The sequence below is a fragment of the Argentina silus genome (genome assembly GCF_951799395.1).
Source record: "Argentina silus genome assembly, chromosome: X".
In the NCBI taxonomy this organism is placed as follows: Eukaryota; Metazoa; Chordata; class Actinopteri; order Argentiniformes; family Argentinidae; genus Argentina; species Argentina silus.
Window position 1 is genome coordinate 7,196,624 of NC_139653.1, and position 263,257 is coordinate 7,459,880.

General features: G+C 42.0%; 3 protein-coding genes across 3 annotated transcripts; all 3 read right to left on the reverse strand.

The window, feature by feature from the left end:
* Positions 1-709: 709 nt before the first annotated feature.
* kndc1 (kinase non-catalytic C-lobe domain containing 1) lies at positions 710-29,735 on the reverse strand. The gene is made up of 31 exons (XM_083696205.1): positions 29,613-29,735; positions 27,905-28,103; positions 21,812-21,870; positions 19,304-19,450; positions 18,650-18,767; positions 17,645-18,423; positions 17,159-17,273; positions 16,760-16,831; positions 16,475-16,536; positions 16,048-16,206; positions 15,799-15,876; positions 15,561-15,648; positions 15,210-15,402; positions 14,267-15,051; positions 13,962-14,100; positions 12,302-12,476; positions 11,908-11,917; positions 10,838-11,196; positions 9,511-9,604; positions 9,318-9,415; positions 9,024-9,208; positions 6,118-6,228; positions 5,841-5,991; positions 5,404-5,574; positions 5,007-5,222; positions 4,661-4,743; positions 4,129-4,282; positions 2,840-2,962; positions 2,385-2,444; positions 1,823-1,980; positions 710-1,070 (listed from the first exon to the last, which is right to left on the reverse strand). Exons 1-31 carry the CDS (start codon positions 29,715-29,717, stop codon positions 839-841), a joined length of 5,478 nt encoding a protein of 1,825 aa, XP_083552331.1. The 5' UTR covers positions 29,718-29,735; the 3' UTR covers positions 710-838.
* Positions 29,736-48,159: 18,424 nt separating this feature from the next.
* adgra1b (adhesion G protein-coupled receptor A1b) lies at positions 48,160-154,777 on the reverse strand (the record flags this gene model as incomplete). Its single annotated transcript, XM_083696384.1, has 19 exons — positions 48,160-49,564; positions 50,112-50,207; positions 58,824-58,972; positions 65,863-65,986; positions 67,744-67,871; positions 90,550-90,758; positions 91,323-91,530; positions 121,615-121,833; positions 122,099-122,260; positions 123,919-124,068; positions 124,351-124,570; positions 125,312-125,476; positions 131,987-132,200; positions 134,848-135,011; positions 135,103-135,174; positions 135,363-135,434; positions 136,460-136,531; positions 145,087-145,158; positions 154,560-154,777. The coding sequence occupies 19 exons, from the start codon at positions 154,775-154,777 to the stop codon at positions 48,160-48,162; spliced, it is 4,119 nt and encodes a 1,372-aa protein (XP_083552510.1).
* A 26,828-nt stretch (positions 154,778-181,605) lies between these two features.
* LOC310822756 (gamma-aminobutyric acid receptor subunit pi) lies at positions 181,606-202,445 on the reverse strand (the record flags this gene model as incomplete). The annotated part of the gene is made up of 9 exons (XM_083695227.1): positions 181,606-181,965; positions 183,675-183,865; positions 184,605-184,757; positions 185,101-185,238; positions 187,868-187,950; positions 189,301-189,518; positions 189,843-189,910; positions 191,296-191,408; positions 202,393-202,445. The coding sequence occupies 9 exons, from the start codon at positions 202,443-202,445 to the stop codon at positions 181,606-181,608; spliced, it is 1,377 nt and encodes a 458-aa protein (XP_083551353.1).
* Positions 202,446-263,257: the final 60,812 nt, after the last annotated feature.

The following is a 263,257-nucleotide window of genomic DNA, read 5'->3' on the forward strand; positions in this document are numbered from 1 at the left end:
GATTGTAAGCAAATATTTAGTACACTACACCATGAAACAGGTTTAGCTAAACATAATAGCAAGAGGAACCATATGCCTTTATTCAGGTTTTTCTATTTATTAAGTCATAACACCATACTAGATCATATCATATCCGTTTTATATAAGTATCTTGAAGTAATGTAAAAATGATTCATTTTCAGGCCACGGGATGCATTTACGGTTTCAGAGACAAAAATAGGGGAGCTCTGAATGGTTTTTATGTGATTTGTTTTTTATCTTACTTTTACTTTTTTGAGCTAATAAATAATGGCACTCTGTGAACACATGATGTCAACTTATTCAGAAACATTGCTGCACATCGGCTGAAGAAGGGCCTATGGGATACAAACAATCATAATATATTACAGTATGTAAGAGAGAAAATTAGATCATCAGTCGGCTTATTCAGATGAAAAGAGTATAAATTGGTTGTCTGTATCAGTCCCATGATGAATACTTTAACATGAAAGACATTTTACAGTTACCTGATCTTGATTTTAGTTATTTTCTTGAAAAATGAATCTAACAACAAAAAAAAGCATTGATACATCTCGTTTCAGTACACAAGAACAAGGGAACTGTAACTATGCAGTGGTCACTGGATTTGTCCAATGGTGAAACAACTAGAATTAGAGTGGCGACACCAGAACATTGGATGCCTTCCTGTGGATTTGTTAGTGAGTTTGTACAATGACCATCCCCAAAGAATTGAAGAGAAACATATTACTAATAGAAACAAAGAAATGACAGAAGATTACAGTCAGTGGAAAGTGTGAGGTTTGGAGTTTGGAGGGGGGGGCTCTGACTAGGGCTGGGGTCACTGGAAGGTGGCTCTCACCCTCTTCAGTGTGTCCTGGATTCGGCGGGTGTGTCTATCAGAGGGGGGCTGGTGGAAGTTGGCATCATTGTCAGAAGCCAAGAGGGGGACATCGCAGCCACTGAAGTGGTTGATGCGCAGGCGTAGGTAGGCCTGCAGCTCCGGGTTGGGGGTGTAGGGGTACACAGTCTCCTGGAACGCATGGAGCTGACTCACCACCTTCGCTATGTTCCTTAAAGGATGAGGGATGGAGGACAGGGGGTGGGGGGGTGGGGGTAATAGCCGAAACCCAAAACACGGAGAACGAGAGAAGGAGAAAGTGAAAAAATTAAAGAGAGAAACACAGTCTGTTATTGTTGAATTGCGACATATGCATAGCATAGTTAACCACCACTTTTCAGAATACCATAAGTGACCTGATTTGGAGAATGGTGGTGTAACCCAGGGTCTAGCATAACCAGCTGTGTGGCTGCCTCTCACCGAGACCCCTACTGACCCCAGCATCTGTCAACATCGACGCGGCCAGGAGCACCTGGTGTGATCATCCCTCCTGAATCGCATGCCAACCCAGATGCACCATCTGGTTCGGCGCGGGCTCCACTAGAACAACCCAAATTCTACATGACTGCCACGGAATTAGCAGCTGTGTCATTACCGTCCACAGTGACCTTCTGTGACCCCCAGCATCTGCCCGCCATATTTGAGTGGGAGAAGGACACAGGGAAACTTGTCCTAAACAATCTGAGTTTGGTGGCAACGTGGCAAACTTCGTAACAGCAAGCGAGAAAGTTAATTTCAAGTTTATGCGTTCAATATTGAGTGTCAGACTGATGTTGGTGCCAGTCGAAAGGAGAGGATGAGGTTAATCAATCACAATGGTGGGTGCTTTTGGACCCTCTGTGATGGTATTAGAACTGGTGTAGAGCTGGTGTAAGCCATATTTCTATGGTTTAGTAGACTATCTGTACTTTGTAATTGACTAACCTCAATTTTGGCCACTTGTAGGCACCACTGGTCAGGGTGAAAGCCCCAATCTCCAGTTGCTGGATGTGCATGGCTAGGATGTGGGGCACTGGTAAGGTGGCTCTTCTCCTCCCCTGCTCTCCTCCCATCAGACAGAGATTGTCACTCTTCAGAAAGACCTGAGAAACACAGACAGTGAAGGGGACAGGGCTCTCACTAATTGGTCTCTCTTTATCAATCTGTCACCCTATTTCACATTCTATTATCTTTGTGAAAACAAACATAAACATGCTTTGTTGAAGAGATCAGTTGCTTTCTGTGTGGTGTTATTTGATAATACCTCATATTAAGTTCTTTGTAGTTCAAATGAATCAGACTAAATTACAAAATCATGGCCAGCTGTGAGGATGGACATTTCCCAGATGTGTTGCTTGAAGATTCTGGTTTCTTTGCCTTGCAGCTCAAACCCCACACGAGAGAGATGCACGCGCACGCGCACACACACACATGCGCACACACATACACACACACACACCCACACACACACACACACACACACACACACACACACACACACACACACCTGAACGGCTCGCAGCTCCTCTAGGATCTCAAACACTTTGGTAGACAGATGTTTCCAAGCCTATGGGCAAGAGAGGGGGAGTTTCTGTAACCAATACTAAATGCTAAATGAGGGCCATCACATTTAGTTTTGACACTAAACTGATATACAGTATGTTTTGTATCTGATTCTGAAGAAACAACAAAACCTATATATTTTATATACATATGAAATACTGGAGACGTGATTGTTTCTCCAGTAATTTACTGAGCAGAAATAACATTATATTCAAAATACATTTTGATGGTCACCAACATAATTCAGTTTCAAAGTTCAGGTAATTTAGAAAGCAATCAAATATCCACTGACTCCTCTGACAGCCCTGTATAAGAGCCATATTACTGGAAGGCATGTGAGGTTATTTTCCAGACTTTTCATTTTTCTGTATAAAACGGTTTATTTCAATGGAGGCTTACCGGTAATTGCCTGACAATCACATTCTCCAGTCCTCCTAGGACCTGCATGGCTGTAGCAAAGTTTCTCGATTCATAGCAGTATTTAGCCATTAGTAGAAACTTTGTCAGCAAAGCCGCTTGTGTCTGGAATGAAAAGAGATCTGGTTTTGCATTTGCACAAACTATTATAGAAAACCGGTTCTCTGAACGAGATGAGGGAGACATCTTACTATGGGATATGCACCCCTGCATACCCTATTCGCTGAAACCCTATTCAATCACGCCTGGAACAGGCCGGGATCACTTTGTATGGCTGACTCGCCTGAGCCCAGCCTATAAAGGCTACTGCAATGCGCGGCCATTTCATTCTGCGAATCACCTCTTTACAAGCAGCAGAGGGGCAAAAATAGGTGACCTACCCTGTTTCTAACCAGCTAGCGTAGTGAGGACTGGTGTGGTGAATGCGTGAGTGGGTGGAGCGGGATAACAGTCGTGTAACGTAGGCTAGCTAGCCAAGCAACACTACGACCAAATGTTACTAGTGTGGAATTACGAGGGAGAAAAGCTAGACTCTTTCTTTCACTTTGTTCACTAAACGAGGGGAGCAATTCTATGGTCACAGAATGCTCTGTCAACTGTAAGAGGCATGAAAGCTAGCTAATGTTGTTGAAGCAAGTTAGCCGTAAAGCACGCAAACAAGTCAACCAGCGAGTTAGCAACAAAATTCACAAGGCACCCAAAGGGCATGAGAGAAAGTAGCTAGGCGAGCGCCAAACTAGAGAGAACTTCGCTCATTAAGAGTTAAGCCTGAATTAGCAGAATTCCTATGAGAAAGGAAAAAAGCTGAAAAAAGCAACCTAAAGCTATTAACTTTCCAATGGAACACTGCAGACAGGCTAGCGAGTCAAATGAATGTAATGGGTGTGCGTTGCAGTAGCCTTTATAGGCTGAGTTGGGGCGGGGTCAGCCATGCAAAGCGCTCCCGGCCTGTTCCAGGTGTGACTGAATAGGGTTTCAGCAAATAGGATACGCAGGGGTGCATATCCCATAGTGAGATGCAGAACAGAGTCAACTGATAGAGAAGAATAAATCAAAGGACACCTGACATCTGTCTCTCACTTATGTATAGATTATTATTATTGCTATCAGGGGAGAAACACTTTACACAACTGACTTCTTCAAGTCAATTTTAGGAAGTAGATGACTATTTCATTTGAGTGTGTTGAATGACATAAAAGAGAGTATATTGTTATAATGTTCTGCAGGGGGGGGGGGTACAAGCTTAGTGGCACCATTCCCTTTTTTTTCACCTTCACAGTGTCACAGATGACGATTTCGGCAGAGACCCAGTTTGTAACACTGTCAGAATATGTCAACAGCTGCTGGAGATGGCTGTCCTGTGACATTCCCTCAGACACAAAGAGACTGCTGACCTCTGCTGGAGGAACATAGGGTGACACATTCCTATGAGAGAGAGAGAGAGAGAGAGAGAGAGAAAGAGAGAGAGAGAGAGAGAGAGAGAGAGAGAGAGAGAGTGAGACACTTTCTGCATTACATTCCCCACATTGAATTACAAGCATAAGACAGGTTTGAGCATGGGTTCTTACACCAATCTATTCCCATTTAAACCAATGTGGGGAAGTGCACAAAAGCATACTTCAGAAAAAGGGTGGTTAAATGGGACACAGTTAATACAATTTGACACATATTATCAGGAATGCACTGGTGCTTTTCCCAGAGTGAGTGCAAATGTTAAAAGTGCTAGTCTTCTCACTTCAAACTAACTTTTATTTTAAGAGCATGTCACTGAAGTATCGAATATCGACTTCAGGGTATACTCACTTGGTAATGCTAACAGCCTTATCTCGGACTCCTTGTGCTCTAGAGTTGAGAAAATGAACTGGGTGACAGTCTTGAAACATTTCCTGCATTTAAAGAAATCACCCAAAGAGCTAATGTTACACACATGCATTACATTAATCCTGTAGAGAAAACAGATGTACAAGTTGACCCCAGTATTATATTTCAGGAATTCATAAAATAGTGATTTGTTGAGTGTGGAGACCCAGCTGTGACAAGGTGTCACTGGGCTGTGTGTGTGTGTGTGTGTGTGTGTGTGTGTGTGTGTGTGTGTGTGTGTGTGTGTGTGTGCATGTGCGTGTGCGTGTGTGTGTGTGTGTGTGCGTACCTGCTGCAGCAGGGTAAGTTGCTGTGCGGTGAGTTGGCCGCTGTGTTCACTCTGGCTGAAGGGGTGCTGCTCCTCACTCCTGAGGCAGGCAGTGGAGAGGTCATCCATAAGGGAGGTATAGCAGGGCATAGGCAGGGCTGCAGCTATGGAGTAGGCCTTCTCTTTGGGCTGACCTGCCTGGGATTCTACCACCCTGGATATCCTCCACTGGAAACTCTACGCAGACACATATGAACTTTGAAAGATCCCCTCGAAAAAAGAAGTTGAAATATGTACTGTTTGACATTCTGACAGGTCACCTTTAAGCAAGACGTAGCCCTAGAAACAGTTTGGGCCAATTGAACGGTAATAATTGGTATCTCATGAAAAAATTAAATATCAAACTCCCTACACTGACCTTCCTTCCAGATACATCAACAGATGACTCTCCATGTAAGGAATGGACTGATGGGGCATCATCATCCTCTTGAATGCTCATTGGGCTTCCACAGCCTTGGCTCCACCTCTTCATAGGAGAGCTTTTTAATGTGGCCAATAGTCTCTCTCCTCTGGAATCTACAGGAACCACCTATAAAGTAACACAATTTGTAAAAACGGATAATGATCCAATATTTTTTTGTTCACAAACAAGAATATTGTTTCAATGGTTTGGAGAGTTAAAATGCTTTCTGTATTTTCACCAAAATAGACAATGACGACTGTACTGCAACATATTTCAATGATGAACAGAAACATTAATCAGATAATTAATTCAATTATCTGAATGATTGATATTTTTCCATTGATTGCTTCTTTTAAATGACTGATTGATTGATTGATCAGTTCTCTACTTACCTGAGTGGTGAGAAAGTTTTCCAGAGTCCCCAGGAGGCAAGAAGACTTGGGGTTGAAGTCCACCAGTCTGCAGTCTGCCAGCCAGGCTTGCAACAAGTCCAGGCTCCGATGGTAGACCTTAGCACTGTCCCCAGACGTGTCTGGACCTCCCCTGGCAGGCAAAGGAAGGGAGGATCACTCAACCACAGCTGCAAATAGGCTACTGTGAAGAGAGCATGACATTCAATTGTGTTTTCTTATGTCCAACTGTGAAGCACAACAGAGAGTGGATACATACCCTGCTGCACTGGTGAACTTAACTATCAAGAACTGTAGGAGGTCTTGGGGGGAGCAGAAGTAGCGATATGTGTAAAGGAACTGCTGGATGTAGCCCTCCAAGGGAGCATTTCTGACACAGGATGAGAGATAGTATTTAGTGAGCTATCTGAATGCAGGATTTAGTTAGCAAAACAGTCAATACACACATTTGACATGAATAGATATAAATAACTGCTTGTGTTGACAATGATCAAAATTAGGGACCTGAGGACTTTTTTTTTGCCCAAAAGATATTTTTTAAATTGTATTAAAAGAAAATGAAAATCCACTCCTTAGCTGCTCTCAGCTCATCCCACCCTCTCTTTGTTTCTCTGTGACATATATTTTTATATATATTTTATATATTTTTCAATTTCACATAGACATTTTTAATTCGTATGCACAGATTTTAAATATCTGTTTTTTTTAGTTTTTTTTTTTACTGTAAATATCTGTCAAATATCTGTTACCAGTAATCTTTTGTCCTGTATGGCACAGCAGTCAGTGTTTTTATTTATATTTTTTTTTACCTTAAATGAAACTGGTATATTTAATATTTTTTCTTTACTTATTTTTCTCTTTTAGTTCCATCCCCCAGCACCAAGAGGACGAAATAGTGCCCTCTCAAACCATGTGTTGAGTTGCAGATGAATAATACTCACAATACGTTAACAAGAATGTATATAAACCTATCTTTTAAGAATGTTCCCAGGAGGATTCCAATCATACAGTACAAGCAAATTTAAAGTAAAAAGTGTGAAAATCTGTTGCTAACTCTCTGGAGTGTGTAGTCAACTAGGGAGGGGCTTACTATTAGCTGGGATGGCACCAGCCTATTGGATCAACGCATGGTCTTCTTTTGCAATAGGTTTACCTATAGATTGGAAATGGCACCCATCACAAAATGCATAGACGACGTTGTTCCTAGGACCACTGTACATACATTTCCCAACCACAAAACCATTGGTAAATGGTTGGTAAACATCCGTGCAATGTTAAAAGCACAGACCTACTCCGATACCCGACGCATGTGGAGTGGATTACAATCTATTATGGACTATAAGGGAAAATCCAGCTATGAAATGATCACAATTGCCTCTCTTCCAGATGAGCTCAACATCTTCTATGCTCGGTTTGAGGCCAACAACACCAAGCCTACTATGAGGGCTCCGCAGCTCATGGTGACTGTGTGGTTTCGATCTCTGTGGCCGACGACGTAAGTAAGAAGGTGAATACTCCTAAAGCAGTCAACCCAGACAGCATCCAAGGCCGCTTCCTCAAAGCATGCACTAACCAGCTGGCAGCGTTCTTTATGGACAAATCCAAAGTAACCTGTCTGACTACCTAAATGACTATTGCCCTGTAGCACTCACATCTGTCATCATGAAGTGCTTTGAGAGGCTTGTCAAGGCCCACCTCAACCCAACATTTCCTGACACACTGGAACCACTGCATACTGCCCAAACAGATCCATAGATGACGCAATTGCCATCGCACTGCACGACCACACACGACTCCAATTCAATCATCAAGTTTGCTGACGACTTCACTGTTGTAGGCCTGATCACAGATAGTGATGACACAGCCTACAGGGAGGAGGTAAGAGGCCTGGTAGATTGGTTCCTCGATGTACACATCACTGAGGACATGACATGGTCCCATCACACTGGCACAGTGATGAAGACGGCGTGCCAGTGACTGTTCTTCCTCAGACGGCTGTAGGCGCACCATTAAGCGCATCCTGTCCGGCTGCATCACTGCCTGGTACGGCAGCTGTACCGCCCTCTACCACAGCACTGTTCAGAGGGTGGTGAAAACTGCACAGTAGCGAGCTCCCAGCTGTACATGACATCTACTCCAGAAGGTGTCTGAGGAAGGCTGGAAGATCATCAAAAGAACACAGCCACCCCAGTCACGCCCCGTTCTCTCCGCTACCGTTTGCCAAATGGTACCGGAGCATCCGGTCTCAGACCAACAGGTTCCGATAGAGCTTCTACCTCCAAGCTATAAGACTTTTGAACTGATACCCTGACGCCCAGCAGCACTACCTACTACCCATCTGCACTAGAGACAATGACAATTTGCACTCACCTCTGCGCGCGCGCACACACACACACACACACACACACACTTCACACTTCCACCATTGCTACTGTATTATATTTATACTATTTATCTGTATATATTCCAACAAAAGGCTACAGTTATCCTTATATTTCACTGCACTGTTGATAGTCTGGTGCCTTAGCAAAAAAACATATTACACAGTGGATAAAAGCATTGAGTGCCCAATTTGATTTGACACACAAAGCGAGTTATATGGCCACCCAAATATATTGTGATTATCTTTATTGACTTTTTGATCTTGTTAAAGAGACCTTGGTCTCAATGGGACTCCCTGCCAAGATAAAGGTTAAATAAAATCCTGTGCACACTTTGATTTGATTTGGCTTTCAGGTGCATGATGCCGTTTACTGGTGCCAATAATTTATTGACCTGAGACACGGGCTGTGTTGATACAACGCAAGTGAATCACCAACATTTGATTAACACCCAACATTTGATTTACAACACAGATTATGACATAATGTATTACATGGCACTCCCAATGTTATCACAGTTCATCAGGAAAGTGCTCCCTCTAGTGTCTATAATTCTATGCCTTCACCCCAGGTCATTGCTACCAAGCCATGCTGCTGAACAGGAAATACAACTCTTACTCTCCTAAAATGATCTTTAAATACTACACCTAACCCCTAACCCTAATCTTAAACTCACTCCTAACCATATACCTAACCTTAACCTAAAATTAAGAGAAAATAGTTAATGGATTTGGACCTCTTCATCCATGCCTGGTTGACAGTACATTCATTGATGAAGTGTTACCTGGCGTACAGATAGGACATGAGTCCCAGAGGTGAGCCTGCCTGCAGGCAGCTCTTCCCTCTCACTGTCCCAAAGCTGAGTACAGCAGGCTCCTCTGAGAGAAGGAGGTCCAGAGACGCTTGACCAGAGGCAGCCAGGGCAGGAAGGAGGGACACATCCACGCCCCACTGATCCACTCTCAACACCTGGACAAGACAGACAGTCAGGGATATGTCACATTGTTGGTCAACACATTTATAGAAATTGAAGGAATTGTTTTGAAATCTTTTAGTTTGATAGAATTAGTTTTATCACCTCTAGATATTTCTTTACAGAGACTAGAAACTCCACTTTGGACCTCAACTCCTCAAGCTGGACCTTCACTTTGGAGAGCATCAATTTGGCCTCGGAACCTTCAGGAGAAAAACAAAGAGTTACAGCCCTTTTACTGCATTCATCTACTTCATTGTGAAAGAGAGGAAACCGTGAAAGTGATATGGGATTGAACCTTTGCATTTTCTCTCTTGATGGAGCAGCTTCTGGTAGAAATTTCGGGTCTTTTTCAGATTCCTAGTCTCTATCATCAGCTGTTGTTGAAGTTCCTACAGCATAAGGAGAAGGAAATAATATGCTCAAAATCATAACTAGACACAAAACCAGACAGATTTACAAAGAGCCTATCCCATACCATAAGAAATGATAGTATACAAAAAAGTATAGGTTTTGTGTAACATAGGCTAACAGTTTATTGTAAACAAATGTTTTAGTATTGTAATAGTGTTTGCCACTGGGAACCATTTTTCAATAGTTCAGTGAAATGAATAGTATATTAACTTAAAGACTGAAAAATTGAGAAACGGTTACCAGAACCAAGCCCCTAGTTAATCACAAATGAAAACAAGTAAGAAACTGCAAGCTGCAATTTTACACAAAGTGGTTCCAATTAACAGTACTTGTGGCTCTCCTCTTACATCCCTCACTATGGTAACAGAAAGCAAAAGGTCTTTTGAAGGCCACATCTAAAATAGGTAGTTGTGGGACTGTGAGACTTACAGTGAAGGAGCTTATAAAAACCTAGGACATTACCATGAAAGCATACACATACAAAGAAGGGCCATTATTATTCTATTACAAATTATAATAACTTTTCTTCCAAAGGGTGGATTGATTGACATATTAATATTCAACACAATTGGAGAAAATAATTAATTAACCTAAAATCCCAAAGTACTTCTCTCATCCTATTCACCCCCAAAGCATGGGGTTAAGGATGATTTGTATTTTGCTTTAGCTATACATTTTTGTATTTTTTAAATTTTGTATTGCTTGGTTTTCAACGATATAATCGTTTTTCAAGTTTAGTACGCATCTATTCAATCAGATCAACATTACCAATGATTGAGTTTAACTGAAGGTGAAATGATGTATTGAATAATGTATTGATCATATCATGTTAAAATGATAAAGGAAAAGCTAGCGGTAAATTGTAAAAAAAATAATAATAAAAAAAAAAAGGTCAAGAAAAATCTTCTAATGAGATTGCAGAGACTATAAGAAATGATTGCATGCTTTATACCAAGAATTTAATCCCTAATGTTCATGACATACAATAAGTCTATGAAGGAATACCGCTTGTTGATTAGCAATACCCAAGTAAAATCTTACCCTAAAATATGTTAGCAATGTTTTTCTTATTGGCTTCATAAGACTTAAAGCGTTTAACACCGAAAAAACATGATACCAGACATCAAAACTACCATAGCACATAGATCAGTCATGACCCACACATATCCTATTCTATCTGAGCTCAGTGCGTCTCCTCTGAGGTTACCCACCTGTGTTTTCTGCTCCAGGCATGGCGACTCATTGTCACTCCGTTGTCCCAGGTTCAGAGTGTATTTGATCACGTCCTGGCTGAAGCAGTCCTCACCGTAGAAGGCCAGGGCCCAGGCCGGGCCGGGGCCGGGATCCTCTGCTCCAGAGCTTGGGAATAGGAGACGCTCCGAGGCCACAGAGTCTGTATCCTCCATGTCCTCTGAGCTGTCAGGACTCATCTGGCCTCTGTGGCCTCGCCTCAGGGGCTCCTCCATCCCCCACAGAGAGTCAGCTTCAGAGGGGCTTTCATCACTGCCCCCCACCGGATGATCTCCGCTCTCCATGGCACCCTTGGACAAGCCCTCAGCAGCCCTCACACCTAAACCAGGACCAGGAAAGAGAGAGAGAGAGAGAGATGAAAAAAGCTCCCTAAAATCACTGTGTGTGTGTGTGTGTGTGTGTGTGTGTGCGCGCGTGTGAGGGGTGGCAGTGTCCAGTGGCAGTGTCCCAAGGCTGAACAGATTCCCTTTGTTAAAATGTTCTTTTAAATGTGTTTGTTGCCATGTAATTAAACACTAACCTTGTTACATTATTACATTCTGCATCACAGGCAACCTTCACCACCAATGTGAATAGCCTATTTTTGGTTGGAATCATCATCATTCAAAATGTCTTTTGTGTGACAGTCAGGAGGAATATAGTGTATTTCTGTGTAATTAAGTGGGTGTATTTAAAGGCACAATCTTGCTGTTTACTATGGAATTTGAGAGTGGTCAGATTTCCCCAAACCCATCTCTAAACTTTATACCAAAACAAGTGGTGGGCCAGCCATTTGGCTGAAAAACGAATTAAGGATGGCACCTCTAAGAGAGAGACAGACTGTGTGAGAAACCGTGTAATATTATTACTGTGTCTCTGGGTGTCTATGTGAGTATGTATGTGTAAAGGACCAGGAAGTAAACTCTGTGTCTGTTTCTACAACAACCCTCTCCAGCTGGGGCGAGCGTTGGAACGACACAGCTTGATTTGGGCCGTCCTGAATAAACTGCGCTCTTAACAACTCACTCCAAAAGCCAATCATTCCCCTAACCTCGATACAACTGCCAATCAAAAGCAGAGTGTGTCATAATAACATCACAGCTATACAGCAGCACAAACATCTTTACATCCTCATCTAAGTAGAAATGTCAAAACAATCTACATCACCTCACAGGATGTATCGATAAAGACTTTTCTCTAGAAAAGTAGAAAATAAATAGTTGTCCTCTATGGGGATAGGAAGGGGGGTGAGAGGAAGTAGAGGGAAAGTAGCAAAAAAGCAAAAAAACTGTCAATTCCCTACCGTGACAGACATGGTGCTGAAGTTCCTCTGAGATAACTTTGTGTGTCCCTTTAACAGGACTGTTGGCCTTTGCTCCAGTATGCCTGTGTTCCTCAGGTACAGTCTCTGTTTTTCTGTGTTCAGAACAGGCTGTCTGCTCTACCTGAGCTCTCTTCCACGTCTCTGGACCTACAGGGCCACCGAAGTGCAGGTTCCCATTCAGGTCCAGCTGACGACCATGCTGGTGTGTGTCCCTCCTCTCCTCTACCCACCCAGGTCTCAGGGGTGAGGTGGCTGCCCTTTGCCGAGGCTTTGATGGTGACTGTTCATTAGAGCCGCTGCATGTGGCACATCAATAGTCAGCGAGATAGAGGGAGAAAGAGAGACAACACACAACACAAAATACATCCAATACATCATGACACATCATGAAAAATACTGAGAAAGAAGTGGGAACAACAACTCAGTCAACAACTCAATGAAAACACAAGACTGGCTATCAGGTCCAGACAGAAAATAATCAGGGAAGCATGAGAAGACACATTTACAAACACAGACAAGTTCAAACAAGCACAATTCACTTCAACAAAGCAAATACAATCTGAGTTAAATTGACGGGCAGGCCTTAGAAACCCTCTTCTCGCTGGCTGCTTTAATAGGACAGACAAAACAACAGCACATGGAATACATACAGGGACAGAAAAGTTAATGAATCAAAACAAACCGAGAACGTCTGTGCACAACTTCATGACTGCTGGTTTTACTGTCTTCCAAACAGGAGTGAGACAAGTCCGTTTGTATCAGAAGCAGATTGAATCTGGTAGCTCAACAGAAGAGTTCTCCAATATCCTCTATGAGCTAGCTGCTACTGGAGGAAAAAAAAAACCCATTGCAGCTAACTCTTTAAAAAAACAAACACTCTCGCCAGAGGAAGATGTCTGTCCAACGCTGTGATGTCTCACCACCAGAAGGGATTAAAGGCTTTTTCCACACACACTTCTCTGGGCGTAAGATCATAGCAAGTCATGGATGAAAAGGTGTCTAAGTAAACTGACAAACACAAATCTCCTCAATGCCCTCTCCTGAGCTACTCCCGCTCCCTGGTCTGTGTATGGTTGAGTGATGGGATGATGCCATATTTCTTATTTTCATTCATTCATAGACACTTATGTCTCCTCAAGGCCCCTCATGACTGCCAATGACAATGCAGGAAGGACCTTAAGTGGCTCCTGAATGGTGCAATGTTCTAAGGAACACAAACAAATACACAAGACAGGTTTCCTGTTACCATAGGAACCTTTCTTGCAGGAGAAAGCAGGAGGGGGGTGGATGGTGAAAGTGTGTGTTTGAAGTGCATCTTCTATGAATGCTGATTATGAGTGGAAACGATGTGTGTGTGTGTGTGTGTGTGTGTGTGTGTGTGTGTGTGTGTGTGTGTGTGTGGAGGGAGGAAGGAAGGGAGGGGAGGAAGGGAGTGTAGAGGAGGACAGAAGCATCTAAAGTATATATTGTTGAGGAGTCACATGAGAGAAATTAAAATTCTAAACACAATCCCTGCCAGAGACAAACCAAGCATGTGACTAATGGTTGTGCATAAGCAGAATCAATTTGAATGGATATGAAGCCTTCTGACACTACTGATAGCTCTAGAGGATCTATGAGAATTTCTTCTGTAATTAAATACTGTAACTAACTGTTTGAGGTAGAGTGTTTTCCAACTGCTCTGTGACTGTGGGAATGGGAATGGGAATGTGATGTGTTCTTATGATAATACCTGTTTTTGTCATTAACAATCAAAATTTGGGAATTTAAGCGATACTCACAGAGAGAATTGGCTAGGGTTTACTAGGCAGTGTAGGACTCCCAGCAAGTCTTCATCCCAGTAAAGATCACAGAACTTCTTCCTCACAACACTGGCGAAAGTATGGTACTGTAGGTCCTTCAAGGAGAAGATGTACTCCCCTAGGAAAAGATAAACAACAGATGCCAAGTCAGTGAAAATGTTTTGGTAACACTTGACATTGATATGGGTCATATAGGTTCACCATGAAGATCATACACTTTCATGACGCCAAGATGAATAAATGTCATGTACGGTAGAGTAAACATTTGTCCTCATGTTGCTTACCCATGGCCAGGTCCTCTACTCCGTTCTCCAGATAGCCATCAAAAGCAAACTCTCCCCTGAGCAGAGCTATGACCTCTTGTAGAGCTGGGTAGATCAAGGGGGAGGGGGAAGGGGAAGGGGGACCTCCCAAAGGTGCTCCATAGTGGGGCACACTCTCAGCTCCTGTCCCTGGGCCTGCTTCTCTGTTGTGGGTTTGGGATGCAGCCATTGTGGAGTCTGGGGCTCTGCTGCTGGTGCTGGGGCTGCCATTTGGGCAGGGCAGAGACGGTTCAGCTGCCTGGTCAAAGGTCAGCTGGTCTCTGGGGCTTACTGTTACAGTCACACAATCGCTCCTAAGGCCCTTAGGGCCCCTGGGACCTCCGTGTTGGCTTTGGAGGGAGCTGGAAATCAGGGGCAGATTCAAGTCCAGTCCAGGATCAAACTCAGAACCAGTTATCTGCACTGGCAACAGAGTTAGGTGTCCTGTCTGGGGGTCCTGGCGGAGGAGAAAGTTGTTGAAAACACCACAGCCAGTGAGATGAGAGCAGGATGAGGAAGTGTGAGGAAGTGGGCCTGTTGTCTGACCCTGATTGGTCAGTTCAGGGGAGACGGGAGGTGGGGAGTTGACCAATGTCCTGCCACTGGAGGCTGTGGAGGAGGAGTTTCGAGTGACCACCCTCCTTTGAGTGACAGGGCTATCTTTTCCATCTCTCTGTAGATCTCTGTCTACCTGGGGCAGCAGGGGATCCTCAAGGTGCAGGGGGGTTCCCTGAATGTCAGGACCTCTTGTGAACTCATCAACAGTCCTGCCACACAAGAATGTATTTTTTTATACTCTTGAGATCAGCAGTCAACTGAAATGGTATGAGCCCAAACAAAGCTCTAGGACATAGGCATTGGGTCAGAATCACTTTGCACAGACATTATCGGTGTGTTATGAAACATTTCCCAGACCACTGCCTACCCCTCAATGTCTGAGGCAGGTTTGGGGGTCCTCTCCTCATTGTCACTCTCCTGAGTCAGGACGATGGGGGTGAAGTGTGTAGCTGGGGAGGTGAAGGCCTCTGGGAGCTGGGGGTTCCTGCTGATTGGATAGCTATGGGGAACAGGGCCAGGCACAGGAGCCAATCGGCTCTCAGTGGCCATGGGCACAAACCCTACACACAGTCATAACAACACCAGTTACAACATCTACGATACTGTCTCACACAATGCACAGCACATGTCAGTAGTATAATACAATGCAAAGTATTTACATCGTGTTGATCACAAAGCAGGCAAAATCATATCCAAATATATTATATATCAACCATACCACTCATGACATGTGTCGACTCCTCATTTGAGCCTCTTTTACTATCCAATACATTCAGATCTTCAGTGACAGTGTCCTTTGGGAGAGGCTGAAAAGTAACAGTAGAGAATGTCAAGGCTATAATTCCTACAACTATAACAGGTCCCTTTCTTTCTCAAGGGACAGTATTTTCAACAGTCTCTGAAAGGGACTAACCACCCCAGCTGTACAGGTATCTGTAGCTACAGTGGAGAGGTACCTGGTGAACTCTACTGATGAGCTTTGTCCACACGGCGTCAGCATTAGTTCCTTGACGGGATAGATAGTCCCGACAGCTCTACAACAGCAGACACAGGAAAATATTGTATTTAGATGCAGTTTCATTATACTTCAGGGGCACAATATAATATATTGTCCTAATCTCAGCCTATTGTAATTACATAATACAATACAGAATACAAATAAAGGTTCTTTCAATAGAATGGTTAGGAGCTGAACTATAAAAAACCTTTTTTGCCATCACAATGGAAGGTCTCTCCATGGGGGTTCTCTTGGCCATCTCTAGCAGCAGCCTCTTCAGTTTTCTGGGCAAGGCTAGCTTTTGATTGGGTGACAGGCCAAACTTGGCAGTGGTCCAAAGGATTGCAGCTACCCCATAAACACAGGCCTAAAACAGAGATAAGTAGATAGATAGATAGAGAGATAAACAGAGAGATTGATAGATAGAGAGAGAGGGGGGGGGGGTACAGAGAGTGTGAGAGATAGGGGATACAGAGAGATAGAGAGAGATAGACAGAGAGAGAGAAGCACGCACGCACGCGCAGACAGAGAGACAGAGACAGAGAGGTGTGGGTGACACCCACATAAACAATATTCAAAACCATCTACTTGATGAACAAAACTCATAAAGACTAATGTCAGAAGTTGAGACCAACCTTTTCAGTTACAATTCCATGCTCCTGAAATTCAGGTGCCAGATAAAATGCATCATAGGATCCTATAAGGAGCAATGACAATGAATTATTGAAGGCTACAATGACAACCTCTCAAAGAAATGTTGCCTTAAACACTTCGCTGAAGAGCTCTTTTGAGTATTTGAAGCCACAACAGTAAATACATAAGCATAGACAAAGAAGAAATAGAATATGCTGAGGTAGCTTTATTGCTCGGTAGAGATTATTGCTTACTATTATGAATAAGTACAAAGAGAGTAGCCATACCTGTGTTTCTAGGTTTCAGGAACAGCGCTTCCCCCCCACACCCTACATACATAGTGTCCAGGCATAAGTATTCTTTCATAGAGGACAGAAAGGAAGAGTAGAATTCCAAGGTCAATATGATACATTCAAATGTGCGTGAAACTATAAATATTAGACACCTTTTCACAGAGCAAATGATACGCTCGATGATTTGCCAAAAAGGTTTTTCTCATTATAATTTCATAAACAGCAAAGACCAGATACAGAGACCAGAGGGTAGAGGGTAGATGCTTAGCAAATAATGTTGTTGGTGCCGAAATCTGTGATTGGTTGACCGGTGAAAAGTGGAGAGTGAGCTAACCTGGGTAGTCAATGTAGGTCTGGAGTGTAGAGAGACAGGTATGACACAAGTGAGCTAACCTGGGTAATCAATGTAGGTCTGGAGTGTAGAGAGACAGGTATGACACAAGGCCCAGAGCTCATTCACAGACACACTCCGTCCCCATTGTGTGAGCAGCGCCCTCAGAGAGATCCACTGGGTACAGAGTAGACGCACAGTCACAATCAGTATTTGGTAGAGCTTGCCTGGAGTGCCAGATGAATGGGAACAATTCTATTGGTTCCATCACAGCCAGGCAAATGCAATCAAGAACAAAGACATATTTAAAATACTATTTGAAACCAGGTCTTATCACTGAATGCATTTCACTCCTTCCAAAGGAGAACACTTTCCATCAGAATACTAAAGCAACAAGCTGGCCTGCTGTATGGCATCCCACTATGATAGTGAACACTGACGGAATACTAAACCTTACCAGAAGCTCAGGCATCTGGATCTAAAACCTCAAACAACAGACTACAAACAACAGACAACAGAATAATGTAGTAAGACTAGTTTCAGCTCACCTCATCCTGAGTCTCTTCATTGAGGCACAGCATACTTTTGGTCATGTGATTATTGGGAGAGTAAAGTTTATTGTTTACTGAAGACTCAACACAGGCTGAGTCCAGCGAGACTCCTGGGTCTTCAGTTGAGCAAGACAAAGTCGGGTCCTGGGTTCCACTTTGACTGAATGGATCTGAATCTGATGCACCACTACATCCAGGAAGGTGTGCATCCTTGTACCCTCCTGATGTCCCACTGTCTCTGAAACAGTTCACACTCTGCTCAGAGTTGCTGCACTCATCAGGGGACGACACCCCGTGGTCCCTTCTCTGAAGACTGTTACTCCAAACAGACACGTGTGCCATATACCCCTCAGCTCCGATCTCTGTGAGGTCAGAGACAGGGATGCTGATGTCCCCATGTGGGGTTGGGGAGAGTGAGGGGGGGTTGTTTGAGTCTGGGACAGAGCAGGAGCGATTCAGCATCCCCCTCACCCTCCCCGCCCTCTCCTGAGGTCTCCTGCATACAGGGGAGCTGTTCTGGGACCTGCTGTCCGACTGCGATCCAAACCCATCCTCTTCACTTGGTACTACTAAGTCCCCCCCCATGCCCTCAGCCCACAGGGAGGAGTCCCAGGCCCCACACATCTGATGCCTCGAGAGGCCCTTCACTGGGTTCTCAGCCATGGCACCTGGGACTATGCTATGGTCTTTGGTGTTGTCATCCGAGTTGAACCTCTGGAACAGGTGTTTGATTCTGGGCTGCTGCCATCGGGCCTCCCAGGAGTCCTCCCATCTATCTGTGAATACCCAAGCAGTGTGATCAGTACCACAGTGGACCACAGCAGAAATTACAGTCTGAATAGGTCTACTGTATGTGTAAAAAAAACATTGAATAATTATTTGCTTCCCTTTTTCTAGCACTTTGGCTACTACAAGCACCTGTTCTTATAGGTGCTTACTTGGGATGATTGCGATGTTCGTACTAGGCGAATGCACTTGTGTAATGGTAATCTGTATGCAAACCTTGGGATGTGGAGACTGATTCTATAGACAGGACCCTTCTTCCAGTGGAGGAGAGTTTTCGGCATACAGCTGTGGAGGAGTTATGTGCTAGATTTGTCTCTGCAAGAGAGAGAATGTCCTGTGGGGATAATATACAAGGTTTCAGCTAACATGAAGTACATACTGCACAAATTGTAAAGCAATAAGGAATCTGTCAGCTCATTTTGCAACAGTTGCATCTGATTTGCAACAGTTGAGATAGTTGTTCAACTTTTGGTGGGGATTTTTTGTTTCTGCTGATCCTTTTCTTATCCTTTGGGTGACATCTATATGAATAATTCAGGTTTCATGTTGCCTACTCTTGCGAAATCGTTTTCATGTCTTTTCACACTTGTATTTTCACTTTCATTGATCTTCCACATGGTGCTGCTCAAGTACACTTTATGTTGTTCTGCTCCTCAAAAGGTAGAATTATATTACTACTCATACAACTACTAGTATTACTACTATTCCTAATTCCTCTGCTACTATTACTTTGTTCTAACACAGTGACAAGAACATCAAATATCACAAGCACAATCACTCTATCACTTGCTGATACTACCTGTAATATCATCGTGAAATATCAGTAGCATCAGAATCATAGTGGATCAAAAATGGGCTGGACTTCCGTACATCTGGGTGTGGCCTGTCCTCAGGCTTGTCCTCCTGCATCTGCTCCAGCAGCTTCCGAGTCTCCTCCCCAAGCTCCACCTCCAGTTCTGGCTCAATGACAAAGTCCAGCGCAGCAGAAAGGGTGGAGCCCAGCGAGTACACGTGTCCCTGGCGGAGAGAGAGAGAGCACCAATGACCTCTCACTGACCTCATTGCACTCGTCTTGAAGAAACGCCTGCTAGGACACTGGGGGTGCGTCCCAATAGTTTCTCTTCTATCTATCTATTTCTCCTCTCCCCACCTTCTTCTCACCATCCCTTAGATATTCTGAACCAATGCATTTTGAGAACTACTGGGACGCACCCTGTTAGCATATTAACACTCTTTAGACCATCAAGGTAAATGTAAATCCTAAAATCCGCACATCATTCATAAACCAGCCATTTAGCCATTTACATCACAGCCTATAACAAATAGTCACTCCTTTGTTTACATATACATAACGTTTATGCACTTGGTGTTGATGTGGCGTGTGGTTGTTTGAAACTGGGCATACTTTTGTTTTAGAACGTAATTCATCAGTCCATTAAAAAGTCAATAAAGCAACAGCAGGCCAGGGGGAGTCTCCACCCCGACACCCCCCCAGATCCCTCGCTATCTTCTTCACCTTTATATTGTATCTATTATCCTTATTACATCATATTGTTGATGATGACTGATGTTGTAGAGCTGCTCTGTCTCAGGCATTTTGTTGCCTTGCATACTTCTATTCAATGTAATGACAAATAAACAAGACTTGACTTGATCATGTCTGGCAGGCAGTGCATTCTGGGGCCCCTTCTAACAAATTAATAATCATCTCTCCATCTTTGCTGCCCATCTCATCAGATATGCTGCAATACCAGGAGTCAGTGGGGATGAAATGACAAAAGTTGAATGGGAATTACATTGGAGCCTCACCATTAATCAAACTTAATCAGAAAATCAGAGCTGAGAAGATACACTTTTGCCCCATCATATCAAAGACATATAATACAACATCACAGAGTTAGCTCTGTGAAGATACTGCACCACCATGATAATGGGGCTGTCTGTCGCCATTATGGTTTCCTTCTTGGCTGAACCAGGTGTTTTTTAGGTCAAACCACAGACCTCTAAACATAGACATTCCCATTCCCATTCAATGGGAAGAAATAAGACTCCTATACTTATATGTGGCGGTTTGGTGCAAGCAAATGCCGATCTAAAAGTGTGAGACTGTTTTCTGAAGTCTCGCTTTGTGAAACGTGCATCTCAAGTAAACAGCTGCTGTAAGGATCATGTGTAGCTTCCTGTCTTGTATACACCCTAGAGGAGCAGGTGGTTCCAGCCATTGTAAACATTGAACGTATTCACTGCATGACGTTGGACGACCATGACGATCAATTAGACAGAATGCAGAAGCACAGTGGCTTATTTTGTGCCCAATGACACACCCATTAAGCCTACAATTGAGCAGGTGGTAAATGTACTCTAGCAAGAAATCCATTAGTGTGGGTATGTGGTTATATGGTTGAAATGAGTCACAACACACAGAGAAAAGAGATCAAAGAGAGAATGAGTGAAACGGAAAGAGAGACAGAGAGAGAGAGCGAGGGAGGGGGGGAGATTCACTTTCCCACAAAATGTGAAAAATGTAAAGCAATACAAGAAACCTGAATTTGCAACATACAAAGAGGATTTAGACCATGACTATTTTGAAATGCTTATATTGATTTCTAGTAAATTACAGTATTGTAGACTCTTCACTGAATGGGGCGGCAGGTGGCCTAGAGGTTAGAGAGGCCGGCCGGCTGGGAGGTTGCTGGTTCGATCCCCACCCTAGGAGGGAGCCGGATGTGAGCTGGTAACTGGAAGGTTACTGGCATCATATCTAAGGCTCCTACCACTGCTGTTGTGCCCTTGAGCAAGGCACTTAACCCCTAACTGCTCCAGTGGTGCCGAATATGGCTGCCCTGTGCCCAGAGCTCTGTTCTGTTGTGTGTGTTGTCTTGGGAGGGGTGTGTACGTGTCAAATTCCTACAATTGATGAGAATTGATTGCATGGCCAAATAAAGAGTCTTCTTCTTCTTCAGAAGGTGAAGGCATTTTATTCCATGATCAGTAATTGAATAATTAATAAAAGACCCTGAGAAGCAATCGTATTTTTCAAACTGGAAAACTAGCTTGCTTTAGTTTTGTTAATGCCAAACCCATGTCCACTTTTTCACTTGAAGTTAAAAATCATTAGAGTGCCTTTATTGGTGTGAAATACTAGAGAGGCTGGAAAACAAAAGACAATGCAGAGGTGGTTTGGAATCACTCTTCCCTAATCAGTAACCTTGCCTCAGACCAGGAAGAAATGTGTAATGCCTAGGCTTTAGCTTAGCGGGCTATGGTATATGTCTTCCACATGGGAGACCTTGGTTCGAACCCGGGCCGATCACATTAGGGAAAGAGTTATTGTACCATTCGGCAGGTGCTGCCAGTCCACAGTGAGAGTGCACTCACCTCATAGGTACTGCCAGTCTTGTCAAACTCAGGGGGAATAAATGAGCCCTCGGGATCATCTGCAGAACAAGCATAAAATATTGCAGCAAATAAGCACATGTAAAAACATACATATTTTTTAGATTTTTTAGGTAATAATGAAAATACATTATATTCTGCAAAACATACTTCATACTTCATACACATACTTCCATTAATTTTCTGTTTTCATATCAATTACCCATGCCAGTCATGCATGCACCAGTAGGCCTAAACTGTATTAATCAAGCTTCATAAAAATCCTCATAGAATTGCCAAAGTTTTCTTGTCTGTATCTGTATCTTGTATCTCCCAATTTACAATATAGGGGCCAATTACTAAGACTATGTGGTATAACCCAATACACCCACTTGATGTTCAGTCTTAAAAAAGAACCCCTGATATATGAGACTACAGCTATGTTCAGATCAAAGCTGGCTGCTGCGGAAAATCCAGTCTTAAATAGGGCACTGTCTGTTTCTGATGGGTACAGGCGCAGAGGGAGAACACAGCCCTCCCCAGAACTGCACCCACAGTTGGAGAAGAGGCACTGGGAGTTCCAGTAACTAGGCCAGGCGGGCTAGGTTTAGGGCTGTCTCTCCTGGAGTTATGATGTCCTCTCCCAGGTATAGGAGGCCAGGCAGAGACACTCTAGACGGGCCAGAGCAGTCAAGGAGAAGTGAGCACTGCTGGGCCCAGACAAAGACACACAGCAAGATGGATAGAAAAGAAAGGGTGAGAAAAGAAGATGGTGAAAAAGAAGGACAGGAGGAAAACTGAATGATTGCTTTCCCTTTCTGTGTATTATGAGAGGTTTGGGATACTCATTAGTAAAATGGAAAATAACAGCATTAAGATACAGTGTTGTTGGTGGGGCTTATACGGTTATACCATGTTTTTTTAAACATTACTTTACTTTTACTTTAAGTATTACCCTTGTAAATGCATGGGTTGGTCATTTTGAACACACCATGTAACTGAGGCTTCGAAACTGAGGAGGATCAGCAGCAAGAGAGTAGGGTCATACTGTGGGATAGTTAGATGGTTACATCGTTTGGAAGTGCAAACATGCATGAAAGAAACTGGTGAACATCAGGAGTAAAGTGTGGGTTACACTGTGATTGATATTGTAGGAATACATTTTTCACTTAAAATACAGAGACACCAATGTTACAATAATTTAAAATCAATCAATCAATGATTTATTATAACTCATATAAGAATCAAATAAGAGTCACACTAGAACTTGCAAGGAGAGATCAACAACATACCCTAGGTCAGGGCTATTCAACTATATTTTTATGGGAGCCAGATTTTGAAACTGTTATTTGCAGGGGGGCCAGACATTGCTCAGATGCATTCGCTATTCTTCCCAATAACTGGATACACTTGCAAAACATATACAAGTACTTTTAATTAGGCCTAATACAATACATTCCCTTAGATTAAGTGTTATCATTCGGCTTATATAAGTGCAGTTGTCTTTCTTGTCAATAACACTTCTCATATATGAACACAGCACACATATTTTCCCTTCTAATGAGAGAAATGTTACTTCTTTGATTGGGCAAGAGTAGGAAAGTTAGGTTCATATGTCATATGTCGGGGCAATTATCTTGTCTTATGTTAGGTGTTTGTTTTAATAGCGTTCATGTGAGAGACGCTGGATTCACACTTGTACATTGATCCAAAACTTTGCACAGCCCACAGACTGAAGCGCCCGCCTCAGGTCAGCTGAGGCTTGAATGTCAATAAGCTCCAGTTGAAGCGGGCCCTCGTCGAGTGATGTTTGCTGTTTGGCTTTCGTTGAGAAGTATCCCACTGCACAAATAGAGAACGGACAAAACGCTAGCGGGAGATCGAAGTCATCAAATCTTGTTGCAAATCAATTTATCCAGAAACTCAGACATGGGCTGATGATGACTGGATATTGTCGCGCAGTGTTGGGAAATTTAGCATTTTGTCTGGGCGCAAATCGGATGAAAAGATAACCCATTTAAAAGCAGTACATTTTCCAATAATATCAATAACCATTCCCCTGTAGCCCCAAATTAAGTCCATTCAAGTGGTTGAAGATGTCACTTAAAGAGCAAACCTCTATTGCCAGCATTTGTTGGCTTTCTTGTGCCGGCAATCTCGGAGAAAAGCAACAGTATTCTCCCTAACTTCACATACTATTTTGAGTGCATTGCCCTTGCTTAGCCACCTAACATCATAATGTAAAAGTAGATCATTATGCTCGACTGACATGTTTGTTAGCAGTTTCCGAAACAAACGGTGTTGCAGGCTAGATGTTGATCGGATACAGTTAACACAGCTGAGTTTAGCGCACAGAACGCTCTGGTGAACAAGGCCGGGTAGGAAGACCCTGCACCCTTCCCGACATAGCCACAGCGCCATCAGTGACAAGCATGTTAACACCCTCCAAATCCAGTCCATTGTCATTGAAAAAGGTGACAATCTTCTGAAAAATTATCTCACCAGTAGTGTCCCTCCAATGGTATTAGGCCCAGCACGTCCTCCCGAAAAAAAATCTCATATATAAACAAAGCTGTGCTATGTCAGTGTTGTCTGTGGATTCGTCAACAGCCAGGGACGTGACCTCCGTGTTTCTCAGTCTGTCCAAAAGGGTTTCGAAAACCTCCGCTGCTAGAACGTCAACTCTCCTTGCGGTTGATGTGTCAGACATGGGAATGTTTTTAAATCGACGATTTCTCACCTTGTCATCTGTGATCACTTACTCAACAGCTGCTAACATCCACTCTCTCACTGTCTCCGAGTCTGTAAAAGGCCTCTTCTTTTCTTTCTTTTCTTTTTTTTAGCAAGGATCCATCCTAAACGGAGACAGGGTGCTGTTGTCTTGTGCGGAGAAAGATCTAACCATGGTGAAACTTCTCTGTTCATAGGAGGCTGTTAGACTTTCAATTTTGTTTTTGCGAACATCTGAGACCCATCGACTTTGTGTCGAGGTTTGAGTGTTTAGTCTTTAAGTGCCTCCTCAGGTTAGTCTTTTACCACAGAAACGCACTCGTTACACAGCAGGCATATTGGTTTTCCCCCTGCAATTGATATGAACAGGTACTTCCCAATCCATTCCCTGCTGAATTAACGACTTTTCGTTTCTTGAGTGTTGAGAGGGACATTTTCGCATTTAAATTCAGATCTCTCTGTGCTAAATGTATGTTAAATTAGCTAAGTGGCTGAGGCGGTATGGCAGGCCCAACATCAATTAGTCTCGCATCGTTGCAAAATTCAACGTCGAAGACTTGTGCGCCAACGCTGATTGGCTGTAAACTGGTACCTTGGTGACATTGATTGGCAGTACTCAATAGGCGAGACAACAGAGAAAATCCGCTTCTCCTTTTGGAGGAAATTAGATTTGAGTTCACTTTAGCACCAAATATCGGATTTTTTTTTTTGCGGATGTTTGTTTATGTAAAAAGTTGATCGAAGGGCCGGTCTAAATTGATAGGTGAGCCGGATAATGGCCCGCGGGATAATGACCTTCAAAGGACAGATAACAAATCTTCCCCCCGGCCACAGTTTAGATTCCCCATATCTTGTTTTCAATACACAGCTTAGACGCACAAGGCTTTACTTTGTTACACGTCACAGAGACAGCATCAGATGTCCCTGAGTAAACCCAGAGGGACAAAATGTGATAACATATGTGAACCATCTGTTACATACATTTTTAGACATGGTTGTTCAAACAAACACATTAATCACTGACGAATGAGGGGCACTCCTGGACCAATTCCTGAGACCCAGATTTCTTCAATATAAAAAATAGTATTCAATAAACAGCTCAGTCAAACACAATAGATGGGTTGAAAACCTCTGTACGCCAATGTAGAAAGCTATAATAGAAATATGTAGAAAGGTAGAGTAGTATTACAATATAGGAAGCAGAGCTAGCCGTAAAAGACAAACATACAAATACTCATAGACTATTTTCAGGGTAACAAACCAAATATGTGATTTTGTAATTTGGGTGAGCTATCCCTTTAAATCCTCATCAAAGCAGACATTCAGTTACTTCACCATAAGTACAGATGATCTCTAATGTGATTACATTTTAGCAGATGCTTAATCAGAATCAACTGTTCCACATGGGCCCCCCTTAGTAATTGAAAAGCCATGAAATGTGAGTAACGAGTAGATAGAGCTCTTGACAGGAGGAATTGGAATGGTGGATTGCACTGGTGTATGAATCCAGGGTGACTCAGAGACACTGACAGACAGCTGACCAGAGCATCTGTTACCAAGACAACAATTCCCATGACAACACTGACTCTGCTGTTGATGGTTATCAATTGCTGAGTTTGCCAGAGGGAAATTGGAGAGGCCTTGGGTATACAGTGTGTGTGTGTGTGTGTGTGTGTGTGTGTGTGTGTGTGTGTGTGTGTGTGTGTGTGTGTGTGTGTGTGTGGTTTGTGTGTGTGTGCTTATCAATGCTTATGAATTTGGGAAATTGGGGAGGCCATGGGTATACAGTGTGTATGTGTGTGTGTGTGTGTGTGTGTGTGTGTGTGCGTGCGTGCGCGCGTTTGTGTGTGTGTGCGTGCGTGCGTGCGTGTATGTGTGATGCAACAGGGTTGAGGGTGACATGCAGTGACGTAACCGTGTTTGGTAGGAGATTGATGAATGCGGTTCCCTGAGAGAAGACACTCTGTCTTGGCAGGGCAGTCTGAGGGACAGATCGAGACACAACAGCCTGAATATAAGGGATGGGACTCAAAATATTGCAGATGTAATCAAACGGAGGCTCAGCATAAACTAGACTCTGCAAATGCAGACATTTTCCTTTTCAATGTCTTTGGAACAGATGTTACTTTTGAGGAGCTGTGCTGTTGAAATGAGATGAGAAATGGTCCCATTAAAAGAACTCTCACTCCCTTTAAAAGAAAAGTTTATTGGGAGAGTAATAATGAAATCCAAAGACCCCTAGACCCTACTCCCTAGTCTTTCATGTAGATCTGAGATGATTGGATAGGTGGAAGTATTATGGGAACATACTGTAAGAGAGCAAGATGAAGCTATAACCACATTACTAACACATATACCCAATCCTATCAGATCAACGGGCATGCCTAAGCTGTAGAGGGAAGGGGTTAGAGGTCAATTTGGAATGAAAGAGAGATTGATCTCCATTCACCTAAACAGGAAGGTGGACTCCAGTGTTGGATCAGATTCGTCAGAAGGGAGAAATCTAGTAGCGTCAGCACTAGTCAATGACTAGTGTCAATGCCTTTGTCATGATTTTAACATGACATTTAAAACATGCAAATTATTGACTTCATCGACTTCCATTGGTTAAAAAAAAGAAGAAGAAACTAATATTAGCATATTTTGGCAGTGGCTACAAAAACAAACTCAGAGTGTATTGCACTCTTTCCTTATCAAAAGACTGCTGACAATAATTGTGTCTGGTAAGCTAAGGGATGTGGATAAAGAAATAAAATCACCAAGGATATAATGGTAAAAAAGGTGGGTAAACCACTGAAGCGACCTGTAACAGATGCATAGGTGGAAACAACAGAGAGATTGCAGGGTAACTGACATTGCAGTACTGTATCTTCATCTGAACTAGAGAGGGCCTACACCATAGAAGATAGGACAGTTCTGTCACCGTTATCTATCACAACGTGTTCAACCACACAAGACTACAACGTGGTCTTTAGAGGCGTGCATTCCTGTCGAGAGATTCTGAAGCCTGTGATACCATGTGGCCATACAGGGGACTGCAGGGCACTGCAGTGGCTGGTGTCAAAAAGCATGTTTCCCACCATGTTAAGCTTTGTATTTCATCTGGCCAAATTAGTTAGTTCATTTTTCTTTTTTTTTCATAGCCCACAAGTGACTTGGAAGCATATTCATATCCCCAAACAGAAGGCTTCTTTAGGCTGGTGCCACCAATCAGATCACTGTGAACCAAGATGACAGGGCCAATAAGCAGCATTTCCTGGGGTTCGCTGCACCATTCACCATCTCTTATAGGAATTCATTGAAAGGTCAGTAGTTAGCAATATCCAGAAATAAATGTATGGTTCTATATCTATAGCATAGACTCACCACTAAGCTGTTCCATAAAGCACACGTTGCCATGGGCGTTGAAGGCTAGGGTGTCAGGTGTGATACACAGAGTGTGGAAGAGTGGCGATGGGGCGATACTTTGCAGGGCCAGGACACACTCCACACACACCGCCCACACCTCCTGCTCAGACATACAGCTGTCCCGCAAGGAGAGGATATCTGCCAGGGACACGTTCTCCTGTGAACACAAACACACACACACACACACACAAGCTACTATCTCTGTACATGTCATATCGTGCATCAAAAGACCCACTTCCACCCACAGCCTTATATGTTATCCTGCACTGCCAATGACACACAATACATTTTCATGTTATGAAGATGTGAGATCACAGCAATTGGAAATGTTCCATGGCCTATTTGAATTTTCACTGTGCTGCACTTGTGTGAAGATGATAGGATCTTTTGTTGGATTGGTGCATGTCCACAAAAGCAAGTCTTGCTGGCATTGGGAGTAATAGAGACTCCATTGTGAGAGTCCAATACACTGACATTCCATGACATGTAATTAACTGAGCAATGTAACAAAGCAGTAGTCTGGTTCTCTTCAGTTCTTCACAAAACTGCCTGCCTCTTTGAAGTCACATGATTTGCTTCTCTTCCGTCTCTAAAGTGTATCCCTATAAGTTCAAATGAACTATTTACATAGCACATTTCATACACAGATCCAATAGAATGCACTTTAGAGGAAAACATAAATAAAAACAGCTGAGAATATAAGAACACAATGAAACATATGGTTTTTATATTCCTTTTCAAATCTAAGAGTCCAATCAAATCAAAGAGTGATCACAGAAGGATCGTCAGTTTGTTGTTTAATGTTTGTAGCAGAATGTGAATAACGCAAATACATACACAACCCTGTAAAATATGGCACAATTACAGGGTAGAAAACGGCTACTTTAAGCAGCAGTAGAAGCCCACAAATAGACTCTTTCCCTTGAGAGCAGTGCAGGGAAACAGCAAGTCTCTCTCGCGTTCCTCAAGTTAAACATGCCGGCCTATATAACTTTCCATCTGAATCCAAGGATTCTTATTGAGACAAACTCTGCACTGGAGCACATCTTTGGTTGAGAGGGACTGTAGAAGTGAGTGAACAAGTTAGAGAAAAACAAAATGGAGATATTTATTTTATTAAAATGGTTTGTGGTTCAATGAATCTCCCTTTTACCTCAAAGTAAAATATAAAATGGGTGGGTCTTTTTACACTTGCGCACACTGACCTGAAACACACTGCACTGTAATTAACAGTCAGTGTCTCTCCTTGCAATGGCACCTGGAGCTCAAATAATTATAGAAAAGTTAAGTACTGTGCTGGCTCGTGACCACTGAACATTGTTTCGCATTTGCATTGACATGAAAGTTAAAATGGCCAAGCCTATACTTCTGTTAATCTCTGGCAGTTTATTTGGCAGTTTGTTACTACGGTAACTGATTGCTATGAATGGAGGCATACAGTACATATTATGTTGTTAGTATACTGACAAGCATGTTGATAATTCCAATGCGATAAAACGAATAAATCATTATCAAAAGCATAGTAAGTGGAACGCAGGTGCATTATCCACATCTGTGTGAGCAGATCACTCTCCGGGGAACCCCAGACCACGAGTGAGTACAACAGTCTACAAGAAACTGCTGCACAGGAACGACAATGTAAAAGTAAAAATGTACAATGTTTCACCTCATCCTCAAGTAGTGGCGGTAGATGTTCCAGTTCATAATATTCCTCTTCTTCTTCCTCTTCCTCACCAGAATATGCGACTGCATCAGTACCAGATGTCCCCATTGCATTTAGTTTTAACAAAGAGAGTACATAGGACCCATCTTTTAATCAAGACAGAAATGTGCAGTAATGTAGGTTAATACAACAGTGTCTTCACAGTAGTTTTCCAGTAAAGCTTTTCTTCCCTTCCCGCGGTGTCCAGGCAACACTGTATCTAGTCATGAAAGATTACATGCCTGAAATAAGTGCGACGGAGTGGGATACTTTTTAGAATGTTCCCTGTCCGAACAGCATGATGCGGCATTCTACGAAAGGATGTCACTGCGGTTCTTCTCGATCAAAAACACAGAAAGAAAACGAAGAATTTACCATAGGTAATACGTTTGAATGTGTAAATTGTCAATAATCGATGGTAACAGGGAAGTTTGGCAACTATATGCTGTCATGGCAACGACTGCCGCACCTCCAACAGAAACAACCGACATTGCGATATCATTGATTTGCAGTTCCCAACTCCTCCTCCCAGCAACAAGGCAACACAATGTTGTCGCCCCCCCCAGGTTCGCTGTACGCCTCCGTGTCAACGAGAGAGCATTCAGTGACTCATTTTATTTTTCATGCATTTGTGAGTAGCCTGTACGTAGCATTATCATACTCAACATGTTTGCATTTACTTGCATTAGTGGGATTATAAAGATTCCATGCATTCAGTTCGTTAGCACCACACCTAATTAGCAACTAACTACATTTCTTCAAATAATGACAGTTCTGTCACAGTAGCCTAGCCTACCACCTCATCAAAGTGTCCCAAATTCCCATTCTGCCAACACACACCTGTCCTTTTTCTGTCATTTTTTTTAACTCTATCTTGCTCTTGTTCTCTCTTACCCCTGCCTCATCTTCCCCTGTCTTTCTCCAATCAGTTCTGCCTCTCTCTCTAACTCATCCTGTCAATCATGGCTCACCCCATGGTTTGGCCCTCTTAGGAACACAGCTTTGTATGTGGGTCATGGCTTTGAAGCCTATCTGAGTCTGGCTGTGTAAAGGTATTCTTACCCCAATGCTGTAGGCACCTTACACCAGCTGGTATGACAAAGCATATATTTTTTCCCCCCATAAACAAACTATTGTTGGTGCCCCTGGGGTATGGAAGCATATACCTGCCATAATTAAATCTTTAATTGAAAGTGGCAAACTATTCATCAATATTGTGTTTGCAATTCCAATTCCCAAATGTGTATGCATTGTTTATGATACAACAAATAAAATTCTAAACTCTGTATTGCATTATGATTTCATCATTGAGTACGCATAATGTCTGCCAAATTGAAAAAGAAAAAGCAAAGTCTGTTTGACTTTGCATTTTCATAGTAATGTCTGGTACAACACTGCCACATTGTAAAATGAAATGCAAATGCTTTAATGACAAATCAATTATCATGTTTGTCATTTAATTTCCTTGTTGTGATCACATGACTTGTGACAAAAAGAAAATGAATACTCAATATACAATAATGACAATACTTTTCCCTACTCTGATAAGTATGAGACTGTTTGAATTCCATACTGGGGTGCTTACCAAGCCGGCATACATTTGAAGCATAAAAATGCCATCAGGAATGCCAACATAATTGCAAGCTCCATTGGGGTATAATCCTGTGTCTGTTCTAGTGGTTGATGTCAAGCCTCTTTGCTTGCCTGCCGAGATGTGGGTGGCAGGGAATGAGATTGCTATTATGTTGGCAGGGCCCGTGGCTGCTGAGCAGTGATGTAGAGGTCTCCCTGGCCAGACTGGGAAAAAGACTATTAGATTTGTTGACTGTACAGCCCGCTGGCATGTTGAGCTATTGGGGCAATGCTTTTATAGGGTTTGCTGCCAGACAATTAATGGGCAGATACACATCCTCACAATGACTATAACACAAGCCAAGCCTTATTCACATGATATCTCCTGTTCATAGGGATTAGTTCCAGACTCAGGAAATGCTTCAGCTACTGCCCTTTGGGAAACGCAGCCACAGTACACAAACAAGCCCACACTTGGCAGGCTAGAGCTTGACAATGGCAGCTGGAGTCATCTGATAACAATGAGGCTGGGTTGTGGTGACCTTTCTGATATCATCACCAGTGGCGTTTTGTCATTCAGCTGGCTGGCTGGCTCAGTGCTACTGTTTTCTATGGTAATGTGGTCAGTCCTGTTCAGCCCTCTCTCTGTCAATGAAACACTATGAGTGGGGAAAATGGTTATGCACATGCTCAAAGTATGCCTCTCCGTTGAGTCAAAGGCAACCTCAAGGGGCCGAGCACCACCGGCCCCACAGTCCCTAGTGGTTCAAAAGGGTGCTGCAGCCAGAGAAAGACAAAATCCCTGAAGTTTACGTTGTATCATGGCTACTGTTGCATAGCCAGCTTGTTGATGAGCTGCACTGTTGCCCGAGGTGGCACATATTTTTAAATCTTGTTCTTAAAATATATTCTGCTAATAGGCTATGTCTTGATGTAGGCTATATCTAACTGCGTTCATGACGGGTTAGATGGGTTAGATGTGTTTTGTTTGACTGTGGTTCCACTGGCATGCATTTGAGCATTTTTCAGTGGCCCCACCAACATTTTGGGCCTAAAAACATCACTGGCTATACTGTATGCCAGTGGTGTTCGTAATCATCATTCATGTTGTATGTGTTTGGTGTGCTCTATTGTAGACCATATATAATAATGGCAGTTTCCATGTGAAGGTATAAAACATTTGGTTATATTTTGTTAGTAGCAAAGCATAGTAATTTAATTATCACTATGTGCAAATAATTGTTGGGTTTGTGCTGAATTGGTGCAAGAATGGTCAAATAGGGTGAATAAAATTAGGCATAGAACAATGTTACATTCTACCCTCAATGGCAAATGATAGAGAGAGAGAGAGAGAGAGAGAGAGAGAGAGAGAGATGACCACAGGTCATTCTTACAATGCTACTCACAGCTCATGACGAGACCCACACACCAGAACAAAGAGAAATAATCTGTCCCTGTACCTCTGTTATATATACTGAAATATTTAAATTTGGAGCTGTTTGCAAGGAGACCTATCAGAATTTATCCTATCACTTCTATACTGATGACATCACACCTCCGACACATCCCACAGAGCTCGCAGCCATTTGTCCCCTCAGGGGATCTCAAAGTAGGGGGGCAGAATAGCTCCCCCTTCACTGTGAGACAGCTACGCAATATGTGTTATTAATGATGCTTTACTGTGTCCGTTTAGTCCATTGAGGAGATGAGTAACAATGCCCCAGCAGTGGACACCGTTGTGGAGGCATCCACCACCATCGGAAAGATTGAGTTAGAGATTACTTACTTTGATGACCAGGCCTCTGAGGACAACATGGTGGAGGACTCCACCACCAAGCATTACGATGAAGAGCTTCTGCTGCTCAAGCACACACTGAGATGGTTCTCAAGCTTTCGTTCGTTCAGATCCTCCAGGAGGATCAGATGGCTCCTCAGCAGAAAGCTTTAGAGTAACTGGCACATGTCAGTCTGGAGACGTAGGCTGACCTCACCATCATGGACCTCCCTGAAGAGGAGTCTTCTCATTTTTTGTGATTTGAGGTTTATTATGATATGTATGTATCATTTTGGACATAAGTCATAATCACCATGTGTATTGTATGTTTGGAGTGCTCTATGAGACAGCTACGTCGTGTGTGTTATTAAGTTACGCTTTACTCCATTTGTTTACAGTCCACTGAGGAGACGAGTGACAATGCCACAGCAGTGGAAGTGCTTTCTGAGGCCTCCACCCCAGTTACTGAGATTGAGCCACAGGTGGCTTGCCTCAATGTCGGGGCCTCTGAGGACACCAAGGTGGAGGTGAAACAGCTCCTGCAGAAAACTGCGAGGTGGAGGTGAGCAGGTCTATTCAGCTGGACAAAGACCAGATCATCAGATAAGGTGAGCAGTTGGACCAAAAAGAGAAGCCTCCAAAGACAGAGATCGAACATGCAGAGGAGGAACCATGCATTACCCTGGACAGTGTGGCTCCACAGCACCCTAAGGTAATGAATTAATGAATTAACTGATGAATGAATAAATGGATGGATGGATGATGCAGACAGTGGGTATAAATTACACTGGATGTGGCTGTTGTCCCTTGTCCATTAAGCTAAGGGGTTGTTAGACTTTATGTTCTGGTGATTCTGGTAAGCCAAAAAGATCACGTTGAATTACATTATTAAGATGAAATACAATACACTACTCTCATACTGTTCTATTTTTTTTTTTTTACAGTCTGCTGGGCTTCTGATGGTGGTGAGCAGCATTGCAGAGGCAGCTGATTGTGGTGGTGGTGAGTACTTTGTGACGATTAACTTGGATGATGGATGGTTTAATATATCATGATAAGAAATTGGTCTTATAAGACACACTTTTCAAAAGATTATATCTTATCAGACACACTGGATCAAACATTTCTTTGATGGATGGACACAGACCTCACATGAAAAATGCAGTACTTAAACATGTTTTATTCCATTTTTCAGATGATGGAGATAACATTTTCATGAAGAAGAAGAAGAAGAAGAAGAAGAAGAAGAAGAAGAAGAAGAAGAAGAAGAAGAAGAAGAAGAAGAAGAAGAAGAAGAAGAAGAAGAAGAAGAAGAAGAAGAAGAAGAAGAAGAAGAAGAAGAAGAAGAAGAAGAAGAAGAAGAAGAAGAAGAAGAAGAACTAGAAGAAGGGTGGGAATTCGGGGGTTCTTCCGACTCCTTTGGAGGATCTTGACGTGCTCCACTGACCTCCCCAAAGAAGAGTGGTATGAGCCCTCACCCCCAGCACAGCAATAGAAAATAAAAACACATATGATGTAGACTAGTTTTCATCGGTCAAATTAATCACAATATCTGTCTGGATCAGGGGAAGCTGGGAGAGGGAGATATCGGTGGACCGGCTCATTGTATGCATGGAATAGAATGAGGAATGCTATCAAATACAGGCTTTACCCCCTCTGACTACAACCCCAAGAAAAGACAATGTGGCCCCATGAGTTTTTAATGAATGTTCTGAAGAGTAGAGTACTGTACATGAAAACTGCTAGTGAAGGAACTGCCACATGCAGAACTGTTAACACTCCATACTATTTTCAGTGTTAAGTTATTGTGTGACAAACATACATATAATGTGGCAGCCAATCACACACACACACACACACACACACACACACACACACACACACACACACACACACACACACACACACACACACACACACACACACACACACACACACACACACACACACCTGGCATTTATGAATTGTGAGCTTGTAAATGAGCCTTCTTCCCTTTATCATTGGGTTCTTCTGATAGAGACAGAATTATAGATCAACTGTTTGCAAGACATTTTATTATTATCCAGGTCTTCAATAAATAAAGGACTAAAAGGAAGGAACACTTATTTAGGACTACAGCATTATTGACTTCACACATCAAGCTAATACAGTTTGAGCTATGAATTACAGTATCTGGAATTTTAGCACGACTACCATTGACATTATGACAATTCAGTCAGGACAGTTACATCAGTTTAATTGTTGTTTAATGAAAATGGTAATACTTTTAAGTTTGGCGTAATTGGATAGCGCCGCTCTGTATATCTTCCTGCCTAAAGTTTAACAACATAAAATACAAAATAATATAGGCAGGGAGCTCATGAGTAGGTTAAATACCTAGGGGTGGAGGCTTCACCGTCCCTACCAGCAGATGGCGCTGTTGTGCAAATTATGCATCATTCTTGTCATCATTCTTGTCATATGTTCATATCCTACCGTTAGGAAATCTTTTTTTTTTTTTAATCTTTTTTTTTTTAAATCTTTGGTTAATGACACATGTTGAAACACTGTTTTTCGCAGCTGGCTCTGATGTGCTCTATAATGCACGGTAGAAATGAACTTGGCAATGGAGACTGAATGTACCTTTTAGTATACTTTATATGTCAAGATCAAGAAGGCATCTAAACACATAACATGCATGCAGGCACACATCAAGACGGAACCGTGCTAATTTGCTTACTACTTAGGCTATTATACAACCTAAGGCTATTATGATTGGACTGTAGTTCCATATATTACAGGCTCCGTGCTACTGTTTTCTATGGTAGCGGGGCCAGTCCTGTTCGGCCCTCTCTCTGTCAATGAAACGCTGACTGGGGAAAATGGTTGTGCGCATGCTCAAAGTATGCCTCTCCATTGAGTCAAAGGCAACCTCAAGGGACCGAGCTCCACCGGCCCCACAGTCCCTAGTGGTTCAAAAGGGTGCTGCAGCCAGAGGAAGACAAAACTGCAGTTTACGTAATGTAATGTGTTGAGAGACTACACTGTTGCAATGTTAGGCGGCTCGTTGATGAGCTACACTGTTGCCCAGGGCAGCTAAATAATTTTGTAACGCTCGCATGACGTTGGTGCACGTGCGCGGCCGGTGTAGTTATCGTGTGAAATCAGACTAAATGGATAAGAATTTTTGGCGAGAGGTGTTATTTGTATGGTCCAACCAAAAACATGCATGACATTAGCAGAACTGTATGACTTTCTCATTGCAACGTAGCAATGTTGTTATTGGTGGAAAATGAATACCATGCACAGGTAATTTGCTAGTCATGACCACCCCCATCTCTGCCCGGCAAACGTTCTCCAAGCCGGCCAAAACCAAGCCGGCACGCGTTTGCTATCGACAGAAAAAGAGGCTACTTATCATGTCGATTCAAACAAGACCGAATGATGTTTCCACGGGAGAAAATATGTTTCCACGAGGGAAAATACGACCAATATCAAGACAGTCAGTGAATCTTCGCGTTTTAGAGGGGCGGTTAGTTTCAGAAATGCGCTGCTCATATTATGTTTACAAATCACCTTTGGTAAAGAAATAAGCACCGATTTTGTGATCAATATCAGCGAATCTGCGTAGTGCCTTGCTGAGGCTGATCCTCTAAAACACAGAGCTTGTTTTTGCATTGATTAGGCCAACTGCCACGTACAGGGGTGTGATTTTTAATCTACTGCAGAGTGATTATTCTGCTAATTTGCCTGTTGGGAAGAGAAGCGATAGGATGTTTTGCAGATGGAGTTATGTTAGTAGAACAGGCTATATGTTTGCGCACATGGAAGTCAGTGATTTATGTTTACTATGGGTTAATGAGTAAAATGAAATGACATTAAGTCGACTAAAACGGCCCATAGTTTTCGTCATTTTAACAGCAACTACACTAAATCATTATTAAAATGACAAAAGTATGACTAAAACGTAGGGTTATTTTAGTCAAAATGACTAAGACTACACTCAATTAAATAAAAAAATAAATAAAAAAAAGTAGACTACTGGTTCCGACTGGGGATTCCAGGGAAGATATGGGGACAAAACAGGCACTGTGCCCTTATAGTCTGTCCTCTCTTCCTTGCATCCTTCTTCTTCGCTTCCTTTTTGGTTCCTCCTCTTTAGATATTCTCCTCCAATGCTTTTTGAGAAGAAAACTAAGGAAAGTAGGGAATAGAGGACAGACGATTGGGACACAGTAGAGTGTTAGAGTAAGTGGAATGCCCCAGTGTAACTTGCCGGTGTGGTGTAGTGAGTAGGGGGTAGGGTGGGTGTTGTGGTGTAGTGAGTAGGGGGTAGGGTGGGTGTGGTGTAGTGAGTAGGGGGTAGGGTGGGTGTGGTGTAGTGAGTAGGGGGTAGGGTGGGTGTGGTGTATGGGGTAGGGTGGGTGTGGTGTAGTGAGTAGGGGGTAGGGTGGGGGGTGTGGTGTAGTGAGTAGGGGGTAGGGTGGGTGGTGTGGTGTAGTGAGTAGGGGGTAGGGTGGTGTTGTGGTGTAGGGGGTAGGGTGGGTGTTGTGGTGTAGTGAGTAGGGGGTAGGGTGGGTGTTGTGGTGTAGTGAGTAGGGGGTAGGGTGGGTGGTGTGGTGTAGTGAGTAGGGGGTAGGGTGGGTGGTGTGGTGTAGGGGGTAGGGTGGGTGTTGTGGTGTAGTGAGTAGGGGGTAGGGTGGGTGTTGTGGTGTAGTGAGTAGGGGGTAGGGTGGGTGTGGTGTAGTGAGTAGGGGGTAGGGTGGGTGTTGTGGTGTAGTGAGTAGGGGGTAGGGTGGGTGTGGTGTAGTGAGTAGGGGGTAGGGTGGGTGGTGTGGTGTAGTGAGTAGGGGGTAGGGTGGATGGTGTGGTGTAGTGAGTAGGGGGTAGGGTGGGTGTTGTGGTGTAGTGAGTAGGGGGTAGGGTGGGTGTTGTGGTGTAGTGAGTAGGGGGTAGGGTGGGTGTGGTGTAGTGAGTAGGGGGTAGGGTGGGTGTGGTGTAGTGAGTAGGGGGTAGGGTGGGTGTGGTGTAGTGAGTAGGGGGTAGGGTGGGTGTTGTGGTGTAGTGAGTAGGGGGTAGGGTGGGTGGTGTGGTGTAGTGAGTAGGGGGTAGGGTGGGTGTGGTGTATGGGGTAGGGTGGGTGTGGTGTAGTGAGTAGGGGGTAGGGTGGGTGTGGTGTATGGGGTAGGGTGGGTGTGGTGTAGTGAGTAGGGGGTAGGGTGGGTGTTGTGGTGTAGTGAGTAGGGGGTAGGGTGGGTGGTGTGGTGTAGTGAGTAGGGGGTAGGGTGGGTGTGGTGTAGTGAGTAGGGGGTAGGGTGGGTGTGGTGTAGTGAGTAGGGGGTAGGGTGGTGTTGTGGTGTAGTGAGTAGGGGGTAGGGTGGGTGTTGTGGTGTAGTGAGTAGGGGGTAGGGTGGGTGTTGTGGTGTAGTGAGTAGGGGGTAGGGTGGGTGGTGTGGTGTAGTGAGTAGGGGGTAGGGTGGGTGGTGTGGTGTAGTGAGTAGGGGGTAGGGTGGGTGTTGTGGTGTAGTGAGTAGGGGGTAGGGTGGGTGTTGTGGTGTAGTGAGTAGGGGGTAGGGTGGGTGTTGTGGGAGTCGCAACAACACCCCCCCCCCAGAGTTCAGCAGGATCCCCGTTTTTCACTTTCACTAAATTACTTGAGATAGCTCATCTCTCACGTAATAAAATCAATTACATTGGGCTGTCAGGTCGTATAAGCAGACTGTAATTTAGAGCTGGGGCACTGCCCTAGTGTTTCTGCTACATTTAGCCAAGACATACTGTATTTCATATGTCTGTCTAGTAGCTCCTGCATTTACAGTGTCTAGTAGCCTGACTGATAATCTCCAGTCAAACAGCCTGGTGCTGATCTGATGACGATAAGTCAAAGTGCCTGGTACTGATCTGATGACGATGAACAGCCTGGTACTGATCTGATGAAGATAAGTCAAACAGCCTGGTGCTGATCTGATGAAGATGATAAGTGGCCACAGATGCTGTAAATAACAGTATTCAAAGACATCCATCCTCCTGAAACAGACCCTGTGGCATCGCAATTCTTCATGTACACTTGTGCACTCCTCTAAATAGATTTAAAAGGATAGGATTGGTGTAAGAGCCATGCCTATACTAATCATATGCTTTTAAATCTGTGTATGGGAGCGGACAAGTGTACACATTAGGAAAAAGGAAGGAAATATATAAAAACTGTTGTGCTCAGCTAACCACTAGAGGGCAGTACTTAACAGCACTGAGATGCTTCAATGTTATTTTCTTCTGTTGTTTTTGCACCATCATTAACATGGTTAAGTCACTTACTCACATCATATGTACTCCTCATTGTCAGTTTTCATATTGAGTGCAGCGGGAATAGGAGTTTCTGTGCCCATCCCTGTCACAAGAGTGACTTCACTGACTGAGAGAGTCAAATCATGTTTATTATTCTCTACTTACAGATTTGTTGACATGACCCCTCAATAACCTTTAAAAAACATAAGAGAGAGAGAGAGAGAGACATAGGAATATATATATATATATATATATATACACTCACCGAGCACTCTATTAGGAACACAATACTAATACTGAGTAGGGCGTCCCTTTGCTCTCAAAACAGCCTCAATTCTTCATGGCATTGATTCCACAAGATGTTGGAAACATTCCTTTGAGATTCTGGTCCATGATGACATGATTGCATCACGCAATTCCTGCAGATTTTCAGGTGCACTTTCAAGCTATGAATCTCCCGTTCTACCACATCCCAAAGGTGTTCTATTGGATTCAGATCCGGTGACTGGGAAGGCCACTGAAGAACACTGAACTCATTGTCATGTTCATGAAACCAGTTTGAGATGACTTTTGCTTTGTGACATGGTGCATTATCATGCTGGAAGTAGCCATTAGAAGATGGGTAAATTGTGGCCATGAAGGGATGCACATGGTCAGTAACAATACTCAAATAGGCTGTGGCATTCAAGCGATGATTGATTGGTATTAACAGGCCCAAAGTGTGCCAAGAAAACATTCCCGACACCATTACACCACCTGCACCATGAGAAGATGTACAGGTGTTCCCAATAAAGTGCTCGGTGAGTGTGTGTATATATATATATATATATATATATATATATAGAGAGAGAGAGAGAGAGAGAGAGAGAGAGAGAGAGAGAGAGAGACGTCATCATTATCCCTCTACATCCCTCTTCAGAATCAGACCCCCATCATCGTCAGTAGCACACACAACATTCCACAGGCCCCAGGTACTCACAAACACATGTACATTTTCTATCTGGTTATATAATATGCCTGCTCCACCCTCAGGCATCAGCCATCAACCCCATAAACATACCCACCAGGTCCACAGACCCCTAACCCAAGATACAATTCTTCCTAGTCTTCCATATGATCAGCTTAGCTACCCCAGACAGAAAATGTACCAGCACCACAACTCTCTTCCTCCTGACTAAGTATATTGGCCTCAAAATGAACAGTACGAAAGAAAAAGACTCCCCTAATAGCAAAAACCAACTAGACAGCAAATCAAACAAAATAACTAAACATGGATACTGAACAAAGAGATTAATAAGTGTTTCAGAATCAGAGAAAAAAGGACAACTCTCCCCAACACTTGGATCCAGGTGCACCAGATGCCTGTTAGTTGCAAACGCCCCATGTACAATCCTCAATTGGAGGTCAGCTGTCCATTTCTTGATGGGACGCTTATACAATGATCGCCAGCAGCCTTTTGGGGAAGTGTCTGGACCAAGCAACTCAGCCCACCTTGTTGACTTCACCTGTGTCAGAGAATGTGCGTTTGACACCTTCACACACAGAAGATATACAGTGCAGTCTTCCCAGCCACCGTAAACTCCCCCACCTCTGAAGTAGCAAAGGAGAGCAACAGCCCCTCGACCTCCTGCCACTCCCCAACAGCAGCAGTGACCTGCAGTGCAGGGAAAACATACTCAGAGATCAGTCAATTTGTCGATCATTGTATTGTTATTCACAAAGGCTCGATAGGAAGCTGTCAGGGAACCCAGGACTTCTGCCACAGTACCACCTGGTTCACCAGACCGGAGGACCTAATCCCAGCCCTCTCTCCAAGTTCTGCCACTGAGACACTCATGAATTGCATAAGGTGGCCTAGCTACACACACCCTACAGCCAGCAGGCTGGAACACAGACAGCTGGGGTAACAACCATTTCCATTGAGACAATCTGGCACACACCTTCTCCACTGCACCCCCTGATAATTCTCTGAACCTAAACATACTCCCAGAAACGTCAGCCCCTCCCTCTCTCACTGCAAGCCCCCTGGTAACTGTGGTGTCTCCCCCTCCTGCCACTGACCTGCCCATACAGCTTCACTCTTTTCCCAGTTGACACTTTTCTAACACCCCAGACAGAGCCTGGACATCTTCCCTCCCTTTAACAAAAACCGAGACATCATCCACATAAACTGGCATTACGCCCTGTATGGAGAGCCCTGTGAGCTTCCCTCGTAAGTGACAGAGTAGGGGTTAAATAGCAAGACAGTACAACTGACCGGAGATGGGGCAGCCTTGCCTAATTCCCCTCTGAATGGGGACCGGGTGGCTCAGACCATTACACACCTTAACCATGCAAGGCCACCCAGGGTTTTCAGTGTGTCAAAGAGATACAGTTGCTCCTGATCGAAAAAGATTAAACCAATATTCAAATCAGACAGGTTAACCATAATAGAATGATCAGGAATAACAGTATGATTGATCATTATGCACTAATAACTCAAAATAATCTCTTATCTTTTAGAAACTATCTTGTATTCTCCACAAAGTCACCGATCTGGCTTGGATTGAATTGGACAGAGTGATGTGCTCGCAATTTCATTGAATGTAACATAAAAGAAGAAATGCGCTCCATTACAGTCCCAGAAATATTTGTAAAAATCTGATGGCAAACCATCAACGCCAGGGGCATGGCCTGCAGAGGACAGCTACCAAACTGCAGTAGTGAATGTTAAGAGTCCAGGGAAGCCCTCTGCTTCGGCCCAAGTTTAGGTAGTCTTTGAAGTAACTGTGTAGAGTACATAGTCACAGTCCTCCACCCTATATATGGCAGTATAAGAATCCATTGCATGTCTATGCATTTCAACATTGTCCATGGTCACCCTCCCGTCTGGGAGATGTTTACGTTGCACAACTGTCCGTTTGAGATTGAAAGAAAGCCCTAGGAGCATCCATGTCCTTTAAGATGGTAAAACATTACTTTCGCATTTAAGAAAGACCCCAGCTTATGTCTCTTGTCCTGTTAAGTTCTGTTAAGGCTGGGGTCATTCTGAGTAAGCAGTTTCAGTTCAATAGCATGTATATCACACAAAATAGCTCTCAAAAGTTACCTTCACCTTAGTGGTGGAATGTGATGTATACTGTTGACAAAACAATGTTGGGCTTTCCCCACCTCCCACCATTGTCTTAAATTCTCAAAGTCCCCTTTCCTAGGCATCTATTGCTCCCAAAACCAACTGAATTTTTCACCAAAAGAAACAACTTGCAACAATTTTTTGAAAATGCCAGTATGATGATGACCTTGAAAGAGTGAACATATGCATATCACATACACTCACCGGCCACTTTATTAGGTACACCTGTTCAACTGCTTGGTAACGCAAATATCTAATCAGCCAATCACATGGCAGCAACTCAATGCATTTAGGCATGTAGACATGGTCAAGACGACCTGCTGAAGTTCAAACCGAGCATCAGAATGGGGAAGAAAGGTGATTTAAGTGACTTTGAACGTGGAATAGTTGTTGGTGCCAGACGGGCTGGTCTGAGTATTTCAGGAACTGCTGATCTACTGGGATTTTCACGCACAACCATCTCTAGGGTTTACAGAGAATGGTCTGAAAAAGAGAAAATATCCAGTGAGTGGCAGTTCTCTGGGGGAAAATGCCTTGTTGATGCCACAGGTCAGAGGAGAATGGCCAGACTGGTTCGAGATGATAGAAAGGCAACAGTAACTCAAATAACCACTCGTTACAACCAAGGTATGCAGAAGACCATCTCTGAACACACAACCTTGAAACAGATGGGCTACAAAAGGGGGTCGAACCCAATACTAGCAAGGTGTACCTTGCTGTGGCCGGTGAGTGTGGCCGGTGAGTGTATATATATAACAGCAAGGTGTGGCCGGTGAGTGTATATATATAACAGCAAGGTGTGGCCGGTGAGTGTATATATATAACAGTAACAAAATGGTGGTCTGATAAAAACCACTGGAAAGATAGAACAATCCACAGCTCGGACACTGTAACACTTTGATATGTATAGCCTGTCTAATCCTATTGTCAGTTACCTTAACCAAAGTATACTGCCTTATTGAATGTTTAAGCCTCCACACATCAGTTAGGTCAAACTCAGTGAGTATCCTTGACAAAAACCTGGCTGACTGTAGGTCAGGTTCCTCACCAGTACAATCAACAGTAAAGTCCACAGTACAATTTCAATCCCCACCTATGACAACACACCCCTCCTCATCACACTCTCAAAGCATCCTTTAGTTTATTGAATACAGCAATACATTCATGACCTGTGTTAGGAGCATATACATTAAAAAGAGAGATTTACGAGAGAGAGAGAGAGAGAGAGAGAGAGAGAGAGAGAGAAAAAGGACATTTGTCCATAGCGTTGTTGTGAGATTTTGCACTGATAATAAAACACAACAACTCAGAGTGGTGGCCTCGGCTCGGCTGTCACAGACGCCAGGGTAGCCTCTTAGGCCTCTGTAATCCACAGGATATTATTGTGCGTTAAAACACATGAGTTCTTCTGCTCCATTCCTGTTGTACGATGTGTTGCATCACCACAGAGCTATAAATACACTGGGTAGGGAGGATGAGCGAGGGGAGGGGCTCAGACAGAGACAGTGGAGCTCACATGTGTGCAAGTTTTGGGTTACATTGCAATGTTATAGGATGTATAGGCTTTATGTATCCATATTCACTGAGGATTTGACATGCATAAGCCAGTACAACAAGCACAGTAGGAGGGGACAAGGGCTCTGTCAATAATGCAAGTCAAATTGAATGCACATTACACACAGACACAGACACACACACTTCCCTCTTTCTCCTTCCTCCTCAAAATAGCATCTTTCCCCATCTCATTCCCTTTAAACAACCTCCCACTTCACCCTATCTCTCCATTTTGCCAATCATCCTGTCTCCCTCTCCCTCTTCCGTTGAGTCCTACCACGTAGAGCACGTCTAGTCAAGGACAGAATTAGCATGATGATCACAGTGTACTGTCAGGAGTCTTTCAACGAGAGCATGTGGGTCAGGCTTTGTTATCAGGGTAGAGAGGGGGGATGGAAAGAGAGAGAAGGGGGGGTAATAGAATCTACAGCATACTGTATCTGATAATGAAACAGTAGGAGTGATGACATAAGACAAAAACATAAAGTACATGAGACTTGATAAGTATAAGCTTTTTTTGTAATTTCATGTTGTTGGAGTAGTGTGAGATTTCAAAGGAAAATAGCTATGTCAGAAGAGACTTCTGAAACCTGTCCTCTTACCATCATGACAAAAAGACTCACAAGTCATGCCACCTCGTTCATGTGAGCATGATCGCCCTGTCTAGTGGGGAGCTTGGTTGGGAAGTAATATACCACTGACCATGACGTCTGAATTCAAACAAAACCTGTATATACAAAAAGCGAAATATTTGACTGTTTGTGAGCACTTGTCTGACTTCAAAGAGCATTGATGTTGATGCCAAAACAGGAAAATAAAACGCTTAATTGTATCATAAGTACCACAGCTGTCTAGATAAACCCAGCTCCATTATTAATTAAAGAGATAACATATTTTCCCTCAGTGTGGATTGAGGGGCACCATTTCTTTCCATGTGTGGCGGTGCCTCCTTCCCTCCTCTGGGTCTCCATCGCAGGCTAAGAGCATTGCACATTTCAGTTCCACCAGCAGAAGCTCCAGAGACAAATCCATTGGCTCATTGGTTCTGTTGCGTTCATTATCTCCATAGTCATCATCACTCGTTTCACACTGATCCAGATACACGCACACCACATTGTAAACATTGAATCCTGTATATATATTTTTTATTCTCTTAATGAAACAGATCATCTCACCTGACATGATAACAAGGATCTTCCTTCAAAGCATCTCACAAGGTCATATGGACAGCGCTGTGTCTTTGTCTTCATGGCTGGAAGTAAAGAGGGCCTGATTTTCATTTGCTCCAAGTTACAGGAATAATCTGATGGCAGGAAGGGGGAGAGTGGTGTGTGGCCTTGTAAAAAATCCAGCTGCATATTAAATGTGCCCAGGCGTTTCATGGCCTGTCAGCCCGGGCCTGATTTGTGATGGTGAAAAGACAGTCTCACACAGGAAAGACACACACACACACACACACACACACACACGTAAGCGTGTGTATACACACACATGTGCGCATGCACACACACACACACACACACGTATACATGCACATACACCCACACACCCACCCCCCCCACACACACCTGCAGTCACACACACATAAACACAGCACAACATATTGTTCATTGCATGGTGAAAAAATACATTTATTGGAATCAGTGTTGATGTAGAAATAGCTGAAAAGTGGCTTTGGGTTGTGTTACAGTACCACAGGCTAATACTGTACTGGCAGCTAATTCAGCATACTGATAAGGCAGTACTGCTGCTGATGAAAAGGGTGGCCTGTGGTACAGAACACAGATGAGACTCACACACTGAAAGCTCATTTTGCTTCTAAGACATAGGTCTATGTACAATAAGTACAGCAATTAGACCCAAGCAAAATACTCTTATATAGCCATGTTTAATGAGTGGTTTCAGGAAGAGATGCCAGGGTTGTTGGCTATTTTAGTCACATGTGATAAACTGTAACAAAGCCCATGGTTACAGAGAGAACTCAGGTATGAAGTAAAACCTCATCTCAGATAGTCGTCAAGTAAACTAAATGTAACATCCAAACATCCAAAATGAGAAACGTTACTTTTATGCAATGTTTCACCTTAAAAAAGAACGTACACTGCTTTGAAAATTACACTTCAAATTTGAACATTTCTTTCTGGAATAAAGTCCCTTTTAAGGATATAAACTATACAATATGTCATGTCATGTGTGACACCAAGTCCTGGAGTCCAATAGCATTAAGTGCATTTGTATATCTGACACTACATCTAAACTTATGGCAAGTCTGCACATCTTATATGAAAGATCAGAACAAAAATAAAATCCAACATAACCCCCCCCAAAAAAAAATCTAAACTCAGATACTGAGCATTAACATTGAGAGGCCAGTCTTGCCCATACATTTTCTTTACATATAGATTTATTTACGCTTAAATATCTTAAATCTTATATAAAATAATTCATCAGAACCAATTTTATGTACATAGACAAGAGTGCACATGATGGGTTAGGATGGTGGCGTGCATGGCAGGGTGTTTTTGACAGCTGTAGTGTCTAGTAGGCTGTCTCAGTAGGAAGTAATCTGTACTGATGATACCTAGGCTGTCTCAGTAGGAAGTGATCTGTACTGATGATACCTAGACTGTCTCAGTAGGAAGTGATCTGTACTGATGATACCTAGGCTGTCTCAGTAGAGAATGATTGGTTGCCATGTAGAGCCAGAGCTAAAACCACCTATCACCCATAAATATAATCAAACTCAACGTTCTGTCGAGAAGACACTTTAAAATGACTGTGACCTTGATGGCAACTATAGAAATGCTCTGAATCCAGCTTTGGACTCTCATTCTACGCAACATGACTTCACAGGTATCCACAATGATGACCTTACAATACTACACTCTTTAAAAAATATATCATTGTTAATGATGATCTATGACATGGTAGCATACACAGCTTGATCGGCCTCATAGACAAACATATGGCGTTTTTATGAATGTGCATTGATGTGTACACTGTAAAAAACTGTAGCTAACATACAAGGCATGCATGCTCTGTTTTGTCTATAAAAAATAAATGATTGCATTTAAGCACTGATGTGACACAAATTGAACGATCCTCCTACTATTCTGTGAATCCTTTGCCAGAGAGAGAGTGGGTGGAGGGGGGGGGGGGTATGTTGGCAGGGGTTCTTTTATATATTATAGGACACAAGGAAGTTGGTCTGCCTGGCACTGCTGTTGCTTGGTCATCATGATACACAATGACATGAATGGCACTAACGCTCAAGCAGACCTGGGTTCAAATAGTTTTGGAAATCATTTTAAATACTAAATACTGTGCTTGATTGTGTTTGCATGGTGCAATTGGACCACTGTATTGGTCCCAAAAGTGCTAACCCCGTCCATCTGGCACTCCAGGCAGGCTCAAGCAAATGATCACAGTATTTGAAAGGATTTACTATTTAATTTCACCCAGATCTGTGCTCTAGCACCGGACATATACACAATGATTGTGTTATTGTTAGGGTTAGGGTAAACTTCTCTCCAAAAAACACAACAGTTAAAACATCATACAGACAAGACATTCAATATCAACCTGGGACAGAATACTCAAATGTGGTTTCAGTTTTCTTTTCTGTTGTCTTTTTAAATGTTCACAACTAATTGTCATCCACGTAACTCTTGTGAGAGCAGATATCTTTGTATATTACTAAGAAATCTCTAGTTGATATTCACAGTATATAGTATGCTTGTTGAATGGTGAAAATACCAATGGACTCTAAATTGCTGGTGTGTTTGTCTAAAACACGCATACTGAGATTCTTAAAGTACTGAGAGTACATATCAGAGACTAATCAATGGGTTCAGATACTTGTTCAAGAGCACATCGATTCCTTGAATAAACACGTGTTCATACATCCACACAGACAGCCACATTCTCAGATATGTTTGTTTCATACTGTGTTGGTAAAAATACCTTCAATAAAAGGTATAATCTTGTGGCATGGGATCCACATCCTCCTTTTGTGTATGGCTGGCCATCAAGGAGCTTATACAAGGATGTCAAGTATCTGTACAGTGAAATAGGACATTATGAAAACAAACAAGAATGCAACCAATCTTGACAGTAAAAATTATACAGATTGTGATGTGTTAAGAGTTACTGAATTATTTCTTTTCCTAGAAAGGGAGGGAGGTGAGGTTTCTTTGAGGGGAGGCTGGTTGCCTATCTGGTCCCCAGTCATTGGACTATACAGTAGTCTCGTTCTTCCAGGGTCCAGTGCGTATATTCCCTGTACTGTCTGAGGCGTACAGCAAGCCCTCGTGTAAGCCACCCTTGAGAATCCCGTTCTGATTGGGCGGATTCTGAGGGTAGGATTGTCTGCGCGAGTGCATCTCCAGGTGGTGATGTGGCACCATCGGGTCCTCCTCTGCCATTTTGCCACAGCCGCACAGAAAGGTGCCCGTGTCACCCGCCTCTGCCTGGCACAGGGTGGGGAAGAGGTCCGCCTTGGCGCAGCATATGTGCCGGTTGCAGGGGGCGTGGCATGTCGCCAAGGCCTCGTGAGCAGCGGCGTGGCACGTGTGGTGACCCTCATGGTGTCCCTCGTGATGGTGGTGGTCCTCGTGAGCCAGGTGGCAGATATGGGCGTGGCACTCGTGCGTGCTGTGAGGACTGTCTGTGTGAGAGCTGTGCACGCTGCCTCCATCTACACTGGAGGGGATGTGGTAGGCGTACTCCCTCTCGCCCCCTCCCCCTCCCCCAGGCCGGTGGTGGCTGAAGTGCCGAGGTTTAGTCCTGCTGCCCTTCAGGCAGCGGTGCAGGTGGACGCCCGGCCGGTAACCCTCAGCGTCGGCATGCAGCAGCACATGGGCAGGCTCCTCCTCCATCAGCTGTTGGCTGTGCAGTGCAGCGCAGCAGGGCGCCACAGGTGCCAGACATGTCACATGGTTCTGTGCGGGCGGCAGGCCGCTCAGCTTGCAGTGGCCTGAGAGGCCGTGGGCATGGTGCCCTAACAGGGCCTTACCCGGGCACGGTGAGTCCAGGTGGCAGTGGCTGTGCCCGTGACCGTGCCCTACGGTATCTCCGTTAATGTTGACCTTGGGACGAGAGTGGGCATGGCCGTGTCCATGGCAGGCATTGGCACGGCGGCCGGGGCAGCAGGAGCACCAGCAGTGCCATACGTCGTCCCGCTTGGCGCAGTGGTGGATAAGCACGAACAGGCCTAGTGTGACGGAGAAGGCACCGTACAGACAGCTGAAGATCATGTCCAGAAAGTGGCCCTGGGACACGGCCAGTGCCCCAAAGGTCCAAGTGGCCAGGAACAGGAAGAGGGTGAAGGCCGCCGTGCGCAGCTGAGCCTTGAAGGAGTGCTCATTGGCTAGAAGGGAGGGGTTGATGGCTGCGTGGCAGCCCGCGTGGCAATGCCCTCCTCCACTGGCAGGGGCGCCAGGCTCGCCCTGGTGGCAGTGGCCCACGTCAGCAGACGGCAGTCTCTGCTGCTCCTCTGTCAGGGCCTTCAGCTCATACTTCCGCTCTGGGTTATGGCGCAGCTGGACAAAAGTGCACAGGAAGTAGATGCAGGTTACCAGGACGATGAGGGCCACGGGGCCGTAGAAGGCTCCCAGGCTGGGCTCCCACGCCATCCAGCAGCTGCAATGCAAACACACTGCATTAGCACATTAGCATCACAGTATGACCTCAGTCTCTGTTTGCTTTACTAAACACACACACAGACAAAACATCCACAGGCATCATTAAGCTGTAAAGTACCTTGGGCAATGTTGTGGCTGAAGTGGGCGGTATGATGTATAATTTAAACTGAGGTGTCATAACATCAAATCTATCTGCATTCTGGAATGGTAATTAAGTAGGCTCGATATTCATTGCGGAGTACGTGTGAATGAAGACTAGGCGCTGTTTGAATACTTTAAAAATGCATCCCTCCCTCCCTTGAAGTCATCACTGATCTCATGTGATCGGACTGGTCAAAGCCAGCTTTCCACCGCATCCAGTCATTTCAGATCAGCGATTTCCTCAAGGAATGGATGGCATTGAATTAGTATTCAAACACTAGAGCCCTAGAGACTGAGCCACTGAGGAAACTGTGACAGAGCAAAACAGATGTTGTGCCCCATTTCCCCACCCTTCTCCTAAAGTATGTGCACTCCCCCATGCGGATTCAAACAGGGGAACCTACTAAGGTGCTTGCTCCCTGCTGCCGTAGTTGTCAATACTGACGGCCGCTGTGATTCCACAGATGATGAAGGGCACTCCGCCACTGACTAAATAAAACCTGGAGGATGGGAGAGAGAGAGAGAGAGGGAAGAGATTACACAACATTTGTGATATATAAAAGTCACTTTATAACACCAATAACCTTCATTTGTAGGACTGTGGTTAATAAATAGTAGAATGCCAGTGTGTGTGTGTGTGAGAAAGAGAGAGAGAGAGAGAGAGAGAAGGGGGGAGAATGTGGTGCGTAAGAGGGATACAGAGAGAGAGAGGTATAAAATGGTATGGAGCTCTCGCATTCCCCTCCTCTCCCCTTCTCTCCTCTTGCCTCTGCTACAAAGGATTAATAACCCCACACCTCCTCAACATGACACCAGCTCTGGGGACCCAGAATATCACAGACAAGCAGGTAAACATTTTGATTTGGTGTTCCCAGAGCTGGGTATATCCACTTTCCCACTCTCCTCAAATATGAGACGTCTTCAACGCACGGCAACTCCTCTCCCTGCTTCTGTTGTGGGGCAGAAAGCAAGCAAGGGACAAACAGTAACACTCTGGAGGAGAGACAACAAAGAAACATCTCTCTCCTCAGACACACTGAGCAGTCACAGCCGAAGCAAACAGCAGTACCACTCTCTCCCTCAGCACCAAGCCCCTCTATCTCTTTCCCTCTCTCCTCTTGCCCTCCCTCGCCCATTCTCATCCTCCCTCGTTTCACTCTCTACCCTTCCTCCCTGCTCTGTCTCCTTTTCCGTCTCTGTCTCCACCCCCCCCCCCCCCCCCCCCGCCTCTCTCTATCTTTCTCCCCATCTCTTCCCTTACACAGACTGTGCCCATCCCAAAATTCAATTACAATCAAGATGTTTGTCTGGGCAGGTAGAAGAGAGGGGGGCATTACCTGGCTTGTCATTGTCTGAGCCCAGTGATTCCCCTGGAGACACGCCTCCGACAGAAAGCCATTTACACAAACGTCAAAGAGATAAGCATAAATGAGAGGAACCCAGTGGATGTTAAAGCCTGAGCTTTATGACCCCCATTCCCCCTCCATCTTTCCAGTCTTCAACCCGGGCTGGCATTCCAGCACACAAGAGTCAACAAGCACTTTCCTTTAGCCTCTCTTTCATTGCACTACTCTATATTTTAAAAGGGTATTCAAACTTGCACACAAAAAGACCGTGCAGAGACTGGCGCCTTTGAGTGAGTTTAAGAGCCAGCAATCATTTGATATAAATAGACACCCACCAAAAGCCCCTGGAGCAAGAAGAGTCTCTCTCTCTCTCTCTCTCATATGCTACTGTAACTCAGGTCCCAAGTACAATACAATATTTCCTTATGTGGGAGACCTCACATAAACTCACTGCTCATAAACTAGTAAACTAGTGCGAAAAAGGTGTGTAAGTCCTGTCTGTGCTGTGTTCAACTCGCCTGTGACAAGGCACTGCACTGAACTACTAGAGTTCCATTAACAGTAGATCATCTCAATTTTGGCTTCTGTATGGTGACAATGCATTGGACTGACTATTATACTGAAGAATGGAGCCCAGTTACATTATGTACAGTATGTGAGCTGTACACTTATTGGGAATGAGTCATTTAAACAGTTGCCCCACAAAGAGCAGGCCTGTCACTGTGACCTTAACGCTGGATTAGCTGACTGCCCAATAAGATGTCATCAGATTCTGTCACTGTGCTGAGTCTGGGCTGAGGGTGAGACGAGCAGGAATGGGGAGGCTGAGGAAAATTGATTTGTCTCCAGCAGCTAAGTCTCATTGCCTGGTCCCCTCTGACAGCGCGCATTACAGTCAATCACGGAGGATCAACTCTGCAGCATCGCCACCGCTGCTGCTGTATGTCCTCAGCCACAATATCCCCTGTACTGGTGGCTGAGGAGCTGCCTGTGAGGACAGAGCACCTCAGAGGCCGTGGTTCCTTATCCTGCAGGGTCCTTATCCTGAATGACTCTCATTGACATGCAGCTCTGCAGATGGATCACACAGAAGTGACCCAACAAGCACTCTAGAATGTCCTCACTAAGCCTGCATACATCTACACTATACAATACCTTTTAACCCCATTTTCAATAAAGCTCTAAAAATGCAACAGTCTAATGACATTGTCATTTTCCAAGACATGGTGAAGTTGTGTTGGTGTGGATACTGTCTGGCTGTCTCCATGTCTTGAAACCTTCTATCAGTCTAACAGGCTTTCGAGCAAATTGAGTTACACAGCACACTCAAGATCTGCAAAGGACACACACAGCACCTTCTTCCTCGAGGAAAAGTGTCTGTCCCAACGATGATCCTCTTAAATGTGCCAAACAAGGTGAGTAAGCAGAAAATAATACATACATACAAAAATATTAAATCACCAAAGCGGTTATGAATTAGAGCTGTCAAACACTAAGCAGATGTAGACTTGTGATAAGGTTGCGCAGCTCTAAAATCCAACGGCTCAGCAGCCTCACAGGTTATTGAGGTAATTAGTTACAGCCTGGGTGACGCCATGGCAACATGTTGTTTAAGTCTCTGCTCTTTCACTTGAATAGGTTATCACTGTGTCCCAATAGCCTCTATTCCTTGCAAGAATTACAATGCCATGACACACAGTACATGTTGTATAATATCTCCATATACAGTGCCCTGTGTAAGCAATTGTTATATCAACAAGCGTCTTTCTCTCTCTCCAGAACCGAGTAGTTTGGGAGGCTGCTGCTGGGAGGCTGCTGCCTCTCACTAAGCTAAGTGCTTTAGCTGTCCTGTTGTTCAGAAGTGTAATGGGTGCAAGTTCAGTATTTCACAGTACAGCTCATTGTGTTTCATGGAAGCCAGCAGCACTGCCTGGCAGGTCAGGAGGCTTGGTAAGACAGCCCATGTCACGACCATCAGGTCAAGCATCAAAAACTCCCTGTGACGTATCTCAGCTAAAAACCTGCTCCCCCTCCACTTACAAGTGCAATCTGTCATTCAAGCAACAACAAAGTGAGCTTTTTTGGTGAACAGATGAGGGATGGGGCTGGAGAAATGTAACCACTCAATTTCATAGACAGAGCTATGAATGCCAGGACTGACCATCCATGAGATCATTATAGATATATAATGTGAGAGTGAAATTTTTTTAAATGCCGGTGCATTGCAGTAGCCTTTATAAGATGGGCTGAGGCGGGGTCAGTCATGCAAAGCACTCGCGATATTCAATTAAACATTAATTTCATTTGCTGGAGAGGAGACTTAACATTCTCAAAAGAAACAACTGAAGATGGCTGCAGTACAGGCCTGGCAGAGCATCATTAGAAAAGGTATCCAGTATCTGGTGGGGTCAATGGGTCGCAGACTTCAGCCAGTTTTTTACAAAGGATTGTTGACCAAATACTAAACATGGGTGCTTAATTTGGATATTTGATAAATCTTTCCCATCACTTTTGGTGCCCAGAAATTGTCAGACTATGTCTAAAAAGTGTTGTTATGTCTTCATGGTGACATATACAGAAAATCCTTAATAAAAGCTGAGAATCTCTACTTTCACCTCATAGTAATTGTTGTTGTGGCTTCACTGTACCATTACTTATGCAGGGCTCTGTACATCCCTCAAAGCAAACCCTTTTCTATATCTCCTAAAAAATTAAATGGAAGGTAAAAACATTACAATCTTTTATCTGTTATGTTTCAGCTGTTGAATATAATTCTTCAGCCAAATGTGTGACATATTTCAGCTTTAAGCTAGGACTTTGCATAATGAGGAGCATGACTGAATTAGCATTGCAAACTTGCCAACTGGCATCCCACCATATTTGAATATGAAGCCAATGAACCAGGAGATTGGTTCTCATAGTTTTGCTAAGGTTATGTAAATTATGACAATATGTTCGATAACAGTCCTCAGGAGATCAAGACGATGATGATGATGATGATGAAGATGAAGATGATAATAACAACAACACACACATGCTCCCTGGACAGATAATATCCGCTGCCTCAATGAGAACAATTGTTGCTATCTGGGGGTATTTATCAGACTAATCACCACATTATGTGAGTCAGATTATTCAAACCAGAACCTCTTTGTAGTGCAGAGAATAACTCAAATAAGTTACATTCAAAATGTAACTTCTTGATATAAGAAAAGCACTAGCTTCTGAGGAACCAGACACAATAAATCAGAAGCAGTGGTGGTAATATCACTGTAGACTCTACAGTGATATTACCACCACTGCTACAGTGTAGAGTGTCTGACGTGAACAAGGCCAGAGACAGAGGTATGCAGACTATATACAGTGACCTGCATAAGTAATGGACAGTGAAGCATTTTTTCTTATTTTGGCTCTAGACAGGTATAGAGTATTAGAATACTTAAAATGATAGTTCACCCAAAAATCATATATAACCTTTGACATTGGTCTTTCTACACTTTGCTCTGGCTGGCTGCAGTTGGCTGTCTGTCCTCTTAGGCTTTCTGAAGCTGATTTCTGAAGAGGCTTCACCTCTCTCTTGGATGTGTGGATCCACATATTAGTACCTGAAGTACAGGACATCTCTGTCTTTCCCATCCTGACCCACAGCTCAACTTTTAACATAAGTTCAGCTGAATGGCTGCAGCATGACCCTAACCTGCAGGACAATTGTATAGAGATTTATTCCTAGCTATCTAATGTATAAACACATTGGTTTAAATGGTACTTGGCTAGATATGTCAATAACCACAGCTGTATGATTGCAGCAAATGAGCAGTGCATTTTTATTAGATTAAATGAATGACACTGACAGTGAATTGGGTAAATGATGATGGAAAGGTAAGATAATTTAGTAAATTAACGTTAGGTACATACCCAGTCATACAGGTGCAGTTCGGAGTCAGGATACAGTTGTTTGTCTTGTTGACAATAACCCACGCCTTGTACAACTCCGTCTTCTTGCCCTGTCTTTGGCTAGGCAGCACCTCAGTCTTCAGCACTACAAAGTTTTGATCTTGGTAATCGTGAAATTGTATGTCTTGGACGTGACGACACAGAACAAAGTTGTACGCATCAAGCGACTTGTACGCTTTTAACTTCTCCCGGGTATAAACACTTGGAGTGTCGATCAGGTAAGTACGTATGTCTGGCAACTGAAGGCTTGGCCATTTCGTTTCGTCGTTTAACCATTGACAGGCCAATGCATATGGGCCTGCATACGTATCCCATTCACCAAGGTTAATTTCGTAGCATAACAGTGCCTATCACTGGGTGACAAGCTGTTGTAGTAAGCGGAGAACATTTTAAAACTAAAATCTAAAGCTAATACGTTAAGTAATAACATAGGCGACATCAAATTAGTTCGCCAGCTGTCTTCCTCTCTTCATTTGTCCTTTGTTGTCTTTAGCAACGCGAGTTTTCTGCAACCTTGATCATCCCCAATGTTTACAAACATATAATTGGCCTATACTCCAAAAGTTTGGATTTGAAATCAAACATACAGTGCCCTGTGTAAGCAATTGTTATATCAACAAGTTCAGTATTTCACAGTACAGCTCATTGTGTTTCATGGAAGCCAGCAGCACTGCCTGGCAGGTCAGGAGGCTTGTTAAAAAGACAGCCCATGTCACGACCACCAGGTCAAGCATAGAAAACTCCCTGTGACGCATCCTGGCCAGGTGCTCTCTGTGAAACGCAGTCCCCACCAACAAACCTGCTCCCTCACCATTTAAAGGTGAACAAAATGGGCTCCCCATCACTTTTTTGGTAAACAAATGAGGGATGGGGCTGGAGAAATGTAACCACTCAATTTCATACAAAGAGCTATGGATGCAAGGACTGACCATCCATGAGATCATTGTAGTTATATATGTATAATAATATATAGTGCCCTGCGTACGTAATGGGACAGTGAATCATCTTTTCTTCTTTTGGCTCTATACTCCAAATGTTTGGATTTGAAATCAAACAATAAGTAGAACTGGTTATATTCTCAGCTTTGATTTGATGGTATTTGTGTACATATTGGTTTCACCATTTAGAAATGACAACAGTTTTTATACATAGTTCCCTTATTTTATAGCACCGAAAGTAATGGGACAGATTCATATAATGTCCAAATTAAGCACTCGTTTAGTATTTGGTCGACAATCCTTAGCATGCAATGCAACTGCCTGAAGTCTGCAACCCATTGACCCCACCAGATGCTGGGTATATTCTCTGGTGATGCTCTGCCAGGCCTGTACTGCAGCCATCTTCAGTTGTTGTTTGTTGTGAGATCTTTTTGCCTAAAGTCTTATCATAAGGAAATGAAATGCATGTTCAATTGGATTTAAATCTGAAGATTGACTTGGCTAGTCAATAACTTTCCACTTTTTGGCCCTGAAAAACTCCCTAGTTGCCTCAGCAGTATGTTTTGGGTCACTGTCTTACTGTATGAGGAAGCGCCAGAATTTGGAGGCATTTGGTTGTCCTCGAACAGACAAGATGTTTCTATACATTTCAGAATACATTCTGCTGCTGCCGTCAGCAGTTACAATCATCAATTAAGACAAGTTAGCTAGTTCTAGTGGCAGCTATACATGCTGTAACATTTTGTTGTTGATGCTTGACCTGATGGTCGTGAAATGGTACGTCTTATTAACAAGCCTCCTGACCTGCCAGGTAGTGCTGCTGGCTTCCATAAAACACAATGAGCTGTACTGTGAAATACTGAACTTGCACCCATTACACTTCTGAACAACAGGACAGCTAAAGCACTTAGCTTAGTGAGAGGCAGCAGCCTCCCAGCAGCAGCCTCCCAAAGCAGCCTCCCAAACTGCTCGGTTCTGGAGAGAGGGAAAGACCCTTGTTGATATAACAATTGCTTACACAGGGCACTGTATATGGAGATATTACACAACCAATGTACTGTATGTCATGGCATTGTAATTCTTGCAAGGAATAGAGGCCACAGTGACAACCTATTCAAGTGAAAGAGCAGAGACTTAAACAACTATGTATACAAATAAAAACTGAGAATATCTACTTTAGCCTCATAGTAATTGCTTGATTTCAAATCCAAATTTTGGAGTATAGAGCCAAATGAAGAAAAAATGCTTCACTGTCTCATTACTTACGCAGGGCACTGTGATCCAACAACTCATCTTAGTAGGAGGTAATCGTGTTTTTCAAGAATAATAAACAAATACCAGAAACAAACCTCACATATGCACAAACACACCATGCAGACACACACATATTTACATGGACAGCACCACACCAGATATTTTTTCCTTCAAGGAACCCACAAATCAAATCATCTCTGTTTTTGGTAGCAAACAACCGGTTTCAACAGAACATAAAATAGAGACAATGGTCTCCACAGCCTTTAACAACTGAGAACAACACTGCAAAGGATTGGATTTGGAGGAATGAGGCTTTAATCAGGAGCAGGCAAATGCTATTGTACAAGAATCCTACATGTCTGTCTGGTTCACAAAAGACAGAGGAAAAGTTAAATAAGAAAGCATGGAATTGTTCACTGAACTAGTCCTTCACTGTACAGCACGCACGCACACACACCACACTTCACAGCCTTTATATATATATATATGTATATATATATATATATATATATATATATATATAGAGAGAGAGAGAGAGAGAGAATGGTCACCCAGAGTGGGGGGATTATTGTTGGTAAGATGGGGGTTCAAACATTCCCTCATCTTCCTGCCATATAACCACAACACTAATGATCTCTCTGATGTTCTAAAGGCCAGGACAGACGACCATTTGGCTTTATCTGATTCATCGTAACACGATCACACTTGCGTCTCGAAAACAGCACGCGGTTCAATCACGCCCCCCTCCAGCTGGCAGGGGAGCGGTATAAATGCATTTGCTCAACTTTAAACAATGGTTCTGAATGCCACTACATCAAGTGGTAAAACAGACTCACTCACTTCTGACGGATTTCTGACAAGGGATCCAAAAGACAATCACTTGCTGACTACATTACCACTATCAAGGCTCTGAAGCTTGCCCCCGCGAGGATGAGCTCAACAGACAACAAAGAACATAACCACTGGTGGCGAAACTGACTGTATGCTGCTTAGAAGAAGTCTTCTGTGACGAGAGAAGAACATCACTACATCCTGCTCTCTATCCCAGAGAGAGACACCCCAAAGAGGTGTGCCTTGGACTCTGATCCGACCATGTTGCCCAAGTCTTTCCACTCCAAATGCATAAATATATTGACAACAATCTCTTCCTTACTTTCTTGACATTACATATTAGATCATTACAATTTATATGGTTGATTCTTTTATGTTTGATATCATACTTATTAATGTTGTATTTCATTGCATGTCATCTAGTGTTTCTTAGCCCAGTTAATAAATACTATTTGTATATAACCAGGTGTTGTGTTTCTTTTGTCTTGACAAATGCTGGCTCTAAGATTTAGAACAATTAAATAACTTACTAAGATAATTGATAGTCATCAAATACCCTTCAGACTGACATAGGCATAAGTGTTACCTCCTTTATATCTTACTGTTTATTAATAATTTAATTGATTAAACTGGGTCCCTTCACTGGGTCCTATTTTCCCATAACTTAGATTATGGGTGGTGCCCCTAGGTAATATGATCTGTACTTTGTGCAAATACATATTTGGTAACACTTCCATATCCTTCCCTAAGGATTATATCTCATATAAAGCGACATTCTTTACATTGTGCTTACCTCAGCATGGGCTGTTTGGGGGGGAGTGCAGGCGGGTCGCCATCCTGGGCCTGCGGGGGCTTCTTGGTGACCTGCTTGTAAATGTTCCGAGCCGTGACCCCCAGCCACAGCATGGTGGAGAGAGATGAGTAGTGTAACACCACGCCCACCTGCGACAGGAGACAGACGGACACAGTCTCACTCTGTGTGCATCTCCACATCATTTCATACATTTATCACACTGACTCTACACATCTCTCACCCTCTCAGCTCTCAGTGATTTCTGTATGCAGGGTCTATCTGTTGTGCTCAATGAATTACATTCCATAAGAACAGCATTCTTTTTCCAAAACATGATTTCAAGCTACATCATTTGTTGTACAACAAAACATAAACAATACAGTAAAAAGTCCTTATTGCTTTGGTTTTCAAGAGGTACAACACTTTCTACTCTCTTAAAGGTTTTTAGGAGTAATATTCATCATAATCAATGAGTATACAGTATTTGGAAATTACTTAAAAATCACTCATCGCTGCTTTAACACCAATTACCACATCACTTTCACATACACTGTCAATGTCACTTTTAGGCCCAATACACCCCTTGCCCCTACCCCTCCGTTTTGCGCGTTAACGCGTAGGGGTACGGTGTCCCGATTCTTGTTGGGATAGAGGGGTAGGGCGAAGCGGTAGGGCTACATGGCCCTCCAAAGGGAGGTTTCTCAGAGGCACACTCAAAACCGAGTGTTATGAGAAATCTCCCAGAATGTCTTGCAAGATGGTGGTGAACGCTGCACAAGCAACAAAAGAAAACCACAAATGTAAGTATTTTCTTCGTTAATAAAGTAGGATATGATAATCACCGTTTTATCTTGGTTTAATGTTGTTTTAATGTATTATAGACTTTTCTTTATAACAAGCAAAACAAAAAATCGCTAGTATGCTTATGTCTCTAGCTAGCTAGCTAACATTACAACATTGTTTTAACGTTGAACACGTCTTCTTTTTCTTACATTTCTCCCATTTGCTCCGATCACGCAAGAGAAATCACCACAGCTGAAGACGTCATTGAGAGATTCGAAATGTCCGGCAACAAACTCGTCGCGTCTGTTTACGTAAACGCCATGATGACTACTGATGACGGATTAGGGTCTTGTTCCGAGGGGCAAGTCGAAAAGCGAGGTGCTCTCGAAAAAGAGGGGTACAGGTAAAAATAATGGGATTGGGCCTAAGGGTCTTTTCAGAGACTTTCCTTTGGAGATAAGACTACCATGCCACATGTGGACTGTGGCATTTAGAAAGTGCAATTAAACCACCAGGGTAAACAAATTGCAATGTTATATCCCCTTAACACTAGACTGAGAGGACAATAAGCTTTTAATAACTGAACAATCCAAATATGAATATGAATGCCAGTCACGTCTACAATGCGAGAATGTGAGAAAGAGAGAGAGAGAGAGGGAATTATAATGTGTTGTCTTTCCCCAAGCAAACTCTGTTCACTCGGCGAACACAAAACTAAGAGGCATCCAATGAAATAATCTTGCTCCAGTCTGCTGAATCTACAAGGATTACAGGAACCATACTGGAGATGTGATACTAATTGGAAGTGTCCTTGAGCTGGTTAATGGGGAGGAAGAGCTCAGTGAGTAGGTGGTAGGTATATGGTCTTACTCAAATTTTTTTTTTTTAATTGATAAGTTGATGTTCGCTATTGTTGATTAAACACCCACACGGCTGCCCATAATTTCAACAACAATGTTGCTCGCTTTTTGAAGTGTGACTGACCAGCCAGGAGTCATTTGATACAGACAGTGAGTGAATGAAAGAGCTATTGGATAGAATGACGACCAATCCCAACCACAATCTCACAGACTAGTGGCTTGCTTCATTCAGCTATGATAGTGATTAACATTGACCTGCTTTTTAAAATTGGTACTACTTTTTAAAATCCCCCTTGATTAACTAAAGATGAATCGAATAATCAAACTCATCCCTAATAGATGGGTTATGATTCCCTTACAGTTCTTGCCCAGATGCTTTTGAATGAGTAGAGACACCCAGCTTTTTTTCAGTTGTGGTTTAAGTTGAGTAATTGTCGTAAAGACACTGACTAACAATAGAAAAGGCAGAGCGACAATGCAGAAGCGTGAGCGGAGACACAAAGGGAGGGAGGAAGATGCATGAGGTGAGGGGAAAGGGTTGGGGGAGCGAGAGATGCATTTGCTTGAAGCGTTGAGAGGCTGCCAGAGATGGTTCCAGAGCTCCTTGAAGTTCCCCAATCAGAGGGGGTGGCATGTACCCAAGCTCCCCCAGGGAGGTGGCTCCCCGCTGGGCTTGAGTGCAGTCGGCAGGCTGTGTCGACATCACTGTGTGATCACACATACTTTCAGCCATCTCCCCTGGCGACCATGTAATCATCCCAAATACTGCCACTACTGGCTGGGCCTAGGGACGGTAGACAAACTAGACCAAATCCCAAACGCGAGGGAATTACACCCATTAACAGTAACAAGATACTGTAGATACATGCAATATTTTCATATTCAGCTAGAAATCATTCGATCAGACAAACAAGCAGTACTGAGGAGCACTAGAGGTGCAGATTAAACACCTGCAGTGATGATACCGTTAAGTCTCATATCTACACATCTTTGGAGATTTGACCATTGTGGATGTTTTCTTCATTGACCTTGTCTGTGCATTGTCGCAAGGTGGCTACTCGGCACTCATATTGCTACTGCATATATCTTAGACAGTGAACGTGATGGAGAAAATGTTAATTGAGGGATATTAATGTGATGTTAAAGTGACAATTTGCAATTGGTACATCAACTTTTGGTCTTTTAAATGAATTATATAGTCATTGATTAAAAAAATAACTTATAAATGCCTCATGAGCTAAGTTCAACTGTCTTACCCATCTGAACCCAAAATATTAGCTTGTTTTACTTAATTTTTTATAAACAAGCACTGTATAGCTTCAAAACATGGTTTAAGCTATAATTTTAACAACAGTGCCCTGCGTAAGAAATGGGACAGTGAAGAATGTTTTCTTCTTTTGGCTCCATACTCCAAAAGTTGGATTTGAAAACAAACAATTACTGTGAGGTTAAAGCGGAGATTCCCATCTTTATTTGAGGGTTTTTGTGTACAAATTGGTTTTACCATATAGAATTGTTTTATAGAACCATTTTTTTTATACAGTCCCCCTATGTCAGGGCACCAGAAGTGCCTTTGAAGTTTGTTATTGGTGTCTGTCATCATGAGAACCAAAGAGCTGTCAATGAAAGTCAAGGAAGCCATTATTAGGCTGAAAGATAATGAGAAAACGATTATCAGAAACATAGCCAAAACCTTAGGCTTGCCAAAATCAGCAGTTTGGAACATCATTAAAACGAAAAGAAAAAAAGCACTGGTGAGCTCAGCAATCAGAAAAAGGCTGGTAGGCCTGGAACACTTCTACAGTGGATGATCAAAGAATGCTTACCATAATTAAGAAAAACCACAAAACAACTTTCCCACAGATCTGAAACACTCTCCAGGAGGTAGGTGTAAATGTGTCAGAGACTGCCATCAAAGAATACATCACCAGTCGAACTACAAAGGCTTCACTGCAAGGTGCACTAGTTATCCTAAAAAAAGATGGTCAGGTTACTGTTTTTTAAAAAGTACATAAAAAGCCTGCAGAGGTATGGAAAAGGGTCTTATGGACAGAAAAGATTAATATTATCATGTACCAAAGTGATTGCAAGTGAAATGTTTGGAGATGATCTGCCCAAGATTTACAACATACCACTTCATCTGTGAAACATGGTGGAGGGGGTGTTATGGTTAGGGCATGTATTGCTGACACTAGAACTGGCAACATTGTCTTCATTGATGATGTAACTGCTAACTGCAGCAGCAGAATGTATTCTGAAGTGTACAGAAATAACTTGTCTGCTCAAGAAAAAATATTGCCATAGCAACTAGGGAGTTTTTCAGGGCCAAAAAGTGGAAAATGGTCTTGACTGGCCAAGGAATCTTCAGATTTAAATCCAATTGACCATGCATTTCATTTCCTGATGATAAAACAAACAACTGAAGATGGCTGCAGTACAGTACATATGCCTGGCAGAGCATCACCAGAGAAGATAACCAGCGTCTGGTGGGGATCAATGGGTCACAGACTTCAGGCAGTTATTGCATGCAAAGGATTGTCTACCAAATACTAAATATGAGTGCTTAATTAGGACATTATTGAATCTTTCCCATTACTTATGGTGCCCTGCAATTTCTGAATGGTGACACCAATATGTACACAAATACCATCAAATAAAAGCTGAGAATCTCTACCTTAACCTTGTAGTTATTGTTTCAAATCCAAACTTTTGGAGTGTAGAGCCAAAAGAAGAAAAGATGCTTCACTGTCCCATTACTTACGCAGGGCACTATATATTATTATACATTATATATAACTACAATGATCTCATGGATGGTCAGTCCTTGCATTCATAGCTCTGTCTATAAAATTGAGAGTAGTTAAGTTTCTCCAGCCCTATCCCTCATCTGTTTACCAAAAAAGTGGTGGGGAGCCCATTTTGTTCACCTTTAAATGGTGAGGGAGCAGGTTTGTTGGTGGGGGCTGCGTTTCACAGCGGGCACCGGGCCAGGATGCATCACAGGGAGTTTTTGATGCTTGACCTTGTGGTCGTGAGGTGGACTGTCAATCACCAAGCCTCCTGACCTGCCAGGTAGTGCTGCTGGCTTCCATGAAACACAATGAGCAGTACTGTGAAATACTGAACTTGCACCCATTACACTTCTGAACAACAGGACAGCTAAAGCATTTAGCTTAGTGAGAGGCAGCAACCTCCCAGCATGCACTGATTGCTGGGTTCTGCAGAGAGAGAAAGGTGCTTGTTCATATAAATAGACAATGAGCTTTTTACTGAAATGTCAAAAATGATAGACTGTACATCAATCTTTTGCCAGCTCAATCCCGGTTTGCTGAGGTGAGCTGGAAAGGGGAGAAGTTTCAAAACCTCCTTGAAAAGAAATGGAATGGAACTCAGACAAGGATAGTGTGCATCCCTGACTTACTTGCCTTGTCTGCTGCTTTTATTAAGACATAATTCAGTCTCTCTCTCTCTCTCTCTCTCTATCTGTATCTATCTATCTATCTATCTATCTATCTATCTATCTATCTATCTATCTATCTATATATATATATATATGCACTCACTGAACACTTTATTAGGAACACCTGTACACCTTCTCATGTTTTCTTTGCACACTTTGGGTCCGTTAATACCAATCAATCATCGCTTGAATGCCACAGCCTATTTGAGTATTGTTTCTGACCATGTGCATCCCTTCATGGTCACAATTTACCCATCTTCTAATGGCTACTTCCAGCACAATGCACCATGTCACAAAGCAAAAGTCATCTCAAACTGGTTTCATGAACATGAAAATGAGTTCAGTGTTCTTCACTGGCCTTCCCAGTCACCAGATCTGAATCCAATAGAACACCTTTGTGATGTGGTAGAACGGGAGATTCACAGCTTGAAAGTGCACCCAACATCTTGTGGAATCAATGCCACGAAGAATTTAGGCTGTTTTGAGAGCAAAGGGAAGCCCTGCTCCACTTTATTAGGTACACCTTGCTAGTACTGGGTTGGACCCCCTTTTGTAGCCCATCGGCTTCAAGGTTCGATGTGTTGTGCGTTCAGAGATGGTCTTCTGCATACCTTGGTTGTAATGAGTGGTTATTTGAGTTACTGTTGCCTTTCTATCATCTCGAACCAGTCTGGCCATTCTCCTCTGACCTCTGGCATCAACAAGGCATTTTTGCCCAGAGAACTGCCGCTCACTGGATATTTTCTCTTTTTCTGACCATTCTCTGTAAACTCTAGAGATGGTTGTGCATGAAAATCCCAGTAGATCAGCAGTTACTGAAATACTCAGACCAGCCTGTCTGGCACCAACAACCATGCCACGTTCAAAGTCACTTAAATCACCTTTCTTCCCCATTTTGATGCTCGGTTTGAACTTCAGCAGGTCGTCTTGACCATGTCTACATGCCTAAATGCATTGAGTTGCTGCTATGTGATTGGCTGATTAGATATTTGCGTTACCGAGCAGTTGAACATGTGTACCTAATAAAGTGGCCGGTGAGTGTATATGGACAGATGAGATTAATATTATGTACCAGAGTATATATAGTTATGACACAACGTCATGAATTTCTCACATAGGCCTTCAGTATATCTGAACTATCTCTTGAAGATATCAAAGAATCAAGCTGTTTCCTTGTTCCTGTTTTCCCCAATTAGAACCATGTTGGTGTCCTGACCTGGCCGACTTCAGGGCTTCCACTCCCACCACTGACACATCCAGCCCTGCTCTACATCCAGCCCTGCTCTACATCCAGCCCTGCTCTACATCCAGCCCTGCTCTACATCCAGCCCTGCTCTACATCCAGCCCTGCTCTACAAGGGTCAGGGTTAGCCAAGAGTTAATGCAGCCATTGGGGGAGAGAAAGCACTTTGTTGACCCTCTTATCTAATCCACACCCACGTAGTGTATATGGGCATCAGAACCAACGTATCCCAGCTGGCGCCTCTTTCTTCTCTCTCTCTCTCTCTCTCTCTCTCTCTCTCTCTCTCTCTCTCTCTCTCTCTCTCTCAATCACAGCCCAGGGGCTAGGGGAGTGGCCACACTCCCCCTGAGACAACAGGCTAATTAAGACAACAAACTGCTCTAGAAAAGCCCCTTGTGGAAGAGCCCCCCCCCCCCCCCCTCCATATGATATGGCCAGCCATCATTACAGTCACCTAGGGCTAGAAAATACACAGGAAGTAGAGAGCAGGAGAGTGCATTCGTGTGGTCTGCTTTATGCACATGGGACTCATTGTCCCCAATACTGTGGAGAGAGAGAGAGGCTACATATTCAGAGCATCAAAGGGGGACAGAGGACTCGGTGCTCCACCACCACCACACAACTCAATAGACATTCATAATCAATTTTCTGGAGAGCTTTGAAAGCGACCAAATGAAAAGGCAGTGCACTTACTGCTTGACAGATGATGGGGTTTTTGATTCGATTGATGCCCCCGGCAAACACAGCGAAGGTCAAGGCTGTGTGGAAGCAGAAGTTGAGAAGCATATGCCATCCCTTCCGACTGATGCGGATTGTGCTGCCAAAAAGACAAGAACATACGCACAATAACCAGTCAAATCATATGTGTATTTTCAGTGTATCAGCTAGAAATATCCAAAAGTTATACTGTAGCTTTTTAAAATAATTTGAGACATTTATTGTTTAAATCCAATGAAGTGCATTCATTTCATGTTGTAGAATAACCTATATGTGACACTTATTACCATATTGCCACTGAGTGTCTGTCCATCTGTTACAGAACATACAATGTGGGTCAGTACATGGGTATTATCCTCATCACTATCATCATTGTCAGTGTTTTAAAAATCAGTCAGTATTAAAATAAAATCACTGAAGTGGTGTTAAGCAGAACATTGATTGTATGAGAGAAAACTACAGAGAGGAGCAGTGCTACTGTAAGCTCTGAGGGGTCCTGTCTGGGGGGGGGGGGGCTGCACAGTGAGGAGGAAGCTGCTGTCCACGGGCTAAACTCCACCCAGGAGAGGCCTTAAATCATACATATCCTGGGCTTTGCTCTGGGCTTTCACTGGGTCAAGTCCAGTGCATAAACCTGGCCCTACTCCACTACACCACCCCAGGAGAGCAGGTGGAAAAACTCCCCTTCTCCTACAGCTACACTAGGGACACAGTTGAATCGAGTTGAGTGTGTGTGTGTGTGTGTGTGTGTGTGTGTGTGTGTGTGTGTGTGTGTGTGAGAGGGAGTGTGTGCATGCTTACACAGATTCAAGTTCCTCTCTCACATATTGAATCCGGTTTGCCTGATACACGCTTTACTCTTGAATAAGTACCCAAGCATTACACACAATTCACACACACATTCCCTACGGTTACAAGACACTCACTTGATGACAGCCAGCGAAGCGACCCAGAGTGATTATACACATCTAGAGCATGCCTACAGTTAGGTGAGGAAAGCTAGGGTGTGTCTTTGGGGCAGGGGGAGATGAGGTGTTGTAGGGTGTTGTTCCTGCTGCAGAGGTGAGGTGAGGCAGGTTCCCTATGACTGCGGGAGGTCTGCAGACTGCAGTAGTCTGGTTGTAATATCTGGAGCCACAGATGCCCCCCCTTGCTCTCAGACTGCACGAGCCTGCAACTGTCTCCAGTCTTTCCTACAGGTGCCACACACTGATGCAAGCTGTAAACACTTGTCTATACTCTTTTACATCTGTCTATTCATCCACTTTAAATCAAAATCAAAGCGTTGTATCTAAAGGATAATTTCAAACATTTTGTTCCTTTATTCTCAACATTGTACATTGATCTCGAATCACTGATTCAAATGTTCCTGATTGGGGTGATGAGATATTCATAAAGACACATGGTGAGTATGAGGGCCAAAGTAACGACAGGCGTACTGCAGCGTTAGCCCTCAGGGGCCCTTATGGGTTGGGAATTAAACACACTCATTAGCTTGCTCCATATGGAACAAGGTAAGTGAGATGGCCTGGATCCTAAACAGAGATCTGATTGAGCTCCATCCACTTTTCAGTGCAGGCAGAGTCTGGCACACATGCATCACTCCCAGGCTTTAGATCTCTGAGTCAGACAGACTGCAGCTGTCTTCATGCCACCCCAAAGCAGCTGACTCAGTCAGAGCCCAGGAGTATGATAGGGGGAGACGAACCCCCCCCCCCCCCCCCAAAAAAAAAAAGAGAAACAGTGTTATATGTGATATATGCATGAGCCAGTTAGTGTATGTTGAGGTTTTGTCACACAAACAAACACACACACACACACACACACACAGATATTGAGGCAGTGTTGAGTTTTTACCTGTGGTGCACAATATAGGTGATGATGGAGGCGAAGAGGCAGAGCAACATGACCGCCGTGCAGGCATACACGACCGGGTGCAGAAACTCCCCAGGGTATGGGGGGAAAGAAAGCACCTTCTTCAGATCCTGAGAGAGAGAGAGAGAGAGGGGGGGGGTGGAGGGTCAGACACAACCTGAGGACTGAGAGATGGGACGATGTCGTCTATACATTCCTTATTCCATTCCAAGCATTACAATGAGACTGTCTTCCAATTACAAGCCTCCACTGCCTCCGCTGCCTCCACAAGCCTCCGCTGGGGTCCAGGTACCCACCATGGAAAAGGGCTGCCGCATTTCATCCACCCTGTGTAGACCAGCTTCTAGTATTTCCCCCACAGTTTCACCAAAATATCCCACCAGACATAAGTACAATTTAAAAAAAAAAAAAATTGTAATGCAAATGTATTTAATTTAGTTGTGAACAAACATGAATTCCACTTCAAATAAGCCATGTTCAATTATGGATGATATTCAAGTGATGAAAACAATGTACATCGATTATATTTTGCAAATTCAACCAACTATAAATGTTGATAAAAGAAATAACTAGGACATTGATTTGCCCCAAGGCATATTGTAAAATACACAGAGACAAGGAGGGCTTAATATGTATACTGTATATGCCCTGCAGAGAGCAGAAACACTCACTCAGTCACGCTTGTACAACTCATTACTAAACGGACAAAAATGTATGTCAAGCAAATGATACAGTCAGAAAACATTCTCCAAATTAGTAAAAGATCCATAGTACAGTAGCTCCCAGGGAGAGAGGATCATATGAGTGTTATTCCCTAACCCTAACCCTGACCCTATCTCATAATGACACACAGCCAGCAGACGGTCATTAGGAGTATTTCATTATCATGCTGCATCTCCTACATCTGGAACACTTTACAGGACTAGTAGAGAGGAGTTATCTCTCAACACGCACATACTCTCTCTCCCTCCCTCTCTCCCTCCCTCCCTCTCTCTCTCTCTCCCTCCCTCCCTCCCTCCCTCCCTCCCTCTCTCCCTCTCTCCCTCCCTCCCTCTCTCCCTCCCTCTCTCCCTCCCTCACTCACTCACTCACTCAGTGTTCTCCCCCAAAGAATGTAAGAGTGGCACTGCGCCATGCTGTGAACCTGGCGGCGCCATTATGTAAACATTTCAAAGCAAATTAAACTATATATTAAGTAATGATAGAGTAACTATCATTGATTGCCAACGGCAATGTTGTTCAAAACTATTATCAGGGTAATCAGATGTTTTTGCACATTCACTATGAACGCTAGCTTCATTGATTTGGCCTTACTGTAATCATCATATCATCAGTATGACAGTGGACAGGACCAGTGAGGTATGGATGGGAGATATGTGTCTGGGGTTGGGATGTCTCCCAAGGATGACTCCAAACCTCTGTATGTCCTCATGTGGCGTATACGTTCATGGCTGTGTACACAGCTGTCCACTCTCATCACTACGCCCAGCTGGGCAGAAGCCTCTTACCAGGTTCAACCACAGGTATCGCGCAGGGGCCTAGGGGGGCTTGTGGTGGGTCATGACCCTGCTGCACTGATAGGGGGGGCTGGAGCACTTACAAATATAACAGTGTGACGGAGAGAGAGGGACAGCCACTCAGACCAACACCCCCCACTGAGCTTAATGGAGCTTGAACTGAATGATGCAGGGAAGGAGAAGAGGAGAGGGAGAGTGACAGGGAGGGGTGGGGAGAGAGACAAAAGAGGGCGTGTTAGGATGTTGTAAGAAGGAGAGAGAGACAGAGGAAAGGGAAGAGGGAGGGAGTGGGAGGTGGGTGGTTACAAGCAAACTATGATTCTCAGCAATGTGAAATGACAGGAGCAGAATGGCCAGAGGCGTGATGAGGACAGCAGAGGGCAAGCTCTCAGAGTCAAAGGCTCTCATGGAACATATCATCATCACTAAGACTGTAATGAAGCTAACACTAGCTCCCCCTCCACCCCAGTTTGACAATTGACTGCACTTTCTTCTGTACTGCTGTTTGGTCTCTAGCCCCAGAGGTGAGCAGTGCATGTTGACTCAATTCAAACAAACTGTTTCCAGGCTAAGGACTGACATATCAAAGCATCTAACATACCATAACAGTAAAGCTAATAACAGACCAGCTGAAAAACTTGAAAAGCCAGCTAACAGTCCAGCTAACCAGCTCAGATTATCAGAGGGCTCTGTGGCAGCTTAGGGCACAAGAGAAGGAGAAGGGTGAGGGGTGAGATGACACTTAGACCAATGGGCCCAGAGACAAATGGCAAAGCACACTGCGGGGCGCCCTGAACAAATTGTTTGTATTGTTCCCAGTCCCAGTGTTTATGCTCCCGGGGTGATGCAGGGATAGACAGGCTGTCTTTCAGAATGAGAAGGGAGGAGGCTGCTGGGTAATGCCAAATACTGACAGACTGTCTCCAGCATTAAAGGGATAGTTCACCCAAACTACAAAATCACATTTTTAGAAGTAGTCTAGCATAGAAAGGACAGATTTCCATCCACACTTTGGTTCTTGGTTAAAAATGCTAACCTAGCGGTTAGTGACAGCACCCAGATAAACAGAACCAAAGTGAGGATTGAAGTCAGTCCTTGTCCATAGAAGGTAAGAAACCAAATATGTGATATTGTAATTTGGGTTAACTATCCCTTTAATGCTCTCTCATAATCATCAATGCCACTGTTGTCTAGTTGCATGACATAGGCAATAAATACAATGGACAACCATGTGTGCACAGTAAGGAGAACCTATACCCCCTATAGTGACTATGGGTTTACATTTTCCACATTGGCATAGCAGTCACGATATGAGTGACGATATGAGTGGTCAATCCCATCCCTGTAGAATCACTGGTCCCAAAACACAGGGTCCTCAAATTACACAATGTATTTACACTGTTAGTAGGTAGGAACAGTGTAATAGTAGATTCACTGATTCATTGATATAGTACTGTTGTACTTGCAGCATGTATAATTTCTGATTTGAACAGAAGATAAACTTATCTAGAAATTAGTAATCTAACATAATGATTAAGTGAGGTGAGGTTTGTTTACAAATCTACTCTATATCAACATTTCTATATATACTTCATAGTTTACACAAAGTATAAACAGGTATAATGTTAATGCTATGTAATTCCATTGTTATTACATTGTATTGACCTATGACTATCATGTAACTACACTGGTTTATAGATACAATATAAAGTGGGGTAGAATTCTTTACCACGCAGCCAAAACATAATGTCAGATAAGGATGGTAGCCAGCTTCCAATATGATTCCCTCACTACAGTTATGATCATGATTACTATCGTATTACATCACAGCATTATGTGACTTTATCACTGCATCTGCGGGCCTTCGTCCCAGACTCTGACAGCACAATTCATTACAGCTGAGCTGCAGTATTACCGTGCACACGACGGCTGAGCATATTCTGGATTAGCGCTAGCATGTTATGTCTAAGCATGCTCCATTGTCCTCTCCCCTCTGCAGATAAACAGGCTCTTTATCCCCTGTCTGTGTTGTAACTACAACTTTAATCCACATACTCTCCCTCCATGCCAAAATCACATTACCAGTTTCAATTAAACATGGCCCAATCCATGCACAGCAGAGTCCTACTGCAGAGAAACTGTGTGGGGTTGAGTAGCTGTGCCACCAAGTAATTTCAATAAGATGCAGTAAAGGAAACTTGGTTCCATTTCAACAAATCAGTGTGCTGTTTACTTGCAGACCCTCCCTCCCTGTCCTGAAAGTTTGATACATAAAAAAACGTAACAGAAATAAAACCACGGATTGCACCTTTAAGGACTATGGCGAGAGAGAGAGAGAGAGAGACAGAGAGAGAGATAGAGAGAGAGATAGAGAGACAGAGAGACAGAGAGAGAGATAGAGAGACAGAGAGAGAGTGAGAGAGAGATAGAGAGAGAGAGAGAGAGAGAGAGAGAGAGAGAGAGAGAGAGAGAGAGAGAGAGAGAAAGAGAGAGAGAGAGAGAGAGAGAGAATTAAAATCCTTTGGCAAACTGCCCGAGGGCTCCCAGCTCCATCCAGCAGCACCACGCTTTATCATCCTTGAACGGCCGTATGAACGCTGGAACGGAATTGGAGAGTGCAAATCAACCCTGTCTTTACAGCGCCAGATAACACAGCACAGAGGGGAGCAGGAGGCCAGTCAAACTCCTAGGGAATGGCAACATTCAGAAAACCTACACCCAACATTCATTAAGGTCATCCATTTGCAAATTCAACAAGACCCCTTGGCTGTCAGTCAGTTGGATGATCTGATTTTATTGTATATGCAAATATGGATAAGGTCAGACAAATATGATCATGCACATCTTCACAGACTAGGAAAACAAGCCCACTGTTGTGAGAGTAATCGAAGCAAGTTAAATCAATTAAACACTCCAAATCAAGGAGTCATATGAGATGATGAGTGAATCTCATTTGGACTACAGTGGAGAGTCCCTCTAGACAAGCACCGTCGTTTGAGGGTCATCCATATATAATCGGTGCTCTATTTATCAAGGGGTACTGTTTACACACAGGCATATGTCTCCAGAGTCTCTTTGCTCCTCAGATGAAATCTGTTTGTGAGTATAAATCATATCTTAATATTATATTAGTGTGTTATATTGAAATTCATCCACAGAGGCGACCGCAGTCTCTCCTCTAAATAGTGGACACAGAAATGTGAGTGACCCAACAGGATAAACAGGATGACCCCTGAACTTGTGTATAGCGGGGCCATTCTCTTTTCAGCATTAGATCAGGGTATGGTTGTTTGATTACTTCGAGGCAATCTTGGCATGTCATTCACAATACTGGTGAACTAGACTAACTATGGGTCAAAGGTATTAATGAAAGTATATCCATATACATCCATGTATGCCTCAGTTATAGTGCGATGCTCTCCTGTTTAAAATGAGTCTGTGAGTGTTTACTGACGTCCACGTTTTACTTGGCAAATTTGGCACTCAGCTTCGCCCACACATGTTATCTGTCGAATTAGAGAGTTACCTGAATATAATAGGACCTATCCTTGAATCATGAAAGCCCAATCAATTCCCACATTCAAGTGAAGGCCTAGTGGAGAGCAGAGCAGAGCAGAGCAGGCTGGTGGGCGCTGTCTGGGGCTGACGGAGGTGACTCATCTCTAGTACACAGCAGTCTCAATGGAGGCCGCTCTGTCTGCTCTCTGCATGCCTATACACACAAGCACCAGCTTGAACGGACATACCGACACGTCTCTCACACATACAGAGACACACACACAGGCATGCACACACACACACACACATGCAAGCACCAGGTTGAACGGGTGTACTGACACACACTCTCTCGCACACACGCATACACAGAGATGCACACAGGCAGGCACGCATGCAAACCACCCACCCACCCTCCACACACCCACACACACACTCCAAGCTAGAGCAATCTCTAGGCTCATCAGAAACACATCCACACATCTGTTCCTTTCCTGTCCACCACGTTTATTTCCCAGTGTCCCAGTGCCCTGCATAAATGATGATTCCATGATGCATTTTTTGTCTTTCTTTTGGCTCTATGCTACAAAATTTTGGATTTGAAATCAAACAATTACTATGAGGTTTAGTAGAAATTCTCATCTTATTTTTGATGGTAATTTGTGTACATATTGGTTTCACCATTTAGAAGTGACAACACTTTTTATACACAGTCCTCCTATTTTAGGGCACCATAAGAAATGGGACAGATTAATATAATGTCCAAATTAAGTACTCATGTTTAGTATTTTGGTCGACAATCTTTTGCATGCAACAACTGCCTGAAGTCCCGTTCACCCGACCAGACACTGCTCTGACAGGCCTGTACTGCAGCCATCTTCAGTTGTTTGTTTTGAGGTCTTCTTGCCTCTTTTCATCAGGAAATTAAATGAATGTTCAATTGGATTTAAATCTGAAGATTGACTTGGCCAGTCAAGAACTTTCCACGTTTTGGTTCCGAAAACCTCCCTAGTTGCTATGTGAGTATGTTTTAGGTCATTGTTTTACTGTATGATGAAGTGCCATCCAATCAATTTGGAGGCATTTGCATGCACTCGAGCAGACAAGATGTTACTGTACACTTCAGAATACATTCTGTTGCTGCCATCACCAGTTACATAATCAATTAAGTTAGCCAGTTCTAGTGGCAGCTATACATGCCCAAACACCCCCTCCACCAAGTTTCACAGATGAGGGGGTGTGCTGTAAGGGGCATGTCATTTTTCATGTTGAATTTATGTGTAGAGAGGCCAGTGCCACTTTTATCTACCCACAGCCTATGTGTGAAATCTGTTCTGATTGCCCTTTGACCATATTACATCAGATAATAGTGGTTTAATTTGATATAAATCACAAAATAACCTCAGTGTTTTCAATGCGTTTCTATCAGTTGGAGGGCAACCTGCCACCCAGCTGACAAATTTAACGTTTTCAGAGCCCATTGTGACGCTTAATGATAACAACCTATACAGGAAATCACACTGGTTAGGCTACTCCTAAAGCCTACACTTCCAAGCTGCGTAGCATAAAAAATAATTTAAAATGCATAAATTAACACAACCATTTTAGTATTTTCGTGTTGTAAAATGGAATTGATTACAGTTCTCTAAAATATGCAACATTTTGGCTACAGTAAAATCAGTGTTTGCAAGACAATTTTCTGTGCAGGAACTAATAGAATTCGTTAAATGAAGAACTTTACTGTTCCAAGGGGACCTGGATTGTACTCAGCATTAAAATCTCTTATAGTCATCTCTTGCCATAGGGCAAGACTGTCTAGTGGCGAGACAGATTGTCACGCTTTTGTTTGTTAATGAGAAACAATTTGAGCTTGTTGTAAGCGGAGCTCAAGCAAGCACACACTGGAGCTGCAGAAAAATGTGTAGCCTAAAGATCATGAATGTCACACATACCAATAACTGTCCAAGACTACAGCAATGATATGACACTTCTATGAAAGTTGTTCCTTGTTTATCCAAGGACACAATTTAGAATTTCTCTGATCAGACAATAATTTGTCCTTTTCCAAGTTGAAACAACAACTCAAAAGCTACTCCTCATGTAATTCATCCATGCTGTCATTATTGTTAATTCAGAATGAGAAAGAAATGCTCAATGATGACGTCTGGTGAAACACCTCAAACTAAATTTGTGGAAAAGGCCAGTTGGCTGTACATCCGTGACACACTCAAGCATAAACCTTAGATAGATAGATACTGTATTTTATAAACCTTAGATAGATAGATACTGTATTTTTTGTTTCTTAATAATAAATGTTATGAATATATTTGATATTTGAGTATGAATTACATGACTCAATGCATAGCTAATAGCTTAGACTATACCTTGTACCTCTTTGAGCTGTCATCGTGAATATTCAAATAGTCACATGCAGTGCCTTGCGTAACTATTGGGACAGTTAAGCATTTTTCTTGTTTTTGCTCTATACTCTATAAATCAAACAGTTACTATAAGGTTAAAGTACAGCTTGTCATCTTTGTTTTAAGGTATTTGTGTTGCTGCCACTCACCAAGCTAAGTGCTTTAGCTGTCCTGTTGTTCAGAAGTGTAATGGGTGCAAGTTCAGTATTTCACAGTACAGCTCATTATGTTTCATGGAAGCCAGCAGCACTACCTGGCAGGTCAGGAGGCTTGGTAATAGACAGCCCATGTCACGACCATCAGGTCAAGCATAAAAAACTCCCTGTGATGCATCTTAACCCGGTGCTTGGTGTGAAATGCAACTTCCACCGACAAACCTGCTCTCCCACCACTTAAAGGTGCAGTCTGTAATTCAAACAACAAAATGGCCTCTCCACTACTTTTTTGGTAAACAGATGAGGGAAGGGGCTGGAGAAATGTAACTACTCATTGTAGTTATATATAATGTCTAATATTATACATTGCCCTGCGTAAGTAATGGGACAGAGAAGCATTTTTTCTTCTTTTGGCTCTATACTCGAAAAGTTTGGATTTGAAACAATTACTATGAGGTTAGTAGAGATTCTCAGCTTTTATTTGATGGTATTTGTGTACACTTTTTATACATATTGACCCTATTTCATGGCACCAAAAGTATTGGGACAATTGACTGTGAATGTCTAGTCTTGATTCTAGGCTTTGCGTTAGGCTTTGGAGTCAACATGAGGACCAAAGAGGGGTCAATGAAAGTCAAGGAAACCATTATGAGGCTGAATAAACAGAAATCTAATCTGTGAAATATGGTGGAGGGGGTGTAGGAATGTATGGCTACCACTGGAACTGGCTCACTTGTCTTCATTGATGATGTAACTGATGATGTAACTGCTGACGGCAGCATCAGAATGAATTATAAACTGTACAGAAACATCTTTTCTGCTCAAGTACAAGCAAATGCAAACTCATTGGACAGCGCTTTATCATACAACAGGACAATGACCCCAAACATACTGGCATATCAACTAGGGAGTTTTTCAGGGCCAAAGTGAAGTCAATATCAAGATTTAAATCTAATTGAACATGCATTCCTTTTGCTGAAGATGAGACTTAAGGCAAGAAGACCTCAAAACAAACAACAACTGAAGATGGCTGCAGTACAGGCCTGTCAGAGTAGCGTCTGGTGGAGTCAATGGGTCACAGACTTCAGGCAGTTATTGCATGCAAAGGATTGTCCACCAAATACTAAACATGAGTGCTTAATTTGGACATTCAAATAATCTGTCCCATCGCGTTGTAATTTCCAAATAGTGAAACCAATATGAACACAAATACCCTCAATTAATAGCTGATAATCTATTCCAGATACGGTTTGAATGTTGTCATAGTGTCATAGTGTGTCTTATATTCATGTTAAACATATTAACTAAATTGTTGGCACACAATCTGCACGTGTTATGAGGGGAGGAGCATAAACGGTTTGCGTTGATCTATACCGGTATGCTTAAAACAACAGTATACCACCCAGCCCTAGATAGATAGGTAGATAGATGAAGGACAGAGAGAAAGAGAACGAAAGAAAGAGAACGAAAGAAAGAAACAGACACAGCCAGACAGAGACAGAGAAATTTAGGTATCATTATTTCTTAACGCCTAAGGAACTTAACGTTGACTCATAATGCGGGGCCCCCTCTCTATCCCCCCCACCCCCCCTTCTAACAACGATGCAATCTTTTCTTCCAGTTTTGATTATGGGCTGTGTGACATGATCTGGGCCTATCCCATTCCGCTGGCTGACAGTTCTGCTATATCTGTGCTATTTAGACCTAATTGGGCGCTCCATCTCATCCAGCATCCATTTACATGTTTGTGTCTCATTAGAGCATTTGTAAGGCAAGCACACTGGCTGGACGGCAAGGGGAATTTCACTGACCAGATTAGTTTTCACCCTTGATACCAGGGCATATCGCTCACCCACTGGAAGGGATTTGGGAGTGAATTGAGTGAGCTTTGAAGTTAAACCACATCAGTGCAAAGCCTGATCTGCATAGAAATACAAATGTGCAACATGACTACACAACGGCAAGTTCAGCACCAGACACTCACCTCCGCACACACTGATGCCCCTCGTCGCACACACACACACACACACACACACACACACACACACACACACACACACACACAACCTTGACAAATACTGTCCTCAAACAACAAATACTTTCACAAGCTTTTGAACCGCCTCTCATTAAAATGAGAACATTTCCCATTGTCATTTATTATCCAAGGGCAAACATTATTAGCCTAGTTCAAATGTAGTCATTGTTCTAAAAGGGTTTGATGACACAAGAACAGCTAGGCGAGTTATAGTTATAGCTGTCGAGCAAACTGTTAATGTTGCCTTAAGTATGAATGAGTGATAAGACATTCAAAGGGTACTTATTGGACCTTGACACTGACACATCCCTCCCCCTTAAAGTTCCTCTTTAAATTACACACAAGTCTAATTTTCTGCTGTCCTTATCAGTCCTAGGAGTGCACAGGTTCGACGTCCATCAGTAAGTGTGCTCTGATTGCCAGCGAGCACCCAGAAATAAATGTTCCAGGGAGAGAGAGAAAGAAATAAAGGTAACACTTTACTTTGGCATACAGTTTTATATATATATTATACAGTTATGTATAATGTGTTATAGAGTATTATAAGACTTGTTTTTTTGCATGGGTAGATCAGCTTAGTTCTATCAAATAGCATTGCTTGCATAATTTTTAGTCCCTTTTTATTTATTTCTACCCCAACCCTCCGGTTAACCCATCTTTCCCAGTATATTACCATTTTACTATTTCCTTTTGCAATGCATCCTTCTATTTTACTGTGATGTTTTACAAAGGTCTTGAAGCTCTCTATTTGTATAATTTCTGCTGTTATTATGACTTAACAACCATTCCTAGACCTAACTCCAAAAGTGAGCCACTGATGGACAGTATCAAAATATACACTCACTGAACACTTTATTAGGAACACAATACTAATACTGAGTAGGGCGTCCCTTTGCTCTCAAAACAGCCTCAATTCTTCGTGGCATTGATGGATGTTGGAAACATTCCTTTGAGATTCTGGTCCAGCACGCAATTCCTGCAGATTTTTCAGGTGCACTTTCAAGCTGTGAATCTCCCATTCTACCACATCCCAAAGGTGTTCTATTGGATTCAGATCCGGTGACTGGGAAGGCCGCTGAAGAACACTGAACTCATTGTCATGTTCATGAAACCAGTTTGAGATGACTTTTGCTTTGTGACATGGTACATTATGATGCTGGAAGTAGCCATTAGAAGATGGGTAAATTGTGGCCATGAAGGGATGCACATGGTCAGCAACAATGCTCAAATAGGCTGTGGCATTCAAGCCATGATTGATTTGTATTAACGGGCCCAAAGTGTGCCAAGAAAACATTCCTCACACCATTACACCACCTCCACCATGAGAAGGTGTACAGGTGTTCCGAATAAAGTCCTCGGTGAGTGTATGTTAGGCTGTTTAAGAGAAGCTTTGAATCCTAAGCCACCTGCCCAGTGATGAGTACATGTTTGAAGCACAGTAGACCAACATACAGCACTATAGCAGGTATCAAAGTTGTGTGCGGGAAAACCTTGTTAGTGCATCGGTGAAGTTATGGGTGGTGGTGCTCATTTTGAATTTCCTGTCTTTTGCGGCTTTTAACAAGCCATAACTCACTTAAAACATTGTTTTTGGTCATTAATCTCCAGGGTTTTTAAACCGGAAGGTTAACTGTTGTTAAATTACAAAAATGTGATTGCATCACTATCCTGCGAGACAATACAATTAGCAAAGCAAAAACATTTAAGAACTAGGTTTATTCATAAATATGCAGTGGTTAACTAGTTTGGATGCAAAACAAAACTTCAGCTACCCTATGATGCAACAATGAACCGGTTGTGAGATAGCGACATGATAGTATGGATTTTTTGACCAACACAAATTGCATGAATGTCACAGAGCATCAGCGGTCAACCCAGGCAACCAGACTCGAAGCTTGGACAGTATGAATAATGTGATGACCCTCAAGTCACCTGTAAGCTGAGCTAAGCTGTTATCCTAGCAAAGGCACCCCTTTCACCAATTTCATTATAGTTATCTGCTTAGCTTTCATATAACGTAGCTAGATAGCTAGCTATAGTCTAGCTAGGCGAACTCTAGGCATGGCCCCATGGCTAGCTCTAGCTGTGATTAACGTTGTTAACTATGGGTAAAACTAAAATAATAGTAATCACACCCAAACCACATAGTGTTTGCTAAACCTTTTTGTTTATTGATTTGATCTCATTCTCAGCGAATATGGTGGCCATGAAGGGGGAGCTATTCTGTCCCCTACATTGAGAGCCCCATCCCCGGAAAACAAATGGCTGTGGAATGTCTTGAGGTGTCACTGTGATGTGATGTCAGCAATTCAGATGCAATAAGATGAATGATGGTTGGTGGTCTCCTTATCCACAGCTCCTAATTTAAATACTGTGATTTTTATGGTGATATAAAAAGCAGAGGTCAGGGAAAAGCTCTCTCTCTTGTTCCTGTGTCCTGTTGTGAGGTTCTCATCATGTCGTGAGTAGCATTGTTTTGAATGCCTCATTTGATTCACTCTATTTGACCTTTCTTGCACCAAATCCGCACAAACTCAACAATTCTTTGCACATAGTAATAATTACATTGGAGTCAGATTATCAATATTAGATATGCTTTGCTATTCACAAAATATAGCCAGAAGTCTCTGCCAAACCATTGTGTGAAAACTGATATTATTATAAAATGCTCTCCAGCCAACCTCTGATCCATCCATCCATTGACGTCTTGAAACTAACTAACCCACTACTAGTGGTGGTCTGGTGGGGCAGCACATTCAACAGATGTCACTGCAGCTTAGAACGTTCATGTTAGACTAGCATTCATCAAAATAGTTTTTGGTCTTCACCACACATCGTCTATGGGCACATGAATGTGATATTTTATACATTTAATAAAAACTGTATTACCTACGAACATAACTCGGTCTCGATTCAATGCTCTGAGACATTACCTGATGGGACCCGAAAGCTGCATCCTAATCGGTTGTATAGATCGGTTGTGTTGCTGTAGGTCTGACTAGAGAAATGTCTTAATTTGTATGCACATTTTTTAAGGTACCTGGTAAATGAAAATGGCTGAACTAATTGTTACAATATTCAGGGGGTGTGTAGAGATTGGCATGGTGCGCAGACATACGAAATTACATAAAAATCGGTCAAACGGCTGAGAAATTAGCCTAGGCGATTTGGCATTTTCAATGGTCGGCATAACAAAGCCATGCCTAATGATCTATTGATTCTGGTCAGCATCACTTACACAAGCTATAATATCCCATCCATCACAAACAGCCACCGTAAACTTTCAACCCAGCCTTCCGTGATGAAAGGAGATTGTCTGTAGTGATTTTCTCTACTCAGGGGGCAGAGTGCATCCTGGGAAACGGTCTTGGCTGGTAAGTCAGACAGACAAACAGACACACAACCAAAGCTGAGCTGGAGCACATGGCACACGGTCCCTAATAGAGACGTGTTCGTCTAGACGGGCCGGCATTGTGTAAATGAGGCACTGTCCGCTTTAGTTAGAGCGATACACAATAACAAGGGCATTTCTGAGGTTGTTTACAATGTCATTTTGTGTCTTTGTCTCTCCAGAGATGTAGCGATGGTGTAGGAGAGGTCTAGTGGTCCTGATAGGGAGGACGGCTGCTGGGGAATCACTAGTGTGAGAGAGCTACTCACAGAGTAAGATTTATATTATATGTATGATATTGTTGTGAATAGAATGATCCCTTCATCCCTTCATTGTACTACTGTAAAAAAAAAAAGAAAAAAAAAAAGAAAAGACAAATGTACTCGTTGTTAGTCTCTTTGGATAAAAGTGTCTGCTAAATGTAAAATAAGTAAATGTAAAATGTATGCGACACAAATCGTTTGTGTCTGATGGGTAGGAGCTACATGCAGAGAACTTGTAGAACGTTTTGGAGACAGGAAACCCAATGTGCTTGTGTGTGTGTGGGAACAGAACTCTTGACCACTATCTTACTATTTACATGCTGCTGATACAATGACAGTGCTGTTTGATCTCCTATTGTGAATGGTGATCAACGCTCCTCTCTCACACTCTAAGTGTTATCTGGATGATATTGTCACAGTTGAGTGGACAGGACACCCTGCTGATCTGCCACCCAATCTGTTGGTAACACTTGTAAATTCCATGACATTGTAATGTATATGGTTCGCCAGAAGGCTTCTCCCATTCAGTGGTGGTCTCTGATGTGTTACTATGGACGCAACATAAAGACGCAACAGCAATACATTTGTTGAGTTCCTGGTTTAGGCTTGAGTGCACCAACTCTTGCGCTATGATGCGTATAGCCTTAGACTTGTGGTGAAACTTCCATTTGCAACAGTCTGTACTCATTTATTTTGTAAGTTTCTTTTAACTATTACATCGCTTATTTTGTATTGATACAGAATCCTCATTCTTCCTATTTGCCTCAATGTAATATTGTGCGCTGAATGTAACGGCTCTGCTAAAACAGCATGACATACTCGTGACCAGCTTTTTACGTTGTTCACTTTAATGTTCATATGCATGTGCAGAGTTGACAACACACAGACTTGAGCCATCGACATAAACTCCTCACGATATCTTTTATCTCATGCATGGTCATAGCATATTGACATTCTTACTGTAATCTATGAGTGTCTATCATACAGAGATGAGCAAATCATTATCAATCATTATCAATCATATTATATCTTTTGGAGTCTGATGTATCTTAATGTTAACTTGTATCACTAGGTCATGTGACCACTATTATGTAGAGTTCGCTTTATCATGTCCATAAATGCCTGAAGTTTATTAGGGAATACATGTACAGATCTTCAGTGCTATTGCTTGTATACTTTCTTCTCCTCTTCAGGGTCAGCAAGTTCTGTTTAAATCATTAATGTTGATTGATCAATGTGAGTGTTTGTGTGTCTTGATCCTATATTATCAAACGTCTCTGATGTGACGTCATCTGGAGGCTTACATGTTAGAAATGACATAGCAGAGCTAACTATAACCTGACCTCTTCTCTTGCCAGTCATTTCCAATGTTCATTTAGCTAGCTATCTATGGCACTCTTAAAGTGATGCCAAAACACATCAGACATAAATGAAATGCAACAACACAATTATTATTCATAAACAACTTGTCAGCATGGAACATTTTACAATTGAAGTGAACTTAACACCGCTCCCCATAAAGCTGTTTTGTTGCTTATAGCTACCAATTAATCAGCTGCTTTCTATAAACAACATAAACAAATGTGAAACCATTGAATAGCCCATAACTTTCCTTGGATAGCTCTGCATCCGCATGCATGCACGCACACCGATGGGCACACACACACACACACACACACACACACACACACACACACACACACACACACACACACACACACACACACACACAGACACACACACACACACACACACACACACACACACACACACACACACACAAAGTGATTTGAATAACAATATAGTTTACACTAACCAATTTGTATTAAAAAAAAAGGATAAAAATTGAGGCGGCTATCACATTCAATTTGTTGTGTCAGGGAAAAAAGGCCCAACACTGACTAATGGCTGACTACAGCAATGCCACGGCAAAAACTGTTGATAGTTCAGATTAATGGTGAGGCAGTGCAGTCGGAACTCATTACTCAGAACGAAAACAATCTGGCAAGCAGCAATCTGTTATGGAAGTGAGGATCACTGGCCCTGCTACTGTAGACTGACCCCAAACATACCTGGTGATTCATAATAATTCATTACAAAATTTATCTCAAAGTGCTTTCCAAGTTTTTTTTTTTTTTCCAAGGCTAAATAAAAACAAATCTAGGGAGACCAAGAATAAAAAATAAAACAAAATAGAAGAGAGAAGGTGCTAGGCAAACAATCACATAATTTAGGGACAGGGTTAAGTGAAGGTCAGCTGGTAGAGGTGTGTCTTGAGGCCAGGACCAGGCCCAGACCAGAACCGTTGACCCCAGAGACCAAATGAGCAGTGACATCCTTTTAACACACAGCTCAAAACCTCAGACAGACTACACAAGGCCTAATGCCTCCTCAACACAACAGCCTATTGAGAAATACTATCTACTACTGTACAGTACAGTACATAAAACAGACAGAACGGCACCTGAATAGGGCAAAAAAGGGTTAAGAAACTGAACCACATTTCATTTTCAAATAGACTAATGACTAATAGAATAGGAGTTCTATGAGTTCAGTGATGACTAAAATATGTTACGAAATTAAAAGCATTATTCATGACCAGGTGTCCAAGCAGCTGAAATATATATATATATTTTTTTTTAAATGAATAAAGAAATTATACTTTGTTTCTGTACCAGACTCTGCCTTGCCTCTCAGTTGGAGGCCAGGAGACAGCCTGTTCACCTACACATACAAGGACATGGACGTGTGTCTCCTCCGTACACTGCAGAGTGGGCGAGGTACATCACCTTAACCTGTGCCCCCTGAACAATGGCTTAGTCATGCCTATGAGACCAAGACAACACACATACTGTACATTGTTTATTATTACATTTATTTATATAACCAAAGCAATAAGAACATATTACAGTTTTTTTGTTTTGTTTATGTAAACAAATGATGTCTAGCTTGAAATCATGTTAAGAAAGAGTAAGGCTGCTTATATGGAATGGAAATCTAGTGCCATTTGCATGTTAAATTGTTGGAAATCACTGATTAGCTGCCTTAATTGTGATGCTGAGCCATCGAAAGCCTTTGAAAACCGTCTGAGTCCACTCAGCATCACAGCCAGCCTGCCCTACAATAGCAATAGAGCTCTGAACAGCTCCTCTTCTATTGGCTTATCGCTCACGAGCATTTGTTATGATAGGTTACTTTTTGCCAGCCTCTCTCCCTGCATGCCACTCTACTGTCTCAAAAGGTCTGTTTGTGCATGTTAAAGGGACAATCTGGGATTAGTAAATGTTTAAATTATTGATATAGAGCCAGTATTGTCAAAGTGGGGTAGGCGTACCCCTGGGGGTATGTGGATCGATATAGGGGGTACGTGAAATAAATCTGTGATTTACCTTCCCAAACAGTCCTGTTGAATAACCAACTGCAGTCTCAGTACCAAAAATAAATGCATGCACCCTATCCAACAGAATAATATTATCACAATGTCTAATATGTAAGGGATAATGTTCATAGAATATCAATTAGGCTACAAAATAACCGACAGTGTGAATCGCGCAGGGTCGTTAAATTTAGCTGGAACGCATTTCTCGAATGTTGCCTGAACATAATCCCGCCTACACGACCCATTAATTATGTTAAATAAGGAAACGAAGATAAGAAAGAAAATAAGAAAAATCGAAAAGTGATAAATACTAACTGGACAATCTGATCACCACTGGTTTAATTTTTAAATGACAATTATTTTGGTGATGGAGTGCATTTAGGTGCATGGGAAGGCATCTTGAGTGAGGGGTGCTGCCATGCAAAAGCCACAATTGTAACCTTGAATCAGCTACATTTAAGTTGCTCTTTTCGTTATATTTGCCCCATCTAATCATTGATTAGATAATGAGGGAAGTATTCTCTGGCTTCGTCTCATGCACTCTTATTGTCGTTTCTGTCTCTCTCTCTCTCCCACACGTACGCAAAGGGACGAGGAGGAGGAAGTTGACTCCGACTTGAACCCTGACCTGGAACTGGTGTGTGAGTCGGACCAGGAAGGGAAAGAGGACATTAACGTCTCCCAGTTTACTTCGTTCTTAAAATTTTACAAATTTACTTTGACCATTGGATGAGCAAGGAGCTCTGGAAATGGAGAGGATGGAGATGGAGGAAACACAGTTTCCGAGATTTAACTGTCCCGAGTGTGACCGCTGGTTCACCAGTGCTACGTCGTTAGGCTCTCACAAGATGTGGCACAGGAGCACCAAGAAATGTCTAACAGCGACAGATACTACTAATAAGGCAGGTCTAGAAGCGTCTTACATGGTCAGTTATAGAGTGGCTAAGTCAGGCAAGCCTCACACTATTGTGGAGGACTTTATTGTCCCCGCTGCTATGGAAATGGCTGAGAAAATGTTGGGGGAAAAGGCCAAACGGCCTTTCGGAAGATGCCTTCATCAGACAACACTGTGTCACGACGCATCAGTGACATGTCAGCAGACGTTTTGAAACAGTTACTACTTCGCATACAAGCCAGTGAATTCTATGCATTACAGTTGGACGAATCAACTGATGTAGCGGGCCTGGCTCAGCTACTGGTATACATCAGGTATATTCATGGAGGGTCTATTCAAGAAGACATCCTCTTCTGCAAACCACTGGAAACCAGGACAACTGGGCAGGACATTTTTGGACTACTAGACAGCTTTATAACATCACATGGACTTACGTGGACCAAATGTGTTGGAATCTGTACAGATGGTGCAAAAGCCATGACAGGGAGACATAGCGGAGTAGTCACTTGAGTGCAAGCAGTTGCCCCCGATGCCACTTGGGTACACTGCAGCATCCACAGAGAAGCGTTTGCTGCCAAGGGAATGCCTGACAGCCTGACTGAAGAATTGAATAAAACAGTGAAAATGGTGAACTTTTTTAAAGCAAGGCCCCTGATCTCACGCCTTTTTTCCACCTTATGTAACAAAATGGGCAGCGGTCATTTAACGCTGTTACTCCATACTGAAGTGCGGTGGCTATCAAGGGGGAAAGTTTTGGCACGTTTTTTTTTTTATTGAAAGACGAGCTTAAATTGTTCTTCATTGACCACCCTTTTCATTTGTCGGACAAGTTGCATGATGATGAGTGGCTCACAAGGTTGGCCTATTTGGGGGATATTTTTACTTGCCTGAATGAATTGAATCTCGGACTGCAGGGCCTCTCAGCGATGATATTCAATGTGCGGGACAAAATTGAGGCCATGATTAAAAAGCTGGAACTCTGGTGCAAACAAACTCAGACTTGCGGACAGTGTCAAATGTGACATAGGGAAACACCTCGGCGAGCTGGCTGCACAATTACGCACAATTACTTCCTCGAAACAGACGACAGAGATAACTGGATTCGTTATCCCTTTTCCTTCAACAACTCATGCCACCTACCTATGTCTGAGCGAGAGAGCCTCACTGAGATATCCACCAACGAGGCAATGAAAATTGAGTTCAATCAGAAGGCGCTGCCAGATTTCTGGATTGCCTTGCCTTTCTCAATTGGCAAATTGTGCCATTAAGACTTTGATGCCCTTTGCAACAATGTACCTATGTGAGACTGGGTTCTCAGCTCTCACCAGCATGAAGACAAAGTACAGGCACAGATTATGTGTGGAAAATGATCTAAGACTGAAACTGTCTCCAATACAACCCCACATTGCAGCGTTATGTGAGGCCATTCAAGCACATCCCTCACATTCATCTGTGGTGATGTGAGGCATTATGTGTTCAAGTTCAAGTTTATTTTGCCCAATGTACAAGTACAACTTGCAGCAATATGCTCTGCTGCCAACTCCTTTTCTAACTGTGCAATGTGTGTGTATACAGTGCGTAAAGTAATAGTACTATGTACAGTAAAGTGGATGTGTCTCTGGATATTTACAGAATTATCGATACAGGTTGTAGTGCATGTGTGTTCATTTTTACAGAGTTTACAGTTTTGTAGTCCACTATAGTCCATATAGCCCAGTTCAAATTGGCAGGTACAGTACGGTTTATGGCTATAGTCCAGTTTCTTACTGACCAGTTTTGTTGACCTTGTTATGTGTTATGTTGTGCGTGAGTTTAGGTGCTGATCACCTGTTTGAAATCCAAATAAAAAGCAGGAATTATTGGTTATTCTGTCTCATATATTTATAATTTATGTATTATATATATATATATATATATATATATATATATATATATATATATATATATATATATATATATATATATATATATATATATGTGTGTGTATATATATGTGTGTGTGTTTACTTTTTCCGTGGTGCTGGGGTACTGTAGAGTGTGTGTGTGTGTGTAGGATGTAGAGTGACTGTTAAAAGTTTGGGAACCACTGATATAGAGCCATTGATTCTTGAGGAATGTAACTTATAAATGCCTCATGAGCTTAGTTCAACTGTTTTACCCCATCAGAACCCACAATATAAACTTGTTTAACTCCATAGTTTGTAAACAATACAATTGTAAACAAAAACTGTATAGCTTCAAACATGATTTAAAACATGGTTAAAATGATCATGTTCATCCCATGGATGATCACACCTGTTTGATACATTCCTCCTTCTATTTCATGCATTATAATGAACCGTCATCTGATTTCTACCTCCTAGCCCCCTTGGTTACATTCATCCAGTCCCATCCCTCAGCTGTTTACCAAATAAAGTGGCGGGAAAATGCTTTGTTATTGTTGGAATGCCAAATTGCCCCTTTAAACAGTCTGGAGCAGTGGAGCAATCGAATGGAGCAATCGAATGGAGAACCCCCCCCCCCCCCCTTAACAGCTTATGTTTACCCCCAATCTAAAATGCTGGCAAGAAAAACATACACATGGGTTAAGAGGGAAAAGGCCTTGTCACCATGATCAGGGCAAATGATCAGACTGAAATGCTGTTAATGAGTGACTCAGCCATCCCTCTCCAACCAATAGACACAGGCCTACACACACACAGAGGAGGAGGCTGGGCTGGAGCTGTCCATGGTGCTGAGACCTGGAAAGCAGTATGTTCTATGTGTTTCTCTCCAGCATATCATTCAACACGGATGTCTGCTCAAATTAGGCAAATATGAACCGATTGTATCGTAGTATTGTGATTATAATTGTGTAGGCTTTTTCATAACCTACAATGGTGCCATTGGTAATCTACTGTACCTGCTTTCTATGTGAACATAGCTCAGATTGTTCCACAAGTCAGGCCTCTGTTATTCATAACTATATCAATATTCATATCAAGGGGATACTCATAGCCAAACAGAAACACAAGGCTGACATGGAGCTCCTGCGGTATTAGACATTTTGATCACAGGTCTAGGAAAGACTATGTTGAACATTTAATTCTCTCTAAACTAAGTCAAAAGCATCTCATTAAAATGATTTGAATGGACCAAATCATAACTGGATAGTGGATACCTATCCCCAGGGACAATAGTATTGGTCTGTCACACTATTTGTAGACTAATCATCTCCACACAAGCTCCAGAGAGCTTAAGGAAAACTGCCTGCATTAATTAATTACAGATGGAGACTGCAGCCCTTTTAGGCATTTTTTTCCCCCAAAGAGGAGATGATTTTATTGTCTGAAAACTGTCTTTCACGGTTGAACCGTGTCATTCTGTCCAAAGGTGTAGACAGTACCTGATGGTTTGTTGCTTACTAGGCTGTATTGCAGCCTTGTTTCTATTGCCCACTCAGAGGGGGAAGAGAGGATGACTTGGGACTGTGCAGGCAGTGATGGACTCTGGGTCCACTTGATCTGATCATACTGTGCTGCAGAACTGCCCTCATATCCCTGATGAAATCATAAAAGTGTCCAAGATACGCTCTTTATGAAACAGCTTTTCAGCATTGCTCTCATACTCAAAAACCACAAGAAAAGTTTTACTATAGAGTTTTTCAACTTATTGAGGGCCCTTGATTTCACTAGCTCAGCTGCTGCCAATCTATAGGCTATTGTAGCCTTTATTCTGGATTTGAGTTTATTTCAGTGATCCAGATCTGGGTGGGGGCAATGTAAGTGTCCCTATATCAGTTCATGATAAACATAAAATTAATATAGCCAATACTAACATGGCAACAACCGCCCCAGCTTGCCATGAGGAGATCATGCAACAGGTTTGTTTCTACAGAACCAACCCGAGACAGGGTTAGACACAACAGAGACAGTGCAGACAAGAGAGTGATGTCACGAGTCCGTAAATAAGGGTCCTTTTCTCGGGCACTGCAGAGACTACTGCGGGTGTGGTGACTGCATTAGTAAACGCGCGATCTCCGCGCAAACACCCGAATAAAAAGCACCATATCCTATCATTGACTAGACCATAGTGCAGCAGCCCTCCACCACCACTGCCCTCACTTCTATTTAGTGCCCTGAAGTTCAAATCATTACTCTCTTGTCAAGTCCATTTACTAAATTGGCTCGCGATCGCACTTAAGTCTTGCGCTGACAGCCACACATTGCCTACCCAATGACTCTGCGCAGTCAAGCACAGCGAAATTCGTTTTCCCTAAACCAGGTTGGATATTAAATACATACATTGCCACAGCCCGACGCAATGACAATCTGACATCTGCTCTCCATCTGACAACAGCTTGCTATTCCACGCACACCCTCGCCTGCTCTCACAGCCTCCGATGCCTCTTATTCTCTCTCACACATACCAACACTCTTTCATTTGTTTTTTTCGACCCAGCTTATTTCTGCACATGAATAATAACGAAACTGAGCAACCTCATGAAATATGCAGATAAAAAGCAACTCGGGAAACACTGACATTTCACAGGACAATTTTCATGCACTATCAAGGACTGACCTCCCAGTCTAGCGAATCCCACTCTTCGGTAAACATCCGGAGGATTGCTGTTCTTCCAAAAGCGGACTAGGTGCAGCGGCACTACAGAACGACTGAACGATGCGATACCATTGCGCTGTTGATATTAGGCTATCCACATGAATTCCATTTTAATATGGAACGTCGACAGTTGAGGATATTAGGAAATATTCACACCGCGACGTCAACTCGAGCGAGATAGATTGACGATGCTGGGCTTTACAATCGAACATTTCGGTGGGCAAGGTTGCAACCAATTAGTAGCCTACACCACTTGCGCTCGCAGGCGAACACTGACTAGGCGCTCGTTCTATTGAGCGTCGTTTCGATTTGAGCTGCTATACTGCTTTTAGAGGAGGTGGCAGCCAAAAATAGGCCTACACGCAACTTCTTATTTCCAAAATGTGTGGGAAAAAATGTATCGAAATCCTCAGCCATAGTTCCTATTGCGCATTATCGCCATATCATTTTCTTCAACAGGACTGTAGCTGTTAAGCAAGCTTATGGTCTAGAATATATCATGAAGTGGTTCGCAAAGCACGTGACCCTAGACTCGCGTGGAAAGGAAATGCATTTGATACATACTAAGCAACAAGCCGCGCTTAGGCTTGGGACAATAGTGTCCTGCGCGAGGATGGGAATGAACACTTGGCTACTCACCATTAGCACCGCAAAGTTCTTGTGATGAGTGCAATGAATGGTGGTCGTGTTGCCCGCGGAGCCCGTTATGTGGCACCCCTCTGCCCGCCAGCCACCGTGTCCATCTAGCAGGTCAAAATCCCAGTAGGCTGCGGTGGGGTCTACACCCAGCGCGAAGTGCCTTAGAGCGATGGTAACGGAGTGCACGCCGCTCCCGAGGCTGCACCCATCTGCAAGAAAGCGACACATTAAATTAGGGAAACCAAGTGGAAAGTCTTAAAGTGCAGTATCCAAGACGCGTTGGACACACACATACACAGACCCCCCCCCCAACACACACACACACACACACACACACACACACACACACACACCCACACACACACACACACACACACACACACACACACACACACACACACACAATTGTATGTTATTGTGGCGGCGACTATTGCCATAACTTTAATCTGGACAGACAGCCCTTAATCATTGACAGATTCAAAGTTTTAAAGGTAGGCTGTACACATTTGTCAGGGAGTACCTCAGTAATAATCAGGAAAAAACGCAGAAAATAGATAATGTTACAGCACGTTATTAAAATCTTTAATGAATTATGTGTTTAAAAATAATAACATCGATCTGTTCTTATCGAAATATGGCAACATTGATCGAATATCGAAATATTTGCGCAGAATTCTCCAATTTGTGTATGCATGTGCGTCCCTGTTTTTGTCCCCGAGTGTCGGCAGAGCGTTGACATCATAGGCATGATGAGAAAATGGATTTCCTCTTACCTAATTTGGTGAAAGCAACTGGTGTTGAAACGCTCCTACGTTTTCCATCATCTGCAAGATTTGACGAATTCCCTGTGCAAGGAAATAGTTTCCCATTTCGAAAGACAATAAACTGCAGCTTGCAAGTCGAGTTATCAACAGATTGCAACGCAGAGGGGTTTGGCGTACCAGCCAGCGGTAAATGGATTGAGGCGACTGCCACTGAGTTCTGCGGATAGAATAAAAAAGGACAAATGAAAATGAAATAACGCCATTCACTAGAGATGCGCTGAAAATGTTAACTCCATAACTCCAATTGCTTCCCTTTCGAAGATTGTTAGCGTCCAAAGAGCACAAGTAACCATGGGATAGGTTTCACTCTGTCTGAAGCGCTCTCGTGCGCCTATTTGGTCAGGCTCCCTGCCGCAGAGGTGGAAATGGTTCTTACCATCTCAGCTCGAGGGCACATCAACACTGCAGCGATGATTTAAAGGGACAAACGGTCTCACTTTATCTACCCCTCACAGGCCATACGCACCTAATATTATATTTTGGGAGCTTTACGAAGAAGACTGTTTTTAGCTAAACATTACATGCTGCATGGGTGTGGACAAGGGGGGGGGGGGGGAGTTGACTGACTGTACTACATTAGGTACCCAGAGCAAGCACTCTGCCATGTCTGTCAAGTCTAATAATATAAAAGTGTTATGAAGTGTTACCATCAGCAGATCAGACCTAATGTATGACCACACACATAGTTAATGTGACCCCCAGTGATGAATTGATAATATTTTGCTCAAACATTACAATATTTCTTACACATACTCCTGCCACTGTTGACTCATATGTTTGCACTGCAAATGTGTTTCCAGAAAAGGTTCAAATACATTGCTAGTTACTGTAGAAAGACATCTAGGCTCCTGAGTTTCGTGATCAATGCAAAGTCAGATGAGATATCCCTGGGAGAGATGGAAGCAGTGGAGGGATTTGTGGGTTAACACTGGCCCATATAGTGCCCATCACAGTGAACTGCCTCAGCCGTTTAGTAGTCCAACTCCAGAGTATTAGCTCTAGGGTTATTACTGGGAGGAAAAAATTAAGGGCACATTTCTGAATCACATTAAACAAAATGCGCAAATAATCTATTTATGTCCAAGTGTAACACCCATTTATTCTACATGTTCAATTTTGGAACGGAAACATTTGCCACCTTTCCCAGCACCATTCAATTTCCCACACTAAAAAAAACTTTCTGACAATTAATGTGTCTCTTCAGTCAGTGTGGCACCCAGCTGAAAAAGTCAGTCATCTTGAGCCATCCAGCCATTACATGTCCTGGAGGGCAGTTCCATAAAGTGACATGGGGCAACAGGATACTTAAGCACGATCCCTTCTCTTTACAACCACTGTGTCTGTAAGGAGCCTGCACTCTCTTTTATGGCGGGGTTTGTTAGCTATTAGTTTCTGCATTGACTCACACTTGAAAGGCTATCGATTTTCATCCTGCAGAGAGAGAGATGAATCTCTGCCTTGAAATTTATGTTACATCGTTTTCCACAAGAAAGGGCTTAAGCAAGCAGTCTGTCTCTCAGCGTCTGTGGCATAGGAGCATCCCAGATGAAGTCGCAGTGGAGTTGAGCCTGACATCAGACTGACATCAGAAAGGACATGTGAAAGGCAGCAGTAGCACAGAACTCAGGGATTCAATCTCAAACTGTGACGATGCCTGTTGATTTTCTGAAACACAGATTCTTTCAAAGCACACAACACACAGTGGGATATTATCTCACACACAAATCTATTCTCACCCTCTCTCTCTGCATCTGTTATCGTCTTTATAAGACATATCAAAGGAATTTATAGCCCAAAGGGGGTGCTGTGGCATGCACAAGGTCCTGTTCTAACAAACGTTCTATGTTCTTCCCCAAGCAGTCTAAAAAGGTACAATCGCCTGTGGAACTCTGTGAGGACTTCACACCTCAGAGTTGATTTAGCTAGGTTCTGCACTGCCGTATGACCTTCTTGAAGCCCCTCCCCTTCTGCATACATGGCATGTTGTAGCCTTAGTAACTATAATCACCTCTCTCTCTCTCTCTCTCTCTCTCTCTGTCCTACCTCGGTCCTTAAGTTACTTTTTGTTGTTTTCATGCAGAGTAAGGTTGTCTGTCTGTCTGTCTGCTGAGAGCTGCCTACGGTATATGAATGTGGCTGATCCACTCTCTCCACTCCCTCCCGTTGCTCTTTAATGCAAGGCTATACATGATATGAGCACAGCAGACATCAGCCTGACAAAACCTGCAGGGTAAATACAGCCACAGACTCGCCACAGGGCACTTGGTAGTAAGAGTACTACACATGCTTAGCAGTAGCTCCACCCAAAGCAGACAGAGAGGTTTATACGGTGAGGCCCAAATAGCAAAATAACTATAAGCAGAGAAGAACACGGTTTGTTTGAATTGATGTCAATTGAAGAGAGGCAGAGTTAGCGTGTTAATGAGTAGAATTTCCTTACAATCAAATCACAGAAAAAACTGTCAAACCTGTAAATGACATCATCTTACAGGAATATCATAGCCAACCTACATGTGCAAGCTGTGACCTCTTATGAGCTTGTGTAACCGAGTTGAGATGGTAAAACTCACTCCTCAAGTTCAAATACCCCCACCTGCGCTGTCGAATTGCTAGCTTTTCGATAGTGTAGCTGGTTTACATCGGGTATTTGAGGTGACGGTCACGTGTGTTGGCAAGTCAAGTTTGACACTCGGTCGGAGCAACTTGAATTGCGGGGCTACTGTATGCAACAACTTGACGTCTGTTTCACTTGTCACCACCACAATGATACGGCTGACAAGTGTGACAATGGATTTCAGTTGCATGGAAATTAAATCCAGACACTTTCATAAACTCATATTTATCAGTATAAGCATAGTAATATGTGAGTGTGAGAGTAAGTTTGTGTTTTCTTTGTGTTTGTGTATTGATTTGTAAAAAGCGTATACTACATATTCCAACAACTTGTGAATTAGTATAGCAATTGTTAAGCAATTGCCGAATCTAATTCATTTATTGTACATCATAAAATCATAATTCTCTAAAAATGATTTATATGATTGAGGCTCAAAAGGCCCAGTTCCCCTGAGGATAATTGTTGTGTTGTAAGCATCACTCAGAGAGAGAGAGAATTTAAAACAGGCTACATTGTTGCCATGCCAACCAGCTGCTTCCCTCCAGACGGTTTGGGATTGAGAGCAGATTTCAGGCAGAAATTAAACCAAGCTACACGTGGCTAGTGGAGCACCAGAGAACTGCTAGAGTGGCTGCCTCGTCTATCAGACAGATCCCTCTTTCACTATCCACCAAAATGTTCACTTTGGAGAGAAACATGGGAAGAAATTATTCTACAAATCAAAATCTGAGGGAAAATCTACATACAGTATACCCCTACATAATCCAATCTAGACTGAAATAATAGAATATATACTGTGCCTGATATAAAGTATGAAATCATTTCTTACAAATAACCTACACCTGTACAGTATAGTATGTATTGTATAGTATACATATTTTGTGCTGTCTGTGAAACAACTGAGATGTGTTGGTATTACGACTGTCCTAGTGGGAATAGAACTGTACTGTAAAGACTTGTTCATGTTTCATATTCATATTCAAAGCTAAAGGTAGTGACAGGCTGTAAATTGAGCGCCTGGAGAGACTATGACTGGCAAAGCATGGGATCTGACACACAGGAATACGCTTCATTATTCATTCACGAATTCACTGAACCATTCATTACCTGTTCATTCATCGACTCATTTATTCATACCACAACTGAATGACTTCCAATCGAATCTGTCTTTTTGTAAACCAATGGACCAATGGACATGAATTGTCACAAACTTGTATTAATGAGTCAGAAGGATCAAGCCCATAGTGAATAGAACAACTTCACATGTGGATTCTTCCCACATGTATTAAGTCGTTCTTTTAATATCCCTACATTTTCTCCCACGCTTCTAACATTGGATTCTGGAGCTGTACGGCACAGAAAGTGTGAGGGGGGGGGGGGGGGTTGTCACTTGGTGCCACAGTAACACTTGGCTATCACACAGATAGAGTGGGTGTACTAGTGCCTGAGTGGGTGAAACACACAGTCATAACTTTAGATTAGGCCACAGGGGCGTGTCTCTATTTTGGACCACTCCAGAGAAAATTAAATCATAGGGGAGGAGAGCCATTTTTTCCATTCAGTACATTCAGTAAGATCTCTGTATTACATTATGTGTGGGATTGGCTTTAACCTTCACATTCTGTGGTCTGCAGTCTGAGGGGCAAAATGACAACAAGATAACAACAACACAATAAAGCACATATGCTTCTGCTGCTCCCCTGATTCAGTTATGGGTTCCTCCTCTGCCGGTGGAATACGACGAGAGACGGTATTGTTTCAGACATAAAGAGTGTCTCTGCTGCCAGAAATAATTGAAATGGGGAGCATTAAATATTTGTCACTACCAACTTGTGGATCTTTAGAGGCAGCTGTCAGAATCAATAGCTGTTCCCTTGATAGAGTATTATACTTAGACAATGTGACTTGGATATTCATTTGAAGAGAGGGAAAAACAATAGTGGCTACTTGGGGCCTTGCAAGATTGTAATTTGAGATTTGGCTCCAAGGTGAAATGAGAGTGACCCGGTCATTCAATTACCTTTCAGATACTATTTGATTCTGTGTGTGGGGTATTTATGATAATATCAAATTTTTTGTCTGCTCCATTTGACCAAATTGAAGTCATTTGAGCGACTGAAGAGGCTACACTTTTGTGGAGTGTAGCTTTTAGTGTTGAACTCAACAAATTAATTTCAATGAAATAATTACCGCCGCAGCAGCGTTATAGATTGTAAACACTTCCAACAAGGGATTACATAAATCTCAGGAGCATAGAGGTGCACACACATACACTCACACACGTGCACACACCACACACAAACACACACACCATGCACTCACGCATGCACGCACGCATACACACACACACACACACACACACACACCCACACACCCACACACACCCACACACACCCACACACACACACACACACACACACACACACAGCTCTGAGATCTGTATCATCCGTCTGTTCCATGATGTATGGACTGTATTAGTTTATAGTAATAACCGCTGAGAGATGTTGGCCCATAGTGCCTTTTCCAATTTATGATGCAGCAGCAAGGAGGTATACAGCACTTCTAGTGTCTCCATGGTAACCTGGTTATGAAGCTGTGTGACTTAACAATTCCATTGTAGCCCTGGAGCACGTGAGCAGGAGTGAAGGGCGCAACTGGTCTCCTGGCTGACTAAGTGCCATTACATTAACATGTAGGGTATACGAATATTCATTTTAGAGACCTCGGGAGATTTGATAATTTATCTGTCAAATGAAACTGAATTCGACCAGAAATGCCCACAACCCAGAAATGCCCACAATCTCTGATATATACAACATCTGGTTGACATGTTTTTTTATGTGAGGCTGTGTCAAAAGTGAGGTTAAAGAGAGGGTGTGTTTTGATTTACTATAGCGTAGTTGCTGATGCTATGCCTTTGAGAAGAAAGACCAAGCCATAAATCCCTCACTTTGTATTCCTGCACATATAACATATGTAAAACAAATGAGATGTGAAAAAGGCAGAGAGACATAGCTGATTCCATAGCAGAGACAAGTAACAATAAGGTGTTAAGAATCTCATCTCTGCGCAAATCTAAACGGCATAATGGGGGTCCTGAGATTTCATCATGGTGTGTGATGATGCGACAAGCTGACTTACTGTATTCCAGCTGAACCCTTGCAGCAGTAATCAGACAGGACGTATGAATCCACACACACACACACACACACACACACACACACACACACACACACACACACACACACACACACAAGTCAGCCGTGTCAGGTGCCTACACTATCAGCCTGCACAGGTGAAATAAGGTAGTCTCTCTATCAAAGCGTGGCCACCATAGAAAGTGTAGCCCCCATTACACAGCTGTCAGAAGCGACTTGGAGAGAGAGAAGTGCTTGATATTTATGGCACCCTGTTACGATATTAATTCCTTCCCACTAATCCTTTGGCTGCACCAAATAAAACTGTAATGGGTTTGTGGCGGTCATCTTTATCACTCCTGCTGATGATGAACTCACTGGCAACAATGACAAACCAACTCCCAGGCCAGGGCCCAGGGAGACGTTCATCATTAGTATCTAAAATAGTCTGTGCGTGCGTGGGTGCGTGCGTGCAGGAATGAAAGCAGTTCCTGGAGAAAGAAATGTCAATTGAAGAAAACTCATTCATATTCTACTGAGAGCTGGATGGGTCAATACTTGAAATGTGCCATATCAAATCTTAATGATTCCTCAAATCACGTGGGCACTTTTAAGTTGACATTCCTGTCAATAACAAACTGTGGTCATCAAAGACTTCGCTACGCTTGTAGGCTTCCCTAGATCCCGACTAGCTTATTGGTGTTGTGTGAAGCTTCGCTCAGTGCCGCAGCAACATCCACATGGCTAGGCCTTACATGGCCTCTTAAGGGAGCAGGCAGGGTGAAGAATTTATTACTGTGCTCCAGTGGCACGAACACACATTAGTGTTGTGCGGTATAACAGTAATACGGTATCCCGCAGATTTGAATTAAGCGCTGTTTGTTAATTCACAATGTGTAACAGCACCGCTGCCAGCGGTATGAGAAAGTATTATAAGAATTTCTTTTGGGGTGTTGCACATGACCTCTTTCACCTAAGGTTAGAGAAGGAGAAAAAAAAACATGACTAGCGCTAATGACTTGGTCCCTAAAAAAAATGCCACTGCTGCTATAAGGCAGTATTTGGGGTTCCAACCCAACGATAAAGGGGAGCCTGCAGATTTGGATGAGGTTATTTGCAAGATTTGCATGAAAAAGATGACAACCAGAGATGGCAACACTAATAGGAACTAATCTGCACTCGCACCTCAACCTGAAACACCCATTAACAGGTGCACTGATAGGATATCTGTCTGTATCAAGTGCTGCTGTCGGGTTCAGCTGTTCACTGACAACGGATATGTGGTCGTCAGTTAACATGACGCCATACATGTCATTAACCGTCCACTTTGTCACAGCCGACTGGAAACTACAGTCAAAATGCCTATAGACTAGCTTCTTCTTTTTTTTTTCTCCAGAAAACCACACTTATGGATTGGAAATTAGATGAGAATAAACTCTCGACCATAATGACTGACAATGCTGCTAACATTGCAGCCACCATCAGGGCCCTGAATTGGCCATGGGTCAATCTGGCAGTGACAAACGCAGTGTAGGACCAGAGGCAATGGACAGAGAGGGCCTTCTGAATCTGCCGTGGAATTACCGCCGCCTTCTCTCACAGCTGGCCCCGAAAGAGAGAGCTCAAAAAGATGCATGTGGAATTAGACTCCCAGAGCATAGTCTCATAACTGTAACTAAATCAATATTTTATAGACAGATGATAGTTTATAGGCTATATGACATGAGACAAGTTATATATTTTTACAAATGCAGCATGTGATGCTTCTTATTAAGCTATCACATTATGCTATCCAACTGTTTAGTTTAGTTTGCCAAGCTGTGATCGGGATGTAAAGTTTAAATGATTGTTTAGGCTAAATGTCATACGGTATAGCAGTCACCACATCAATCATTCAGTTTTTCAATACAGATTAAATATATGGAGCAAAGGCGGCTCTCGCCAGCCCCCTGCAACATTATATTTTAAAATGTTCGCGGTAATACTGAGGACAGTATAAAGGTGTGAAAAAATGTATACCGCCCAACCCTAACGCACATGCCTTTAATCTGTGCAGTGGAGTGTTACCATGGCCCCGGCCATTCAGCTTCACTCCTTCCCCACTGCCCCTGATCAATGAGTGTCCCACGGCCTATCCGCCTCCAACAACATCCCTGTGGAACCAGACTAAAACACAGTCCAATACACTCATACACATACTGGGTCTCATTCACCAATGTGCTCTTGAATAATTTGTATATTAGTTTTTTTGAAACACTTATGTAAGCAAATCATTTCAATTCATGAAACGTGCATACACCTCCAAAAAAGATCCCCAAGGATCTGAACTAAATCTATAGATGTCTTATCCGTTTAGCCTATGGCAATGACATTTCTGCTGTAAGTAATCGTCAATCAATTGTCAATCTCCACAATTATGTAAATGCATGTTGTGGAACTACTGTGGGAAAAAGTGTTGGTGAGTGACGCATACATCAGTGGAGTCAAAGTTCATGGTCAGAGAGAGGATGACGGGCATGTGAGGTATAAGGAGAGGTGAGTTTGATATAACAGCCCCAACCCAAGCCAGTTGCTGTCAGCACACTTCCCCAGCCCTGTTAGCGATGGCCCTCTCTTATTTCTTCTTTTTCCACTTGGCCTAGATTATATACTGTAGCATTAGAGGACAAGGCCCACTTTAAAACCTTCCAGTCTCAAAAGGACTGGCAGAAAGCCAGCCTCATAAACGAGGGGCATATTAGCAGGCCACACGAAGGCACAGAGAGAGAGGGAGAGAGAGAGAGAGAGAGAGAGAAACCATTCATTAAAGATTTGTTTTCATTGTAATTAATATAGAATGAAGTAATAATAACACAAACAACCCATTGACTTTTGCTTAATTGCAGCTTTTAAAATCTCCTAAGAGAACATCACAATCGTGACTGGTTTACGGATTGTATGAAGAAAATAAAAAAAAACTCAGGGATTAGGTGCAATTGGTTCTCCTGTTGATGGATTGTTCTGGTTATTCCTTGGACTGACCGTGCAACAATGTACCTAAGGTCCAGTCCACTGGCACAAATAATCCCATCTACCCTTTTCCCCTCTCCTATTGCTTAACCAACAGTAGGAGTATCACCATAGTGTTTACTTTTTAAAGATAAATTAAAGACGATTTTGACTGTAGGGGTGCGCTTGAGCCAAAAGGGGTCCCCTAAATAGTCAGAAAGAAAAAAAGCTAACCCTAACCCACAACTCCTAATGCCCATGTAAGCCTATAACTAAGGATTGTGTGGTTTAATGAGGCAAGAAATTCATTGACATTATGTCATAGGAGTATGATAACCATACAATCAAAACAACAAAACACAAATTTGAGGTATATAATTAGCAATTAAACTTCCAGAGTGTACTGTGTCTTTAAAAGGACTTTATTTTGCTTTCAGGCACACTTCATCGGAATGACCCATCTCACTGTGTGACTCGTACAAGAAGGATTGCCAACATTAAGGGCCCTACTCCTTGACTCTTGCACCTCTTATCCAGTGTCCGGGGCTGTTAAATGCCAGTGTGTTCAGCAGGGGTCAGATCACAATCACGTGTGTGTAGCCTGGGGGAGTGATTTATGCTATCGTCTCCTATGCACTGTCCTTTTCATCTTCAGGAGAGACACTATCTCGTTCTCTGCCTGTTCCTCTGACCTCCCTCCCTCAGTCTTCTCCAAACGCAGGTTGATCCCTCGCTCGCATAGATTTAAAGCAAGGTGATGTTGCCACTAATGTCCCTCTTAATGTCAAGGTAATTGGAACTGGAAGTCTGTTCCAGTCTCTCCAGTTGGCTTACGGCATCTTGGGCTTTGCCTGGTCCCCATACAGAGCTTTACTGCTACCCTCCAGAGCCAACCTATCTCCACTCAAGAGTCTGTCTATCTGTGGAGAAGTCGTGGATTAGTGGTAATGCTCGCTGGCAATTACCCACATACAGTACATTATGTAAGTATACTCCCCGAAGTTTGTGGGTTCAAGTCCTGCTCTGGCCTTCTCTGTCCTGTCATCCCTCTCATATGTCCCCCCCCAGTATCTTCCTACTGTCTCAAATTAGGAAGCAGTGGGATTATGCCAAAAGCAGAGGCTATCTAACCCAACCAAACATGCCCAGAGAGCTCTGGATATGTACTCATCCATTCCTTCAGTTGGCATCTAGGTTTTCCACACATCCCGCCCTTTGGAATGGGTTTCACGTGCACAGCGTTCATTCTCATTCATTACTGCTGAGAAAATGGGCACCATTAAAACTCATTACGAACAGTGTTATTAGCATATGGTGTTGGTCTTGGGGAGCCCTGCCCCCTCCTCATACAGCTGGCTGAGACATTTCCCTGGAGAATGTTTTAATAGATAAGTCAATTATTAGAGGAGAGTTCATGCTATATACGTACGGCTCCCGCTAAGCATGTGGAGTGCTGGCAAAACAAATGAGGTACTGGAGGAATGTGTTAAATCTTAAATAGGGAATACTTTGTGCACGCTCCGATGAGCATATTTCTCATTTTGCATCGATTTACATTAGAATGTGGAATTTATCATAAAAAATTTGCCTCAAAAGCAGTTTGTGTGAGAATATATTTATGGGCATGTTTTAATGACATTCTTTCATCAGAGTTTTGCCAAGTGACAGCCAAACACGCACACACAGCCTCGCACACGCGTGCGCGCACACACACACACACACACACACACACACACACACACACACACACACACACACACACACACACACAGTATAAGCGTGTAAGTCAGGGAGAGAGACGTGGACTCAGATCTTTAGTCAAGGCTAAATCAAAACATCAGGCACATGTACATTTTAATTGGAACTCCAAAAAAGGATCCAAACAGCTGATGCTCATTTCTCCAACATGAAGTCAGATCCAGAGAAGAGAGAGCAGGGGGGGAGGGGTGGGGTGAACTGCTCGCTAAGGCCATGGGAGTGGCACATCTTGCTCAAGCACACCTTGCATCATCTTGCATCAAGCAGCTCAAAGGCAGAAAGGTGGGGCTGCAAACCAGCAGTTTCCCAGGAGTACATATCTGCATGAAAATGCCTATTTCAGAGAGACCAGTAGCAGCCGAGCTTTGGTTACGCTCCAGGGATAGACCTGCTTTCCCATGTCAGTATAAATGTAAATTTCACCCTGTAAACCGCTCAAGGCGTCCTTCCCTTGGATCCTGGATTAAGGTGTGAGAGTCAGAGGCGTGTGTGTGTGTGTGTGTGTGTGTGTGCTGGCTTGTTTGTTTGTTTGTGTGTGTGTGTGTGTGTGTGTGTGTGTGTGGTAGAGAAGTGTAGAATGTCAGCGTATGTGTATATGTGTGTGTGCTGAGAGGGAAAGCGAATGTCACTAGGGGAGGGGTTGAAGACAGAGATGGAGAGGTGTCCCCTCATGCCTCCCAGCAGGCGGCAGATATTTAAAGGCCTTTTCATCGATGTGGCGGTAATTGCAGCGGTTCCCTATCTCCCTGGCTGAACACAATTCCACCTTATCTCCATGACCTTCCAGAGTCAGCCCTCAGTCCCAGGGAGAGGTGGGGGATGAGACACTGCACTGATGCTGCACACATCACTGACCTTCATAGGGCTACCCAGTGGGACCCACACACTTACACCTATATCCGTGCTAATTCCATTAAAAACCACTGACTACAGACAAATACGATAGTTTAACCCCCCACCCCCACCCGTAGTTGTTTAGGCCCATAAGTATATCAAATATAACTTCTAATTTACAACTAAAGCCGTATTTGAGCTGTCAGGCTACCTCAAGCAGCCTCCTGGGAGCTGTGAGGCCCCGATAAGTGCCACAGACCGCAGCATTTAATCAGGCCCTGCAGATCAATGCCACTGGAGAGAGGAAGGCTGATAGATGCAAACAACCTGTAAAGATGACTCTATCCTACCATTGAGTGATTATCATTGGCTGTTGGTGGTAATCCCCACTTGTGATTAGGGCAGTGAGTTTTCCCTGACCATGTGACCTAACCTCACAGAAGGGAATGATGGGTCTTGGAGGCAGAGATACCATCATATTGTTACATTCTTCCCCACTACCAGATACATACACAGGATGATGAACGGAGACTATTTCTCTGTATACATTAACACTTTAATGCTGGGTTCAAGAGGACTCACACTCAAGATGGCTTTTCAATTAAGTCAATTGGCTCCCAATGATGTGGTTATGTTATGTTTCTTAGCATTGATTGCCAGCTCAGCCCCTCCCCTGGCAGTTGTTCTTGGTGGACTTGTTTTGATATGTGAGTATCAAATGAAATCCCAATCTTCCCAGGTTGAAGCCTTTATATGTTAACATTTTAACACTAGTTTCAAGAGGACTCATTTATCTTAGAGTTTAAATAGTGCAGATCAAACAGTTGGGATCAGCACAGAGAAGAGAGAGACTGAAAAGTCTATCTTTTCTGTATTCTGATTGTGTATTTAACCCTGATCCAGTCTGCCATCCAGGGCAGTGTCACAGAGGAGTTATGCCTTGACCATCCTCTCCACCCAAGGGACAGGGACACACCTCGTCTCAGTAGTTCATTGTTAATTGGCTGTTTACCACCGCCATGCTAACAGAAAGTAGTGCATTTCCTCCTGTGTATCATTCAAGGAATGAGGAAGCTTGGTCCTTGTTTGGTGCCTGCATGCTTGTTTTGTTTAGCTTCCCCTGGGACACAGCACCTACCCACCTACTGTTATCACATTAAACATTCTTAATCACAACCATCTTTGTTCACAAGCCAAATTCCGTGCCTTCTCTGCAGCCGGGTGGAGGAGTATAGACACTTTCAGGTGAGTCTGTGTCATCTGATCACTGAAACAGAACACTCTGATTAGCTGAGATAATCAGATCATGGATTTTAATGAATAAATTACGGTTAGGCTAGTAGGCTAGGAGGCTTTAAAGTGTATAAATCCTATCTAAATAGTTCTCTCTGAACTACATGTACAATTTGTAGGACAGTCTGAGAATTCAGTTACTTTCCTAAAAGGACGTTTACAGTATTTAAGTTGGACATACTGTTTTTTGTTTTTTTGCATGTTATGGATTCATCATCATTTGTCACCCTGTGAATGACCATCATCTGTTTGAGCTGGTCGACCGCGGAGTCTCCTAAAAGCATGCCCTGGATCCTGGTAAGTAGCCAATTGCCTCCCCAGGTCACATTACATCCAACACGGCCCGTATACTCTTACAGTAGGTCAAAGTTTAGAGCCAAGCCGCCGGTGTGACGATGTCGCAGTGGTATTTTTCAGGTCATTCACCTCGTCAAAATAACCACCAGGAGACATCGTTGAGCATGATGGATATGTTTACAGTGTGTTATAGTGTGTTTACAAACATTGTCGCCTGATTAATTATTCGAAGAGTAGTTTATGAGTTGTTGTTTCAATTTGGATATGATGTTTCTCAGTTGTTTCCGCGCATTTCAGCAGTAGGCTAATATATATGGACACAGCGCGCTCACAAAGCAAAGCGCGCAATTCGTGTCATTCATTTCCTGCTCTGGCAGCGAACGTACAGTATTTCACATGATTTAAATTAGAACGTTCATGAATCATCAAAAAATAATAATAATAATAATAAAATAAAATAAATCAATCAAAAATGTTTACATGCCATGTGCAATGACGAAAATAAAACAAATAAGCAGCTCTGATCACGAGAGCGTTGCATATATTTGTCAGTATGTCAATCCGATCTGATCACGCTCGCATTTTGGCTATTTGTCCATGGGCGTACTGTAGGAAGTATATTTCGCAAGTATATTTCACATGCCTAAACTTTTGGTACCCGAGAGAAAATGTTGCATATCACCTGTTAAACAAGCAATTCTGGTTACTTTTGATGTAAGAATAACGTACTGCTTAGTGTGAGTGAAAAGCATGAAATGGTCTCAGGTAAATGATACTAGGTCTACAGCTGATTTACCCGAGTTCACCCGCCCGGACCCAATAAACAGCTCTGATCATCAGAGCGTTGCATATATTTGTCAATATATCAATCCCAATAAACAAAAAAATCATCCAAACCTGAGCTACAATCTAGCAGGAGCCTATGTTAACGTGCACCACCATACAAAGTGATCGCATATAGTACGGTGAACACCTCGCATTTTGGCAATTTGTCCCGATTCCGACAATGACAAAAGTCTGTCAGGGTGCAGGACATTATTGAATGTGTCACTGTCACCTTTTCAATGTTACTCTCCTCCTATTCACCTGCCTTATAAACTTTAAATTAACTTAATTTAATTTGCTTCCCCCCTAGGCTCATTTTGTTGTCCCAGTCTGTCACTGGGGGAGGGTAATGTTTTTCTTGATCGTTTCCGATTAACAAACAAAAGGTGTCAATTTATCCAGCACGCTCTCCCCTTCAAACGATCTCTCAAAAAGTGCTACAGGATACAAAATAAATGCATCATCATTATTATTATTATTATTATTATTATTATTATTATTATTATTATTATTATTATTATTACATTGTGTGAACGTGAGAAGGCTGCCCTTGCTGCAAATGTGGACGTTCGCACCCTATTATAACAGTAGGCTACTTTTCTACCCAGTCTCAATCCCACTGAAACCCAACAGACTGTACTTTGACGCATGAACATTCCTAACTTCATTCTATAATAATTCTGTTACATTATTACAGCCGACTTGCACTTATTCATGTTAGACTAAAACATTTCCCCGTTTCTCTGTGCTGTGAGAGAATGCGTGATTTGCAATTCATGAGCTGCTATAACAAACTTGATTTTGCCAATCTACAGTACATGTATCTGATAAGGCAAACCATTCTCTTTTCAAACATCCTTCACAGCTCTTCCCACCACCTTGTGGTGGCTTTCGGCAGCACTTCACACCATGTACGGTACGGCGGTGTGCAGAGATTAAACCCCTGCCTACTGTACAACTCAAGTCAACACCTACATATAGGCTAGTTTACCGGCCTATTAGGTAGCCCTTTGGACTAGACAAGTGTAACATTAACAGGTGGCTGGCTAGTGGAGTTTGTAACATTGTGTTGAACATGCATTTGCCCCTTTGTTTTTAGATGTGTTTAATCAATAATCTTTTTCTATGAACTCTGATCTACAGTATATTATCCAAAGGCACATTTAGAAAGAAATGGGAATGAAGTCATTCATGCAGGGGGTAGAATAAACCAATTCACCATGGGAGGAGCAATGATATCAAGGCTCCAACCTGAGAAGATTAGGATTTGATTTGATATCAAACAAGTCAACCATGAACCACTGCCATGGGAGGTGCCGAGATGAAAATCACTGCTGCTCCAGTTAACCCTGCATCATTGGGAGCCAATTTACTTAATTGGAAAGCCATCTTGAGTGTGGACCGCCGTGCGCTAAAACCCTCTTGTCTGTATTGAGAGCCTGATTGGAGGGTACTTTCACAGATGTGTGGTGGAGAGAAACAGATCATGTGAGTGGAGGATGGTGGTGGCTAAGCAATGGTGGGTACAACTGATCTTTATTGAACCATTATAGCCCCAGTGCCAAAACCAATTTGAGCCTTTTGTTTCTCTGCCACCATTAAGCTGCTAACAGCCTTGTCCCTTCAGGGCGGCTCAATAGAAATAGAGAGAGAAGACAAGGGCAAATCAGACATACACCTTACTCAATCTCTGCAATCATTATATCGTTAACATTTAAAGACAACAGACTCTCTAATGTCAACATAGTCAACCAGCATTGATCAAAGAGCATTTGACAGAAAGAGGCGAGATAGAAAGAGACACTAAATCATTGAGGCAACATTTTTAGAGAGAGAGAAAAAGAGAGGCAGACTATGGATGGAATGAAAGCTGAGAGACAAGGGAGAGACAAGGGAACCCATTAGGGCCCCATTACCATGAAATGTGCCTACTGTACCCCAGTGTAACATTTTGGTATGATGAGTGGACCCAGGTGCGGTGCATATAAAGGTGGCAGACGAGTAGGCAGCCATACCAAACAAAAAGATCTTTACTTGAAAGTAAAGTAGGCAAAACAGGATACAAACACGGACTGAACTCCAAAAAAAAGGGGGGGCGGAACAAAAGTCTCCAAAACAGTACATATATATATATATTCAATGGCTTATGTATCTCAGGTGACCAACACACAGCGAACACACAGTGAAGACTCATCGGGGAGTGAAGGGAAGTGAGGGTACATAAAGCATCAGTGACAATTAAACACAGGTGCAGCTGATTAGTCCATGATTGAGGTGGCACAGTGGGCGGCCATAGGGAGATACCTAGGGACCGCACTGGGGAATGCGACCCCCATCCGTAACACTCCAGACAGGAAACATACATCTAAACTCATCTTATACAGTCTGCTTGAAAGTGTGAAGCATGTTTTGGGATTGGAAATCACATTTTGGGGGTAGCAGCACAACTAGCAATAGCACAACTGGGTAGCACAACAGCATGAGCATCCTTATTGGAATAAATATAGAGAGAAATCTGTGTTGATGTGAGAGTCTATCTAGAGTATGGCTATGATAATGAATTGACATTTACCAACTGAAACTTCCAAACTACCAACTGAAATAAAACACTTGGCAACAAGGACATATACTGTACTGTTATATACCGTACCAGCTTTGAAACAGGAGGACTCCCCTGTCACCATAGGCACACTGACTGTCACCATCATATAACTCTCCTTGAATAATCACTCAGATCACTTCAAGTGTCCTCCAAACGCTGCCGTGAGTATAATTGTAACAAACACTGTCACCTATGAGAGCAGCAACTTGCCTTTTTATCTCTCTCTCTGTCTGTTCTTGCTCTCCACCTCCCTCCTCTCTCTCTCTATCACTCTGCCTCTCCCTCTCTCTCCACCTCCCTCCTCTCTCTCTCTCACTCTGCCTCTCCCTCTCTCTCCACTTCCCTCCTCTCTCTCTCTCACTCTGCCTCTCCCTCTCTCTCTCTCACTCTGCCTCTCCCTCTCTCTCCACCTCCCTCCTCTCTCTCTCTCTCTCTCTGCCTCTCCCTCTCTCTCTCACTGACCATCTCTCTCCCTCTCCCTCTCCCTCTCACTACCCATGTCCCTCCCTCTCTCCCTCCTCAATCTGCCAGGCAGCAACGAGACCAAGTGCCTTGAAACAATGTACCAATCATCAGACAAGGACTCTGGCTTGCGCCTGCTCTAATCCTGTGGGATTTAGCGGTACTGTGAGCTCAGCACTGCCCAGAGAAACAGCCAGCCGGAGACAACTGCACCCGCCAGGAGCAAACGCCTTTAATGATCACCCACCACTACTGAAGCGCAGCCAGGGACACGCAGTCAGGTGGTTTTGAAGAAAGCCTTATGCCAGACAACGACATGATTTATGAAATAATAGACAGCAGCAAGCAAGCTTTGTCATCCCCCCCTTCATTCTCTCTCTTCACTGACTGCAAAAATAGATTGTCTCTATTTCTATGATAGAAAAAAAAGTACTTAAGTGAATTGAAAATAGATTAAAGGAGTAATTAATATGCTTAAAATATACAAATGTTTTTCTATGCTTACTTAAAGTACACTAAAGCTGTACTGACTTTGTACTTTTGTGTACTTACTCAAAGAATACTTTAATTTCATGCCCTTAAATTTGTGCTTTAGTATACTTGCAAAAACTATACTAGAATTGAATGCACTTTAAATTATACTTTAGTATACTTATATAAAGTATATTTTATTGTCATATCCCTAAATGTGTACTTAGAAATGTAAAATGTATACTTACAGTGCCTTCAGAAAGTATTCAGACCCCTTCACTTTTTCCAAATTTTCTTGTGTTAAAGACTCAATTTAAAATGGATTAAATAAACATTTTTTGCCATCAATCCACACACAATACCCCTAATGACAAAGTGAAAACACCTTTATAGAAAAGTTTTTTCCTCTCTGCCATTCAACTTTGTAGATTTTTGTAAGTCTCCCCAGGCCTCAGGGCCGCATTCCTGAGCAGTTTTGTTCCTCTCCATTTGCTCAGTTTGTAATGACAACCTGATCCTCAGTGTGTAATTGATTCCTACGCAAATCAGAAACCCTATAAAAACAAAGATGTTAATTCCAAAATTACATGAACTATTATATCTCCATTAAGTGTCATGAGTATCATAGCAAAGGGTCTGAATACTTATGTAAATGAGGTATTTCTGTATTTCAGTTTTAATAAATTTGCAGACATTTCTAAAAACGTGTTTTCACTTTGTCATTAAGGATTTAATAAATTTTAAATTGAGTCTATAACACAACAAAATGTGGGAAAAGTGAAGGGATCTGAATACTTTCCGAAGGCACTGTATATAATTGTGTACTTGTACTTGTGAGTCCCTGAGTGTTAGGTAACCTGGTCCTTCAACTTTAATGCAGTTGTACCTTTAATGGTGTAAATTAGAAACTCAGTTTTGGCAAGTAAATATCTTGGTTGACTTGGGCCATGAGTAAAACATCCCAGCAACAACTTTGAACAAAAACATTTGTAGAATATCTTTAAAAAAATCCCTATAAAGAAATATGACATGAAGTATGTCTAGAATAATGTTAATATACTTTTAGTACATTTCCTGTCATCATTTAAATATTACCCAGCATTCCTGTCTCAAGTGTACGTTTTTGTTAATAATAACACTTACAGTTTGGTTATTTATTGGATTCATTTTGAGATTGGATTATGTATTAACAGTGCTACCCTTCAGTTTTGTATACTTTGATTCCTGCTATCCCTCACTTATGTGTATTAGGTTGCTAACCATATCTGCAAATAATTAGGATAAATACTTAGGTGCAAGATAAGGTTTGCCATTCAGCTCTTTGCCAAGTCAGAAGCCTATGGGCCTCCTCGCTTGGCAGTTGACCTGCTGCAAGAGTTACAGAGTTGCATAGTTAGGTGTCATATCCCCCTCAACCCCAATGGGACTTCATGCACTCATAAAGGTTGAACTAACCCTAATTCAAAATAACATAAATTCCAATGCATGTTCTATCGAATTGAAGTGTATACACAGAAATATGCTAGTGACACAATATTAACACACTAATATACTTCATGCTATGTTAAGGTCGCTTTGAATATGACTAAGATAACATTCTAAGTGTGTTGAAAGTACCAATTTGGGAATAATATTTTGTGAGTGAAGTCTGTTATGCAGCATCATTTAATACGGACACTTTATATCAATAAGAAAACTGAAACAAAAGTTGTGTATTCTAGGTTTATAGGCAGTCACATTTGTAATCAAATAATTTGCTAATATTTTGTCTTAGCCTATTGGTGAAATTTGTGTTGGAAGTAAAGGCATCTTATATCAATAGAGTTAGTATGATAGTAGCCGAATGGCACCCAAATAATTGTTCTCTTTGGTCACAGAAGGTGATCACACCAAGAGAAAAGCCCTCCCTGTGTGCAACGGGGACAGAGCACTGTAAAACAGAGACAACCTGAGTGTTTTAGTAAGATGTTTATGAATAAATAATGAATTCACAGGCATCATTACGTCACTCTCCTTTTATAGCAGGGGCCCTACATCATTCACAGGGGACAACATGTTTACTGAACACATGTTTAAACAAGGCATGTCCGCCTCTTTTTGCGCTCACCTCCGCATACAAGTGCAGCATAGAACGATATTTGAAAATAGCTTCTCAATACATAGGCGCAGAGTAGGTGCAGGAAAATGTGCACATATGTTTTTAGTGGGCATGGCTGCTAAATTGGTAATCTTGTTCCGCAAAGTTGCAGTTAGTGTAGAGGTGGAGGGCAGGTCTCCAGCAATGAGTGGGTGGGGATAATTGAATAGGAGATTGGAGGAGATTGAATGAAGGTATCCATTGTCCTTGCCAATCAGGATTTCACCATCGTCTTTATTTACATTATTATCAAATACAGTACATACTCAATAAAAGTCAACTTGGCAAGGTTCAATATAGAAATAGATACACTTTGCTCCTTTGGTGAGTCTTCTAATGAGGCACTCATCTTTTTTGGGAATGTCCATACACATCTAATTTCTGGACTGATGTAAGCAATTGTATAAGTAGAACTGAAGATTGAAATGTTTTGTTCGGTATGATTGACAATGATGTATCGTCAATGCTTTTTTATTTTATTTTTTATTTTTTTCTTACATGCTGTAAGGTTTAGGTGTTGTAAGCGGACCCAGGTGCGGTGCAGAGAAAGGGGAAACGAGTATTTAGCGGTACCACAAAACGATCTTTACTTAGGAAGAGCAGACAAAACAGGATACAAAAACACAGACTCAAATCTCGAAAATAAAAGGGGAGATCACAGTCTCAAAATAGTACTTGTATATTCCAATAACTTACGCTCACAAAGCGACCAACAAATGGTGAAGACTAAGCAGGGAGTGAAGGGTAGTGAGGGTACATACACTCACCGGCCACTTTATTAGGTACACCTTGCTAGTACCGGGTTGGACCCCCTTTTGCCTTCAGAACTGCCTTAATTCTTTGTGGCATAGATTCAACAAGGTGCTGGAAACATTCCTCAGAGATTTTGGTCCATATTGACATGATAGCATCACGCAGTTGCTGCAGATTTGTCGGCTGCAGATCCATGATGCGAATCTCCCGTTCCACCACATCCTAAAGGTGCTCTATTGGATTGAGATCTGGTGACTGTGGAGGCCACTGGAGTACAGTGAACTCATTGTCATGTTCAAGAAACCAGTTTGAGATGATGTGAGCTTTGTGATGCGTTATCCTGCTGGAAGTAGCCATCAGGAGATGGGTACACTGTGGTCATAAAGGGATGGACATGGTCAGCAACAATACTCAGGTAGGCTATGGTGTTTAAACGATGCTCAATTGGTACTAAGGGGCCAAAAGTGTGCCAAGAAAATATCCCCCACACCATTACACCACCACCACCAACCTTTGAGTTACTGTTGCCTTTCTATCATCTCGAACCAGTCTGGCGATTCTCCTCTGACCTCTGGCATCAACAAGGCATTTTCCCCCAGAGAACTGCCGCTCACTGGATATTTTCTCTTTTTCAGACCATTCTCTGTAAACCCTAGAGATGGTTGTGCGTGAAAATCCCAGTAGATCAGCAGTTTCTGAAATACTCAGACCAGCCCATCTGGCACCAACAACCATGCCACGTTCAAAGTCACCTTTCTTCCCCATTCTGATGCTCGGTTTGAACTTCAGCAGGTCATATTGACCATGTCTACATGCCTAAATGCATTGAGTTGCTGCCATGTGATTGGCTGATTAGATATTTGCGTTAACAAGCAGTTGAACAGGTGTACCTAATAAAGTGGCCGGTGAGTGTATACAATGAGTGACAATTACACACAGGTGCTGGTGTATATATAGATATTCTCCTATTTGATTTGATCAAAGACATGGTTGGCACGGTTGCATGATTTCATTAGTAATTGGCACAGAGTGTGGAGGTGATCGATGTATGCTTTACATAATATATGGTACAGAATTTCATAATGCAAGAATATACACGAGGCCTACTTCCACATATTTCACAGAGGTACTGGTGGTATGAGCGATTATCCCCGACAACTGCTGTGCCTGTCATGATCAAATAAGTGTCTATTTGGAATGGATAATTGGATGGAATGGATAATTGGATGGAATGGATAATTGTCCCACTCCCCTTGCCATCCCTCTCAACACTCCCATTGACTGCTCCGCCTATACTTGTGCAAAGTTTGTGTTGGTCGGGGCAGACGCACTTTGCGGTGACACCAAATTGCACATGGTTTTAGTGGTGCACAGCACTCTTCAGTGGAAGGAAATTAGGCCCCTAAGTGTTAAAATGTGTTTCCTCTGTCACACTCCATTGGTAAAGGCATATATTCCCACTAAAAAGACTGACAACTGAAGATTGTGGTTATTGGGTGGCTATGTGTGGAGAATAGTGAAAATAGCCTTCAGTGACCAGGGCCTTCTGATACTAAAAAATGTATGTGCAGGTGCTATTGTTATCTTTGCATGCAGGGTGGTGCCGAGTGCACTAACTAAATGAGCTATTTTGCTCTATGCTCTTCATCATCATGGCACATTCTGTTCCTCTACTGTGTCTGAGCTCATTCAAGGGCAATGTTCATTATTCTCTCTCCCTCTTCTCAGCACCTCTTTCTCTCCCCCTCCTCCTCTGATGTCTCTCAATCTGCCCTTCTCTCACTTGCTCTCTCTCTCTCTCTAACACTCACTCACTCACTCACTCACTCACTCACTCACTCACTCACTCACTCACTCACTCACTCACTCACTCACTCACTCACTCACACACACACACACACACACACACACACACACACACACACACACACACACACACACACACACACACACACACACACACACACACACACACACACACACACACACACAATGCCGTGCTTTCTCTTGCTCTCTCTCTCTCCAGGTAAGACAAGGCTTTTAGACACTCATGAATAATCAAAGCACAACAGACCAGGCCAAGAAGTTACCAGATCTCACCATCTGTCTGCCTGTCTGTCTGTCTGTCTGTCTGTCTGTCTGTCTGTCTGTCTGTCTGTCTGTCTGTCCTAACCTCAGTGAGAGGTCTTATCTATCTGAATACTTTTCAATGGAGAGAAAGGTAAGGGAAGCATAGTACAAAAACAACATCAATTTGATATTCAAGTAAGATGGGACACATGGAGCCAGTGGAGTGACCTCGTATGAATTAGACTTTTCACTCTCTCTTCTCAGACACTGAGGCTGGATTACAGCTATGGGGAAGGCTTATAGGGAGCAGGAATCTCTACCCCCCCACCTCTGCTCTTCATATGCCATTGAAGAGGGTCTCTCTCTTATGTGCACTGTATATGTCATGTTATCTATGTGTGTGTGTGTGTGTGTGTGTGTGTGTGTGTGTGTGTGTGTGTGTGTGTGAGAGAGAGAGAGAGAGAAAGAGAGAGGGAAAGAGGAAAACATATGGCAAATAAATGAATCCTCAATGGTGGACTGCAGGACTCAGCAGCTATAAACATAACATTCACAATGTATCAGTGCAATAGAAACAGTCTAAGCAGGGAAACTCAGCAGCACTATCATTTTCTGATGAGAAATAGTAATAATTAGAGGGAAAAAATAAAACTCTTGCCACCCCTTTCTAAAACAGGCATTGAGAGAGCAATGAGGTGTTACTGTAATTACTGCCTCTGAAAAGCATAGCATCCAGATATAAGCTGAGAACACTGCCAGCATAGTAACATTACAGTCTCATTAATCTGAGAATTTTAATTGAAGGAACTGCGAAAGCCCACAGATGGTGTGCATGCAGACACACTGGAGAGCAATTAGGAAATGTCCTTTTTCTCTAGTTCTGTGTATTAGAGAATGCTGCATCTCCAAATCCGAGAGCTTTGATTATGAGGCCAGATCAAGATGGATCTGATGAGGGGCAGGGGAGGGGTGGGGTGGGGTTCAAGAGACCACTAGGGTTAAAATGTGGGATAGATGTGAGTACTGTAGTGTGTATTTCCATTTATATGTGTCTGTGTGTGTGTGTGTGTCTGTGTGTGTGTGTGTGTGTGTGTGTGTGTGTGTGTGTGTGTGTGTCTGTGTGTGTGTGTGTGTGTGTGTGTGTGTGTGTGTGTGTGTGTGTGTGTGTGTGTGTGTGTGCTTGTTTGTTAGTTTTCGCGTGTGTGCGAGCTACTCACCATGACCTTCTCAGACAGACCGTTCTCACAGCATCTTAAAACTTTGTTAATTTAGCTTTGATACCCCCTGCATGGCCAAGAAAGGGGGGAGAACTAGACAGAAAGCTAAAGAGACAGACTGAGACCAGCACTCCAGCTGCTCCCTGTTTGAAGGAAGCTGCTAGGACAGCGATGAGGAGTGGAAGGGAGGGGGGGGGAGGGGAGGAGAGGAGAGGGGGGAGTCAATAGAGCTGTGATTTGTAGGCCAGAGGCAAAAGTTGGAAGATAAAGCAGGAGAGCACAGATTAACTAGCACAGTAGACATAGCCTTCAACCAATCGGCCCACAATAGCTGCTTTTCGACAACAGTGCCAGTGCGTGCCAAGGCTTACTAGTGGCCAGATAGTCCTCAAATCCCCGTGCTTGGAGCCAAGTGAACAAGCCCATTTGAATTTCCACAGCTGGGCTTCTTAGTCCCATCGCATAGTATAGTTTCAAATCAATTCGATTGTCCTTGCTTTAAACGTACCCCGAGCACCATTTGGCCTCATAAGGACCAAAGGGGTAGAGGAGGCTAAAAGCCAGAGTTTACGTACCAAATAGGGCGAGTTAGCGCTGTTGAAGCCCGGGAGTGACTGTGGAAAAGGAATTGGCCTTGACACACACAGCATAAGCCCCGCTGTGGAAAGCCGGCTAATGGTGCTATTAGCTATGTAGCAGAGAGAGAGAGGAGGAGGGAAGGACAGAGAGAGGGATGGAGAGAGACAGGGAGAATGGACAAATGGACTAATTAACATAATCATAAATAAAATGTTCATTTTTAATACTTTGTCGAGAATCCTTTGCAGGCAATGAGTGCCTGAAGTCTGGAACCCATGGACATCACCAAATGCTTGGTTTCCTCCTTTGTGATGCTTTGCCAGGCCTTTACTGCAGCTGTCTTCAGTTGTTGTTTGTTCGTGGGTCTTTCTGCCTTTAGTTTTGTCTTCAACAAGTGAAATGCATGCTTGATCAGGTTGAGATCAGGTGATTGACTCGGCTGTTGCAGAATATTCCACTTATTTGCCTTAAAAAACTCCTGGGTTGCTTTCACAGTATGTTTTGGGTCATTGTCCATCTGTACTGTGAAGCGCCGTCCAATCAACTTTGCTGAATTTGGCTGAATCTGAGCAGACAGTATATCCCTAAACACTTCAAAATTCATCCGGCTATTTCTGTCTTCTGTCACATCATCAATAAACACTAGTGGCCCAGTGCCATTGGAAGCCATGCATGCCCATGCCATCACACTGCCTCCACCGTGTTTTATAGATGATGTGGTATGTTTTTTTGGCCTAATCTGGCCTTTCTATTCTTGAGGCTTATGAATGGTTTGCACCTTGTGGTGAACCCTCTGTATTTGCTCTTGTGAAGTCTTCTCTTCATGGTAGACTTGGATAATGATATGCCTACCTCCTGGAGAGTGTTCTTTACTTGGCTAGATGTTGTGAAGGGGTTTTTCTTTACCATGTGAAGGATCCTGAGATCATCCATCACTGTTGTCTTCCGTGGAGATTCAGGCCTGTTGATTTGGCCACTCCTAATGTTGCCACTATCCCTCTGATGGATTTTTTTTTTTTTGCAGTGTAAGGATGGCCTGTTTCACTTGCATTGAGAGCTCCTTTGACCGCATGTTGTGAGTTCACAGCAACAGCTTCCAAATGCAAATGCCACATTGGAATCAACTCAGACCTTTCACCTGCTTAATTGATAACACACCTGTCCATGAAACTGCTTTTGAGTCAATTGCCCAATTACTTTTGGTCCCTTGAAATAGAGATGGCTACATATTAAAGAGCTGTAATTCCTAAACCCTTCCTCCAATTTGGATGTGAATACCCTCAAATTAAAGCTGAGAGTCTGCACTTTAAGCCCATATTCATTATATAACTGGAATATGTTTTGGTAAACAGCTAAAATAACAAAACTTCTGTCAGAGTCCAAATATATATGGACCTAACTGTATATATATATATATAAAAGGTACCACTAATGTTTCCCTGTTACCATAGTAACAGGTCAAATAAGGGACAAAGAGAGAGATAATATTGAAGAATATCATGTATGAAACTATTAAGGAAAGGCAGCACAAACTTGATTTAACCTAATCCCCCAGCGTACGAGAGACGATATATCGCAGCCTGCTAAAATGAAATGTCGAGAGGTTTGTCACAAAAGTTGCCCATTTGTGACTGACAGGCAGCCGGCGGCATCAACAATGTGTGTTCATCACATATCTGGAGGTGAATCAACATTGTGTCACTGATAATTTGTGTGTGTGTGTACTGTATGTGTGTGTGTGCATGTGTGTGTGTATGTGCGTGCACTTGTGTGTGTGTGTGTGTGTTTGATGCGGTAGCACTGTACAACTGCACTGTAAATGAGCGTGGTAATTCACACACAGAAGTACTTCATGAAACAGTGCGAGTGCTGTATTGCGGCAGGGCAGTGCAGGGCATGGGAGAGGATGGCAGAGGAATGTAGAGCCCAGCTCCAGTGGAGGGTAAGCGTATTTCCTCTGTCCCTTATTCAGCGGAAATTGACAGATCTCCCCAAGGGCTCCCGATCACTATCCCTTGATAAGACTATTCCTTTTTTCAATCTCCCTCTCTACTCATCTCTCTCTCTACATCTCTCTCTCTACTCATCTCTCCCCCCCCTCTCTCTACATGTGTGTGAGTGACACACACACACAGACACACACACACACACTTTTTGTCTGCCTCTCAATTTCCCTTTCTTTATCTTTTGCTTTACCCCGTCTCTCATCCTCCGATTCTCACTCAATTCCAGCTCTCTTTTGCTCCCCTCTCGCCCATTCTCCTTTTTCTCTCTCCCTATCTCCCTCCCTCCCTCCTTCAGAGCAGCAGAGTGTTTCCAAAGCATTTAGCATTCAGGGCCTCTCACTGACTGCAGCATCACAGGCCTGTTTGCTTCAGAGAGCTACTCCAGGAAAAAGATGCAATTCTTGAGGGAGAGAATGCTTTTGCAGAAATTAAACAAAATACACATGCATGCACACGTTCACACACTCATACACACACACTCACATGCTCACACACACACACACACACACACACACACACACACACACACACACACACACACACACACACACACACAATGTGTAATGGCTGCTAATGTCCGTTCCAAACACGGAGCAGGATCTCGTCTCACATACAATTAACCTGGAGTCATTTGTGCATCAACTGTACAGGGGATTTGCATGATTTCCTCTCAGCCAGTCCTCTGCTTCAGCAGATACGGGTCAATGTGCTAATGAAGTCCTCACACCATTGATATGGAGTTAATTAGCATCATTCCTCCATTGGTTTACGCACAACATTCTCAACAACATGGCTAGTCTGTAACTACACATGTGTCCGGATTAGAGGAGATATCAATAATATATTAATATTTTGGCTCATAAATACTGTTGTGATATTATTGAATCTGGGAAAGTAGATTGTATTTGGTTTCCGTTAATTTCCGAGCAGTGGTGATGGCATGAGGGATTGTGTTGTGTTTTCCTGCCTGTTGCTCTGCAGCAACAGTTCCCCTGGTGAAGCTCTATAACCTGCGGGGTGACTGTTTAGTGCTGAACAGTGTAATTAAAATATGCTAAAGCTCCATGGAGCAGATGAGGGATGATCTAAAGAGAGGTTGGAATATCCCCTGGTTCATCCACAGGCGCTCGCTAATTACCTCTGAACGAGGAAGAGTCAGGAGAGGAGGGCGACGCGACTGGTAACTATGGCCTAACTAGCCACCGCCCCGTGGTCTGGTAACTATGGCCTAACTAGCCACCGCCCCGTGGTCTGTTCTGTTAGCTCTACTGCTACTTTCCTGTATGCCTTCTGATGGAATGCCATATTACCTCACTCTGTTTTTATGTATTCTTCCTGTAAAGCCCATTGTATTGCTTTTGTGTATGAAATATGCTATACTGTATAAATAATGCTTAATTTGATTTCATGCCATATGTCTTAGAAATTGTGGAAATTATGATGGTTTCCAAACGTGCATAAGTCATCATGGTTATCATTCAAGTGTGGAATCAAAATATGAGACGAAATGAGGAGTTGTTTAAAGGTTTGATATAATGAGCATCAGAAATACACAAAACATGGTGGGAGCATAGATTCCTCTAAGGGAGTCTACATTCAGGGTCTACAGTAGCTATACCCCATCGCAGTGGAAAAGTGCCACAGTCAGTCAGTACACATCAGTCAAAACAATGATTTTTTGATCTTGACTCTAATGGGGATTGGGCATATTGATGTCTGCCACACAGGAGACGCAAGTTCAAACTCAATTTGGTCACATAGAGCTGTATTCTTCTGTCATTTCACAATCACACTTTAAGAACATGGAGATGGTCCTAATCTGTAACAATATACATTTTAAGTGTATAAAATAATTTGTTTGTGTGACTGCATGTGTATATTTGTTATGAATACCAGTTTCCTTGTAGAGACTGCAGCTTGGCACTGTGGATGGGTGTGTGTGTCACAGGCTATTCCAGTGTTATTCAATCCAATTAGCAACTAGCCAGACATCTGAAACCACAGTATGTGCTGGATGAAAATGGTGTCTGAGGTCTGACATTATGTGAGGCTGTGTACAGTATGTGTGTGTGTGTATGTGTGTGTGTGTGTGTGTGTATGGATGTGTGTGTGTATGGATGTATGTGTGTGTGCGTGCGTGCGTGCATGCGTGTGTGTGTCTGTTTGGCTGGGTGTGGGCGCAGCATGTCCATATGCTGCATGCCTTAGTCCAGTTTAACCTGGCCCAGCACTAAATGAGTAGGAGGCACAGCCAGTGAGAGAGTGCAGATCAGACACCGATGGCGCGATGACTAAAACAGTTGTATGAACAGCACTCTGGCTTCAACCCCAGCAGTGTTAGAGCTCATCCATCCACAGCACACAAAGACTCTTTCGAGTCTCTGTCTGCAGTGCTTTTCAGATAGGGTGTTGAAGAGATAACACTGAAGATGCTCGGTAAGATGAGTGTGTGTGTGTGTGTGTGTGTGTGTGTGTGTGTGTGTGTGTGTGCGTGTGCGTGCGTGTGTGTGCGTGTGTGTGCGTGTGTGTGTGTATGTCTGAGTGGATTTACACTGTGAATGAACACTGTGTACACACACACCATCTTCACAGAGAGATGAGCTATTGGGCCAGCTCCCGCTTTGCATTTTTAATTGCTTTCTGTCTGCTGGTGAAACAAGGACAATCAAAGGAACCACTGAGCCTGCACCACCCCCACACCTTCCCTCTAGCCACCAGGGGGCCCTACAGTCAGAACTTGAATTGCCCTAGAGGAAGAGGCATTGACCATAGAACCGGTGCGAGTGCAGATAACCTCTGCAAACAACCTGAGGACATTCTCACTCCAACCAATGTTACTGTGAATCAATATGGTTACCTGACAATTTGTGAGCCAACGGTAGGAAAAGCTGCATGTCTGTGAAATTGAATCAGGGTGACCAGCTGATCGGCAGCAATCCATTAGACCTACTTTGCACAATACATCTGATAACTGCTGTTTTTCTTTCTTGGCGTGTTGCTGTCATTGGCACTGGTGTGCATACTTGTTGCTATCCAAAACAAATTTCTTCAGCATTCTAATTCTAATCCTGTAATGCATTCCTGCAATGTGCACAAAACAATCCCATGTGAAGCCTCCAGTACATGAGAGATGGCAGCTCAGGCTGATCACTGTGGTGGAAACAAGCAGCCTCTAAACAGTGTTTTTGAGGGGATGCCAGCGCCACTGTTACCGCGCTGCCTGTGTGTCCATGCCAGATCGCCAGTAATTGGAGGGGCCTTCCTTTCCATAGCTACGCAGTGCCACGTTGGAGGTTTGTACTCCCAGAGCAAGGACAAGGAAACTGCCAGGGCTTAAAAAGGGCTAGTTAGGAGAGACAGACCTGGCGGAGGCCCCATCCCAACCCTCAAAGGCCCCCACTGCTGGTGTGAGTGCCCTCACACTCTCCACTCCCACTGACCAACTCTCTCCATCTACCCCTGTGTGTGTGTGTGTGTGTGTGTGTGTGTGTGTGTGTGTGTGTGTGTGTGTGTGTGTGTGTGTGTGTGTGTGTGTGTGTGTGGCATTGCTTCACCTCTAGGAACCTCTTCATATCTACAGTAGACTAGTCATAAGTTTAGTCATTTAAAAAAAATGGTTCTTTACTCCACCATGGTTAGGTCAGCTGCACAATCTGGCTCAAAACAGCAACAGACAAAAAACTGAGGAATGATACTCAAAAAGAGTATAGAGTAAGTAAAATATAACTATTCAAATATTGCAGAATAATGAATGCCACCTCAATGCCAACTTGCATATGTACACAGTTTACTCTCTGCTGAGGTGGTATATTTGTAATTTGGGATGGGCCAGCTGGAGGTATAGCGAGGGAACAGGTGATTTACTGTGACAGGGACACAAGGCCGCTGTATCCATCACAGGGGAGTGGCCTACATTCCCTGACTCCAAAATTCCCCCCACCTCCATTCCTCCCCCTCAACAATCCACAGCTTATTACAGGCTGATATACAGCACGTATATACAGTACACGTCACCCTAACAGTCTTAGGCCAGACAGTAGCATCCCCTATTACTCTTACACTATGGAGTGTGCAGTAAAAGTGCACTCTTACAGTACACTTTCGAGTGAGTATCTTGAGTGTAATCCATTGTATTAGAGAGAAGAGAGAGAGAGAGAGAGAGAAGTCACATTATTATCATTATCTGATTAACTTGTACCTTGTTGAGCTGGCTGGCGGGGGAGCTGCTGCCGTTGACTGTGTGACATTTAAAGTTGAGCAGGGTGTCCCCGATGGCCTCCAGGTCCCCGTCAACCCCCTTGTGGGCTGGCCCGTTGGAGAGGGGCGGCAGGAGGGCACGCTGTACTGCCGTACACGACAGACCCAGGAAGTTAGATGGCCTGATCAGAAAAGCCTCCAGAGCAATGTTAGGAGATACCTGGAGAGAAAGAAAGAAAGAAAGAAAGAAAGAAAGAAAATAGTCTTCTTATGCTGGTCAGACTAACTGCTAATTGTACAGAGCTGGAGTAATAAACGTTTTTGGAAAACAAAGCAGCTTTAAAATGTCAATTGACCTTTGACCAGTCTTGCAGTGTGTGTGTGTGTGTGTGTGTGTGTGTGTGTGTGTGTGTATGTGTGTATGTGTGTGTGTGTGTGTGTGTGTGTGTGTGTGTGTGTGTGTGTGTGTGTGTGTGTGTGTTTACCTTTGATATGGCTTGAGTGTCTCTAGTCAGAGCCAGGTCCGCGATGCGCTCCACACACTGGACGATGCGCGTGCATGCCCTGGCCTCATTCTGGGCCATCCACAGGATGTGTTCCTCTACCAGCATCATGTTACTGGCAATGTCTGATATGTAGTCCCCGAGCTGTAGAAAAGAGAGATTCAACATCACCATCTCTCACATCCACTACAAGGGAACACATTTATTACCCCAACTGGGATGATGAGGGTGGTGATGGCAACTTAATTCATTATATAAGATTTAATTTAGATTAGCGGCTCCAATGGGGCATAATCACTTCCTTTTAAATGACAGTTGAACTATTTTCATGCATTTCATGGTTTCTTTATTCTTAAATGTTATTCAATGGGAGATGTTTTTTTTTATTAATTAGGGCTGTGAGTCGATTAAAACAATTAGTTGATTAATGTTTTCCTATTAGTTAATGTACCGATTAATCTAATGTGGAAATGTGTTTTTTTTTGCCTTACTTTTCACCTCGCAATTAAGGTAGTTGGAGATGTTCTAAAAATGTCTAGACAACAGACCCTGAAATGGTCCTTTAACAATGAGTGGGGGAGTAATAGGGTACTTTACAAGTTAACAATGAAATGATGGCCTCCAAATCAATGGTGCGTATTGCCATTCCCATCCCATAGATGAAGACAAATGAGTGCTAATTGCTTGAACCGTGCTTCCTTGTTTACTTTGCCACATGTCACACATTTTAGCTTTAACTTCTTGTGCTTGGTCTGATATATAGAAATTCTATTAATTTGTTAAAAAAAATGAGTTGTCAACTAAAGCATTAGTTTATTAATTGGTCTGATTAATCTAATATACTTTACAGCCCCAGTATTAATCATAGCCGTCTGGGGATCCCAGTATTGATGTATCTTCCAGTGGGACCTCTCAGTGGCCTGGAGTCAAACTAGAGTCCATTGCCCTGATGAACCAAACATACTGGTCACACTCATACACACTCCTCAGACCTTGTTCATGAGGTCAAACATCCTGTTTACTCTCAATATGTCAAATAGGGACAAAGCAGGTCCTCGGGCAGCCTAGCTGTCATTCAGGTGCATCATCATCATGACCAAGACAAACAGGAGGGAGAGAAACCTACTGTACAGCTTCTGAGAATCAATGGAAGGCTACCAACAGGATGGCAGCAGGCTAAGAAGTATTTCTTCCTGAACTGTAGGGCTTACTGTAAATTCAATGTTCGGTTCCTCAAATCGAGCTCCCTGAACCTGCGGCTATTTCTATTTAAGCTGTCGTCTGAACAGAATCTTACAAGAGGCCTGGAGCTGAAACACTGCCAGTGCTCACGGCACAAAGCCATAAATAATGCCAGGTCAAATATAGCAGCTAACAATAAGTATAGTTTCCCTAAATTGCATGTTACTAGATTGCTGCACTGATGACATCTGGGGAAATTAGCACTCAAACGTCAAGCTAACGTGTGGAGCTGGAGTCAAGCAGGCTAGCCAGCTAACCAGAGCAAAAAAGAGACATCCATTCATGTGCCTTTTCATTGCACTATAAACAGCCCTTCCAAAGGAAACAGTTAGGGTTCTTTATTGTGTCTTTTCTTGAATTGAAAATGTGCGGTCAGACACGTTCTAAAGTGTAGTGGACTGCTGGATGTGGAGGAAGTCTCTCTGTGTGTGTGTGTGTGTGTGTGTGTGTGTGTGTGTGTGTGTGTGTGTGTGTGTGTGTGTGTGTGTGTGTGTGTGTGTGTGTGTGTGTGTGTGTGTGTGTGTGTGTGTGTTGCTGAGTGCTGTGGGCTACCGCCATACATCTCTGCGCTGATCCACTAGACGGGTGAGCCGCTCCACCAGGTGTGTCACGTAGATCACGTCCATCACGTCGCTGAAGTGCGCCGCCCTGCTGGTGAAGGCCACTAACTGCTGGGCCAACGGCTGGGCGTTGGTGGTGTTTATGGTCATCTGGAAGAGATCACAGTGATGACTGAATTAGAATAGGCTAGAGAGCTAGGACTTTACACGTACAGATGTAATATCACCCATATGTCTCTGTCTCCCTGTGTATATGAATCCAGCAAGATATTACCTTAAATGCAGTTAAAAGTTAAAAGGTGCATGAATACATTTGAAGGGCGTACTGTAGCTACATTTCAGATAGTGTGGATGACCAGCCTGAAGGCTGTAGTTTAAAGCCTGACTCTCCTTGGATAAAGGTGAGATCTGATGAAAGGATAGTGGGCATACCTGAGTAAGCTCATGCAGTACGCGGGTCACCTCACTGGCATACGGACACTGGGTATAGTCCTCCTCTGCCCATCGACCCGCCCGGTCACAACGACGCCAGGCCTTCTTCTCCCTCTGGGTGGGGTGGTGTGGGGCTGTGCCGGAGGGGTGCGGGGCAGAGCCAAATGTGGCCGGGGCACAGGGCAGGAAGGCTAGTATCCCTGCCAGGGTCTTTGGCCACCTGTCACAAAACATGAGATTCCCACTAGCCTGGTCACCATGGTGTCATGTAGCCTTGCTAAGATAACACCATAGAGATAAGATAGCTTACATGTTGGTTAATTTCAACACTGGCACTTTATCTAAGTGAAAACATATTGACCAATATGTGGGGCCTGGAAGTCTGTTCTTCGGCTGTGGAACCTGCTCGCTCTCCCCCTGTCATCGTAGCACTAGCTACTTAGTAATGAATGGCACTAATTTCCCCCGCAACAAAAAAAATGTCTAATTTTCCAGCCCATTACGTCGTTGCTCGGTAGAAACAAAGGCTCCATGCTTACTGCACTGGGCTGTAAAGTACAGCAGCAACCATGAAGCGGACACAACAACACAACAGCAACAAGCCTTCCAGGTGGACAGGGAGAGGGAGGGGGTGGGCTCTTTCCCCCAGTATGTGAAGTGGCAGCCAGAGGACTAATTGGACTGTTTTATAGCATGCTAGAATGTTCATTTGCATTTCATTGATTAATATGCCATGCACTATGCATGGGGATAATGCATTAAAGTGACTTGCATTCAAAGAAATATTAATTACTAAAAAAAATCGTATTGTAGTTTCCTACTCCAGTTTAATGGTCTTTGCCTTTACCATGGTCACAATCTGTCTTCATGAATACCAACACGAGGTCTCTCTTGTTGTGGAACCCTTTCCTGTAGGTGACCTTGTCATTTAGGCCTGCTTGATCTCTGTCTGAACACCCACCTGAAGTCCCCCTTGTTGCTGCTGACCCTCTCTGCTGAACAGTAGGGTGCCGACGTCTCCAACACCACGATCTCCATCTGTCTGGACCTGTTGCCACGGGAACTAGTCACCTGGCACTCCCAGATGCCAGAGCCATCGATGTCGATGTTGGAGAGGATGACTTCGCTGGAGGAGAAGAGTAATCTGTGAGCCCTTGTGTCTGTGTCCTCATCACCTCATGAGGACTACTACAACTGTCTTACTTACTTACTACTCCAACAACTGTGGCCATGACAAGCTTTGCTGATTATCACTTATACAGAGCATATCTCCTTTGTAAAAGAGATTTCTAGCTCAAAGAGACGTGAGCTCAATAAACTAATTTAGAGGACAGCTCACTCATCATATTGTGTGAAAATAAACTCAACAAATTGCTAGGCAACAAAAACTATAAGCCTGGAAATATTTCAGTAGAAAAGCCAACTGTTTGCTTTACTAACACTATTCTAATTGCTGTAAAATCCAAATGTCCATGTGTACCTCAGAGAATTGTCCACACTTTGTGAAGCAGCAGTTATAGTGTTGTCCTCACAATACCAGTCGCAGTCTCTGACTATTTTTCAAATACGACTTTGGGGAACAACACTTCTTTGCATGGGTGTGCGACAGTTGACATTCAAATTATAAGTGACAGGCAAGAGAAGGCACTTAAATCTGCCACAGTAAAAATGATTAGTTGCTGAGTGCACTCTGATGTGCCAGAGACTAATCCTTGACAGTGCCTCGGAACAGAGGATGTGCAGGAAATATTTATTCAGAAACATGAACTAGAGAGTTCCCTAAAGGTTTTTCCCCCAATAATCTCCAATGGCTCAGCTTTCCCTCTCTTACGTTCCTGCCTCCTTCAATATCATTGGTCGGAATGAAAATAGACAAAAACATATTGAATATATCATATTCAAGCATATTCAAGGCCATCATATCAACTCACACCTGTATGTGATGCAACATGGAGAAAAAGCAAAGCTCTGAACAACGTTCTCATTGCCTGGACCTGAACTATTCCCAGTAACTTTGCTTCAATGACACACTCTGAGAGGATATAAATAATGAAATAACTATAGTTCCATCTGTGCTGCATTTGGCTGACCACTCATTTCTGAGAAGTGATTCCAAAGGCTTGAAATCAAATTTGAACGGTTGACTGAGATCGCGTCCGTGCATTAAAATGATGATTTAAGCCTTATCAATTAGAGTGCTGTGCATACTTTATTCTCTAAGATATTCTACGAGGATTCAGCACCCGAACAGTATTTTGGAATAAGATTTAAGTGAGAACACTGTTTCTATAATTCTAGTCGTGCTGTAATGCATGTATTGACTAAAGCACATACAAATCTGATAAGGCAAGTCTACAACTCTATCACAACTCATTCTAAAATCGACTGGTGGTCTGCTGAATGACAGCATATAGCCTGGTCTCCACCATAACACACATCTAAAACAGATATAGATGAAAGGTTGTGGCCTTTTCCCTGTCATGTCCCATGATAACGTTGAGGAATAGGTTGTGCTGTTGCTGCCATGCTGTACAGTACTTCAGAGTGACTGATTAAGTAAGCCCTCTGTGTGAGGCCGGTGTTGAGTTACCCCCCTGATAGTCAACACAGAGTTCCTGCCTCGTTAGTCTCTCCACCATACCACCACAGGCATCAATATAACACAGCTCTCTCTCTCTCTCTCTCTCTCTCTCTCTCTCTCTCTCTCTCTCTCTCTCTCTCTCTCTCTCTCTCTCTCTCTCTCTCTCTCTCTCTCTCTCTCTCTCTCTCTCTCTCTCTCTCTCTCTCTCTCTCTCTCTCTCTCTCTCTCTCTCTCTCTCTCTCTCTCTCTCTCTCTCTCTCTCTCTCTCTCTCTCGCTCCATAAAACAGCAGCCTCCTTCCAAGGGACACACCACAAAGTAGTGTTTCAACTCTCCAGTTAGGCCCTAAATAGAACTCCTCTGAGCTTCATCCAATATCAGCCTTTTCTGAGGACTCCTCCAGCTCTAGTTTATTTCTACCAGAAATCTAAGGGATTCAGACGGCCCCTTCCTTTTAAGACGGGAGATATGACACAGACTATTATGGTTATTAAGATAGAATGAAAATATGGTGATGATGATGATAAGTCATTGATGATGATGATGAGTAAGTAATTGATGACAATGATGATGTAATGATGATGATGGTGATGGAATGATGATGATGATGACAATAATGATGACAATAATAACAATGGTAAACAGCATGAAGATGGTGAAGTACTACATATGGTGGTACTGCATAATCCATACACATACAGCATCTGTGTTATGTATGGTAAATCCACTTTGTATGTATGTGTGTGTCAGGGTTTCCGTTAGCCCAAGTGGACCTCACAACTGTATGTATGTGGGGTCCCCTATGATGGCTGCCAAGGGGATTCACTCCTACAGGATAAAGTCGTCTTATGAGATAATATCATCCTATTAGATAAAGTCATCCTTTGATGGGATAACGTTGTCCCATGGGCAGTCTTAACATTATCCAATTCCCGATACATCATTGTGATACATCATTGTGAACCAAATGTCCTCTACTTCCATACTACTGAAATAATTTTCTGATTGCAACATATTCAACTTTAATCTGTCATTTAAGAAGAATACCTACGTGATGATATATCCCTACACACTCCTGGCAGCGAGGTTTCTAAACATCCTGTACCCGTGTACCTCCCGGGTAACTCCAATTTCGCCCACAAAAGGTGGAGGCAAGCAGTTTAGCAATCGTGATTGGGATTGATGATGCACACCGGCAAAACAAATTGCCTTCACCTGGGAGGTACACGGGTACAGGATGTTTGGAAACTGAGCTGCAAGGAGTGTTCTGGGATATCGTCGGGTAGGTATTCTGGGTAATATGGAAGTAGAGGACTTTAGGTTCACAATGAGGTATCGCAATCGGACAACGTTAAGACCACCTGTAGGACGACTTCATCTCGTAGGAGTGAATCCCCTCGGCAGCCAACATAGGGGAGCCTCGGACCCCACAAACGTAGAGTTATGTTATATAATATTATCACGTGGTGGTTTGTGAATTGTGTGATGTTATAATGTGGGACATCTTCTGTCATTGTGGGAATCGGGACAAATAGACAAATTGCGGTTGGGTGTTCACCCTAGGCCATCTCCATCTCGCATAACGTTGCTCTCTCTCGCTATAATAGCCTTTACTGACATGTGCCACTCTCGTGATCAGAGCTGTTTATTGGGTCCCAACATCGTCCCCACACTGTTGCGCACAGTGTATATAAGCCTGGAATAACAACAACTCAAGCCTGGCCTTAGTGGGAGTGAATTTACTGAGTAAAGTATGTTATTATTTGATTTCAGTGAATCACACGGCTAAGAGGCGTACGCTGCAAATCAGAAACGTGTGGTGTGCAAGCACTGGGGGCTGGGAGGAAGTGCTGTGGGAGATGATTCATGCAGTGTAAAGCCAATGACTATGCCCTGTCTGTTTTCAACAGTTTTATTGGCTTAATGAAGGCCAAGTTTGATGCGTTGGTTTACCAGACCTTTCGTGCATTTGGGAGGAAGTGTCTGGGAACGAGACTAATTGAGCATGAAGATGCAGTGAGCAGGCTGCAATGTTTTGCTTTTCAATCAAACATGTCATGTTAGTATAAGAACATCGTTCAACTTTATTTTATTACAACTTTACAGGCATTCTGTTTAGACTAATTACTATAAGAACACTTTTTTCATTCTGGGCACTGTGGGTGGATGCCCTAATTGGGTACCCACCCAGTGCATACGGATGTCTGGTAAATTTCACAAATGTAGCCTACGGTAAATTTAAATGTTGCCGGTCATTTGTCTGGTGCCACATTTTCAGAATGGAAACCCTGGTGTGTGTGTGTTTTCTTACCATGAACAGCAGAGCAGAGGGGACAGTTACATCACAGTTACATCACTGGTGAACAGAGGCCAACACACTACTGTGCCCTGGGAAATACCCCCCCCCCTCTCTCTCTCTGTCTGTCTATCCCCCTCCAACTGCCTGAGAAAGGCAAACTCACTGCTGAACACAATCACAACCAAGTGGCAACTAGATCATAAACTCTCCTGGATAGACTGCATCAACCTCAAACCGAAATAAACAGATTGTATATGGGTTAGTGCTGCCATCAGATTATGGGTCGTTGGGTAGACAACTTTTGAGGACAACATTAACGGTAGACAACATTTGGGGAAGGTCGTCCTCACACTGAATAATAAAATTGAGTGGGAGCGCTACAGCCTTGGAGCAGGACAGGGGCACACACAAAGCAATGACCTAAATCCCCACCAACACTGCTCTATTGTGGAGCTTTCTACACCGAGCGCTTCCCAAAGGCCTCATTAGGGATGCATTATGCTCTTGTGCTGATAATTAACCATTTGTTTAAATAATGTTGCTTTTGAGACTGTACACTTTAAAACCACACCCTCCCTAACAAACATTACTAAGCTTTGGCATTTTATATTTATATGAGCCTCCCTGTCTGAGCTAGTTTCACTGCCTCTTACATACTCTGTTCATGAGCATACTAAAGGAATAAAGTGACAGACAGCCTTGGATATGGGGATCGTGGAACAAACACACACACATGCACAAACACACACACACACATGCACGAACACACACACACACATGCACGAACACACACACGCACACCCTTGAGGTGAGAGAGTGAGGGGAAAACATTGAATCATCTTTTTGGAGGTCATCAAACCTAAGTTCAATGTGACTTGGCTTTGGCGGGTCCGATCATGTCATTTAAAGCATGGATGAACAAATCAGGGGGTTTAAGCTACATTATAAATCCTGTGTGTTTAGACTTTCCTCTCCAATGGGGCGTACTGTACGGTTCTCTGACACAGAGAACGTTATTTCAAGGTGAACTACATCAACAGAGAATAATGACTCAAATATCACCTCATGTCGTTAAACTGGCCCTGACACCGGTTGGCATGGCCTGGGCCAGAACATTAGTAATCCCCCATCTGTTTTCTTTATTTAACAAGGAGAGCTAGGGCCAAAAAGCTCTCCACTCTCTAATTTCCTGCATGTCTTTTGACACACTTGTTTAAGATAAACTGTAGGAGCAGGGTGGAGGTGAAGTTCAGACTGGGCCAGATTGAGAGAGTGTTTTCGTTGGATAGGCTGTTTTATACACTCGTCTGCATCTCGTGGAAATGAAGGCAGTTTCCTTTTCTCTGCTGGGAGGGCTTTGGCTGCCAAGAACAACATTACCGTATAGGTTCCACTTGGGGGGAGAAAATTGCATAATTTGTGTATACAATGAGAAAGCGGTGACTAATTGCGAGGGCCCTAATCAGAATGTGAACGAGGCGAAATCCATCACACTGGATTGAAAATTGGTGGGTGGAAAAGGAGAGGTTTGGGATTCTGGTATGGAGAGTACAGAACAATACAGTGTGTGTGTGTGCGTGCGTGCGTGCGTGCGTGCGTGCGTGCGTGCGTCTGCTACAGGGAGCAAGGGGGTAGAGAGGGTTCCCGGCTAATGGTGACTAACGTCACAAATCACTGTAGACACACTCAATGGAGCCAGATTGGATAACTCCCATTAGAGGAACACCTAACAATGGCCGTTCGCCTGGTTGTGTGTGTCTCTATTCACACATACAGTACAAGTGGTCAGTTCACCACAGCGCCTTGATGGGTCTTTGTCCAGACAATCTACAACTTTAGAGGCTATTAGAATGAATGTTCCAAAGTGTGGTAGTGGCCCTGTGTTGTTAGAGAATGTGACCACCATTTTGACTAGTGGCCAAAAGAGTGAATAAAAGTGTGGTAATGCTTAGTCACTTCATTTTGGAGGACCTCAGAAGAACAAACTATCAATACAATAATGGAATAATGAAGGAGTAATACAACATTGCATAAAACCTCATACTTTGAGGCAATCAAGTCACCCGCAGAACTATTGAGAATATATCTGCATATTAAAAGAGGAAAATGTTGGTCAAACAGCAGTTTTAGGAATGATGGTATCCCTCCCTCACAGGGAAAAAGAGCTGGCATTCCTGCCGCTATGTAAACCGTAACAACGAGCGTTCCGTAGCCTGTTGACACAGGGAAACATATTTCTGTCAGCACTCCATCAATATTGATATTATAGCCCAGGCTCGGAGCGAGCAGCAGTTAAATTAATCAACAGCAACGCTCTCCTCCATCTGAGCCAGTCAGCCGCCACGCCAATCTACGCTAGCGCTAACACAGCAGCCCGGAGAGAAAACAAGGGGAGGAAGAGGATGTATGGCAGCGGGGCCCCCGAAATGTGAGAAAAGCCGAGCTTCTGGATGCATTATCACCATAATTATGATTCAGCATCTGTTCCTGTTAGCATTCCTGGAGCGCTCAGGGAATCTCCAGAGAGGTGGTGAAGTGCTGCCAACGTAATTCTGTCCTTTCAGATCCCGATCAAGGGCGTAGATAACAAAAGGTAAATCACAGATACAATACAAGAGGAGGAAGGGAGGGGTTCTGTTCGTACATTTGTGTGTGTGTGTGTGTGTGTGTGTGTGTGTGTGTGTGTGTGTGTGTGTGTGTGTGTGTGTGTAGCAATGTGTGTGTGTGAAGCAATGACTCGCTCCTCGCATTCCCCACCTCGTGAGCATGCAGCAGTCGTGGACGATGGTGTGGTCCACGTACACACCCCGGTCCTCCTGTGTGTGGACGGCATGGCCGTCTTGGCGCCACTGCAGCGTGACTGAAGGGTCCAGGTAAGACACGGTGCACTGCAGGGGCAGCCGGTCCCCACGGAACACCACTTGTCTCTGGGACGGGATGAGCTGGAACAGGGGCAGCTCCAGAGGCCCATCTGGAAGGCATAGAGGGAGAGGTCACGATACCAGGAGGAGGGGAGAAGAGAACTCACTCATCCAGAGAGAGGACAGAGATGAAATCATAACATCACTGAAATCATACCTGCACTGAAATCATACCAGCACTGACTCCTAAAAACACATAATTTCAACTGGTTGAGTAGATGAAATAAATGAAGTGAAATGATTCACTTACATGTGCATGTACAGTCAATTGCAGTGCGGTACTATACCTGACCCTACAGTATGTGCATTCATCACATACAGTGATTTGGGATCGTCTGAGTGTACTGGCTCTCAGTGGTGCCTTGGGAATTCCTCTGAACACAGGGAACATGTGTGATTGGACGCAGAGAGACATTGCCTTGGACATGCTCCAAAGAGCCAGCTAAAGGCGCTGCTCTGCCTTCAGTTCCATTCAGATCAATTGTAAGCGCTGCAGCACTTTATAGTCGTGCAATGGGCCGTTTAGTACACAGGGCATAAACTGTTCCCATTTATGGCCGACACATTATACATTAATTTCCATCTCAAGCTCTATATTATGTCTCTGTTCTGAATGCTGACTAAGATAGCAACGGCAGCTTCACGTTTCCCTGGAGATGGTGTAATCAAGCCAACAAGACTGTTCATGGTCATGTTTTAACATAAACATTTTTAACAGGACTGTTTATGGTAACCTGGGAAAAAGTCACGGCCATCAGATTATCACCCTGACCTTCATTTTGTGTATGCATGATGCACAGTAATGCAAGCTAATATAGTACGACATATGCATGTCTACATAATTGACTTGATATCATGTTGCATAATTGTTAAAATTGAGTGTAATTGTTTTGCCTCAACATCATATTGCTAATTCAACATGGGGTGCAATGCAGTAGCAACTGTGTATAACCTTTTGATAACTCCTGGATGCACACAGCAAAACACCATGTGGCATCTGACTGTTGTGCTTTTCGGGCAAAGAGCTGTGTGTGTGTGTGTGTGAGTGTGTGTGTGTGTGTGTGTGAGTGTGTGTGTGTGTGTGTGTGTGTGTGTGTGTGTGTGTGTGTGTGTGTGCGTGTGCGTGTGCGTGTGCGTGTGCGTGTGCGTGTCCACGACTAATCTTTTTGGAAACAGCAGAGAGGGAGGGAGGGAGGAGAAGGGAGGGGAGGGACAGGAGTGGGCCCATCTCCTTATTTGCTGCCTCATCTTCAACTTCATCTGAGGAAACACCTGATCATGGCAGGAAACTCTCCTCCGTTTCTCCTTGTTTGAGAATGACACTCGACCTGAACGCCATGCCAGACGGGGAAAGGATAACCACTCTAGAATGTGAGAAAGGACAACCACTAAGATGTGTGGAAGGACAACCACTAAGATGTGAGAAAGGACAACCACTAAGGTGTGTGGAAGGACAACCACTCTAAGGTGTGTGGAAGGACAACCACTAAGATGTGAGAAAGGACAACCACTCTAAGATGTGTGGAAGGACAACCACTCTAAGATGTGTGGAAGGACAACCACTAAGATGTGAGAAAGGACAACCACTCTAAGATGTGTGGAAGGACAACCACTAAGATGTGAGAAAGGACAACCACACTAAGATGTGTGGAAGGACAACCACTCTAAGATGTGTGGAAGGACAACCACTCTAAGGTGTGTGGAAGGACAACCACTAAGATGTGAGAAAGGACAACCACTAAGGTGTGTGGAAGGACAACCACTAAGGTGTGTGGAAGGACAACCACTCTAAGACATGAGAAAGGACAACCACTCTAAGACATGAGAAAGGACAACCACTAAGATGTGTGCTCTCTAACATGTGCTACTCATCGCTCTGGAGGAGGAGCAGGAGGATGACAAAAAAAAAATTGCATGGAATTACCCTACAAATTGCTAGGATAGTTCAACCTAATGAAAATAATAACTGAAATAATAATCTCCTTTCTGGCATGTGGTTGAGGGGCTTTGTGGTCTAATCTTTCTCTGCCATTCTCCTTAATGCAGTGACCTAGCATCAGGTGCTGCACCACCAACATGTATGTGTTATCATGATCATGGCCAGCAAAGAGCCACTCGCCATTCTATGACATAAAGTGAACCCATATGGAGATAATAGCCTTGTAAATAACATTATAAGGAGTGGTTGTTAGAGAGGACGGTACTGTTTCCAATACAAGATTGCTCTTGCCAAGCAAATAAATAAAAGGTATTTTAAAAGCCTGTTGTAGAAGAGAGTAGAATCTAACATTACCACTGTAATCCCAATCTGACGGAGACATGCAGAGGGAGCCCAGAACATTATCACTCATAATCCCATAATGGATGTGTGGGGAGCTGAAAGGAGAATTCACAGTCCCATCCACTTATTACAGTCTTGGCTCTTTGTCACAGAACTGCATGGAATTAGCCTGTAATTGCTTTGCTTGTTCCACATAATGAAAAACACATGCAGGGATTACGTATGATAATTTAAAATGTCTCTTGTACATAGACAGTGGTGTGTGAGCACACACGCTTTTTCAGCAAACATACATACTATACAGTACCCAAAAGCATAGGGACATTACACTAACACTGCACACACCCTCTTACATATTACAGGCATTCCTTATGTATACCCCTCCAAAGTGGTACTAAGACAAGTTGGAACATTACCACATCTGAGCTGCTGCTCCCTCAGGTTGCGGAACTCCAGGCCATGGAGGTGTGTTGGATACACACACAGGGTGTCGTTGTCGATACGCACAGCATTAGACCGCGCCCACAGCAGCAGCCACTCCAGCTGACAGTCACAGAACAGAGACTCTGTGCTGAAGTGCCTAGTTGGATACAACGCGGGTGTTAACACCCACCTTTTCACTTTTTCACTCATTCTTATTTGGGTGTTTGTGTACGTGCATGCGTGCTTACAGGACTCGGAGAGACAAAAGATGTGTGAATAGTCCCACGGGCAGAGAAGAGAAAATATTTCCAGATAAATTCCTGTGCGGTAAAAAAAGCCAGATACACATTAAAAAAGTTCACTCACTTTGCACAAGCACTAAAGCCACATAATCTGTTGATGCATTACTTTGAAACAGGCTTATTTTAAGATAAACAACATATTTTCTATACACTCATCGCACATTGTGCGTACAGTGCTGTATGTTTTCAATTTGGAGATTACTCACAATTTAGAGAGATTGCCAAGGTCTGCAAACATTTCAGGAGAGAGGCAGCCAATCCTGTTGTTGGACAGATCCCTATAAGGACAAAAAGACAACTTTAAATTGTGGCTCTGAGATAAGCCAACCCCATCTGACTTAAAGCATTAGGGGGACTGATCATGAAAGAGTTGGCAGAGAATGTGTGTGTGACAGAATACAGAATGGGATCTGCTATAACAACAAGTGTGTGTAGTGTGTGTGTGTGTGTGTGTGCATGTGTGTGCGTGTGAGCATGAGTGTGTGCGTGTGCCCTCTCTTCTCACAATAACCTAATAAAGAGAGTTTAAGCAGCTCAAGGGTCTGTGAATTTAAACCAGTGCTTACCAGTGTTTATTTATTCCAAGTCCTGTGATACCAACCCTGACCTTAGATAACCTTTGACTCTTCACAAAACCATTAATCCTGACAACAAACACACACACACACACACCTACACACGTACACACACATACACACACGTACACACACGTACACACACACACACACACACACACGTACACACACGTACACACACGTACACACACGTACACACACACACACACACACACACACACACACACACACACACACACACACACACACACACACACACACACACACAGGCATCCTGGTTGTGAGTGGTTGAGTGCTGTCATGGTCGTGGCTCTGTGCCCTTCCCCTCTGTAATTAAAGAGCTGCTTTGCTGGAGCAGCTGTGGGAAAATAAGCAAAGCACTCGAGTAATCACCAGTTGGGGAGCACTTAAATTAGCACTCCGCTGCTCCCAGAACCTGGCACACACGCGCCCCAAATCAGCACTGCTGTAACACCCCAGCAGTCTAAAACACCCTAACAATCATGATGGAATTAAGTCATTTGCGCCGTAGGGTTTATCCATGACCATCTGTGTGTGTGTGTGTGTGTGTGTGTGTGTGTGTGTGTGTGTGTGTGTGTGTGTGTGTGTGTGTGTGTGTGTGTGTGTGTGTGTGTGTGTGTGTGTGTGTGTGTGTGTGCTCTTTGCCACCCTGCCTCCCCCCTTGTCCCTGTGAGCAGCCCACCGTGACCGTGCCCCCTCATACTCACAGTCTCCTCAGAGCCATCAGTCCACGGAACGCCCCTGGCTCCACCGTGCTAATCAAATTATTCCTCAGGTCCCTGGAGGGGGAGGAGAGAGAGATGGATAGAGAGAGAGGGGGGAGTGGGAAAGAGAGAGAGAGAGAGGGGTTACTTATCATACCGCTGTAGGTTGTCAAAGCCACATCGCTAGACATGGTGGCCCCTTAAAGCCCTCTCATCTGCGTTAGTGCCACAGTAAGTGCTTAGCAGTTAGTCATGTTGCGGCTCTGAGCTCTTGTCAGGGCTAAGCATGCAAGGGTGTGACACCGACGATGTCAACTCTAGCCTCCAAGGAAACGTGATTCATCCAAAACGTTCATGAGACTATTTACAATATATAGTTCATAGTAGCCAGAGTGTATAAACATAATGGGTGAGGGCGGGAATAAATGAGAGAGAGAGTGAAAGAGACTTTACAAGTGTCAGTTGCACAGATCACAGTCAGGAAAACTGACATAATAGTCTTTGTACTGTAACTTTCTCTGATATCAACGCAGTTTTACAGTTACAGTAAACCCAGTAAATACATAACTAACTCTGAATGGAATAGAAATTAATAGAATAGAATAGAAATGGTCCTTTCATTAGCCCTTTCTCAATAATCAGAAAATCTGTCCTCTCCTCGATTCCTCCATCCTCAATTCCTTCTAGACTTGTCAGGCATTCTGATTACGTATTGTATCAAACCCACCCCCCCTTCACTACAAAAGTTGTAGCACAGGCTTTAACAGAATAGCAGATCTGTATCTTTGAAGATATTGTATGAAAATGAATTACGAAGATTCAAGAACAGATCGCATAGCAAAAAACATTCTACACTAATTATTGTCATAATAACAAATGCTAAATGTGTGTGTGAGACAAAAGTGACGTTTCACATTAAGTTGAGTAGCGGACAAGAAAAAACATGAATATCATTTGCACTATTGTACATGATCATGTAATCATGTTCCCTTTTACTTATGTGATGAACCACTCATGGGATATAAATATTTACTGAACCATCTACAGTTAATTATCATTTTCATTGTGGAATCCCTATAAAAGATCAGGCTTTCATATCAGTTGAGCTATTGTAGAATATTTCATATAGTCACTAAGAGGGACACATTAGTAGATGATGATAGTGCATTAATTTTTCAGTGCAGTTGCTTGTCTACACAGTATTTGGTCATTTCAATAGGAACCTCCCATGCGGAAAAGAATCGCACGAGGAACATCTAATTTCTAATGAGCTTGTTTCCTCTCCCCCTCATGCCCTCGACTCCTCTCCTCGTTTCCCTGTGACGTTTTCAGTAGGACGCAATTGGAGGATGGTGGAGAGGACACGAGGAGAGGATGCGAGGAGAGGACGCGAGGAGAGGATGCCTGACCCAGATATGCCCATTTATAGCCCTCAGTGGTGACTCAATGGTCAGTAGCTTTGGAATATGTAAAAGGTATTTTTGGTGATTTTTAATGGAGAAAGAAACTACTTCCCCCATTTATTCCCATTCTTTCTCCAAGTTGAGAGATCGCGGCTGCAGTGCAGGACATAACTAGATAATAAAGGCAAGCGCATAAAAAACATCTGGGTCGATCTTCAACATCTAAAAACAAATTTAAGTGTCAATTTAAGGGCTATACAATTAAATGTGATTGATATGGGGATCATCATCTTAGGGCCCCTTCCCTGCATGCTCATGTCACATCAGGCTGAGACTAACATTCTACAAGGTAGGTCCTGTATATGCAGAGGTTTCAGCCAGACTCTCTCTTTTCCCCCGCTCCCTCAATTCCCCAGACCTGGCGTGGCTAAAAATGGACTGCATCATTTCAGAACTGCTATTTGGTTTTCTCTCAGGCCAAAGAAAACTTCCTGAAATTGTGTCCCTGGTTTCCTTTGACTGCGTCTGTCGAGGGTGTTGAGAATCAGAAGTAGGCTCGCCTATTTCTGTCCAGATGTGTGTAACAATACAATACAGTGGGCATACAACATAAAAATACTGAATAGAATGCCTCTCATTGTTGACAAGGGACTACTTTGTAATGTAAAGATCCTTCTCAGCTGTTATAAGCCAGCATAGAGCAATTAAATATTATGAATTCATCTATGAGAGTTGAGAGAACTCTGTAAATGAATCAAACAAAGACAGATAAAACTCTTTTACCTGTTTACATTGAAACCTCTAAACTCTGATAGAATTGCTAATTCAGTGGATGTAAAGTGTTACACATACACAAGAGAAATCATCATTATTGGTAGATAAATGACTCCTGTCTGTATTTAATGATCTGTGTCTTGTGTTAAAACACACTTTGCCTGCACCATTACCACCCCCCTCCCCGCCCTACCCACCCCCTGAACCATTCCATAGGCAGAAAGATCTTCAGCTACCCACTGCACTGTGAATTCAATTTGACAAATAGCTATACATATACCTGTGGATTTTTCGTGGTTGAAAAATTACTACCATACAGAGATGGATGTTTTGGCAATCTGAATTGGCTTTCCAGGAATCGGATACTTCTGCATAAACTTCATTTCATGAAGTGCAATGCAGACTCTCTAATCCTAAATTATGGGTCTCCCAACATTGACTTTCCACCACCATCTGGGCTTACAACCAGCACACAGCCAGTGGTGGTAGCTGTGCTGAGATGGACGCTACAGGCAGGTGCTAGATACTATATGACAGGGGATAACTCACAGCAGTCTTTCATCATCATGTTTGCATTACAGTATATGCAAAAGTGGCTGGAGGGTGAGGTGAGAGGTCGTTCACTGCCTCAAGCACCTCCATTTCATCGGTCACACAACACTAGCCGACGAGTTAAACACTCAGCACTTTCAAGCACCGCCCCAAGTCATGGGTCACTGGTTGAGGGATGTCAGAGAGGTAACTACTAGGAACGCTCCACTGTGGTGCTGGGCAGAAATGGCCGATGAGACTTTCGTCAAGATAAAAACACAACACAGCAAACGCTACAGGGCACCTGTTAACACGTTTCTCTGTCTCCCTGACAACTAACTCTTTAGATTTATACTATATATAGTTTTACTATAGTATAACTGCTTCATGGTTTATGACATCATTCATAAATTGCTGTGAATACTGCCATACAAGATGCTTTGAATATGCTTTGAAAAAGTATTCTGAGCTGACAAGAATGACAGCTATACTGCAATGACCATGTTCTGTAAGTTAGCTTTATCCTAGTTCAACACAGCTGATTCTAAAGTGAAGGTTTGTGTTGAAACATTGGTACTCCAGTAGGTGATTGGCAGGGAGAGAGAAAGGCAGGATGGAAGTTCACTAGAATAAATAAGTCTTCCTGTTTCCTGAAAGCAGGCTGTTTGTAGCTCTGGTCAAGAGGTCGGTGGACAACACACCTCTCTCACACACACTCTCTCTCTCTCTCTCTCTCTCTCACACACACACACACACACACACACTCTCTCTTTCTCTCTCTCTCTCTCTCTCTCTCTCTCTCACACACACACACACACACACACACACACTCTCTCTTTCTCTCTCTCTCTCTCTCTCTCTCTCTCTCTCTCTCACACACACACACACACTCTCTCTTTCTCTCTCTCTCTCTCTCTCTCTCTCTCTCTCTCTCTCACACACACACACACACACACACACACTCTCTCTTTCTCTCTCTCTCTCTCTCTCTCTCTCTCTCTCTCTCTTTCTCTCTCTCTCTCTCTCTCTCTCACACACACACACACACACACACACACTCTCTCTCTTTCTCTTTCTCTCATTCATTCACTCACACACACAAACACACACACACACACACACACACACACACACACACACACACACACACACACACACACACAGGAATTAAGTCTGAAATGCAGCTGGATAAACTTAAAAGAGATGGATGTTTAAACAATAAGCGTTTTCTTCCTCAAACCCTAAGTGTTTGAGGTGCAGGCGGATACAATGTACATGGCTCTGACCCTTGCAAAACCCTGACGTAAACCCCACCATTTGTGGCTAATGTTTGAAAAACTACTGAAGTGGTTCCCAATTAATTTCCATGGTGCTGTATATCTTAGACTGCAGACGTTTACTCCATCTGTCTGACCCTGAGGATACTGGGCCATCGACAACTGACACTAATGGGGAGATGAATCTCTTACTCTGGCCACATACACACAACCCCCACCCCCTCATCCTCAACCCCCACCCCCTCATCCTCAACCCCCTCATCCTCATCCTCAACCCCCACCCCCTCATCCTCAACCCCCTCATCCTCATCCTCAACCCCCACCCCCTCATCCTCAACCCCCTCATCCTTGCTTCTGACTGATGTAGATTATTTTTATTTTTTTGACATAAACAGAAAAACAGCAACATGCAGTGCGTTGACCCGGAAGGCAGCCATCCAAAGCATCTAAGGGCTACATGACATACCATTAAAAAATAAATGTCCTCTTAATGAACACATCTCTCCATTTGATCTACAGTACAGCATTAATTAGAAAACACTGTTTTATGACTTTATTAGGTTACTGTAGATATGGTAGATCTAATCAAATCAATCAACGACAAATCATTGTGTAAGCCTTCTATCATATTTGCTATGGTATGTCATGTCTGATTTGTTTTATGCATGATGGTGATGTTTTGTGCGTCCAGCACAGTAAACAGTGGTAGTCCTGTAGTTGTGGGGACAGGAGCCAAAGCCTACTGTGTCTGATAAAGGAGAAATATTAAGGTCAGGGCAGTTGAGACTCTCACACACCGAGGACAGGACAGAATTCCCTGCTCTTTCCATTGTTGCAGAGAGGATGGAGGAGGGGGAGAGGAGGAGAGAGATATAGAGAGGAGGGAAAGAAGGGAGTGTAGAAAAATGGAAGAGAGAGAGAGTGAGGGAGGGCAGAGAGAGTGAGGGTAGACAGAGGTGGGGGAGGGAGAGAAGGGAGAGAGATAGAGAGAGAAAGAGAGAAAGAGGTGTAGGACAGAGAGAGAGAAAGAAAGGGGAGGAGGGCGGGTGTAAAAAAGGGGGAGACAGGCTAATGAGAAGAAAGACCGGCCTTTGACAGTTAGAAAAGGCCATTCTTGTAATAGTAGCGATCTTAGTGGGGCCTAAAAAACAGAATCCTCTCTCTCTGTCATAGGACTGGACATCACAGCAGCCCCTTACCTCTTTACACATCTCATATGTTCGACATCATAATCACATAAAACATTTCCCAAGGATGTGATGAGTGTTTATCAGGGAGTTAGTAAACTTGTTTGTTAATATTCCAAATTCCTGGGTCAATCTGCACTTCCTCTGAGGGAACAAGGCAGAGAAAAATGTCTTGTGAGACACTTCAAATTAGAGAAAACACATCTCATTAGGATGGATAACCACCTACTGAATTGTAAATAAATATTCTTTGAAAACCTCACTGGGGAGGAAAAACGGGATAGTTAGACAGTTCAGTCCAATTAGAGAGACTGGGAGTATGCCATGTGACAGACTATTACTGTAGCAGCCACTGCCAGATTATCAAAAGACACTGGGCTTCCCACAGTAGAATTTACATACTGTACCAGGAAATAACATAAAATAAGCACTCTAGGGCCAGACCAAATAACATGAATTAATAATTCATCCCTGATAAGAAATACCTCTAGTTGACAGAACCTTTTTAGATGTTTGACACTTATTAATGTAGGCAGAGAAGTTAATATTTCCATAACAACATTAAATAAATCGCTCTGCTTTCTCTAAATGTGAGATGTACTGTAGCTCTTCCAATGGTTTTCCACTCTGTTTCCCATCCAAGTGATGATTAAACATTTCTAAGACACAACCAAAGAGCAATTTATTCTTGGCGGCTTGACTAATAGTGCTAGGAATGCTTCGGGGGGATTTTGTGTTCCCCTAAGTTCTTAGGACCTTGACGTTCAGGGCTGAAAACACCTAACATTCACTATTGTGAATTTTACAATTTCTAACACCCCCCTGTTACAAATATACATATAAATCATGTTGTTCTAATTTTCAGATCATTGGCCACCAAAACAATAGTTTAAGCAAAGGGAATGTTTCTATTATGTCCGTCAAGAGCAGAGTTGATGTGTAGGCCTGACAGAGAACCCCACAGAGGCCGGGTGTCAGAGGCCCAATGAAGAGAGAAGAGAAATTTGCCTCTAAGGTTTCTCCAAGCCTGCTCAGTAAATCAGAAGGCCCAAAGCGCTTGCACGTTTAACCTCATCTGTTACTGTGACCTGGCGACAGACTCCCATGAAATCCCTTTGAGAGCTGCAAATTTCAAAACAGCACCAGCTTACCAAAGGATCGGTGTTGATTTCAAGATACACTTTTTGATAATAAAAAAATGCACAGACAATATAATTTAAACGTATTGGCACAATTATTCAAATGTTGCAACTCTGAAGGTTTAAAGCTAAAACAATTATGTGTGAACGTAATTGCATGAATTTGCTTAAATTTGCCAATTTAAATCATGTACTGTATATGTCTTTGACATATAAGCTTTAATCAATACAGAGTCTTAAACGAGTAAAATATACTTCCTCTCCCTGCTCTCCTAATAGCTGTTTACCTTTAACAACATGGAATTGTACAGCTTTGATAGGGTAGTCACCTGATCCACCATTAGTCATATCAAACTTAGTTTGGCCCTGAATTTTAACTATCATTTCTACAGAACATGTTTCTTCTTCTCTCACAGTCATTGTAGCCTACATTGAACAACTAGCCATGTGATTTGTCCTTCAGAAATCTGTCATGCATCCATCAATCACCCTCCCAAGGAGACACTGTCCTAAATAGGAGCGACTAAAACTAGGCCTAAGATAGGCCTATCCTATTTATTCCATTGTGGTTGAAACTTAAGGGAAATACTGAGGGAATACTGTATTATCTGTCTTGTCTCATTGCTCAATATGGTCTGTCCACCATGCTGGACACACATCCAGCAACCTTGGTTGTGTGGCTAACAAATTATCTTTTATTTTGTTGATGTAGTTGTATGTAGTTTGTGAAACAAACTAAATTCTTGTGCTTAACAGCACAAGAATTGTCCATAACTGTGTATTGTCCATAACAAGTGTATTGTCCAGGCAAAGCACATCTAGCATTAAAAACATGTCTCTTTGGTTCACCAGACTATTTACAACACCGCCTATACACTCTATGTGCTGCAGTTCGGTCATTTTTGCTCATGCTGGCATGCCTCCACCATACTTCAGCAATGAACGATATTATCGTATATGGTGACATAATATTGCGACTAAGAAAATGTGGATATCGCCCAACCCCAATCTCCACTTTCAGCAAGAAAATGCAAATAAGGGTCACATAAGTCTTATCTTATCTTATAAGAGTTACAATAAACATTATCTTTGCAGTGAATGGCTTACCTTATACTTTAAACTGCCATACACCATAGTATACCATGTTCTTTTGCAACCGCCAGCTCAGTTCAGCTTAGTCTCATATCACCTCCTCCTCCTCATGTAGTAATGAGACACACTCTGGTCACAGTGCAGAGACTCTACACCAGCACAGACGGCCGCTTGCTAAGCCTGTCGCTCAGACGTACAGCCCACCACCCCTGACCGCCAAACGGCCAGACTCTGAAACAGCTGGCCTCCACAGCCCACTCACCGAGAACACCTGCATACACTGCTTTGGCATCCCCACTAGCCAGGACACAGGCTCTGCCAAGAGCTACAGCTGGCACAGGCAGGCAGCAGGAGGGAGGGAGGGAGGGAGGGAGGGAGGGAGGGAGGGAGGGAGGGAGGGAGGGAGGGAGGGAGGGAGTCTGGCTGGCAGTTCACATAAGGGTCTTGAGGTCAAAGGTCACACGAGATCTGGGGGCTCTTCACCTTGATCTCTTGGAGCAGAGATCTAATTGATCACAACACAGGGTGGATCCTGAAAGGCCAGTCGTTAATGGCACCAATCAAAGATTAAATTGCCCTTCTAGCAGTACAAAAACTGTTTTGTCACAAAGTGCTTAAGAGCATAAACAATAGTCCACTTATCCACACTGAGATTGGTGACATCACACTTTAAGCAGCACAGGGACATCATTGAAGTAAACGAGGGAGAGGGAAATGGTATTTCACTGCGAACTGAATGGATGTTTAGGGGGTTCAGCACTGAACTGAGGGGTGTAATCCCTGGCTAACCATAGGCTGTGATCTCCAGATGATTTCTAGTGGCAGTCTGGCAGTACGTCAACCTCTACTGCGTGTCAAAACCTGTCTGTTTTCTCAACCTGCTGCCAAATGTCATTGTCACCATAAGGAAGAGTATTGGAATATTGGAATGACCAAGGGAGCCATCCTACTGTTCATCACTCTATATGCATGCACACCGCTGTGACATCTAAACTGACAGGAGAGTTATCTTCACCAGCATCACCAGAAGCCTGTCACAGAGCCAAATCCCACTGACTTTCTGAAATCCCACTACATTACGCTAAATATTATGCTAAATATGAACTTTTTAAATACATTTATAGTACTCAGGCATTGAGGTTAAGTGATATGGCTCGAAGCTGGGAACTGTCAACAATTTGGACTAGTGAGGACAGCGCCTTTATGTGTATGGCCTACAGTACTTACAGTTTCTCCAGTGCAAACAAGCCGTAGAAAGAGGAATTTCTAAGAAGGGAGATCTTGTTGTTACTGAGGATCCTGTAGACAGGGGAGAGAGAGGAAAAGATGGTGAGCAGTGGGAGTGTCACACCAAAAAAATAGAGCCACAGGAATGATTTACACAAAGTCCAATAAATTGTTCATCCTGTCAATAACTTTGGGAGAGACAGAAATGTATCTCTGATTAGATCTGGCCATAAATTCCACATCTCGGATGCATTTCTGTCTTATTTATGACCCGTTTGTGGTTAAAATGGGTAATGAACTCCCTGTGTCAGAACATCATCCTCGTAGAACACATCGGCAATTCAGCATAATTCAATCATCACAACTACTGTAGCTCTATAACAGTCCACAAATCAATTATATATTCCACAGGGACCTTAGATGATAAATATTTGCAAGAATTGATGTCATTTTTGTTCAACATTTTAAATGTACATTACAATGGATTATTTTTCTTTTCAAATACCCTTCTCCTGCAACATTGAGGGAATTTGTTAAAGCATCAAGGACAGTTATAATAATATTCACTCAAGAAGAAGACTCCCTGCAGCCTCTTACCAGCTCACACACATTACTTTGTCATAAACAGCAGTCATCAAACACTTGTCCTAGGAAGGCTTCAGCTTTCCGCTGAATGCACACATAACTCACAGAAAAGGACATACAGGATACACAATGTGCACGCACGCACGCACACACACACACACACACACACACACACACACACACACACACACACACACACCTTGTGTTATGTTGGGAGAGTCCCAGGGGACTTGTTAGAACACAGATGGGGGTCTGTGTTACCTGCTGCTCCAGTGAAACAAACAAACATACAGACATGAGATAAACTCTACCCACCAACTGTGTCCATCCTGACCCCCTCACACACACACACACACACACACACACACACACACACACACACACACACACACACACACACACACACACACACACACACACACACACACACACACACACACACACACACACACACACACACACACACACACACACACACACACACACACACTAATAACATCCCTCCTGTCCAGACACACGGAGAACAGAGCAGGAGCCCAGAGACCATTGATTTCCACTCTTGGGGAAGAAACACAACAGCAAATTATTTTGACTTTGAACACTCAGATACCCAACAACCCCTCCTGCAGAGCTGTAGGCTAAGAGGGCCAGCGCCTAATGATTTATGTCAGGCTTATACCTCAGCCCAGATCCACATAATTTCAAATACACCTCGGATGGCATTTTTGTATTTCATATCTGTACAAATATTGATCATTCTCGCCAGATCTTATATCATCCTGTCTACTGCAGGGCAGCCCTGGCCCAATGGCAGTGTGCATTGTGTTGCGTGGCAGACAGTGGCCGCCTGCATGCAGAGAGGCCCTGCTTTGCATGCACAACATTGCAAGTCTCCTATCAGCTCCTGGAGACACCCAAGGTCAGATCCCTCCCTCTTCTTCTTCTTCCTGGGCTTCTTTAAACAAGGTCATCCTCCACTCTCAAGAGTGGTGGGGGAGAGGGTGGGAAAGAGTGGTAATTGGGATGTCACAAGTCCGTGCAGAGAGGACACTCATTTTGCCAGCAGGAATGCATCCTCCATTCTAATACCATAGGATTAAGCAGTGTGATCCCACAATGTATTGTGCTGAAGAGGCAAATTGTTAACTGGCCTGCACTGCCACTGCAAGGGGGAGCTATGCAGTAGTTACGTTGGAAATGTCACAACGTGGGATACACGCAAAACACAGATGGACACACATTCAGTACATGAGAAAACAATACACAGACACACAAGTATGCACAAAAAAATAAATCAGAAGAAAACTTTGAGGACAAAATAAAATGAAGTATACAGACTACAAAGTGCTGAGAGGATATAGAGGGCCAACAACATTTTGGAGCACAAATACAAGCTGTGAATACTGAGAACACAGCTTGTGATTAACCGCGTACCATCCCAGTTTGTGCCTATTTTCTTTAGAGTGAAAAACAGACTTGCTCTCAAGAATTATGACTAGATCTTGGAAGAGAGACTAGGATTGAACTGGGGAAGTCTCCCAAGTGGTGTGAAAGGGCAGAGAGGACCTAGACAGTGGTGTCAGTGCATTCACATCAAATGTCCAAGAGAATGTTTTCTTTTTTGGGGTCCCCCACAGAGAAGTACAAGCATCATTCTAAATGAGTACTAAATGACCAAACATACACAGACAGCAACCTCATTCATGTCACTTAGGACAGCAAAGCTCTGTGGGAAAATACTGTAAGACCACCAGTAGCACAATGCATAAGAACTGTTTTTATTGTTGTTGATATAGACATCGATGTCCTATTAGGGCTCTGTCAGTTGGATTCCTCTTGACATAAAGGTCAGTGGGGGGGGGGAAACCCAAGCACTCACAAGGCTTTGGGTTTGGTGAGAAGCTATGTGGAAGACAGAATTGATCAATTTAACACATAACACAGCATCTGGTTCTGGTCTGCAGGACTGTGCGCTGTCATATCTCTCCCTTCCTGTCTTGTTCACCTCAGCCCCTGTTCCTCCTCCTAAGGGCAGAAGTACCCTCAGAGGGACAGGCAGTCTCTGTTTGTACAAACTCAAGCGTGTCCCACACTGTGTGTGTACGCAGTGGAAAGCAGCCGCTCAACGACCCCCGCATGCCTCTTTCAGGCCTCTGCACAACGTCCAGGAAATCGGAGGCAAAACATAATTGTACATTATGTAAACAGCGCATGACTAAATTCTAAGAGTGTCCTTCCAACTTTCTATTTACATGATCAATTATATTCTCCTAGGATAAGCTGCTTTCAGGGGGAACGGACAAATTAAATATTGTCTCGCTCGGGCTGGAGCAAATGGTCTATGTCATCATTCTCTCTGTGTTTTCTGATTAGCGCTAACATGGGAGGACCCTAACCTTCAAGAAACACATGTACCATTAGCACAAGCAAAGGCTAGCACACTGCATGCATTGACAGTACTGTGCGTGACACAATTTTTTTAAACAGTGTTACATTTTCCTCAATTCATGTCATTCAGGCATTAGATACATCATACTGTACGTGTCTCATTGGATTTGCGTGTTCTTCAGAGTGGTTGGACTTTGTGAACAACAATCATATCTGCTCCAACAGCAGAACTCTGGCTTTCATTTCCTCTACACCACGACAGCTGGGATATTTCTGTGAGGTCCAATTCGAAAGGCACTATTATAGAGCAGAGCACAGCCATGCATTCAACTGTATCATTATAAAACAGCAGAAACAAAAATAACTTAAATTGATGTAATCCAAGACACCAATCGTGGGGACCAAGTAGGGTAAAGATCACAATGTGAACTATTACAAACATTCAGAAAGTCCGGCCCCCACGGTTTCAGCCACTTCTCTTCAAACATCCAAACCTTCTGTTATTCTATAATATCAGGTTACTAGGCACAGCTAACCAAAATAACATATTTCATATCTACTAACATTGACCTTGGACGTGAAACAGACATTGCTCTGGAGTTCAAGTGGGTATTAGCAGAGCTTCAAATAGGCCTAGGCTAACAGCTGAGCACATCTGCATATGTGGCCGCCCCTCAGGCCACAGGAGGGACTACACTGTGCTTTGAGACCAGAAACTACTTCTCAAGAGGAGCTGGAGTGGTTAGTGCAAATCAGTATTCATGTACAACACATTTTATTTCTACACCATTGTCAGACTAGTCGAAGGCTGGGGGGCATGGAAGATTGCAGTATTGTCTATTCTACTAACCAGTATCAAGACATAATCACATAGTATCGATGGGTTGAGCAACATACAGTATGGTTAGCAAGTACACACACACACACATACACACACACACACACACACACACACACACACACACACGCCCCTGCAGTGCTAAGACAGGGAGGGAGTTAATGTGTTTCCTACTGTGATCACACCCGGCAACAGAAGCAGCACACACCAGGCTTTTTATTCGCCTTGTTTTACGACGTCTCAGAAAGCGGGGAAAACAAAACATGCTTCCAAAAGTCGGGCTGCCCGTATACGATAGCAGAGTTATGACAGTTTAAATAACCTTGGTATTGACTCAATGGTGAAGGGAGGAGGTAGGGATAACAGACCAGAACGTATCCTTGGCGCTCATTGTATTTTTCTTTCTTAATATTTTTAGACAGTAGACATTCAACTGCGTTTGGACACATTCTTGGGTTTTCAAGGGCACTGTGATTTGCAAGCTCTTCTCTACCCAGTGGTCATGAACTCTTGCGCTGTGAGTCATTATCATCTCAACTCAAGCAAAACTGATCAGGTGTCTTGTAAAACCACAAGGTACAGCATATACTAGTTATTTTAATTTGACTCCAAATGATAAGAAGTGCCAGATCTATTTCAGAGAGCGCTGTTTAACATGGTATTATATACTGTACACTACTGGCACCCAGAAAGGAGGTATTTAATATGGATATATTTGAGAGCCATATCATTGAACAACAAAGAGCAATAAATCACTCAAAGCTGTGTAGTTAACAACCAGCCTAAATCTTAATCAATATCTTACTAAGATCATCACTGCCTTAAATATATAAAAAAAGATCTCACAGGGTGTGATGAAGAGACCCTTATTTGGACGGTCATTATTCTTAGTTATAGATCAGCATGACTTGTATATTTTAATACCCCCCCAGTATAAAAGGAGGAAATCTTAGCTTTGGCCATTGCAGGAACTAAAAAAATAAAAAACTTTTCTAACCCTCAATAATAGAACTACTGTAGATTAAAGCGTCGGGGCTTGAGAGAGTGGGAGAGAGAGAGACCCTTGGATATACAGTATGCATTACAACTGGTAGCTTTGGCCGCGGACTCCATCTATACTGACACACAGGATCGCTTTGGCCCTGTCTCTTTAGATTTAAGGGTTGGCATGTGACATATTAAACTGTATGGCCTTTTACAGACAGACAGGTACTAGCTCTCTGCTCCCTGCTAGTTATCTGCTCCCTGCTAGTTATCCGCTCCCTGCTAGTTATCCGCTCCCTGCTAGTTATCCGCTCCCTGCTAGTTATCTGCTCCCTGCTAGTTATCCGCTCCCTGCTAGTTACAAAGTAAGATTTTCATTGTGTGGTGTAACTGTCTGTTTACTGTGCATATGACTAATAAATATCTTGAATCTTGAATCTTGAATCTAGTTATCCGCTCCCTGCTAGTTATCTGCTCCCTGCTAGTTATCTGCTCCCTGCTAGTTATCTGCTCCCTGCTAGCTCGCAAGGCCATTAGTGTGGTAATGCATGGAGAATATAGAAGACTATGTGTGCATGTCAATAAAGTATTCATGCAAAACCACTCAGGGCAGTGAGAGAGGGAGAGAGTGAGAGAGAGAGAGAGAGAGAAGAGATTGAAGGACACTGAGATTGAGGCCTATAGATAGCAGAGATTTTTTTATTTTTAAGAAAAACCCCATTTCCTAAGTAATGGAGTGTCCATATTCTGCTGATCTGACATGTGTACAAGTACAATGTGTACAATATGACATGTACAATATCGACAAATCAAAACTCACATCGCCAGTCCCACACAAGAGTGATCACATGACTTGACCATTATGTGTATATGGGTGGCATATACTGTTATTTTAATTTGATTCCAAATGATAAGAAGTGCCAGATCTATTTCAGAGAGTGCTGTTTAACATGGTGGCATATACTGTAGCGCCTCTCCTGCTACTGTATGAATTCAACGTCTCATCTTATTATGCGCTGTGCTACAAAGCCATTCCCTGAGTAATGAGAATACGGGGATGTTCTTGTACTGCTTTAGAGCCATGATCCTGATCACTTCCACCCAGACACCACAAACAGCCCCTCCTGTCTCCAGGATGATGGCCCACGTTCATGCCAGACACCTCCAGATACGGCCACGTACCAAACCAATGCTCTCATTTTGTTTTCCACAAGCTTCACTGGGAGAGATTGGTAGGCTTTTGGGGGTTTTGAGCAGCCTTTTGTGGTTCTTCCATTGAGGATGTCCAAATGCAAAAGTGGGCTACTGAAAATACAGTCAACCAGTATTTTAGCTGGATGTCTATACTGCAACTGTATGTATTTTCAGTAAAACAGAAATGGGATTCAAATGATCAAAGCCATTAAAATAAATGCTTCATAAATGCTTATATTGTTTTTTCGTTTTACTGAGTCTGATAAGGTAAAACAAAAATCTGTTGTTGACGTTATAAAACCTCTGGGTAGAGATCATGAGTCCAAACTAAAGCAACCATATTGTCACATACAATATCTACATGTTCACGGGGTAAGTTTGCATTACAAATGTGACTAAGCAATAACGCCTCAGAAACACAATGTTTGTGTTCTTCTGTCACATTCTCTCCATTGCTCTACCTCTCAACAGTTATTTTTCAGTTACGAAACACTTCCTGTCTCCTAATACATTTCTGTGTAACTCCCTTTGTGTCACTCCCTCTGATTCTCTCCCGAGTCTCAGTCTCTCTCTCCTTTTTCTTCTTCCTCCTCTTCCTCCTCCTATGTAGTACTAGGTCCCCTAGCAAGTGCATTGACAGGTGTCAGCTACAATCCCCACTACTGTTCTCCACAGGGACACAGAGCTTCTCGTACTCACCACTGAAACCATAACAGTGGAGAGGTCCAAGGGTCAACAGAGCTGTCAGGCTCAACTCTAACTCCTGAGCAACTTCTCCCACTTGTTAGAGAAACAGGGACAGGTGTTAAATACAGTAGGTCAGAGTTTAAAAGATTCACGCTTGTGCGACGATGTCACTGCGACAGCAGTAGGTACTGCGACAGCAGTAGGAAGTCAGCTCGACTATTTGCCATATTTTATTTCATGGAATTCAACCTGTCAAAATAACCACCAGGAGGCACTGTTTAGAAATTCTAATGGATAAGGGCGTAATGGCAAATTATTGTCTGGTCTGAGAAATTTAATTGTTGTCCTTGGATAAACCTTAATTTAGAGCAAATCATGTCTTCAGGAATATGTGGCAGTGTGCCCGTGAATTTGCATATTAATTAACTCATTGAGGTATAATGTTTGTCAGTTGATTCCGCACACTTCAGCAGTAGGCTATATGGACACAGTGTGCTCACAAAGCAAAGAGCGCAGTTTGTGTCATTAATTTTCCGCTTTGGCACCGCGAATTCATGTTGAACGTATTTCACATGATTGAAATGAGAGCTTTCACGAATCAATCAAAACATTGCACATGCCACGTGCAATGACAACATTTTAGGCAGCACCCCCTTATGAAATATACTTCCAACGTCCCTGATAACAACTGTAGGCTGCTATTCTATCCAGGCTCAATTCCACTGAAACCCAAAATCCTTACTCCTGTCTCATATGAACATCCCTAACTTCATTCTGTAATCAAAACAGTGCATTATTAAAGCCGACTTACACTTATTCATGTCAGATTGCACTGAAACATTTCCCCCGCTTCCCTGCGCTGTGAGAGAATGCTTGATGGCGGTATGAGAATAGATAGTAGTTGGTCCCATTGCTTGGTTTTTGTTAAAATAACCAGATGTTTAAACCATTTCCATTCATCATCTCTGTAATTCATGAGCTGCTATAATAAGCTTGATTTTGCCAATCTATCTGATAAGGCAAACCATTCTCTTTTCAAACATCCTTCACAGCTCTTGTCACCAGCTTGTGGTGGCTTTCGAAAGCACTTCACACCTTGTGTCTGCTGTGGCAGCAGCATTAAGGTAGACCATCGCTGTGATGGTGAACCTATTAACAATGGTGGCGTGAACCTGTTAACCACTGGCCCACTGTAGAGGCCCTCTGGCCCACTTAAGAGGCCCTCTATAGAGGCCAGTGGTTAACAGGTTCACGCCACCATTGCAGTGGTGGTCTACCTTAATGCCGCTATATATTATAGTCTCAGCTGCTAGCAATAATTGACATATCACACACATTTCATTTTCATCTTAATGGCCAGTTCTGCCATTGCAATACTACAATTCTACTGTAGGCCTACTCTTCATCTACTTAGAGAAAACATGCTGCAGGTGTCATGAGGAAGAACAACACCCTAATAAGGACCTCATTACCACGGAGGGCTGAAGTAAAGAAAAGAGAGAATGAAGAGGTCGAGGAGAGAAGGCAATAGAAGGGATCTGTTCAGGAGTCCATTCAACTGCATGCTTCCCTCTGGTATCTGTTTATTATTTTCACAGCACATCTAAACAAAAGGGAGACGTGGGAAGCCCCTACGGCCTGACAAAGGTCACGTTTCCTAAGGCAGGAAAAACGGCTTCCTTACCGGCCAAGAGGATACAGTTGGCTGAGGAGAAGATTGTGATCATTTAGAGTTGTTTTGTCTCTTAAAACATGGTGCTTTTACCGTAAAATGTTGTAATAGAGAAGCATTGCATATGCGTAATTCCCTGCCAAGAGGAAATGGACAAAGGGAAGATGCTTTTTTGCTTATTCATTTCCATCAATTCAACTCATTGAAGTTCTATGTTAAAAATCAGCACCTACAATGAACACTGATTAAACATGATCTGAAACCCAACATGTCAGAGAACACTTATTCAAATGAAAATGTGATATTGCCTCCAATGTGCAACTGCAACAACATTTAGGCTAAGCAAAGAAACAATATTAGCCTTATTGCATCATTAACCATGTACCTAAAGCAAAATCACTGTTTATATCAAATATGGAAAATCCTGCACATAATTGAATTCAATCATTTCTCTACATTCATATTTCACAATCCTCTCCACCAGTAGTGGCTGGAATAGTGGAGTCCCTTTACATTTGGTATTTGCTTTTACTGCCTCAAATAAATACCTCAGTTTCCATACAGTCTCCATGAATAAAATAGTCTGTTAATCTACCAGTCAATCTCCACACCTGCAGGATGGATGAGTTAGGAAAGTTTTCAACTCTAGCCTAAAGGGTCTATGAAGAATAAGAATACATTCTAAGATCAGTGTCAATCTCTTTGATAAAAAGGAAAACTAGTCAAACGTCCTCAGGTGTAATGGACTGGTAACATGATATTCATTAGTATGAATATGAATACTGAAAATGTCAATACCCAATGCATTATGACATGTTTGGAGAAAGGGCAATACTACACTATTACCTGAGGAAGTTAATATTCGACTTCCTACAGTGATAAGGTAATAAATACTATCTAATAACAACTGAATTGTAGTATAGTGCAATCTTATATAAAATGTCACAATAGTTTAGTGCTATGAATATGGCATCTTTGGCAAGTCTATCAGATATCAGAGGTTACTGGGATGTAAGCAAGTTGTTATGACAAGGTGGCCTAGTGAGTGATAAATAATTTACACAAAATGGTTTGTCAACCAACGTTCAAATGCTGAAGCCTATTATTTGATTGATGTATACTCACAGGGAAACTGTTTTGTTGGGTAAAAAACTGGGTTGTAGAGTGTCCAGTAATTCCAACTCATCACATACAACTTTGACACGGACGTTTTGTCTGCTCAACTCCTTTGACCTCTCAGATGTACAATGACAGCTGTCAATGATGAGGTCTGGACAGTTTCTGTTCGTCGAGCAGGACTTCCACAGTCCGATGACAACGCAAAGTAAACTCAGTATTTTCATCGTGAACTGAGCCTCTATTTGAGTTGTCCTTAAGTTATCCTCATTGAGATCATCTCACATTGGTTCTTCTTCACGTAGGTAGTGGATCTTTACCGACCAGGTTACCGGCAAGTTTGTGAGTTCAGAAGTCGGAGCGTCACTCTGGCAACACCTGTTCTGCCTTACAGAAAATAAGCCTAATGCACATCGTAGGCTACCTGTGCAACTCTCTCTACATAGCCTATTAACGGAAATATTTGGTTTGTAAATGATTGCCTCAATATGCTGTATCATTTTCATAATTTCTGAGATTGCTTCAACTTCATAAAAACATTGTCACTTTAAACTAAAGGCTTCCGAAACATTACCAGCGTTTGTAAATTCGACTATCGCATTGTTCAGATGTAGAAAATGGGAAATTTTCATTTCCATAGGAAATGCAGTCTTCGCCTTCGCGTTCGGCAAGTAAGGTTGTCAAATGTCTGTCGATTAAAACTTCTGCCATAAAATGTGTTCCTACGAAGATATCCATGGTCGTCACAACTCCATACCAACTCCCTTATCAACAGGTTGCCATACTGTAACTCCACTTCTCGCGCCCTCTAGCCTGGATTTACAAAGTAGCCGACTGTACTTGGGCGCACGAGCTCTGCTCAGAAGTCCCTCCCTTTCGAAGCCAATAAGAGATCCCTGTTGTAGGTTGGCTTGATATCAATTATAATGTCAGTTTATATAGATTACAGGGCATCAGTGTGCAACCTTAGGTTAACCTTACTTAATAAATCAAATGTAATACAATTATACAGTCTGTGAATGACCAAAAACTACTTTTTAAGTGAGAAGTTATGGCATGTCAAAAGCCACAAAAGACAGGAAATTCAATAAAATGAGCAACACCACCCATAACTTCACCTATGCACTAACAAGGTTTTCTAGCACACAGCTTTAATACCTGCTATAGTGCTGTACTGTATGTGGTGTATGTTGGTCTGACTGTACTTCAAACATGGGCAGGTTGCTTAGGATTCAAAGCTTCTCTCAAACAGCCTAATTCATACTCTTAAAGTATGTTTTCTCTCACAATAGTGATTTACATTTTGCATAACAAGTACAAGTTATACAATACAAGTTCCTTATTTTGCCACACAACCTTATGGGAATGTATTTTCAGTACAGCATGGTGGGGAACTCTACATTCAATAATATACCGTACACTGCAATGAATAGAAGACAGACAACGCAATACAGTCCAATGCACTGCACACTTTTCCCCATTGTTCACTGTTACGTGGTACTGTTTTTGTAATGACTAGTACACAGGCAGAGGACTCAAATGCACGACTCGGAGACAAACTTAAATCCAATAGAATAGTCTTTACTATCAAAAAGGTTCAGTACACAGGTTGGCAGTCAATGTGTCGGCAGATAATCCAGGAAGGGGGTAGGCAAAAAGGCAAAGTCAGAAACACACTCGGAGATCAAAAACCAGCAATACTTATCACTAGGAAATGCTGTGACGTATGACACAAAGATACAAAGATGAGCTGGCACAGAGACAGAGGAACACACAGACTAAAATACACAGGGAAGGACGATGAGGAACAGGTGAAGCCAATCAGGGCGGGGTAGACAATCACACAGGTGAAGTTATGGGTGGTGGTGCTCATTTTGAATTTCCTGTCTTTTGCAGCTTTTAACAAGCCATAACCTCTCACTTAAAACATAGTTTTTGGTCATTCATTTCCATGGTTTTCATACCGGGGGGGGGGTGATCTGCTGTTAAATTAGACAAATGTGATCCCTAGAATGTGATCACTATCCTGCGAGACAATTAATATTCTTATTAGAAGAGTAAAAACATTTAAGAACGAGGCTTATTCATAAATATGACAGTGGCTGACAAGTTTGGATACAAAACAAAACTTCAGCCATAGGTGAGCAACATGCAATAATAGGCCGGTGAGATAGTGACATAATATTGATTTTGGGGGGGGGGGGTTTAATCTTACGCATGGAGTTGACCCTTGGGTTTTTTATCTTATACATGGAGTTGGCTAGCTAGTTAGCAGCTACCATTGTCTGAAAACGTAGTGAGTGAATGTCGCAAATAAAGCTGCTATGCTCGGGGTTTGTACAGTAATGACGACCAAAAAAGTTATCTTCTCGATAAATTACCAGTGCAAACTTTGGCGGCAGTTTAAGCTTGCAGTTAACTGGCTGGACCTAGCTACATCACCTGCATTGGAGGACGTATTATGCCATCATTGCCATTTAATGGATTATTTACACCATAGTCATAGAGTAGCATCAAAGTCTGGATATAACAGTTGTAAACCCATAACCAACACCACACCTCCTGTCCTGTTTTGAATGCTACGGCAGGGAGGGGCTGTCCAGGCAGGAGCCCGGCCGATAAGGAAAATTATCAGTTACACACTAGCATGAATAGCAAGCTAAATTTATCAGGCATAAATTAACGTTAGGGCATACATCGTTATCCCAGCAAAGTCACCCCTTTCAACAATGTTATTATGGTGTTCTGTCTAGCTTTCACCTACATACCGTAGTTCTCTAGGCTAAAGGTAAAGTTAAGCTGTGATGATGTAGCCCATGGGGCTAGCTGTGTGATGTTAACAACGTCGTTATTACGTTAACTATCAGTAAAACCAAAATAGTTGTAATCACATCCATACCACATAGTGTTTACTAAACCTTTTAGTTTATTTACTTGATCTCAGTGATTGTAGTCAAGCTCTGATCCATGCATCCATTCATCCATCGTCTATGGGCACGTGAATGCGATATTTTATCAATTAAAAAAAAAAAAACTATTACCTACGAACTTATCTCATTTGTGATGCAATGCTCAGGTCTGAGAAATAACCTGATGCGACCTGAAAACTGCATTTTAATCAAATCAGCCAATCACATGGCACCAACTCAATGCATTTAGGCATGTAGACATGGTCAAGACGACCTGCTGAAGTTCAAACTGAGCATCAGAATGGGGAAGAAAAGTGATTTAAGTGACTTTGAACTGACATGGTTGTTGGTGCCAGACGGGCTGGTCTGAGTATTTCAGAAACTGCTGATCTACAGGGATTTTCACGCACAACCATCTCTAGGGTTTATAGAGAATGGTCAGAAAAAGAGAAAATATCCAGTGAGTGGCAGTTCTCTGAGCGAAAATGCCTTGTTGATGCCAGAGGTCAGAGGAGAATGGCCAGACTGGTTCGAGATGATAGAAAGGCAACAGTAACTCAAATAACCACTCATTACAACCAAGGTATGCAGAAGATCATCTCTGAATGCACAACACGTTGAACCTTGAAGCAGATGGGCTACAGCAGCAGAAGACTACACCGGGTGCCACTCCTGTCAGCTAAGAACAGGAAACTGAGGCTACAATTCGCACGGGCTCACCAAAATTGGACAATAGAAGATTAGAAAAACGTTGCCTGGTCTGATGAGTCAATTTCTGCTGCGACATTTGGCGTAAACAACATGAAAGCATGGATCCATCCTGCCTTGTATCAACAGTTCAGGCTGGTGGTGGTGGTGTAAAGGTGTGGGGGATATTTTCTTGGCACACTTTGGGCCCCTTAGTACCAATTGAGCATCGTTCAAACGCCACAGCCTACCTGAGTATTATTGCTGGCCATGTCCATCACTTTATGACCACAGTGTACCCATCTTCTGATGGCTACTTCCAGCAGGATAACGCGCCATGTCACACAGCTCACATCATCTCAAACTGGTTTCTTGAACATGACAATGAGTTCACTGTACTCCAATGGCCTCCACAGTCACCAGATCTCAATCCAATAGAGCACCTTTGGGATGTGGTGGAACGGGAGATTCGCATCATGGATGTGCAGCCGACAAATCTGCAGCAACTGTGTAATGCTATCATGTCAATATGGACCAAAATCTCTGAGGAATGTTTCCAGCACCTTGTTGAATCTATGCCACAAAGAATTAAGGCAGTTTTGAAGGTAAAAGGGGGTCAACCCGGTACTAGCAAGGTGTACCTAATAAAGTGGCCTGTGAGTGTGTGTGTGTGTGTGTATATATATATTATATACACACTCACCAGCCACTTTATTAGGTACACCTGTTCAACTGCTCAGTAACGCAAATATCTAATCAGCCAATCACATGGCAGCAACTCAATTTACATTTAGGTATGTAGACATGGTCAAGACGACCTGCTGAAGTTCAAACCGAGCATCAGAATGGGGAAGAAAGGTGATTTAAGTGACTTTGAACGTGGCATGGTTGTTGGTGCCAGATGGGCTGGTCTGAGTATTTCAGAAACTGCTGATCTACTGGGATTTTCACGCACAACCACCTCTAGGGTTTATAGAAAATGGTCAGAAAAAGAGAAAATATCCAGTGAGTGGCAGTTCTCTGGGCGAAAATGCCTTGTTGATGCCAGAGATCAGAGGAGAATGGCCAGACTGGTTCGAGATGATAGAAAGGCAACAGTAACTCAAATAACCACTCGTTACAACCAAGGTATGCAGAAGACCATCTCTGAACGCACAACACGTCGAATCTTGAAGCAGATGGGCTACAAAAGGGGGTCCAACCCAGTACTAGCAAGGTGTACCTAATAAAGTATATATATATATACACTCATATACATATGAGTGTATATATATATATATATACACTCATATACATATGTATGTATGTATGTATATATATGTATGTGTATATATATATATATATGTTATGTGAATATATATATGTTTTAAGGTATCTGGTAAATGAAAACCGTTGAACTATTTGTTACAATATTCAAGGGGTGTGTAGACATTAGCACGGTGAGCAGATAAAACACACGTCAAGTTGCTGCAAATAGTAGCCCCGCAATTCAAGTTGCTCCGACCGAGTCTCAAACTTGCCACACACGTGACCGTCTCCTCAAATACCCGATGTAAGCCGGCTGTGCGGGTGGGGGTATTAGAACTTGAGTGAGTCTCACCATCTCAACTCGGTTACAACTCACCCCTCTGAACTCAAGACAATCTGTTATTGGGTCGATGTACTAGACAACAATAACACAACACTCCATCAACAAATACTATCTCTGACAATGCACAGGTGATATTCTTTTACACTCTATACACAGTTGGGAACATAGACCTACATTAACCTAGACCTCTTCACCTTTTAGGCAGCTTCATTCTCACGCAGTAAAATTGCATGAGACACATTGGCCAAATACGGTATCGCTTGGAGTCTCACAGACCCCAACATTTTGGGGAAGTGAATGTTGTACTGTACAGACAATGAGTGCTGTGATATTAATAATTTCCCATGGCTGTAGTGTAGAGAATGTATCTAGCCCTGGGAGACAGAAGCACAGACAGCTGGTTGGGCTCCTGAGGCTGGGTGAGGTGCTTCCCCTGTGTGTGCTCTGCGCTCCACGCCAAATTCCTCTCTCATTATCCACATTGTCTCCAACACAGACTGGGAGCACAAAGGAGGATTTTGAACCGCTCCCTGACCCCTGTGAGCAGCCCATGTTTCTCATTCGTCTCCCTGACAGGCAAACATGGACTGTCTCTATACAGGAGCACACAGGGCAGAACAGATTCCCCTCCCTGTTCTGTTTTTCATAAGGAAACTCAAACCATATGTATGTATATAATGCCTTATTTTCTCCATATTGTGCTGCTGCCCTCTTTGACTGTCACTCATGCTTGTTTACACAGATGTTACCTTGCTTGTGAAAAGGAGGCGGGCCTTCCTGCCTACTGACCCTTGGGACGTACATAGGAAAATAACCCGGTTTAGCTGACAACATCATTTGAAGTGATAAATCTTAAATGAAGCACAGAGACCGAAACATTTATTTGGACGTGGGCCATCGGCGTTCACTGGGCTACTTGCATGCCCTTAATGGAAACCAGAGTCCTCACAGCAGGGCTTTTCTGTAAATATTTTCTTTGTGGCAGAGAAGAAGGTTTTCACTTTGGCAAACAGTGATGTTATATCAAAACAGAATGGACAACAAGAACACTGCAACATAACTAAACCGTTAGGGGAGAGTAAACAACTGTGTGAAGGTTACAGTATCATGTAAAACTGTCATGAGAATTCTCTCTTTGTGTAGTGAAGACACATGCAGTCTACAGTACATTGCAATTTAGAACTATTTTAATGTTAAAGTCCTACAGAGAAAATAAAAAGTAACTTATTACTGTGTGGTAGAATGAAAAAAGCATTACCTATAACAAATGTTGTATAGGCCTCATGTTTACAGTGTGTCACAATGTAATAACAGAGTGATTCAGTATGCTATCAGTTATTTGGGTCTGATAACAGGTTCTATGTGATCGATTATTCATGCCAGGAGTTCTCTATAAAGAGGGAGAGCACTGCCTCTGCCTTATTCATTACACTCCTGACTTTGAAGAAGGCAAGCTGCATGTCCAGTGTTTCATTTAACAATTAGCTTCCCTCTTTTCAGAGGTTAGTACACAGTGAAGTGATGAAGTCAACGGTATTGAACCAATACAAACAGTCTTTCTCTATCAGTGTGTTCATGTTTTCTCAACCACTTCTCTGTCAGGCCTGGCGTTGTGTTGGGTGTTCACAACTCTCTCCATTATTCCCTCATGACAGAGATGAATGTACCATGCTTCAAGGCAATCACAGTCCTCACTAAATATTTCCATTCACCGCTTGAAAAGGCCAAAGCTCTACACTAGGCTGACAAATCTTCATTATTACTTCATAACTAAGCTCTATGCTGTTCTTCTTATTGTCTGCCAACCTGAGGTTAAATGTTCATGTCGGAGTTATGACTTCACTAACTGGGAGCTACGAGTGCCCGAGAACCAAACAAACATACTATGATTGTCTGGGCATTTGCTGTGGGTCACAGTAAAGGCATTTAAGTCAACGTTGTGAGTCCTTCCTTGTATTGACAATTTCTCAGACTTTACTCATCAAACCTTTAATCTAAACATAATTCAGACAATGTAGACATAATGCTCACTGTATTGTACATCCTTGGAAAATTAGGCTATTCCAGGTTGATGCAGTCTCAATGCTGCATGTGACGATAATTAGTCTCTGTGTGTATCCCCATGTGATATGAACAAACCAGTTAGGACTTTGAATACGCTGCGTTCCTGCATTCCCACATATACCCATGTACTGTACATCCGAAAAGATGCCATGATCAGATACGACAGGGCACAAGTTACCTGTGACATTTATGTTTGTGACACCACAAATTTGACAGGCGTGTAAATGTGAGTGGAAGGCCTGCAGCCGTGAAGCACTACAGACTTGAGTCTCTGCAACAAACACAAAAATCACAGAATTGTTAATGGTAGTGGATTGGGTGAGCCCTCCCATACAATGAAGCACTTTGAGCACCTGTGTGAGGCGGAAAGGCGCTATACTGTCTAAATCGAAGCATATTTTCTGTTATTGTTACATTATAAGACACAAGAAGGTAATAGCTGATGGCAATTACCTTCTTACACATGTGGTCTAAAACCCGCAAACAGTAGTTTGACGATAAGACATTACAGTACAGTACATTAGGGTCATACACCAAATGATAATAAAGGACCTACAGTACCGGTACATTATTCACGGTATAAGGAGTATTACAGCCTCTGGTCTTAATCCTGGATACACACTCACAGGGTGCCAAGAGGAAATGGAGGAGGAAACAAGAGGTTCCTTTTAAACTTGAGAATAGAGAGTGATCTGGTGTGAGCTGGCCCTGGAGAGGTACCCACAGTGCTCCAACAGCAGGGCGGACCCACTGACCACCAGCCACCAGATCACCACTGAACCACTTCTCTCAGGCTTTGGCCATGCCTACTGTAATGTTCAAAACAGAGCCCATAGAGAACCAAATTACTTCTTTTCAGGGTAGTTTGAAAGTTCCTTCTCTGCCACCCCTATATTTCACAATAATAACGGTTGTTGCATCATCATCATTAGCACTGACTGGACATTTTGTTTATTGTAAATAGATTTATTGTGTTTCTCCAACATCAGCAATGTGTGATGACAAAAGTTATAGTATTTCAGTAGTTCTTAGCTGCTGCTGTTTCTGTGTTGTGTGTGTGTGTATATGTGTTGTTTCATGTAGTGTCAGGGAGAGGTAATCCATATCCCAGCACAGCTATGCAGCAGTGAACTTGCCCTCATAAGTATTCCAGTCTCCAGCAGTAATCCGGCTTGCGTGATCAGGGACCCAATGAGCAGATGAACTCCCATGGGAACATGTCCTGGTGGGGAGAGGATATGAAGTGTTTCTCTGCTGTCCTTTACATGTCCTCTGAGGTATTACACACAGAGGGATGTCTTCTCCAGTCCAAGGTCCACTCCATAGGGCTGGCAAAGGGCAAAAAACACACACAGCATGTGCACGCACACACACACACACACACACACACACACACACACACACACACACTCTCCTAAAAGATGAGGCTCCAGCCCCAGACACACAAGGCAATCTCTATCTGAAATTATGCAGCTTTTTGAAAAAAAGCTACGCATTGACAGGCCTATGTTAAGACTTTTTATAAACAAAGGTGTAGTGTCTTTTGACGTGATAATAAACACATCCCTCTGGGTGGTTGCTGTGTGAACTTTGAACTGGGTGCCCCAAAAAGCTTGAATGGCAGGGGTACAGTACTAGCAACAGCATCAGCAGTGTCTATGTCATGCAGCATAATTGGTGCTTGTTCTCTGTAGTGAGATAGGTCATCCCAGAGCCAACCGATTCTTCTCCGACTGCAGAGATTTCACGCCACGTTATCTGGCTGTCTGTGAATATCCCCCCCCCCCCTCCCCACGCTTTGGCTCTTTCTAGAGATGTCTTCTTCTTCATATCCGCTGTTTTTAGGAGCTGGAGGCCAGCCTCCTGGGAGGAGGGTGTGAAGCCAGACCATGCCCCATTAACAGGCTAGGGTACTTTTGTTCAATCTTTTATTCATCTGCTTTTCTTCTCATCCCTTACACACTTCTTCTCTCCCTTGCTATCTATCTATCACTTTCTTTTTTCTCCACATTAAACACGTTTTATACCATAGGAACCTCTCGAAAAAGGCCTGCTTTACCAATGGCACTTTTCCAGAGGAATAAAGTTGTGTTGGGTCTCTTTGGTGACACATGCTCTCTGTCATCTAATGTCATGACAAGCTGGTGGCCTACTCCCCATCTCATTCTTATCGTGTCATCTCACTTATGCTTCCACACACCCTAAACTACCTAGTCACAACCGGCCTCTGAGCTCAGGGCTCTCTAATTGGTCCAAACCACTGATTTGGCTCATGCGGCCACATCCCCACAGAATGTTCAGCCACGCCGCCACAGCAAAGGGTGGGAGGAAGCAGCAGCAGCAGGCTGTGGTAGGCATGGGGGATTGCACAGCCATCTGAAACCATGACCTCAAAACCAGAGGGTCACACATGTTGAATTCCCAAATGATCTAAGAGGTAGACATCCTTGAGCAGCTGTGCTTATTAAATGAAAATGCTTCTGTGAGAATAACTGGGTAGTCTCTGTACAAAAAGAGAATACATATGGCTGTAATGGTATTGTTCTAACATGGGCATGCCTTAGGCACAAGGCTACTGATCCTTATACACGATTCTGAGGTTAAATTCTGCAGCTGGAAGGAAGAGAGGCTATCCCTCTGTTCCTCCTTCATCCCCCCTTGGTTAGAGACAGTGGCTGTTTCAGGCTGCCTGTGTGTGTGGTGGCAGTGAGTGGTGGTGGAGTGAGAGCAGGGGTCCCAACTGGTGAACCCCCCCCCACCCCTCTCCAGCTGAGAGACCGGGAAGGGAGAGCTCTTAGAGCTGACCTGGGTCACCACTCAGTGCTGCACAGATGCACTGCTTCATGTGGGTGAGGTGAGTGGAGGTTACAGTGTTTCATACTCCAGTGGACAGACCACCATCATGTTTCACCAACAAACACGTTTATTTCCCTCTTTACTCTCTGCTGAAACCCCTGTCCCTTGGGAATATATAGATCATGAATATATATATATATTTATATATAGAGAAATGGGTATACGCTATGTTTAAATGTCCTCCGAACCAATGTGGCAACTTTTATGCAGAAATAGCTTTATAGCTTGAACACATGAGTAAGTGTGGAATTTATTAACATTATTACACAACTGACAAGGAACAATAAAAAATGTCAGTCCCTCCACTTTTGGATGGAGTATATTGCAGTTTTTTATGACAGTTTTTTGCTGTAATTACTAAGCATAGCACACTTTCTCGACCCTCATTAAATTGTAGTTTAATGGTTGAGGTTTGAAATAAACGTATTTCTCACAGACGAGCACATATAACACTTATTAAACACTTTACAACTACGTACAGGGAAGTTAAACCTCATTCTACTTCATACAACCCCATTCTCCTAGAACATGGAAACATTTGGTGTGAATAAAGGAAACAAAAGGATGGGTTCATCATGAGGATAAAACCTAACCCTAACCCTAAGAGCAACAGAACAGGGCACCCACCTGATGATGTATGTTCAACATCCTTGTTCCTCTATTTTCATAGCATGCTGCCCTGCCCTGGTTAAAGTTACTGAAACACAGCCCAAATTATTTTTCATGTTCACAAATTGACTCTAAGTCAATTGGAGCGAGAGCTGGGTGTAACTAAACCCTGAGCACCAAACCCCACTCTCCTCTATCCCCAGTCCCCATCCCTGCTAGTCCACTGGCCAGACGTGTGTTTTCTCTCCTTCTCTACTGATTTCCTGGCCTTATTGAGTCATGATTGCGTGCTGGCACCTAGTGACAGAGGCTGTCAGTTGGCTGTCCGACATTCAGGGAGGCTCCAGCTGAATCAACACTCTGCACAGAGAGAGGTACACCCCCCCCCCCCCCCACACACACACACACCCACATACCGGACAAATGAAAATTGGGAGCACTTTTCAGCCCCAGGCTGGGTTAATAGGAATCACACAATAGGGTGATAATGGAGCTGTAATATGTATGAAGACAAGGAAGGGGGAGTCAAAAAAAGGGACACAGGGAGAAAAGGCGAGACAGAGAGGTGGGCTGTACAATAGAAAGAGAAGGACAAAGGGAGTAAGGTAAACAAATATTTATTACCCATCATGCATGTAATTGAAGGCTTTATGAACTAGAACCAACTGTATTTTCGATTGACTTCAGAGGGTTGTGTGTGAGAGAGCCTATAGGGAGGAAGGGTCCTACCCTGGGACACTCCTCTCTCTGGCCCCCTCCAGTCCCAGCACAGTGCCCCCCATACATCTTCATGACGCACCGCAGGAGTTAAAAATACTGCAGTCTTCCTGTTCCCTTTTCTCTTCTCACCCCCCCCCCCCCCCCCCAATCCCTGCTGGAAGACTGCCAAGCAAAACGCTGACCCTGATTCCATGGCGTCGATCACAGACTCAACGTCCTGCAGGGCCTCGTCTCTGGCCATCAGGCTCCCCGAGGCAGTACTGGGCTGTGATTGGCTGTCAAACACTGGCAGGTACTTGTGGAGCTCAGGGGATTGAATCACAGGCCGTGGCAAGGAGTTCAGCAACAGCAAGATGATGCACAGAACGTGACTACATTAGGAATAAAATCAATGAATAAAGTCCTCTGATTCCACTTCAGTAATAACTCTACGGTTCCCCAAGTCTCTGAGGAGACGCTGTCCACAACAGGACTGATCCTCAAAGACATGACCTGTTCTAATGTGTCTGAGACATGATCTTCAGACATGATCTTCAGACATGACCTGTTCTAATGTGTCTGAGACATGATCTTCAGACATGATCTTCAGACATGATCTGTTCTAATGTGTCTGAGACATGATCTTCAGACATGATCTTCAGACATGACCTGTTCTAATGTGTCTGAGACATGATCTTCAGACATGATCTTCAGACATGATCTGTTCTAATGTGTCTGAGACATGATCTTCAGACATGATCTTCAGACATGATCTGTTCTAATGTGCCTGAGACATGATCTTCAGAGATGCTCTGTTCTAATGTGCCTGCGCGCTCTTCAGACATGGGAGATGGGAGATCAGGACATTCTCAGAACCTCCTAAAAAGCTTCTGTGGAAAACTCATGCAGTATCAAAGACAACAAAACACATCATGTTGTTTTTTCCCCCAGGGAGAAGGCGTGCAGCAACCCATGAAACACAAGTTGACTTTCACCAAGAGCACAAATACAAAAAGCCTCTCCCAGTAGTGAAGCTGCACTCACCAGAAAAAGGAACAAAATGAAACCCTCTGCTTCCATCTGGGGCTAAACTTTCTGTACCTTTTCATTTGCTGGGGTCTGGTTGCCGCGGTGCTTGGCTGCCAGTGGCAGGGCAGCAGGGCAGAACGCCACGCTGCAGACTGGAAACTGAAGCATGGCTGCCAGCTACCCCTGGCACTCATGTGACATCACATCCTGTCATTGTGTTGAGTCTTCAGACCTGACCGGCGACTTCCCAATCAGAGCTCCCTTCTCCTCCAGGCCTGAAGAATAACAGTGCACTCACAATTAGAGGAAAACAACAAACTAGGAGCTGGGAGATTTTGGGGGGGGGGGGATTATGATATCTTATACAGTATTCACACCTGACTATAGCTTAATATACAACATATTCTGAGTGCACATTATTACCCTCGGTAACCAAATAGCTCACTTTTGTTGTGAGTCAAGTAGTTGTTAATACAACTGTGATTGAAAGTGTGTCTAATACATCAATTGCAACTTCTCTAACCCCCTTATCCCCATCCTACTCTCAAGTCATGTTACCTTTGCCTTGTACCTGTTCAACAGTGAGGCTGCTCAGATTCTACCTCCTTTTTTACTTGCAACACAAGTAATAATCTTCTGCCAGTGTGTGTATTTCTGGTGTTTCTATGTGTGTGCAGCGTGTGTGTGTGTTTGTTTATATCTGGTAGTTGTTAATTAGAGTGAGCGCTGCTGGTCTGGAGGGGATTTCATGGCTACATAAACACTGTACGTCATGATTCAGTGAGGTGAACAAAGTCCAGAAGCTGCCAAAGCTCAGAGAGAGGATGACAACAAACAGTGTGGCTCAAAATCAGACAGTGACAGCTACTGTAAAAGCTATGATATACTGGTGGGTCTCATTTGAAATACAGTAGAGAGGACAAAAGGCTTTGTGGACAATTCATTATTGAACACTGAGGTCATTCCTTGTCAACTGTGAAAGTGGGGTGACAATAATAACAATAGATCAGCCATGGCTCTCATCATTAAGACATTCTGTAGTCTCCAACAGTGGTCATGTCTGGTATTCTACTTCCTTGTCCTTTTGCTAAATAATGTGATTTCTCTCTGAAAGGATTTAGACCCATCACCAAGAGGCTACGATTAGCCTTCATGGTTATGGTAAATTTGCACATACTATATATTACAATTCATGATTTTCATTCAATCCGAAAGACACAAAGGTGTGTATTCTGGTAATGTGGTCATTCAGGATCCAATGATAATCTCCCATCTCTGGCCAGTATTGAAATCCATCAGTAACACATTTCAAGCACCTACTGTTAATATAAGTACAGTAGCACAGCACAGCTCCTAGCTCGAAAACTGCCTCTATTTCACAGAGTGGAGGGATAATCAGCTTTAGCTGCAGATCGGTTGTTTTTTATAAGTACAAGGATGAAGATTTTTGATTCAACCCAGACTCAGAGGCTGCCCTCTGCCAGCTGGCTGCTGCCTTTTCCTCAGAGGGTCCAGTGAACCCAACGCCAAACTGCTGCTGTTGCTTCTGCTTACTATTATACTATAGTAGACAAATCAACATGTACAATTCACCTGTTTTGATAACTTTATTGAAAGCCTTATTTATATGAACCATCAAGTAAGTATTCATCATATACATACCATGCTGGAGTATATAAATGCAGGGTTTCAATAAAGTTATCAAAACAGGTATGGTGTGTATGTCCCAGCAGATGGTATGGTCTGTATGGTATGGTCTGTATGGTATGGTCTGTATGGTATGGTCTGTATGTTCCAGCAATGTTGGGATAGAGAGAGGTCATGTTTTGCTCCTGATAACATCAGATTTTTTTATTAACATTTTGGTAAATAACAACAAATGTGTTATTTAAAAAAAAAATCTAAATCATCTGATTAGTAACAAAAAACAGAAAATCCATTCCTGGGTCTTGCAGGACTTGAATAGCATAGGAAAATAGATTATTTTTTACACAAATAAATATATACAGGGGACCTTTCAAATCTACCTCTTTTGAAAAAGAAAGAGAAAATGCGATATTTGACAGATCATTGAACTCCAAAATATGTTCCAATCAACAAAGGTTGATCAAAGAATATGCAGGCTGTATGTGTGTGTGTGTGTGTGTGTGTGTGTGTGTGTGTGTGTGTGTGTGTGTGTGTGTGTGTGTGTGTGTGTGTGTGTGTGTGTGTGTGTGTGTGTGTGTGTGTGTGCTAATGATGACGCTTTTCAAGTCTTCCAATGGATGTTATATAGAGTGCCCTGCGTAAGTAATGGGGCTGAAGCATTTTTTCTTCTTTTGGCTCCAAAAGTTTGGATTTGAAATCAAATCAAATCAAATCAAATCAAATCAAATCAAATTAAATCAAATCAAATGGGTTTAAGTACAGATTTACAGCTTTTATTTGATTGTATTTGTGTACATATTGGTTTCACCATTCACCATTATAACACTTTTTATGCATAGTCCCCCTATTTCAGGGTACCCAAAAGTAATGGGACAATTGGCTTGACAGGTGTTTCTGGTAAGTCAGGTGTTTTCTGTCACATCATTTGTGCAGTCATAAGAGAGCTCTCAATGTCTACTATTGTTTCTAGCCTTTGTGTTTGCCTTTGGAGTCAAAACAAACTCTCAAACAACTGAAGATGGCTGCTGTACAGGCCTGGCAGAGCATCACCAGAGAAGACTGGTGGGATCAGGTGGGGTCAGTGCGGGACTTCAGGCAGTTATTGCATGCAAAGGATTGTCGACCAAATACTAAACATGAGTGCTTAATTTGGACATTTGATACATCTGTCGCATCACTTTTGGGTATCCTGTAACAGAGGGACTATGCATAAAAAGTATTTCTGAATGGTCACTCATTTCACAGTCCCATTACTTACGCGGGGCACTGTTAACATAAACAAACTCTGAACGCCAGATGATATCGGATGATCAAATTAATAGAAAGCAGTCTGTACTGTAAACACTATGAGGACAATTATACCACAGAGCTACTCTACAGTAGATGATGGCTACCGACTTGGAACTGGGGCCCAAGTGAACTATTTCATCCCAGAACATGCCTCCTATGATTCATGGGAACATCACTTAAGGCGAAAAAATAGAACCTAATGATTTCCAAGTCCTGCAAGTCCCAGGAATGGCTTTTCCTGTTTTCTTTGCTTTCTTTGATAAAACCTTTGTTGTTATTTACCAAAATGTTAACCAAAAAATCATCTGATATTATGTTATTATTATTGTATGTGCCTAAACATTTTGAATCAATGTCCTTATTCACAAAGCGTCTTAGAGGGAGTTTAGGGGTGCAGAGCTAGGATCAGTTTGGCCTTTTAGATTAATAAGGTAACATGGACAGGTCCTACAGTGGATCAGCACTCCTACTCTGGGATACTGTGAATATGGGCCCAGGGAGCTTTTGACGTTTTCTATGAGTTGTCAAATATAAGTCTTCATCTCACTTTAAACTCACCAGCTGGAACAGATAATATAATAATATATAACAATATATAATATATTAATATATGTATTTACTGTCTGAAAGATTAGTTGATTAAACTGTATGAATGCTACAGTATTATTGTATAATAATTATTATTTGTTTGATTCCTAAATGTGGTGGTAACCTAGGTTTCCTCAATACCCTTTTGAGCATTATGATCCATTTCAAATTCAATGAAAGAGAATCTGATTAAACGCTGAATTGTCTAAATACCCCCATCGTATTGTCAAGAGACTGCTACATTCCTTTGAATTGAATTCACACTATGAATCAGTCATAGCTAATTTGGCAACTTACCTTTGCTCTCTATTCCATATTCACTTCTGATACATTGTAGTAACCCATCCCCACACCAAAAGTCATTGATCATAAAGAGCAATGGAAAATTCTCAGAGATGAAAAAGACCCTTTCAGAGTCAGCGCTCCCCAGCTGAACATTTTGCAGGGTTAATGTCATGACTACGCAGCTTCTGCAGTAGAGCGAGAGAGAAAGAAAGAAAGCTCATTTTTTAATGTGGCATTTGCTGAAGGAAGAGTTGAAATATGCATCACAGTACGCTGCTCTTCTGAGATCCCTGCAGAGGTCTCCAGGGGCTGAGGAGTGGGAGAATGGAAAATACTCTCTTTAGTCACAGAGACGAGGCTCAAATACAGCACCAAAAAAGATGGTGAAAAGACAACGTTTGTAAATCCTCTTTGAGGTGGTCTGAATCTAGGCATTTGAAACTGACATTGATCAAGAAACATAAATGACAAATGAATATGATCGCAGGTGCATACTGTAACATTGCACTGATCAGGGTTATACAATCAGGCCTTGCTTAAATAACTAGTGTGTGTGTGTGTGTGTGTGTGTGTGTGTGTGTGTGTGTGTGTGTGTGTGTGTGTAACTTTGTGTAACAACCCCACTCCTTCCCACACTAAAAACACAAACATACACTTACTTGTAGCTGTCTCCTATGAAGAAACGCTCTCCTATGAAGAAACCCCTGCTTAATGACCAAGCTGTGTGCGTGTGAGCATGTGTGTATGTGTATGTGCGTGCTTTTGGAGCTGCTCTGTATTCCTGCCACCCCACTGTGATGCAGAGGCTCCAGACTGAGCTATGACTCATCAGCAGCACTCAGTGAGATATCTGAGGTCAGACAGACAGGGAAGAATACAGCCAGATAGAGATACAAACACTGTCTGCAAAACTATAACCACACAAACATACAATCACATACTCAATCACCGCCCATGTCAGAGCTATTTGTGTATGTGTGTGTGTGTGTGTGTGTGTGTGTGTGTGTGTGTGTGTGTGTGTGTGTGTGTGTGTGTGTGTGTGTGTGTGTGTGTGTGTGTGTGTGTGTGTGCGTGCGTGCGTGTGACATTAGTGTTATGAGAGTTATGAAGTGACCACACGGAAGATATTCACACCAAGCAATAACCCAATTAAATGTCCTCTTTGCTAGATCTAGTCTGTTACAAGCCTCTCCTCTGGCTACCCCTGGTCTCAGTAGATCTCAGTAGATCCATCCATAGTGAGTTCATAGTCACCTTTAGCCCAATCTGCCATAGATCTAGGTTCCGTTCCAATAGTCTCTCCTCTATTCCTCGCATCCTCGCTCCTCGCATTCTCAACACTGATTGGAGGAGAAGATCCAAGGTTCCTTCCCTTATATATTCTTATCGAATGGGTTTTGAGAAGGACACAAGGAGGGAGGATGCCAGGAATACAGACTATTGGGACGCAACCCTAGTCCTCGGGGGGAGCCCTCTCCTTGAGGTGACTCAACAGAAAGACAGTAGTGTAGCTTTATCACAGCGCCCCTGACAAACAGTTACGTAAACAAGCCTATAACCCTGCTTCCTATTTCTGTCCAATTACATGGCTCTTAGAGGGCATGGACCGACAGGGATCTCAAGGGAGATTAGGGATCACTCCAGCAACCCCTGCAAGAGTCCTCTGAATGGGAGTATTCTGTACTGAGGGGACAGAGAAGAAGACAGATAGGGGTTGAGTGAGAGATTTATTATACAGTGTGAGGTTTTAACAATACTACTGTACCTATACTGTAAATTTTGTGGAAGACATTCCTGGAATATTGAAATTTGAATACTGTTTTGAGGCAGGCAGTGTGAACTGTGAGTTTATCATCACCGGGAGATCATCGTCGGCTACAATTAGAAACCTATTTTGAGTATACTGTATGAGTTTGTAGGCCACAGTATGTAATATAACACTTGTCGTTGGCCAACTTTGCTAACTGGCTTTTCGAATTCCAGTGTGCATTAGGTACTCTCACATATATCTTCCCCTGCCAATGCTATGATCCATTGCCACCAATGTTCTCAGGGAAACAGTGTGTGTTCCTTTACAGCTAAAGAAACACACACAGGTTTTAATGACACAAGATGCTTAAAATATTAAAGGGATTATCAATACAATCTGACACTGATTGATACGTTTCAAATTAATAAACATGTCAACTCATCTTTTTATATTTTACTTTTTATGTTTCACTGCTCCTTCGAAGACTGCAGTAGGGTTTGTATTTAAATCTGATTCCATAGCGCCACCTCATGGCCACATTAAATGGTACATCTAATACAGTCAGGGGGACATACATGATCGTATTACTGGGTTAATTGGTATACTGATTTGATTTTGCACTGTGACTGCTTACAGAATTAGCATTATTATGGACATGTCACACCTTTTAATCTCCAGTAGCTCCAGTGTGAATGTTACAGTAAATACACTGACTGTTTGATCTGGAATATAGTCTTGAAGTTGTCGAACAGTTGCATGAAAATATGCCTAACAATATGAGGAGTTCAGGGAGTAGTTGGCATGTGTTAAATCACACATACACACTTTGACACAAGACTGATTTGAAACATGCGTTGCAAACTTTTTGTGTCTCAATCTTCTATCAATAACTCAGAAAATACATGATGTGTATCCATCCTGCTAGAACATCCTTATTCATAGCCGGTACCTCATGGCTATTGTCCTTTTGATTGGGCCTTTATTGATACTGTGTAGAAGATACACTTTATCTCAGACTCCTACCTCTGCCCTAGGAAAACTGGCGTTGAGTTCCAATCCATGCCAATAATATGCCCTTGAATCTGCCACCTTCTGCTACTGTTTAGACAGTGTGAAAACATGCCCGTCAAAACAAGGTGCTAATTCTCTGCTGTGTGAGTGTGGTGAGTGGTGACAGCACATCTAATTGGTTATTCGCTGATGAAGCTGAGGACCTGGAAATCATGTGTGTAATCGCTCTCATGTAATTTAGGCTTTGCTCACACATAGTTACTCTGATGACTGAATATATCAAGAAAGATATGTGCAGTGCTTTCAGTAAGTATTCACCCCCTGAACTTTTTCCACATTTAGTTGTGTTACAATCTGACCTGTCACTCCCTTTGCTATGACACTCCTAAAATTAGCTCAAATGCAAAAATGTCTTCAACAAGTCATGCAATAAGTTGGGTAAAAGATTATTCCCTCTGGCAAATCTAGTTCTGATAAAAAGATTAACCATAAAATACTGTCCATTTACATTTATATTTATGGCATTTAGCAGACGCCTTTATCCAAAGCGACGCACAACAAATACATTTGTCTAAGTAAGTGAATCATCTATCCATCAGTCATCATAAGAAAAAGTAATCTATGCTAGGACCAGGGGCTATTGGTAGTCACAATGCTAGAAGAAGGAAGAATTACTTCTTCTTTTTTGGTCCATGGTTGATAATCACATGCAAGCAGTGATCCAACACTAAACCTTGCAGATATGATGGATTCTGGTATCAGAGCATAATCCCATTCAACGGCCCTTGATTGAGTGCTTTATTAAGATTATGATTGATCATGAAAACAATTAAATACAAACTATGCTAGCTACAATGATTGAGCCTGGGTGTTGTTCAGGTTGTTGATTCAGTGTTCTTTACATAGTTTAAATGTACTGTAAATGCTTTGGCATAGCTTAGCATCTTGTTTGCAAACAATCTGCAAAGTGTTTTTGGACACATGCCGCTGCCTGTTCTGAGGGTCTTGAATTCTGTGAGTGTCTCAGATTTCCCACCCACTCTCCATCCTGCTGTGTCAACAGGGCCGGAGGGGACGGCCTCTCTTCTCTGTGCTCTCTCTCTCTCTCTGGGGAGAAGCTCAAACAGCTCTGACACTCAAACAGTGCGAGGCTAAACCTTCTCTGCCCCTGGAGGTTTTACTCTGTCTAACCCTGGTTAAAACACTTTCTGCCTTACCCTGGTTAAAACACTTTCTGTCTTACCCTGGTTAAAACACTTTCTGTCTTACCCTGGTTAAAACACTTTCTGTCTTACCCTGGTTAAAACACTTTCTGTCTAACCCTGGTGAAAACACTTTCTGTCTAATCCTGGTGAAAACACTTTCTGTCTAACCCTGGTGAAAACACTTTCTGTCTAACCCTGGTGAAAACACTTTCTGTCTTACCCTGGTTAAAACACTTTCTGTCTTACCCTGGTTAAAACACTTTCTGTCTTACCCTGGTTAAAACACTTTCTGTCTAACCCTGGTGAAAACACTTTCTGTCTTATCCTGGTGAAAACACTTTCTGTCTTACCCTGGTTAAAACACTTTCTGTCTTATCCTGGTGAAAACACTTTCTGTCTTACCCTTGTGAACACAATTTCTGTCTAACCCTGGTGAAAACACTTTCTGTCTTACCCTGGTGAAAACACTTTCTGTCTAACCCTGGTGAAAACACTTTCTGTCTAATCCTGGTGAAAACACTTTCTGTCTAACCCTGGTGAAAACACTTTCTGTCTAACCCTGGTGAAAACACTTTCTGTCTTACCCTGGTTAAAACACTTTCTGTCTAACCCTGGTGAAAACACTTTCTGTCTTACCCTTGTGAACACACTTTCTGTCTAACCCTGGTGAAAACACTTTCTGTCTAACCCTGGTGAAAACACTTTCTGTCTTACCCTTGTGAACACACTTTCTGTCTAACCCTGGTGAAAACACTTTCTGTCTAACCCTGGTGAAAACACTTTCTGTCTTACCCTGGTGAAAACACTTTCTGTCTAATCCTGGTGAAAACACTTTCTGTCTTACCCTTGTGAACACACTTTCTGTCTAACCCTGGTGAAAACACTTAAGGTAAATTGTGTGTTAGCCAAAACCAGCAAAATAGAAGATTTAGGCAATGCAAAGGCATAAGAAACATTTACTTTGTGTAATTATACATCATGACTGCAAATTTTACAAAACAGAGCTCTCCATGCAAAAATAAACAACGAACGCTATGCCAAATCAGTCAAAAGTAAAAGGTGGGAATTGCACTCTATAAACTAAACGTAACTGAAACTCAAAGGTTTTATTCTGTCCCGCTCTACTGTAATTCCATTTGATCGGAGTGCTTTTTAGTCGCTCATTAATTCAAACGAGCAAATTTTAATAACTATGAAAATTATGTAGGCTAATTGTCACATTTAAAATGCCATTCACACCTTGATTGACAATCAGCTGATCGGCTTTTAAGTGATGTTATAAGAGATGTTATTTGCTTTGTGTATGGACTAATGGTGCGTTCGGCAGCTGTAGAATACGGAGATAACCACTAGAACTACCCTCCAAGTCTAGTTCCAAGTGGGAAACTCTGGCCACTATGACGATACCCGTGTTCACGAGTTCTGGCATGTCCGTTATTAGCTTTCACCTTCTGGTCAGAAAACAGACGCTGATTTCGACAGTATTATTCTTTCTGTACAATTTCAACATATTTAATTTTTAACAATCGCAGGTGTATGTGTATAGGTGTATATAATATATGTGTTTGTAGTTTCCTAACGTTCATTATGGATTGCAAACGAAATCTCTTTGGTTGAAAAGTTGTTCCCACTTCAAAAGCACTCAAATGCATTCATGTCGGAGTCATAACTTCAACTGGGAGCTACGAGTTCTCGAGAACCAAACGAACGTACCATTATATCGCTGTTCCAAAGGCAAATCCGACATCTGTTGTATAGCTAAGTGCTTTGCTGTCACTGTCTTCCAACTTTACAATTCGCGTTTTAGTAGTTTACTTTGAGCACTATTTACGTTTACCCCCTTTATTTTCTTGTTTTAAAATGAGTGGTAAAGCACTGTGCACGTAAAAAGATGTGTAGTATAAGTATGTCAGTATGTGTTCTCTTATCAGATAGTGTTCGTCCCCTATTAATTGTGGTTTTAAGAGGTACAGTATCGAAGGCAACACTTAATTGATAATGGCTTACTTACTTGTCACTATTCCATTCCAAATGTTTTCATGCATTTTAAGAATAATTGAACATGAATAATTTAATTCAGAACATTAATTGATGTTATCGTAATTTGTCAATTTAACACCAACATTAATCAACATTTTTTACTTGAATGATAGAAGATGACAATCAATAATGTCATCTGCAAGCCTAGTAGGTCGGTAAACTAGCCTATATGTATATTTTGACTTGAGTGGCGAGAATATGCGGACCGTGTTTGATGTAAAATTACTATCATTCAAGTCAAAAATGGTAATTGGGAGTTAAATTGACAAATTACGATAACATTAATGAATGTTCTTGATTGCAGTCGGAGGCAGTCGGCTACTTACAAGGATCCAGAACAAGCTTCTAAGAGACTTCCGGCTCGGGGCAACACCTCTGTCTAACCTGCGCTCCATACCTAGATAACGTAGCTATTCCTAACCCGGCCCCACCAGCAGATAGCGAATTAAGCATCACCCATGTCATATAACTGTATCTTCATATCCTACACTTTGCAATCGAATACATAATAAATATATAAATGTGCATTGATTATATCACAATGTAAAACTCCCTGATTTTTTCTGTGAATGTTATTTTTAAATGATATGGTGTAATTATACATCATGACTGCACATTTTACAAAGCTCTCCATGCAAAAATAAACAACGAACGCTATGCCAAATCAGTCAAAAGTAAAAGCTGGGAATTGCGCTCTATAAACTAAATGTAACTGAAACTCAAAGGTTTTATTCTGTTTCGCTCTACTGTAATTCCATTTGATCGGAGTGCTTTTTAGTCGCTCATTAATTCAAACGAGCAAATTTTAATAACTATCAAAATGTGTATATATATATGGCTGGCTCAGTGCTACTGTTTTCTATGGTAGTGTGATCAGTCCTGTTCAGCCCCTCTCTAATGAAACGCTAAGAGTGGGGAAAATGGTTGTGCGCATGCTCAAAGTATGCCTCCCCGTTGAGTCAAAGGCAACCTCAAGGGGCCGAGCACCACCGGCCCCACAGTCCCTAGTGGTTCAAAAGGGTGCTGCAGCCAGAGGAAGACAAAATAGCTGCAGGTTACGTCGTATCATGTGGTCCAGCGAGTCACTTGGTTCAGAGGCTACACTGTTGCAATGTTAGGCGGCTCATTGATGAGCTGCACTGTTGCCCGAGGCTGCTTGTTTATTGTTTAGATGTCTGCCACATCTTTACTATTGTTTTCCCTCAGGGTCTGCTGCGTACAAATTGGACTGGCAGATGTAGTCACATAACAAGTGATCATAGCTAAACAGAAAGCTAACATATTGTAAATGGGAAGCTACATGATTGCGCCAACGAGAAAGAGTTCAACATATTTTTTTGTAATCTTAATCTTAAAATATATGTATATAGTGTATGTCTTGATGTAGGCTATATCCACTGCGTTCGTGACGGGTGATGTGTTTTGTTTGACTGCGGTTCCACTGGCATGCTTTGAGCGTTTTTGACAGTGGCCCCACCAACATTTGGGGGTTAAAAACGGAAGTAGTAATTCATCATAATTGCAAAAGTTGAGTAATATACCATTAATATAATGTTATCAATAACCGTAATTAGTCATCATGGGTTGCTATGGAGGACCAAGTGTCATAAGTGTAAGCCACTATCATTGTTATTTTACAATAATTGTCATTAGATTATTCTTAAAAGCACACTTTCTCTTAGATTGGGAACATCATCAGACAAGGGAACACTACTTGACACGACAGGAAATGCAAATCCTCAAAAATGCCACAGTAGATATTTCGATGAAAAACACTTTCTTCAGCGGTAATGAAACTCAGTTAACTCATGATAACCTATTGCCTTAAATTATGATAACAGACTACAGATATAGGATTTTAGTCCGTTTTTTATTACCATGATCAATATTGAAACATCAAATACACATGCATAGTGTAACTATCTATTTACAACAATATCAGCAAACAAAACGCCTATTTTCAAATATGTATACATATATTTTACAGCTAGAAGTCCCAAGAACTTAGACAGTGATGCACAACATCACCTTTATGCATTGCCGGACAACATCCCAAAATTGGTCAGTCAGTTGGGTAGGTGAGGGAGTGGCCTGCAGAATCACTTGCCACCTGCCTCTGCTTGGCCTTGTAGTACCTGGACTCATGCACATTGTGTAGTATACCTACCACCACCACTGATAATCCAGAGCTGTGTCCATTCAGTGCAGGAAAACAATTCAATGCTGGTGTTCAAAGAGAAGATAATAAATTAACTTAATTGAATTTTGTCACTGACCCAGGGAATATACACATGACACATAATAGTAATAATAATAATAATAATAATAATAATAATAATAATAATAATAATAATAATAATAAGGTCTTGCTTTTAACAGGAAAAGCCCTTAACAGTCTCGACCTGAGTATTTAGCAGATCTGATCAACTACCAACCCACTCGCACCCTCAGATTGAAAGATGTCGTTCACCGCCTTTTAGGGGGTCTGCCAGTTACCACTTGTAAGACTAACTTTTATGGGGTCTGCCAGTTACCACTTGAAGTCTCACCATTTTAGAGATCCATACAGTTGCCCTTAGCAACTCCCCCTCCCCACTTCCTTTCCCCATTCCCCATGTTGAGATTATTGTGTACCCATATGCTTTTATATATGTGTATATGTATTTTGTAAATGTGTTTGGTTTTTATATGATGTATAGTGTGTTGAGACCTTGTTGAAAATGCACTTTAAAACTAAATAAACTTAAAACTGAATACTACTACTACTACTACGAATAATAATAATAATAATAATAATAATAATAATAATAATAATAATAATAATACATGACTCTTGACAAGTTATGCAACTTAACAGTGGGTCTTTTTAAATGGGTGCCTTAGTGCACTTTTTACAATAGACAACATTTTCAAAGATAGGTTATCTGGTCTTGAAAAGCTCACACAACTGCATGAAAACCGAAAAATAAAAAGATAGTAACCCTTGATAATCATGCAGTTGAAAACAGAAACCGTACAGTTTTAGCAGATAATCAGCAGTAGCCCATTACCAAACATGTTTAGCAATTCTAAAAACTAGTTTAGCTCTAATTCACTGAAGCAAGAATGTGTTTGGCAGAGCATTGGTTTTGTATTTGATAAAAAGAGAAAATTGTTATGGCTAAAATAATTGAGCAAATCAAATGATTTTGCAAGGTAATGGTGTATTAGATGGTGTATTAGAAAATCAGTTTGTCAATGGTTTTCCGAAAGTTCAGGGTTCGAATTACAGGGGTTTTTAGATGGGCCAAGCATCCCCATAACAAATTAGATTAATTGACAAATCTATGTGGGCCACACCCTAAAAATTTAAAATTATCTACATTAGGTCCCCTAAGAGTCTTTGGGCCACCAAGAGTGGATGTGTACTTCAAACCCTGCAGAAGTCAACAACAGCATGTAAATGAACAATGCAATAAATATGCAGGATATTCGAAGAAGTAATAAACAAACATGCGTTGTGAGAGACTTCTTTTCTGTCTGCACAAAATATTATTGAAATGTTTAAGTATTCCTTTTGCATGCCGATAGCATGCTACAGTACTACTGTCCATTCATGATTTCTATGAAATAACTGGAATTTACAGATCAGCATCTCAAAATGTATTTCCTTTGATTTATTCTAAAATAAACCGTGAAGGATTACAAATCAAATGTAAATCTTTGGTCCTTTGGTCATGGTTATATCTTTCAGCACACTCAGACATCAGAGGACAATGAAAATGGAAGAGATTGAGGGAGGATGCTTAGCATGTTAGCATCTTAGCATGTTAGGACAACTCTAATCTGGAAGATAAGACTGATGATGCCGTCCTGTTGAAATACTACAGTGACTTCATCTCTATTCACAACATCAGTGTCCTAAAACATCTAATATACTGTAAGGTACTAGCTACTTTTACTACTAACACTGCATGTATTCCAAAGCACAGTGAAAAATACTACTGGCACAAATGAAAAATACTTCATATATTACCGTAACTTGTTTGTCAAGTAGGTGTTGTATATCAACATATTTTCTATTGCATTATTTCTGTCCAGTTAAGTTGTCTCCCTTGTAAAACAGACTAGGACAGAATCGCATGCTGACAAATGATATAACACTGTTGATGGTGGCCTTTAAATGACATAACACTGTTGATGGTCGATTTTCATAAAATTGTGGTGGGAGCCAAGGCCACTGGATTTATAATGGCAATAAAATGAGAAAAAGAGAGAGATAGAGAAAGGAAGGGAGAGAGTAAGAGAGTGAGAGAGAGAGAGAGAATAAGAGAGGGAGGGAGGGAGAGAAAGAGCTAGAGAGAGAGAGAGAAAGAGGCCATTTTTAGCAGAAGAGTAATGAGCTCTAGTCTGTGATGAGTACATTTGTTAGGCTTCAGGTTGCACACTGGTTCCCGAACTTTAGTGACTCCTTGTGGTCGATGCTATGCTTCCCTCGTCACTGTGAATGTGATGCACACAAATGAAGGAATCACATTTACATACATAAATACTCTGCTTTAGAAACACACACAGACACACTCTCTCTTTCACACACACAATCACAATCACACACACAAACACAAACACACACACGCACACGCACACGCACAAACACACACACACACACACACACACACACACACACACACACACACACACACACACACACACACACAAACACACACACACACACACACACACACACACACACACACACACACACACACACACACACACACACACACACACACACACACACACACACCACTGTGTGTTAAAAGTAGAGGTAATATGTCCAGTAGAGAAGGTTGACCACAATGAAGGAGAGGGGGAAGGTTGTTCTGGAGTAATTGTCTATTAAGTGGGGGTTCTCCACATGGAAGCAGTTTAGGGAGGCCTGCAGGACCTTGCAGAGGATGGCCAGGACACTGAGGCAGCGGTTGGGGGGAACCTCAGGGGGGCCATCAGGCTTGGCCTCACTGCCAGAGGGGCTGGAGGGCCCCATTTCCAGCTCTACCACAGGGGCCGGTGACGCAGGGGTCTCCTTACGCCTCTTGGCCCTATTGGAGTCACTGGCTATGGTAGTGACAATACCATTCATCTCCTCGTCAAAGTCGTTCATCTGGTGACCATACTGGCGGAGAGAGGGGGGAACAGAGAGGGGGGAACAGAGAGAGAGAGGAGGAGCAGGGTCATATAGTATATACTGGATATCACTTTATCACTGGATTACATCACAACAGTAACTGCTGACATGATGATCAAAAAGGAAAAACAGAAGACATACATGCACAGATAGCAGTGTGTTTGGACATTTCACAACTGAGGAGTGATGATGATGATGATGGTGATGATAATGGTGATGATGATGACGACACCACTAACAATGATGACAACAACGATGACAATGAAGGTGACAATGCTACAGTTCCCTTCATAAGTATTGGAAAGAGGAAGCATTTTGTCTTCTTTTAGCTCTGTACTCCAACAGTTTGGATTTGAAATCAAGCATTTAAGCAATTGCTATGGTATTAAAGTAGAGATTATCAGCTTTAATTCAATGTTTTCTTTTTTCAGATTGGTTTCACCATTTAGAAATTGCAACCCTTTTTATACATATATAAATATAGTCCCTCTATTTCAGGGAACAGGTAGTATTGGAAAATTGACGGGTGTTTCTGGTTAGTCAGGTGTGTTCTGTCACATCATTTGTGCAGGCATAAGAGAGCTGTCAACGTCTAGTATTGATCCTTTGGAGGCTGCTGTTGGTGTCTGTCAACATGAAGACCAAAGAGTTGTCCATGCAAATCAAGGATGCCATTATTGGGCTGAGAAATCAGAATGAAAATATTATAAACATATCCAAAACCTTAGGCTTGCCAACAACAACAATTTTACCTCCATCATCCAAAAGAAGAAAAACTCTGGTGAGCTCAGCAACACTATCCAGGAGGTGGGTGTGAATGTGTCAGAGACTACCATCTGCAGAAACTTCACCAGCAGAACTACAGAGGCTGCCAGGTGTAAACCACTAGTTAACAACATAAACCGTATGGTCAGATTATAGTTTGCTAAAAAGTACCTAAAAGAGCCTGCATAGTTCTGGAAAAAGGTCTTGTGGACAGATGAGACAAAGATTAAGATGTAACAGAGTGATGGCAATTGTAAAGTGTGGAGAGGGGTTCATCTGTGAAATATAGTGGAGGGGGTGTTATGGCTTGGGCATGTATGGCTGCCACTGGAACTGGTTCACTTGTCTTCATTGATGATGTAACTGCTGGTGGCAGCAGCAGAATTAATTCAGAAATACAGAAACATCTTGTCTGCTGAAGTACAGCAAGACCATGACCCCAAACATACTGCCATAGCTATGGAGTTTTTCAGGGCCAAAAAGTGGAAAGTTCTAGAAGTCAATCTCCAGATTTAAATCCAATTGAACATGAATTTCATTTGCTGAAGAGGGAACTTAAGGCAAAATGTCCTCAAAACAAACAACAACTGAAGATGGTTCAGTACAGGCCTTGCAGAGCATCATCAGAGAATATACCCAGCGTCAATGGGTTGCAGACGTCAGGAGGTTATTGCATACAATTTGGACATTATATGATTTTCCCCAATACTTTTGGAGGCCTGAAATATGTTTTAAAAAATGTTGTACTTTCTAAACAATGAAACCAATCTGAAAGAAAAAAACACTGAATTAAAGATTAGAATCTACTTTGATCCCATAGTAATTGTTTGATTTGTTGGTGTATAGAACTAATAGAAGACAATACTTTCCAATACTTTTTATTGGATGGCACTTCATACCACTAATGATTACAAACAAGCCTCAGGCCTCACCATGATCATGTTGCTGTTGGGGTGGTTGAGGGTGCAGAAGTGGGCCACGGCGTATTCGATCAGGGCTCCGAAAATGAAGCTGAAGCAGATCCCCAGGTACACGTCAATGGCTTTGATAAAACAGTTGGCGTTGGGGAGGGACGTCCGGGCACCCATCATCAATGTGGTCATGGTTAGAACCGTGGTGACACCTTTCACAAACAACAGCATACAGGTCTTCTGACAAACTACACAACCATAAGAGGATTTTCACTTGAAACACAGCATGCACTACACTCAAAGCGATGTCCGGCCCTGCCACTGGTCAACGTTGAAAGATATTGGACTCTGGAAACCAAATGTCCACGACGCGTTGCCACCTAGTAGGTTGTAGCCATTTATAAGCCATATTTTCGCAGCCGCCCCCTCCATTGGAAGACAATGGCTTGTCAGGCAGAATTCTCGCCGCTGATTGTGTGAAGGGCTATTAAGACGGATTTGCTGAAGTGACCCCATTAATCTTGAAGCTCAGTGAGGGAGGAGGAGGTTCACCAGTGTGTAACCACACAGTGGGCTAACAGGAGCATGTGAGTAGATAATCAGTGAGGTCAATAACAACAACTGGAGGATTTGAGAGTTTATGTGGAGCTGGGGTAGGGTGGAAGAGGCATAAGTTAGAGTATACTTTAATTAGGGTTAGGGTTAGTGTGTGTGTGTGTGTGTGTGTGTGTGTGTGTGTGTGTGTGTGTGTGTGTGTGTGTGTGTGTGTGTGTGTGTGTGTGTGTTAGGGCAGTGTTTCTCATCCTCGAGTCCGAGGACTGGCGCCAAGCAGCTGACACAGATTTAGTTACTCCTCAGACATTAGCGATCCTACGAGGAGGAAGGATCACAACTTGCCCCTAGAAGAGAAAAGGTTGAGAAACACTGTGCCAGGGTGCAGTAGTATATTACCAATGCATACGCGTGCTGGGACAGAGGACTGGCTGATCCAGAAGGAGACCCAGGAAAGGACCACCAGCAGACTGGAGGGGACATACGTCTCCAGGATGAAGTATAGGATGCTCCTCTTCAGCTCAAAGTGGAAGATCAGTTTGGGGTAGTGGCCTGTAGGAAGAGCATGAACCACAATAAGTCTTTTGTTTACATTGTTGATGTTGTTAAGCATTTTGTGACAAACATGTTTTTGTAAAAAGAGCTATACAAATAAATATGATTGCTTAATTGATTGATTGATTGATTGATTTACTGATTGAGTCATGACAAAGAGATCACGCTACATGTGATTCCAATAAGTAGAGACATCAAAAAAATATTTAGATTATAATTTCTTCTGGTTTCTATTGGCTTAGTTTCCTGTCTTCCCTACTGATAATATAAGCAAATAGTTTCAAGCTCATAAACAGAAGCATTGTGAGGACAATTGTGGGGTAGGTGGTGAAAGTCTTACCTGTTTCATAGATGGCCTCTGACACAGATGTGTAGTGGTCCTCTACTGTGTACTGAGCCAGACGCAGGCTGTCCAAACCACTGACTGAATCATTCCCTCTGGTCCAGTAGAACATCACATCATTAATGTTGTAGCCCCCTGCCAGGAGAGAGAGAGAGAGAGATAGAGAGAGAGAGAGATAGATAGAGAGAGAGAGAGATAGAGAGAGACAGAGAGAGACAGAGAGAGACAGAGACACAGAGAGAGAGACAGAGACAGAGACAGAGACAGAGACAGAGACAGAGACAGAGACAGAGACAGAGACAGAGAGAGACAGAGAGAGACAGAGACAGAGACAGAAACAGAGAGAGGCAGAGATAGTACTTCACATACCAATGTATTTAAACATAGCAGTGAGTGCTCTAAAGAAACATAAACTGACATCATTCAGCTGGCTAAATGAGTTGTAAGTGTATGCCAGCTACAAACAGGCTTTTACAGTCTGTTCATACAAGCTATAATAGTACTGTAGCTCACAGTGGCAACAGTCCTCCATTGTCAATGTTGAAGCACTATGACATCCAGTGAGACTAAATATGCAATGCTGCCTTAATTTCAAACTAGGCAATAGGGACAGAACCTCAATGAAGATGTCTTTATACCAGCTTGTAGAGACCCTATAAAAACAAAAATAACAAAATTACATGTACTATTATCCTTGCATTAAGATGGACTGAATTCAACTTATTGAGTGATTTGTTGATGATGATTTTTGCATTTTAGCTAATTTTAAGAATGTCATAGCAAAAGGTCTGAATACTTACGTACATGAGGTATTTCTGTATTTAAATTTTAATACATTTACTGAAATTTCTAAAAACCTGTTTTCGCTTTGTCATTCTGAGTTATTGTGTGTGGATTGATGGCAAATTCTTTTAATTTAATCAATTTTAAATTGAGTCTATAACACAACAAAATGTGTAAAAAGTGAAGGGGTTTGAATACTTTCCAAAGGCACTGTATTTTAACCAGTATTTTAAAAAAGGGCCCTTGTTCTGGGAGGTCCATGATTACATCATGTTCTGTGTGCGACCTGTAGAGGGAACTGCAGAATAAGAAGAAGCACTGGAATGAGGCACAGTGTGAAAGTTCCCATTAAAAGGGGTAATCCTGTCGCTACACCAAACCCTCATTAACTTATGGTTCCCCTGTACTCTTACCATTTCCTTTTGGACAAAAAAAGTGTGAAATCTAGGGAGGCATACATTATTGACCAAAGTGTTTGAGTTAGAAGAAGAGCAATGACGAACATAGGGAGGCTTTGATGCTGAGGATCCCTTGTTTTTCAGCATTCTTATATTTGTTCTACTACCAGTTTAAGTCACCATCTTCCTGACTGCTGGGTCAGGGCCAATGTACAAAATGGGGTTGAAAACATAAACCGGCATCCTGTGTAACAGCACAGCAACAGTCCCATTAACATTAGGGCTGTCTCAAGGTGCTCTTTCAACCATGCAAAGTGCACTGCCCTGCAGCTTGTAAGGGTGTGGGTGGTGGCCTCTTAAAATATCCTACTTAAATGAAACAGCAGCATCTTAAAAATGGCCTTTAAAACCAAATCTCTCTACAATATCCTCCACTGTGGTGCCGTCATTAATTCAACAATCAAACATGGCTGGGAATATTCTCCGATCTCCTTGTCGGTTCCCACTAAATATTTCAGCAATATCTTTATCTCAACGCCTTGCCTTAACTTTTCCTGTTGGAATTGTAGTGTGGGGAGTGAAGGCATTTTTGGCATAGCAATAAAAAGGCTCATTCTCAGTTCCTTCTCCCTCTTTTCAGTATACTGCAAGGCTGTGGGAGACGAAGTGGGATGCCCTGCAGACATTTAGCCTGGCATCACAGTAAAGGAAGAAAATCATCCAATTCACCTGACATTCACCTCTCCGTGTATTTTAGGGGTTCAGTGAGATTGGAGCTCCCTTAAGCTGTTTGTTTGGCACAGGGTTCAGGGTGTTGCCTTGGCACCCATCAGGCTAAGCTTTGCCTGCCTCGCTGTCATTAACAAGTGTGGAGCAGGGGAGCAGAATGAAGGAGGGAGGTAGAGAGAGTGAGACTTCTGCTCTGCTCCCTGTGCCCTCCTCCTTCGCCACTGAAGCTCTCTCTTACTCCCTGCAGCTTTAGCGTTACGTAACAAGGAGCTGTATCAGTGACAGGGAGGGCATGCCTGATCCCAAAATGCTGAAGGCTTTTTTGGCATGAAGAGGGTTTTAGGTGGCAAACTGTGTTTCCATGGGTTACAAGCTATGACCTAGTTTGAGGTCATACATAATCGTATACATTGTGAAAAGCACACCTACACACTAATGTTCATACCTGCTCCTTCTCTCTCCCTTTCTCATAATGTCTGTCCCTCTCTCACTCTCACACATGCATACATGCACAAACATCAACCCACATACAAAATAATGACACATTACCCTGTGATTTAACTGATCTTTTTTTTTCATAAGGGCTATCAAATATGTACTGTATACTTATGTAGCTGAGGTGATTTGGAATTACGCTCTCATGATGAGGTAGCCCTGTCTGAGAAATGTAAATTCTAGTGTCATCCTCGGACCTTGAGGATGTCATTGTGGGCTAATGGTAGACGAGTGGGTCTGCTTGTGGGAGACCTGGGTTCAAACCCTGACTGTGCTCCACATCTCTACACTTCCTTTGCCAGCCACATGTTACTGATTTATGTAAAATACATAAAGAAAGAAAATAAACTTCTGCTTACAGCTCTCCAGCTGCAGAGTGCAGGTTTGCTTGTCCATGGGGTATTTGGTCAGATCCATGTTGCAGGCCACAGTCGTAGTAATCCTGAAAAGAAGAGAGGGAAAATCAGGTCAACAGTTGTTGGCGTTTTTCAGGCTTTTTCTTCTGCCAGTGTCACCTCAGTGTTTTCTCATGTACTCCCTGTGGTGTACCTCTCAAAGCACTACAGCTGTTTCTGCTGCCCGACTCCTCAATACCCTTGCATCTTTAACATATTTGTGGCACCCTTCCCCCGTCTTGCCCTCTCCCTCACCCTCTTCTTGCCCTTCTCCTGCCCTCCTGCTCATGCCCCTTGCCTCTTCATGCACTCTTCCTCTCAACACAGCTTCTCTCTGACAGAAAGACGTCCCCAGGGCACTGAGTCTCCATATACGGAGAAGAAACCCACATTGGTTTGTATTCACACACACTGCATAGCACAGTCACTTACACACCATACTGTATGTGCACATACTACATCCCACAAACATAAATTAAGCTTGCACAAAGCTAAAACGCACACAACTGTAAATAATACAGCACAGGCAAACAAGCAGACGCTCATGCACGCGTGCACAAACACACACACACACACACACACACACACACACACACACACACACACACACACACACACACACACACACACACACACACACACACCATGAACCCAGATCCAGAGATACAGAGTATTCGTGGGACATTGAAATTGTTCACTAAATTGTAATAGCAGTAATAAAAAGTAGTAGTAGAACCAATAAACAAGAGCAGAGGCCTGCTGTCCTTTCAGCTTCACCGGAGGTGTCTGGACTAAACAGTACCAAGGACAGCATCTTCACTCTATAGTCTTTAACCCTGGCTAGATATTTATCAATCAGACCAGTGGTATCACGATTTGTTGTAATCACAATCCCAGAGGTTTAAGAGATCAACACAGCTGCAGCTTCCCAGTACCGATTTACCTATAAGCCATTTGCTCTGTCCAATCCCTGTTTTTGTCAAGTTGTACTTTAGTTAACTAACATTATCTGGTGATCCTGAGGGTTGCTATTGACAGACCACTGTTTCTTTCTGACACAGAGAGTGATCATGTTAATTGAGTCCGAATTTGACTGGCCAACCAGTTGTCAAAGCTAAGATGGTGATTCACAACAGATAAACGGGTAACAGCAAGATGCTCATCAAGGAAGTGACCTCAAATTTTATAGTCAACAGGGGTTAAGACTAATTGGACGATGAGTTGCAAGTGATTAACCAACAGGAGCACACTAGTAGAATGATAGGCTACAAGCCATGGGCACTGACTGGGTGCTAAAAAGAAACGCTATGGCCAATGTAAACAAGAGTGATCCCACTGCGGATTCCCACAGGTTAAAACAACCAGTGTGACAAGTTGGCCTTTTGATCATAACTCACCTCAAAGCGTAGAGGACTGTTCCATTGGGGAAGATTCGGATCAGTCTGTTCTCCACAGTGATGTCATGGAGGAAGGACTTCTTGGAGTCGACGATGAAGGTGTCAGGGACCCAGAGCAGTTCCACCAGTCTGCCATCCAGACTCAGACTCTTGTTGCCCTCAAACACCAGTCGCTCATCTGTCCAGCGCTGACGCAGGAAGATGGTGGCCGTGTAGTCCTGTAGAGGCAGGCCAAAGGTCAACACAGTACTAGCATGCTACAATCATTCATTGGTGTTGTTGTTGTTGTTGTTATTATTGTCGAATGCAGGAACTAAGCTACATGTTTGCAATATCTTCAAGAAGTCTATTGGATGACTCTGATCTGGAGCAATTTCTGATACATGTTTTCCTACTGTGCACAGATAGAAGCTGAAATTGTATTTCATAAAAGATCATAAAAGTCTATACTATCATAACAGATTATACACAAAGTGTGTACAGTAATATAGAGAATATGTCATACAGTGCATCATACAGTAGGTGACAGAGGGTTTTCTCACCATGTTAATCTCTGATATGGTGTCAATGCTGGCAATGTCCAAACTCATGCCCACTGTCACAGGACCATCTACAGAGAGAGAGAGAGAGAGAGAGAGAGAGAGAGAGAGAGAGAGAGAGAGTGAGAGAGGGGGGGGGTCATTGTCATGAAGATTGTTATAAAAAATAATGTTATTCAATGCCTCAAGTCAGCATGTTTGGAAAATGTCAGTGGTAGTGCTGAAGACTCTGTGTCAGTGGCAACAGCGGGTGTGCTGTGCTGCGTGTGGGCATATACATATTATACATCTGGGAATTAATTATGCAAGTCTCTCGTTTTCTGTCCCTTCCCTCTCTTTCTCTCTCTCTCTCTCACACACCCTGATGTACATAAGAACATTTTAATATGGTATCTCTGTTTTGGATTGCCTGGATGCAATTACCATCAACATACTAAACACAGTGAATGATACAACACCAGACAGTGAGAGTACAGGTGTGTCTTGCTCACTCTTCAAAAATAAAGGTTATACCTAGAACCAAAATAGGTTCTTCAAAGGGTTCTTCTACAGGGACATCTAAATAACTATTTTTTCTAAAACAGTGTGTGCACACAGTAATGTATTCAGTGTGTGTGTGTGTGTGTGTCTTCGTGTGTGTGTGTCTTTGTGTCTGTGTGTGTGTGTATGTGTGTGTGTGTGTGTGTGTGTGTGTGTGTGTGTGTGTGTGTGTGTGTGTGTGTGTGTGTGTGTGTGTGTGCATACTGTATGTGCATGGAGGTGCTGTTTCTGACATCCTTTCCAAGAAGCTGCTGTCCTTCTGTGTGGGATCATGTCCCCAGTTGCAAGGGCAACTGATCTCTCAGAATTACATTTGCATTGATTCGGTTCAGTCTCAGCGATTACTGATCAAACAGCAGGCAAACAAAACATAATCACATTTAGAGGGATTCTCTGAAGCAGAGACGGTGACAATAACCAGGGATTTGTGGGAACTACAACCATAATAGTAGAGCTGTGGATCAAAGGCTACGCCATGTAATGATTCTCTGCAGATGTTGAATGCCATAAATGATAAGGTTGGAATATTGCAAATAAATTGGCCAAGAATGAGACACAAAAGATTTTCTGCGATTGTCCTCTCAGAACGCCCTCCCCCCTCCCATACTGTATTACCTACAGTACTTGAGGATCATCTGGTGCAATTATGTTTTAAAATCATGTATTGACTTCTATCATACATACACACTGCAATTTATGTGGAACGGGGTTACAGGTATCAATATCGTCATGGTAATGGTTAGAGATTTATGCATACAGTAGCCTTGCAAAAATATGCTAATCTCAGAATGAATACAGTATGTTGATGCACACAAACACACACACACACACACACACACACACACACACACACACACACAAAAACACATCCCTTGGGCATCATATCATTTTCTATTGCCGTGTGCAGTTTTCTTACTGTCAAAGAAAGGCCTGAGGTACTTGTTGTATCCTTTCATCAGCTTCTGTATGGTGGGAGGCAGAATCTCTCCCTCTTTCACTTCAGCACTGAGCAGCGAGTGTTCTAAGGTCCTAGGGAAAAGAAAAAGATGGAATAATTTGGTTTCTCTGTCCTCTGTGTGTTAATCCCCAACGGATACCTAACGGTTACAGTTGTAACCATAGTTACATCTGTGTGCATCTGTGAGTGGCTGGTTGAGATCCACAATGCTCCAGAATTGCTTAAACTGTGGTAAACACAAGAGAAGCTTTTTAAAACCTCAAAACGACTTTGAATGAAAAGGAAAAAAGAACAAAACTGTGTTTTTCATAATTGGATTACTTTGATCTAGTGGGGTCAAAGAATACTTGCAACGTCCATCAGCATTTCTAACTCCCTCTTCCTTCACACCTCTGATTACTCTCCTTAAAACGCAGAGTAAAAGAATAGGATGATTATTTCACCAATTATTGTGGGGGAAACACATTCTATGCACCTTCCTGCCCCACTGTGGTACTTCTGTTTGTGCATAATATGGGCTGGAAATACGCCTGCACTGGGGAAAAAGCCCTGGAGCGCTGCAGTGATGTAAAGAACTCTGAAGCAAAACAGATCAGGCCATGTGCAGAGGCAGATACATTAATCTCCATTCGCTAGGAGGCATTTCAAATTTCCCCACTGCCAAGAACTACGTATTCTTAGCCATTAGAGTTTGAAGTTTGCGTGACAATGAGCAAAAGATGACAGTGAAATGTGGTCTGTGTTGTCCTACTGTTTACTTCTTTAGACCATGAGCGTTAATCCTGTTCTAAAGCAAGGTTAAAGGTTAAAGGGTGTCCACAAGGACCATAACCCTAACCACAAGGCACAGTGTTGAAGTCAAAGTCCTTATGTAGACCTTTCTACACCAGCATGGATCCAGAAGTGACGCAAAATACGTCACCAGTCCTTATAATAAATAACAATTGGAGACGGCTGCAGTACAGTCCTGGCAGAGCATCACTAAAGAAGATACCCAGCGTCTGGTGGGGTCAATGGGTCGCAAACTTCAGGCAGTTATTGTATGCAAAGGATTGTCGTCTAAATACTAAACATTGCTTAATTTGGACAGTTGATGAATCTGTCCCATCACTTTTGGGTATCCTGAAACAGGGGGACTATGCATAGAAAGTGTTGTAATTTCTGAATGGTGAAACCAATGTGTACACAAATACCATCAAATAAAAGCTGAGAAAGCTGAGTAGTTGTTTGATTTCAAATCCAAACTTTTGGAGTATAGAGCCAAAAAACGCTCATTGTCCCATTACTTATGCAGGGAACTGTATGAGGAAAGTTAAGCACAAATCCCCAGTTTCTCATAATATTCTGGACTTTTTTACCTGACCATGTTGAGTCAGCTTAGACACTGAAGAAACAGCCAGCACGGTGTTGTTATGCGGTAAAGTCTCACTCACTGGGGTGGAAACAATGCCTGTTGTGTTGGAATGAGTGAGTCTGAGCGGCAGGCTTCTCTCCAGCCATAAGATTGAAAAGCTGTGTTTGTGACAGTGTGTTGCAGGTCGTATGGCCCCCTCGCTGCCCGTGCAACCCAATCTCACCAAAATCATTAGTTTTACATACCATCAGGACATATGGGCTACTTCCCTCTACAGTGTGTGTGTGTGTGTGTGTGTGTGTGTGTGTGTGTGTGTGTGTGTGTGTGTGTGTGTGTGTATGTGTGGGTGGGTGTATGTGTGTGCCTGCGCACGCCCACGTGAATAAGTGCGCATGTGCATGTGTAGTTACATTGCTAACATGCTGCTGAGTACAAATGTGAAGATTTTACACTATGGTTGTACTAACCTCGTACTAACATTTCGTACTAACATTTCGTACTAACATGCCTAATATCAATTCAAATGCCAAATCTTTCCCATTCATGTGCATATTGATACAATGTGGATAGATGGGTGTTTACACTAAATATTGTTTGCAAACGAGAAAACCCAGACATGATATCAACAGACGTCACTTAAATCAATGTCCACCCCCCCCACCCCCCCCAGATAAAAGAATGCTCTGTGGAGTGTGAGGAATCCCAGAATGCTCTCTGACAGGCCTGACACACTGGGCTGACCAGCCGGGCATCAGGAATAATGCTCAACAACCTGACACTTGCCTTGGTAACAGCAAGACTGAACTGGGCAGCTACCTCTACCACTACACTGGAGTATGGCATCCTATTTCTCAGGAACCATTTTCTTTATAGACAGTGACAAGTACCACTGAGCACATCACATGCTAAGAAGTGTTCACCATAAGATCTCATACAAGCTCACAAGTGATATAGGCAGCAACACAGTTTTTGAATCGCCTTTGGACTCAATTGTGAGGGTTTGATCCGGGGTGGCAGGTACTGTGCTGGGAATATTATGAGCATGGACATACGACACAATTTTTTGTACTTCTATTTTTATTTTATTCTATTTTTAAACTTATTGTATTGTTGCACTACTCTGTGGCACTGTCACTTTTGCATTTCACTGTATACTTGTATGCACGTGACAAATAAAGAATCTTGAATCTTGAACATGTCCTAATTTTCTAATTAACTGAATTATTGGCCTTGATGAGCAGTCACAATTTATTACTTCTCTCATTCTGTGTTTAGTAAGGAACACCTAAAAACCTGCACTGATATAATAGTGGTCTGCTGGCCATTTACAGCATGATTAGGACATGCCCTGATCCCAATATTAATTGCAACAATTACAGTGAAAAGAATTCAAGAGTTAGCTAGCTTTCTCAATCTCTCTCTCTCACTGTTTGTTTTTGAGATTAACAGCTTGGTCCAAATACATAAGCATGAATCTCAGTGGTGCAGCTCCCCATGACCATAGCCACAGTGGGATGAATGTACAATATGGCTAATAGTAGCTTGATGTTAGATGTGTGGGTGTAAGGAGGGGATAGGGGGGAAGGGCCTGCAGTGTGGTGGGTGGGGGGTTCAACCCCATGGGGAATCTGCCATTTCACATCTTGTTTCAGTGAAAAAGAGCCCCCCGGATTCCCCTCCCTCCTGCATCCCACCTCTGCACACACAGACGTGTGTCAGCCAGGGTTTCACTCACGCATTTCACAATAGATTAATTCAGTCCAACACAGGCCCTGCAGAGAACTGAGTAACGCTCTCCTTCTCCCTCTCCCTCTCCTTCTCCCTCTCCCTCTCCCACTCCCTCTCCCACTCCCACTCCCACTCCCACTCCCACTCCCACTCCCACTCCCTCTCCCACTCCCACTCCCACTCCCACTCCCACTCCCACTCCCACTCCCACTCCCACTCCCACTCCAAAGCACACAATCCACTCAAAGCCGTTTTCTCACTATTCCATCTTTTCATGATATTCCCACTATTTTTTTAAGCCAACTCTGCAAAATCCTCCTGACTGAGCAATCCCTGTAGTGACTGGCACAACATCCCGGCACTCCATAGAAAGGGGAATACATGTGTGTACACATAGGAAGGGATTTAATAGAATGCCTTTCCCTATTCAAGAACATGTTCAAATCACCCGAGCAATATAGGATTTAATGACATGGAGGCTCAATTTCAACAGAGATGTGTTTTTGTTGCACAAGCCCAAAGACAGGAATCATTACTGCATTAAGCACAGTGCCTCACTAAAGCATCATCATGCCCACAAGATTTAAAATAAATAAAACATAATATTTTAATACACTTCTTTTGAATTGTCTCTTTGAGCTTTTCACTGTCTATCTCTGTGAATCAGAATTCATTAATTCATTTTTTCCCAATCATACCAAATCTGAAAAGGGTATGGAGCACATACAGTGCCCTGCGTAAGTAATGGGACAGTGAAACATGTTTTCTTCTTTTGGCTCTATACTCAGACAGAACATCAAACAATTACTATGAGGTTAAAGTTATGTTATTTTATGGTATTTGTATACATATTGGTTTCAGCATTTAGAAATATTTTTTTTTATACATAGGCCCAAAATTTCAGGGCACCAAAAGTAATGGGACAGATTCAAATAATGTTCAAATGAAGCACTCCTGTTTAGTATTTGGTCGACAATCCTTTGCATGCAATAACTGCCTCAAGTCTGTGACCCATTGACCCCACCAGATGCTGGGTATATTCTCTGGTGATGCTTTACCGGGCCTGAACTGCAGCCATCTTCAGTTGTTGTTTGTTTTTGCCTAAAATCTTGTCATCAGCAAACTAAATGCATGTTCAATTGGATTTAAATCTGAGGATTGACTTGGCCAGTCAAGAACTTTCCACTTTGAAAAACTCCCTAGTTGCTATGGCAGTACGTTTTGGGTCATTGTCTTACAGTATGATCAAGCACCATCCAAAGAATTTGGAGGCATTTGCTTGTACTTGAGCAGACAAGATGTTACTGTACACTTCAGAATACATTCTGCTGCTGCCATCAGCAGTTACATCATCAATTAAGACAACTTAGCCAGTTCCAGAGGCAACTACACATGCCCTAACCATAACACCCCTTCCACCATGTTTCATAGATGAGGTGCTATGCTGTAAATCTTGGGCAGATCCTTTTATCTCCAAACTCTCCACTTGCAATCACTTACATGATAATATTCATCTTATCTGTCCACAAGACCTTTTTCGAGAGCTCTGCAGGCTTTTTAAGGTACTTTTAGTGAACTGTAAGCTGACCATCCTTTTTGAGGATAACTAGTGGTTTGCACCTTGCAGTGAAGCCTCTGTAGTACGGCTGGTGACGTATTCTGCGGATGGTAGTCTCTGACACATTCACACCTACCTCCTGGAGAGTGTTCCTGACCTGATCTTGTTTTGGGGGTTTTCTTAATTATGGTGAGCATTATTTGCTTATCCACTGTAGTCTCTCTTGGCCTACCAGCCCGTTTACGATTGCTGAGCTCACCGGTAGCTTTTTTTAAATTATGAATGATGTTCCAAACTGTTGATTATGACAAGCTTAGGGTTTTGGGTATGTTTCAGATTTTTCAGCCTAATAATGACTTCCTTGACTTTCATTGACACCTCTTTGGTCCTCATATTGACAGACACAAATAGCAGACTCCAAAGGCAAACATAATGCCTAGAATCAATACTAGACATTGACAGCTCTGTTATGCTTGCACAAATTATGTGACGGAACACATCTGGTTAACCAGAAACACCTGTCAAGCCCATTGTCCCATTACTTTTGGTGCCCTGAAATAGGGGGACTATGTATAAATGTTGTAATTTCTAATTGGTGAAACCAATATGTACACAAATTCCCTCAAATAAAAGCTGAGAATTCTTTACTTTAACCACATAGTAATTGTTTGATTTCAAACCCAACCTTTTGGAGTATAGAGCCAAAACAAGAAAAAATGCTTCACTGTGTCATTACTTATGCAGGGCACTGTAGTTGCAGCAGTACTTGGACAAGCGCAATGTATGCCAACATCAGGATCTACATTAGACCATGGAATGGATATATGCAAATTAGATTTACAGTAAAGGTCAGGATGATCAGCGTGTACGGAGGTTCCTCTATTTAACTGCAAGGCCAAATAATAATACGTATTTATTTTTCAAATGAATAATGACTTTTGTCTCTTGATCCACGGGACTGAATTATGTGACAACCCTAGACAATGGTTCATGCTCTCTCCATAAGAGCTGAAATGAGATTAACTGTTCCATTGCACACAGACCCTGATATAGAGTACCATTTTGACCTCCTTCCTTACCCCTGGGCTAAAAGTCAGAGGAGGCATCCATCCCTGAGTGACAGGCAGGAGAGGAGAACATGTGAAAACATATGGCATCAGCTACGTCCTCAAGGTGCAGTTGAAATGTTAGCTGCACACTGGATGCTTCGCCTGTCAGGTCGAATTAAACATCTTTTTGCCCCAATTGCTGAGAATATTCATTTCACTGCTGTGAAATGGGATTTGAGGAAAGTCAGTGCTGCTCTCTCACACAGAGATTATTCTCCTCCGCTCTGATGGGACTTTAGAGACGTCCTTAGACCCTCACCCACTCTAAGATGCCAAGGCAGGCACCACGAAAAAAGTCCTCATGAGTTCTGTTTGAGGCTTTGTTGATGAAGACTGTTGCTATTCCTTTCTTTCATGCTATCTCAGCTCCCAAAGCTCCTCCACAAAGCTCTCTCCTGCCAAATACATCATATTTCATCCCTCAGTCTACTACTGTGTTTGGAATTTTAAAACAGACTTTCCTATGTGCTGTGCAGTACAGTACATTCCCTGAGCTTCAAACCTAAAGTATTCTTCATCCAATGTGTGCCATTGCATTTTTTAATCAGTTATTGGAAAGTGGAAGTTATGGAATAATTCACAAAAAGTGCCAATTATTTAATCAAGAAAGAAGATCTCTGAGTAGTCCTATATCCATAACACCGATTATAGTATTGACTATGCTGGTAGATTTTTATGGCGTTTGCCATAACCCAAACAAGCAAAAGCGTCTGTTTTGGAGACTAGTTTTCTCAAAGAAATCCTCTGTACATCCTTTATTGATGTTACACACTTGTGACAGAACTTCATCAAAAACGTCTGAAATGTTCATGTTACAGAGTAGGCGAACACATTTCGGGGGAACGTAAACAAGGGGGACGGTTAGGGGGGGATGGTGTTGAAGGAGATGATTGATTGGTAGATTAAGATGATTAAGCCTATGGCTTAATGAAGGCCAAATTTAATGTGTAGGTCCAACAGACCTTTTCGTGCATTTGAGCGGTCTCTGGGAACGAAACTAATCACTTTCTGCCTACTGTCCTACATTTTTAATGGGCTCACCAGCCATAAAATACATGCCTGCAAAAGACTATGAGCAGTATCTTGTTGCCAAAATAATATTTCAGATACATTTCAGAGAACTGCTGCCAAGCAAACACCATGGGGATTATCTGACCTGATTGTCAGGGAAAGAATATTTCTGTATACAGGCTGGTGGTGTATTTGTTCATTGTATAGGGAGGCAATTCATTAATTAATTGCAGCAGCAACTTGTTGACAAACTAACAATTTTTTCATATCTTACAGCAACAACACTATCAAACATTGAAGAGCTCTTCAAATGTAAACATCTTTAACAGCTTTTAGACATGATTTTGAAAGTGTGTAACTATATAATAAACAAACAAATACGGCCTCTAAAAAAGCGCTGCTTCTGTAAAAAGCCGGGATCAGCTGGGAATGTCTGGGTGTTGTATAGGCAAGTAGAGCCCAGTCCCCTGCTCCTCTCCTCAAAGATGACCAAAACAATGTCCTGTGCAATAATGCAATTCCCACAGAGTGCAAAGTGTTGCGAGCTTGAATGCCTCTGCTCTTAAGTAAGCAACCTCAACATAAGCCATCTAAACAGGCCTCATCCATGAAAAACATGCCTCTAATTATTGGAATACATCTGCTTTAATAATACACCATTCCATTTTATGGCTAGGAATCTTCTGGGGCACAAGAATCATGGGAGGCCATGAATTTATACAGAGCTCCCAAACCCCACTAACCCTTCCTCTGAAATTGGGACTGACGGAGTCTGAAGGTCTTTGAATAGCCACAGTGCATATCCAGTATGACTTATGGTTTAGATTAGTAAACTGGAAGTGTGTATGTCTGTTTTGTTCTTTTTTTAGATTAATACGGCTCAGTCCAGCAAATGTGAAGGGTCTAGTTCAGTAAATGTGAATTTTGTGTTTCCTATGAGGGAGGTATTTGGGGGAGTGGCTTCAGTGGTATGAGGGTAAGGTAAAATACTTATTAGGATCTGGGATTTTGTTTACATTTTTGGACTGTCAAAGTGTCTGTAGTAGGAAGGTATGAATGGTGAGAAGAATGGACAAGTGAAACCCTTAAAGGTTTGTCTGAAATCTGCCACCTCTGGCCATCGCAGCAAAATTCAATTTGAACATCCTCCCTAATAATAATATAACCACCGAAATGGACTTGCAGTGTCGGACATTAGCTGTTGTGTTTCTTTCTAAGAGGCAGCCACCAGAGACAGGAAGGTGAAGAACAGTGAGTCCACTCCCCTAGAACACCCTTGGCAGTAACAACATGTTTATATGCAAACCGAGTGTCGGGTAGGACACTCCATTTTAGAAAGCGTTTTTTCCAAGACCAAAACAGCGTTCGTAAATTAAATATTTATTTCAAGAGATCTAATTTCCTGATAGCTACCAATTAAACATAGTCATTACAACCATCAGGAAGCTTTTATAAAGCTTTAATGTTTCATAATACTGGACCTTTAACAGGAATCACTGTAATGAGGTGAGAACATCCGAGAGCCCTACTCTGACATTTGTTCTCTGGTGGATCAGATCTCTTGACAAATAATTCTTCCCAGAAATTCCTATGTGCTGTGCTCCAAGCGGTATTCCCCTGCCAAGATCACATTAAAATGGAATGTATTACTATTTAGTTAAAAACATAATCAAATAGAGATGTTTTTGAATGCAACCTCTAATTACTCTTTTAGACTTTCCTTCCCATTACTGCATTAATGTATGTCATAGCCTGGGGGGAATGAGTAACCACCCAGAAAAATCCAGTCAACATGATAATTACTATGGCTTCTTCCACAACAATGGATGAACAAGCTGGTTAATGGGAGCCTGCATAAATAAAGCTGAACAAGAAAACTAAACAAAAACTATCCCCAAATTGGACAAAAGATGAGCAGCCTAACTTAACTTCGGTGAGATACAGTAAACAATACATATGAAAGGAGCCTTGATAGTGACACAGACCAAACCAAAAGTTTTTCATATATTTTCTGCAATAAGTAAATGTAAAAATCTGTCATTATTGTCTGTCCAGTGGTCAGGTTTATACAGTGCTGACAGAACAAACCAAACTTCTGTCATATTGAAATGAGTGCTTTGGACATTCTCCCCCAGGAAAGATCTGCCCCATGTTGGGTGCCATTGTAACCATTGTGGCGGGGTTTGAACCGGGGATCTCTTCCATGAATGCCACATACGTAAACCGTTATACCAAGAGGACATCCTCAAAACCCTGTTTGACTTTGGCCAAATCCTGACCCTAACCCCATCTTATTCTTTATCAAAACTGGCCAACTCTGATCACTGTTGAAAAGTATTTTCTGTATTTTGAAAATACAACTCTCTAAAAGTATCTTGTTACAATGTACATTGGATTTTGGTTCAGGCCAATCAAATACAAATGACAAAACTCTCAAAAGTAATTGAAATCCATATTTCAATAAGATGGAACAGAAGTACTCGCTATGTCTGCTTGCAATTCAGAGGTGGTTCATTGAGTTTGACAACAAATGCTGCCAGAAGCGGTGTGGAACAGCTGCTTGATTATGATTGACAGGATGGTTATCTGAATTAATGGCTGGATAAGGGATGCGGGTGTCTGTGAGTCTCCCTACAGTATACCTGAGATAAATGACTCCATCCAGGAGACAGAGAGGGAAATGGATCATCTTTGATCTCTGTTTGATCTTCACAGTTCACACATATTCGTTTATTTTTATTTTATAACTACATGTTTGGTCTAGGTTTAAGCTATGATTAGCCAACTTTGGTAAACATGTGATTTCCCAGTCAAAACCGTTGCTGGCTGCATCTGTCAACTATTCTAAAGCAACTGCTAGTTAGCAACCCAGCTGTAATCCTCAGAATCTCCCTATGATTCTCTCACTCTTTGTTCTTTGCACTGGAAGGAACTATGGAGATCAAGAGGGACATGAGAAGAGGAATTTATTTAAAGGCTGACACTCAGACATTCTCAGTGTTGAACTACTCATGAAATCATGCTCTGTTGACGGCATATTAACATGTTTCACGTATAGGTGAGTTTCACTTACTCTTCCTAGAGTTACTCTTCCTAGAGTGCATGACTTTTTTCATGTGGTTGGGTTACTGTATCTCTACGTTTGAGAATTGTGACATTAAGTCATTGGTTTGCAATGTCTACGTCATGCTTTGGCTTGGTGCCAACCCCGAATGACTGTCTAGAGACCTGGCCTGCTACAGAGAGCCACTGTGAATCTCTACCACTTACTGGGAAGAGGAAAAACAATAGGGTTATCAATCATGCAAATGTCGATGAAATGTCAATCAATTATAACTACTCCAAAGTGATTCATTAAAAGAGGGGTGAACTGCCAAATAGCCTTCATAACTGTCAAAATGGACAAAGACAGATACATGTGTGGCCAAATGTGGTCCAAATCCAGGTCATTTGTGGAAGACATGCACCTTAGCCTGAGCAAATGCATGTTTTCAGGATTAGGGTTAGGGTTAGGGCTAGAGCTTACTGTAGGCAAGGATGGAGAGTGGTTCTAAACCTTCTCTGCTACACACAGGTCACAAAGAACTGTTGAGGTTGTGAAGAGTTGCTTGAGGATTTTGTGGAGAATCAGTGTTCAGAAACCTACAGTATGACCTTCAATTTCATGCTCCATGTACTTAAATAGCTGAAGTCTCCCAAGTGAGATGGGGCACTGTGGACCAGAGCCTCTGTATCCAAAGTGGATGGCACAGCACATCAATGAGTGGCAGGCAACCTGCTATGCTAATCTCAGAGGGGATGGTGCCCAGAACTACTGTGCCATTTCATGGCACAATGCAGTGGTAACTAGTGGTTTTGGGTTATCAAAGTTGTGCAAAGAGTTCACATACTACTGTGCCCCGGGGAATAGGCCAGCCAGAAGAGAAGATAGGCTCTTGTCACAGTGAGGGCCAAACATGCACCAAAACATCTCATCATCCTCTCTGCATGCCCTCTGAAGGCATTAGTACAGCTGATTGGATGCAGTGCCAGGCACATGTGGTGCTCGGGACTGGTGTCACACAGCATCACTCTTGCAATGTCAATAGAATTTCAATGGTTCTTAGAATGACGCATGGGGAGCCTTACATAGAGTGTTAATGTGACTCAGGAAAACAATCCAATCAGAGTATCTTAACTCTCTCACAGCAAATGTAAATACATGTGTAAATTCAGTTTCCTACATTTAAGGATGTGCTTAAGGATGGATGGAGATCCCAGTCGTTTTTAATTGTTTTAATGTAACACTAGCTTACCTGCTAATGAGGAGTATGGCAAACACAGTCCCTCCCGAGGGAAACAGAGTCATTATTGTAGGAGGTGTGGAGGCGTCTGATGTAGTCTTATCTGAAAAAAAATAATACAGAGGAAATGAACATCCCGTTTTCACTGACTACATTGAAACTGTAATACCACTGTGTGACTACAGCATGCTGTAATGCTCAATACACCATACTGCACAAATGTTCATCCTTGGAATAAGGATTGCGGCTCAGAACCAGTGAAAAGAAATCCCAGACCCTAGTCTTTTCAGGTGCTGTTTCCAAACTAAAATCAGCTGACGGGAAACACAGATGGTCTCAGCCTTCTGTGCTCATTTTAATTCGAACAGACTTCCTTAGTCATTTTATGACTGAACTGATATAGCATCCTGAAAATGTTATTTGTCTTGTGCTGTTTAATTATTTTCCTTTTCCAGAGTGCAGTCTGTCACTGACTGTATTGAAGGCACACCTTTGGCTAAAGCCACCCCTTTGGCTGAAGGAACACCTTTGGCTAAAGCCACCCCTTTGGCTGAAGGAACACCTTTGGCTAAAGCCACACCTTTGGCTGAAGGAACACCTTTGACTAAAGCCACACCTTTGGCTTAGCTACTAACTTGACCCCAGGCCTTTCTTCATAACTTCTTCCTCAACTTACACAATAATGAGTTCTCAAATACTCCAACTCCAGCACTAAGCTCCAGACTTAGATAAGAGCAATACAAATATATTGCATTTCCACCTTCCTTTAAAAATCTCTCTCTATCCCCCCACACTCTCTGGCTCTCTCGCCTTATCATAGTAGACTCCCTAAAGATGAAAGCAGAAAGAACATCTTCAGGGTCCCAAATGGCTTAAAGGTCCAGTATGTAACATTCAAGATTCCTAAAAGCTTCCTAATGGTTGTCATGACTATGTTTAATAGGTAGCAATTAGGGAATGAGATCCCTTGAAAGAAATGTTATTTACGAATGCTGTTTTGGTTTGGAAAAAGCGCTTTCCTACCAACACTCGGTTTGCATGCAAACATGTAGTTACTGCCAGGGGTTAGGGTTAGGGTTATCTACTCACCGATTTTTGCCTTTCTGTCTCTGGTAGCTGCCTCTTCGAATCGTGCGCGCATGCAGAAATACAACAGCTAATGTCCGACATGGCAAGTCCATTTCAAGGGTTATATTATTAATAGGGAGGATGTTGTTGTTTGGAACTTCAAACTGAATTTCGCCGCGCTTGCCAGAGGTGGCAGATTTCCAACAAACGTATGGCCTGCTCCTTTAAGCACCAAGTAAGCTACCTACTGTAGATGGTTTGCAAATAGAGCAAACTAAACATTTTATATTGTATAAAAAGTGAACCCCCTGCCATCCCTGATGCAGATTTGTAGTTGGGCACAAGCCCCCAAATCAATTTGTTCTGAGTTAAAAGTGTCAAATTAGATTTTGCTGTTAACTGAAGATGAATGTTACTGTAATGCAGTGCCATGATCCGCAAGTGATGTCATCAACTGTTGTGTGATCTGGTATGCTTAGTTTGAGAAGATTACTTGATGTCATTACTACACATGTGTGGCTGATTATTATCATTATTACTGCAAAGAAATAGGAATACACCAATTTGATTATCATTGCTGACATTAATGCATCCAGAGAGCTCAAGAGACCTAATTTACATCTCATTCAATTTCATTTGGATTGTTTATTGGACAATGACTGTTTACAGGACTTTACTATGCAAATAGGAACATTTTTATATAATACAGTGTCAAATGAACCCATTACTCAGAGAAACACTGTTAAAAACATTCTGCAGAGCGTAGATTCAGATTCAGGAACAGGCTTATCAACAAAATGGGGGGAGAGGAGATCAAGTTGCTAGGAAATTAGAAAAGCACATGATATTCATTCCTCTCCATCTCTGGTCAGCATTTTGCTTTATTGGATTACATTTTTTCTCATTTGATGTGCTAAGCACTGGAGAGGGCTGACAATCACTTGTTGGCTGAGCAGGCCTGAGCACATCAATGAACTTACATGGGTACTACCCCTATGTTGATGCTGCCCACAATCACATTGCTCCACATCTTCAATACACAGCTATCAGACCTGCCGCACACGCCCAGATTTTACACATCATTCAATCAACACACGCACAACCTTACTAAATGCCTTTTGTTTTTTTCATTTGAGTTGTGTAAGGATGAGGCCTTACTGTATGTATAAGCCCCATGGGGTTTCAAGCCTCAACCTGAAAAATATCTTTTTTTTTTTAACTTAACCATGTCGTGTTTTGAAAGTACAATAGATGAATCCAATCAAAATCCAAACATCAAAAACACTGTGCATCCAACAAGCTTTACTTTGATAAATTCAGATATTTATATAAACACACACTCTTGCATGGACCTAAAGCACACACATACACTGCTTTCATTAAATGTGGCAGCAAGAGGGGGTGGAAATCAAATTTGGATAAAGGCGTCTGCTAAATGCCATAAATGTAATGTAAAAATGTAAATGTCAACCGGTTGGTATAATATCTACAAACCACAAAACATTTTCTCACTATTATAAGATATAAGGACATATTTCTGTAGCTGTCTCAATCAATCCCCAAGAAGGGCCACATCTTCCCTGTCCAGCTGTGCTTATGTGTCAGCCAGTTGAAAGGATCCCCAGTTTACTATTTGAGTCTCACCTCAAAAGCCCCTTTAGCAAACCCTCAAACACACTCTGATGTAGGGAAAGGATGCTCAATCTTCTTAAGAGTAACCTATTTTTCAGAACCCATAATCTGTCAACAATTTGATTTCATGTCTGACTTGAAAAGGGCAAAAAGAAAATAATAAATCTAATTCACAAACACACACACACACACACACACACACACACACACACACACACACACACACACATCCACCCTGACACTCTCACACAACACTCACTCACTCTCTCTCTCTCTCTCTCACACACACACACACACACACACACACACACACACACACACACACACACACACACACACACACACACACAGACACAGACACACACACACACACACACACACACACACACACACACACACACACACAGCACACACAATGGGCCCATACAGTATTTGTCTGGGAGGAGACCTCTCCTACAAAACACTCTTGTTTCATCTGAGAGTTCAGAGGCTGTGCTCTGATTGACTTATCTTCCTCATCATTCAGGATGTAGGCTCCGGCTCTTGTCCCCCTGCATCAGTGTCGGGATGTTAAGTAGCTGCTCTCTTTGCTCTCGCATCTCCAAACATATGGGCAGGAACTCTGCAGGCTTTAGGTAAGTTTTGAATGTGGTTAATTAAGAAAAGCGTTATAGTGGCTGGGAGGTGATGAAGATAAAGAAGAAGATTAACTTTAATCATTGGCAACCATATCCTATCAGTCAAATATGACCACTAGGTTGCTAGAGTGCAGTAGCACCTTCCACCCTTCACATGAAATCCCTGAGAACCAAAGCCAGGGGAACCATTTGATCCAACATCTGGACACTGTGACAGCTTCAGGGAGTGGGATAACACGAGGGGTGTCCCATCTCATCACCAATGACAGATGACGGTGCAACTGAGACAAGGCTGCCTATCAAAGACAGGTCAGCCTAGAATGACCCTGGCCCTCATTCCCATGGTGCACCTGGGCCTGATAGCGGGCGCCGGGAGGCTAGGAGATGGCGCCCATCAGTCTGAATCAGGGAGGAGCGATGAGCCACCTGGTGCTCTGTGCCACCTTCAAAGTCCCAGCTGCAGCTCTGCATGCACAGCATGAAGCATGAAGGCAAATGGCACACAGATAGAGGATGGAATAGAGTGAGAGATAGATGAGAGAAAGAAGAAGAAGAGCTAGACATACAAGGTGCAGTGCAGTCTCGTTAACGACCAACTACCCAAGAGTGGCAAGCAGTTTGTTGGTGCAACACATGCGTCATTCAGGACAGTCTGTTGGCTTTGGTTGACATTTTTTAATGAGAGTCACCATGATAAATTAAAAGCAAATATATGAATAAAGCAGCATTCTGTTTGCGAAAGTGTAGGGAAAAACACGTACTAGACTCACACACATACTGCACATAGGCTGTAGACCAGGGAGAGTGGGATTTCTGTTACATGGAATTTGTAAGTGGAAAAAATATTTGATTAGAACAACCAATTATAAAACATATGTAATTTCCTATAGCATTAGTAGTTAACCCTATAAATCTCCCATTTCCCATCACAGTCACCAACCCTTCACTGTAGGTTTATGCACATGACCTGAAGGACTGAATTAAATGTATTTCTGACCTTCATCTCTCAAACCATGCCTTTTCACTTTGATATCCCTAAAATCACGGGCTTAAAAATGGTGACAAAGGCAATTTATTTCAAGGTCTTGACCCCAGCTGGAATGCTGAATCTAATTAAGCACAGTGGCAAGTGAAAACTGCCCTCGGTGATTATCAAATTAAACATTCGACGTAAAGCATTGCAACGCAGTAATAGTTAACCCTGCAGCCTCCAATGAAAGCCGTGTCAAGGGAAAATTTACGCGCACGCACACACACACAAACACACATACACACGCACACACACACACACACGCACACACACACACACACACACACACACACACATACACACACATACACATGACAAGCGAACATTTGCAGAGAGGAGGTTGTAACGGACAAACGAAGATAACATAAACAAAGAGCACTGAGTGGCTTTTATACATTGATAGTGTTTAAACAGGACAGGGATAGCATTCCTGGGATAGCTTAGACTACATAAAAAAGAAAAAGTAAAATCCGTAACCGTGTACCGCCACCGTGAGGGGTTTTATTATGCAATAATATGTAAAGAGCTGCGGCGACGCTGCAAATGGCGAGATAAGGGTTGCACAAAGTTAAAATCACATGCAGGTAGGCTACCTCCTTACCTGAGATTGGTGGCCGAGCGCATGTCATAAATGTCAGGGTAAACAATAGAAATAAGATTCCGTAACATGGAGTTTCCTTTAGCATTCAATCAAGTTAGTTGTAACCGGTAGCTTACTTCAGTCCAGTTTCGGAAGCCGGCACCTGCTGATGCGCCCACATCTGCTCGCGAAAACAACTGGTAGTACTCTGTCAGCGAATTCTCGTCAACTACCGTCGGAGGGGAGTCGAGCCTCTGCTGCCGCGCGCGCAATGACGCTAAACTGTCCTTGGACACAGAGTGGTGTATTAGACCTATAGCCTCCCTGCTTTAGGATCTTAAAATAAAATGTAATGAAAATGTAATGACATACAACATTGTTCCTATGGTTCTCCCGTTAGAATATATCAATGTAAGCTCCACTAGTCCTAATAGCCTATTCCGATTTGGTTAAGGTCCACAGCGCCTCTAGATAGGCTAGTTGTTATGAATAACTACAATTGGCAAGAGAAAAAACATTGTGTTGCATACAGCATTAAAAAGGCTGAATAATCGTTCACTCACCCAGTCACAAAGTCGATGTATGTACAGTTTTTAACCCTTTGATGCAAGTTATGCAAACCCCTTCTAATGCACAAGATGGGTCAAAAATGACCCATATTCATTTCCTATGTTATTTCATGCATGGCTGAGTGTTTCTTTGCTATATCTTTTGAAATCAATTTATTTCATCATTTAATATTCCAAGTATACATTAAATATCTTGTTTTTGATTACCACAAATCATTATTTTCATTTTTCCTTTCTTACTTCATGAACAAAAATAGTTTTTGTATTACTACATCAAGTTTACACACAAGGGCAAACAATTACACATGTATGCAAGTGTGATTTAAAAAAATAAATAAAGACATACTATAATAATAATTTTGTTAAAATAATTATTCTAGCAGTGATTTGGACCAAACAATAATAAGTATATAATAATAATAATAATAATAATGTGCTCCTTGCACACAGGCCTGGTGCACTGGGAACACCACTTTTCTGTCTTTGGCAGCTGGGCAGATCTTGCACCTCTTCCTCTTTACTTGGCCCTCCTGTCTGATGTCCTCCTGTGGCTGGGTTTTGTTTTTTTATCCCACATCTTCCCAGGGGCGTGCCCTCCCTGTGCCTCTTCATATGTGGCATGACAAGCTCTTTGCCCAGCTCCTTGATGAATAGCCGCCGTGCATTGGTCACACCACCCAGGTAGTCAGGGTTAGGGTTAGGGTTAGGGTTAGGGTTACATTGGTCACACCACCCAGGTAGTCAGGGTGTTGTCATTGGTCACACCACCCAGGTAGTCAGGGTTACATTATCATAGGTAGTCAGGGTGTTGTCATTGGTCACACCACCCAGGTAGTCAGGGTTACATTATCATAGGTAGTCAGATTGTTGTGCAGTGAAGTTGGTGTAGGCATTAAGGGTGGAAACATCCAGCACGTTGTGCCAGAGCACCATGGGCCACCTCCGTGTTCTCCGCTTACATGAGTAGGTGCGAACCGTCTGATCCACTGTGTCCACTCCTCCTTTTGTTTTGTTATAGAACTGGATCACTTCTGGTTTCTTCTTCACACTGTTGCCATCCACTGCTTTGTCATCATGCATGGTGCTCAGGAGCACAACAGCCTTTCCCTTCCTCGGCACATAGCTCACCATGGTCATGTTCCATTGAATCCAAATTCTGAGCTATGCATCTCCCATGATTTGGATGGCTTCATGATAGCCGGTATGTCCAGCTTGTTCTGGCGAAGAGTCCCCACAATGGTCAGGTTCTTCTCAAGGAGCTTCTTAGCCAGAGGGACACTGGTGAAAAAGTTGTCCATTGTGATGTTGCAACCTATGACTAAAAAGAAAAAACAAACAAAGCGAATGGTCAATTTACCCAACATGGAATTCTCTCAATTCTAACAATAAAATAAACTGAATGCATTATTTATTGTATTGTATTGCATTGTATTTTATTCAATTCTACTCTTTTGCTTATGGTAATTAAAAATAAAATACACACTATGAAAGATTGGAAAAATGATCTAGGTATTGCGATAGAACTTCAAGAGTATATTCACTTCTGTATTCTATATTCACCTGTCTGTCTGATTCCGCTGCACAACTGTTAGACGATATTCTCTCCAAGGTTCCTCTGAACCTCCTCTCCTGGCTGTCTCCCTGTGTAAACCATTCGGTCTATCGCATAAGGGACCCTCGCATCACACATCCAGAAGATTTTTAATCTGTATTTTGCAGGCTTGCTGGTCATGTATTGCAAAAACTTGCACCTGCTGCAATGGCACAAGCTGCTCATCTTTGGTGACACACAGATGAACTGTCTTTTGCAATTGGCCAGGAAACAGTCCCACACATGATGTCACTGATGAACATATCCCAGGCATCTTTTGGTGAAACAGCTGTTGAACCAGGTGCAGGTCCTTGGCAGCTCCTCAGGATGTTGTGGCTTCTTGTTCTGCCCTGAGTGGGGGGGATGCTTGTTCCAGTAAGACCCCTTTTTACTCAATCTATTGGACTGGGTCTGAGTTTCCTCTTCAGAGGACTCATCAGACAAGTTTTCTATGTCATCAAAGGAGTCTTCTTCATCTAGGAGAGCTGGATTCCAAGACAAACCCACAACTCCAGCTTGACCCTGTGGCACATAGTCTAGGTCATCAGAAATTACAGACTCAGAATCAGGACCAAATATTGCCTCCTCATCTTCCTCATCCTGTTCTTCATTCAGCATCTCTATGACCATTTTAGCCGTAAATCTGTAATGACTGGGACCAGCCGTACTAACACTCAGGATAAAGAAAATCAAAAGCACAAGAATATTTTCAAATGCACATCAATCAGTTGATCAAGTATATACTGTTCTATTTCAAGTTTAATTTGTTGACCTAGCTAATGTTAGCTAGCTAGAATAAAATATGTCAACAGCTAGCTAGCTAATAATATTGGATATATTTATCTCTCTCACTAGTAATGGGTGTCAAGGTCAAGGTAAGATTAACCTAATGTTCAAATATTATGTACAGTTATCTTTCACAAGATATCAAATATTTTCTTAGATTAGATTAGATTAGATTCAACTTTATTGTCATTGTGCAGAGTACAAGTACAGAGACAACGAAATGCAGTAGGTAAAACAATTGTAAAATAAGACTTACATGCATCAGATGTGCAAAAGTTGCTGTGTTGAGTTGTAAAATGTGTGGCAGGTGAATAGTTGCCCGCCAAAAATATGTTTCTAATTGCAAACATATACAAATATCAAAAGTTCCTATCAAATTCCATAGTGAATACATGTGGGTAATTTTTTACCCATGTGTGTAAAATTGATGTAGAAATACAAAAACTATGTTTGTTCAAAAAGTAAGAAAGGAAAAATAAAAATAATGATGTGTGGTTATCAAAAACAAGATATTTAATGAATACCTGGAATATTAAATGATAAAATACATTTATTTCAAAGATATAGCAAAAGAACACTCAGTCATGCATGAAATAACAGGGAATGAATATGAGTCATTTTTGACCCATGTTGTACATTAGAAGGCTAGTGATACAAAAAAGATTTTTATTAAAAAGTAAGAAAGGAAAAATGAAAATAACGATTTATGATGATCAAAAATAAAATAAAAACTCAGTCGGGTCACTTTTGACCCATGTTGTGCATCAAAGGGTTAATCAAGCTAAATATAGCAACACAGACAATAAATGGAACAGGTGGTTGCAACTTTGTGTTGTATATGTGAGGTCAGGAGTCCCGCACCAAGCAAAACTATTTAAATAAAGATGTAGGCCTCTGTGAGCTGCGGTGCTTACACCGAAAATGCATCCCTTGAAAAAAAGGCAGCAGCCGAAACATCTGGTGTGGCTGAATTCAATAAAGACTAAGCAAGAACAAACTTGTACCCTACCTCCTCATTGTATTTATGTTGACCATAATCCCTATTATTACTAGGTTTGAACCTTATATCCTATTTTAAACAGGAAGTATCACTGGGATTAAAGCCTCCTCAATCAGGCTGTTTATTTGTTCAAATAAGTTGTTATTCACATCAATGTAGAACTATGACACTTGGGCTAATGAAAGACACTTATAAATGTAATTGGGCCATTGACACAAAGTACATAGTCAACCATGCTGCTTTACTGGTAACCTACTCTGAAGTAATCAAGTGGCAATAATCCTGTCAGTACGTGTTTAATGGTTCACCGCAGCACTCAGCGTCATATGTTCGATCAGCTTCCAGGGGACGGTGAAAAATAACACTCAGTGGACAAACAGCTCGCGAGCTGTGGTGGCCCTGCAGGGAGCTATACGTCAAGAGGGGTTAGCCTTTGATGGATGGAGGGCGACGCCCTCCCCAGGGCTACACCTCTCGCCTTCTTTTCTGCGTGGGTGTGCTGGGAATGGCATCTACGCTTCAATTAGGAGGGCCCTTCTCGTAGCCTTCAGGAGAGTTGAGGGCAGTCAGTCAGGCGGGAGCTGATTTGATCTTACGTGTCTGCCAAACCATACTTTATAAATATTTGTATTATACTGAGGTGTCTTGGAAATGCAAAGAAAAGATTTCCCCTACACCATACATCCATGACCTATTGCATAGACTCTCTGTACATCCTATAGCTTTGTCCCATATGTTTTTGGCAGCAATACCATGACCCAATACCATGAGAGAGATTAGTATCCATCCCCCAGTAACCCTACTGTGATGATGTACACAGAGGGTACCGGTGAAGGCTATCCTATGAAGGCTATTCGCCCCCCACAATCTACCCATCTGACAGGGTTTGATGGATATCTCTACCCACCGTCCCATTTGAATCCAATCTGGACATTTCCACTTTGCTCACCTGAACCCCCATCCATCTACTGTGACTACTCTCTCACCCAGTTTTGCTCAGGGCCACATATACATGTTTTATTTATGATACACATTATACTCGATGTTCAACTTCAAGGCTCAATGATCACTCTGCCTCATTCAGAAGCAATTTCAGCACCATGGACAGGCCAGGACACCCCATTGAACAATTTCAGCACCATGGACAAGGCCACAATAGTGCTCCAGTGTTTCAGCCACGAGGGGGAATGGCCATTCCATTCTCTGAATAGTCTATCCTGAGACAGTTGAAATGCAGTATTGATTTTGTTCTTGAACAGAGCAAGACCACACTTTCCTCAGGGATGTGTCAGTCACGGCTGCCAAAGCCATTTTAAGGTAGGCGTACACAACTGGCTGTTGGTAAACAAGAGGACACTCACCGGCCCCTTTATTAGGTACACCTGTTCAACTGCTCGTTAATGCAAATATATCCAATCAGCCAATCACATGGCAGCAGCTCAATGCATTGAGGCATGTAGACATGGTCAAGACGACCTGCTGAAGTTTAAACCGAGCATCAGAATGGGGAAGAAAGGTGATTTAAGTGACTTTGAATGTGGCATGGTTGTTGGTGCCAGATGGGCTGGTCTGAGTATTTCAGAAACTGCTGATCTACTGGGATTTTCACGCACAACCATCTCTAGGGTTTAATGGTCTGAAAAAGAGAAAATATCCAGTGAGCGACAGTATTCTGGGCGAAAATGCCTTGTTGATGCCAGAGGTCAGAGGAGAATGGCCAGACTGGTTTGAGATGATAGAAAGGCAACAGATGATAGAAAGTAACTCAAATAACCACTTGTTACAACCAAGGTATGCAGAAGACCATCTCTGAATGCACAACACGTCGAACCTTGAAGCAGATGGTCTACTAACCATCTTCTGATGGCTACTTCTAGCAGGATAACGTGCCATGTCACAAAGCTCACATCATCTCAAACTGGTTTCTTGAACATGACAATGAGTTCACTGTACTCCAATGGCCTCCACAGTCACCAGATCTCAATCCAATAGAGCACCTTTGGGATGTGGTGGAACGGGAGATTCGCATCATGGATGTACAGCTGACAAATCTGCAGCAACTGCGTGATGCTATCATGTCAATATGGACCAAAATCTCTGAAGAATGTTTCCAGCACCTTGTTGAATCTATGCCACAAAGAATTAAGGCAGTTCTGAAGACAAAAGGCGGTCCAACCCGGTACTAGCAAGGTGTACCTGATAAAGTGACCGGTGAGTAGATATTACACTTTAACCAGCCTGAACTCATCACATGCTACTATGTCATGAATATATACTTTTGTCAATATATCTATATATATCTATATATCTATATTTTAGATTTTAGATTCTTCAAAGTAGCCACCTTTTGCTTTGATGACAGCTTTGCACACTTCTGGCATTCTCTCAATCAGATTCATGAGGTAGTCACCTGGAATGGTTTTCAATTAATAGGTGTGCCTTGTCAAAAATGTGTGGAATTTCTTGCCTTCTTAATGTGTTTGAGACCATCAGTTGTGTTGTGCAGAGGTAGGGTTGGTAAACAGTTCTATACAGTGAATAGCCCTATTCGACTACTGTTCTAATCCATATTATGGCAAGAACCAGTAAACAGTCCATCATTACTTTAAGACATGAAGGTCAGTCAATCCAGAAAATTTCAAGAACTTTGAATGTATCCTTAAGTGCAATCGTGAAAACTATCAAATACTATGATGAAACTGGCTCTCATGAGGACCGCCCCAGGAAAGGAAGACCAAGGGTTACCTCTGCTGCAGAGGATAAGTTCATTAGAGTTACCAGCCTCAGAAACCGCAAATTAACAGCACCTCAGATTAGAGCCCACATAAATGCTTCACAGAGTTCAAGTAGCAGACACATCTCAACATCAACTGTTCAGAGGAGACTGCATGAATCAGGCCTTTATGGTCGAATTGCTGCAAAGAAGCCACTACTGAGGAAGAACAACAAGAAGAAGAGAATTGCTTGGGCCAAGAAACACAAGGAATGGACATTAGACCAGTGGAAATCTGTACTTTGTTCTGATGAGTCCAAATTTGAGATTTTTGGTTCCACCTGCCCTGTCTTTGTGAGACGCAGAAAAGGTGAGCGGATGGTTTCTACATGTGTGGTTCCAACCGTGAATCATGGAGGAGGAGGTGTGATGGTGTGGGGGTGCTTTACTGGTGACACTGTTGGTGATTTATTCAAAATTCAAGGCACACTTAACCAGCATGGCTACCACAGCATTCTGCAGCGACATGCCATCCCATCTGGTTTGCGCTTAGTGGGACCATCATTTGTTTTTCAACAGGACAATGACCCTAAACACACCTCCAGGCTATGTAAGGGCTATTTGACCAAGAAAGAGAGTGATGGAGTTGCGTCAGATGACCTGGCCTCCAGAATCACCCGACCTAAACCCAATTGAGATGGTTTGGGATGAGTTGGACCGCAGAGTGAAGGCAAAGCAGCCAACAAGTGCTCAGCACCTCTGGGAACTCCTTTAAGACTGTTGAAAAACCATTCCAGGTGACTACCTCATGAAGCTGATTGAGAGAATGCCAAGAGTGTGCAAAGCTGTCATCAAAGCAAAAGGTGGCTACTTTGAAGAATCTAAAATATAAAACATATTCTTGTTTGTTTAACACTTTTTTGTTTACTACATAATTCCATATATGTTCCTTCATAGTTTTGATGTCTTCAATATTAATCTACAATGTAGAAAATAATACAAAAATAAAGAAAATCCATTGAATGAGAAGGTGTGTCCAAACTTTTGACTGGTACTGTATATGTATATATATATACATCAATATGACACATATTCACTGTGGAATTGTGCATGCAGACTGATAGATGTGATGACGAATAAATTAATGTGGCTATGACGACCATACAAAAGACATTTTAGAAATGTTAGCCTTATTAGGGTCTTTGTTATTCATTCGAGCATCACTGCAAACCTCATGATAGCACATTCTCTTCATGTTCCCTGTATGGGGACTGCAATGCACTTGCTCATTAGACAGATGTTGTTGCCAAAGGGGACTGTGATATCTGGGGTAAACTGTTTGGGGAATCGTTACTTTTGTTTCAAAAGAACAGCTGCGAGGATGAGCTATGTGACTACAGACTGCATTCCACCTGAGGTTACCTCGCTGTTTCCTTTTCCGGAAAAGAGCTTTTTGAGTTAAATGTACCTATGCAGTGGCCAGTGATATGCACATGACAGTGATGTCAACTGTGATGTCAACTGTGTGCACATGGACAATAGTGATGTACAGTTTATATTTTAGAAAGAGTGTGTCTGTAACAAAACAACTTTTCTCATGACTTTCTATTTTTATCTACATTAAATCAAACATATCAATATATTGGACCAATTTCACAGTTATTCCACGGCCACACTAGTCCGTTGTATTCGTTAATCAAGGATTGAGCCAATCGTTTCTCTATGTGAGACATCCGTTGATGGATGACAAGGGTCTGTATGTGTCCATTTGTCGTCTTTTTTTTACAGATAGAAATCTGATAATGTACTTCATACATACACATATACGTTTCTGTCAGTTTTCTGTGTGGCCAGGGCCTCCTGTTTTAGTTAAATAAGTACATTTTATTGAAAATGTGATTTCATAAATACATATTATAACACACTTCTGGACTTTTCAGTGACTCACACCTTTTAAATTAAGTTTAGCCATATTCCAAGACCATTCTGTGAAACCACATTAAACTGCTCTCTTGAGCATGCATTATCTGGGTTTGTGAAAACAACACTTTTCTGTCACTGCTGGCACCAGATAAGGTTTGAGATCGCTGGGATCTGTACTGGACATTTTGTAACCTTTCTGTAAGGCTCAATTAATTTGCTAATGCTCATGTCTCCTTTGAGCCTGTTGCAGTGAGTCACCCTCCCATTTGTTTATTCAATTTTGCTTCTAGACTCCTTCAACAAGCCTCTAGACACTTCATGCAGCTACTGTATACACAAATGTGGTTTCCTTTCAGGCGTAGAAAACCATGAGGGGGATAGAGGTGCTCCCTTTTCTCAAAGTTATATAAAAGACAGCTGCTTTGCCTTCACAGTCAATCAGAACATCATTGGTTTTGAGGAGCTCTGAGTGCAGTATAATTGGTTCCCATAACACAACACGATTTCCTCTACTTTTTTCCTCTGCACTTTCCCATCTTTTATCTCTCTCCTCTTTGTGTGCCCTTCTCTAGCCATATTCCCACAGACATAATGTCAAATCCTGGTATTTGTTCAACTGACCCCCGTTTACACAGGCTTTGATTTACTGTGATTTACCTGGTTCACCCCGTTTGCACACATTATTGTGTACTAGGAAAGTGGGCCGTGATAACCCAGGATATTTCATAGGTACGCAACGTTATGTACCATTTCCTACCGCGACGCTTAACTTGTTATTATCTTAGGCTGTGTCCTGTATACTATACTGCGTACTGTTAATGAAGCTCTATCGTGCTTTATCTTTCGTCAGTCTAGATATTCAAAAATATGCGTCTAGGTTCACTCCCATCGTCCGGTCCAAATAGTGCATTGCGAAAGCTAATGTAAAACTAACCATGCTAACAATCACAAACCTTTGAGGCTCATAAACTGCAAACACACGAGCAAGCTTATTGCAGGGGAACGAATGCGTTTAGAAACAGTTTCTTTCATACCAAAAAGCAAGCATATGACACTGGCATGGTCACACACCAGCAGTTCAAGTCATGTCGGATTGTTGTAAATATGAGTTTCGCACTAGAAAATAAGCATTTAAACGAGCCTTTCAGGAGACGTAAAGACAAATGTTTACAATTATTTACAGTGGTCTAAATTATTTAATATTAGGTATACGTAGCCTGTACGGCGTTCTGCGCAATAATGGCATTGAATGCTCAAGATTTTAAAATCTAGCAACAAAGATTTGTCTCAATCAGTTTATTCAACACCAATCCATCTAACCTCTTTTAATAGTACTATCTGTGTTTAGCTAATTATTATAATACTTAAGTTGCCATCTTATTGTTTTTAGTCAGGTATGTATTTTCTTACATTACCTTTTGTTACTTTATGACAACTTTGAGTGAGTGTGTGTGTGTGTGTGTGTGTGTGTGTGTGTGTGAGAAACTGATGACAACTGCAGTGTTACTGACAGAGTTGAAGCTAAATTCCTGTCTTATTCTCTAGGATTGCAATCGATTCTAGCCAATGAGATGGTGTGGTGTAATACAAGTGTACATCTTTTTGCATGCTACGTTTTCATTTAATTTCCAGTTGCACTCTGTGTGTACTGTGCCACCATTGGTGGTGGTTAGAGGGGCAAGTGGCAAGGAACACATTTGGTGAGAAACAGCACTTATTCATATGTTCATAATTTATTTTCATACTGTAAGATATTGTTTCATGCTGTATAGCATAGTAAAATGCTGTAAGCTATTGCTGTAAGCTATTGTAAATACATTGTTAACCATAGTGCTTTATATGGTCCTGTTTGTGCATCAAACAGGTCAGGGTTAGATAAGGACAGAGTCTAGGTCTACCAAGGATGGCAAGTCACTGAGCCAGAAGAATTGCATGCGAAGACGTCCCTGTTTTTTGTTCCTTGGAGCCTCATTCTATCCATTAATCCATTAGTTTCTGCCAGTGTGGTCGGACACACACCTAATACCAGTGTGGTAGGACACACACCTAATACCAGTGTGGTAGGACACACACCTAATACCAGTCTGGTAGGACACACACCTAATACCAGTCTGGTAGGACACACACCTAATACCAGTGTGGTCGGACACACACCTAATACCTTGTTTCTGCCAGTGTGGTAGGACACACACCTAATACCAGTGTGGTAGGACACACACCTAATACCTTGTTTCTGCCAGTGTGGTAGGACACACACCTAATACCAGTGTGGTAGGACACACACCTAATACCTTGTTTCTGCCAGTCTGGTAGGACACACACCTAATACCAGTGTGGTAGGACACACACCTAATACCAGTGTGGTGGGACACACACCTAATACCAGTGTGGTAGGACACACACCTAATACCAGTGTGGTAGGACACACACCTAATACCAGTGTGGTAGGACACACACCTAATACCAGTGTGGTGGGACACACACCTAATACCAGTGTGGTAGGACACACACCTAATACCAGTCTGGTAGGACACACACCTAATACCAGTCTGGTAGGACACACACCTAATACCTTGCAGTGTAGATAGACTTTCAGTATCTCACACATTCCATTCACCTGGAGTTCATGTCAGATTTACTGATTGGGGTTGTTGTGGATTGATGTGTTCGTTATTTTCTATATGAAGATTTGATTCTATTGGTTGTGACTGTAAATTGTAATTGGTAACTAAAGGTTACAGGTATAACTACAGATAACCCAGGGTGCACCCGTAGAATATAAAGGTATATTAACCAAATAATTTGAATATTACTGTGATTTAACCATTTCTTATGGTGGACTGTATTTCACATTTTTCTATTGAGCTCATTGTACGTTTGTATGGTACCATTCTCTTTTTCTATTTCAATAGATGCCGGCTTTACTTTACCTTTTTGCATTTGTGTCTGGTCTCATCATTTATCCTTCTGCTCCAGTAGTGAACCTACTCTGGTCCATCCCTTGATTGTATGCTATATTGATATACAGTGCCTTCGGAAAGTATTCAGACCCCTTCACTTTTTCCACATTTTGTTGTGTTATAGACTCAATTTAAAATCAATCCACACAATACCCCAGAATGACAAAGGGAAAACATGTTTTTTGAAATTTCTGTAAATTTATTAAAATTGAAATATAGAAACACCTCATGTACATAAGTATTCAGACCCTTTTCTATGATACTCTTAAAATTAGCTAAAATGCAGAAATGTCATCAACAAATCACTCAATAAATTGAATTGAGTCCATCTTAATGCAAGAATAATAGTTCATGTAATTTTGGAATTAATATCTTTGTTTGGGTCTCTGATTTGCATAGGAATCAATTACACACTGTGTAGATTAGGATGTCACTACCAACTCAGCAAATTTCATAATTTTCTCTTGATCCTGACAAAATCCCCAGTCCCTGCCAGTGACAAACATACCCATAACTTGATGAAGCTACACAAGAGATGGTGCGGAAACTGCATTGAATGTGCTGGATTTGCACCAAACGTAATGCTTTGTAGTAAAATTAAATAAACACATTTCCAGCCACTTTCTTTGCTGTATCACTTGAATTCATTGTTGCAAACACAATTATGGATATGAGATATTATTTTCCATTAAGGGATTCTTTTTGGCCACTTGGTTATAGACCAATTTTGTAGAGTGACTGAGATGATGTTGTCCCATCGACTGTGCTTTTTCCCCTCCACCATTCAATTTTGTAGATTTTTGTAAGACTCCCTAGGACACCTTGAGGGTCTGAACAGGGTGATGATTCAGATCCTCAAGGAGATCATCATCCGCCTGGGTCCAGGGGTCGATGTCAACCAAGGTGAGATAGACACCATCCTCTGCTCTTATACTCTTATACTGTTCTATTTATTTTTTCACAGTCTGCTGGGCTTCTGACGGTGGTGAGCAGCATTGCAGAGGTAGCTGATTTCTTCAGCGAAGAGGCAGTCAACTGCTGCGGAGAGGCAGCTGGATGCAGCGGTGGTGAGTACTTGGTGATGATTAACTTAGTGGATGGTTTAATATATCATGACAAGAAATTAGTCTATATTAGTCATTACACTTTTCAAAAGACTGTGTCTTATCAGACCAAAAGTTTCTTTGATGGATGGACACAGATTTCACGTGAAATATGCAGTACTTAAACATGTTTTTTATTTTTCAGATGATAGAGATAACATTTTCATTTAGGAGAAGAAGAGATAAAGAAAAAGAGGGGTTTGGGGGTTCTTCCGACCCCTTGGGAGGATCTTGCCGTGCTCCACTGGCCTCCCCAAATAAGAGTGACATGAACCCTCACCCCCCAGCACATCAATAGAAAATAAAAACATATAATATCTGTCTGGATCAGGGGAAGCTGGGAGAGGGAGATATCGGTGGACAGGCTCATTGTATGCATGGAATAGAATGAGGAATGCTATCAAATACAGGCTTTACCCCCTCTGACTACAACCCCAAGAAAAGACAATGCGGCCCCATGAGTTTTTAATGAATGTTCTGAAGAGTAGAGTACTGTACATGAAAACTGCTAGTGAAGGAAATAGCCACACACAAACTGCCACATGCAGAACGGTTAACACTCCATACTATTTGCAGTGTTAAGTTGTTGTGTGACAAACATACATATACTGTGTGAGACCTGTGGCTGTCAATCAGACACAGACACACACACAAACCCCCGGCATTTATAAATTGTGAGCTTGTAAATGAGCCTTCTTCCCTTTATCATTGGGTTTGCAAGACATTTTACTATTATCCATGACAGGTCTTCAATAAATAAAGGACTAAAAGGAAGGAACATTTATTTAGGACTACAGCATTATTGACTTCACATGTCAAGCTAATACAGTTTGAGCTATGAATTACAGTATCTGGAATTTTAGCACGACTACCATTGACATTATGACAATTCAGTCAGGACAGTTAAATTGGTTTAATCAATGCTTAATGAAAATGGTAATACTTTTAAGTAATTGGATAGCTCTGCTCTGTATAGCTCCCTGCCTAATGTTTAACAACATAAAATACAAAATATTTTAGGCAGGGAGCCCATAACTTATCAAACCCCCGTAGGTAGGTTAAATACAGAGCAACCGAGTGGGTTGAGGCAAATCAAATAAATTAAAAAAAATCTTTGGTTCATGAAACATTCACGGCTGTGCTTAAGTTTATTTTCTTCGAGTATGGAAGCTTTAAAATGCGTGAAATTTGCTGTTTTTCGCAGCTAGCTGGCTGGCTCAGTGCTACTGTTTTCTATGGTAGTAGGGTCAGTCCTGTTCAAAGGGTGCTGCAGCCAGAGAAAGAAAAAATCCCTGAAGTTTACGTCATATCATGTGGTCCTGCAAGCCACTTTGTTCAGAGGCTACACTGTTGCTCGAGGCGGCTTGTTTATTGTTTAGATGTCTGCCTCATCTTTACTATTGTTTTCCCTCAGGGTCTGCTGCGTGCAAATTGGACTGGCAGAAGTAGTCACATAGCAAGTGGTCATAGCTAAAAAGAAAGCTAATATGTTGGAAATCAAAGCTGATTGTGCCCATGAGAAAGAGTCACTCTCTGGCCCTGTCCACAGATTGACTGGCCCATCCACTAGCCCTGCAGCCCACAGACTGACTGCTACTGGTCACACCCGAACTACTAACTTGTAAAAGCTAGCTAGTTTCAGGGGACAAAATACATGATACACTAGTTTCATAAACAACCAGAGTCAGAAAAATACTCCTCCTCATTATAGCCAAGATATTTAGCAAGCCAAAAAACACCGGACATAATTAGCTCTAATAGGAGCAATAGATAACAGCTATAAACTCAGCCCTACTAAGTAACTACTAAATAACTATGATTATAACACACTAAACAGATCAATGACACTCGAAAATAGGGAACATGTACAAACCTACCACATTACAACAAACTGCAAAAAACTACTGGTAACACTTTATTTTAAGGTATCCCTTATGTGTCATCATGCAACATTATTTGCAATGGTTGCACAGTTGGGAAGGTTATTTCCTGAATTGTGGGGTTGATTGGGCTAGCATCAAACTGATTCAGCACATCTTGACATACAATATGAAGATCTCCCAAAGTATAGTACAGCTCTCACCTTGTTTTTTGCCCAATGGGCCTTACTTCAAATCCTGATGTCCTTGTCAACATGCTCCTCATTTAAACATGTCAATCGTGCAGGTTTCCAGATTTTATATGTTGATATATCCATCCACTACTTACCCCTTCTCTGTGTTCACAGATGTGTGGTTAGTGCCCTGAGCTGGTTTGGGTTAATCAATGAGTTGACAACATTGCTAATTAAGTCATGTGAGTTCTCTTTTATCCTACCCTAAAACCACTGACCATTTATGAATGAGTTTCCAACCTTTATAACTGCTGAAATGTCACCTTGATGTAAAGTGTAACATCATTGCTTATTCATTAATGACTTACCAACTTTTATGAATGGGTTACCAATATTTATAAATTGATGAACTGATGAAATGTCACCTTAATGTAATGAAACATTGTTAACCATTTATTAATGACTTACAAACGTTTGTAACTGAGCATAATTAATGTGTACCTAAAACAAATAAAATAAGGAACTCCAAGTAAAGTAGCCTCACCTTTCATAAGGATTTATGAAGAGTAATGAATGTTTATATGTTCATATCAAGTCAAGTGATCCAACATTGCATAATTCATAATAAGATGTCATAAACAAATAAGTCACATCAACTGTTTATTCATGTTTGTCTATACTACAGTAATGACAGTGATGGCATTCTCTTTAAATAAAACATAACTCATTAACAAACAGGTGATACTGGCTAGCTTGCTAGCCTCATTTGGCATTGCTAGCTAGTGAGCAAAACCAATGGCCCCACACAGCTAATAGCTAACTATCTATTAAACTGCAAGCTGTTTAAAGCTTACAACAAAGCCACACTGGTGTGGAGCTAGCTAGGTAGCAACAGCATCAAAGCGAGCATGTAGCTAGCTAGTAGCATCCCTAACCTTTGAAGTAAGTTGCTAGTGCTATGTGATACACATCTCTTTTTTCTCTAGGCAGCAGCTAGCTAGAGCCTATTGACTGTTCGTAAATGTTTGATAGTCTTTACCAAATACTGATTAAAGATAGCGAGAGAGCTGGCTGCTGTCTACATCAATGGGACTGAAGTGGAGATGGTCAGTAGCTTTAAATTCCTCTGTGTACAAATCACTGAAGACTTGACATGGTCCCACCACACCGGCACAGTGTTCAAAGTGTCCGGACCGAAAAAACTATGCACATAAAAACAAGCAACCACACCGGTTTGTTGGAATGTAAGATCCAATGAAATTGTGAGCACATTCTCCCATCGCTCTGTCCAGTTCAATCCAAGCCAGAACGGCTAATCTAACATTTTCCAGACCTGCAAAAGAGGTATGAGAACAACATGATTTGGAGGTATGGCTATGCTAAGACTACATACAGAGTGTCCCAGTAGCAGCCATTCAATCCAAACTGCTGACCTTGACCATCATTGCTTCAGACTATGATTCTTAGCACAGCATTACCTGTGCATTATGTCTCTTTCATTCCACCATTGTACCATTTGGACAACATAGAGCACTCATTTGATTATAGAGAAATATTTTTAAATGATACAGTATACAGTATTACACAATTATCTCTGCAACCACTGTGCACCCATTGCAAAAAATCTTCCACAATGACACATTAGGGTTGGTTCTCAAAGCATTTATAAGTGTATGTATAAAGCATTAATAAGTGGCTCCCTATTTCTCAATCACCCAGTGAATATCAAACAATCTAAACTAATGAGTTATAACTGATTGTAAATGGTTTATAATTGAATAATAAACTGGTTCTGAATGATTCATTATCTAATTATCAACAATTTATAAACCCTTTACAAAGGGTACCTTAATGTAAAGTGTTAACAAACGACTAGTGTCACACAATTAAACATACATTTTGATGTGGAGACTGACGAAAATATTAACATACTGTATACATTTTCAAAACAAGCATCTCAGTGTGTTTGTGTGTGTGTGTGTGTGTGTGTGTGTGTGTGTCTGTGTGTGTGTGTGTGTGTGTGTGTGTGTGTGTGTGTGTGTGTGTGTGTGACTAAATGGGGCTCATCGAATATGAGAAAAACAACTTGGTGGGCCTTATCAAGCTGCAGCATGCCATCAGCACCTGGGATCAGCCAGTGTGTCAGAGACAGAGATAGAGAATCTGAGTGATCGACTTTGATAGAAGTCTTGATTGATGGATGGAGGGCTTTGCCCTGCGCTGGGGACAGCTCTGCTCCTCCTCTCTCTGCCTGCTGGGTAACATTATGCCTCAAACTCTTTCAGGTTTTAATTAGGGCATCATTTTGCATTAGAGCCACCGTGAGAAAACATCACGTTGGTTCTGTCAACACTGCCGCCACTGAGTGCACACATTTATGATGTAGAAGAACGATTCTCTCTGTTGGGGAATCTCCTGTCTTGGATGTACTTATAGTGTTTGTGGATTCACTTATCTGTAAATACAATCTCTCCACCATTATACTACTACACCATGAAAACAAATAATAACAAAGAGATACAATAAAACAATTTGACCCTCTAAGATCAAGAGCACTCTAAGACTCTATTAGATTACTAGATTCACAGACATAACCCTATACTGTACTGTGGTGTGTGCTATTGATGACACACAGTAAAGTGATATGTTCTACACCAGCGTTTCCCAACCGCTGTGCCGCGGCACACTAGTGTGCCGTGAGAGATCGTTGGATGTGCCGTGAGAAATTATCCAATTTCACTTCTTTTTTTTTATTAACATTTATTAATTATTATCTGCAAATAAAATGCCATTGTCTGTGCTGTAATATAGTGACTGGCAGAGTAATGTAATATTGGTCCGGTGGCAGCAGGTCGCTAACTGCCTCGTTCCTTCTTAGAGACAAGAGAATTAGTGACGCATGCGACAGGTCGCGGTTGACAGTGTCCATCACTTTAAAAAGGAAAAATGTAAACTCCGAACTGGGCCCTGGACAAGATTCTGACCCAGGTGAAGGCCCTAGTATGAGTGGTGGTAAAAAAGAAAGCAAAGACGGTGAGCTCGAGGCAATACAGCGAAAGCTATCTTCCAACAGCGCCATGGTGCCAAGCAAGCTTAAACGCCATCTCCAAACGAAACACCCGTCGCTTCAAAACAAGCCGATCGACTATTTTGTTCGCCTGCGTGAAAACACAGAGAAACAGGCAACTTTTATGAGAAAAACCACAAAGGTAAACGAGAAAGCCCTCAAAGCTAGTTACCTAGTTGCTGAACTCGTAGCTAAATCAAAAAAGTCCCACTCTGTGGCAGAGACATTAATACTACCTGCCTGCAAAGCCATTGTCAACGAGATGCTCGGCCCTGACGCGGTTAAAGACATAGCTAAAGTCCCGCTCTCAGATAACACAATTGCCAGGCGTATTGATGACATGTCTACAGACATCGAAAGTCATGTTTTGGGAAAGATACGCATCAGTAGGAAATTTGCGTTGCAACTTGATGAGTCTACGGATATTAGTGGACATTCTCAGCTCTTGGTCAATGTGCGTTTTGTGGATGGAGATGCCATTAGAGAAAACTTCCTATTTTGCAAGGCACTGCCAGAAAAAACAACAGGAGAGGAAATGTATATAATATTGTAATTATATATACTGTATCAAGCTACAGAGTGTCATTTTGTAACATTTTTGGTTGGTGGTGTGCCGCAAGATTCTTCCAATGTGCCGTGGCTCAAAAAAGGTTGAAAAACACTGTTCTACACGACAGAGGCTATCACTACTATGAGTAATAACATACACTAATATCATGTGACATTCAGTTCAGTTGTTAAAAGCTTGCACCATGAACTCTCCACCCTCTCACTCTCAATTCAATTATGATGCAATATTTACTGGTTACATACCAAACTGAACCAAGACAAACCTCCTACTTTAGATTTCATCCATAACAAAATGGAAAGAGGCAAAGCTGCCAGTCAATGTCATGTCATGTTTGTCTCAAGACATCATTACAGTTTGAACTGTTCTGTGCCTTGGAAGCCATGACAGGAAATACTGCTTTTAGACTCATACACACATTGACACAAAGTCAAGTACAGCGACAAACACATTCTGAAACAAACACACACGGACAACTCACAAAGACTCACTTGTTCTAACACACAAGGGCCACTACTACGCTTGAGTATGCAGCAAGATGGAAATGGGGGTGGTACATCTGAAAAGTATACAGTGCTGCTTGGAAGTATGTGAACCCCTTGTGCAATTATAGATTTTTACCATAAAATCTTTATTTAATCAGAACCAGTCTTTTTAGCTTTGTTTAATCAGAAGCAGGTCCTCTGTGGCTCAGTTGGTAGAGCATGGCTTTAACAATGCTAAGGTTGTGGGTTTGATTCCTGCTGGTACCATATATACAGAAAAATGTACGCACTCACTGCAATGTAAGTCGCTTTGGATAAAAGCGTCAGCTGAATGGCTTGTTGGTTTAGAGGAAATCGTGTGTGTAGTAGAAAAATTAAATTTAAAGAAATTAGTGCAGGTGCAAAAATAAGTGAACCCCAAGTTGCATTGGTTAAATCAAGTAGGTAAGTAGAATCAGGTGGGTAAATAATTGGGTACCAAATGAACCAATCAAAGGAGAGATGTTTTGCTGCCTACCACCAAAAGAACCGTATCTCAACAGTCAAGCATGGTGGTGGAAATGTCAAGATCTGGGGCTGCTTTTCCTCCTCTGGACCTGGACGACTCCACATCATTAAGGGAACCATAAATTCTGAGGTATACCAGGAGATTCTTGAACAGAACGTCAAGCCATCAGTCAAGGAGCTAAAGCTGGGCTGAAAATGGATCTTCCAATAAGACAATGACCCAAAGCATTCAAGCAAATCTACCAAAGAATGGCTCAGGAAAAAGAAGATTTGTGTTTTGGATTGGCCAAGTCAAAGTTCTGACCTAAATCCAATTGGGATGCTGTGGCAGGACCTGAAGTGGGCAGTTCATGCCAGACACCCCTCAAACCTCACTCAATTGGCTGAGTTTTGTAAGGAAGAGTGGGCAAAAATCCCTCAAAACAGATGTCAGAGACTGATTAGTGGCTATATGAGACGTAAGTTATCGCTGCTAATGGACGTGCCACAAGCTATTGACTGAAGAGGTTCACATATTTTTGCACACATGAAATCTGAGCTTTTGTTAAATAAACAATGAAAATATATCATATTTTTTTGTTTGTGTCATTTATTTGGAATGTCGTTATTATGAATTGGGGTTTAGATAAAGATTTTATCAGTTCATTTTAATATTTTATACAAAAATAATGACCATCCCTGTAGGGTTCATTAACTTTCAAGCAGCACTGTATGTCTTATCTTGTAGTTGCAGATATAGGAATGTGCCAGAAAGAGCAACAGCCTCTGCAACAACCTCCTGACACGAAGACGAAGGAGTCAGTCTGTGGAGTCAATCTGTGGAGTCCAAAGGAAGGCCAAACTACAAAGTATTTTTATTCTATTTGATTATTTTTTCACTACTCTGTGTGTACCTACATCTTGTATCGCCCACAAACCCTCTATCTCTATACCGGCAAATATCACAATGTGCTTTCTCCCCATTCCCCATTCATCCCTCAGGAGGACACATCGACGCTACACCTCCCCTCACAACCATTCCAATCTAATCTACCCACCATGCTCATCCTCTCAGCTGAGAGGAAATGGAGTAAAACCGGCCTCCCTGATGACTTAAAACCTTATCTCTCTCTCCTCCTCAACTACAACTCATCTGCATCAGCTGCTAAAGCTTCTTACTACCATTCCAAAATTCAATCCTCTGCCTCTGACCCAAGGAAACTTAAGGAGTGAGGAAAATTTTCCTCACTCCTTAACCCACCTCCTTCCCCTCCACCCTCCTCCCTGTCTGCGGATGACTTTGTCACCTACTTTGAAAAGGAGGTTGATGACATTAGCAGCTCCTTCTCTCTACCTCTTGCCAACATTGCTACCACTCCTCTCAAACCCACTGCGCTACACTTGGTCTCTGGTTTATCAGTTCTTTCCCCCCTCTCCCCTGATAATATTCTAAAATTGGTCACATCCAATTGGGCATCCATCTGCCCCCTCTATCCTACACTGCAAAAAAGGGGTGTCTGAAAACTAGATAAAAACACTAAATTTGAGGTAAAATGTACTCAAAACAAGTGAAATTATCTGTCCATGCAGCAAGATAATTTCACTTGACAAGATTTCTTGAATTAAGATAATTAAATCTAGAAACAAGCATGTCTAAAGAGGTATTTGGAAGGCTTAACATACGCTGAAAATGCTGGTTTTAAGACTTTTTAAAGCCTCAAAATAAGTGAATTATACTAAATATAAGCATAGAATGCCGGTTTTAAGTCTAGATTACTTAAAATTAAACTTTTTACAGCCTCAAAATAAGTGAAATATACTAAATATAAGCAATTACATATTTTGGTTTCTTACTTTTAGCAAATTAAGCTTAAGGTTAGTAAAATAAATGTATTAAATTTAGAAAAAAATACTCGGTATTAGTGAAGAATGACTAAGCGCTGTCTTAATGCAAGCTGGTTTATCTTGAAACAAGGCTTACTGCATCTTTAAACCTTAAAATCTAAAGCCTGTCCTTATTTTTAGAATGGTGCAGAAATAACAACCAGAATTGCTTATAAGACAACATTTATTTAACATCAGCAACAGCTAACAATAAGAACTGACATGACAAAATACTCAGCTACTTCTCAATGAAAGATTTCCAATCAGCCATTGCTTTTTTGTAAGCACTAGTGGCATCTTGATCGTGGATTGTGTCACCAATTACCTCTGTTTGAATAACGGACAGGAGCGTTGCAACACATTTCGGATATCTTAAGTGCAAAGTGTAGTAGTATGCCATTAACACCAACATCCCGTCTGAGAAATCTTCCTGAGGGAGGGTGGTCACAGGTGCATTACCCACAGCCACGATGGTGGTTGATCCATCAGAAAGCAGAACTGGGGAGGAGAGAGGACGCTTCTCCAGGTACAGGGTAGGGTCTTCGCCTGACTGGAACAGAATAAAAAGAACAATGTGTAGAGTGAGAAGACATAAACATGTATTGAAAGTCAGGTGTATGTTCAATATAAAAATCATTTTTAGATTAAATGATCAGGTTGCAACCAATGACAAGCACTCTTAAAATAGTCATTATTAAAAACACTGATGAAAAATATTGATTTATTATCACACTGGAAGAAATAATCATGAATTACTTCAAAATGGGACAGGGGGGGACATGTGTTAAAAAAACATTTGTTTGACAGATCAAGGTGTAGGAATTTAGGACGGATTAAAAATTGATACAAGCTGATGCAAGGTGGTATATTTTTAATATTTCTCGGATGAATGAATGGATTAATTAATCAAAGGTTTTGAAACATTTCTTGGTATTCCTTTATGTGAACACCATTTGAGGGACACTAGAGGCACTTATGTCTTCCCCTTTTTGCAAAAAGTAGGGTCATATCTGTGATTGTGAACTTAGGGTGTATTGTTATGTGAACATGCACAACAATGTGAGAAAATAAGAGGACAGCAAGGAATCAAGACAAAAATGTTCTTACCTTCAGGACATGAAGAAGTGCCTCACAGCTATTCCCAAGCTTCTTTGGTGGTGAAGTTGGTGAGGGGAAAAGGGATGGGAGTGCATTGAAGAGGGCAAGCGTGAACTCCACTAAAGAATAGAAAGATTGGTCTGAATGGTCTGAATATGGTATAAATCACAATACATTTGCATATGGAACAGCAACTTACCTCCACGGACATCCAATGGAAAAGGGGGTTTCAGGGCTTTCTTCCACACACCATAGAACTGCACCTTGGCACAAAAGTCTGCCCATCTTCCTTTCACTTCCTCGATGTATCTGCTGTTGGTGCCACCTACTATGCGCCGCAGCTCATCTATTGCCTAAGACAGCATTGTGCACAGTTATTCAACCATTGGACATTTAGAACACAGATGGATAGACAGTAATTCAAGTGCAAGTAGTGAAAAAAACAAAAAACATACATTTCGAACATCTCTAAAGCATGGATATGCCTCAAAGATTTTTGCAGGTCGGTCTTCTTCCCTTGTAAGATCTGCATCAATGAAAGCCCGTCTGGCCTTAAACTCAAGGTCTAAAACTTGAGCAACATCGCTTTGATTGGGTTTTGCATTTGGCTTATTGTACATGTTGCTCAAGGTTTTGTAGTGCCTAACCTGCATCTTCAGACTGTCCTGGCCGACTGAAATGGCAAAAAACAGAGCAGACATTTCAATGTAAAAAACTTTATTGCATTATTATGCAGGTCGGTCTACTTCCCTTGTAACACCCAAATCAATGAACTTAATTGAAATAAGGTAAATACAATCATTTTATGTTGTTTATATGAACAATGAGAGTTGTCTGAAAAAAGTGTTTCCATTAACATCCACAATCTAAGGAAATTTAAATTGAATCTCCAACAGTTTAGACTCTGATTTGCCACTCTGAAAGTCATTATCATGGATAACAGGCTGAGAGGTGTGCTGAGGTGGGCTTACCAACATCATCCTTTGCAGGCGTGGTTGGTGAAGCGATCACAGTCCTGAGTGAGGAGCCTGAGGCTGATGCGGATGGCAGCAACGAGGTTTTGGTCTTTGGCTTCCTTGGCACAGAGGGGGGTCGTTGTGCTGGGGATGCTTTTTTGGGAAATAATGAAAAAAATCTCAACACAATTAAAAGCATGATAACAAGCAAAACAGGCAGATAAACACAGTGCATGCCTAGCCATGAACTCTGGCTCAACAAATACGGACAACTATAGTTTCATTACATGATTAGTATCATTACATGATTAGTATCATTACATGATTAGACATTTTTTAGACAAAAAACAAGTTGTATGACAGCACCTCTTCATTTTTTGCCCACAATTTGCACACCTGCACTGGAGTTGTCCTCGCTGAGGTCATCATTGCTCTCAAGAAGTACGGTATTATCACTTGAGTTGCTTGTGTCTGTCCAATCCGTCTCCATGTCTTGGTTGTCTGCACTGAAGAGAGCTGTCTTTGCCACTCCTCTTTGTGGTACAGAGCCTTGCCTCTTCCGTGGGGATCTCATATTTTGGAGTCGCTTGTACATTTTGGTGTAGATGGTCAGCTGTGGTAAAAGAATGTTAGATACGTTGTTTGTCTTGTTGCTGACCTGCCCACAGTTTTGGTTTAGATAAAAAATAATACTTACATATGGCATGTTTGGATCATCATCCCGTAACATTGGGTAATAGTCTATAATCTTCTGTGACATGGCTCTCATTTCCAATTTTGACGGGTATCTGACTTCTTTCCCCATGGGACTAGCACGCAGGATAGCAACCATACTGGTTATTGTGTTCCTTACAAGTCTGCAACATAGCTCCTTGGACATTTTGTAATTTTTTTCCTTTCCATTGCAGAGCAGTGCAAAGTATTGACTACGCACCATGTCTATCTCTGAATCTGTGTACACCACATACTCTGGAGGGTCTGGCATTTTCATTTTTTTCTCAGCAGATATGGGGGTTGAGGTTTGAGGCTGGCATGGTGGCATGGCACAATTGTTGGCATCTTGGTCCGTGGTATTTTCACACTATTAGGATTGTGTAGAATGAAAACAAAATGCATTAGAACCATTAAAATTCATACTTTACTCATTTTTACTCATTCCAATTTGTGTTTACATTTTCACTGATGAAATTCCAAAGTTTCTTTCTTTTGAGGAAATTCTCTGGGCCAGGAAAAAGATCCCTCAGGTCATCCCGGCTAAGGCCTTTCAAAGCCTCCTCATCAACACTGGCAGCTGTGAGATATATGACAAATATCTATCTTTAGATAAAGCAGTAGCAAGCTACAGAACCAATCAATTTATTTAGTAAGGCTATACACTGCAGCTAGAAGGTAGTGAAGCACCAGAGACATAGTTAGATTAACCTGAAATTGTAAAAACACTCCACATATTTTACATTGTCATGTATTGGTTCCCAAGAGTCCAAGCTTTCAAATGAGGTATAATGACTATGCTACATAACAATCTGATGAATGGCGGATGATTTACAATGTTGGGGGGGTTGGGGGAAGGGTAACGTTCCCGCCGGCGGGACACTGCAGACCGCGTGTTTTTAAAATGTGGGATTTCTATTTCACAATCATATATTTTGCTTTAGAATTCTGACTCTTACTTAAAATGTTTCATCCTAAGCATATTTTAAATTCGTTAAGCAAATGAAGGTTGAGGAAAAACCCAGCAAGCAGAAAAATTTGGGATTTCAAATAAGGTATTCAGTTATTAATAAACTAAAGTACACTCTATAAATAGCATCAATACATCAGATATAAACTTCATTCATGACTTACCCTCCAGCACCGATAGAGTGGCATCGTCAAAAGTATCCATCCGAGATTCATCAGCTCCCTGAAGCATTAACAGGCGGTACCGTAGAACTACCTGGGAAAACCCATAGGCAAACAGAGCTCGTTAGCTAGCGGGTAGCGTGTAAAAGTGCACATTAGCTAACAATTAACTAGCTTGCTAAGCATATACCGACATACGGACAAAGCATGTTCTTCTTCTGCTTCTTGGCAGATTTTGTAATACCGCCACAACAACCAATATGATTTTGGCAAGTAATATTTACCAATTCTATAAAGTTTACTGACCTTGAGCCGCTGTTCTTGCACTTCTTCAAATGTAACGCACGCAACTCTTTCAGTTACTCAAGTGGAGAACCGCGATCTTGATCTCAATCCACGTCATTGAGGTGGGACCATTGGAGGATATGAACTGAGGATGCGCAGAAATGATCGGATGTAAACATGAACTTGTTAGCAAAATATTAGTAAAACAAAACATTTACCATCATAACATTAATTAAGTCACATTTATAATTAGAGAAATGTATTGTTAAAATAATAACAAATGATTTCATGAGTGCCCTCCTCCCCATCCACCTCAGGGTCATTAGCCCGCGACAACGACGGTGCATCATGGCAGCGTGGAGGTGTATGATATGTTTCGTCTTTGTTGCTTTAAGTCTTAAAGTACTCCTTAGCCACATTAATAAAAGTCACAGTCGCAGCCCGGATTTTTGGGTTTACTGTGGTATTGATGGATGTGAACAGGATTTTAGAGTTTTTAACTCTTTCTTTCGCCACATTAAACGGACGCACCTTCAGTATTTGAGGACTGGATGCCCACCAAGCGGATGGAGTACGACGCCTTCTTCTCGGTCTTTGGGACAGGAAACATTTGGTGTTTCGGTGTTTGCCAGCTGTAGCACTCCTGCAGCGGCCAGCACTGTGGCTGTCCCACCTGATGCCTCTCTACCTGAACCGTCACTGCAGCCTGACGCTGACGGCCGCCTTGAGTCCGTAAGTTTCCACAATTCAATTTATTTTGACCTTTGAGGGCTTATCGTGCCAATTAGGTTGCTCTCTGTGTGATGCTGACTTGTGCTGATGCTGGCTGTGTTAAGTAATTTAATATTGTTGTCCTACATATAACGATATATTTAAATGGTGGCCTCCACACTGCGAGTGTGCGCGTTAATCATGCATGATTTGAGTAGCCTATGCACACTTTTTACTTTCATAGGCCTGCCTATTATTGTCTCCATTGAATGCTAAATTAGATATCGTCATAATACGACGTTATACAAGGTAACACAGGCAACAATACTTGCAATACAATTCGAGAAATTAATTATGTGCTCTTTGCACACAAGAATAAACATAAAAAAAAAACATTGTATTCCTCTTACCTTAGATGATAGAGCTGCTCAGGTCCCAGACCAGTGAAGCGAATGTGGGATTAAAATTAAGTTTTTCCCCTCTCGTGCGTCCTCTCAAAAAATCCATTTCAAATCAATTGCAACTTTGACTGTGTCCATCTACTCACTCTTTAATAAAAAATTACAACTCATTTTATAAAGGAAGAAGCTGTTGCTGTGACATCCAGAACCAGACCTGATATTGCTAGATCTGCAGCGGCATTCGCCATCAGTGTCCGGGAACAGTGCCACTTGTCACAGGTAAATTTATCTTCATGGGCAAATGCTTTAATGGTACTATTAATATCATATTTGTGAATAATTACTTGAGACAATATTTATAAACAATATATAAATAATGATTTATTTCAATATTTTAATGTAAAATATGGGCCTGTGATCAATAATTATATGGGTGAAAAAATAATTTACATTTTAAATATTTTCCCAGAGAACTGTCAACAGTGTCATCTCAGGGGTGCAACAGTACCAAGCTGCTCTCATTGACACGCTAAGGGAGAGAATCAGAAGGGTGTTTGAAGAGAATCCAGACCCAACTGCTCAGCTCCAAGGTGAGGCTTTGGCTACGTTTGATGCGTTCATGGATCCTTTCTCAACCACAGCATATGGACAGAATAAAACCATCCGGGAACTATTCAATCCAGTCAACCCAGAGGAAGTTGTGGTGTCCCAGAAGATTTGTTGGGTAAAGCGTGGTCTTTCAAGGGTCATGGCCTTAAGAGGCAAAAGTTTTTACTATGTACCACTCATTCAAAGTCTTAAGCAGTTACTGACCAATCCCAGAATCTTCACCATGTTAACCACTGTACCACAAAGAAGTGAGGGATTCTTGTATGATTTTACTGATGGAACCCTTTTTACATCCCATCCATTATATTCTCAAAGGCCAAATGCATTGCAAATACTATTGTACACCGATGAAATTGAAATATGTAACCCTTTAGGTCCCCATGCCTCTGCAAATAAATTACTGATGTTTTATTATAGTTTAGGGAATATAGATCCAAAATTTAGGTCGAAGTTGGCTGCAATAAGACTCCTTGCTATTGCCAAGGCAAACGATATTTCTCAGTGGGGTGTTGATGTTATACTAAAAAGAATCCTAAAAGATCTGACACTTCTGTACAATGGTGTTAGGATTGACACCCCAAATGGTGAAATTGAGTTGTTTGGTGCTGTGATAGCCATATGTGGAGACACACTTGCCCAACATGATATTGCTGGATTTAAACAAGGTGTTGGTTTTGCTTATAGCAAATGTAGACATTGTGAATGCTCCTTTGAGGATATGCAAAGTGTTTTTGAGGAGAATAGGTTTGCTGAAAGAACTTTGGAAAAGCACATTAGGCAGTGTGTTGAAATAGATAAGGCAAGCACAGAAACATTGAAAGCATCCCTCAAAACCACTTATGGGATTAACAGAAGAAGCAGACTAGTTGATGTTCCAGCATTTGATCTGATCAAACAAACACCACAGGATATAATGCATGTCATTTTTGAAGGTGTTGCACCAATGGAAATAAAGCTTGTATTAAAAAACCTGATTCTGTCAGGACAGATAGAATTAGATGAGATTAACTCAGCTATTCTAAATTTTCCTTACTCACCTCTAGACATACGAGATAAGCCATGTCCTATTAGTGTCAGTACTTTAGCTGCTAATGACAATAAATTAAAGCAGTCATGTGGACAAATGTTGATACTTTTAAAAATCCTACCTTTTCTTTTGAATGATATGGACAACGAGTATGTCAAATTTATTCTCAAGTTAATTGAGATTGTTCAAATTGTCCTTGCTCCTGTTATTTCTTTAGAAACTGTATTACGGCTCAGACGCATGATTGAGCAACATCTGCATCATTTCAAAGAACTTTTTTCTGAAGCCAATGTAATACCCAAGCAACATTACATGTTACATCTACCAAGCCAAATCATATCTCTTGGTCCATTAATTAGAAGTATGTGTATGCGATTTGAAGCTAAGCACAGTTATTTTAAGCAGTGGGCTTCTAAGTTAAATTTCAAAAATGTCTGTAAATCGCTTGCAAACCATAATCAGTTCCTTGAATGTTGTCAAAATGAAATAGGCATTTAGCATCCAATTTTTGCTAGTGAAAGAGAATCGGGGCCTGTCTCAGCTGTCAAAAATATTGATTATGTTAAGAGAAAAGTCAAAGATTTTCTAGGCGTAGAGGTCATGCAATCTGTTGTCTCAGTGAAATGGTACATCCTCAATGGCAATAAGTACATTAGTGGGAAATCTATGATTATTGTAAATGTAGATGGTGCTTTCCCAGTGTTCGGACTGATAAAAGATATTTTTGTGATTGATTCCTCTTATGTTGCTTTTGAGTACCAGCGTTATGAGACACTGAATTTGAGTCCAGAATTGCTGGCATATGAGGTGGCAGTTCCCAATGTTGCCCAGGCTACAGAATTTGTACATGAACTCATTGACTGTATTTCCTATTTTTCAGTTAGTTTCAAGGAACATATGTTTGTGCCAATAAAATATAGTCTTTGTGATATTATTGCCCACAGAAGTAGACATTAAAATGGAGGAATGATAAGGGATGCATTGATGTATTGGGTGATCAAGTTTGCCTGTTTCCTGTTTTGTGTTTCCTGTGCCTGTTTTGTTAACAAACATTGGTCATCAAAAAAGATAAGATTTCTCTGTGATCGATTCCTCTTATGTTGCTTTTGAGTACCAGTGTTATGAAACACTGAATTTTAGTCCAGAATTGTGTCTTTGTGATCTTATTGCCCACAGACATTAATTTGGAGCAACAATGCATTGGGTGATCAAGTTTGCCTGTTTCCTGTTTTGTGTTTCCTGGGCCTGTTTTGTTAAACAAACATTGATCATTAAACAATTCCATTGACTGTATGGTGAGTTGTGGTGAAGGCTGTATAATTTATCCTGACATTGTCTGAACATACTTGAAGGTAGAGCAATAATAAACTCTGTTTCTTTCAGATGCTTTTTGTGTGACTCTTGAATCAAGCAACTTGAGTTTGTTACTGAATCTTAAAACAAGCTTTATTTTGATGAGAATTTGGGGGAGAGATGTAAAAGATCTTATTTTAACAGTTATTTACCTCATTTTAAGATTTCATGCCTATTTGAGACAAAAAGGATAAGGTTGTGCTTGATTTAAGATTATAGTGTAAAGTTGAACACTTAAAATAAGAAATTCACTCTTAAAACAAGATAAATTATCTAACACTTCTAAATCTAAGTTTTTTTATCTTGATAAGATTCAAATAATTTGCAGTGTATCCCCTCCCCCTTTCTCCAATCCATCTCCAAAGACCTCCTTTCGTTCCTTACCACCATAAACAATTCCTCTTTATCCACAGGATCTGTCCCAGCTGCCTTTAAGACAGCCAGAGTCAAGCCTCTTCTCAAGAAACCAACTCATGACCCGTCTGCTGTCCATAACTACAGACCAGTATCCCTTCTTTCCTTCTTATCTAAAACCCTTGAACATGCCGTCTCTAACCAACTGTCTCACTATCTCCTTCAGAACAACCTCCTTGACCCTCACCAAACCTGATCGCTGTCCTCTCCACAAGCTCTCATCACTAGGGTCCCCCAGGGCTCTGTCCTAGGGCCCTTACTGTTCTTCCTCTATACCAAATCTCTTGACTCTGAGTAATTTCCTCACATGGTTTCTCCTACCACAGCTATGTAGATGACATTCAACTCTTTCTCTCTTTTCCCCCCTCTGACTCACAGGTGGCAACACGTGTCTCTGCGTGTCTTGCAGACATTTCCGCTTGGATGTCAGCCCAAGCTCAACCTCAAGCTCAACCTTAACAAGACGTAGATTGAAGACCCATCTCTTCAGGCTACATCTTAACTGTCCCTCCTAAAGACCTCTTCACCCCCACTACGCCCCTGTACAGTTTCTCTCCTGTAAATAAATACATTTAAAAAAAATACTAATAATAATTCTTCCTTTTTCTAGCATTGTGACTGCCAATGGCCCCTGGTCGTAGCATAGATAACTTTTTCTTATGATGACTGATGGATAGATGATTCACCTACTTAGACAAATGTATTTGTTGTAAGTCGCTTTGGATAAAGGCGTCTGCTAAATGCCATAAATGTAAGTGTAAAAAAATGGAGGACAGAGCAGCTGTTTCACTGGTGCATTAGAGAGACAAAACTTGCCCTTTCATTCATTCTTTCATCCTTTTAAAGGAGAGCATGTCATGCCTTCCCACCCTGCTTTTGTTTGAGCAATGGCATGATTCTGAAAATGCTGTGAATACTCTCTCTTTCACTGAGAGAGGATGATGATAGGGAAATAGGAATGATACCTCATCTGGATCAAGTCTGGGAAGATTAGTGGTGGGCAGCCTCTATCTGCTGGTGCAGCTAGTATAAGAAACTGATCCAGTTGGAAGAGAGTTGAAGTTTAGACTATGCGACACGCATGACATTTCCTTTGCACATCCAATTGTTAAGGCTATAAGATGTGTCACTGACAGACTACGAGAAAACACTGTTTTACAGCTCTAAAACACTCACTGACTCTCAAAGGGTGACCTAGTTTAAACCAATTATGTGATGCTTCTCACTCGCATCTCTTAAGTGGGTCATGAAGGCGGGAAATTATCAAATAAAGTTTCATCATACACCTAGCATTGTTCTTCTTCTTCTCTGATGATTAATGGATGGCCTCACTCGTCAAGAGAAATTAACATTACAGTCAACAGGACATCACCTGGATAGACAGCTGGCAGCGTGCATGGCAAGACCAGACGAGACTAGACGGATTGAGAAATAAGTTAAAAGAGCCTCTCTTGTTGTTCATTGTCTTTCAAGTGTACTGTAGGTCTTATAGTAGGCTCCACTCATATTCACTTCCTTTTCCCTGTGTCCCCTGTGTTGCCTCAGCTGAAGTGACGTTTCATGAATCAACATGAGAATACTGTAGTTTTGAAAAGGCTACGTACAGATGTCCCTGCATCCTAGAGCACAACAGACCAAAAACGATGCCAAGACTCTGACACATTGGCCCTGGGTTCATGAATTTACATGAGTGCAGGCGAGATGCTTGTGGCTGCAAGAATGTGTCGCTGCTCCAGATTACCCATCATTCAAGCGAAACAGAGCAAGGCATGCTGGGAGGTCTGCTGTGAGTATATTTCTCTTTGCTGGACATGAATAACACCAACCTTCCACAACCAACTTCCTGTGTACAGGTCATGCAGTCCAAATAACAGGACATGAGGTGAATCCAGGTCTAGCACCTTGTTCGTAGACAGACTCATCAAGAAGGAAGAGGCGTATTCAGAGTTCAAACCAGTCAAACATTTAAACCCACACTATCCTTCAGTCCCCTGTGGACACAATAAACTGCCGTGTGGGTGGAATTCACATGTTAATTCTTAGGGATGCACCAATACCACTTTTTCATTGTCGATACCGATTCTGAGTACTGAACTTTAGCATCGGCCGATACTGAGTACCGATCCGATAAAAGGCTCTTTTTTAAAATGTGAAATGCTACTGCCACCCCTCGAAACAATTGCCCTGCACATTTTGCAACAAGCAGTTTTACTGGTAATTAATTCCAGACCGCAGACATGGTTGTTATTGTTGACATGGTTGTTATTGTTGACATGGTTGTTATTGTTGTCATGGTTGTTATTGTTGTCACTGCACTCGCATGTCATCATTGCATGATGATGCACATGTTTTGACGACAGTTTGCGTCATAAATAGCACTCCCTTTCTCCATTTCCCGATCCAGCATTTTAGGGCAATACCGATGCTCAGCATCGGATCAGTGCATCTCTACTAATTTTAGTTGCAATTTGTAAGCAGAAAATGATGCTGATCCCTATTCCTCTGATTTTCAGCGTTCATCAAACACATACACTGTGTCCCAATAGTCTGTTTAAGCGCTGGTAAAGTGGAACATCACTGGAGAATCCCAAACACACATTCAGCTGCAAAACTGACATTTTTATATTTGGCTGTTAAATGTACTCCCACCATAATATAATTTAATATTCTTCATTATTTTGCTTTCCCCATCATCCCAGAAATGGAGACAGTATGTAAAACTGCGTAGGTTAGAAGATTTTTTTTTTCAAAAGTCGTTTTTTAGCTATATTCATGACTGGTCAATGTTAGCCACGTTACATGTACTAGCACACGTCTCGAATATCAAACACAAATATTTGATCACGTTCAATGGTCAATCTAGCTAAAATAGCTGTGTTTACAGTATCCTATGGAGATTTCTATACAAGCTTGCTATGTTTGTCTCCAGATATGTTCGTTGTCATGGTATTCTTTGATTGTAATGCAATCACTTTACCAGGATATTTCTTGCATTCTCCGTCCTCATTTCCTTCTCAAAATGCATTGGAGGAGTAGGTCTAGGGTTCCTCCCTTTATCCTTTAGAAAACAGGTGTCAAACTCATTCCATGGAGGGCCGAGTGTCAGCAGGCTTTTGATTTTTCCTTTCAATTAAGACCTTGTCAACCAGGTGAGGGGAGTTCCATACTAATTAGTGACCTTAATTCATCAATCAAGTAGATGGGAAGAGCAAAAACCTGTAGACACTCGGCCCTCCATGGAATGAGTTTAGAATATCCTTTGATACTCTCCTCCAATGCTTTTTAAAAAGAAAAAGAGGAGAGAGGATGCCAGAAATATAGGAAAGACTGTTGGGACGCATCCATACAGCAGCTCAGCACCTCACATCTAAAGGCTTTCTGCTATGCTCTCATAGCTAGCTAGGCACACCCTGTTATCACCCTGTCATTGGCTTCTACGGCCTAAACTTCATGCTGTCTCTATTTCAAATCCCTGTAACTGTGGAAACAGCCCTAATGACAGGAAAGGTCAATCAGTGAAACGGTCCCTCACTCCGCCACAGCAGTGGGTACCGCCCATGCACCATGAAGCACAGCCAGCCCCAACTAAAGCACACGAGGCCATTTGGCATGTGAGCTGCTGTCGATATCACTGGAGGATAAAAGAAGGAGAAGATGGAGGAGGAGGGGGCGGGGGCACATATGCCAGGGGACAGTGAGAAATAATCATCCTGTCCCCCTCAACCACGTTCTGGGATCCATCAGCACTTTCTGCCACCCACTCCCTCTCTCTGTCCCAGCTCCCTCACATCACAACCAATGTAAAACCAACCTACTATGCTTCACCAGGCTTTAGAGAGACACATGCCCAGGAGCTAGATTCACATCCAGCCATTGACAGTGTCCACACTCGCCATTATCAATGTTGTGTGCAACTGCAGCTTGACAACAGTAATACACAGCAATTTCACTCAACTTAAATGTATAAGATGGCTGGGAAAACTGGCCTGTGGGGCTTTGAAGTATATTTTTGTTGTATCTGATTATTTCATTTTAAGTATATCATTTAACTTTTAACTTTCATGTAACCTACTGTATATTAATGATCACAATGCTTTTCATTGAAAAAGCTTGCTTTACCACACCTCAACTTCAGTCTGATCACATGAGCATCCAGGGATTCCCAGCTGTTGCTGATTAGAAAACAGCCTAATCGCTGCTACTACTGAGAGAGACAGAGCAGGATACACAGAAAGAGAATAAAGAAGAGAGTGTCAGCATGAACTCACAGATTCACAGTGATCACTTAGGGATGTGTCATAGGAATAGAGAGAGGGATGAATAAACAGGGCGTAGGCGATGAGAGAGATTCTTATTTGTTTGCAAGTGAAATACATTTTCTACTGCATCTGATAAACAATTGTGTACAAGATGTCACTGTCCCCAAATTATTTTTTTCCATCTCTACTGATATATAGTGTAGAGAATTTTATAATAATATCAGTTTCCACATGAAGGTTTGGCAGAGACTTTTGGCTATATTTTGTTAATAGCAAAGCATATCTAATATTGATAATCTGACTCCAATGTAATTATCACTGCAAATAATTTAGTTCGTGCTGATTTAGTGCAAGAAAGCTCACATAGAATGAGTGAAATGAGGCTTTAATTATACTGTATACTTCAACAACTATTATTATTATTATTATTATTATTAAGGCGAATACTTCATAGAGAAATGTTACATTCAAATAGAGAGAGAGTAGAGAGAGAGAGATAGAAAGATGACCACAGGTCATTAAAAACAATGCTACTCACAACATGATGAGAACCTCACAACAGGTCACAGGAAAGAGGAAGAATGTATCCCTTTACCCCTGTTATATAGACTTAAGTATTTAAATTAGGAGCTGTTTTGCAAGGCGACCAATCAAAATTCAGTTTGACACTTCTGAGAGCTCATTTTGACTTCTGAGAGCCATTTGTCATATCGGGGGAAGGACAACTGAATTGAAATTCTCCCCCTTCAATAGTACAATACGAGTGTAGGAATGTGACACACACACACACACACACACACACACACACACACACACACACACACACACACACACACACACACACACACACACACACGCACACACATTAGCAACCCATGCAACATTCCCTCCAGCCCCATCCCACAATACATGTGTGACCAGGCTTAATTGGAGCTGATTACCTCCTACTGCAAATTGCTAATTAAGACTCTTTGTTGTCTCATTCTTTCTTTTGTTTTTTTTCTTTGTTTTAGCATGTGATCAAAGGTGCTGCGAGTCAACAGATACTGTAGGAATGTCATGCATTGAGTGCTACCACAAGTGATTTCACAAACTTAAGGAATAATATGCTCTTTTGCCATCTAATCTTTAATACTGTGTTCCCTTTCACTCGGTTAACTCCATCTATCCATCTGAGCCTCAGAAGGTCCCTGCAGCTCTGTGCAAGAAGGGGACAGCCTGTTCACAAAGGGGTATCCCCCTGCATCTGACTGTAGCGTCACAGATAATAGAGAAGGGTTTGTAACATGAGTTTGTAACATGTCCTCATGTTTTGACAAAGGCTTTGATGTATTTGATGAGATGCATGTCCCTGATTGGACCATCTGCTGGAGTGACAGAACCCCAAATAGGCTGTTCAAAGTGAGCTTGATGAGCACAGACACTGAACTAAATACTAATGGAACAAAAAGATGACTTTACCCCCACAAGGAGCCACGGTCAGGGGATCAGCTGAGGAATTGTGCTGCACCAGAGAGGACATGGGTCAAGGGGGCAGGGGTGTGTGTGTGTGCCTTTTTTAGTTGCACAGTACACTCACACCCTACAGCCACAGCATTGTACACTCACACTCTACTGTACTGTGAGTATTGAATGTCGCCAGTCGGTATAGCATCAGCAAAATGTGAATTTCGGCTGAAGGGCGTCTCAGTATGGGCTTTTGGAAACCATTAGGGGACGTCACAAACAGGTCCTCATTTGGTTGGCAGGAGAACGTCTCAGTAAGGGCTTTTGGGGACCATTTGTGGAGGTCATCATGTGTATACACTCACTGAACACTTTATTAGGAACACCTGTACACCTTCTCATGGTGGAGGTTGTGTAATGGTGTGGGGAATGTTTTCTTGGCACACTTTGGGCCTGTTAATACCAATCAATCATCACTTGAATGTCACAGTATTTGAGTATTGTTGCTGACCATGTGCATCCCCTCATGGCCACAATTTACCCATCTTCTAATGGCTACTTCCAACATCATAATGCACCATGTCACAAAGCAAAAGTCGTCTCAAACTGGTATCATGAACATGACAATGAGTTCAGTGTTCTTCAGTGGCCTTCCCAGTCACCGGATCTGAATCCAATAGAACACCTTTGGCATGTGGTAGAACAGGAGATTTACAGCTTGAAAGTGCACCTGAAAAATCTGCGGGAATTGTGTGATGCAATCATGTCATCATGGACCAGAATCTCAAAGGAATGTTTCCATGCCACGAAGAATTGAAGCTTTTTTGAGAGCAAAGGGAGGCCCTACCCAGTATTAGTATAGTGTTCCTAATAAAGTGTTAAGTGAGTGTATATTAGAGCCGTCAAAAGATTATTATTTTTTTTAAATATTGAGTTAAATCGCATGGTTTTCTGTGATTAATCACAAATTAATTGCAATTTTGGTTTGGTTCAATTAAGACCTAATTAAAGATGTTTTCATTGACAAATCTTAGCCAATAACAATTTGGCCAGGTGTAATAGAGCCTATGACAAGAAAAAGACCTATATTAAAATGTAAGGAGTGGGACATAGAAGACAAGATTGCTGCAGCAAGACTACTCTGCCCTTTGAGCATCTGCCATGAACTGGCACACAGCTTGCAGAGGTTTGTTGATGTGTATTGTAAATGAAAAATGAAAAATGCAATTTTATAAAGAAACCTTACAATTTTCTTTTATAGAAAAACATTCATTGGTTGACAGTGAAGTAACTTCTAAGCCTTTTAAGAATGCAACAAGAATGCAAGAATTACAATAGATCTTCTCCTAGATTGTGAGCAGGAAGTTAAATAGCTTGGATCCATTGTTTGAACTGACAGTGGCCCATGCAAGTTTGAATATATGAACTAAGGCTTCAACAATTGGTTACTGTGCTTTCCCAGAATACCTCTCTCTACCTCTCTCTCACTCTCACACTCTCCCTCTCTCCCTCTCTCTCTCTGTGTGTGTTGCATACAACAATATCATGTTTAGCTTTTTCACTCTAGTTTGGTTGGAAATGTCCCTGACTAAGAGTTTTGCATGTTATCCTGGATGGGTAAATTGGTGTCAAATTGATTTCAATTTCAATTTTTTTCTAGACCTCTTCCCAGTGAAAGAGTCACTTTTATGTGAAAACTATGCCCCTCTCTCTCAGTTGTGACATTTGTCTTTCCATATCAGTTGACATTTTGCATGATAGCCTAGATGTTTACAATCTTTGCATTGAAGAAGTTTGGCAAAGGAGCAGCTGGAGATAGTTTCAAGACGCACTTTTCCTGATGTATTACCGATGGAGGCCCTCTGAGAAAAAGATTCCCATGCTATCTATGCAACGTAAATACATCAGAAATGTCTTGTAGTTTAGATGTAGTTTAGATGTAGATCTGATCCATGTGTTCTGTCTGGGTAGCAGACTCCAGAGGGACCTGAATAAACTACAGAGAGCAGAGCAATGTGTGCAAGCGAGGGAGCAAAAAGAGAGCATGAGTGTGTGTCTGTGTGTGTGTGAGAGAGAGAGAGAGAGAGAGAGTGAAAGAGAGAGAGAGAGAGAGAGAGAGAGAGAGAGAGAGAGAGAGAGAGAGAGAAAGAGATACCCATGAAAGGCAGAGTTAGATGTCATATTGCCTCACAGGGGATAGATTTTCATGAGAGCAGTGGCCCATCTGTGCCCCTACATAAAGTGTTTCCCTCAAGTGGGATTAGGAATGGGGAAAGATATGGTGTAATCTGTGCCATTCAGTCTGGTGAAAGGAAAGCCATGTGAACCGTAAAACAGCCAGGGCTATCCTAAAGGGTGAGAGATGACAGAGAGAGGTATCATATCCCCTCTCCTATCCTCCTCTCTCTTCTTTTTCTTATTTTTTTGTACCTTTTTTTTTATTTAATACTATATTAAACAAAACAAAAAATATATAATATATATATATTTGAAAAGAGAATAGGGAATTTATACGTAGATCCCATGGTATTTTATTATTCTTCCTGCTGTCCATTGTCCGTCTTCTTTGAAGTTCAACCCTTATTTGTTTGATAACTGTCTCACTTGGTATGTATATACTGTCTATGGTCATGCAGCTTCTTGTTTTCCATATTTGTTTACTACATGAACAATGAGACGAAAAAGGTCCCTGTGTTTCTAGACCATATCCTCTTTGCTAGAGACTCACATTCTGTTACTGTTAGATCTCTGTACATGATTACTCCACCATAAAGTTTGTCCATTATTGCATTATGTAAACATTTATATATATAAACATGGTCTGTGTTATCTAGTTTATATCCAAATGTTTTAACATATTCAAGAAATCTATATATTAGTTTATAATCTGGTATTGCACTCCTACAGTAGCTCTTCCACGTTTAAATTCCCAGTGTTCCTTGTCCCCGATCCAGGTCACACCTCTCTGGGAAGCGCCAGCGGCCACTTTACACATAGAGATCTTTAATTTGACTCCCATGTCAACTGCTCCAAGGCCACCATATTTGCGAGGTTTGAACATGAGGTCTCTCTTTGTGACCTCTCTGGTTGTGCACTCCTCTCTCTATTCCCCTTGCATGCTCTCCATTGCTGCTGTATGTATGTTCTGCTGTGCAATGTCCTACTATTTTGGTTTATAGTCATTTTTTTCAAACTCTTTGACATTAATTTCTGAAGTATATGCTTACTTTGAAATTCTTAACACACAATTGTTAACACATTTATTATCATTGAGGACATCAAATCTGAGTAATATATTCAATATATAAATTCATTGTGAAATACAATGAGAACATTTGATTTACTCATCAGCACAAAAGATAAAGACATACACATATTCACTGTTTAGTCATTTTAAGAGGTCGATCATGTCGCCATATAAATGTGATCGTTCTCTTAAAATGACTAAACAGTGAATAAGTGTATATCTTTATCTTTTGTGTTGATGATAGTCATCTAAATGAACATGCTATAACGAAATAGGGTACTACTGTTAACTTGATTGTATTGATACTGTAGGTAGACCATGGAACTTTGGGTTCGACCTGTGAAGCAAACCACATGATGGGCCAGGGCACTCTGGGACAACATTTTGTTAAAATAGCCATCTTATTGAAATCACTTGTTTGCACTGTTCAATGTATTATTACATTTTAAGTGGCTCCATTTCAATAATTCATGGGGGCCAATGGGATTCCTTGTTTGGTTTGTGTCCTAAGGCTTTCTCCAGTGTGTTTGGCAGAGAGCAGTGGCTAGTATTATATAAATACAGTGCTCTGTGTAAATAATGGGACAGTGAACAATGGCTCTATACTCCAAAAGTTGAGATTTGAAATTAAACAATTACTATGAGGTTAAATGACAGACCTTTTATCTAAAGGTATTTTTGCATGTTGTTTGTTGGTTTCACTATTCAGAAATTACAACACTTTTTACATGGTCCCCCAATTCAGGACACCAAAAGTAATGGGACAGATTCATACATTTCCAAATTAAGCACCCATATTTAGTATTTGGACGACAATCCTTTGCATGCAATGACTGCCTGAAGTCTGCAACCCATTGACCCCACCAGACGCTTGGTATCTTCTGATGCCACGCCTGTACTGTTCAGTTGTTTGTTTTGAGGCCTTTTTGCCTAAAATCTGATCATCAGGAAATGAAATGCATGTTCAATTGGATTTAAATCTGAAGATTGACTTGGCCAGTCAAGAACTTTCCACTTTTTGTCTCTGAAAAACTCCCTAGTTGCTATGCCAGTATGTTTTGGGTCTTGTCTTACTGTATGATGAAGCGCCATCCAATGAATTTGCTTGTATTCAAGCAGACAAGATGTTTCGGAACACTTCAGAATGCATTCTGCTGCTTCCGTCAGCAGTTACAGTGTATCATCAGTTAAGACAAGTTAGCCAGTTCTAGTGGCAGCTACAGTATACATTCCCAAACCAAAACACCCCATAGATGAGGTGGTACAGTATGCTGTAAATCTTGGGTAGATTTCTGGCAATCACTCTGGTCAATGCCACAGTACCTTTATCCAAACCTCTTTTTAGGTACTTTTTAGCAAACTGTAACCATGCTTCTTGAGGATAACTAGTGGTTTGCACCTGGCAGTGAAGCCTCTGTAGTTCGGCTGGTGACGTATTCTGCAGAAGGTAGTCTCTGACACATTCATGCCTACCTCCTGGAGAGTGTGATCTGTGGGACAGTTGTTTTGGGTTTTTTCTTAATTATGGTGAGCATTCTTCGGTCATCCCTTGGCCTACCAGCCCATTTTCGATTGTTGAGCTCACCAGTGCTTTTCTTTATTTTTAATGATATTCCAAACTGTTTGGCAAGCCTAAGGTCCTCTCTGGTCCTCATGTTGACAGAGACCAATAACAGACTCTAAAGGCAAATGCAAAGCCTAGATTCAATACTAGACATTGACAGATTTCTTACGCCTGCACAAATGTTGTGACGGAACACATCTGACTTACCAGAAACACCTGTCAAGCCAACTGTCCCATTGCTTTTGGTGCTGAAATAGGGGGACTGTGTATAAAAAGTGTTGTCATTTCTAAATGGTGAAACCAATATGTACACAAATGCCCTCAAATAAAAGCTTGACAATCCCTACTTTAACTTCATAGTAAATGTTTGGTATAAAAGAGCCAAAAGAACAAAACATGCTTCACTGTCCCATGACTTATGCAGGGCACTGTATACTGTATTGACCACTGTAAAACAAACAGCTGCAAAATAATTCCCCATATATCTTGAAAGCATATACTGTACATTACTGGTAAGTTCTTATTATATTTCAAATCCCCTCGATACACACTCAAGAGCTGCATGGTAATTAGTTGACATAACATGATTAATATTTCCCCATGGGCATGTTATTTTCCATATGATCAAAGGAAAAAGAAAGCGAGCAGGCTCTCAGAAATTGCTTTGATAACATGACCGTGGAATGAACTTTCAGTCAACGACTGCTGGATGTTGACATGATGATGTCTCTTTTCCCCTTAATTAGTGTGAAATGCTCAGACTGAGACAGTTTGATGACAAGTTGCTGATTTGAATGTCCTATTTGTTTCTGTATAACTAGGTATTTTGAAAGCAGAGACACAGGGAGACTGTGTAGGCCTGCAGTAAGTAAGAGGGAAGGGGGAGAGGTTCTGGCCCGTTACCATGGAGCTTGAGCTCAGCCCTGTTGCAGGGGTTTAAAGATCGCTCTAGATCCTTATGCTTTTGATCCGGCTCCTCGAGACACAGCCTGCTCCTCCTCCACAACCTGGCAAAGACTGACACTGAGACTGACACCATCAGAACAGAACGGCCAAAAGAGAGAGAGATACTTCTAAAATGAACACACATCCGCAGCATGTTTTCATCATCCTTCAGGCAGACTTCCATTATGATTTACAAGCTGTTCCTGAAATAGATATGAAATGTTATCATTAGATGGAGAGGATCAAAATACTGTGATTCCTGTCAATTTGATAAAAGCATGTCAGGAAAGACAGGTAGAGTCAGAACCCATTTTCAACATTCATATCTGATGTTTACTCTCACATGTCTTTCTATTTCCATTTTTGAGAACACCACATGGTGCCTTGAACTAAACCCAATTAGGAGTGCAGTAGGGTGTCAGGAACCAGACAAAGGCCGACACACAGGTTTGAACATCACCCGGTGAGTGTGCTCACTTAAAAAACAAACATCATAGTAGCACATCAATTTCAACTCTTTCATCTGTACATATCATGGAAAACAGATGGGTAGAGAGAATAAAAGAAGAGTAAAAGAGGGGTAAGAATCAAAAAGAGAGGTGCTCCTGTATGTGGAAGAGTAGTAGTGGGTAGTTCATATTTACATTAGGTATGTCTATGTTATTGTTGAGATCATACATTGAGCACCTATTCCGATCAGAACATTTGTAGGTGTTCTCCGACTGAGGACATTTACTATCTTTATTTTAAAGCATACAGATGTCTACACTAGAGTTTGTACATGTCCACTGCACAGTATACACTTTTCTGAACATAAATGATTTTGATTGATTTTTTTTATTTCTAATTTTTTTAAATGTATTATTTTATTGTGCTGGAGAAGTGTGAGGTTAAAGAGGAGGTGGAAAAACATTGACCAAAACACGTGTCTCAGTGGTTTTGACTAATCGCTGACAATGTGTGACCGTGCTGAGAGCCAAGGACTGAGCAGGAGGTGTTTGGTGAACTACTTTAACGAGCATATCAATCAAATGCGGCTTATCTCTGGGGATTCTGAATGAAATACATCCCAGACGAACGACCAGACTCATTTATCATTGCAGCACTTGACCACGCAATTGATTAATAGATGCTCAATGGAGCCTCAATCAACGGCCATCAGATACAGTAGGGTTCTTTAATCACAGGATATTGAGGAATTAAAGACAACACTGAATAGACACTTGAGCTGTATAGTGCTGATTGAAATCTGTCAAAGGGGTATCTGACCTCACCCAACAGTTTAATTGCCACTTGGAGTGAAGCGGTACTGGACAAACAGTGTAGTAATATTTACATACTGTATACTATACTACAGTGCTCATATGTTTTAAAGATAAAAATAAAGCAAAACCAAGACCAAGAAGATGGGCTGCCTAACATTCCCACATCATTTCACCTTGCCATACATTAAGAGCAGATAACTCTTTAACATTGGAGACGCAAACACACAGAGAGGTTTAATAAAATACATTGTCGGCTTTCAGTGTTACCAAATCAGCAAACACAAGGTGAGAAGGATTGGGCAATAGTCTGCCCTTTTGAAGCTCAATTGGTCCTATCCACTGGCATTTTTAACCCCAAAATGTTGGTGGGGCCACAAAAACACTCAGATGCATGCCAGTGGAACCACAGTCAAACAAAACACATCATCCGTCATGAAGACAGTTAGATATAGCCTACATCAAGACATAGCCTATTAGCAGAATATATTTAAGGATTAAGATTAAAAAAATATGTTGAACCAGTCCAATTTGTATGCAGCAGACCCTGCGGGAAAACAATAGTAAAGATGAGGCAGACATCTAAACAATAAGCAATAAACAAGCCGCCTCTAGCAACAGTGTAGCTCAACCAGCCATCTGCAACAGTGTAGAACCAAGTGGCTCGCTGGACCACATGATACGACGTAAACTCCAGGCATTTTGTCTTTCTCTGTCTGCAGCATATTTTTTAACCACTAGGGACTGTGGGGCCGGTGGAGTTCTGCCCCTTGAAGTTGCCAACGGAGAGGCATACTTTGAGCATGTGCATAACCATTTTCCCTACTCATAGCGTTTCATTAACAGAGAGGGTGGAACAGGACTGACCATATTACCATAGAAAACAGTAGCACTGAGCCAGCCAGCTGCGAAAAACAGCAAATTTCACGCATTTCAGAGTTTCCATACTCAAGGAAAATACACTAACAGCCGTGAATTTTTCATTAACAAATAGTTAAAATTTGGTAACAGTAGGATATGAAGATTATATGGCAACGGTGATGCTTAATTTGCACAACAGCGACATCTGCTGGTGGGGGCAGGTGAAGCCTCCACCTGCTCGGTCGCTCTGTATTTAACCTACCTATGGTTTGATAAGTTATGGGAGTTATACAGAGCGACGCTATCCAATTACGCCAAACTTAAAAGTATTACCATTTTCATTGAACAACGATTAAACCAACGTAACTGTCCTGACTGAATTGTCATGTCAATGGTAGTCATGCTAAAATTCCAGATACTGTAATTCATAGCTTAAACTGTATTAGCTTGACGTGAAGTCAATAATGTTGTAGTCCTAAATAAGTGTTCCGTCCTTTTAGTCCTTTATTTATTGAAGGCATGTGTCATGGATAATAGTAAAATGTCTTGCAAACAGTTGATCTATAACTCTGTCTCTGTCAGAAGTTCAGAATCCAATGACAAAGGGAAGAAGGCTCATTTACAAGCTCACAATTCATAAATGACGGGTGTTTGTGTGTGTGTGTGTGTGTGTGAGTGTGTGTGTGTGTGTCTGATTGGCTGCCACAGGTCTTACACAGTACATGTATGTTTGTCACGCAACAACTTAACACTGAAAATAGTATGTAATGCAAACAGTTCTGCATGTGGCAGTTTGTGTGTAGCTATTTCCTTCACTAGCAGTTTTCATGTACAGTACTCTACTCTTCAGAACATTCATTAAAAACTCATGGGGCCACATTGTCTTTTCTTGGGGTTGTAGTCAGAGGGGGTAAAGCCTGTATTTGATAGCATTCCTCATTCTATTCCATGCATACAATGAGCCTGTCCACCGATATCTCCCTCTCCCAGCTTCCCCTGATCCAGACAGATATTATATGTTTTTATTTTCTATTGCTGTGCTGGGGGTGAGGGTTCATGTCACTCTTCTTTGGGGAGGCCAGTGGAGCACGGCAAGATCCTCCCAAGGGGTCGGAAGAACCCCCAAACCCCTCTTTTTCTTTATCTATCTTCTCCTAAATGAAAATGTTATCTCTATCATCTGAAAAATAGAAAACATGTTTAAGTACTGCATATTTCATGTGAAATCCGTGTCCATCCATCAAAGAAACGTGTCTGATTAGATATACTCTTTTGAAAAATGTGTCTTATAAGACTAATTTCTTGTCATATTAAACCATCCAAGTTAATCACCAAGTACTCAGCACTACTGCATTCAGTTGCCACTCTGCATCCTGCTGTCTCTCTGCAGCATGAATATAGCAAGGATATTAATATAATTAAATAGAATGATAAATAAATAGAATCAATAAATAGAATGAATGAATAGAATGAGGCTCCAAGGAACAAAAAACAGGGACGTCTTCGCATACAATTCTTCTGGCTCAGTGACCCGCCATACTTGGTAGACCTAGACTCTGTCCTTATCTAACCTAGCCGCGTGCCGCTCTAACCACCACACAATGGTGGCGCAGTACACACAGAGTGCAGCGAAGTATTGCTTAGAATAAGCTCTCAAGTATCAACTATATAGTAGTTTTGGATGAACGGGAATTGTTGTTGCCTTCTTTTGTGCTATCTTTTTCTAACTTTTCGCTGGTTAGAAGCTAATTTCTAAATCAGATATTCTCAATTGAATCTTCAATCATTCTCTCTCTCTCTCGCATCTACGGGCCCCAGAAGAACGGCACGGAGGAAAATGGAAGGCGGAGACCAGTTGTTGAGCCACGCCATCTGATTGGCTAGAATCGATCTGTCACTCCTGATGTCCTGGCTTGGCCATTGGCCAGGCACAATAGTGCATGTTCATGGAGGTTGAACAAGTTAAAATGTTGCTTTTTTCATTGATATTGCTTGGAAGAATATCCTTATTATCAATAGATTAATTAGTTTTTCTTATGGTAAACAGTTTGTATGATCTGGGTTACATGCTCACCACCGTCAGAAGCCCAGCAAACTGTATAAAAAAATAAAATAAAAAAATAAAAAAATAAAAAAGGAATAGAACAGTATGGTGCATTTCTTCTTGATGGTGTAATTTGACATGATCTTTTTTGCTTACCACAACCGCCAGAACATAAAGTCTAACAACCCCTTAGCTTAATGGACAAGGGACAACAGCCACATCTATGCACACACGGTACACAACCCTTACTTCTACAATCCTATCCCTATACTGCTCATATACTGCTTATACTGCACTACCTGTATATATTGTTCACACTGCACTTTTCTGCTTTTTTTGCACTTCTGGTTAGATGCTAACTGCATTTCGTTGTCTCTGTACTTGTACTCTGCACAATGACAATAAAGTTGAATCTAATCTAATCTAATCTAATATCCTCCAGTCCTGTGTAATTTGTACCATCCATCCAGCCATTTATTCATTCACCAATTTATTAATTCATTCATTACTTTAGGGACCTGTGGAGCAATAGCTGGGATGACTCAATTCAGGGTAATGCATGGTTCCTCCTCTGCATGTTCGATCTCCATCTTTGGAGGCTTCTCTTTTTGGTCCAACTGCTCACCTTATCTGATGATCTGGTCTTTGTCCAGCTGAATAGACCTGCTCACCTCCACCTCGCAGTTTTCTGCAGGAGCTGTTTCACCTCCACCTTGGTGTCCTCAGAGGCCCCGACATTGAGGCAAGCCACCTGTGGCTCAATCTCAGTAACTGGGGTGGAGGCCTCAGAAAGCACTTCCACTGCTGTGGCATTGTCACTCGTCTCCTCAGTGGACTGTAAACAAATGGAGTAAAGCGTAACTTAATAACACACACGACGTAGCTGTCTCATAGAGCACTCCAAACATACAATACACATGGTGATTATGGCAAAATGATTATGTCCCAAACTATACATAAATATCATAATAAAACTCAATCACAAAAATGATTTAAAAAATAAATATAACGGACCAGCACTAAATAAAATAAAATAAAGCATTTCAGATGGCTCTTATTTCTTATAACAGTGGCCAGGCGTGGTTCCGTCTCCATCTTAGAAGATTCCTTTTCAGGGATCTTGGTCCATGGTGGTGAGCCTGGGTCTCCAGACTGACCTGGGCCAGCTCCTCTAATCCTCCTGGAGGATCTGGAGGAACAAAAGCTTGAGAACCATCTCAGTGTGTGCTTGAGCAGCAGAAGCTCTTAATCGTAATGCTTGGTGGTGGAGTCCTCCACCATGTTGTCCTCAGAGGCCTGGTCATCAAAGTAAGTAATCTCTAGCTCAGTCTTTCCGATGGTGGTGGATGCCTCCATCACGGTGTCCACTGCTGGGGCATTGTTACTCATCTCCTCAATGGACTAAACGGACAGAGTAAAGAATAATTTAATAACACACATTGCGTACAGTCCCTGTCTCATAGAGCATGCCAAACACATACAGCATGATTGGTGATTAGGACTTATGTGCTGTACTGTTTAAAATGATACATATCATAATAAACCTCAATCACAAAAATGCTATAAAAATACAAGGGACCAGCATTAAAAAAAAATCAAATAAAGCATTTCAGATGGCTCTGTAGAGAAATTATAATATCAGTTTCCACATGAAGGTTTGGCAGAGACTTTTGGCTATATTTTGTTAATAGCAAAGCATGTCTAATATTCATAATCTGATTCCAATGTAATTATCACTATGTGCAAATAATTATTGAGTTTGTGCTGAATTAGTGCAAGAAAGGTCAAATAGAATGAATCAAATGAGGCTTTAAAAAAACTTGTTCCTGGTCTCCTCAATGGCCTAAACAGACAGTTCAAGTTTTTAAGTGATAACCACATATCAGTCAATACAGTCTGAATGCCATGGGCATATAACAATAGCTCAGTATATTTACAATTGAAAATATTGTACATATCACAGATAAAATATAATGGACCAGCATTAAATACAATTTCTCTTATTTCTTACCACAGTGGTCAGGCGTGGTCCAGAGGCACCGTATATGTTTATGTGAGCTGAAGCCCCACCAGACACTCTGTGATGAGGTCATCATTGGCGGAGCTGAGGAAGGTCTGCATGGTCATAAATAGCTCCTCCTTCTTCACTGGGTAAACTGGGCCTCTCTTCCCGTGCCTCTTCTCCCTCTTGGGCCCAGCCATGATGGAGGTTGGCAACCAAGAGAAGACAGGGAGGACGATCTTGCTCGCAGTCGTCTCTGCTGCTGGGCGGAGCTTCTCAATGAACAGCTGCAGCTGGTTATCTTCATAGGAGGGAGAGAGAGAAAAAAAGAGAGAGGGGGAAAAGAGAGGGGGGGCATGGGAAAGAGAAACACAGTAGATAGTTAAATCAACTCAACTAAGGGCTCTCTGGCGTTACTAGAGAAGACAACAGGATGTTGTGATACATACCGTTCTGTAAAACTGCACTGACAGTCGCTGCTCTTCTCCAGGTGGAGACATCTCTGTGCATTCCATGGCCTGTAAAACATCATTATGTCAGTTTCAACATTTAAATAGCAGGAAAGATGAGACACTGGTCCATCATTGAATTCATTTGAATATAGACAGATATGCTATTATAAATGTTACTGCTTACCCTACAGAAATAAAAATTATTCTCAGTGAATATGTAGACCTACTATGCTATAATTATGCTATAATCCTTGCCAGTTCAGCTAAGTAGAACTCCCTTAACTCTGTATTCAGAGTAAAGTCATGAAACCTCCTATGAAAAAAGAAATGTCTAGTTTCTAACTTTTAAAGTGAATTTTACTATCTAAGATTGAAGAGTACCGTGCAGTAAGCAGTTGACAATTTATTTATTTAAATCGATTTCTAAACACCAAAGCTTAACTTACTCTTCCAGGAAGACTTTTTTCTGCAAGATAGACTTCTCCATTAGGGCCCAAACCAGTAAATACAGGGCTAAAAATATTTTAATTGAAGGGTTCAACAACACAAACTTACCTTGGCCAGAAACTGTGGTTTGTCCATTGAGGATAAGGCTTCATTGGAATCCATTGCAATCCTAGAAAATAAGACAGGAATTTAGCTTCAACTCTGTCAGTAACACTGCAGTTGTCATCAATTTCACACACACACACACACACACACACACACACACACACACACACACACACACACACACACACACACACACACACACACACACACACACACACACACAAACCTGTCATGAGTAATAAAGAGTAATGTAAGAAAATACATACCTGACTAAAAACAACAAGATGGTAACTTAAGTGTTATAATAATAACCCTAACCCTAAATAAATGAGAATTCTTTTTACAATTGCTCAAAATGAGTCATTAGAAAGATTGGTCTACAGAGAGGGCTGATGGGTGAGGAGGGACATTTTTCACAGAGGCTGGTAAATGATGCATAACAAATGCAATGTGCCAAGAGAATGATTCACACCACTAATTGCTCCTCCCCTATTAGTACAGTATAGCTTATTATTATGGGGGATTGAATTTGAATGTACAGATTTTCAGACAAAAAACAATAATGCGATCATTATGCTACGTGAACATCATATTTGATAGGCTAAGTCCATAATGATTTGTTGTGTAAAGTGCACTGTATTGTTGATGTTGATTGATGTTGTAGAGCTGCTCTGCCTTAAGCATATCATTGTATACTTGTATATGATGTAATAACAAATAAACTTGACCTTGAACTTAAACTGGGGAAGAACCAAGCTATGTCAGTTGTCCTGAGTAAGGGCACCTGCTGAGTGGCAGTATAGTTTTAACACTGTAATTTGGCTGTGATGTATGGAGCACAATTTACTTAAATCTTTATAACCACTTGCACAATTGTCTGTGTGTGTGTGTGTGTGTGTGTGTGTGTGTGTGTGTGTGTGTGTGTGTGTGTGTGTGTGTGTGTGTGTGTGCCTTGCGTACGTCCGGGAGGGCTGCCAGGTCCAGGGGAAGGACATGGATGCTGCCTATCCTCTCTGTTCCCTTCCCAGCTCCTTTCTTGGCCTTCTCTCCAGGTGGAGCTCCCCTGGAACCACTGTCCTGCCTCTCCTGACTGGCCTTTGTGGCCATCACACACCAGGGCTGGATCAGGCCCTGGGCCACAGCATCACACAGCAGCACCAACAGCACTGGCTCTCTGAAAGCACAACAGACCCAGCTAATTAAATAGCCGTAGCTTCTGACTGGAGCCTGGAGTTTTTCCCTGATCAGGTAACGTGTGTGTGTGTGTGTGTGTGTGTGTGTGTGTGTGTGTGTGTGTGTGTGTGTGTGTGTGTGTGTGTGTGTGTGTGTGAGCGAGAATGTGTGAAATGTTTGAGGAAAAGAAGCATGTTACTATTTGTTTAAAGGAGGTCATTGTAGTTCATTGTAGTTAAAGCCTGATTGTTGTGGCATAGATTTCAATCTACACCAGTGCTGCATTCATGTTTAAGTTTGCCTGCCATTGCATATGTTTATCTTATTAATGGAACTATCAACCTTCCTCTAGGATGGGTTAGAATGGCCAGAATTACCAGTCTAGTCTCACCAGTGTCTACGATGCAGGTTTATTAAATAAACTATCCCAGTATCAATCAATGTGATGCTTACAGTATGCAATGTTTGACTGCATGTGCTGTAGTACTTTGAGTAAACTACTATCACTGAAGCTTCTGTTTCTGAACAGTAAGCTGGCAGTGTATTGCAGTATTCATTCTTGATGTTTCAAATAAGAAATGCTTCCAAAACAAAGGTGTACAGCAGGAGTTGGTGTATCCATGGCTGTGTGTTTCAGCAGTGTGATAAAACTGATGTGCATGTGTATGTTCAGATGTGTGTAGTCAAGCAGTTGTGATCTCTGCCACTTGGCTGCTGTGTGTGTGTGCTCTATACTGTATGTGCAACCAAAAGTTGTACTGCACAATATACTGATATTGGTAATTTGTGGGAGTTGATCAACAATTGATCTAATCTTGCTCATTTCATCTTATGGATGTGCTGGTATTGTGTTATGGGAATTTCCAAGAGTTGAAAGTTAACACAGCAGGAATGAGATAATGCAACCGAATGTACTCCACTCAATGCCTTTGATCCATTATGAATAAGAGGTGAATTGTGCATGTGATCTTGAGGGCAAATATCAGCTCCAAATCCCTTGTCGCCACTGGACAGGCCTACCTTTTACTGCCAAAGTATTCAATTGAGCTCTAACTCTGAAAAGATTAAGACATTTATGGAAACATAACCCTATGGTGGTAATTGATTCATAGCTAACATTAGTCTTCACTTGGTTCATGTGTTTGCACTGATAAGAGTTCATTGAATATGATTCCTAGCTTCAGGGCTAGCTTTTATAAATACGTTCATTGAGGTTCATCTTCATCAGGCAATGAATCATTATTTCACCTTCAAAACCCTCTCACATAGAGAAAGATGTTCATATCTTATCACTCACTTATAATAAGATAGGCTTGTGGGATCTCTCCCTCCATAACAGTGTGAGCTGCCATGCCCTTGAGAAACAGGCTGCTAACAGGATTAGGCTCCCTAACAAGGTCCTGCTAATTACCAGATTTCTGAACTAACAATCTCATCAGAGTGTCTTAGTCCTATAATTAACATTTTCAAAATAGTTTATGAATCTTTTGATTCCTTTTTTTTCATCTGAATGTATTTCCTACAATAATCCTCCGAATATGATGTGTGCCACAGCATTTTGGTTATCCCTTCCCCATGTTAGAAAATGCTTGTGTGATAAATGCGATTAACTTTTGATGCATTGTTTATCTTTGTTTGCCACCTTAGTGGCACCACAAGGTGGTGAGACAATATGCCATGTGATTTTGTCCTCATCAGATATGGTTGTGTGTTATCTGTCCACTGTTACATAGATAATACACAGAAACTGTGCAAGGGACATCAGCATTCGTGGCATTAGCAATAGTTTCATGGTTTATTTTTCTTATCTTTTTTTGCACTCTATTTCTCAACAATCTGACTTTCACAACAATAAATTAAGTGAAATTGAGCGAAGATTACATATCAACCTCTGGTGAGTGAGGAAGTTGACAGTGGTATGACAGAGAGGGTTTTTAGACACAAAAGAATGTCTCTATACAGTAACATACTGGAATGTCTCTATACAGTAACATACTGGAATGTCTCTATACAGTAACATACTGGAATGTCTCTATACAGTAACATACTGGAATGTCTCTATACAGTCACATACTGGAATGTCTCTATACAGTCACATACTGGAATGTCTCTATACAGTCACATACTGGAATGTCTCTATACAGTCACATACTGGAATGTCTCTATACAGTCACATACTGGAATGTCTCTATACAGTAACATACTGGAATGAAGCTCTGTAAATGTCATAGCCCATCTGTCAGAGACTGGGAGAGATAGGTTAGTATTTTCCGTACCTTTTCACATGTAGTCAAAGTTACAAACAGGCACACCTAGAGAGATTTTTAAATGCACCCAAACAGGGGAAATGTTTTCAATGGTGGGCCTACCCAATGGTAGAACATGATATGATAGTAAAGGCTAATATCATCTAACTTAAAATACACTTTTTGTGATTTCAATGTGCCATAATATGCTTGGATGTACACAATCCCAAATATTGGGCCAAATCTTGTAACTGGGCAGCACCACTGAGTTGATTTCCCAGTTGGCAGACACAGGCCTATACATAGAGAGCAGAGAAGATGATCTAATTAGCAATACATGCCCTTCTGTGATGACAGTGTTATATGATTATGTTCACCTTCTGCACCATCTGAAGATTTACAAGCAAACACACAGCAAATTAAATGATGACAGAATGATATCTTAAGTAAGAACGAGAAAAAAATGTTCCAGAAGAAACTCTGTGGGCCTGCAAATTCTTATTTTGGTAGTGGAAAAGGTTTAAGGCAGTTTACAAAAAGCTTAATAGCTGAAAAAGTTTAATAGTTATCAGAATGCTTTTATCAGGATTGATGAAGAATTTCTGGGTTGAAAGAAAGTGAAATAGGTTAGATTGGTTGAGTGGATGGATGAATGGATAGATGAAAAAGAGGATGGATATATGAGAGAGGGGAGGTCTATAAAGATCAAAACAATTAAGAGGTTAATCCTCATGGCTTATACTGAGTGAAGCAGCAGTTACTGGTGAAAAGATGATGGCTAGGCAGTTGAAAGGTTAGACAGAACGTTAGATAGATAGTATGTTAGAAGGTAATTTCTGTATTGAAGGTTGAAGAAAGAATGTGTGAATTTTTCACAATTTTCCATCCAATTCACTTTATTTCAGAATCAGAATCAGAATCAGAATTATTTTATTTGGCCAAGTATATTTGCACATACAGGAAATTGACTTGGTGAGATTGGTGCATGGGACATTGTTACGGCCGCAGGCGATACCCGCCCGTATGTCTCTCGTTATGCTGTCAAGTGGATTCCTTTGTTTAGACTCTCCAGGAGTAGAAGTGGCTGTTCTGCACTGTACTTAAGTTTTGTCCACTGCTTTAGGCCAGTGAGGTTTTGTTTTCGCTTTGGTTTTGAGTGGATGATGAAAGTTTAGGTTTTGCTCGCCGTTTATGAGCTTGCTTTTGGTTATATTTGTTTATTTGAGTTGAACAGCCCCTGCAGGTCCTTTTTCTATTGTTGTAGCCACTGAATTTGTATGACCCTTGTTACCCTTAAGACAATTTAAGTTCCTTGTTAATAAAATAACTATAATTTACCAATTCCACCTGGTTATATGTTGCTTCCCTTTCCCCTAGCGAGCCGGGTTGTAACAGACATAAAAAACAATATAACATACTTGATCGTTCTTTAATAAGTTCCTCCAGTTCATTTTGTTTGTTTTCAAAGTTGTTCTGCTCTTCTATAGAACAGTTTTCATCTGCATACTATTGTCCTGTTGGTTTCTCTATTTCTGTTATTAGCCTAATCTCTTTTAACCGAAATTGTTTTTGTTTTAATGATGAGCATTTAACTGAGTGACCTCTGAAGGCACATTTGAAAGTGTCCCACACAATAATAGGACCAGCTGTACCTATATTATGGTAGAAAAAGTCAGTTATTAATTATTTTGTCTTAATTAAGAAAATACTGTCATTTAAAAGGTTTTGATTACATTTCCAGTATCCCGGTCCACATGGGAATTCTGTAAGAGTTATTTGTTATTTTATTTTTATTTCACCCCCCAGTGCCCTTTTCCACGTAACTTCATCTAACACTGTGGAATGGGTTTCTTGTAAAAAATAAATCTGATACTCTTTCTCCTTTAACCATGAAAAAACTGCTCTTCTTTTCTTATATTTATTTAACCAATTACCATAATAATACACTGGTTTCTATATAATTACCATTACCATGATAATCATACTGCTAGATATACAGTGCCTTAGGAAAGTATTCAGACCCCTTCACTTTTTCCACATTTGTTGTATTATAGACTCAATTTAAAATTGATTAAATTAAAATAATTTGCCATCAATCAAGTGAAAACAGGTTTTTAGAAATTTCAGTGAATTTATTAAAATTGAAATACAGAAATACCTCATGTGCATAAGTATTCAGACCCTTTGCTATGACACTCTTAAAACGATCTAAAATGCAAAAATGTCATTAACAAATCACTCAATAAGTTGAATTGAGTCCATCTTAATGCAAGGATAATAGTTAATGTAATTTTGGAATTAATATCTTTGTTTTTATAGGGTCTATGATTTGCTTAGAAATAAATGACACACTGTGTAGATGAGGATCTCACGATCAACTTAGCAAATTTAATAATTTTCTCTTGATCCTGACAAACTCCCCAATGCCTGCCAGTGACAAACATACCCATAACTTGATGCATTATTCTTCACACGAGATCAACAATATTGGATTATCTGTAAATAATTGTAGCCTGCATCTATATGCTGATGACACTGTTGTATATGCCATTGCCCCCACGATTGACCAGGCTCCATCTGAGCTACAGTCTGTATTCGCTGTCATGCAGAGAGCATTTGTTGGGCTGAGGCTGGTGCTGAAAGCTGGAAAAAGAAAATATATATTATTTACCAAATCGTCGTAATTGTAGTTTGGAGTATGTCCACCGTGGCTCGAAGGGTCTTGTTCTCTGTCCTTATGTCTTCAATGATCCTAAAGTGTCATATTCTACTGCGGCCTTGAGCGACTCTATATTAGCCATCACCCCGGGGAGTAGATCGAAGTTGTTTGTTAATGCTTGTGTAACAAATTTGTCTTTAGCTTCTTCTTTAAGTGTCCAAATTATCAAACAAATTGTTCATCAATCGTATAGTGGTAGGTGGTGGTAACAATGGTAGTAGTAGTGATGCAGTTTTTGCGTTGTTTGAGAGAGATGGTAGAAGGCTGTATACAGTTGACCACAAAGAGATGAGGCAGGCACACAATGTATCTGGTGTATCACAAGTTCTGGCAGGTGAATTCCTCAATTTATATAACAGAACACACATAGAAAAGTCTCCTTAAGCGACTCTATATTGGCTAGCTAGCAAGGTAGACAAGCATCATAACTGACCATTATAAATATAAACTACAAATCAAAATACAGGTTACAAAACAAGGTGGGTTACAGATTACTCAGGGTATATAAACATGCATTCATTATGGATATAGTAAAAAGGAACATTGGTTGAAAATTCCCAGCAAATAAGAATATATAAATATATTAGGGGCACTTTTTCTGATTGACACTCACCTGGGGGATACAAGCCCAGACTGACTTGTTCCCCTAGTGTTGGGCCATTTATCCTGAGACACTTTAAAAATATATAAATATCATAAAATCAACAAGGGCATAACAATGTAAATACAATAGAAATATGAGATTGTAGGAACCAGATGAATCATGGAAACATAGTAAAACCCATTCATAATCATGTAATTACAATCAAGTAGAAAGATTTATGTAAAGATGCAATAAGCATCTGTTACACTCGCCAATAGTTTGCTGTTGAATTTTGAAAATATGATTGGGAAATCCTCTTTCATTATTCCTCTGTTGGTGTGTTTAGAAGGCTGCACTTCTTCTGTTTCGCTTGAAGATAGTTCTTGTCTCGTACGTTTTTTCTTTTTTTTTTTACATTACATTACATGACATTACATTACATTGATCAATAAAAAGTTCTAGCTCTGCCATCTCATTCAGTATGTTTTGTTTTTGTTTATTTGATGGCTAGTTTTCCATGTATCAAACAATATCCATAGGAAACAGCCCTCTTTGGAACACTCCCGAACCACATCAAAGAATCCAGCATGCTCTCCTCTTTCAAATGATCCTTCAAACCCCATCTTCAACTTGCTTTTAATCTTTAACTATTTTTATTGTTGTTTTTACTGACTGTGCTTTTGTTTTACT

What these genes read in the sequence shown, in the direction of transcription:
- kndc1 (XM_083696205.1), bottom strand. Translation starts at nt 29,717, where the DNA reads ATGGGGACATCTGGTACTGATGCAGTCGCATATTCTGGTGAGGAAGAG. An exon ending in ATGGAATTGTAACTGAAAAG is followed by an intron (nt 16,207 to 16,474) that starts GTTGGTCTCAAC and finishes TCTCTGTTTTAG; the next exon opens with GCCTGTGTTTATGGGGTAGC. An exon ending in ATGTCCTATCTGTACGCCAG is followed by an intron (nt 6,229 to 9,023) that starts GTAACACTTCAT and finishes ATCCTGTGTCAG; the next exon opens with AAATGCTCCCTTGGAGGGCT.